At 37.9% G+C, this 262,392-nt stretch overlaps 5 protein-coding genes across 12 annotated transcripts; 4 read left to right on the top strand and 1 right to left on the bottom strand.

Moving 5' to 3' along the window:
• The first annotated feature begins 7,549 nt into the window (after positions 1 to 7,549).
• LOC127437462 (tRNA-dihydrouridine(20) synthase [NAD(P)+]-like) lies at positions 7,550 to 19,994 on the top strand. 3 transcript variants are annotated; one of them, XM_051692398.1, is made up of 16 exons: positions 7,550 to 7,608; positions 7,938 to 8,083; positions 8,251 to 8,296; positions 10,167 to 10,258; positions 10,434 to 10,477; positions 10,908 to 10,968; positions 11,076 to 11,123; positions 11,317 to 11,382; positions 11,501 to 11,571; positions 11,666 to 11,752; positions 17,548 to 17,716; positions 17,895 to 18,016; positions 18,189 to 18,332; positions 18,415 to 18,502; positions 18,595 to 18,668; positions 18,788 to 19,992. In XM_051692398.1, the coding sequence occupies exons 2-16, from the start codon at positions 7,952 to 7,954 to the stop codon at positions 19,047 to 19,049; spliced, it is 1,506 nt and encodes a 501-aa protein (XP_051548358.1). In that variant the 5' UTR covers positions 7,550 to 7,608; positions 7,938 to 7,951; the 3' UTR covers positions 19,050 to 19,992. The 3 variants fall into 3 exon arrangements, with proteins under 3 accessions (XP_051548358.1, XP_051548360.1, XP_051548359.1); XM_051692399.1 differs by lacking the exon at positions 7,550 to 7,608 and adding an exon at positions 7,618 to 7,699; XM_051692400.1 differs by lacking the exon at positions 18,595 to 18,668 and having other exon boundaries at positions 18,788 to 19,994.
• Positions 19,995 to 20,741: 747 nt separating this feature from the next.
• Positions 20,742 to 58,756, top strand: LOC127437451 (nuclear factor of activated T-cells, cytoplasmic 3-like). 5 transcript variants are annotated; one of them, XM_051692381.1, is made up of 10 exons: positions 20,742 to 21,376; positions 27,251 to 28,319; positions 28,530 to 28,692; positions 38,346 to 38,545; positions 39,886 to 40,058; positions 40,203 to 40,343; positions 40,499 to 40,554; positions 40,675 to 40,801; positions 41,866 to 42,705; positions 55,968 to 58,756. In XM_051692381.1, the coding sequence occupies exons 1-10, from the start codon at positions 21,283 to 21,285 to the stop codon at positions 56,033 to 56,035; spliced, it is 2,931 nt and encodes a 976-aa protein (XP_051548341.1). In that variant the 5' UTR covers positions 20,742 to 21,282; the 3' UTR covers positions 56,036 to 58,756. The 5 variants fall into 5 exon arrangements, with proteins under 5 accessions (XP_051548341.1, XP_051548340.1, XP_051548344.1 ...); XM_051692380.1 differs by having other exon boundaries at positions 41,863 to 42,705; XM_051692383.1 differs by lacking the exon at positions 20,742 to 21,376 and adding an exon at positions 22,126 to 27,108 and having other exon boundaries at positions 41,863 to 42,705.
• A 1,782-nt stretch (positions 58,757 to 60,538) lies between these two features.
• LOC127437456 (E3 ubiquitin-protein ligase AMFR-like) lies at positions 60,539 to 83,596 on the top strand. The gene is made up of 13 exons (XM_051692388.1): positions 60,539 to 61,481; positions 63,330 to 63,422; positions 64,608 to 64,772; positions 67,759 to 67,911; positions 68,052 to 68,092; positions 68,177 to 68,309; positions 68,747 to 68,880; positions 69,823 to 69,933; positions 74,613 to 74,803; positions 76,689 to 76,792; positions 76,880 to 77,014; positions 77,512 to 77,702; positions 80,901 to 83,596. The coding sequence occupies exons 1-13, from the start codon at positions 61,239 to 61,241 to the stop codon at positions 81,076 to 81,078; spliced, it is 1,872 nt and encodes a 623-aa protein (XP_051548348.1). The 5' UTR covers positions 60,539 to 61,238; the 3' UTR covers positions 81,079 to 83,596.
• Positions 83,597 to 124,643: 41,047 nt separating this feature from the next.
• Positions 124,644 to 131,756, bottom strand: LOC127437469 (iroquois-class homeodomain protein IRX-5-like). The gene is made up of 3 exons (XM_051692410.1): positions 131,359 to 131,756; positions 130,044 to 130,449; positions 124,644 to 127,856 (listed from the first exon to the last, which is right to left on the bottom strand). Exons 1-3 carry the CDS (start codon positions 131,578 to 131,580, stop codon positions 127,372 to 127,374), a joined length of 1,113 nt encoding a protein of 370 aa, XP_051548370.1. The 5' UTR covers positions 131,581 to 131,756; the 3' UTR covers positions 124,644 to 127,371.
• Positions 131,757 to 133,293: 1,537 nt separating this feature from the next.
• On the top strand, positions 133,294 to 241,772 carry LOC127437467 (uncharacterized). Of its 2 annotated transcripts, XM_051692406.1 has the most exons (9): positions 133,294 to 133,734; positions 145,921 to 146,337; positions 155,947 to 156,108; positions 170,433 to 170,486; positions 191,092 to 191,214; positions 207,013 to 207,099; positions 220,670 to 220,742; positions 240,321 to 240,416; positions 240,885 to 241,772. In XM_051692406.1, exons 1-9 carry the CDS (start codon positions 133,672 to 133,674, stop codon positions 241,031 to 241,033), a joined length of 1,224 nt encoding a protein of 407 aa, XP_051548366.1. In that variant the 5' UTR covers positions 133,294 to 133,671; the 3' UTR covers positions 241,034 to 241,772. The 2 variants fall into 2 exon arrangements, with proteins under 2 accessions (XP_051548366.1, XP_051548367.1); XM_051692407.1 differs by lacking the exon at positions 155,947 to 156,108.
• Positions 241,773 to 262,392: the final 20,620 nt, after the last annotated feature.

Below are 262,392 nucleotides of genomic sequence, written 5' to 3'. Positions count from 1 at the left end.
GCCCACAAACAAACGGTGTGAGAAGTTTAATAAAATATTCTTGAAGCAAATACATTTATGTAATACATTTACATTTAAGTTCATGATTTAGATTGAATATTTATACTTAGATGTTATATATTATACTATATTGTTACGTAGGTAAATATTGACATTCATTTAGATTAAAATGTAATTTTTTCCAAATATTTCTTAAATTCGTTATATAATTAAACCATAAATGTATACATTTTCTAACAATAAAACTTTTTTACTGTTCCAATGAAGATGTGTATTTGATTCTACTTTTAAACAAAAAGTAAATCCTTAAATCCTTTCGCAAAGGATACGAAAAGAAAAAGAAATGTAAATTTCTGTCTTTCCACACAGCTCATCTTTATTCATGAGGGGAGGGGACAGATCTCATAGCCGCTTAAAGGGAAAGTTCACCCAAAAATGGGTTCTCATAATTTTCTCACCCTCATGCTATCCTAGATGTGTATGACTTTCTTTCTTCTGCTGAACTCAAATGAAGATTTTTAAAAGAATATTCAGCTCTGTAGGGCAGTACAATGCAAGTGAATGGGTGCCAGAACTTTGAATCTCCAAGGAGCACATAAAGGCAGCATAAAAGTAATCCAAATGACTACAGTAGTTAAATCCATATCTTCAGAAGTAATATGATAAGTATGGGTGAGAAACAGATAACATTTTTTACTATAAAAGCACATGCACATATCTGAAATGTGTGTTTAAGATGCTTTCCATCAGGAAAGCATTGCATTCTAATTAACATCTGCTAAACATCTTAAAAAGAGCACATTTTAATACATTCTGAATCATAAATGTCTAAAAGACATTTGCTGAATGTCTTATTGACATCTGTCTAGAAGACGTATTGCAGATGAGCAAACAACTTAAAAGATAAACCTTCCAGATCTAAATGCACACATCAAATTGATAGGAATTAGCAAAAGTATAGGACACTACTACCAAAATTACCCATAGAAAATGTAATCTGAATCCAATGACTGTAATTATGTGGTATTTCACTAAAATTGTTCTAATAGTACGTGTTGAGATGTTTTCTTATTTTCGGTCATTTGATTTATAAAAGTTTTAATATAGAGGTTTGTCTGTCTTTTTTAAGCAGTAGGCCAATCAGATGACTTTTCTGTTTATTTGTTTTTAAATTGCAGAACTCAGATAGACAACATCTATATTAATTAAATATTCTACATACAGCATGGTAGAAATAATCCACTCAAGCAGGGCTAACAAAAAATATCATAAAATACAAACAAAAAACACCAGTATTTTTTTTTCTAGTGTTGGTTATGCAATGAACAACAACATGGCACAACCAGCTAAATGTAAGTGGTCAGGATGTGAGGAAATACAGTGGAATTTTTTCTCTCTCCCCTTTTCTCCCCAATTTGAATGCCCAATTCCCTTGTGGTGGCGTAGTGACTCGCCTCAATCTGGGTGGTGGAGGTCATTCTACGAAACGGGTGCCATTTCCACTTTGCACTTTCATTAAGAACAAACGTTTTTTTTTTTTTTTTTAAACTTACAACTTGAAAGATATGTTAATCCTCCAAAAAAAAACATATTTTCCCACCTCAGGTATAAAATCCTTATTAATATTATCCTTTTTATTCAGGCAAGGGAGCCTTTCTTGTACCACCCCGTTACGGACAATATGTACGCCATTAGAGTAGTAAAACAAGAAATAGATTTGTAAAATCTAATGATTTCCTAATAGTAAAATGTCCCTTTTTTGGAAACCATCAATAGAAAGTCTGTAATTTAATCAATTTTTTATTCTTAGATTTTTAATTTTGAAATATGAATTCGACATTTCAATGGCCTCATTGTTTGTACTGAAAAAACGAATTCACTTAAAAAATACAAACAAAATTACATTTATTTGATTAGTCCACACAACAAGAACATCATTCAACAATAATTTATGTAACATTTCATTTCCTTTCCATAAAATTTTAACAAAATGACTCTGTGACGGTGTGGTAACTGATGTGGTGGGGTGGTTCACTGTGATAGGGTGGTATGGACAAAGTGTTTCTGTATATGATCTGCTGGTTTTAAACTTTATAAAACTGGGGAAGGGGAAACATTAAAATTGGATATGTAATGGAAAACTTTGGTCATGCTCTGAAAAACTGAAAAGAGCATCATAACAGTGACTGGGAGAGTCATATCCACACATCCCTCTGGATTTCCATATGGCGGGATGTCACAGGCTGTGGTGCTTGAATGATTTCGAGAACATCATCAAAGAGATACCACAGGAAGTCATCTCTTGGAGGCCAGAAGAACCTGTTGGCACCAGCACAGTGCATACATTTTACAAGGGCATGTGTTTCATCTGTATCCATGATGATCCCAGGATAAAGGCCATTGTTGTATTTAAGCACGTACCACTTTCCAATGAGATCTCCACTTTCCCAAGCGATTGCTTCTGTTGGCACCTTTTGGGCTGTTTTGTTAAAAGTGAAATGCTGTGTGGTGAAGCACTGACATCTCAGCTGCTTTTGCATGGAGCACATGCAACTAACTTCCCGGTAAAGGATTTCTCTTGCAGTGAATGTGACCACTTGGTGGGTTTTCATTGTGGATGGCACTGGTGGAATCTGGCATGGCATCTTTTCCATTGCCTGCTACACTGCTTCAGATGCTACATGAAACAACTTAACAGCTGTAGATGTTTCTGTGAGGGCCTTATATAGCTCATGGGCATCGGGTATGTCATGGCCATTGGTCACCATCTTGTCCGCTGTTCTTTCCAAGGTTCCCCCAACACCGTCAGGGGCCCCCTTGCCATGGCTTGCCTCAAAAAAGTTCCATGTTCCACCTTTCAGACCTCGTCTTGCGAGCTCTGTGCTGAAAAGGAAGAAATTCCCTTTCTGTTTGTATTGGGTACATGGTCCATCACTCAGAAAGTGTAGAACAGATACATGTGGGTATGTGGCTTGTAGATAATTCAGCACCGGATTCATGTGTTCCCATATAGCTGGGGGGCTTTTGTGTTTGGAGGGTGACACTGTGCTAAAACAGATGGGCTCTTTTTCACCACCTATGTACAAAACACCAGTGTGCAAAGTAGCTTGTTGGTGCGAGGAGCCAAAGTGGACAGCTTGAATCTTTGAGCTGTATTTGCATGTGTAATTTTAAGAGAAGTCAATGTGGATCACTGCCTCCTCTTTTGACAGGTTCTTTTTCAACTCTCTGCAGTAGGAGTACTGTTGATTTATGTTGAATGTGTGTCTTTTGAATTTATGAAGAAGAGTGTGGAATAACTCCACAAGATTGTTTGTGTGTCCTCCATTGTTTTCTTCACTGTGATCTTAACAGTGGTAGGACCCTCTCTCGCATCTTCCCTTGCTTTCTCTGCTGTGGCCCATTGAGTGAATGCAACCTTTGCTGAGCCATCAAACCTGGAGAGCTGAACAGTCTTTTTTTTATATTAAAATTTTTTATTGATTCCTATATTAACACATACAAGCAAGAACATATACAAACAGAATCAATACTTAACCCCCTCTATTACCCCCCCCCCCCCCCCCCCCCACACACACACACACACACACAATCCCCAACCCTACCCAAAACAACATCCCAGTGGTCCCACCTAATTATATTTAAAAAATAAAATAATTAATAAAATATAATAATTCACACACATAACCTCTACATCTCTCTCTCCACTGTCCCTCCCCGAGAGCCCTCCAAAAATGCCAAATTACCCAATCCTCTAGATACCCCTTCTTCAAACGCTGCCACCCTCCCCATCTCTGTACACCACTGGAAATGATGGCGCTCCGTCGGACTTCCAACCCTTTAAAATGACTTGTCTACCAATCATAACACTTGTTAAAACACAATTTTTTTATAAATTTGTCCCCCAAATTTATGACAGCTCTGTCACCCAAAATACAAAGTCTGGGGAAAAGCAAAATTTGAGTGCCCAAAACGTCAAACAAATAGCTCTGCACCTTCATCCAAAAATCTTGAATCTTAACACACCCCCAAAAGGCATGAGTTTTATCTCCAACTTCTGATTGACAACGCCAGCAGTTGGGTGTGTCTTTAAGACCAAGCCTATATAATCTAGAGGGGGTCCAGTAAAATCTATGTAAAATCTTAAATAGCATAAGGCAAACCCTTGGATCTCTAGATGCAGACTTGACATTTTTTAGAATCCTAGTCCACACTTCCTCCACCAATACCAAATTCAAATCTTTTTCCCACAATCTCCTGATAGAAGCTACAGCTCCTTCCCCCAGACTCCGAACCAGCAGGGAGTAATACACTGATGCCTCATGACCTTTTCCAAAAGCAGCAATCACCTCTCCCAAAGCATCTGCTGCTCTAGGGGGGTGTGTGCTACTCCCAAAAATAGTACAGAGCATGTGGCGCAGCTGTAAATACCTATAAAACTGAGATCTGGGAATCCCAAAATGATGACCCAGATTCTCAAAAGATCTCAACACTCTACTCTCATACAGGTCGCCAAGTGTAACAACCCCTCTCACAATCCACTCTGACCAACAGAAAGGGGACTTATTGATACATAATTTTGGGTTTGAGAGCTGAACAGTCTTGTCTTTGCATTCCTCGCACTCATCATAGATGCACATTTTCCTGGTGGTGTCACAGGTTATCATTTTAGTCAAACTCTCGAGATCTGAAGTATCTATGAGCCTCAAATTATGCAACTTCTCAACGACAAATCTGAGATTTTCATGGATCTTGCACAGACATGTGTTCCATTCAGAGAGAGTGGGATGTACAACCCAAAATGGGTGAAGCTTACAGAAAAGGGAGTATGATATGTTGTTTGTGTTTTCAGTGAGAAATTTTTTGTGAAGATTTTTCATTGTGTCAACCAGAAACCTTTTCTGCTTCTTCACCTTGTTCCTGGTAATTGTTTGTTTTCGTCCAGTCATTATCCGACTGTTGTCATCTCGGGTAAAGAAGGTTTTGACTTTGGACTTGAAAGCAGCAGTGAACCTGTTTGTGGGATTTCTGTTGGTGGAACAGAGGTCTTCACTCTGAACACTGCGACGCTTCTTTGAAAATCCGAGGGCATTTTCAGCAAATCCTTGTAGCCTGTACTTCTTCACAATCCTCCCCGCTGTTACCTTTGCTATTAGTTGTTTTTCTTTTTCTTTTCTTGCTTCACAGTACTTATTCTTTATGTCTTCAATCAAGGCTTCATGTTAGAGTAGTGTTTTTCTGATTTTGGAGCTTACTCTGCCTGTCTTAGTTAATTCATTTATATTTGAATAAGGAGAGTCATTCTTATTTAAGCACTTATATCTTTTTCTGTATTTGTCAGCACGTTTTCTTTCCTTCTCTAGCGATTTCTTTAGTTTTTCCATTTCTTTGCGTAGTGTATCCCTGTTCTTCCTGGAAATTCGCTTTCCTTCTTTATGTTGCCTGAAACAAAACAAAAATCTACTGGTAACTTAGGGGTTTAAGTCATGTACACCATATGTAAAAACAATTACTCATCAATGATAGGTCTGCTTCTTATTCTCTGCATGTGTCCATTTATTTATAATCCTAACTGCGCACTACCCTGACCTTGAAGATCCTAACTGCTGCTTTGACTGTTGGACAGGATCTGGAAGAAAGGTGTCCAGACTGTGCTTCCTAGCCTCTGCTTTCTCTTTTCTCTTCTTGTTCTGCTTTCTCCACTTTTTACGCAGCTGATGCTTCCCTCGCTCACTTAGATCACTAATCTTCTTCTTTTTTCCTTGCTCTACATCCCGTCTCCATCTCTGACGCTCACTCTCTAGATATTTTTGCCTACTCTCAGGATCAGCATCCTGACGTGCACAGCATCACCGTTGTCTCTCAGCAGTGCTTAATGGAGCCATGATGGAGACAGATCTTTCTGCAAATGTTATAAAATGTAACATTCTTCATTAAACACAGAAAGTGAGTGAGTGAGTGACATAGTGAGTGAGTGAAAGAGATAGTGAGTGAGTGAGATAGTGAGTGAAAGAGATAGTGAGTGAGTGAGATAGTGAGTGAGTGAAAGAGATAGTGAGTGATGAGTGACTGATAGAGATAGTGAATGATGAGTGTGTGAGTGATATAGTGAGTGAGTGAATGAACCAAACTGGGTTAAGTTAACGGAAAATAAATTGATTAGCCTATATTAGAATCCTTGATTTCACACATCCTCACATTCAAACGGGAAGCAGAACCACACCATCACATCCCTTACCACCATGTCACAATAAAACATGTGAAGGGGTGGTATGTGACGGGGTGGTAAATTTAATCCCAAAATGGCCGCAGATCTCACATGTGGTCAAGCGATGTCACTTCCGCTTTGTGATGTCATTTAAAGCAACAGTACATTATTTATATTTAAGTTAGTGTGACGGGGTGGTAAGTCAAACTGAGGGACGCACACAAATCATAAAATATTTACAAAAAATAAGGTTTATTTTGAATAAATATATCCTATGTAAACAGGGACACATATAATCCTGAAAATAGTAAATGTTTGAAAAAAATGAATAACTTATTTGGTGATATTTGAGATGCAAATGTCATGTTGGTCAACACGGACATGTGAAATTGGCTATGTACTAATGAAAAATGATTAAAAATAGTATGTTACTCTTTAAGAATAGTATTATTATCATATATTATGTTAACAAGAACACTTGAATTAATAACTTTAAGCTTTGGAAACACACTTTGGGACATTTTTTGTGCCTTATGCATCTCATCAAACGTTGGAGACCCAAATGGCACCCATTTCATAGAATGACTCTGGAGGCTTCATGCTATTCTCCGCAGCATCCATGCACAACTCACCAAATGCCCCACTAAGAGTGAACCACATGATAGCGACCACAAGGAAGTTACCCCATGTGACTCTACCCTCCCTAGCAACGGGGCCAATTTGGTTGTTAAGCAGACCTGGCTGGAGTCACTCAGCACGCCCTGGATTCGAACTCGCGACTACAGGGGTGGTAGTCAGCGGGAAATACAGTGTATTAAAAAATAGGGTGCAAGCTGCATTGAAGGAAAAACTGCAAAAGTACATATTTGAAAACCCCAGAAAGAATATATTGCGTCAGTTTTCTCAATTGACATATTTCTAATAGACTGATCACTAAATGCAGCATTCAGAGTATTTTTTTAAAAAAAAAAAAATTTTTTAATTTTTTTTTTTTTAGAATTTTCATTTGATAAAAAGCAGGATTATTATTATTTTATTTTTATTTTTATTTTTTTATAAAACCTAGGACATAAACCATTTCTAAATTTTAATTAATAATAACTTTTTAGCATCTGGACTGAGGAGCTATGTTGTTTATAGTCGCACCTATTATTTGCTTTACATGTTTTGGTATTATTTTCATTTTTATTTATTTATTTTATTATTATTTTTCTTGTGTTTATGATATGCTGCTTGGACTTATTGTTGATGTGTTTAACAATGATAATGCCTGTTTGTTATTTGAAAAGGTTTTATATAGTTGAGAAAAGTTTATAGTCGCATCGAAATGACGTCAGACCGGAAGCATGTGCAGTTTTCACTGCCGCTGTAAATGTAGACTGCAGTTCACCTGGATGCCTGTAAGTTCTGCGCTGAAGTCCTGTTTGTGATCATATAAATACATGTACAAGATTGGGGTATTATCAGTGTAACGATAAGGGCACAGTTGCTGTATGTCGTGTTGATTTAATTTATTTAGCTTGTCAAAAATATGTGGCATAATGTGTCTGGTGTGCTGTGAATGTTATTCAATGCGGTATTGTCATTTAATGGCTCGTCATGTTGTGGTAATTACTTAAACACGGGCTTTAAAAGACACTGCCGATAATGTGCGACAGTTTATTTCCATGAAAACAACATCTATTTTTACCAATAAACAGCCTGATTGAGTATTATAATCTGTATGCAGCGGTTGTTGGATGGATGATCATGGCACACAGTGTGGGCAGGTTGTGTTTTCATAACAAGACTGTTCTTGCCCCTATGGTGCGTGTGGGTACTCTGCCCATGAGACTGCTGGCACTGGACTATGGAGCTGATATTGTGTACTGTGAGGTGAGAGGAAACATGTACACTAATGTCACAATTAACTGCACTACTCAAAGTCATTTAATATATAGACATTTACACTGCATATAAAACTGAGTTCTGCTGTAGCTTCTGGATTTGTATGTGCACATGTATGAGCTGTTTGGTTTAAAAATGTCACTTTTCTGTTTTAGGAGCTGATCGACATCAAAATGGCTCAGTGTGAAAGAGTGGTGAATGGTGCGTCTGATTTGCGTTTGACATAGAGGACAAAATGCATTACATATATATATATATATATATATATATATATATATATATATATATATATATATATTTATATATGTATGGCGATGCAATCCTTGGTGTAGAGGGAGAAGAGTAGTGGGGAGAGCACACATCCCTGGGGAGGCTGATTATACAGGTGCTGGAAGTGAATTTCCCCTGTCTCTCAAGCTGCTGCCTGCCTGTCTGTCAGAAAGCTGGTAATCCACCGACAGATAGACATGGGAACAGAGAGTTGGTGTAATTTATTCTGGAGTATAGCTGGGATGATGGTGTTGAAAGCCGAACTGAAGTCCACAAAAAGGATCCTTGCATATGTCCCTGGTCTGTCCAGATGTTGCAGGATATGATGCAATCCTATGTTGACTGCATCATCCACAGACCTGTTTGCTCGATAAGCAAATTGAAGGGGATCTAAAAAGGATCCAGTGATGTTCTTCAGGTGGGCCAACATCAGTCTCTCAAATGACTTCATGACCATTTACATCAGGGCGACAGGTCTGTAGTCATTAAATCCTGTGATTTTTGGTTTCTTTGGGATGGGGATGATAGTGGAACGTTTGAAGCAGCATGGGACTTCACACTGCTCCAGTGATCTATTGAACATCTGTGTGAAGATGGGGGCCAGCTGGTTGGCACAGGATCTAAACATGCAGGTGAAACGCCATCTGAGCCCTGTGCTTTCCTTATCCTTTGTTTTCGAAAGACGTGGCTCACCTCATCTTCACAGATCTTAAGTGCAGGTTGAGTAGCAGGAGGGGGGATGAGGGGGGTTGCAGGAGGTGTTGGTGTTTGTGTGAAGTGAAGGTCAGTGTGGGTGTGGGGTGTGAGATTGGGCCTTTCAAATCTGCAGTAGAACACATTCAGGTCGTCAGCCAGTTGTTGGTCCACCACAGGGTTGGGGGTAGGAGTCCTGTAATTTGTGAGTTGTTTCATGCCACTCCACACTGATGCGGGGTTATTAGCTGAAAACTTGTTTTTCAGCTTCTCAGAGTATCTTCTTTTAGCCACTCTGATTTCCTTGTTCAGTGTGTTCCTGGCCTGATTGTACAAGACTTTATCCCCACCCCTGTAAGCATTCTCTTTGGCCTGACGAAGCTGCCTGAGTTCTGCTGTAAACCATGGTTTGTCGTTGTTAAATGTTAAATAAGTCCTAGTAGCAATGCACATATCCTCACAGAAACTGATTTATGATGTAACAGTATCTGTGAGCTCATCCAGATTGGTGTCTGCAGCCTCAAAAACACTCCAATCAGTGCAGTCAAAGCAGGCTTGTAGTTCCCGCTCTGCTTCATTGGTCCATCTCTTTACAGTCCTTAATACAGGCTTAGCAGATTTGAAGAAGATGAACCAGACATTGATCAGAGTCCCAAAGCTGCTCTAGGAACAGAGTGATATGCATCCTTTATTGTTGTGTTGCAGTGATCCAGTATATTTCTGTCAGTATAATCATCCATGGGATTATCTAATCAGCCAATCATGTGGCAGCAGTGCAGTGCATAAAATCAGGCAGATATGGGTCAGGAGCTGCAGTTAATGTTCTCAATGATTTGGACCATGGCATGATGGTTGGTGCTAGATGGGCACAATTACAATACATTTTATATATATATATATATATATATATATATATATATATATATGTATATGTATTGTAATTTATTAATATTTTAAAAAAAAGAAAGCGAAAGTGTTGTTTGTGTGTAGTTTGTAGTTAATTTGATAAAATATTATAAAATTTGAAAGTAAAGATATTTGAATCAAAGTGAACACAAGTGCACTTTTCAACTCGCTGGACAATAATAAGTATTCATGTATTAAGCAGATGTTTTGGAGACGGTTGATTTCATCGCACCTGATGAGCGAGTGATGTTTCGCACCTGCAGTAAAGAGAGAGAGCACGTGGTCTTTCAAATGGTCAGTATCTGAATCAGTTTCCTGAAACTTCCTGAACTTCAGAAGTCTTTGGAAGTTAGGATGACTCAAATATAGTGTTTTAAGCGTGATACTAATTTTTATTTTAAAAATATTTTGGAGCCTATTAATAAACAAATAAAAAAAATCTCTGATTGAATGTGTATTTGTGTTTCAGGGAACGGCAGATCCAGAAAGAGCTCTCGTTGTGGCTAAACTTGTGTGAGTTAAAGGACCGATATAGATCATACCTTAATTCTGACAGAGAGATGTGTTCACAAAGTGACCACTGCATCTTTTTATTCCACACATTTTAAAGCATAACTTCACATTCTGTCATCATTTATTCACCTTCATGTCATTCCAACCCTCCATGACTTTGTTCCATCAGAGGAACACACAAGGAGATGTTTAGCACAATTTTCATACTGTCCCTTTTCAAACAATGAAAATGAATGTGTGGGTTGATGTCCGAAAATGACAAAAATTTACAATAAAGTACCATAAAAGTAGTCCATAAAGCTTTTGTGTAAAAAAACAAACAAAAATACTTTTATGGTGCTTTTTGATACTATCCACTTAAAATTGTGTTCCATGGAAGAAATTATTAATTTAAGATCAGCAGTAGTTTAACGTGTCTGTGTGTTAACAGGGAGAATGACGTGGCGGCTGTAGATGTCAATATGGGCTGTCCAAAAGAATACTCCACAAAGGTACAGACACACGTATGTCGGTGCTCATGTGTTGGAGTATGTTACATTACATTTACTTTAGAGTGTCCTTTTTAATATTACATTTTAATATTTACCCTCTCATCTAGGGAGGAATGGGTTCTGCGCTTCTCTCTGACCCTGAGAAAATTGAATTTGTAAGTTTGTTTTTTTATGTCTCTTGTCTTAGTTGCACATCACACAATAACCTCATCATACTTCAGCTTAAGTCATTTGACAAGAATATTTTACAAAATATTGACATATTTTGGAGCTGTCCTTTTTTTTAAAATTTATTTATTTATTTATTTTTTTTTATTATTTTTTTTCTCAAATCACTTGTCTTTGTAGATTCTGAACACTCTTGTGAATGGCATTTCCAAACCCGTAACATGTAAAATCAGAATCCTTCCTACAGTAAGTGCTCAGAGGTTTATACTTAATGATGGAAAGGAAGGAAATGTTTGATATACGGCACTCACTTTTTGTTTTTAGTGGTATAGAAGTGTTTAATACACCTCATGTGCTCTCTCAGCTGGAGGACACACTGAATTTAGTGAAGAGAATTGAAAAAACTGGAGTGGCAGCCATAGCAGTGCATGGAAGGTAAGGTTTTTTTTCGTCTTTCGAACAGGTGTTTATGGATTTGTATTTCAACAGCTGAAAGCGTCTTTATATTCTGTTGTTCTTCTGATCTCAGAATGAAGGAGGAGAGACCACGTCACCCGCTCCACTGTGATTATATTCAGGCTGTAGCTCAAAGTGTGTCCATCCCCGTCATTGCCAAGTTAGTCTTTACTTTGCACTGCATTACATTTCTTTGTGTTTCTTCAACTTCGGGCACTTTAAGTAAATTCTCGATAAAACATTTTTCACACTCTCGCTATTTTTTTTAATTTGTCTACTAACAGTGTCCAACAGAGTGTGTATTGTATATGCATCACAGAAGATTTATGGGATTTTTGTCCTGAAAATTCCCAGCACAGTGTCATTTCCAGCACATCTCAAATTCTGTATTGTGTTTAATAATAGATGATGATAATTATGAAAAAATAAAAAATAAAAACTTCTCCTCCCCTTTTCTCCCCAATTTGGAATGCCCAATTCCCAATGCACTCTAAGTCCTCGTGGTGGCGTAGTGACTCGCCTCAATCCAGGTGGCAGAGGACGAATCTCAGTTGCCTCCACATCTGAGACCGACAATCCGTTACCACAGAGACCTAGCGCATGTGGAGGCTTCACGCTATTCTCCGCGGCATCCACACATAACTCACCACGCGCCCAACCGAGAGTGAACCACATTATAGCGACCACGAGGAGGTTAACCCATGTGACTCTACCCACTCTAGCAACTGGAACAATATGGAAGACATTTTTAACATTTTGGAAATAAAACTCCTTTGTCTTGCTAAGGCTAATTTCATAACTACCGTTTTATGTATCCTAAATACACACAATGTAAATTAAATAATGCTTTTACACTTTTTGCATTATTTTTCCCAATAAAATGGCCAATAAATATATTCTGCTCATAAGTGATATTTACCTTAATTTTTTTTTTTTTTTAAACATCACTTGTCTCATATTTCATCTCAAGCTTGCTCTTCACTGACACTTTTGTCCACTTGGTTAACAAATACAGTAATGTAGTACACTAAAAGTACAACATTTAATTTTTTTTGTGTGTGGTGGAAATGATGCCACAACTGTGCAATAATCATAATTATAATAAACAAAAATGATAGAAATCATCTTCACACAATAAATATTGAAATGGGTTATGTTAATTTCATTCTTTTTTTTAGATTATCATAGAAAATCTGTGTCTAGGACAAGACTAAAACAGTCAAATCTGTACATTAAAGCATATACCAAAAATAAAAGTACAAAAAATAAATCCTGAAGGGCTGGTAAAAAGTTTCCAAGTCAAAGTAAAAAGTTTAAATCTTTTTGTTTTAATAAAAACAAACCCCTGGGACATGAAATTGCCAAAGTTGAAGAAATGCTCACTTACAGATACCAAGTCACGCATGCTCTGCGATATTAGGCCGCTATCAATTAATTTATCAAGTATTGACAAGAATAAGACAAAACACTCATTGCTCTTTGCTGGATAACTTTTAGTGTCTTTAAAATCCCTTCTAACACAATTTTTTTGTCATATTAATTTTATTGCATATAATTATTTTGACTGTTTAATTATTTGAAAGGTATTCAGGTATTTCTGAGGGAACTATATGGCACCGAGTATTCCTGACTCAACTCAGTAGTGTAGAACAGAAGCAGTGTATGTGAGTGGAGTGGATTTCACCTCATGCTTAATTCTGTAATTGTCACTTTGCTTGAACTTCACTCTGGGTTTTACATATCCCGCACCTCACTATATTATTAAATGTAAATACATGAATGGAATGGCATGTCTCTATATGAATATCAGGAAAATAAATAAAATTAAACATAAAAATAACAAGACTAGAGCCCGACCAATATGGGATTTTTGAGACCGATACCGATTTTTGAGAGGGAAAATTCACCGATTACCGATATGGTGGCCGATATATTTAATTTTTGAGCTGGAATGAAAACAGACCTTTTCTATGTGGATTGTTCACCGATTTTGCACCGATATGATTATGCAAAAGGTACTCAGAAGGCTGCTTTCTTAAATATTTTTATCAAAGAATATTTGACATTATTATTATACATTGTCAACAAATTCTAGAAATGAACACTGAGAAAATAAAGAATAAATAGCTAAATAAACATCAGTAGTACTGTTTAGTATCAGTCAAATGCTGACCATTTAAATAAAGAATAAATAAAAAATAAAATAAATAGCTAAATAAACATCTGTACTGTTTAGTATCAGTCAAATGCTGACTAATACTGCCGAGTCAAGATAAACAGATAAGCAGCAGTGTTACACCGTATTCTGCTATACAAGTTCAGGAGAAACTTTTAATGGTGGAAAATCAGACTTTTAAATATTACATTTTGTAAATGCTACGACTGGAATTGTTCGGTTGAAGGGGGTACCAAATTGTTAATCCTGAACAAAACAGTTTGGTGAATACATGTTTACACATTAGCTTCCACTCAGCTGACAAGCAATGAAAGTTGCTACGTGATTAGCTAGTAGGTAAGCTCGTTGTCACGGAGTTAAACGTTTGGCAGTGTTTCTGCAATATTTTCATGTTGAGAAAACAAACTCCTGGACATGATGGCAAAAGTTTGGCCATATTCAGCACCTTTGGACCGGACAGCTCCTGTATTAGAGAACTTGGATAATATGAAGAACAAATAACAAACAATCTAAGTGCTGGTTTGGGAAACAGGCAAAACTCCATCCTAAAAATAATATATGACGATATTATCTTAAAAGCATCAGTTGTAACTTTATCAGAAAACCCAGCCCATGATGGAAATTGCACAACTCCGTCTGTGTGAACGATGAAAATGATTTGTAGGCAGTAAAATGTACCCATGTCATGCACACCCACCTCCTATTTAATTCTAAACTTTTAAATTTAAAATGGTAATCTTCCAAATCAGATGATAAGATTGGACACACAAATAGAAACATATCAGGTGTGAACTCTTCCCTTCATTAGAACTTGCGGGAAATTATGGAATTAAGAGGTAGTAACTTTGAAAACTCTTGTCTTTCATTTCATGGAAAACTCTAGAACAATTGAACAAATGTTCTGCAAAAATATTTGTTTGTTTTCAGTGTTTCAGAATATTTGTTTGCTTGTTTACTGTATATTCCCTGAACTGTTTCTAATCCCTGCATAAAATGATAACCTTAATAGTTGCTGTTTAGGTTGTTATAGTTCATTTCAATGTGGCCTGCGGATGGTTTTTGTGCATGTTTGTGCAATATTTGCAAGGGTGATCTAGTATGATGATATTATTCTTCACATTTTTGAAACGGGTATCTGGAAGAGAAGAGAAAGAGAGAGACTTAACCCACCTTTATTCTTTTTGTGAACAGAGCGCTTTGTCGTGTGTGTGTTTGTTTTTTTTTTTTTGGCCACGTGTCTTTTAAACCCTTAGGTTTTTTTTCCTTTTTTTCTTTTTGGTTTTTTAACCGATTGGAATAAAATGGAACAAAACTCCTTGACTTTGTTCGCATATGGTATCTGAAAACACACACAAAAAAAAAAATTAACCATTTTCATTGTGTTCCCAGTCAAAAATGACTGTCGCGTGCTCTCTCTCCCTCTATCACACACGCAGCGGGCGCTGAGATTGAGGGAGACAAGCAAAGCTGCTTAAAATTGAACTGATACGCTAGATTTAAATGGCACACAAACACGTAATGTATGACATGTATCCATGTATGACTACAGAGAGCACTTCATTATGAAAACAGGCAAATCCCAGGCATTTTAGGCAAATTAAAAATCCCAGTTTGACGTGTTGTCACCCCAAAACAAGCAGATATTTCAGCTTTTTCTACTTGCATTACAACTTGTGGACTGTTTTGCCACTCCCTTTGGTGATTGTTGTGCTGCACTGATAGACTGAACACCGGGTCAGGTGGATGCTCTGACATCGCGATCCGCGTATGTCTTCTCCCTCGAAACGAATATTATCCAGAACGAGCAAATTAAACATTTAACCTGATTGTCACTACAACAAAGTTGTGAAGTGCAACTGTCGTATCTGCAGGTCAGAGATGGTAAGTGGGGGCAGTGGTGGCTCAGCGGTTAAGGCTCTGGGTTACTGATCAGAAGGTCGGGGGTTCAAGCCCCAGCACCGCCAAGATGCCACTGTTGGGCCCTTGAGCAAGGCCCTTGACCCTATCTGCTCCAGGGGCGCCGTATCATGGCTGACCCTGCACTCTGACCCCAGCCTAGCTGGGATATGTGAAAAAGAAGAATTTCACTGTATATGTGCAAATGTATAATGTGTGATAAATAAAGAAAATTATAATTATTATTATTATTATTATAAAACGGGGGCTTTTTCGCCTGTCAGTCATTGATGCTCTATGGCAGTTTGGGCATACCAAGATGGCCACTTGAACACTTCAGGTGGCTTCACCTCCATCTGGCAGTTTACCGTTGCTTCAGCGATCCAGATATATACAGTTGTGCTCAAAAGTTTGCATACCCTTGGAGAATTGGTAATATATGTACCATTTTTAAAGAAAACATGAGTGAGCAGGCAAAACACATTTCTTTTATTTCTTATGGGATTCATATTCAACTGTAGGTTATAACAGAATGGCACAATCATAAAACAAAACATGGCAACAAAGAAAAAATTGAAATGACCCCTGTTCAAAAGTCTGCATACCCTTAGTTCTTAATACTGTGTATTGCCCCCTTTAGCGTCAATGACAGCGTGCAGTCTTTTGTAATAGTTGTCTATGAGGCCCCAAATTCTTGCAGGTGGTATAGCTGCCCATTCCTCTTGGCAAAATGCCTCCAGGTCATGCAAAGTCTTTGGTCGTCTTGCTTGAACCACACATTTGAGATCTCCCCAGAGTGGCTCGATGATATTAAGGTCAGGAGACTGTGATGGCCACTCCAGAACCTTCACCTTTTTCTGCTGTAACCATTGGGGGGTCAACTTGGCCTTGTGCTTAGGGTCATTGTCATGCTGGAAAGTCCTAGAGCATCCCATGCGCAGCTTTTGTGCAGAATAATGCAAATTGTCTCCCAGTATTTTCTGATAAAATGCTGCATTCATCTTGCCATCAGTTTTCACAAGATTCCCCGTGCCTTTAGAGCTCCCACACCCCCAAATCATCAGTGAGCCACCACCATACTTCACAGTGGGGATGGTATTCTTTTCACTATAGACCTTGTTGACCCCTCTCCAAACAAAGCTCTATTTTGGTCTCATCACTCCAAATTACAGTGTGCCAGAAGCTGTGAGGCATGTCAAGGTGTTCTTGGACATATTGTAACTGGGCTTTTTTGTGGCATTGGTGCAGTAAAGGCTTCTTTCTGGCAACTCAACCATGCAGGTAATTTTTGTTCAAGTATCATCGTATTGTGCTCCTTGAAACAAACACACCGTCTTTTTCCTGTATTTCTCCTGAGGTTACCTGTGGGTTTTTCTTTGTATCCCGAACAATTCTTTTGGCAGTTGTGGCTGAAATCTTTCTTGGTCTACCTGACCTTGGCTTGGTATCAAGAGATCCCCGAATTTTTCACTTCTTAATAAGTGATTGAACAGTACTGACTGGCATTTTCAAGGATTTGTGTATCTTTTTATATCCTTTTCCATCTTTATAAAGTTCCATTACCTTGCACAACTGTATATATATAGGTTAGCACAAAACAAAAACAACACAAGGGTTAAATTTTAATGAATCTTTGCTTGTATTCATGTAAATCCTCACCATCTGTAATATTCAGTGAGCATTTTTGACCGGCTTCTTTCTTTTAATATTTGACAATCCATCTTTCTTTTGATCCTTCAATTAGTTGACATGCTCATGATGGAGCAATATTTGATTTATTCCTCCATACACGTATTCCGCAGCGGTCTTCGAGCGAGAGAAAACAGTCAAAATATTCACAACAAAAATGTCACATTTCCCTTTCCTTCTCTGTCTTTCTGTAGCGGTGGCTCTGTGGATTTAGTGAAGACATTTGACGACATAGAAAACTTTCGGGTCACCACAGGAGCATCATCTGTCATGCTCGCTCGGGCTGCCATGTGGAACCCTTCGATCTTCCGCCAGCAGGGGGCGCTGTCTACAGACAAGGTTATGGAGGAATACATCAAATACGTGAGTGAAGGAACACCTCATGAATGTTTTCTGTTAACAATATTTACATACAACATGACACACCTCATTTTTAAAACTATTGTATTTTTCAGATGTGTTTTTTTTCCCATGAGGTCTCCATATATGATACAGTGTATGAGCCCCGATGAGGCTTCTGTTTTTCTGTGTTTATTTGCAGGCGGTTCGCTACGACAACAACCCATTTAACACCAAATACTGCCTGTGCCAGATGCTCAGAGACAGAGTCGAGTCTCCATTCGGGAAAGAGTTGCATGCAGCTCAGACCAACGCAGAAATCTGGTAATTCATCTTCAATCTAGTAGCCTAACTGGTGCATTTTGTTGTCGACTACTGAAATCTAAGTATTGTGACAACTAGAGTTGTGCCTTCATCAATATAACTCTAGTTTCTGGAGCTGTGAGGTGCTTGTTTGTTCCAGTGGCTTGATACTGTATGTATTTGTGTTGTTTAGTGATGTCTATGGCATGACTGACTTCTACAATAAGACCAAAGCTGAACTGGAGGCTAGAAAGTCTGTGCAACAGGCCAACAGTGATCAATCAGAGAACCCAACACTAGAACACGATGTCATCACAATGCCCGTTCGCTTTGAAAGGTTTGAAGTTTTGTTGTGGCTCACTTCATAAGAGAAGAATTTAGCTTGTGTCAAGTTACAGTACATGTCTGTGTTTTTCCAGGCGGGATTATCCACCTCAGATCACTCCAAAGATGTATTTGCTGGAATGGTGCCGAAAGGAAAAGCTTGATCAACCTGCGTATGAGACTGTGAGTTTCATTAGAAATCGCCCTGTGATGTCACTGATTACTGAGATATAGCCTTGTCTATAGTGTGGGATATAAATTAATTAACTTTTCAGGAACAGCGAACTCAAGATCGAGCTTTTCAGTCAACGGTTATTGTAGCCGATAAGAAGTACCGATCTTCCCTATGGTGAGATTGGTGTCTGATATGGAAACAAACACGGATAATAACAGAATGCTTTAGCAGTGCAAAACGAATGACTGAATGTCATTTCTATAGGTCTTAGTTTAACTTCCTTCTTTCTTCAGGGAAAAGTCGAAGAAATTTGCAGAGCAAGCTGCAGCTATAGTATGTTTACGCACACTTGGACTTCCCGAGGGTCGAATCGGAGAGGAGAACAGTGGACTGGTGAACAAGCGCAAGAGGGAGGACAAAAGATGTGCAACATTGGACTACAATGAGTCAGCAGCACCAAAGAGACATATAACTGAAGTGCCACAGGAAGAGAAAGAGGAAGTGATATGCAGGACGAAAGTTGTGAATGGCGTCTGTGGTCAGACCACACATTAACCTCGGCCAGACATTCACTATCAGAACTCAATACAAAGAGATTTCATTGCTTTTCATTTCAATACAAAGGGGGTATTGTTTGACAGATAATAGTACACTTTGTATTTGGTTTTAAGTTTGCTCTTATGTGACCTTTTCAGGTGCCATTGCTCTCATTGCACTTGAATATTGTCTTTTTGCATGCCAGTATTTTGTGTGGAAGCAAGGAATACTGTTATATATATATATAAATAATATAAAGTTCACCCTCTAAATTTAATCATGTTCTAACAGTGACCAGAAGGGGACAGTGCAGCTCCAGTTACTTTTACTACAGAACTCAAGGAAATCAAAACCAATATCACAATGTCATTAGTTTTATTAATTTTAAGTATTCTTAATTTTTATTTTTCTGCATCATTATGGAATGGGCGATGGCTGCTTGACATTAATTGCCCATCCTTTTTTTAATAAAACATTTAATGTACCTACACTACCGGTCAAAATTTTGAAACACTTGACTGAAATGTTTCCCATGATCTTAAAAATCTTTTGATCTGAAAGCGTATGCTTAAATGTTTGAAATTAGTTTTGTAGACAAAAATATAATTGTGCCACCATATTAATTTATTTCATTAAAAAACTCAAATGTAATTTAAAAAAAAAGAAGTTTTTGAAATTGATGACTTGGACCAAATAATAAAGAAAAGCAGTCAATAAGTGCCCAACATAGATGGGAACTCCTTCAATACTGTTTAAAAAGCATCCCAGGGTGATACCTCAAGAAGTTGGTTGAGAAAATGTCAAGAGTACATGTCTGCAAATTCTAGGCAAAGGGTGACTACTTTGAAGATGCTAAAATATAACACAGTTTTGATTTATTTTGGATTTTGTTTAGTCAACATAATTCCCATAGTTCCATTTCTGTTATTCCATAATTTTGATGACTTTACTATTATTCTAAAATGTGAAAATATATATATATATATATATATATATATATATATATATATATATATATATATATAAAATAAAGAATGTTTCAAAACTTTTGACAGGTAGTGTATGCTGAAGATTGTTGTCAGTTGTTAGTTTTATTTGTCACCTTCATTGGCTTTGTCTAAAAATCTAGTGATCTGTCTAGACATCAGTTTTGAATTTTTTCATCTATGATGCCCAAAAATGGCACATCTGTTTACATTTTTATAACACTGTATATATAATATTTTAATTAGTTACTTGAATGATTATAAATAAAATAATAATGACAATGAAAATAAAATTTACATATTTATAAATAAAATACATTTGAATAATAAAGATAAAATTAATAATTATATTTACGTACATTTAATATATGTAATATAAATTAAAATCTAATCACGTCCCATTTTATTTTAATACAAGTAATTATATAATAAAAATATTTTCATATTTATAAATATATAAATACAAATAATATTTAAGCATAAAATAATGTTTCATTAGTATAATTTTTAAAATATAAATACAAATATATATTTATTTTAATAACAAATATACAAATTATATATGCAAATATACTAGTTATATTTGATATATGCATTTTTTTTATATTAACTTTATAAATATACAGTTGTAGCAAAAACTATCGAAACTACGTATTTTGGCGTAAACTGCGGTTCCCATAGCCCGCCCCCCTTTTAATTTTTTTTTCTAAGGGCGCTCATGAATTGATCCACAACCATATTCTGACCTCGCAGACAAGTGTTTGTTTTATGAACTCGTAGAGTCTGATTGTTTGTATAAATTTGTGTCTATTGTATCAAACGTCGTTGTTATATAAAGCACAGAACTCTCCCGCCTCTGTAAGTGTTACTGTTTGCAAATGAGACCGCGTGCGCGTGCTCGTGTTTCCTTTTCGATTGTTTGTAGTCTGTCAAATGTCGTGACGTCACGTCTGGAGTCGCGGTGTAAAATGTAACTTTACTACATCCATGTTCATGCGCGCAAGACTTTAGATCAACACGAAACCAGCATGGGACTATTACATCAACAACCCCAGAGAAGAAACAACAACAACGGTTCGAAGTAACCAACTTCAGAAAGAGAAAACACTTTGGACCGTGTGTTCCGGGTTTTCGCGCTGACACCATCTCTGTTTTGTAAGCCAAAGTGTCGCTCGATGAAAGTTGGAGCGTTGTATTTGCGTTGGTGCATGGATGGACTTGGTTGTTTATATAGTTGTGGTGGAGTTTAATAGAAGAAAGTGGCAATGACTTCAAACTACAATGAGGAACTGGACTTCAGACTCATATTTGGGGAAAGCAGTCATAATCATAATCATCAGAACTTGCTGGGCCACACAGGTTTGTACTTCACTCTCTGGGGACGCGACGCTTTTAAAACGCCTCTTCCATTATAAAGTGCGTGCGAGCAGACGCGAGCTTTCTAGTTACGTCGCGTTTAGATGCGGTGTAATGTTTTCAAGAAGTGGCCTTGTTTGGATCTGTTTGTGATAAATATATCGATGTGTTGCGAAATATTAGTAGGTCGCATTCTTATCTTTCAACATCAAATGTGTCAGTTCGTGTAGTTCACGCGCTTTAAGAGGAATGTCCAAACCTAATCATGTGAAGCATTTATGTTTTACTGTACGTTTCTGTGCTAAAATCTGTGGATATCTGACACATAATCGCATCGTTGTAGCTTATTGTTGTTAAATGTATGGTTGTTTTTGTTTCTTTGGCACTGTAAGCATGTCACCATACATCCTGTCCACTGTTATTCAGTCATCTGTAGGTAAACCTCGATAACAGTTACCTTTCAAGTTTTCTTTGCTTGACATTTGACCGTTGAAGCTTGAGTGTTATGAGGGTGTACTGTATTGCATTAAGGTTAACAGATAGTGTTATAGTGAGACAGCTTCCTTAGCTCGTGGATCAGCGTGTGTGTGTGTGTGTGTGTGTGTGTGTGTGTGTGTGTGATATTTATGGTCAGCTACTGTTGCAATTTTGTCAGCTGTAAATTTGCTCACTTTGTTTGAATTGGCTACTTCTCTCAATGTATTTGCTTATGTACATATGCAGATTAGTATACTTAATTTATTTCTTTATGAACTTGAGAACATAATGTTTTAAAGGTGTTTATTCATTTATATTTTATTTTTTATGTTGCACTGACATGGCTTAATAGTCCAATATACAGTGCTTGCTGCTTTTTATATTTCCTTCATAAAGTCACTATTAAGTCACTACCTCATTTGCCTTCTTTAAGGGGCCATGACGTGCATATTTTATTTTAATTTTTTCTTCCTTGTGGTTCACTTATAATGTTAGTAAAGTATTTTGCACAAAAAACAGTCATAATGTAGTATACATGACCTTTTCTACCCTGTTTTTGGCCCTCTGTCTGAAACGCTTGGTTTTCTGTGTACTTTACCTTTAAGACACGCCCACTGTTATGATTGGCTAAAGGCATGTGACAGTATTCGGTTATATGGTATATCACCGTAATTAACATGCACTATTTTGTTATCGTGCGCACTTCAAAATACTGTGAATAATTCTAGATAACAACAGTCGTTTTTTTACCCTGTCAACAAATTAAGATTCACAACATTGTCTGTATGTGGCACAAATGACACATGCGCACTCTGATGTAAACAAAAGCAATGTGGTGGAGAAGCATGGCTGAAGGAGGAATGCAGCCGACCCTTTATCCGCCTTCTAATAGGGTTAAGGCGGATGTGTGGAAGTTTTTTGGGTTCCATAATAATGCAGAGGGATTGATGGTCAAAGATGGTTCCCCTTTGTGTAAAACATGTGGCAGAAAAGTGGCAGCGAAATACGGGAAAGCCTCCAACATGTTCGCTCATCTGTGGGATGGTTAAGTTGTGACAGTTCTGCTAGTTTTTCCAAACTGTTTTTGAAAACTGAGAGCCATCACTCTAAGAGACAATTAGCGAAGTGACAACTAAGATGACAAAGAAAGTGAACAGTTGTTGCATTTGCAGGTAATGTGTAGCTTGCTTTCAAGTGGTCAGAGAGTAGTTCGCTAGAACACCGCTAGCTACACAGTAACTTTTGCGTCTTGCAGTTACAACTAAAAACAGTTGTAAACAATACTAAGTTCTATAATTAATAATGGCAATGTGGTGCAATGAAGATTTCAGAAGTAAGTTCAAGTTGGAATGCAATGCAATTGTACGTTACCATACATTAATGAATGAACTTGTGGTTATTAGTTGTAGTAAGCACCTAGCTATATTTTAGCAACTAGTTTGCTATCCAGAAAAAGACATGCATACTACTGCTGTAGCCTAGTACCTGGCTCAATAAAATTAGTTTAGCCTTACTTCAACATTAGCCTCAACAAGAAAAGGTCTGTCCTGATCCAGTGGCCCGTGGCATAATGACCATTTAAATATTAAGACATCAACTAAATGTTATATTTGGCTATGTCTCTATGGTGTTGATGGCAGTTTTCTAAAACTTTTCAAAGTTCTTTGTTATCTGTTAATTTAAAAGGCCAGTTTGGTATTTAAAATTAATTAAACTTTTTATTAATAAATACATAAAAATTAATTTAAATATTAATATAAATTTTGTTTATCATTTAATTTGTTTTGATAATGTAATTCAAAACCGTGATAATACCCTATACCGTGTTAAAAGCTTCAGTAATTATCGTGACATGAAAATTTGATAATGTCACAAGCCTAATTTACTAACAACATTGAAAAGTAAACACCCTCCAGCCATTACAAGTGTGGAACTGTATTTTCCAAGAATGAAAGATTGAAAACTTGCAAGCGATTTATGAAATCCCCTAAAAGCACTCAGTCCAGGCAGTCATTGATATGAACATATGAACATACAGTATGTCCCAATGTATGTGAAGTACAAAATCAAACTGCAACAGTTGTTTGACTGAGATAACAATAGAAAACTGAACAAAACCGTCACACTGTTTCTCCCCAATACTTATAAGGCATACAAGATTTGGTGATAAAATAATGCTGTTTTATCCTCGAACGTAAACTGTTGTTACCTTCCTTCTCCACTTCAGCCGCACGGGCCATCAGTATGCCCGGAGAGAGAGTGACGTTACCCCACTCAGCGGAGCGATCTCAGGTGGCCGTGTGTAACTTAAGAGGGACTTAAGTGTTCACTATACACAATCCATTTTGAAAGCAACAGTAATCCAGTTCAAGCACAGTTCGCTAAGTCCAGTAAGGTGATGGCATTTCTTCTCCACCTGCCGAAAGGACTAGCAACAGCATGCTACAGGGTTTATTTATTTTTTTAACAACAGAGCAATAGTGTATTGTCAACAAAGTCCCTTTTCCAAGTAATTAAGTGTCAGTTAGTCCAGACACCAAACCACTTTGTTGGCCTCCTGATTCTCTGTGGCCTATCCTTTCCGACCAGTGGTTAGCTCTGGTGCAATCCTCAAAACTATTCAGGAACTCTCTCAATGAACTTGAACCATCAAACTAACTTTGTCAATGCGTAAAAATCCTTACTCTTGGGCTACTGCATTTCTCTCTGCTGTCAGGTGATTGAACATAACATGTTTGGCGTGGCTTTCTTCCATGCTGGCCTGGATCTAGCTTGGGGGAACAACGTTCATCAGCATTCACATAAGCAGCATTATTTTCAGTTTCATGAATGCCCTGCCAGACTGTACAGGTATCATGTTGGCAGCAACGGTGGTTCATTGGTGATATATCTCAAAACACTGGTTTAGCTGTTAGCTCTTTGCACACAGAGCGTGGGTAATTCAGATTCGCCGGTGTACTCTGTATATAGCACTGTTTATAATTCCACTGTCATGCATAATCTCATTTTCCACACCACTTTTAAATGGGTTGGTTTCTCTCTCTGTTCGCTGTAATATGTGTGGCTCATAGTAACATTTGGGCCTGTTAACTGGAGCTGATTGAGGACACAGGGCAGAACTTGGCTTGAATGGATTGTTATTACTGTCAGTATTTGACGTTTGAACCTCCAATTCATTCAACCAGTCCACAAATGTGATGTTTTTTTGTTTGTTTTGTTTTTACAGACATGGTAGGATTCAAATGACTGCTTGTATTTACATGGGAGTATTTTCTCATCATTCCTGCTCCCTAATGAGTATCCGCAGTTTTCGTTTTGCTTAATAATTCAGAATGTCCGTATGACTCACCAAATGCGACAAACAAATTACCTTTCAACTCCTCTTCAGCCGTGTGGGCCATCAGTATGCCTGGAGAGAGAGTGACATTACCCCACTCAGTGGAGTGATCTCCGGCGGCCGTGTGTAACAACTCGTTTTAGTTAATGTTTCATGCAGAATGATGAGTGGGACTGTGTTCATCTGAAGCATACCGGTTTATTTCCTCAGTACATCGCAGTATGAAAGAGTCATTTACAGGCATTACAGTGAACATAACCCCCCAGGTTGCTTAACAGGAACATAACAAAACAAAACTTCTACACTCTTTTTCTCTAAGAGCCTCGCTGACTGACCAACTACACTACCATCTACTGGACTACACTGCCCATAATTCTCTCTGTTAGAACTACAAACCCCACAGTTTTATGCTTTTAAAGCAGCAGTCCCCCCCCCCCCCATGTGAAGGGTAAATACATGTGTATCAAGCTGTAGGGAGAGTGTTATAACAGACAGTCAGTGCAGGATTCCCCTGTCTGATCTCCCGGCTTAAATACAGTGTCAGGAAATAAGCCATGTTTGCCAGCTGGGGAATCTCCCTCGAATGATTCGCCAGTAACTACAGTTACAATTGTACCACTTTCAGTGTTGCAGTATCCAAGCTGCTTTCTCTCTCTGTCAACTCTCCATCCGCGATGATTACATTTTTGAGACGGGGCTATGCAAATAACACTGCACTGTGACATCGCAATGTAGTTTATTTCAAAACTAGTCGTTTTTGCAGGGTGGAAATAATGAATGCTCTTTTTGGACTGGAGAGGATGTTTTTAAGTCTTTTGAGTTCTAAAATTTACAGTGTTTTTATAGTACAATGACCTCATATGTCAAAATATCAAGGAAAAATTGATTCCTCATGTCATGACTCCATTAATACACCTTATTGTATTATCAGTGCAGGTTATTCTATAAAAAATTAAAAAAAGATTTGTAAACCTTCATCAAAATGTAATCACTTGCTCCACCTCTGAAACAGCTTTCCTATGACATCACCAAGGCCCGGCAGGCGATTTGATAATGTTAACTGGATAATGTTAACCAATGGCCAAATATTTAGGCATTAAGGCTACTGTTGTCAGCAATGCGGCGTTTCTAAAATCTTTAGGATAGACAGTGTAGATGGCATATTTATTTTGATGGAAATTAAAACTGACACAAATAAAACCTGTGTTGGGGTATGATCAATATATTGAACGGTTTTAGGTCAGGTCTAATTTTCATGTTTTCTGGTGTTTTTTGTGCACCGTAATTTATTTATTTTATTTGTTTTTTTGGAAAGGTGTTTTTTCAATGTTTCATTGGCTAAACGACTGACACCCAGTTGTACAACAGTACAACCCAGCTTTATGATCACACAGGAAATCTAGAAGTAGCTTCTGACTGTTCATGTACCCTGAAACTGACCCTATACTGCTGAATTACTGACAAGTGCCATTTTCATCAGAAATCTGTGCATCGTTTCAACCATGATCAAGTTTCCCTCTAGCCAGGCGTGCAGTCTCTAAGACATGAGTTCTAGTCCCATGGGAACCAGGAAGTAATCACGTTCACATAAACAATGATTCAAAGTTTAATTTTTGCTCTAAAATTATTTTTTTACTCCACTGATTAGGTTTAGGGTTGGGGTTTAGGTTAAGGGGTAGAGTTATTTAATATAATATGCATTCCTGTTGACTGTATTATGTCATTTACAACTAAAAATACTTGCTTTTGGTCCCACTCTGTGGCCATTTCTCTTTGAAACTGGAGATCACACGTGCCCAAACATTAAGAAACGCTCCCAGTTTTGGCCACGGCAGCCAAAACTTGACCCTCTCCTGGTATCAGTCTTGACCCGAACTCGACCTACTGTGGTCTCGGCCTGGACTTGGATGCGGATGAGCAGGTCTCGACTACAACACTGCATTAGAGAAACAAAATGGATTGTGAATGCCATTTCTTGTTGACTTGAAGGATATTGATGTCCAGTCATGGCATTTTCAGTGCTTTAATGTTTGAATCCCCTTCCTTTTTGGTTTTTACTCTAGAGTCCAGATTGGATGATGATGCCAACTGCTACCCTCTGTTTGCTTCTGGGTTCCACCATCCCACAAGACAACAGGACAGTTGGGCAACACAGCCTTATGATGCCCCTCACCCTGGTTCTGTCCAATCTATGGAGTCCCCCAGCAGGGTATTTGACTGTCCAAGCATCCAGATCACCTCGATCCCAGCCAACTGCCAACAGGACCTAGGCGCCAACCAGCTGGCAGGTGCCTGTGGGGAAGGCGGAGATGGCTCTCTATCAAGGGACCAGCTATTCCTACCACTAGATCCGTCCTACAGGGACTCATCCTCACTGTGTCCCAGTCCCTGCAGTAGCTTGTCCTCTCGCAGCTGGTTATCCGACGCCTCATCTTGTGAATCCTTCTCGCACGTCTACGATGATGTGGAGGCAGAGCTGAATGAAGCAGCTGCTCGAGTTCGGCTGGCTTCGCCTCTAGTGTCGCCACTGGCATCTCCTCTTCCGTCCCCCCTGACCTCTCCCCAGGTGTCCCCTCAAGTGTCTCCACTTGTCTCCCCTTTTGGTTCTCCTGGGTGTTGGGCTGCATATGGAGATGACCCTTGGTACCTTTACCAACAGCAACAGCAGCAACCTCTGCAATACCAATTTGCCCAGTCACGGCCTTCCTCTCGGCCAACATCGCCATGTGGAAAAAGGCGACATTCCAGTGCAGAGGTCCTTCCGGGTTTGGCCTCTCCTCACCTTTCACCCAACGCCACGCCCTCTCACTCTCCTCGGGGTAGTGTCACGGAGGAGACATGGTTGGGAGGTGCCACATTTGCCCCTTACCAGACCCTTCCATTAGATATTGACATCCCATCCAAAACAAGAAGAACGTATCAGACCAACTACAACCAGGATAAAGTGTCTCTGTTGCCTGGACAAGAGGACTCATGTCTTACAGAACAAGACCTTGCAAACCCATCACTAATCTCAGGCATAGCTGTGTCCCTTCCCAGTTTGAAGAAAGAGGACTTAGTGGAACATTTTTTAGCCGTCCCAACACACTTCCCTTGGGCTAAACCTAAACAAGTCAACACTCCTTTATACAGGTAAATTACTCAGTTTTAGTTGATTGTTCACCCTTTTGTGGAAAATAGACATGAGTGAGTTACATAATAGATCATTATGCACAGTACTCCATCATTTATTAACCTTTTTATGTCATAACAATGGAGTATGTGTTCTGCGTCATTGGCCAGTTGATCAAAAACAACAGCCATGTTTGTTACAGCTGCTGCTGTTCTCTCTTTCTTGCTCAGGTCCACATCTTTACCTCCACTGGATTGTCCTCTTCCTAGCCAGTTTGGCCAATGTGAGTTAAAAATGGAGATCCAACCTAAATCTCACCACAGAGCCCATTATGAGACAGAGGGCAGTCGAGGAGCCATTAAATCAGACAGCGGAAGACACCCTGTTGTAAAGGTCAGACTTTATACCAGACCTCAGATCTACCTTCTATAATCATTCCCATAGTGAACATTTTATTTTGTACTTTTTCAATGTTAAAATAGTTTCACCAATGGCATGTCCAAATATTTTCCACATTTTTTAAGCCTTAAAGAAAATCATATATACATATTTTTATTAATTGATTCCAAGGTAAAAATGAATAAATGAATTATATGGTGTATTTATATTAAGCACACATTCACCTTAAAAAGTATGACAATTTGTATGGAAATTAATCATGATAAACACAATTATTTGTATGACAATTAATTGTCAGCCAAATTGCATTGTCATTAAAGCCCTAGCTATAAGTAAGAACAGCTTTAATAAGCCATTTATACATTGACTCCCACTTGAAAAGTGTGAACACTGTGGCACTTTTTAAACATTTCTGTTTGATTGACAGCCGGACAATGTCTGACTTAACCAATGGCGAAAATTTGGGTTGGAACTAACTGTTTGTTCACTGTTAATTGCTAAGACAAGTTTATGACAAGACTCATTATTACTAATGCTCATACTTAACCATAAGTATTTCACTTTAGCATGTAACACGTCTGTCAATGTTTGTTTGTGCTATAGATGAATTTGAGGGTGGGATCTTTTGATTTGGGCTAGTAAGCAACCACCCACAACACCCTAGCATCATGACAGCAAGTTTTGGATAGACGAGCACCGCTCACATTTTCTTTGCCTTCAAGAAAATAAATCTTTATTTCCACAATACGGTGAAAACAAAAACTCCACTTTTTCTAATGTTAGACATGTAAAAAGTCACCAAATCATTGAGGTTTGTTTATTGTACCTCATTTAGTAGGTTAGTGTCAGCACTAGTGGTTGACTGATATATTGACCGATATATTGCCGAAACTTTCAATGGTGGAAAACAAAACTTTTAAATATTACATTTTATAAATGCAATGACTGGAATTGTTCTGTTGAAAGGGCTACCAAACTGTGAATTCTGAACAAAACAGTTTGGTGAATACATGTTTACACATTAGCTTCCACTCAGCTGACAAGGTTTGCAAGTAGCTACGTGGTTAGCTGGTTAGCTATGAGCTCATTGTCACGGAGAGCAAAAGATGGACGTTGTTTATTTTACTTTCCAGCATTGCATCTCACCAACTAGGTAACAACATAGCGTGAAATCAACACTCAACAAACACAATCCACCACCGCACCGTTGTCTGCTGAGCTGCAAAAAGATGCTCTCTTACCTTTCAATCTGCTACATTACTGATTGCACTGACAAACTATAGCTGGCTAACATAACAAACAGATGTGATGAACATGAGTGACATGGTTGTTAGGGACAGGGTTAACGTTATATTAGTTATATTGAAAAGGGAAAATTCTGGGGTCTTTTTTATTAACTTTCCAGTATGTATTTCACAAACTAGATAGCAACTTACCGAGAAGACACTGCTTAACTCCGCACTGCTTAACTCAGCCCTGTCTGCAGAACCACCGACAGCTCAGCTCTGTAAACAATGGAGTTGGTACCTATATATCGGTGAAAGGCTAATATCAGCCAATATTATCGATAAATCGGTCGGGCACTAGTAATAACCCAACCTCACACAAATTCAGCAGATCCAGCATCCTGTGGAGTGCTCATAAATCTTGGTCTGAAGCATAAATTCTAATACTCTCTCCTCAACAGTCACCTTTAATATGCAGTTTTCTCGTTTAAACAGATGTAATTCATGAACCTCATGAAAATCCAGCGTTTTCTTCCCGTCGAGCGCTCATCTAATATCTTCCTCTGAAGCGCGTATTCCATCAGCCAGAATAAAAACTTAAGGATCAGGATCAAAAGTTCCTCTGATTCACAAATCATGATGGTCAGTCTGTGTCAATCCAAGCAGGCGATCCAGGCTGTTTAAACTGTCAGGAGATTGAGGCACACGCTGGATGTAAATGAGCGCGTGAGTGCAACTTCAAGGCTGCGTCCGAAACCAGGAAAATGCTGCCTCCGGAGGCTGTATACGGAGGTAGGATGAAAATAAGGTGCTTTTCAAGCTGTTCGGAGACCAGTTTCCTTAAGAGTTCCATTCATTCAAAACAGCTGTCAGTTAAGCCATTAGCAAGGTAGCAAGTCAGCTGCCAATGTTTTTGGATGCAGCCCAAGGTAAAAGTGCTTCACGTGTGCTATGAGTAAATGTCTTATTCACTATGCACTGTATGTAAAATTGGTTTGATTTGGGATTTTTTGAGTAAATGCGATTGTTAATGCGCACATGCCTAACCCATCCATGGTTGCTGGACTGCTGTGTGTACTGTTATTTCCTTCTTCCTAATATATTAACAATTTCTTCATATGCAAATAAATTACTAAAAATTGATAACTAAAGAGAAATCTGAAGAAACTGCTATTTACCATTTATAATACAATATTGTTTTTTTAGTTTTGTGTGAAATTGATTAAATATAGTGCTAAATAAGAGTTTATATATTTTTAGCAATTTTATGTTTGTTATTTACTATATTAAATTGTGTGATATATTGGCATTGTATTGGCCTATTGGCCACCCTGCTTTCTGGATATCGGCATCGGTCATTAAAAACCCCATATCAGTCGACCATTAGTCAGCACATCATGTAAAGCGGCCAACTAATACACCGATCAGCCACAACATTAAAACCACCTGCTTAATATTGTGTAAGTTCCCCTCGTGCTGCCAAAACTGCGTCAACCCGCATCTCAGAATAGCATTCTGAGATGATATTCTTCTTACCACAACTGTACAGAGCAGTTATCTGAGTTACCGTAGACTTTGTCAGTTCGAACCAGTCTGGCCATTCTCTGTTGACCTCTCTCATTAACAAGGCATTTCCGTCCGCAGAACTGCCGCTCACTGGATGCTTTTTTGTTTTTGGCACCATTCTGAGTAAATTCTAGAGACCGTTGTGCGTGAAAATCCCAGGAGATCAGCCGTTACAGAAATACTCAAATCGGCTGCACATTTTAGGCAGGTGGTTTTAATGTTGTGGCTGATCGGTGTATAATTTGTGTTGTGATTACACACACCTGGTCAATGCCACGTGTATGAAAGTGTAAGACAGTACTGTAGTGAAATGACTTAAAAGGTGTTTTATTGATTATAGTTAATAATTAAAGTATGGGGGGGCCTGGGTAGCTCTGTGAGTAAAGGCGCTGACTACCACCCCTGGAGTCACGAGTTCAAATCCAGGGCGTGCTGAGTGACTCCAGCCAGGTCTCCTAAGCAACCAAATTGGCCCGGTTGTAAGGGAGGGTAGAGTCACATAGGGTAACTTCCTTGTGGTTGCTATAATGTGGTCCGCTCTCGGTGGGGCGCATGGTGAGCTGTGCGTGGATGCCGCAGAGAATAGCGTGAAGCCTCCACGCACGCTGTCTTCGCGGTAACGTGCTCAACAAGCCACGTGATAAGATGCGCGGATTGAAGGTCTCAGCCACGGAGGCAACTGAGTTTCGTCCTCAGCCACCCGGATTGAGGCGAGTCACTACGCCACCACAAGGACTTAGAGCGCACTGGGAATTGGGCACTCCATATTGGGGAGAAAAAGGGGAGAAAATAAAAAAATCCAAAACATTTATAATAATAAAAAAATACTAAAGTATGACGTCCGTCATTACCTTCTTGCCCTCTTTTGTTTTTGCCAGTCACATGGCACACTGCATTGTGCACATAGAGGTTTGTCAGAGTTTATTGAACTCAGCTGATTTCATTGTTCTGGTAAATTGAGAATGGTTTCCAAACTTCGATGTGTTTCTCATCTGACAGCTGCTCTAGTGCTACACTAAAATATCAGATTATTGTTTGATGTGCACTTAAATGTTCTATTTGTGTTGTTAAAGGAATAGTTCAGCCAAATTGAAAATTATGTCATCATTTACACACTCATCTTGTTCCAAACCCATACAACTTACTTTCTTCTGTGTAACAAAAGGAAACGTTAGGCAGAATGTTTGTCTCAGTCACCATTCACTTTCATTTAATTTCATTTGTAGGTGAACTATCTCTTTAAAGGAATAGCAATTGTTCAGATTTTACAATATGAAGTGAATGATAATTTAATTTACTTATAAGAGAAGTAGACATAATTGGGATGTATTTATAGAGTCATGTGATGTGTATCTGTCTGTCATATGAACAGAACTTCTGATCCAGTCAGCTTGTGGTATTTTTAACTGGGTAAAAGCTAATGTTACATGGGTTGTCCAGTTTGTTTACCTTAACAACCTATGACACAAATGGGTGACCATTCCTGCCATTAGAAGAACAGATGAGATAGATAGACTGTAAAAAATGTCCGTAATTTTAATGGTTGAGCTCATCTGACTTGTTGTTACTATCTGTAACGGGTTCACGATGGGCAAGGAGGAAGCGGGAACCAGCAGAACAGTCAACATAATTTTAATATCGTAATTGAACTTAAAACAACATAAAACACACACAAAGCGTGGCCGTGTGTCTCTCTCTCTCTCTCTCTCGAACTGGTGCCTCCGGCTTGTCTTTATCCCCCTCCCGGCTGATTAGCCCAATTCAGGGGTGGGCATGTGTCCTCACGGCATGGCCCCGCCCTCCTCCTCATCACACTATCCCTTACAATAATTAGTATTCCCTTGATTTTTGTAAGTGGCGGTAAGGGGTAATCACTTCATTGGGGTCATCAGGTGGGCACCCTCCTTCACTAGTGTTTCATTGATAAGCCTACAACACCTCCAGAGGGCACAGCGGCATCCATCTGGCATCCCATATGTGCCCCCTTCGCATTTACCCCTTCCTGTAAGTCACCTTACAGCCCAAATCGGGTCCTTTCTCTTCAGCCAAAGCCAGTTACTACTGCACTTGGTGGCCTCCGACAATGACCTGGTGGCTTGCCGTAGGGCCCTCCCTCGAACTCCCACGTCTTTCAGGAGCTTGGTGGTTGATCTGGCCACAAAACCTCTGCAGCCCACCTTCACTGGTAGCACTCTTGCTATCCAGCCCCACTGCTGTGCTTCAGCTGCTATATGTTCATATTTCAACCTTTTCCGTTCGAATGCTTCACCTACTGTAGCCTCCCAGGGCACCGTTAACTATGATGCATAGGGACCTCTGTGATGTAGACCACAAGACCAGGTCTGGCTTCAGATTTGTTACGATCTCTGGTGGAAAGATAAGCTTAAATCCAAGCTTAAGTCTAAATCCACCTGCATCTTCCAGTCACGGGCTTTGTCTAGCAGGCTTGATTCCCTCCTTGTAGATGTAAGCATTGGCAGTTTTCCTGCTGGTACGAAGGCAGTGGTGTTAGAGAAGCCAGTTGTTTTGGGAGGTAGGGCATTGGCAACAGTTCTCCTTTGCTCCAGGATATTTGCCAGGTTCCAGAGTACCTGATTGTGTCTCCAGGTCATAGCGGCCTGGGGAAAGACTAGTTTTACAGCTGGTAAGGATGTGCATTAGAGTTGCCGTTTCTTTGCATAGCGGGCACGATGGATCTTCTCCCTTCCACTGGTTTATGTTTGTGGGAATGGGAAGCACATTGTACGTGGCTCTGATGATGAAACTAATTCTGCCTCCTTCCATCTCCCATAGATTCCAGATCAATTTGCGGTGTTCCATGTTTTCCCATGCCCTGTTTAACCTGTGAGACTGCCCTTGTGCTTCACATTGCCTCCTCTTGCTGGCAGACCTCAGCAACTACCAGCTTTCGCCGCTGGATTGATGTTGTTTTGTGCCAAATGGGGCGACTCGTCTCAAGACCAAAACTACCTCTACCATGCTGTACTTGACCTACAATAATCTCCATGCTTGAGAGACAATTTTGCTTGTTCTACAGCCTCAGACAGGGTCCACTTCCTCCCAGTTGTCAGCCTGGGAGCAGTTGTCCATGTTACACCGTCTCAAGACTCAGTCAAGCTCATGTCCAGCCTCACCTTCGTGTACTTGTATTCTTCAGTGAGGCTAGAGACAGGCAGTTCCAGTACACCGCTCCCATACATGCCGATATTGCTGAGGCAGCGTGGAAGTCCAAGCCATTTCTTTATGTAGGAGCTGATTGTTCTCTCCATCTTCTCGACTTTGGTGATGGGAAGCTCGTAGACTGTCAGTGGCCATAGACGTGGAAACAGTCCAAACTGCAAGCACCAAAGTTTCAGCTTGTCAGGGAGTGCGGTCTTGTCTATACTGACAAGACCTTTGATGGTTTCTTCCCTAATTTGGATGCTCTGGTCTGTGTCTTTGAGGCTTGCATTGTACCATCGCCCCAAGCTCTTGACAGGCAATTCCAGCACCATTGGAATGGGTGTGTTGTCGTAAAATGGGTAAAGTTTCCCTTTAACAATTGATATGCTCCTGGATTTGCTGGGTTTAAACTTCATTCGTGCCCACTTTATGTTTGACTGAAGCTTTTCCAGCTGTCGCTTTGTATATGCGACAGTTGAGGTCAGCGTGGTCATATCATCCATGTAAGCTCAAATGGGAGGTAGTCACTCTTCTGACTTCAGGTGTTCTCCTACAACCCATTTGGATGCTCGGATGATCAGTTCCTTTACCATGGTGAAGGCTAAATGGGAGATAGTTTAGTCTGCCATTATTCCTACTTCCACATGTTGCCATGCTGTAATGTACTCTGTTGTTTTGAGACAGAACTGCAGATCTTGGAAGTAGTTCCTGACCAGGTTTGTCATGGTCGTTGGTACATGGAAGAAATCAAAAGCTGTACAGAGAAGGGAGTGTGGGATGGATCCAAAAACATTTGCTAAGTCGAGGAATAAGACGTGCAGATCTCTTCCTTCCTTTTTTGCGATTTGAATCTGGTGCCATGATCTGAACATCCTGATGAGTCTGGTATGCCTGCTTTCTGCACCTCAGTGTCAATCAGATTGTTTTGTTTCAGGTATGTTGTCATCCCTTGAGCAATGATGCTAAAGAAGATATTTCCTTCAACATTCAAGAGATTGATTTTCCGGAATTGGTCGATGTTTGAAGCCTTTTTTTCCTTAGGGATTAATATCCTTCCAGCCCTTCGCCATACCTTTGGGAGAGTTTGTTTCTTCTATACCATCTTCATTTGTTTCCAAAGGAATCTCAGGACATCTGGAGCGTTCTTATACAGCCTGTATGGAACTCCATTTGGTCTTGGAGCTGAAGCAGTCCTTGCCTTCCTCACAACTCAACCTCACTCCATCTTGGAAGGCTGTCAGCTTGTGTTCTGGTTGCAGGATGGGTGGCATATCTGGAGGCATAACTCTCTGCTCATGTCTCTGATCATCGGTGTGTCTTTTTACAAAAGAGTCCTTTTACAAAACTAAAGGGATCCTGGTAGAAATATGTTTGTTCCCTCTCCTACTCCTTACGGCGAATTCTGAGGTTTTCTGCCTTCCACAGCGTTGCCAAGCAATCTTTTATGTCTTCTTGTTGGAGATTGATACCCACTCTCTCCTCCAATGATGCCTTCCTCCACTGCTTCTTCAAGGCCCTTCTCTCCCTAACAAGGCATTCAATTTCTTGTTGCCTTCTAGACATTAGAAGGGGTGTTGTTGGGCCTGGGTAGCTCAGCGAGTATTGACACTGACTACCACCCCTGGAGTTGCAAGTTCGAATCCAGGGCATGCTGAGTGACTCCAGCCAGGTCTCCTAAGCAACCAAATTGGCCCAGTTGCTAGGGAGGATAGAGTCACATGGGGTAACCTCCTCGTGGTTGCGATTAGGGGTTCTCGCTCTCAATGGGGTGCGTAGTAAGTTGTGCATGGATCGCGGAGAGTAGCATGAGCCTCCACATGCTGTGAGTCTCCACAGTGTCATGCACAGCGAGCCACGTGATGAGATGTGTGTATTGACTGTCTCGGAAGCGGAGGCAACTGAGACTTGTCCTCCGCCATCCGAAATGAGGTGAATAACCGCACCACCACGACGACCCACTAAGTAGTGGGAATTGGGCATTCCAAATTGGGAGAAAAGGGATTAAATTAGAAGGGGTGTTGTTATGTCCTTCCCTGCTTGTTTTGTACCAAACCTTTCCACCCCGTAGTTTTAGATCAAGTCACTCAATCTTTCCAGCTAATTTTCTGCTGATCCTCAAAGCCCATCCAGAACTATACTCAGGTCTGTATTGATGTCCACTCGTTTTTGTTGCTGGACTTCACTTGTGGTCTGTGGCCTTGAATCTTCTGCTCCGTATGCAGACTGCATCAGGTTGGGCTCCAGATCATACAGTATGTTGAGCTTGAATTAATCCCCTCAGCCATTGGGGTATTGATGCTCAGCAAACTTTGGATTATGTCCTGCTGCTGTGCTTCACTCGACTCATAATCAGTGGGAGGTCCTGGCCTCACTTCCTTCATGCACTGCATACAGCCTTGATGTATTCTTAGGCCTCTGAGAGATGTTATCTTGGACCACCTGCAGTTGCATATTTGGAGCAGTTTTTTTTTAGTCTTCTTCCGGCCCTGCTCTTGCAGACTCTTGTAGGGGGTATTTTCCTTCTTGTATTTTTCGTAGCCATAAGGGGTGACTCCTATTCACCTATCAAAGTGACGGAGCCTGCTGTCACGGATAGCTAGTCCATGACAGCCCCGTTGAGGTCTTTCCCTTCTGTCAGCTGTCGTTCCTTGCCGTCACATGGTCTTTCCCTAGTTGTCAGCTGCACTTTCACAGCAGTCACTGGATTTATCCAGTTAATTATTTGAACTCATAGGACGTTTTGTTTCTATCCCTTACACTAATCAGCATTCCCTTGGTTTCTTGAGTGGTGGTCATTGGGGTTATCAAGTGGGCACCCTCCTTTCGTAATAACCTGTAAAAATGCTACAGTAAAAAAAACCATAAATTGGTTAATGAGTAGTTACCGTAAAATCTACGTAAAAAATGTAAATATATTTAAAAAGACAATACATGTAGTTTTACTTTCAAATGTTGGATAAAATAAATTTTTAGATGTAAAAAGTATGATTTTCCTGTATAATTAACAGTAAAAATTTGTTATGTTAACAAGAGAGTACATGTACTTTTTATGGTAAATTATTGTTAAAATTACAGGAAAAAAACAGTAATTGGGCGTTACCAGAATTCCCATTGTGAGCGGTAACATTTAATTATATTTTATGGAATAGTTATGTTTCTTCTTATTTTTAATATCAGTTATGTACTTTTCATTGCATAATTTTAATTTCACTTTTGTTACCCTGATAGTGTTTAATGTTTGTGTGAGTAACACTGAGCACTGTCTCTACATGTTTATTGGTCATTTGCTCCTGGAAGGGTCTCTGTTGATGAACGTCATGTCATCATGTGCCCTTCTGTAACTACTATGGTGATTAACAATACATTATAAAGTGAAAAGCATATTTTTATAGTTTCAAAATATATTTTAATTATATAACCGACAGCACTGCACCATAATATATATAGTAAAAACAACAGTTTTAAATTGTAAAATGTACAGGTTGTTCTGTAAAGTTGTTTACATTTTTACTGTATTTTTTACATAATTATTCTGGCAACCACAGCTGCCAGTTTTCTTTTTTTAAATTTTATTATTATTATTATTATTTTTTTAGATAGATAAATATATAGTTTTGTTTTAATGTAAACATATGTATTACAGATATAATATTTAGTCGCCTGGTTTATAATCATTTGTCCTGATATCTCCAGCTTATAGGATACAATGAGAAACCCGTGAGCCTACAGATGTTCATCGGAACAGCAGACGAGCGTTATATCAGGCCACACCTGTTCTATCAGGTGCACAGGATAACAGGGAAAACTGTAGTGACGCCCACTCAGGAGACAGTGATCGCCAACACCAAAGTTCTCGAAATTCCTCTCCTGCCTGAAAACAACATGTCTGCCAGGTACCTGTCGGACAAACCTCTGATTTACATTCACTGCCCTGCATGCATCAGAGAGAGAGCATTTTTACATAAATAATATATTGACATGGCTGACCATTTAGCCTTTGGATCAGAAAGATGGCAGCTGTCAATGGAAAGTATGGGATATTCAGTACAGGTTTTAAATCTTTAAATAGAGACTTACATTTTCCATAGTTCTAAATATACCGGTTAAATTTATTGTCTCATGCATGCAGTAGAGATGGTAGTGAAATGACTGAAATAATTTTGTGATTAATTTTAAGAGTTAAGTGAGTTGTTGGCCACTGTATACTAATAAAACCAATTATATCAGTCTTTGGTTTTACTTCCTTTGCTACTTTCTTTGCCCAGGAGTTTTGTTTTTATTAAAATTAACAGATTTCAACTTTTTTCTTTTTGTTATATGAAGATCACATTAAAACTGACTTGGACACTTTTACAAAGCCAAGATCATTTAGTTTGGTACTTTTCAAATACCTTTTATGTATAGATTTTACAATTTTAGCCTCATCCCAGACCCAGACTTTCAATATTAAATCCATTATAAAAATACAAATTATTACTAATTTAAAACTAGGGTAATTTAAACAGAGTGAAATTAATTCGAAATTCATTTGTGTGAAAATTACTTTAAAAATTTTGACTGTCCTACAGTTGTGGCATCAATTACACCACACCAAACTTTTTTTCCCCTTATAGCGCTTTTTCAAAAGTTAGTGTACTTGTTAACCAAGTCAACAATAGTGTCAGTGAAGAGCATGCTTTAGATAAAATATGAGATATGTTTGAAGAAAAAATTGAAGGTAAATAAAATATCACTTATTGGGTGTCACTTTCAAGCTGTAATTTTGCCAAATTATTAAAAACATGTTAAATATTATTTAATGGTGTGTATTTAGGATACATAAAATTTTAGCTATGAAATTAGCCATAGCAAGACAAAAGAGTCAGCCATTTTATTTCAAAAACTTCAAAAAAAATATCATTTCCATCTGCATCATTTCCAGCACAGAATTCTATTAAACACAATACAGAATTTGAGATGTGCTGGAAATGACGCTGTGGTGTGAATTTCCATGACTTTCAGAAAATTTTACAAAAATTACATAAATCTCTTGTGATGTACATACACTTTTGGACATTTTAGTAGAAAAATAAAATAATCTAGAGAGAGTGTGGACTTTATTTATTTATTTAACTATCTTATAGATGTTCACAGTGCTGAAAGTGCCTGAAAATGGAAATAATTGTATTAAAATGAACAGAATCTCATTGACTTGAATATCAAATGGATGTATTTTACCATCTTTCTCTGAAAGTATTGACTGTGCTGGGATACTGAAACTACGGAACTCAGACATCGAGTTGCGGAAAGGAGAAACGGACATCGGCCGTAAGAACACACGTGTGCGTGCTGTATTCCGTGTTCACATCCCTCAGCACAATGGAAAAATGCTGTCACTGCAGGTGGCCTCTGTACCCATAGAATGCTGTGAGTTCTTTTCTTTACTGTGTTGATGTATTTCCTATTGAAACGGGAATGGTTGTAACCACTAATGGGACGAGAAAAACAATAGCAAAATGTATTGATAAATGATTCCTCACTTATTTACCCTTCTCTTTCTTTGTGCACTAGCTCAACGCTTGGCTCAGGAGCTTCCCCAGATCGAGGATTTCAGTCCTGCCTGTGGATCCTTGACTGGAGGAGAGGAGATGACAATCACTGGCCCAAACATCAACCCAGAGTCAATAGTCATCTTCCAAGAAAAGGGCTCTGGTTAGGGATTATTTTTAAATTAAATTATTTGAAGGTGGATGATTATACTTACAACGCATTTCTCATTTGAAGCAACAGTAGGATTGCAATACATTTTGAATGTCAATTTGTTATATAAAAAAAAGAGTCTTTGTATCATCTTTTTTCCATTCCAGATGGTAAAACACAATGGGAGGCTGATGTGAAAGCTATACCAGAAAAGAGTACAAATGTAAGTATAATATGTTAATTTTTCTAGTAAAGAACACTCCTTTAAATGCAATTGCCACTGAGATCTATAATTACAGGTGGATATTTCTGAAATTTTGTATGTGTTCCCATTCCTGTTTAGACAAGCATAGTGGTAAAGATTCCTCCGTATTACAAGAAAACCTCAGTTTCCTCCACCCAGGTGCAGTTCTGTGTCAGCAATGGCAAGAGGAAGAGAAGTGCCTCACAGTTCTTCACCTATCTTTCAGGTAATAGTCCTTCTTTTGAGTAGAACTAATCTCATAGGGAGCATCTACATAAAGTCTGGTCCACTTGGCAGCTTATTTAAGTGGATAACTGCCCAATTAGCCAGGATGGGGCTGTCTGACCAACATGTAAAACCTTCAACAACAGTTCACATTTTTAAATGACGCTTAGTGGTGGGTAAATCTTAAATTGATGATACCACAAATGATAGAACGGAGTGCAACAAAATGGTACCTTGTTTGAGACAGCAGTCTCAATGAATTGATGCACAGACAACACAAAGATATTAGTAGATGTTGTAGACATATGATTCTAAGTTCAGTTACAAAACTCTACATACCAATTTGATAGGTCCTTTGACATGTACTCTGTTAGCCAATCAACTTTTTTACTCCTCCTTTGTCTAGCAATTAAATTGCCTCATTGTTTGCAGTAAGCTGGATTTCAGTGCAGTGCATTATGAGAGTTTTCTCTCTGAAACCCTATTCCTCCCCGTACCACTAGATCTCCTTTACAGGGATTGTATATCTAATTTTGCAGCAGCAGCAGCAGCAGCAGCAAGTCTTACATGCTCAACATAGCATTTCTGTGTTCTTTGCAGTAGCAAGTCTTTGTATTTGCTCTGCAGCAGCAATGTAAGAAGATCTAGTCTGCCAAGACCAAACCTTCCAGCTAGTCATATCCATATCCTATATCCTTATAATTATGAAAACAAGTGCATTATACAGTTGTGAGATCTCACACCCTGCTATGGGCCTCCAACAAAATTCTTAAATATCTTTTGAAGCTTTAAAGCTATTCAATGTCTAACCCAGTGACTAGTTTTCCCTAGAAGTGCTCACTGTAGCTGCCCAATTTCTTGTAATGATAATTTGTACCCCAGAAATTGCGAAGATGCCAGTCAATCAGGTAAGATCTTGCGATTTTGGAAATCTTCTGCCATTTGTGTGCAATAAGGGTGTCTTTTCTGAAACTACAAGAAAACTAGCCTGAAATTAAGTTTAATTTGGTAAAAAATGCTCATAAAGCAAATGTGTAAAGTTTTGTTCATCCCCCTTCCCAGCAGTGCAGGTGAAGCAGGAGTTTGGTAAGGGGAAGGACCTTGCCACTAATGATCTTGCAGGGCAACATCCCACCACCTCCCCTGCAGGCTTCATTACCACCGGCGACCCAATTCCAACCGATCAGGTCCAGCCCCTCGAGCAGTGGCTGCTGTCTGGAGGACCAGTCTGTGCTCCATCTTCAACTTACCTTAGTTACTTACCTCAGCATCCTTTGTATCTGAACCAGCAGCATCTTACAGACAGCAGTCTTGGTACTGGAGCAGACCCCCACCCTATGTTCCACCACCCATCAGTGGACTTTACCAAATCTTCATACCAGAAACCTCAAGAGAACCTTTCTTACAAGGGACAGTCTAGTCTTCCCAATAATGGCGGATCACTGCAAGGTGGCAAGTCATCCCAAATCTTTACTGAGCAACCAAGGTCTCAACGAGGCAAAGGATTCCAAGTCATGCCTTCAGAACAGGGCCATAATCTTCACCACTTTGGCCTTTCCTTACCTTCCAACCAGTCTGAGTTAACTAACCCAACTGTTGATAGATCTGGTCTGCACATTGTGGATCTGGTGCAGTTCCCACAGTCCTCCTCATCCCAGGTGCCTCCTCTTACTAATCACTCCACTCTTGCTACAGTGCCTTCTATCTCTTCGTCTACCAAGGAGTGCTCGAAGGACCATCAACCCCTCAAAGGTACATCTCTCAAGGTAGCCGGCAAAAGTGTAGACCCATTGGGTTACAGTACGTCACAAGGTGGAGAAAGCCTTAACATTAAAGAGGAATCAGAGGAAAGGAAAGAGCTAACCTTTAAGACCATAGGACTACAGGATATCACTCTTGATGATGGTAAGGCTCTAAAGAAAACAGTTTACAGAATACTGCAGGTTCAATTCAAGCTTTTTGAAAATAATTTCGACTGCTGTGTTTGCAGTAATCCACTAACAATGGAAGTCTGTGGGGGAAGGCATTGCATAATAAATGTTAATATACACAATAGTGAAAGTATAGTCACAAGATTTAATATTCCATGATAAAATCACTTATTAGCTTTGTCTGTGCAAAGTTATTTGAAAATATCCAACATTTCAACTCCTGTTGTGTCCAATTCAAGCCAGTAAAATAAACTCATATTTTCATACGTGCAAGGATACCAGAAATAAACTGTTTGTCCAACCCCATGAATTATGTATAACCAAAGTTTCAGCCCCCTGAAAAGTAATCACTAAAAGGATGATTCAGATAACTTTAAAGATCAAATACCACACATCTTTGTGCAGAAGAATTAGCGCATTAGTGTATTAGCAAAAACACAAGTTGCGCTGATGACAACACTAGTGTTGTGCACACTGTGCATGAGACATAACAGCATGAGGAAAACCAAAGTATAGATTAGCCTTTTGTCATCAATATTTCTCGGTCTGGATAAAGAAATTTAAATGTGTAGATCCGCTAAAAGTTAATTTTGTCAACATTTAGGAGTACACTAGCATATAGATAGCTTAAAAGCTAACAGACATGAATTAAAAGCCACAAAACTGTAATTTTTATTTCTTTAAACCCTTCAGAATGCTTTGCTCCATAGACTCATTTTAAGTGCATTACTGTAAACATGATTTTTGTGTGTTTTTACAATCTGAGGGACAAGTCAAAATTATTTTCTATGGTCCTCTTTTAGCAACACCAGAGTATAGTTGGTAACGTTTCCTCACCTCAAAGCTAAGTGTTGCTGTGACTAACTCTTTGTTACAGACTACTGTATATTATCTGTTTAGATGCAATACACACTTGACTGCACCTCATGTTGAGACAATAACTTACCCTAAACTGCATTATCAAAATGTCTGGTAGCTTGGCACCATATGCTAGCTGGGCTTTTTGTTTACTCTCAAGGAAAACTAACAGCTGCCACCCCTAGTGTCTGGAAGCATGTTTAGTTTGGGCCTAATTATAGTCTGCAGTCCCGCAGTGCAGTGGGAAAGAGGATACTGGTATTGCATAGAGTCATCCAAAAGAGCTAAATATACCATGGAGGCTAATCCACCCCTAGATTTTCGCAGCTGTATTGTGACACTCTTGCATAGTCTGCATAAGACATTGCTGCCATTAGCTTGGAAGAAGACCTCAACTTCGCAGATTACCTTGACTGAACTTGACCCAAGGTGTCCCATCTGTTCCCTGGGGGGGGGGCCATGAAGGTGTCCCTTCTGTTCCTGGAAAAAGAAAAAAGAAAAGAAAAAGCTAAATGGAAAAAAAAAAGAGAAGAATTTGTTAGCAGTATGTATATAGCAAAATATGAGCTACACTGACTTTTCTAATTACAAAGTTAAAATGTACAAAATACCTTTTTGTAATTGACTTTTGTTATTGATATATAATATATTTACTTTTTCAAATTTAAATTGATTTCAGATGTACAGTATTACAAATTAAAGTTTAATTTAATATGAAAAACTAATTATTAATTTAATAATTTTAAGTAAAATATAAGGAATTTATTAATTTATATAAAATATTTTTTTTATATATTTTTATATTGTATTCCTTAAATATATATTTTTTATTTTGTAAACATTTACATTTTACAAATGTAATGTATTTACAATTTATGTATTTGCAAGTTTAAATATTAATAATTAAAAAGATTTATTTAAATAATTGTAATATTTAATTATATAATACATTAAAGCTGCACTACGTAACATGGTGCTCTCTAGCGACATCTGTGGTTGAAATTTAAAATTGCAAACAATTTGCGGAAGAACACTTTACGTCCTTTGTGTTTCGACGCTACTGCTCTGGTGGATGAATCTCGTGATTTGAGCTTATTGCCTTGATATTCAGAGCCAGAGTCATGATGTGCTATTTTCATGGTGCTATTATTATGTTAAATGATTAAATATTTAAAAATGAAAAATTAATTGCTTTGGTGAAGACACTGTCATTTACATATTTTGAATGAATGAATTTAACATGTATAGTGCTTTTCTGACAGTATACTCAAAGCGCTTTTACACTGATAACAAACCACCACCAGTTACCAGCATATTTTAATATGATTATTCAAGTGTTTTATCTACTATTAAAGTTTGTATTATACTACATTTATCAATTTAAGAGGTGAAACCCGTGATATGGTTGATAGGAGTTCCATGGAAGACTGTGTAAGGGATTTCTCCGCTTGAGCTGCGTGAGTTGAACACGCTAACACCAGCAAAATTAACCGCTTCAAAACGGACTAAATAGCTAATTCAAATGCATCCTATTTATACACGAGATTCATCAATATATCCACAACAATTATGGAACAACTTACAGTGAAGCGACGCGCACGTCAGAATATGTGCTGCGTTACTTGAATTGTGAATACGCAGTTTCCATAAGAAACACGCTACACATAATGAATAATTCATAATACAGGCTAACTTCTAAAAAGTAGCCATATGAAGGTAAAATGATGGCTAAATGATTTGCATGCACAGAGTAAGATTTGTGAAAGCGTAAATGAAGTTACATGCGCGATAGAAAAATTTGCATGCACAGAGTAAGATTTGTGAAAGCGTAAATCAAATTGCAAGCGTAAAAATAAATTGCATGCGCACAGAACGTTTTGTAAAGGTGTAAATCTAGTTGCAAGCATAAGAAACAAATATTAGCAATACTTTAATGCTTTGCATAAGTGTAATTCATGTGTTGAGAATCTATAATTGCATATTAACACAAAGTAAATTTGGTCTGTGTTCTTCTGACTTCCTTTTTTTCGCTCTTACACTTTTGGCACTGTTTTAACACCTAAGCATGGCCAAAAACATTGCAAACCTGCTATCAGCGATATGCAAGCAAAGAAAGGGTGTAATGAACAGCAAAATGGATTCACCGCATAGAATCAGTCTGTATGTGTAAAATAAACTACTGCAAACGTAAATATTTTCCAGAAATAATCTGATATACACTGTTCCGTCTTCCCTTTTGTTGTGCTCACACTTTTGACACAAATTTCTCACTGAAAAGAGTTTTGCAAGCACGAGGGGGAAGACGGATCTACCTGCTTCTAGTAACCAATCAAATGAGGTTTTCCTTGACCAGTTTACTTATGTTTGGTGAATAGATGGAATTAGCTGGTATCACAGAACTCATTCTAGAAAACAAATTAATAAAGTAAGCCATATAAAACAAAACTTTGTGAACAGATAGTTTACTTATATCATTTTGTTTTTTAGAATGAGTTCAATGATACCAGTAAGTTCCTTCCATCCATCCATCCACCATGCCAATGATAATTGAAAGTAATTAAAATATAATTAAAACAATGAACAGCAACAAGAAGAAACATTTGAACACCAGACTGAGATTTATATCAATAAATGGTGTCAGCTCAACACTGTTTACACTCGCAATAAAAGAACGTGTTTGTATTAATATTTCAGTTTAATATTTAAGAGAGGATAGATACCCAGAGGAACGACGCTGAGCCATATGAAGAAGAAGCTGTCTCTCATGTTATTAAACCAATCAGGTCAGAGTAAACTGGTCAAGGAAAACCTCATTTGATTGGTTACTAGACGCAGGTAGACCCGTCTTCCCCCTCGCGCTTGCAAAACTCTTTTCAGTGAGAAATTTGTGTCAAAAGTGTGAGCACAACAAAAGGGAAGACGGAACAGTGTATATCAGATTATTTCTGGAAAATATTTATGCCACAAACACAAGTCATTTACACGTTTGCAGTAGTTTATTTTACACATACAGACTGATTCTATGCGGTGAATCCATTTTGCTGTTCATTACACCCTTTCTTTGCTCGCATATCGCTGATTGCAGGTTTGCAATGTTTTTGGCCATGCTTAGGTGTTAAAACAGTGCCAAAAGTGTAAGAGCGAAAAAAAGGAAGTCAGAAGAACACAGACCAAATTTACTTTGTGTTAATATGCAATTATAGATTCACAACACGTGAATTACACTTATGCAAAGCATTAAAGTATTGCTAATATTTGTTTCTTACACCTGCAACTAGATTTACACCTATACAAAACGTTCTGTGCACATGCAATTTATTTTTTACGCTTGCAATTTGATTTACGCTTTCACAAATCTTACTCTGTGCATGCAAATCATTTAGGCACAATTTTACCTTCATATAGCCAATACTTCCATCTATACATAATTATTTCAGGAGCTCAAGTTTTTCACAACAAGGACAGTATATACAGTACATTTATGCTGTATGTGTGATACATGTATACATAAGAAAATGCTTATACATTTTTTTTCTAAATGTTTGAAAATTTTATTCAAGTTTGAACTGTTACAGTTTGACACTTTTTTTTATTTTTTTTTTATTTATTTTTTTTGTCCATTTTGCACATCATCAGGTAAAATATATTATTCATTGACTAAAATTAATTGGGAATTGGGCATTCCAAATTGGGGAGAAAAGGGGATAAACACATTTTTTTTTTTTTTTATTACATAAGAACAATAATTATTTTTATTAATATACCATTAAATAAATAGATCATTCATATTAATTTATTTTAATAAATGTATATTAACAATAATTTCTATTAATAATAATAATTAAAATAAATAAATTATTGTTTTATAAATTATAAATTATATCAAATATTTTTTTATATAAAATAATGATAAATATGAATGTACAAAAATTATAACATTGTCTTTGTTCATGAAGGTGTCCCTACTGTTCCTGGTATAAATAAATAAATAAGAAAGACATAAAAAGCTAAATATAAAGAAAAAATAGATGTAAGTATAGAGCAGAATATGAGATACATTTACTTTTATAATTAAAAAGTTAAAATGTATATGATACACTTTATAATTGAATTTTGTAATTGATATTTCTAAAATAGCATTAATATATTTACATATTATAAATGTAACTTGATTACAAATGTATTTACAGTTTAAAGATGCACTCTTCTGTCTTGTTATTGGACACCTTCACTATTGGATTAAATTAATCATGGCTGATTGTGAATAGTGAATTTCTACAATGGCGTCTGTAACTGAAAACTATCGATTTTGAATGATGCTGCATCCACACCACTAGGTGTCACTGTAAGTCACAAGACTTGCATGACACAAGAAAAAAGTTACTGAGTGCACCTTTTCATTTAATATTAATAATTATACAGCATATATACTATATATTATACATATATTTTATTTTGTAAATATACTAAATAGTTTAGTTTAAATATATTTACCTTTTATAAGTGTAATTCCATTTAAAATAGGATTAGAATTGTATGTTTTAATATTAATAATTAAAATGATTAATTTAATGTATTTATAGAATATACACCGATCAGCCACAACATTAAAACCACCTGCGTAATATTGTGTAGGTCCCCCTCGTTCCGCCAAAACGGCGCCAACCCGCATCTCAGAAGAGCATTCAGAGATGATATTCTTCTCACCACAATTGTACAGAGCAGTTATCTGAGTTACTGTAGACTTTGTCAGTTCAAACCGGTCTGGCCATTCTCTGTTGACCTCTCTCATCAACAAGGTGTTTTCCTGCCGCTCACTGAATGTTTTTTGGTATTGGCACCATTCTGAGTAAATTCTAGAGACTGTTGTGTGTGAAAATCCCAGGAGATCAGCAGTTACAGAAATACTCAAACCAGCCCATCTGTCACCAACAATCATGCTACGCTCCAAATCACTGAGATCACATGGTTGATGTGAGCATTAACTGAAGCTCCTGACCTGTATCTGCATGATTTTATGCACTGCACTGCTGCCACGCTAATCGCATGGATGATTATTGGTAGGTGAGTGACAGTTCTGTGGACAGAAATGCCTTGTTGAAGAGAGAGGTCAACAGAGAATGGCCAGACCGGTTTGAACTGACAAAGTCTACGGTAACTCAGATAACCGCTCTGTACAATTGTGAGATGCGGTTTGGCGCTGTTTTGGCGGCACAAGGGGTACCTACACAATATTAGGCAGGTGTTTTTAATGTTGTGGCTGATCAGTGTATATGTAATTAATATATTAATTTGACTTAAGATAACTTTTGACCGGTAGTGTATATAAAAGTATTGAAACACTTTACTGAAATGTTTCTCATGATCTTTAAAATCTTTTGATCTGAAAGCGTATGCTTAAATGTTTGAAATTAGTTTTGTAGACAAAAATATAATTGTGCCACCTTATTAATTTATTTCATTATAAAACAAAAATTTAATAAAAGATTTTATTTTTTTTTAATTGATAACTTGGACCAAATAAGAATGAAAAGCAGCCAATAAGTGCCCAACATAGATGGGAACTCCTTCAATACTGTTTAAAAAGCATCCCAGGGTGATACCTCAAGAAGTTGGTTGAGAAAATGTCAAGAGTACATGTCTGCAAATTCTAGGCAAAAGGATGACTACTTTGAAGATGCTAAAATATAACACAGTTTTGATTTATTTTGGAGTTTTAGTCACAACATAATTCCCATAGTTCCATTTGTTATTCCATAGTTTTGATGACATTACTATTATTCTAAAAAGTAAAAAAAAAAAAAAAAAAAAATTATAATAATGTTAAAAGTGTTTCAAAACTTTTGACTGGTAGTGTGTGTGTGGGTGTGTGGGTGTGTGGGTGTGTATATATATATATATATATATATGTGTGTGTGTGTATATATATATACACAGACAGTTGAAGTCAAAAGTTTTCATACACTTAAGTTGAAGTCATTAAAACTCATTTTTTAACCACTCCACAGATTTAATATTAGCAAACTATAGTTTTGGTAAGTTGTTTAGGACATCTTCTTTGAGCATGACATGAGTAATTTTCCAACAATTGTTTACAGACAGATTGTTTCACTTTTTATTGACTATATCACAATTCCAGTGGGTCAGAAGTTTACATACATTAAGTTAACTGTGCCTGTAAGCAGCTTGGAAAATTCTAGAAATTGATGTCGTCTTTAGACAATTAGCTTCTGATAGGAGGTGTACTGAATTGGAGTTGTACCTGTGAATGTATTTTAAGGCCTACATTCAAACTCAGTGTCTCATTGCTTGACATCATGGGAAAATCAAAAGAAATCAGCCAAGACCTCAGAAAAACAATTGTGGACCTCCACAAGTCTGGTTCATCCTTGGGAGCAATTTCCAAATGCCTGCAGGTACCACGTTCATCTGTACAAACAATAGTACGTAAGTATAAACACCATGGGACTACGCAGCCATCATACCGCTCAGGAAGGAGAGGCATTCTGTCTCCTAGAGATGAACGTAGTTTGGTGCGAAAAGTGCAGATCAATCCCAGAACAACAGCAAAGGACCTTGTGAAGATACTGGAGGAAACAGGTAGACACGTATCTATATCCACAGTAAAACAAGTCCTATATCAACATAGCCTGAAAGGCTGCTCAGCAAGGAAGAATCCACTGCTCCAAAACCGCCATAAAAAAGCCAGACTACAGTTTGCAAGTGCACATGGGGACAAAGATCTTACTTTTTGGAGAAATGTCCTCTGGTGTAATGAAACAAAAATTGAACTGTTTGGCCATAATGACCATCGTTATGTTTGGAGGAAAAAGGGTGAGGCTTGCAAGCCGAAGAACACCATCCCAACCGTGAAGCATGGAGGTGGCAGCATCATGTTGTGGGGGTGCTTCGCTGCAGGAGGGACTGGTGCATTTCACAAAATAGATGGCATTATGAGGAAGGAAAATTATGTAGATATATTGAAGCAACATCTCAAGACATCATCCATGAAGTTAAAGCTCGGTCACAAATGGGTCTTCCAAATGGACAATGACATCAAGCATACCTCCAAAGTTGTGGCAAAATGGCTTAAGGACAACAAAGTCAAGGTATTGGAGTGACCATCACAAAGCCCTGACCTCAATCCGATAGAAAACTTGAGGGCAGAACTGAAAAAGTGTGTGTGAGCGAGGAGGCCTACAAACCTGACTCAGTTACACCAGTTCTGTCTGGAGGAATGGGCCAAAATTCCGGCAACTTATTGTGAGAAGCTTGTGGAAGACTACCCAAAACATTTGACCCAATTTAAACAATTTAAAGACAATGCTACCAAATACAAACAAAGTGTATGTAAACTTCTGACCCATTGGGAATGTGATGAAAGAAATAAAAGCTGAAATAAATTATTCTCTCTACTATTATTCTGACATTTCACATTCTTAAAATAAAGTAGTGATCCTAACTGACCTGAGACAGGGAATGTTTTCTATGATTAAATGTCAGGAATTGTGAAAACTGAATTTAAATGTATTTGGCTAAGGTGTATGTAAACTTCTGTCTTCAACTATATATATATATATATATATATATATATATATATATATATATATATATATATATACAGGTGCATCTCAATAAATTAGAATGTTGTGGAAAAGTTCATTTATTTCAGTAATTCAACTCAAATTGTGAAACTCGTGTATTAAATAAATTCAATGCACACAGACTGAAGTAGTTTAAGTCTTTGGTTCTTTTAATTGTGATGATTTTGGCTCACATTTAACAAAAACCCACCAATTCACTATCTCAAAAAATTAGAATATGGTGACATGCCAATCAGCTAATCAGCTCAAAACACCTGCAAAGGTTTTCTGAGCCTTCAAAATGGTCTCTCAGTTTGGTTCACTAGGCTACACAATCATGGGGAAGACTGCTGATCTGACAGTTGTCCAGAAGACAATCATTGACACCCTTCACAAGGAGGGTAAGCCACAAACATTCATTGCCAAAGAAGCTGGCTGTTCACAGAGTGCTGTATCCAAGCATGTAAACAGAAAGTTGAGTGGAAGGAAAAAGTGTGGAAGAAAAAGATGCACAACCATCCGAGAGAACCGCAGCCTTATGAGGATTTTCAAGCAAAATCGATTCAAGAATTTGGGTGAACTTCACAAGGAATGGACTGAGGCTGGGGTCAAGGCATCAAGAGCCACCACACACAGACATGTCAAGGAATTTGACTACAGTTGTCGTATTCCTCTTGTTAAGCCACTCCTGAACCACAGACAACGTCAGAGGCGTCTTACCTGGGCTAAGGAGAAGGAAAAACTGGACTGTTGCCCAGTGGTCCAAAGTCCTCTTTTCAGATGAGAGCAAGTTTTGTATTTCATTTGGAAACCAAGGTCCTAGAGTCTGGAGGAAGGGTGGAGAAGCTCATAGCCCAAGTTGCTTGAAGTCCAGTGTTAAGTTTCCACAGTCTGTGATGATTTGGGGTGCAATGTCATCTGCTGGTGTTGGTCCATTGTGTTTTTTGAAAACCAAAGTCACTGCACCTGTTTACCAAGACATTTTGGAGCACTTCATGCTTCCTTCTGCTGACCAGCTTTTTAAAGATGCTGATTTCATTTTCCAGCAGGATTTGGCACCTGCCCACACTGCCAAAAGCACCAAAAGTTGGTTAAATGACCATGGTGTTGGTGTGCTTGACTGGCCAGCAAACTCACCAGACCTGAACCCCATAGAGAATCTATGGGGTATTGTCAAGAGGAAAATGAGAAACATGAGACCAAAAAATGCAGATGAGCTGAAGGCCACTGTCAAAGAAACCTGGGCTTCCATACCACCTCAGCAGTGCCACAAACTGATCACCTCCATGCCACGCCGAATTGAGGCAGTAATTAAAGCAAAAGGAGCCCCTACCAAGTATTGAGTACATATACAGTAAATGAACATACTTTCCAGAAGGCCAACAATTCACTAAAAATGTTTTTTTTATTGGTCTTATGATGTATTCTAATTTTTTGAGATAGTGAATTGGTGGTTTTTGTTAAATGTGAGCAAAATCATCACAATTAAAAGAACCAAAGACTTAAACTACTTCAGTCTGTGTGCATTGAATTTATTTAATACACGAGTTTCACAATTTGAGTTGAATTACTGAAATAAATGAACTTTTCCATGACATTCTAATTTATTGAGATGCACCTGTGTGTATATATATATATATATATATATGCCACAATATTAAAACCACCTGCCTAAAATTGTGTAGGTCCCCCTCGTGCCACCAAAACAGCGCCAACCCGCATCTCAGAATAACATTCTGAGATGATATTCTTCTCACCACAATTGTACAGAGTGGTTATCTGCGTTATAGTAGGCTTTGTCAGTTCGAACCAGTCTGGCCATTCTCAGTTGTCCTCTCTCATCAACAAGGCAGCTACTTAATACTCAAACCAGCCCATCTGGCACCAACAATCAGCCAATTGTGTAGCAGCAGTATATATATATATATAGATAATCTTTTTAATCATTTATTAAAGAACAATAATTATTCTTTATTAATATCATTAATTAGATATATAAATAATGAGTCTATTTAAAAAATAATGAATTTATATTATCAATATTAATAATGAAAATAAAAAATTTTGTAATTTTTTTTATATATTATAAATAATAGAAAAGCATCTTTTTAAAATAATAATAAATATAAATATTCAGAAATTACATATACATTTTATATATTATAAATATTCATTTGAAATATCTAATTTCATTTATAAATATAATTTAACAATACCAAGTAAAGAATGTGTGTAAATTTTGTATGTGGTATACTCCTTCTTACCTGGCCCACCATCACCGTGCCTCAACAGCACTTATCCGTGTTGGAGAGGACAGGTGCAGTGGATTGGAATACCCCTGTTGAGTGAGTGCTGTTGTCCGGCATCATGCTCCCTTCATTGCCAGGCTGTGTGTGTGTGTGTGTGTGTGTGTGTGTGTGTGTGTGTGTGTGTACGTGTACATGTACGTGGGCACACTTGCGTGTATGTGGGTGGGTTTGGGTGGTTTACGCGGGAATTTTATTAGGTTACAAACTGGTAATTACAGGGGTATTATGCTATAATTGTAGTTTATGAGGACATTTCTAGTGTCCCCATAAACCAAATCGCTTAAAAAACACACTTGTGTGTGTGTAACCCTCCATGTGTGTTGTTGTCTTTCATCTACACTCAGATTCTTGTCCAAATGCACACTTCCTTTTCTGACTATGATATATTTATAACCCACACTGTATACTCTTCTTCCCATTTCATATTGATGATGCATGTCATGTTGTGAATAGCTTGTGTATTTAAAGTGTATTAATGGACTTTGTGTAGGCTTTTCACATTACATTACATTGATAAGAATGGCTGCATTTCAAGACTACTTTAGTACAGTTATTACAGCAGTTACACTGAAGAAGGCCTTGGGTCGAAATGTCTGTTCCCCCCCGCTGCTGCTTTTAGACAATAAAGAACCAATCTTTTTTTAAGACATTTCCAGAGTGCAGATCTTCCTTCTCATGTATGGACTACTATAGTAGTAACACATTTTCAGCCTTTGTGGTTTAACATTACCCATTGAAGTTGGAAAGTGTTAAATGATGCTGTGTAAAAGCTTAAGCATGCTCTAAATTAAAGTAAGAACAGCAGGGGAATCACCAGAGATGCACAACACTGTCCTCAGATTGACTATAAATGGACAAAAATGAAATGTTGCTCATTCATCTCTTTTTCTATTATTTAAACTGACTCACGTGTATAGGTGTATTTCACCCCATAATAAAAACAAAACAAAAAATTCTAATCTGCATATAGAAAATCAAGCCTATTTTAAGGACCGTATAGATTCTTTTGCATTGTGACATTATTTTCATCATAATTTTCATTATTTAATTTCCTTGAAGATTCTCATTACCAGAATGTGCCCAGAAGTTTAACTTTTGGGGGTGTTTCTATTTTATTTGATGAATTTGTTATTTATATGTTATAACAAATACAGATTAATTTAATATGTTTATTTGTTTTTGATGTAACTAAATGTTTAATCTCATTTGATTCTTATACTGTAATATGGTGTTTGTTATTGTAATAGAGTACAATATATACTGTGAGTGTACTGTACAATATGTAAGTTTAAAAATTATTCAAATTCATTCAATGATTAAAAAAATCTGCATAAATTAAATGCAATACATCAATTACTACCATGATATATAAGTGCTATTTAAAGGGATAGGTCACCCAAAAATGAAAAGTCTCTCATCATTTACTCTCCCTCATGATATCCCTGGTGTGTATGACTTTCTTTCTTCACCAGAACACATTTGAAGAAAAATGTCTTAGCTCAGTAGTTCCTTAAAATGCAAGTGAATGGCGATTTCTCTTTTGGAGGTCCAAACATCAAAGACAGTCAGCATAAACTTCATCCATACGACACCAGCGGTTAAATTAATGTCTTCTAAAATGATACGATTGCTTTTGGTGTGAAAAAGGTCAATATTTAAGTATTTTTTTGAATTCTAAATCATTCTTCTGGTCGGCAGCGGTATGTGTGTGTGACATAATCTCACTGGCATTTGAAACATGCGAGAACTGGCGCAAGTATGTCACAGCTGGAAGAGCAACGCTGTTTACAAGTGAGAAGGAGGAACACTGTACAGTAGCTTGGTTGGTTTTGGTTTAGATCTGTATTGATCTGTTTCTTTACTCACAGTGGTGCATTTGTGTGCTTATCTTGGATGTATCAACTGAGTGGAAAACATAAGATTACATTGGTATCATGGCAACGTGAAGCAATGGTTTATAGTTAAAAAAGTATTTAAATATTGATATTTTTCGCACCAAAAGCAATCGTGTCACTTTAAAAGACATTCATTTAACTGCTGGAGTCGTATTGATGAAGTTTATGCTGACTGTCTTTGATTTTTGGAGCTTCAAAAGAGAAATCTCCATTCATTTGCATTTTAAGGAACTACTGAGCTAAGAAATGTTTCTATATTTCTTCAAATGTGTTCTGCAGAAGAAAGAAAGTCATACACATGGGATATCATTAAACTTGAGTAAATAATGAGATAATTTTCATTTTTGGGTGAACTATCCCTTTAAGAAATATAATTACATTTTTTTTGCATTTGGTGTGCCTGTCAGGAAAATGTCACAATGCAAAAACATCATAATGGTCCTAAAAATAAGCTTATTTTCTTTCAACAAAATATAATTTATGATTTCTTTCTTTTGATTTCGAGATGAAATATGACTCGGACATATTCCTGACAGGTTTCATGGAATTCATCCTTAAACATCTTTTCTCATATGTTTGTTCTCTTTGCAGTAAGTGAGGTCATTGTCAGAGACTTGTTTGAGATTCCAGACTCTGGTGATACCAACAGCGTGCCGTAGCTCCACTCTCATGGACGATAGGTCCCACAGATCTCAAAATCTAAACGGTGCACCTTCCACCAGACTTTAGTACTGCAACCATTGCTAACAGTGAAATGACAAACAGAAGCGTGGACATCTCATTATAACTGCTTTGACTGTGGAAGGATCAGCCATCATGCATTTAATGCACTTGTTAAGAAAACATTTTCTATGAGCAATTCCATGTACATAAACGTTTCCAGTCTAGTAGAGGTTGTATAAGGACTTTGAACATGGTTAAACTGGGCATATCAAATGTGAATGTAAAATGTACTTGAAAATATACAAGTCCTTTTGTGCCTTAAAGGGATAGTTCACCTAAAAATGGAAAGGTCGGAAATATTTTTCAAGGTTACATTTTTGATTGACTCCAAAAAGTCTTCAGTACTGAAGTACCGAGCAAATATATATATATACAGGTGCTGGTCATATAATTAGAATATCATCAAAAAGTTGATTTATTTCACTAATTCCATTCAAAAAGTGAAACTTGTATATTATATTCATTCATTACACACAGACTGATATATTTCAAATGTTTATTTCTTTTAATTTTGATGATTATAACTGACAACTAAGGAAAATCCCAAATTCAGTATCTCAGAAAATTAGAATATTGTGAAAAGGTTCAATATTGAAGACACCTGGTGCCACACTCTAATCAGCTAATTAACTCAAAACACCTGCAAAGGCCTTTAAATGGTCTCTCAGTCTAGTTCTGTATGCTACACAATCATGGGGAAGACTGCTGACTTGACAGTTGTCCAAAAGACGACCATTGACACGTTGCACAAGGAGGGCAAGACACAAAAGGTCATTGCAAAAGAGGCTGGCTGTTCACAGAGCTCTGTGTCCAAGCACATTAATAGAGAGGCGAAGGGAAGGAAAAGATGTGGTAGAAAAAAGTGTACAAGCAATAGGGATAACCGCACCCTGGAGAGGACTGTGAAACAAAACCCATTCAAAAATGTGGGGGAGAACCACTACGCACAGACGTATGCAAGACATGGGTTTCAGCTGTCGCATTCCTTGTGTCAAGCCACTCTTGAACAACAGACAGCATCTGAAGCGTCTCGCCTGGGCTAAAGACAAAAAGGACTGGACTGCTGCTGAGTGGTCCAAAGTTATGTTCTCTGATGAAAGTAAATTTTGCATTTCCTTTGGAAATCAGGGTCCCAGAGTCTGGAGGAAGAGAGGAGAGGCACACAATCCACGTTGCTTGAGGTCCAGTGTAAAGTTTCCACAGTCAGTGATGGTTTGGGGTGCCATGTCATCTGCTGGTGTTGGTCCACTGTGTTTTCTGAGGTCCAAGGTCAATGCAGCTGTATACCAGGAAGTTTTAGAGCACTTCATGCTTCCTGCTGCTGACCAACTTTATGGAGATGCAGATTTCATTTTCCAACAGGACTTGGCACCTGCACACAGTGCCAAAGCAACCAGTATCTGGTTTAAGGACCATGGTGTCCCTGTTCTTAATTGGCCAGCAAACTTGCCTGACCTTAACCCCATAGAAAATCTATGGGGTATTGTGAAGAGGAAGATGCGATATGCCAGACCCAACAATGCAGAAGAGCTGAAGGCCACTATCAGAGCAACCTGGGCTCTCATAACACCTGAGCAGTGCCACAGACTGATCGACTCCATGCCACGCCGCATTGCTGCAGTAATTCAGGCAAAAGGAGCCCCAACTAAGTATTGAGTGCTGTACATGCTCATACTTTCCATGTTTATACTTTTCAGTTGGCCAAGATTTCTAAAAATCCTTTCTTTGTATTGGTCTTAAGTAATATTCTAATTTTCTGAGATACTGAATTTGGGATTTTCCTTAGTTGTCAGTTATAATCATCAAAATTAAAAGAAATAAACATTTGAAATATATCAGTCTGTGTGTAATGAATGAATATAATATACTAGTTTCACTTTTTGAATGAATTAGTGAAATAAATCAACTTTTTGATGATATTCTAATTATATGACCAGCACCTGTGTGTATATATATATTAGCCTAATGTGAACTGTAAACATAATTAGAACAGGTAACATCAATATGCTTCATCTCCTTTAGAAAATATGTATAAAGGTCATTCACAATTGCTTCTGTCTCCATGATGTTAACCTTTGCATAAATGGAAAAAAAAAAAAAAACATATGGATTACTTTTATGCTGCCTTTATGTGCTTTTTGAGCTTCAAAATTTTGAACCCTGTTGATTTGCATTGTATGGAGCTACAAAGCTGAAATATTCTTCTAAAAATCTTAATTTGTGTTCTGCTGAAGAAAGAAAGTCATAGGCCTACACATCTAGGATATCATGAGAAAATGATGAGAGATTTTTCATTTTTGGGTGAACTATCCCTTTAAACCTGACATGCCTTTGATCCTATTTGAATGTTTCATTTGTCTGTAATTGTCTCTTAATTAGGACTTTGTATGTAGTTGAAATCTACAGATCAGTTCTTGTAATGTATGAAAATCAAAAGCAGTTTTAGATTATTAATTATAAAGAAAAGAAATATACATCAGCATGTAGCATATGAGACAGTCCCATGTTTCAGTTAGCTGAGTGTCACTTTAATCAACAGTGATACCTGTTTGACATATCAGTAGATTGTTTTCTCAGACTTTTTCTCATTGCTTAATAGTTTTTCAAACTGAATTTTTATTTATGAATTTTTACTGAACATAAAAGAGATTTTGTGACATTTTGTGTGAGCAACCTTTTAGTTTTTGTGTATTTCAACCCCTTCCACATTTAATCACGTGCAGGAGATGAATTATAGGTATCAACATTTCTGTTTTCACAAGTTAAAATGATCATTCTTATATCAGGATCGGAATTACTACTAGTGAAAGTGCTAATTTTTGACATTAGTAATTCTGCACTAGTAAAAACTTTAATAATTCTTTATATAAAAATGATGTCATTACTCATACCAATTCTTGATATAAAAAATGTAATTTTCTAATCTGTAACTTCATTTTCACTACTATAATTTCACAATGATCTGTCATTTATTCACTACTATTCAAAACACAATTTCAGATGTCTATTATTGATTTCTTACTAGTTGAAATTCCAAATACACATGTTAGCTTTGTACTTCTTACTAGTAAAAATTATATTGTTATATCAGTAATTACATTGTTACCAGTGCAAATTTCCATCTCAACAATTGAATTACAACTAGTAAAAATGCAAATGTTATATGTCTGTAAATGTTTTTTCACTAGTAGCAATGGTAATTTCTGATATCTGTAATGTGATTATAACTAGTAAGAATTTTAAGATATCTTTAATACTCTCAATTTATTGATATCTGAAGTACATTTCCATATATCTGAAATACCAACTCTAACATGTTGGAATACATTTACAGATATCAAATACAGATCATTTCAGTTCAGTTCAATTCAATTGTTGATTTCAGAAATGAATATTTGTACTAGTAAAAAATGTAATTACTGACATATAAATGTATGATATGTGAAATTTGAACTAATAGGAAATTAACTTTAGATTTCTTTAACTGTGTTTTTGAATAAGAGTGAATGAGATCATTGTGAAATTCTACTAGACTAGTGGAAATTCAGTTACCGATATCAATAATTTTTTTTTTAATTATTATTATTAGTTGAAATTTCATTGATATCAAGAATGCATTTTTTGAAAGAAATGATGTAATTGTTTATGTCAATAATAATAATAAATATTTATTTATTTTTATCCCCTTTTCTCCCAATTTGGAATGACCAATTCCCACTACTTGGTCCTCATGGTGGCACATTTACTCACATCAATCCGGGTGGTGGAGGACATGTCTCAGTTGCCTCTGCTTCTGAGACCATCAATCTGCGCATCCTCTCACCTGGCTCGCTGTGCATGACACTGCGGAAACTCCCAGCATGTGGAGGCTCATGCTATTCTCCATGATCCACGCACAACTTACCACATGCCCCATTGAGATCGAGAACCACTAATTGCCACCAGGAGGAGGTTACCCCATGTGACTCTACCCTCCCTAGCAACCAGGCCAATTTGTTTGCTTAGGAGACCTGGCTGAGTGATTCGAACTCGCGACTCCAGGGGTGGTAGTCAGGGTCAATACTCTCTGAGCTACCCAGGCTCAAATTTCAATTATTATTAACATTTTTACTAGTACAAATGTAAGTACTGATATCAAAAATGCACTTTCACCAGTGGTAATTCCATTCCTGTCATACAGAATTAGAATTTAAATTAGTAAAAAATTAATTGTTGATGTCTAAAATTCATGTATAATTATATTTTCAGATTTACTTAAAAATGTTTTATTTTATTTTTTTTACATCAAAAACAATACAAAAATGTAAAATTATTGTTTATATATTAAATATGTAAATGCTATAATTTGGTGAAACTATGGTTACACTGTGCATTTTTAAAGGATCATGACTAGAAAGTTTCGTATTTGTTTACATGAGAAGCCCCGCCCTTCAAGTTGACTCGAAACCACCGGAAGTTTACGCTCTGACGTCCAAAGCAGCGGAAACAGGTATGAGGCATAGAAACTGCCAGAACAGCTAGAGATACAGATTTAAACATGACATTTCACAGCTTTACATAAAGACCGTAGCTGTCAAACTGTTCGTCGAGTATCAGAGGGCGAACATAACGACTGTCAGATGAGTTTATTATGAGTTTATGTGTCGTGTTTTTAATCCGGGTAATCATTACGTAGCTATAACAGATTAGCTCTCGTGCTAATGTTGTGAAATATTAATCTGTACGAATTATAACCATTTAATAGTTTATACGGCGGTATGGGGTTAAACCTAACTCATTAAAACGATATATTGTCCTTTAGTCTTGCATGTAGACAGAAAGAACACGTAGACTTACAGTAACTGTGACTTTATTTATATGAACACCGATCATCTCTTTAGACTGCCAGAAACCTGTTCATGTCCTTCAATCTTATTCCTGACGCTTATTTATAGTCAGAAGGAGCTTAAAATCGATTGTGAAAGACTCGTTGTTATCTGTAAAAGGAAAGCTGCTTTCATTTGGACTCACATCTTGAGAGACTGTTATATTTGAAGCAGAAAGGAACAGGCTTGGTTGAGAAGAACCCATCAGCATCTGGCAGTGGAAATCTTCTTTCATTTGGATTCATAAGCCTATCCGAGTTGAGAAGCTGCGAGGATGCCTCTGCTGTTTTTGGAGCGGTTCCCCTGGCCCAGTTTACAGACATACACAGTCCTGAGCGCAGTTCTGCTCGCCGGGACCATCTTAAGTGCCTACAACACAGTGAGAGACTCAGAGTTCACATCTGCACTGACTGAAGACGCTCACAGCGGGGCGGAGGAGGAGGTCAAGCTGGAGACCTATGGCAATGTGACCACCAATGTGCTGCTGCATCTCATCACAGACAGCCTGTTTGTCTGGGTATGTGAGGCTTCGGCCTTTGGTTACAGATCTGGGCTGGTAAATTACAGGTTTTAGGTCAGATCCCACAAGGGTATATCCAAAAACTATCACCATTATTTCCTTGACATGTAACCTGTAATACAGAAGGTACTCAAGTGAGCTGTAAAGACACTCTGGATCAGGGTCTGCTAAATTAGTAGTAAAAATCTGAGTTCAGTTAACTTTTAAAGCATTTCAAATGTAACATGTACCAGATCGTGAGTCTGAGTTCCTATTGCCATGGAAAACCTGGCAATTTGAGGGAAATTGTGATTTCGAGGCCAGAAAAAGTTGTGGAAATTAATTAAATCTTAAAGGAATATTCTGTGTTCAATACTAGTTAAGCTCAATCGACAGCATTTCTGGCAGAATGTTGATAACCACAAAATTATTTAGACTTGGCTCTCCTTTTCTTTAATCCTTGTTCTGTGTTCATTTGTGCAAACACGTTTTGTGTTCCCGGTCAAAAATGTTCACTAAGTTTATAAATCTCTCATATTGCATATATTATAACAAGATATTGCATTAGATCTTTTTATCAACTTCTTTTTTAGTAATTATGACAAGGTATTTTTTTTTTTTTTTTTTACATATTTTTAAAACAAATTATTTTTATTGATAGAAGGATTAATTGGACTGAGCTTATACTGGGACAGTATAACTTCCTAAAACATAGATATAACATAGACAATGACATATCATAACTTACAGCAGACTATCCTGAATCAAACAAGCCCAAATGTAATATAGTATGATAAGTAGATCTTGAAATATTCCTCAAAGAGTGTACATGGAAAGACGATGCACAAAAGGGCACTCAACACACATTGTGTTTGTGTGTGGGTGTGCATATGTCTGAGGACTACACATATGTGCTCATATAAAGGATTTGGATGCTCCTGAAAACTAAATATTTCTGTATTTTGTAGTCTAATCCATTCATTTCCAATGGCTGGTCATTTTTGACCGGGAACACAAGTGCAATAAAATGGAGAAAAAAAAAAATGTAAAGAAAAAAGTGTTTTGTGTGTTTTCAAATACCACATGTGAACAAAGTCGAGGAATTTTATTCCAATTGGATTAAGTAAAAAATGAAATTAAAAAAATTGTAAGAAAAAAGAAAAGTCATCAGGGTCAAAGTGGCCAGAACACAAGTGTTAAATAAAGCAAAAATGGAGGTTGCGAATGAGTGGGGCACTCAAAAATGAGTGGGGCCAATTTTTGGAGGGTTTAAAGGCAGAAATGTGAAGCTTATAATTTATAAAAGCACTTACATTAATCCTTCAGTTAAAACCTGTGTTATTTGAGCTGTGAATTGTCGTTTTTGCGGAATTACAGGGTATATGGTGTTATGTCGTCATGGCAACCAAGTTGTAAAATTCAAAATGAAATTACACAGAAAAGGCTAATAAGTGATTTCATCACACTAAAATCATGTTAACACACATATTGTTTATGTCTTGTGGCTATACTTTTGAAACAGTAAGTATTTTAACGTTTACAGATTGGCCCCCATTCACTTCCATTGTAAGTGCCTCACTGGAACACAGATTTGTCCTTTTTTAAGAAAAGGAGGGACGAGTCTAAATACGTTTTTGTGTTAATCAACATTATGTCACAAATGCTGTCTATCAAGCTTGACTTGTGTTGAAACTGGAACATTCCTTTAAAGGCCATGGAAATTATTGAATAAAAAATATTTCTGTTTATATTTTGCTCTTAAATATTTCATCAGCTTGATATGGCTACATATTTTTTTGTTTTTGTCTAAATAGGAACATTGGTACACTAAAAAGCAGAATCATCTAAATCTGTTAATTCCCACAGGTCATGGTGAACACAGCATGCTGCATCCTCATGTTAATAGCTAAAGTGATCCAGTGCATTGTGTTCGGACCGCTGAGAGTCAGTGAGAAACAGGTAGGAATCAAATATGAAGATCACACTGTCACAGAGGTCCACAAAACATTACCTCAAACTGTTTTGGGTAATAAAGATACAGACGATTTTGTCACCAATTTTGTCAAGTTTGTAAGAGAGAAAAAAAAAAGTTATTTTTTGATGTCACAACCTAATTTCAACAATTCATTTTTTGAGATGTCAAGGAGATTCATTCTGATGTTATAATGGCTGATTTTGTTGAGTTGGCTGATCTTTAGGTCATAGGGTTAGGTAAAATATCTGGCAATACAGTTTATTGACAGCAAATGAAAGGTACACAACATTGCTGAAATATACACTTATTCGATAATATTTATGCAAAATTCATTGGAAAAATCAAAAGAAGAAATTTACTATGCATTGACAAGGCTGTAGATTGTGGAACTTACACAAGGGGCAACTAACAACAATTCTGTTATCAATTATTGGCATAGTGATAAGTAGGGAAGGAAATCAAAACTTCACCACTATACTACACAATCACTGGTGAGCGAATTCTGAACAACAAAGATTGTGATGCATTGGAAAATCGATATGGTCACATATCTCATTCATTTATTCTTTTATATAAATCAGTCAGAAACAGTTCCTGTTTTTATTTTTATTTACTTTCACTTCAAGAAGATTAATTCAGTCACCGTTCTGACTGATTTCTAAGAGTTTTTGATTGAATATAGAGAGCCAGCTCATAACATTTGAGTCATTTGTTCGGGAATCGGACTACACAGGTGGAACTATATGTTGTGTGTAATTTTTTTTATGGTGTTCCACTGCATCGGTGGAAGCCTTCAAATTTAGGAACTGTTAATGAAACTTGAATTCATGAAAATCATAGTTTTATTTATTTATTTATTGTTAAATAGAACTGATTCTGAAAAAGAATTGGTTCTCGTCTCCCAATCCTAGTTATCGGCCAGTGATGATAATCTCAAAATGGCCAAGTATCAGCTGATTAATTGGCTTGGCAATCACAAGTTAATTACCGGTAACTGGCAGTCATAAGTTGTTAATCTTGATGCATTATTGCCCTAAAAACAAAGACTTTTAAAGTCCATAATGAGTAATAGGCCTATTACTTGTTTTGAAGCTTTCAGCATTGATTTCCATAGTAATTTAACATCTTTACCTTCTGACATCCTGTTTCCTTACTCTCTGTCTGAGCAGCATCTGAAAGACAAGTTCTGGAATTTCGTCTTCTACAAGTTCATCTTCATCTTTGGTGTGCTGAATGTGCAGCGGGTGGATGAGGTGGTGCTGTGGTGTCTGTGGTTCTCCATGCTCATCTTCCTCCATCTGATGGTGCAGCTCTGCAAAGACCGCTTTGAATATGTGAGTGCAACTCATTTTGCATATTAGTGGTATTTTTTATATTTTTAAGAGTGGAAGTTTTCTTTATTAAAAGCAGCACTAATAAATAAATTTACTAGTGTTTCAACTGTTCAAACTGTTTCAAACAGTTCCCACTGTGAATAAAATGTACAATTGCTTTAACCACCCATATACAGCCAAAACATTTATTACTCTCAAAGTGGAAAGATTTGACTGTTGATACAGTATTTGTTTAGAGATATTTGTTTGGCTAAATCATTGTTTTGAGTGTACAGTTGAGATAATTGATTTGGTTAATTAGCTACCTTCCTTGATTCCTTCCTTTCTTGCGGACTTTCTTCTTCCTTTCTTAATTACTTCTTTCCCACCTTCCTTTTTTCCTTCCTTCCTTGCATTCTTTATACTACTTTGGGTGCTTCTCATTTCCTAAATTGTGCATCCTCGTTTCCTCGCTCCTCCTTCCTCGAACCCGTGACCCAGAAACTGATCGAAGTCTGCCGTCATTAAGGACGTACCCATTCTCTAAATGCACCGCGAGGATCGCGGAAGCTTATCGAGGACACTTGAGCAAGGAAACACCGGAGCATCCTATGCGGAAGACTTTTTGGTCCTGACACAGGCATAAACACTCCTCCCCCTTCACCTCTGACAATAGTTTTAATTCATGTTTAAGCTTTGCGGTTTAAATAAGCCATAAGTGTCACATACTTCAACAGTGCATCTTGAATTATTTGGATTTATTTTGAATATATTAATAAATAAAGTTTCAATAATATAATGGCAAGCATGCCGAGGTGATGCAGCTGTGCAAAAACGCGCACTGAAGTGATGCGCGAGTGAGCGAGGACATTTCATTTTTCAAACACGTCTTGCTTCGATTCCTCTCTCCTCCTTTCCTTCCATCCTTTCCTCATTTCTTAAGAGGGTGGAGCAAGGAAACGAGGAAAGGAAGTAAGGAAAGGAAATGAGGATGCACAAATTCAGAAATGAGAAGCACCCTGTCCTTCCTACCTTGCTGGCTGTCTTCTTTACTTCCTTTCTTGCTTCCTTAATAACTTCCTTCCGACCTTCCTTTATACTTAATCCTTTACCTTCTTTTTTTTCCTTCATTCCTTAACATATTTCCTTCCTTTATTGCTTCCTTAATAACTTCCTTCCTTAACTTTCTACTTTACTTACTTTTTTGCTTCCTTCTTTGCTTCCTTTCTTTCATCCTTTCTTGTTACCTTGATTCTGTCCTCCCTCCCTCCCATCCTTCCCTCATTTATTAACTTTTTCCTTCCTTTCCTCGTTTCCTCCATTCTTGCTACCCTAATTCCTTCCATCCTTCTGTCCATTCTGCCTTCCTTCCTTAACTTTCTCCTTTACTTCCTTTCCTCATTTCCTTCATTCCTGCTAATAGGGATGTGCCCGAAGCCGAATACCTTATTGGGAAAGGCACAGATAAAGATTTCAAAACAAATAACAGATTCATCCAAATAATATAAAAAATATTAGTTTGACTGATTATCCAAGAAGCACAATGATAAAGCGACATTTTAAATAAACATATCCAAAATTACAATGAATTTATGAATCTGTGCAGCCAATATTTCTGAAATGTAAAACTTATAAATGAAAATGCGCACGGTGTGATTTCAGATCGGATGTGTGTGGTCTCGACTCCGTTTGCGGTCTTTGTTAATTGTGTGCATCTGGAGCTGATCAAGTGTAACATTAAATAAGATATGACATCATATACACTTCCCACTTCTTGAAATGTCTGTTAATGTATCACACGATTCACACATAATGATTCTCATGTATTTATTTATAGCAAACCTGAACGCAATATTAAATTCCTGACCTGAAGTGATGATTTCACATCTGAGCTCATCTTTCCGTCTCTTAAAGTTGATCACATTTATATCCACATCAGCGAAGGTAATTATTTGTTTAAGGCTTTATTCCGAAAAATTTTTAAATGCTCCATAGAGTATTCATATATTCAGAATGTTAAATGAAGAAACTGAAACATGCTTTTCTTCTTCTTTAAACTGAAAAAAAAAAATAAATAAATAAAAATTATTATTAAACTGTGCTAAATATGAAAATGTTACGTGTTCTTAAGGCGCTATAAATTTAACTTTATTATTATTATTATTATTATTATTATTTAACTAAATAATGCTTTCCTATCTAATTTCTTTTAATGTTTGAATTTGTATTTATTATTCACTGCAAAATGTGTGCTTGACATTTCGCATTTTGCTTGACACCTCCTGCCTCCAGAGTAATATTATACATGCACAGACACAAACGAAAATACTGTTTCAGCAGATATTAATATCAGAAATACCAGGAGAAACCACAGTTAACAACATATTCCACAGTTAATGTAGCCGACAAATTCAGCATCATCTGGTATGAAAAAAAAGAATAAAATAATATTTTTTAAAATAATAATTGTATAATAATATTATTATTATTATTATTATTAGGCTGTTATTATGAAAAGACATATACAAGGCATATTTTATTAATAAAAAATATAAATGTAAGAGTAATACTTAAAAATGTGCGTTTCATTTAGTTTTGACACACTACCTGTTTAAGCCCCACCCACACCCGGTTCTATCCGAATACAGAGACAGATACAGATAATTTTGTCACATGAACAGATACAAATACAGATATTGGCTCCGCTGCACACCCCTGCTTGCTACCCTAATACCTTCCTTCCTTCTTTCCTTCCTAAACTTAGTTAACTTAACTTTCTTTACTTAATTTCTCTCTTTCTCTGTCTTCCTTCCTTTCTTCCTTCAATTTCCCCTTAACTTGCTTTCTAACTTGCTTTCCTGCTTACTTAATTACTTTCTCCCCATCCTTCTTGCATACTTCCTCCTCTCATTCTTCCTTTCTTTACTTCCTTGATTGCTTCCTACTCTTCTTCCTATATTTGGATATTTATATTTATTTATGTATTTATTGTGTTGCTTTCTGTCAGCTGTCTTTTTCCCCCACTACACCGATGGGCAGTCATGTGCGTGTGCTGGCTCTGCTGGTGTCTGTTCTGACGTGCTGTGGTGGTTTAGCCGTGCTCTGCGGTCTGGTCGGACATTTTCATGGCATGCACACTGTCGCTTTCATGACAGCAGAGGTTGGAAACATGTCTTTTTAAACTCTTCTTTAATGTTACATTACTTTGTAGAAAATATAAATTGAATAGTAGATCATTTTTGTTTTCCTCTTTGTTGGACATCTCTTGGTTAACCCCACATATTGCTTCCTGTCTCGCAGTGTTTGCTGGTGACAGTGCGCACAGGACATGTCATCATACGGTGTGTGTTGAGTTTAGAGTTTCATTAGCTTTGCTCTCTGAATAATCAGACGCATTCATCTAAAGGTTTTGATGTGATTTTCAGGTACTCCATCCACCTGTGGGACCTGAACCATGAAGGCACCTGGGAGAACAAGAGCTCACACATTTACTACACTGACTTCATCATGGAGTTGGCCATCCTCTGCCTAGACCTGATGCATCACATCCACATGTTGGTGAGAGCATTACGAAACCCATATGTCACTACTGATGAGTTTAGATTCAGAGAAAACAGAGTGAGACTATTTTATAATCTGCATTTAACTGGACAATCAAAAAACATCAAAGCCATTTTTTATTTCTTTTTCCCAGTTTCAATGTTGACATAGTTACTTCATTTTGGCTATTTAGGGCAGCATAGTGATTGATGAATTTGGCTTGATTAGACTCATTGAACTCATACTACTGAATTCTGAGGCTAACATAATGTTCCCTAACCAGTCTTTGACTTTAATTTGATTTGTGAAATGCTGCCTGTCAGAAGTACGTTAGGTGTAAACATTCCTAGTAGCATGCATGACTGCTTTCTCTTCTCAGATGAGCCTCATATGAGGGCTTTGAATAATGTGAATGCCTTTATTGTCATGTATTCATATTGCTTGCTCTTTTCCAGCTCTTCGGGAACATCTGGCTGTCCATGGCCAGTCTGGTGATCTTCATGCAACTGCGCTATCTCTTCCACGAGGTACAGAGGAGAATTCGCCGTCATAAAAACTACTTGCGTGTTATTGACAATATGGAGTCCAGGTGAGGAGCATATTGCATTTCAGACTTGCTCATTAAAATGTTTCTCAGCTGCTTTTCTGCAGGCATTAGATTATATTGTTCAACCTTTACGTAAAGAAGCGAATAACTAGAAGGTTGCTGGTTCGATCTCTCTAAGGAGTGAGCCATGAGCACCATTGAGCCCTTGAGGGAGGATCGTACATTAAATAAGATGCTTTGTGTATGCCTTCTGCTAAATGACTACATACATAAATATGAATGTGGTAAATACTGATACCTGCATCTTGTGTGAAAACAGTCAAGTATTTCACCCCAAAAATCAAACAATTTTATTTAGCCTGAAAAAGTATGTTTTAGGGCCATTAAGAATTTTGCATTCAATACATTGTGACATTATTTTTATGAAAATAAAGCACATTTCCCCACATTTCTCAATTATGGAAATTAGGGCCTTTTGAAATATTTGAAATATTACAAAAAAATATTTTTCCCAAATTGTGTGGAAATTTCAGTTGTATTTTTTTCTGGATTCCATTTTGTTTTAATTATATTTTATCATCAAAATTGTGTGTAATTAAATTAATTCATATTCATTTTATCAAATGAAAATATAATAATGTGTTCAACAAAATATTGCAGTTATTTTTGGTCAAATAAAGTGTTGAATATTAGAGCTTCACAGTATTAAGTTAAATGAAAACACACAGTAGTAACATATTTCTGTTGTTATGTCTTCAATTTCTTGCATCGTTTGAATCAAGCTTTTATTTTGAAGGAAAGCTGAGTAAAGACCTTTGAGTTTTTAATAAGCTCCCCATTTCAGATAAAATGCTGAAATACTTTATTCATTTAATTAAATCCAGTCACAGTGCAAACATTTTAATGTATTTGACTGTATTATTCAGTGTGTATTATGGGAAAGTTACTTGAAAAATGCACACGAATGCCTCCCCTTGTGTACAGGTTTGCTGTGGCGACGCCTGATGAACTGATGGCCAATAATGATGACTGTGCCATCTGCTGGGATTCAATGACTACAGCACGCAAGCTGCCCTGTGGACACCTTTTCCATAAGTAAATCCTTTCTAATAGCTGAAACAGTTAAAAATCCCATGCGAGATGCCAGTATTACAGTTATTATCGGGCAAAAGTCAAAACCACACAATTTCTGTTGTCCTCAAAATCATGCACTAGGGACGCTCCGATTGATCGGCCACCGATTGGTATTGGCCGATATTCACGTCCTATGACTTGATCGGTAATTTGGCCGATCGCATAAACCCATCGCATGCTGCAAAAGACGCACAACTCCTTTAAGACTTCAGCAGCGCTGTCATGGCATAACAGACTCGGAGTGTGGGGAATACCAGACGAGGCATCAAAGTAATATTTTAATGAAAACCTAAACAAAAAACATAAACACACACACACATGGCAGCTGCGTGTGGCTCTCTCTCTCTCTCTCGAACTGCTGCATCCGGCTCGGCCCTATCCCTCTCAACTGCTGCAGACTCACGGCCCGGCCCCGCCCTCCTACTGGTCACACTCCTCTCTCCTTTGCTTCAGGCCGGGGAACCCTTTCCGAGGAGGGGGCGTTGCCTTTCTGGCTTTCCCTGCCTTTCGAGACATGGGAAGGAGACAAGGGGAGGGAAAAGAGGAGAGCGAAAGGGCAAGGTGGAGTGACAGTGAGAGAGAGAGAGGAGAGAGAGAAAAAAAAAATTGCACGCCGGTTCCAAGACGTGCCATCCCTGGTCCTCGACCACTCCTCCACCCTGTGTCAGACGACAGCAGCTCCTCCCCAGGTTGACCAGAGCGAGTCCTCCGACCCCTGTCGGATGGAACGCCCCTCCGCGTTCTGGCAGCCGATAGCGAGCCGCTCCTCCCCTCACAGATGGCCGCGGCTGCTCCTTTGGGCAGACGGCAGTGGCGAGGACTCCATGACAGCGCATCCCTCCTCCTTCCCGGGCTTTGGAACCAATGTAATGCGGTTAAAATGGGCAAGGAGGAGGCGGGAACCGGATGAAGCATCAAAGTAATATTTTAATGAAAACTTAAACAAAAAACACAAACACACACACACAAATTGCAGCTGCGTGTGGCTCTCTCTCTCTCGAACTGCCACATCCGACTCGGCCCTATCCCTCTCCTCGGCTGATTAGCCCAATTGGGGGCCGGCCGTTCGGACTCACGGCCCGGCCCTGCCCTCCTCCTTGTCACAGCGCATTTTAGCGAGCCACTTGAATCATCAGCAGTGCTTGTAAGAGGAGTGTGGTGAACTTGACAATGACAAAACAAGTTCTTGGACAAAACAACCAAGTAAGCATTTATACAACAATTTTCACCATATGCTTTCCCTTGTAAAAGAGATATATTTTCCCCAGGTGAACCAAAAGTCACTGTAAATATGAAGTCAGATGTGAGATGAATTTGTCTTCCATAAACAAACAGGCCTAGTTTAATTTAGAAAAAAATTAAGAATTAGCTTTCCTACTTTTTGTTTCCCATTCGTCCAAGATTGGTTCGACGTGGAAGGTGTATAGCTGTTTTATCATAATTTAGTATAATCAAAAAACATTGTGTTTTTTTCTTGACGTGGAGAAACGGAGCATCTGGTGGTATAAATATATTTAGACTGGAATTACAATCACGGGAAGCAAACTTGATCTGTTGGTTGTTAATTCTTCTGCGCAGCGGATATAAGATACACGTTGTTATGCGCTCATGATAACGGCAGCGTTTAGAGACGCGTTTACAGTCACATATGTTTGCCCAGTCACATATGTTCACTTATAATGCAGCAGCCAGTCAATGTGATTGTTAACAATCATGTTAAAGGACACACTAGAGTAATCTAATATTATGCTATTGCCTCTTTATGAAGAGAGTTAGTTTACATCATCATCATCATAATTAGAGCAAGTTTCCCCAACTAACAATTTTTGGTTTCCAGAACATTCTCTGAACAGAGATTTAAGAGTTTTTGGTTTTCCAGGAACGTTTTTTTTTTTTTTTTTTTTTTTTTTTACGGAAATAGAACATTTGTTTTAGATTGTACAAGATGGTACCATTACGTTCCCTTAACGTCTTAATTTCTAGATCTTTTTTGCAACCATGCTGCAACCTCAATAAACAGACAAGCCATCGATAATTTCATTATTTATTCAAATGAATTAATTATTTTATAATCATAACACTCAGCCACAACACATTTTGGAAGACTGATATATCCTTTCTGCAACCCTTCTGTGCTTCAACACTGAAAACTGTGCCTTGTTTTTCAGTTTCTTAAAAACTTCCTCAGCACCATTAATATGTAGATATTAAAGGAAATTATTACAAATAACCAATGACTCCAACACAATTGGGTTTTTTAAAATCAGAAATTTATTGAAGACGGAAAAGAAATTTAATAAACAAATAATAAACCATTCAATTAACCTTGACCATGCTAATGTTAGATTAATTTCTTACCGTACAGTTTAGTGGCGACATCTCTTTTTCTCTTAAGTTGCAGTCAATAAACAGAAAACCTCTCGGTTAAACTTACACATCATATTCTTTTTGATTTTATGAGTCAGATCTGTATCAAATCAATAACATTTAGCCTATAGTTAACCTCACATTTATTTATTGAGGAAAGCGATAGAAAGAATGTCAGTCAGCGAGTCAGTCCCCGAATGACCGTTAATTATAAATTGCGCAAGAGAGCGAATTTCTGTGGCTGAATGAAGCATGTGCAGATCAAATGTGTATTCATATACAGTATAGCTATCAGACAGCGACTAAGGTAATTAGATTTTAAGATAATATATTAAGGTAGGAAGGTAGTGTATTCTTGAATATTTTTCTCATCTGTTCATTATAATGCGTTCAAATGCCATTTACTGTTAGCCTAACTATTTTCTGCATTTAATTAAATGCTAGCCAACTTCACTAATTTCATTCATTGTTGTCTGTCAACCTCTCTGAAATGTTTTTGAAAAATAGCCTAATCAAATATGATAATGAAAAATGTGAATGAAAAATTAAACCTAAAAATAACCATTAGAAAACTTTCTGTATGTTATTTTAAGGTTGTCCCACAAAAACCTCCCTGCAATGTTCTTGGAAGGTTAGTTTATGGTTACACAAATTTAACAAAAAAATAAGCATTAGAGAATATTTTGCAGAAGTGCTTTTAAGGTTGCCACAGAAAAACCTGCCTGCAATGTTCTGGGAACGTTAGTTTATGGTTTTAAAAATATAACCTTAAGAGAACGTTCCTAGAACGTTAGGAATTGGTTCCCAAACATTAACAAAATGGGAACCGTATGCTAATGTTAGGGGAATGTTCTGTGTTTGCTGGGTCCTCGTCACAGACTATTCACCTTTGGCTTGCTCACAGGGGATTTGTAAGACACTATTTTATTTTATTTATTTATTTATTTATTTGTGAAATGAAGGCCTACTATAAAAATAAATTATTGAAAAAAACATTTTTGAATTATAAACATCTTGACTGCTAAGTTAAGTTGACTATAAATTATGACTTCGGACTTTACTGGGAAGAAAATATAGAAATTGGACCTCTTACAATGTTATTTGAATACCACTGTCCTATTTGAACTTGTTAATTAGGCCTAATTAATCACACACACACACACAATTTTTGGTGTGCCACCCTAAAATTTTATTGTTCCCCTCTGGCTACCGTATTAAAAAAAATCCCGGGGGCTCCACAGAGCGGGAGAGGTATGGCAAATATAAAAGATTTGTGTACTGTACTGTTACTGTGGCGTTTCACACGCGACAAGGCAAAGAGAAAACAGTGTGAGCTTTGAAACGGTTCTTACTATCATTCATGGCTGTAGCTTCTCAGTCTCCGCCAGGCATAGGCATCTCAGTAATAATGCGAGTTACAAGTTGTGGTGGAATTCAAACATCTTTATTAAATATCTTCAGATTAAATGGCATTAACAACAGTAGCACCTGTAGAGTCCAGAAACATGCGCTCTTTCTCCGCTTTCCTTTCATCTCTTGCCCTCATGAGAGAGCGCGTGTTCCTCTCATTAAAGTTCAAGCAGCAACAAGTGAAAAATTTACTATTAATACAATCATCCATTTAAATGAAAAGACAGGGAAGAAATGTATAAATATAACAATTCTTTATACAATATTAAGATAACATAATATAATGTATTCAATATAATGCCAAAATAAAATAAGGAATAATAATAATTAAATGAAATAATGACAATGAATCAATAACCAAAACACATTACATTAGGTTTAATTGCACCTATGGGTTTTCAGTTTGTCTTCAGTTTCACACTAAGCTTCATTTTTTTATAGGGCTGTCTATCTTAATATAGAGAATATTTTGTTAGCCTTCTTGTTTTAAAGTCTTATTAAAAAAGCTATTTTAATAAGCCTTTTAAACTTTTTTTTTTTGTCAGCAAAAAAATTGGCAAATTGATATTACTGGGAAGAGGAAAATTCAGTTAATTGTGACTGTGCAGAAAGCTTACGTATAGACAGTTATGATAGAGATCCTGATAAAAGGAGAAATGACCAGTATCGGGATCGGTATCGGCCGATCAGGTGACAAGACAATCGGTGATCGTATCGGCTGTAAAAATCCTGATCGGAGCATCACTATCATGCAGTCTCTAATGCATGTAGAACAGTTCTTCAGGTGTCTTATTATTTATCTGTTTCATTGTTAATGGGACTGTTGATTTTTTTTTTTTTTTTTTACCTGTGTGTTTGTTCAGTTCCTGTCTGCGCTCATGGCTGGAGCAGGACACATCCTGTCCCACATGCCGCATGTCTCTGAACATCAATGAAGGCGGAAGAGAGAGAGAGGAGGGACAGAGAGAGCCACTGGATGATAATTTGGCCGCAGGGACAGGAGCAGAGGCCCGACCACACCTCAACCAACACAACCACTTCTTCCACTTTGATGGTGAGATGTTTCTATATACATTGGCATGCACATGGCTACTTCTATAGTTTGAAGGTCACATTTAGGGCCGGACGATATATTATTATTCACAATAAAGCCACAATGATTTAGCTGTCAATATAAAATTAAGCAACACCTTGAATCACAAATTCTTTGTCTTGCGTCTTGCTTGTGTGAAAGTGTAAAGACAAAGATGTTTTAAGAAAGGTCTCTGATATAAACTTCAATTGCAAAAATGGCTTTAGAGTTGGTACTGTAAGTTCAATTCATTTCCGTGGATATGTTTAAACTGTCCTTTTCAGTAAATCAAAACTCTAATTGAATGCTTTGTTTGCGACATTACTAAAATATGTTCACAGAAGTATCGATGTTAAATTTTTCTTAAATGTTGCAGTAAAATTATATGTAGGTGAATATTGTGGTTTATTAATGTATTGTTATATTGGTGCATTTAAATGAAAATTATTAAATATTCTTCATTGTGTTCATTTAGTGAAAAACATGCCATGATTATTTTTAACTAGATTTTACTGTTTTTTTTTTTTTATTTATTTCTTGCATTATATATTTAAATATAATTGGCCGCAATATCAATGTATAATGAATATTGTCAAAAATCTACAAAAATATAAAGATGTTATTATGTGATAGTGATAGTGGTGATAGTGATGTCCCATTTGCAAAAAATCGTTTAAGTCAAAAAATTTATCAATTTTGTTCTTTTGAATTGGCCAAAATTATTATTTTTAAATTGATTTTACTGCCTTTTAGTTAGATGCTCACATCAAACATTTTTAATGTACTTGGTCACATATACAGTATATATTGTGGCAGGTGAGCAAGAGAAAGATGGTAGTGGGTGTGGAGTCGGGCCTCAGAGAGGCCTCCATTTGGTCGGAGTGGGCGTGCCAGGGGATACCTCTCTGATCCAGCACTCCCTCTCGCTCGCGCCAGGGTAGGGACAGAGAAACGCAGGTTAAAGATGACAACCTCAACCGACCATAGTGTAAATGACAAATATAATTGCAACAGTTACCCTTTTGGAGGTTAGGAGGCTGTCCCCCTCTGGGTTCTCCAGCAGACCAGCAAGCGAGAGGGCAAGTGAGGTTATCGTTGGTGCCCAGCTGCACCATCTAGGCTCACAAAGGTGCCCTTATTCTCCACCTCTGTGGCGGGGTGAGCGAGAGAGTCACAGTGGGTGTGACGTCAGGCCTCTGAGAGGCGTTTATTTAAAATTAAAAAACAGAAAAGTGGGAATAAAGTGTCCAAAATAAAGGGGATCTGGCGTCCTCGTCCAAGCAGCGCGGCTTCCCTGGGCCGTGGTGTGTGAGGGGAATAGCGGCTCGGCATCCCGCCCGTTGTTTGCGATGCGTGCTCCAGTCCGCAGCGTGGCATGTAATTTGCATCGGACCCTTCCCCACTCCGTTCCTGGACCTGCAGGGAGGCCAGCATGAAGGGACCGGTCTCCCAAGCAGAGGCGCGCTTGGTTTTTAAAGGCAACGGCGATGAGGTACTTCATTGAGTTCAGGTGCGCCCCATCATGCTTTGCCAAATGAGTGCGCCCCTCCTCTCTCCTGCCCATTCCCATTGGGAGCCTAGGAAGGGCAGCTGATCCAAAGGGCGGTGCGTCTCTGATGTCAGGGGAGGTCATCATGTCACAAGATATATTGAATATTGTCACATCGTCTTAAACAATCTATAATTTTTTATTTATTTTTTTAAAGAAAAGGGAGGGATGAGTTGAAATAAATGTTTGTGGTAATCAACATTATGCCACAACTGCTGTCGGTTTAATTTAACTCGTATTGAACTTTAAATATTCCTTTAACATCTTACTGATGATTTGACCTAAATGGCGATAAAATCTTCACTTGGTCAACCTCAGGGTCCCGGATTGCCAGTTGGTTGCCCAGTTTCTCAGTGGAGGTCATGCACACCACCAACATCCTGGCCATCGCCCAGGCCAACAACTCACAGCTCAACACCATGGTGAGTCCTTCATGTCGCATCAAATGTGCTCTATCTGAACTGCACAAGGCTCCCTGTTCTAATCCTGGTTTTCCCTGGATTTCACAGGCCCATCAGATCCAGGAGATGTTTCCTCAGGTTCCTTATCATCTGGTCCTGCAGGATCTGCAGCTAACACGCTCTGTGGAGGTCACCACTGATAACATCCTCGAGGGCAGGATACAGGTGCCTTTCCCTGCACAGGTGAGATGACCATCCCTACCTGAAGGACTTGGAGAGTTTATAGAGGAAAAGCTGGCATGTTTAAAGGCAGCATTAATCAGCATTTGCAATGCTTTAAACTTTCATTTGACATTATTTCTGAGTGAAACTGAATATTCAGCTGAAAATTTCAAATGAAAAGCTAGATTTTATTAGATACTTAATAGTAGGCTTTATTATTGGATTATATTTTTTTGTTCCTGCCCACACAGCCTTGCTTACGTCAGCAGCCGTTAGCTCTTATTTCTTTAGAATAACTATGCACAGATGAATTAAAGAAAACAGGTCAATTATGGAATCATGTTGTCTTCAACATGAACGTTATGGTGGAATTGAGATGACATAGGATGATGAGTATAAACATTTGTGACTGAAATGTTTTTTTTTTATTTTTATTTTTTTAAGCAAAGTCTTTCAAAAGAAAAAGGGAAAAACAACTGTAAAATAATGTTTGTCTCATACCGTTGTGTCTCGTGTAGGCTGTGGAGCGCACACCCATACAGGTGAACTCTGTTATTGAAGATGCTGCAGGTACCAGTAGCAGTTCAGAGGTCGCAGCCCCTGAGGCAGAAGACTTTGAGGTGAGGGGCAGCCGCTTTTCCAAGTCTGCAGATGAGAGACAGAGGATGCTAATGCAGCGGAAGGAGGAGCTGATGCAAAGAGCTCGCAGGTAAGCCTCCCTCTTTTTTTTTTCTTTCTTTCAGGTTTGAACTGAACACCATATATCTCGCAAGCCTGTCAAGAAGTTATTTCACCCCAGAAAAAATAAATAAATATATATATATATACACATACATATGTATGTATGTATGTATGTATATATATATATATATATATATATATATATATGTGTGTGTGTGTGTATATATACAAACTATATATTTAGGACATCTACTTTGTGCATGACATGAGTAATTTTTCCAACAATTGTTTACAGACAGATTGTTTCACTTTTAATTGACTATGTCACAGTTCCAGTGGGCCAGAAGTTTACATACACTAAGTTAACTGTACCTTTAAGCAGCTTGGAAAATTCCAGAAAATGATGTCAAGCCTTTAGACAATTAGCCAATTAGCTTCTGATAGGAGGTGTACTGAATTGGAGGTGTACCTGTGGATGTATTTTAAGGCCTACCTTCAGACTTAGTGCCTCTTTGCTTGGCATCATGGGAAAATCAAAAGAAATAGCCAAGACCTCAGAAAAAACATTGTGGACCTCCACAAGTCTGGTTCATCCTTGGGAGCAATTTCTAAATGCCTGAAGGTACCATGTTCATCTGTACAAACAATAGTACGCAAGTATAAACACCATGGGACCATAAAGCCATCATACCGCTCAGGAAGGAGACACATTCTGTCTCCTAGAGATGAACGTAGTTTGGTGCAAAAAGTGCAGATCAATCCCAGAACAACAGCAAAGGACCTTGTGAAGATGCTGGAGGAAACAGGTAGACAAGTATCTATATCCACAGTAAAACGAGTCCTATATCGACATAGCCTGAAAGACTGCTCAGCAAGGACGAATCCATTGCTCCAAAATCACCATAAAAAAGCCAGACTACAGTTTGCAAATGCACATGGGGGCAAAGATCTTACTTTTTGGAGAAATGTCCTCTGGTATGATGAAACAAAAATTTAACTGTTTGGCCATAATGACCATCATTATGTTTGGAGGAAAAAGGGTGAGGCTTGCAAGCCGAAGAACACCATCCCAACTGTGAAGCATGGGAGTGGCAGCATCATGTTGTGGGGATGCTTTGCTGCAGGAGGGACATCTCAAGACATCAGCCAGGAATTTAAAGCTTGGTCACAAATGGGTCTTCCAAAATGGACAATGACCCCAAGCATACCTCCAAAGTTGTGGCAAAATGGCTTAAGGACAACAAAGTCAAGGTATTGGAGTGGCTATCACAAAGACCTGACCTCAATCCGACAAAATTTGTGGGCAGAACTGAAAAAGTGTGTGCGATCCAGGAGGCCTACAAACCCGACTCAGTTACACCAGTTCTGTCTGAAGAAATGGGCCAAAATTCCAGCAACTTGTTGTGAGAAGCTTGTGGAAGGCTACCCAAAATGTTTGACCCAATTTAAAGGCAATGCTACCAAATACAAACAAAGTGTATGTAAACTTCTGACCCACTGGGAATGTGATGAAAGAAATAAAAGCTGAAATAAATAATTCTCTCTACTATTATTCTGACATTTCACATTCTTAAAATAAAGTAGTGATCCTAACTGACCTAAGACAGGGAATGTTTTCTACGATTAAATGTCAGGAAATATAGTGGGAAGGGGAATAGCATAATAGAATAGACTTCAACTTATATATATATATATATATATATATATATATATATATATATATATATATATATATATATATATATTTAGCCACAACATTAAAGCCATCTGCCTAAAATTGTGTAGGTCCCCCTCGTGCCACCAAAACAGCGCCAACCCGCATCTCAGAATAACATTCTGAGATGATATTCTTCTCACCACAATTGTACAGAGTGGTTATCTGCATTATCGTAGGCTTTGTCAGTTCGAACCAGTCTGGCCATTCTCAGTTGTCCTCTCTCATCAACAAGGCAGCTACTCAATACTCAAACCAGCCCATCTGGCACCAACAATCAGCCAATCGTGTGGCAGCAGTGCATAGAATCATGCAGATATGGGTCACGAGCTTCAGTTAATGTTCACATCAGAATGGGGAAAAAATGTGATCTCAGTGATTTGGACTGTGGCATGATTGTTGGTGCCAGATGGGCTGTTTTGAGTATTTCTATAACTGCTGATCTCCTGGGATTTTCACGCACAATAGTCTCTAGAATTTACTCAGAAATGTGCCAAAAACAAAAAACATCCAGTGAGCAGCAGTTCTGTGGATGGAAATGCCTTGTTGATGAGAGAGGTCATCAGAGAATGGCCAGAATGGTTTGAACTGACAAAGTCTATGGTAATTCAGATAACCGCTCTGTACAATTGTGGCGAGAAGAATATCATCTCAGAATGTTATTCTGAGATGCGGGTTGGTGCTGTTTTGGCGGCACGAGGGGGACCTACACAATTTTAAGCAGGTAGTTTTAATGTTGTGGCTGATCGGTTTGTGTGTAATATATATATATATATATATATATATATATATATATATATATATATATATATATATATATATATATATATATATGAGAGAGAGAGAGATGTGTGTGTTTGTGTGTGTGTTTTGCTCTAAGAAGATGAAGCCTGTTTTAGGACATTATTTTCTTGACAATTAAGCACATTTTACTGTAAAGATTTTACCACATACTTGACAATAGTGCAAATATCATTTTCATTACTGTAATGCGTGAAACAAATATGATATTAAAGTGTTTATACATCATGGTGGTATTTGTGGTGAATTTAATTCAGGCTTATTTGAATTCTAAAAAGTCATTGATTCACAGACTTTTTTTTTTCCAGTAATACAGTAAAACAAATTACTGTATTACAGTAAAGACAATTTAATGAGAATCACCATTCTGAAAACTCCAAAGTAAAATGTCCAAACTCATTACAGTAATGAGATTTTCATTTCAAGCCATTTTCATTTCAGCTTTACATAAAATCATGCTGTTAATTGTCTGGAAAATAAAACAATGCCAAAAAAAAAAAAAAAAAAAAACGTCAATGGTCCTAAAAGTAGACTTCTTTTCTTGCAAAATAGAATTTCTTGAATTATTCTCATAATTTGGGGGGAAATATGACCTGGACGTAGAGATTCACCCTTACACTGCTTTGCTTTAAACTGATGGAATGGGAGTGCCCCAAGGCCCTGGTTTAGGCCCTTTCTGGTTTTAGCATGTCACTGTGTTCTCTTTGTTAGACGTTTTCTGAACAATAAACCTGAAGATGGAGATGTTTCCTCTTTTACTGCCGCTGAAAATGACGACACTTTGGCCTATGTGGAGTACGAAGATTTTGATTCAGTGACCCTGCGGCGCAGGAGGCTAGCGGCCGCAGCCGAGAGACGTATGCAGAGGCAGCCAGACCCGCCTCTGTGAGATGGCTCCACCCATGTGCATGTATCGACACTGCCCACCTCTAATCCCGCCCATGGCTAAATAGTTTAAGAGGGATGAGTCTTTTCTTTTTCCATTGTAGAACCGAGCAAAAATGCATGATGTGCCTGTGATACAGCCATGCCGATCAGAAAAAGTCTAAAGCCGCTGTATCATACAATTTTGGTCTGAACAACGCACATTTGCGCAATACACTTGCACCAATCGTAATAATGTATTTTCCATCAAATTAATATTTGGCATTGTTGCCACAGCAGTGAAAGAAGTTTCAAATAAAAGGAACGTGTCTTTTATTTGCAGGTCTGCTGCACACAAAATCATTTGAAAAAAGTTTGTATTTAAGGAAATAAGAGCATGGTTTGGACAGATTGCCTTGAGTTTGAATTTCGTTTTAATTTTTCCAATGTTCTTGAAATTTTCAAATTTCTTGAATGCGTTTTGTTTGAATGTTAGGCTAGATTTTAGAGAAAAAAATTTAAACTTTTTAACAAAAATATATTGTTTATTGCTAACTCGACTCAGATAAGCCTAGAGCTTATGCAGTGAAGAATGCGCTAGAGTTGATCTGTTTGTGAATTTTATTGAGTTTCTTCACTGGCCAGTTTTTGCGGCCGGCGAGTGTTTGAGTGTTTTGAGCTATCTAGTGTGCTCATTATACCATCATGGCTTTTATTGAGTCTCTGAAAACAGTTAAACAGGAAAGTGGTGTACATCCTGGTGTGTCTGTTTGAAGTTGGCGTTGACTCACTAGTCAGTGATTTATATAATTTGGATAATTTGCATTGTTGTGACAAATCTCTCTGTTTATATGTGCATCGTACAAACTGTTCATTTTAGTCACATGATCTTGTTTCTCTTGCCGTAGTGTTGTTGCTCAAACACTGCCATGGTTTATATTTGGAGTATCTTCAGTTCAGGTCAACTGTCATCTTATTGTGTTGCTCTCCTTTTCTTTTTTTCTTTTTTTCTTTTTTTTTTTTTTTTTGGAGCAACAGTTAAAGACTCTGGGCCTCATTCTTGAAACTCAGTAAATTATTTTTCTTAAAAACATTATGTAAATTACTTTTTTTACAAAAGATTTGCACAGAAATTCATTCTGGTTGTGTTTCATGAAAAGGACTAATGTGGGGTGGGTTGGGGTGGGGGGGTCAAGGCATACATAATAATGGTCGTTAGGTCAGTTTTGTAGCTTTTGGTTTTAAAGGAATATTCTGGGTTTAATACAAGTTAAGCTCAATCAACAGCATTTGTGGCACAATGTTGATTGCAACTATAATTAATTTCGACTCGTCCCTTATTTTTAAAAAAAAGCAAAAATCGAGGTTACAGTGAGCACTTACAATGGAAGGGAATGGGGTCAATCCGTAAACATTAAAATACTCACTGTTTCAAAAGTATTGCTACAAGATGTAAACAATATGCATGATAACGATTTTATTGTAATAAAAACACTTACTTTTTCTGTGGAAAGTTTATCCAATTTTACAACATCTTTACAGCTCAATAATGCATGAATAATGCAAATAATTTTTTTTTTTTTTACAACTTCCATTGTAAGTGTCTCACTGTAACCTCGATTTTTGCTTTTTTTTTTTTTTTAATGAAAGAGAAGGCCGACTCGAAATAATTTTTTGTAGTTGTCAACATTATGCCACAAATGCTGTCGACTGAGCTTAAATTGTATTGAACCCAGAATATTCTGTTAAAGATATTTACGTTTCAATGTACTAATTGGCTGAAAGAACTAATGTCTATAAATGCTCAGTTTTTACCGGCTTTTGACATTCATAATACATTTTCACAAATGACATTCAGCAACAGGATAATTAATATGGGCGCAGAAAAGTAATTCACAAATTTGCATGTTGAGTTTGTGAATGAGCTTTCATGTAATCACACGTGACATTTTTATTTTGCATTTTCCTTCTGTTAGATCAACCAACTACAACCCAATCACTGATCATTTATTATTTAATTGAGCACATATTGGCTGTGGTGTCTCTGATGTTTTACACTGTGAATCTGCTGTATCAAATGTTTTAAGGGTCGTATGGACATTTTGGTCTTTCTCTGTGCAAGAAATCACTGTTTATGATGTCCATAACCCATTTCCTAAACAGTTATTCCCAAAGATTGCCTCCTTTTGTTGAGTTTCGTTACTGAAAGTGGACATTGTAAAACAAAGTGCTATCTCTTTGACCACAGGTCAACGTGGAACATGTTTGTTTTGGTTGCACAGACGCACCTTTCAACAGTAATTCTTTATGTATTAATGAAATATCTACTGGTCTGATTACGATAATAATACAGTTGATGTTCATGCACCTGAGTGAAGTATAGGAGTGCTTTTTGTACACAATTTATTAATTTGTGCCTCAGAACAGTGGATCAATACTAGTTTGATTTGTGTAAATAATTTTATAATAAAGATTGTATAATACATGTGAATTGATCCTGTACAAAATAAATGTCACAGCTGCTTTAGAAGCTTTTAATCACATTTCTCAGACTGTTTTTTTTTTTCTGTATGCATGAATATATTTGTGCAAAAATATAACTTTTTCGCATTTGGGGTTGACACATTCCAGAACAATAGCAATTGTGAATTAATAATTTTGATAAGTGAATTGATGATTTTGAGGTTATAGGAATATCAAGTCACTTAATTTCTAAGTAAAATATGATGCAAGTATTAAAGTCCTTTACTGACTCTTAATTTATTTCACATTTATTCATGACACGTTTAACCATGTATTCGTATTTCAATGTGCTTTGAACTTTTAATCTTTAAAAATAGTGCTGACACATAAAGCATTACAGGTGAGTACTGGGAGATGCGTCATTTTGATTTAAGTGTTCAGAATCAGACGAAAAGAATCCTGAAAGCCAATAACCCACTCAAATAATCTTTAATAACTAAATATTTTATATATACTGTATATATATATATATATATATATATATATATATATATATATATATATAGAACACTTACAGCTTTTTGTTATCTGACTTATTTATTTATTCTAACTTTAAGCCTTCTGAACATTGTGAAAGAAGCATGTATGTTGATAGGCACGAGAGGGCGCAATAGATCCATCTGTTACATTAAAATCTAAAATTAAATCCTGTTCAAATCGATCCGAATGAAAAACAAGAGACCAGAATGAAAGAACAATAGTTCACATCATAGTATTTACTTTAAATTATATAGAAATTAAATCTCAACCATTCTAGATGAAGGGAGCGTTCTCTTTTTATTTAATGTGTTTAGTAAAAAAACAGTCTGGGATATGTCAATGATTAGCAACAACATTGATTTTGATGCATTCTTAATTTTTGTGCAGTGTCAAATTAAAAAAATAAATAAAACAGGACCTTCGTCTGCGTCAAAAATACTGCCATAAAAATATTATATATTAATATTATTTTCCACTTTCACTGACTTAGATTTTTTAACCAACATCAGTCCTGATCATAACTAACAAATATTAATAAATTTTCAGAATTTTAACCCCTTAAATGCCAGTTTGTTTACATAATGCCACTGTTGTTTTTTATACACACACATATTTCTCAATACACACATACAAAACACACTCTTACATCCATACCAACACACCCACACAATTTTATCTGCATCATTTATTCAATTGTCATGCAGTGTTCTATAATACAGCAAACAGAAAATATGAAAAAAGCATGTATTTGCTCCATAGGCTAAACATGAGGAAAATGGCGCCATCTGGTGGAAAATATAAAAAATAATAATTTTGAAGCCATTGCTCCAGAATGAAAGCATAATGTCATAGAATTCATGATTTTATGCTTTAATGGCACTGTGATCAAATATTGCCGTTTTAATGGGTTTCAATGGGGACATTTTTGTCCTGAAGGTCCTGAGTGTAACTATTTTAGTGTATTATAGATGTATCTTAGGAACTGAGGTTGAAATATCAAAATCCCCCTAACTACACACCTTTGGCAAAATGTATGCCGTTGGCATTAACACCAAATGATCGAAAAGACAAAAATGAAAAAGACGAAAATGTCCCGAAGGTCGCACAAGAGTTAAAGTGTTAAGCTCTATGCAATTATTGACAAAACTCATTGTCTGATCGAGAGTTCATTGATGAAAGCTTTAGCAGACAGCAGCCCTGCTTATAGAGGGAGATCTTTAGTGTGAGGTCACTGCAAATATATATATATATATATATATATATATATATATATATATATATATATATATATATATATATATATATATAATTTAGACACACATACATACACACAACTATAAATACGGGAGCTTATAAGCACACTCTTGCAATGGTTATTCTATAAGCTATTATGAGATAGCCTAACCAATTTTATGAACACAGAAATATGTATCTACTTATTCACTGAGGGCATATAGCACGTATACGTGAATATCAATTTTACAGTCCCTTAAGGTGCTGTTTATAGCTGTATCTACAATTCTAATGACTCATCAATGAAAAAAAAAAAAAAGGCATGCTTTAATGGGTTAAGTGCTTTTGCTCTCGTCTACATTTTTGTGCTAATGAATGGATTTACTCATTTCCAACGAAGAGCTCAAGAGGAGTCTAATTGTTTAATCAATGGCCAATTCAATTTTCTATTGATTTCTGCAGCGCAGGTGACGTTACATGCAGCGAATTTACATTTTTGCACAAATTATTAACCTGAACTGTGTTTGAATACCATAAAAATAAAAAAATATGATAGCCTACCTATCAAACATCTGAAATATTTGACAAATTATTTCGTTTTAGTTGGAATGTTATTCATATTTAAAACATAGCTACTATACATTTTGTTGAATAAAATAGTCTGCAAATCCTCTGTATCATTTATTTCGACTGTCTTGATTTTTACATCAGGCAGCGCCTGCTGAAAAATTCATGTTTGAGTGACGTCAGACCCGTCTGTCATAACGCATAAGATGTTTGAGCTCGTTGGCGGCTTGAAATGGTTCCCCTGAGTGCTTTTACAGCGGCAGAAATCAATAGCGACTCTGCCTGTCACCTTCTCAGCTCGGCGACTTCTCTTCAAGTCGGTTTGATGTGTCTCTTCAGCGCATCTCACGGGGACTAGCGACAACCATCGCCACATAATGTCAGGTTTTCTCTCTGATTTTCGCGGCTTTTCTGTCACTTTTCCCGCGCAGTGCGGATGCGACGGGAATCAATGGGGACTTTGATTTCGCGCCATCTGAAGCAGCAGAGCGCAGCTTTCAACGTGTTTCCATTACCTCAATTTAACCTTTTTAGGGCTGAAAGAGTAACTTTAAGGGATTTATTTTATTTTTTCATCTTTAGGTTTTGTTGTTGTTGTTGTTGTTAACATCATTTTGTAGAGTAGGTGACGTATCAGAGTTAGTAAATTAGTAACATCATATTTGTTATATGTTCAGGCGTAATTGTATCATACGGAGCAACTGGAGGCTAATGGTAGCTAACCCAAAAATTACTGGAGGTAGTAGAGTATTACACCCAAAAATGAAACTTTCTCACCATTCACTCACCCTCATGTTGTTTTAACCCTGTTTTCTTACATGAAACACAAATCTTCCCTTCAGCCAGAGCTTTCAAATCTTATTTGTGCTCATGTTCATTTGAAAAATGACGTCTTTAGACACATCAAGCTAATTTTAAAACCACAGACTACTTTGACAGATCACGACATGGAAAGTTTGAAAAAATGCACAGCAAACGAGTATTGAAAATAAGTATTGAAAGAAAGATGGACAAAAACATTATTGGTGAATAATTACTTTAATTTTGTGTCTGTTCCTCACACAAAGCTATCGTGTGGCTTAAAAATTGCACACAAGTCGTGAGGTGCTTATTTTGTCATTGGAAACAGGTTGTTTGGTTGAAGTTAGCAAAACGACTATCGCTTTTAGCACCTTTGCATGTCTGGCTTGAATTTAGGCTTCTTGAGAAAGCAACTTAACGGATACAAAGAAATAAAATCTTAGTGAATATAATCATGAAATAGCAAGGTAAAGTTGGTCAGTTGGTTTATTTATGGTCAGAGGTTAGCATCTTCACTAAGGGTCAAGGGTTAACAAAATCCTCCTTTTCCCATCCTCTTAAAATCTCCTGCTCTGACTGATAAACCCCCAGTCCAAACTAAGCTCCTAATCACAATATTATTAGAGAAACCCCATCTGATCAGTATATAAATCTCTCCATCCAATTACAAGATGTAATATTTCTGCACTCAAGCTGGTAATGAGCTCTAATGCCTGTGCTGGAGTTAATCCCCTTCGGATGCACCAAAGATCAGATGTTGCCTCTGTAATTAGACTAGCACAAAATCATTATTTCATGTTTGAATAAAGTAAAAAAAATATGTAGTCCCTTTGTCGCTTCTTACTGAAATGTAAATTACAGTTTAATATTTTAATTGCGAGCATTGAGCCTAACAGTGCCCTAGACAAACAGTGAAATTCTTAAAAGGAAAGTGAGATGATTATGTGAGACCAAAATCAATAAATAAATATATATATATGCTCTGGAGTTAAAATGACTTGAGGATATATAAACCTTTGTGGGGAAAATAGTTGCTACCATTAATATTTTGATGGTTGCAGCAGTTGGATTGTCCTTTTAAAGGGGTCATGTCATGCACTTTTTTTACTTACTTATTTTCCTTGAGGTTACCTTATAATGTTAGTAATGGTTTTTGCACAAAAAACAGTCATACTATAGTATTAAATGACATTTTCCCACCCTGTTTCTGGCCCTCTGTCTGAAACAATGAGTTTTCTGTGCTGTCCCCTTCAAGACTTCAATATACATGCCCACTTTGTTATGATTGGTTAACATCTTTGAACCACAAACAGTCAGCATACTGAAGCTCCCGAATGCTTGTATTATTAGGCATACAAGATTTGGTGATGCAATAATGCTTTATAAAACTGAAAACAGTAAAAAAATAGTCCAGGCTAACACAAATTGCGAACATGAAGGGTTGATAAATCTGTATTCAGCTGTAATGGACGGGGGGAGAGGATCACCCTTGACTGTTTTGCTGCTTAAATATGGAATATGGGCATCCTGATGCATTGATTTTGGCCAAAATACAGGACGTCTAGGCTAACACGAGACAGATGAGATGGCAGCCATCAGGGCCACATTATGCTAATCCGAGGCCCCAGGGCTTACCGTTTCACTGGGCCCTGCCAGTCGTCTGATGGGGTTTGAGGGGCGTTGTAGGCGTAACGTTGTTATTCTATGACCATGCGCTACACGTACGGGCTTTGCTGTTACACACCTTCTCTGTGTTTATATCATCGTCTACTGCTAAACATGTTTAAATACACATCTTCCAGCGAACATCGACAGTGGAGGGAATAAGGTGGTGATGCTGCGACTGGGCCCTCCCCTGGAAGTTCAGGGCCCCCTTTAAGCCCATGTGTTAATGCAGCCCTGGCAGCCACTAGCGTAGACCTTGTTAGTTCCGTGGTGAAATGTCCACTATGAGGCACTAAAAGAGATTTAAACGTTCTCCCAGACAGATGAGGTTTTCAAAGCTTATGCCCTATCGAGTTTTAAATCAACAAAATCGGCCTCCCTACCCAAAGCCTTAAACCTAAAACTAAACGGTAGAGTCATAAAAGCAAAAGTCATTTTGTGGTGCTTTGATGACATTTTCGGCTCACTTGTTAACACTCTTGCTCTTCAGGACTTGTACCTCGGTCCTTTACATTGGAAGCACTATGCTCTATCAGTTGAGCTACTGCAAACAAGCTTTTAAATAAAGTTGGTTATGTAATGCAAATGTTAAAATGTTTAGTTGTAATTTCCCCATGTAACCTCTCAAAAAAGTAGCCTTGTTTCAATTGACTGTAGATAAACATCCACTTCATCCAGTGCTCCATTTGTTCTCTGATTTCTAAAGTATCTCAATGCTGTTTTACTGAGTGAGAACACACTCAAAATGAGATGGTGTGTGAGTGAGCTCTCCTAACGGACTGATTCAGACTGTTTTGCAAACCCGTTTACACAAATTCACTGAAATGAACCAATTAATATGCAAATTGGGTAACGCTAGTTCTGATTCTAAAAAGCAGACAGAAATATGGGACACGCAACATGATTGCTGAAATATTCTCAGGGAAAATGTTTCTCAGGGCAGTCAAAGTGCTCAGAGTATGCCATATACAGTGTTTAAAGCTTACTGCATCTTTAGGAAGATATTCATTGCACATTGTTTCATGTATACTTGGACAAGATGAAGACTGTAGCTCAACAACACAAAAACTCAATTAGCTCAATTATAACACTGTATGGTAGTCCATTTTGTAATCTGATCTAGTGAAACAGGATATTCCACAGATAAAGTGTAGGGTAGGACCTAGATTTTATTCATGAGGAATTGACAGGATCATGAAAAGTGTGAGTTTCATACTGTTACAGTATAGTCAGATATCTGGAAAGAAGGGGTTTGAAAAATAAGGCTTGGTGATAGCTGAAAATGAAACAAAGACACATTTTGTCTTATGTGTGTATCGTGCACTGATAAATCGTGCACATTAAGAACATGCATATGTATTAAAAAAGTATACAGGTCAGTTCTGATTTCATGTTGAAATGTTCATGGTCATAATTTCTGATTTATAGTTGGTTAGGGTGAATCTGCGTAACAGTTAAAGTTTACAAATTATATTTCCTTTATCAGCACACTTAAGCTTATCCACATACTCAAAGTGATCTGAGCCAGAGAGCTTCAATATGTTCCCCATTAGACGCTTGGTAATTTGAAAGGTCTTTATAGACAGGTGCAGCATGCTTGCTTGCATGCATAACACTCTTGTGTTTGCATCCAAACCGAGGTCGTGGTCTCCACTCGCTGCATGGCACTGGGTTGGGAGACGCTACGAGCATTCCAGCGGCTTTCTCTCCCTGCAGAGGACATAACAGATGTGGATTTACATACACCCCCAGCATCCCACTCTCTAATGAGATTATCCGAGAGTGCAGGGAGAGACTTGAGCTGGGCCAGGGGAGCCGGGCCCTCAGAGGGTGTACGGGACAAAAGCAGAAGGGGAAAATGTCAAGCTTGCTAGACGGGAACATGACAACAATCTTCTTGCGCTGGTCCTTGAGCTCTGTCCCTGACAAGAGGGTAGCTGGATTAGCATCTCATAAAGGCTGCCGAGATGCTTTCGCCAGTTACTACAAGACGAGGACTCTTAAAGAGTGCATTAAAAAATTCGGCCCCAGTTTGTTGCAATCATTCAATGTTCTTCTTTTAGTGGATAAAAGTTTTTGAAAGTGTTTTGTTTGTTGCCATATGCTCAAATCAAGCTGTTGCCTTGTGTACCTTTAATGCTGTAGAATTCAAAAAGAGTCAAGACTGCAAAAAGCTCAACGTCTCACTGCATGTTCTGCTGAATGTGCACAAGCAATTTCTGGGGATGTGAAAAACTGCATGTTCTCAAAATTGAGTTGTCGGTGTTGCATTTGATATAATGAAACATAATAGAGGTTTTTAAAGTTTTTATATTTTTAAAGGCAAAGTGTGTAATTTCTTCAAATCAAAATGCAAACATTATGTTTTCAGACCAGTTTTTCTGAACACTTCCCCTGTCTTCTATTGGTTGACAAACTGATAGTCCCGCCCCAATATCATGGCATTGGTTGAGCCAATGAAACAAAGTAATGTTTTGATCATGCCACAGGGGTGAATTCGCTAAATAGTTGCGCCACCTTTGCACATAGTATTTCAGTGCAAAAACTTGCAACTTATTCACTAACCATCTGCAATCTAGTTTAACCCTCCTATTATCTTTGGGGTCAATTTGACACCATTCAATGTTTAACATCTCTAAATATATGATTGACATCATTTTGTATTTGCTTCTTATTTAATGACTTTTCCTAATATAATGGGGACAACTGGGTAAACATAAAATTAACATGATGGAATGTTTTCAATGTCCTGTACACATTTTGTAGCATTAGTGTTCTTTGGGGTCAATTTGACCCCAGGCTGTTTTAGCTGTATAAAACATATAAGAAATATACAACTTTTACACATTTGTTTTGGTTGTTTTGGATGATATTGAGGTCACTACAACATGCAATTTTATAATCTTCAAAAAACTTCCATCTGCTTTAGGGCCCTAACCTAACATAACCATACCTGTATTATTGCGAGAACCACTGATAGTTCACACGACATGGGGGAGGGGAAAACATAATTCCCACGAGAACTTTGATATACCCCACGCCATGGGTGAGGGGAAAACATAACTCTCGCGAGGACATTGATAGTTCACCCAACATAGGGGAGGAGCAAACATATAAAAGCTTTCACAGCACCTTCTAAACCATTCTCTTGGTGCTCTGTGGGCTCTCTCTTTATGCTCTCTCTCAATTGAAAATGACCACTAAGCAAAGGTTTTCTGTCAATGAGGTTTTGTCACAGTTCTTTGCCAGTGAAAGTGACATAGAGGAGAATGTTGAGGAGTACCCTGATTATGAGGCATCCTCCTCTAATGAGAATGAGACTCTTAGTGTTGACCCTCCTGTTGTCTCTCAACCACAAGCAGGCACGTTACCTTCCAAAAATGAAAGTTATGATGGTCCCGCTCCCCACTTGAATGACAGGGTAGATTTTGTGCAGCTGTCATCAAAATGGTTCCAGGCCCCACCAGATATGCTGTTAACCATGTCCAAGACATAAAATCAACATTTGAGCTCTTTGTAACACCAATCGAAAAGGATATACTTGAGATGACAAACTTAGAGGAGAGGCACGTGTATGGGGACAGTTGGAAACACTTGGATGTGACCCACTTGCAAGCCTGCATTGGGTTGTTCATTTTGGCAGGAGTGTACAAGTCAAAAGGAGAAACAACAGCAAGCCTTTGGAATGATGACACTGGAAGTGCAATATTTCCAGCCACTCTGTCTCTAAAGGCATTCCATGTTTTCTCCCATGTCATATGCTTTGATGACAGAGAAACAAGGCAGAGCTGACGAAAGCGTGACAAACTCACAGCATTTCAGGATACATGGGACAAGTGGGTCCAGCGATTACCCTTTCTATACAATCCAGGCTCCCACGTCACTGTGGATGAATGTCAGGTTGCATTTTGTGGGCGCTGTCCCTTCAGACAATACATACTAAGCAAACCGGCCAAATACAGTATCAAAATATGGGCAGCATGTGATGCACAGTCCAGAAAAAAAATCAGGGCATGAGGGTGGTACTAGACATGGCTGAAGGACTGAATGATCATGACATAACATGTAATAATTTTTTCACACCGTACGCCCTGGGTGAGGAACTGCTGAAGAGGAAGGTTACCATGTTGGGGACAGTGAGAAAAAACAAGCTGGAACTTCCCTCTCAGCTCCTTGCGATGAAGAACAGGAAGGTAACATCTTCAATATTTGCCTTCATTGTCAGAGCCACTGTTGTCTCCTATTGCCCCAAGAAAGGGAAAAATGTCCTGCTGATGAACACCATGCACAAAGATGCTGTCCTGAGCACCAGAGAAGACAGAAAACCACAAATGGTCTTGGACTACAACGAGACAAAGGGAGGGATTGATAATCTGGACAAAGTCACATCCACCTACAGCTGCCGACGCATGACTGCCCGTTGGCCCCTTGTAGTTTTCTTCAACATCATTGATGTGAGCGCCTACAATGCCTTTGTATTATGGAGTGAAATAAACAAGGACTGGAACAGTGGAAAACTAAGTCGAAGGAGGATTTTCCTGGAGCAGCTGTATTACGCGCTGGTAAAACCTCATATCGAGAGAAGACGGTGCCTTCCAAGAGCATCAACAGCTGCTGCAACTGTTGTGAAGGACAACCAAATGGAGACACACACCACAGTGGTTCAAACTGCAGGCAGGAAATGTGGCAGGTGCCAGGTCTGTCCCAACAGAAATGACTCCAAGACCAGCAACACCTTTGTGAAATGCAAGAAATACGTATGCAAGGAGCATGCACACAGACAAAAGTCTGGACTGTACCTTCTGGTGGGCTGTAGGAAAAAATAATATAATGTTCATATTCTGTCTATGCTGTTCGTATTCTTTCAAACTCATTTTGGTGACTACATAACTATCTCACACATACATATTTGCATACATAGCACTTACAGTAGCATAGAACAATCCCTGACACAATGCTCAAATTTATTTTATAGGTGTTTTTTTTTTTTTTGTAAATAAAGAACTGTTATGTGTTCCTTACTGATGATCTGATGATGATGATGTTCTGTTTTGCAAATAAAATCCTTCTTTTCCCTGGGGACAAATTGACCCCGAACATACTACATGTTACTATCCTTGATAACAGAAATTGTTCTTCTTTCCAAATGTTATAAATAACAAACATTTATACTTAGAAATAATATAACGCCATTAAAACATTAAAAAGATCTTTCTTTCCAATTTTAGGTCAATCAGTGAGATTTTATGGTGATTTGCATATTTTTCCATAGTCGCGCAATAGGTATTCTGGATGTATAAGGGGGCTGGGTGGTGGGGGGGGTTATGTTTTTTAAAGGGCTATTTAGGTAGTCAACAAAGAAACATAAAGTACCTGACACATAAACTTGGGTAAAAATCATATTCTGGAGGTTTAAATTGCTGGGGTCAAACTGACACCAAGGATAAAAGATGTTAATAAATTTGAGGATAACAGGAGGGTTAGGCAGGTAGTGCTGCGTCTTGAGTATTTAAATTAAAAGGATAGTGCACCCAAAAATGAAAATCCGCCATTTCTCTTCTCACTCATGCCATCCCAGATGTGTATGACTTTCTTTCTCAAATGAAGATTGTTAGAAGAATATTTCAGCTCTGTAGGTCCATACAATGCAAGTGAATGGTGATCAGGCATTTGAAACTCCAAAAAGGAGATAAAGTCAGCATGAAGGTTATCCGTAAGACTCCAGTGGTTAAATTAATGTCTTCTGAAGTGATCCAGTTGGGTCTGGATGAAAACAGACCAAAATATAAATCCTTTTTCACTGTAAACCTTGCCATTGCAGTCTCTTGGCATGATCAGGATTTCAAGCTCGATTACACTTCCTAGCGCTTGATGCATGCACAGAGTGCTAAGAAGTGTAATCGAGCTTGAAATCATGATCGCAAGGAGATGCTTTCAAGATTTATAGTGAAAAAGGAACTACATTTTGGTCTGTTTTCACCCAAAACAAACTGGATCACATCAGAAGACAATGACAATGTTTACATGCACTTAAGACAACTGTTTATTCCAGGGTTTTTGAAAAGTCATGTAAACAATAACTCTAATTTCCTTATGCCGTTTAAGGGATTAAGAGAAAGCGGTGTAACACACCTAGGTTCCTCGTGAAAAATGTGGCTTAATGTGGCCATGTAAATGCATAAGTGGCATTCTGATAGAGTGTGTGGAACAGACTGGAGAACAAACATTTTAGGATTGAGACCAACAACATGTCAACACAGCAGAAAGAATTCAACATTTCTTGGAGTACAGAGGGAAAATTACATACAATATAAACTATACCCATTTAGACACACCAATTTAGGATACCGACTGTCCTTCATGTTCACGGATGCACTCGTACATTGGGTCAAACCCCACTATTGCATCACAGTCCAGCTGCAGGTCATGATAGAAAGTGAAAAACAAAAACAACAACAATTCTGGAATATTTTGAAATAAAGAGAAGCAACGGAGAACAAAATAGCAAAGTCTTCCTCGGATCACATATTTGTTAGTTACAAAAGCATTGCAGGGAAATTACGTTGCTGTGGAGAAAGCTGCTTACCGACCTAGCCGCATGTATACAGGAGTAAAGAGTACAACGCTTAAAGTGCATGTAAACTGGAATGCTGTTTTCTCGCAGTAACCCGCTTTCTTGCTGTAAGCCGTTTTCTGGTGTCCATGTAAATGTAGTCATTGATTTAATCACTGGAGTTTGTTGGATTATGTTTATGATGTCTTGATCTGCTTTAAGGACCTTCTAAATATCTTTGTGTTCTTCAGAAAAAGAAAGTCATACACCTCTTAGATGGCATATGATGAGTAAATAATAAGAGCATTTTAATTTTTAGGTGAACTTATCCTTTAAGCCATTGTCATTGGTGCAAACACGCCTCATTTTCATGTAAATTCTGTAAATTAGATTGCACTTCATTCACAAAACTCTTTTTATTATTATTATTATTATTTTAAAGAGATGTTTGTATACATTTTCTCCAATCAGAGAATCATGTACAACAAATGGCAACAAAAGAGCTCTGCATCGTCCACCCAGTCTTATGACACAATGTGAATGACACTATCAAGTCGTGCTCCCTACATTCTCAAACCACTTATATATTTGTATATATTTTTTACAAACATTTCCATCATTTTTTATTCTATTACATCATTTGCAATGCTTCATGAGATTGTAGTTAATTCCCTTAAGTACACAGTCTTGTACCTTTGTCTTGTTGTCAAATTTTCAAATACTTCTCTGCTTCAAATTAAAGTTTGTAATTTTGCAATTCACAATGGAGCTGTTTGGTTTGGTTCATGGCTTAAAACTCTTTTATGAGGGATTTAATGAAATGAATTCCTATGGAAAAATTGAATAGGAAAAATCCGACCAGAGCCAAGACAGCTGAAAAAGTGGGTGGGCACTCTTGCGCTCTGTTGGAGAGCAGCGCAGACAGAATACAAGAATGCAAGATCTCCAATTATCTATACTGTATATCTATAACCTTTTAATGCACAAAACTATCATAGTCCTTACAAAAACCAAATACCTATAGTTTAAGTACAAAAACTTGATTATTGCTTGAAATCTTGAAGTTTATTGTTGGAGACAAAAGTGAAGCTTTGATGAGTGTCATAGTGTTAAAAGGGATAGATTTGAATGTGCTATTTTGAAAGGGTTTTATACCATGTGAACTGTCTAACTGCTGAAATACAGCATGCTGTCAGCATACTAAAACCCTCTCTGAGTGAGTGAATCTCCAAATTCACCTCATCTAGAAACATCAACCCCCCCCCACCCAAAAAAAAGAAAAATCTAAAAATTAAAATCAACTAGTCTGCCATCCTGAACCATCCCTAGAAATTATTCCCTGCAGAATCACAAAGACATATTTTAATGGCAAATAAACACAAGAGGGACACCACACAGCAATCCCATACACCTGATGCCCACAAATTCATGGACTGGAGCCTCTCACCATCTATCGTAGGAGTCTTCAATTATGCAGTAGACAATGTGTCAGGCACCTGAACCTGTCATGGTCCTGTATGGCTCAAGCTTGTGATTCATAATTAAAATGTTTTTGAGGCCTGTTTTCGAATATGAAAGCTGTGACAGAGTGGCCTTGTGCAAAAAGCACATGCTTTATTGATTTCTCTTCCTCTGAGATACTTGGCCTTGACATTTTCCAGCCATTTCCCACATTGTTTTGTAAGTTTTATTTGTTCCGCTAGTGTGGGCTCTCTCTTTCTCTCCAGCCGAGGGCATGCCCGGGCAACCCTAAATTAATCCCTCTTCTTCCTCAAACTCTGGTTCGATTGTTATCTGTAAGTTACGTCTGTCTACCAAGAGTTCATACTCATGATCTCAAGAGGTATACGTGGCTTATGGGCTGTGTTCATTTACATGTGTTAATCACTCAGGTGATTGGGCTGCTCATCCTCAGGTCAGCCCCTTGCAGACACAAGAAACAAAACCCAATTATATGTATGATTAACTTTACTCTAAGAATTCTCCCACAGTCAAGAATCTCACTTGATAAGAGGACAGAGTAGTAATGTTTGTACAGTATGTGATTGTGTAGTTGTATATGGGTTGGGTTGTAAAAGTAGTTTAGAGCCTGTTTTAATTGCTTTTGAATTTGTTTTTGACAGGTCAAATATTTTGTTACATTATTATTTTTAAATATCAGAATTTTATATTTTGAGGTATCAGAACACTACTTCAAGAGATTTGCAATTTGATTATCATCATAAAATCTGGTCCACTTTGCAGCTTATTCTGGACAAGAACCACCCAGACAGAAAGGAAGAAAACTGCTATTTAGGGGCATATTTATCTCAAATAGTTTACACCACAATAAACCAAAATAAACAATTCAGTAGTTTGTTTGTTAATGTAATCTTGTATAGAAGAGGTAAACTTATTTGGCTTGCTGTTCATATACTGGAGGGCTCAGAGCTTGAGACTCGACTCGAGTCCTGATTACACCCCCCCCCCCCGGACTTTACTTCTTTAGATAAATGAAGAATCTAGAGAACAAGTGGAGATGGGGTGGAGGAGGGATGTCAGGAGAATTGTCACAGGAAGCAGGTAAGCAGCGGCTTATATACTCCTACTCGGGGGCCATGATTTGTCAGATTAAAATTAACATGCTCCTCCTGAGAGGTAAACTTATTAGGCTTGATTACCATATACTGGAGGGCTCGGAGCTCGAGACTTGACTCGAGCCCTGATTACCCCCAAAATGGCGTTAGGGTGGAAAATCAGTACCATGACAATGGCAGGAAATATTTAGGACAGCAAGCTGGCAATTCTATATGGTAAACTGGCCCAGCGGATATCTGAAAATTTGTTCTTGTGCTTTACGTATTTGTTTGAAGGTGCGTTCTTGTACGATGGCTGGTCGAGGGGGGCTACACTGCGACTTGAACGGGAGACCACCACTCATCATAGGAGTGGATGGGCTCATGGCATTTGAACGGGGAGGGTGAAAACGGAAGTTGGCTCGTGCTGCGTTCGAAAGGGAGGGCTCACACTGCGATTCAAATGGGAGACTGCTCTAAAGCGAGAGAGGTTTAGCTCACGGCATTCGAATAGTTAATCCCAGCATGCAATCGAATGGGGAAGGTGAGAACGAGAGTTGGTTCGCACTGCGTTTGAAAGGGAGACTGCTCTAAAGACAGAGTGGTTTAGCTCGCGGTATTCGAACATATAAGTCCAGCATGCAATCGGACGGGGCAGGTGAGAACGAAAATTGGCTCTCACTGCGTTCGAAAGGGAGGGCTTATACTGTGATTCGAATGGGAGACTGCTCTAAAGCGAGAGAGGTTTAGCTCACGGCATTCGAACGGGTAAGCCCAGCATGCAATCGAACGGGGAAGGTGAGAACGAGAGTTGGTTCGTGCTGCGTTCGGAAGGGAGGGCTCACACTACAATTTGAACAGGAGACTGCTCTAAAGAGAGAGTGGTTTAGTTCGCGGCATTCGAACGGGTAAGCCCACTCAGCGCTTCAAAAGGGGGAGCCCGATATATGTGTGAATTTGGGTGGGCTCAATGCCACATTCGAATGGGAGGGCTCTTACTGCAAGTCGAACGGGAGGACCCTGGTTTAAATATATATATATATATATATATATATATATATATATATATATATATATATATATATATATATATATATATATGTATGTGCACACACACATACACATACATGTGTACGCATGCCTTTGGTGGTATCTGGTTAAATGCCTTTGAAATGTTTTAGGAATGAACGAATGGTGAAATGGATAATATGCTTTAGTAGAACCATTATTAAGCACAATATATATAACCCCCCAAATTGGGTGAAGGAAATGCCAAATCGAAGGCTGACAGAAGTGCTAGATCTTGGTAAACTGCACTTGCTTTCGGAGGCAGCCTCATGCGAGGGCCTACTCTGGGTGGAAGGTTTGGACAAAGGACCTTTATGCGGCTAAAGGGGGCTGTACCATGACATTTTGCATCTAATCAGCCAGCTTACGGGGGTGGCCTCACGTAAGGGCCGGTCTGGGTGGAAGATTTAGATTAAAGGACCTGTGTACGGCCGTAGGGAGTTGTACCATAGGTAGACTGTCAGATTGGCTAGCTTGCGGAGGGTAGCCTCACTCAAAAATCTACCCAGAGACGGAGAAATATGGTGCTTGAAAAGAACAGGAGGAGGTGGTGACCGCCATCTCCTGTAATGCTTGTTGCAGCTGCTAAGAAGCAAAGACAAATGGCTTCGGCGGAAGCATGGTAAAACGCTGCTGCGGCTGTACAGTAAGTGGGCCTCCTTCGGGAGTGGAGTTTAAAGTGGATTGAGTATTTGGGGGCATGGTAAAAGGGCTCCTGTGGGAGCGCTGCTGTGTTTCCATTGCTGTAGAAACACATCTATAAATTTATGGAACTTAGGAATTGAAAGTGCCTGTGGAGAATATAGAAATAACTCTGTGTACACACCTGTAAGGGAAGCGAAAGTTTAGTTAGGAAAACTAGCCATTATATTTATACACACCTGCAAGGGAAGCCAAAGGTTAGTTAAGATAAACATGACAACTATGTTTGTACATGCATGTAGGGGAGGATAGTGGTTAGATAGGAATACATAGCTTGATTACATTTGGCATGGGTGGGGCACTGCTGCGGCAGTGTCAGGTGGGGCACTGTTGCTGCGGTATCAAGTAGGGAACAAATGACTTTATTAAATTTATCAACACCTGTAAGGGAAGCAAAGGTTAGTTTGTACTTAGCTGTAGGGGAGCAAATGGTTAGTTAGGAATACGTAAATGTATTACTTTTATACACGTCTGTAAGAGAAGCAAAAGGTTAGACAAGAATACAACTTTATTACGTTTGTCATGGCGGGGCACTACTGCGGCAGTATCAAAACGCAAAAGGGGTGCTGCTGTGGCAATATCGAGAGTATGAGGGTGATGCTGTGGCAGTATCGAGTGTGGGCAGGTGCTGCGGCACATTATCTTGTGGGGCACTGCAGCTGCAGTATCAAGTAAGGCACACATGGTTTTATTACATTTATGCACGCCTTATTATGTGTTGGGCTCGTTTCAACCATGGACAAAGGAAATGCCAATGCGAAGGTTAACGGGAAATTCTAAAAGGCTCTTAAGATTACTGCACCACCACTGCGCTCAGAAGGAAGAGCTTATACTGCATTAGAACGGGAGAAACTGTGGCCCAAATTGCATAGGTTCACACTACATCCGAACAGATTCCGAACAATTCCACTCTTAGGTCATGCAGTATGTCCATTCCTCACCTGGCTGGGGTCACCTAGGTATTCAGAAATTTCTAGGTTATTTAAAAACAGTTTATGGTTGCCTCCTTAACAGAACATGTGACATGATTTGTCAATGGCTGTGTTACCTGTGATTATACTTCTTTTAACAAGGACCCTTACCTATTCTCCATGGACCTTGTGTCCTGTGGGAAAGGACAGGACCCAAAAGCAGAGGGAAAACAGTCAATGAGTCTTTATTAAATAAAAAAAACAAAAGGCGCTCCAGTGCCAGCTCGTCTGAGCTCAAAAAGGAAAACCGTTAAGCGAGCAAGGGATGAGAGTTCGTGAGATGTGTGTGTGTATTGCAAAACCCAGGCAAGTGATTCTTCCGACACGAGGGCACAGATCCGAAGGATTCTCCCCCACCAAGACTGTGTGTGGCACTGGCGATCTGCAAGAAAACACACTTCCACATACACTCACAATCACTGCCACAAATGCACGACAGCAAGCACAAACAGAAACAATGATCCAACATCTGACATGGCTCACAAGGGGAAATAAATAGGGGGAAACAAAAAAGAGACAGCTGCCGCTCGCAGCTGAAGGTTGTAATAAATCAGCATTCCCATGGAAACAATCAGGGTTCCCATGGAAGCGCTGATTCAGCATGCCAGCGTCAGCTGAAAACCATAAGGGCAAAACGTAAACACGTTCAGACAAAACAGACAAGGGATGATGATGCCACGGTCTTGCACAGGTGATACACCCAACCTGGCAAGGTGCCATGACCGTGACATCACTGGATGGCACACGGAAGCAAATAGCATACAGCAATAAACCACCGCCAGACCCCTGCACCCACACAAAACACGAACACAAAACACAAGACAGACAGGGGACGATGATGTCATGGTCCTCGTCAGACAAAGCCCAACCTGACCGGTTGACATGCGGTGACGCGCACACAGCGGTCCAAACAACCGGATCCATGCGCTCACACAAAAGGGGAACACAAAACACAATACAAAAATGTTTGTTGACCAGCTTCACCACCAGCAAGACCAGTACCAAAACCAGAACAAACTAGCATAAACCAGCCTAGACCAGCATGGAAATAAGTAAGATTGCCCCGAGTAAGACTGCCCAGCTCAGCTCCTGGTACGTGTCCTCTTAAGATTGACAAGCACATGCAGTTATTGCAAAGTTTTCCCCATCTTGCCTCAGTGATTCTAAACATTCATGATGTACTCCATTTTGTTTAGTTTTTTATGGCTATTTCCTTGCCATATTCTATTTGCATTTGTCACTATTTGACCCTGCTTTGTACATTGTATTATTGTAGTCTTTTGTGAGAATAGCTCTGCATCTTAATCTTATACCATTGTCTGAATCATTACACTTCCTCTAAACCCCCATACCAATACACCACCCTGTAGCGTGATGCAATACTCATTAAGTTCCATGACACAAAGAGCCACCTCTGCTCTGTCCTGTTGTAGAGGCCAGGCTCATGGCTCAATGATTATCAAAGTTATATTCATAGGACATCTTGAGAACTATTGGTACAATCCATATTCCAAGAAAGTCCACATGAGCCCAGCTACAAGAATTTGACCATAGTGTTACATTTTAAACAATATTTAGTGATCAACACAGTCAAGTCTTCTTCTTTTAGTCTCCTTCTTCTTTTGTGAAAATAGAACAGAGAAGTGTAGTGAATTCAGTGGGCAAATGTTTTATTAATTGCCATATGCTTATTGATTCCTCTTTCAAGCCTGTTCTTTTGTTCTTCCTTTCTGGTGGCAGCAGAAGGATCTGTAAGTTATGTGGAGTGTCAGAGGTGTCCTTTTGATGTAGATGACAGATCCCATACTAAGTAACACCTGTGCCAGGTCTGGGCTTGTCTGCTCAGGTCTATTTTCAACCAAAACTAATTGAGCCCAGAGAGGCATCTTGTTGATCATCACTTCTTATCTTAGTTGACATTTCAGTTGTTGGGGTATATGTCGTAGACAGAGAAGACCATTTGTTTTCAGGCTTAGTAGTAAATCCACACGTTGAAAGTCAACTTTATGTTATGCAATGGATGCATATTTTTGTCCTTTCTCTTGTTTTGTATAGTATCATTCTCCAGCGGCTTTGGACAAATCATACGACAGCTGCCTTGTTGCCTCACTGCCCACTTAGCCAAGGACATTCCTGAGGAAACTTGTTTTAGACAAGCTTTTCAGGCACCATAATGTCTAACGATCTAAACAAATTTAAATGATCTTAAGAGATAACAATTAAGCAAATATTTAGTAACTACAGTACTTATTTCTCTGTAGATATGGAGTTATAAAAATAATGACATTTATAAGATAATTTTGCTTTAAATAGCTACATCAAACTCCATTTTTATTGTTTATACTAACCTCCAAATCACATATATAAGATTGTGGGATATTATAGGCAGTGAAGGATACATCTATATAGGTTGCCAACTGCCCCGTATTAGCCGTAATGTCTTGTATTTTTGCTGAAGATGTGTCCTGACTCACAGCGTAATGCCCATGGAGGAACCCCACCCCCCTTTTTCGATGGCGCCATGTTCTGTATTGAAGGCAAACTGCTCCATGTCCTGTATTTGTTTGGCGAAAAGTTGGTAAGCCTACATCTATGCCACCTTCAAAATCCATCCTAATTCAGAGATCCAGTTGTGTTGTGTTTCTTGCATAAATTTTTATTCGAAAAGCACTCCATGGAGGCTTCAGACATGGCGATCGTGAGAACACAGTCTCTTTAACTGGGTAATAAATACGAATGTGCACAGTGCAGAAAAAATTGCCAATTTGTCTATTCGTATGAAGGATTCAGATTCGTCCCCGACCCTTTTTATGATTTCAAGACCAGTTGCTCTGTCTGGAACATGTCCCACTGTTCACTGTCAGCCTCAGGTACAGTAAATCGCAAACACAGCTGCATGAAGGAAAACTTTCCTAATTTCCGTTCAATGCGTAACCCCTTCTCCTTGGAGCTGTGAAGGTGCAGACTCCTGACGGCTAACCCCAAGGTGAAAATAATGTAACTGATTGGTCAGATTTTCTGTCACTCTGTAAATACACAAGAATCAAAGAACCCTTCAAAATATCCTGTTTAGGAGGGCGAAGTGACTACAGCCTGATAATGAGCGGTTTTGATTGGCTGCCATGGACTGCTTCCACTCCATTCAACGGGAGAAACAATGCAAAGATATTTGTGGTAGTCTACAGCAGGGCTAGTCAACCGGCGGACCGTTGGCCAAATTCAGCCCGCCAATCATTCTCTGACTGATTTTTTATCAAATTGTCTTGCCATCTGAAATACCAGTGCACTCTCTGTGCAAAACTCAGTGTTCATAGGCACGATCCTCAGCAATTAGCGGTAAGTTTAACAATGCTCATTGGCACGTGCAACAGCATTCAGCCGTCATCAGTTGTGCGGACCGGAGCACGCATTTAAGCTTTTCTGGCAATAGTTTAGTTACACTGCTTTGCTAAACATGGATCACACCGTTATGGTGAGCATTTGATAGTGTCTTTTTCAATCAAATGTATTTATATAAAATTGTTAGTTGTGTGAAGTGTGGTCAAATCTACAGATGTAAAAAATTATCACCGCAGTTGTGACAGAAATGTTGTCAGCACTTATGCAAATTAAAAGCAATCGATTATGAAAACTGAACGTTCAAAGAAAATGCGCTGCAAAGTTTGCTTTTATTCACTATTCTTGAAGTGTCAAACGATCATGTCTCATCTGTTCAGGGTCTGTAGGGCTTGGGAAAAAAATTATAACGTGAAACTGAACCTGCAAATATCCTGATTATATTTGGTTCTATACAGCTGTGAGTCAGCCCTCTTCAGTCAAGAACAGCATCAACTAGTTACGTGATGCCATGCATGGATCGGACGTGTGAATGGCGAGCTCTGCGCACTTTGCTAATTTTAACACTTTTAATGACATAAACCGGTGAGATTCTATACACTCTGTTCCATAACTGTTCTAGGAGGACAAAATGCCAAAGAATTCAAAATCCTCGGTCTCTGGAGACATTAAAAGGACGCCCCTAAGCTGGCCCGAGCCAGTTGATTTGGTCAGAGAAATACGGCGAGAGATGTTGGACATGTCAGCATTGTTGACGAAGGTCGTTGCTGACTTCGAGGATCTTGTGATGATACGTTGATGATACGCAACGGAAGGTCGCTTTTGCACTGATATTCCTGGCCAAATTGAGAATAGATGCTAAGGATGGCCATAAAACATTCACATGCCTACAGCATGCGATGTCCTTCATAAAGTCAATGGAGTGAGTAAGTTATCTTGTGGTACTCACGTTGCAGCCGAGTGGGCCGGCTCACTGAACATTCGTTTGATTGTTCGAGGAAACTGAGCGCCTTTTTTTTTTTTTCTTTTTGTGCGGGTTCGACCTAGCAGCTGGAGTTTGTTTTGTGGATTAACACACCTTCAGGACAGTTTTGTGGATGAATCTACACGCTCTTTGTGCTTATTCCACCTATTGGCTTGAGTCTGTTTTATAGATTATCTTTTGTTGTGTAATTCTGTTTCACAAAATTTGTATAGATACACCTGACTTGAGCAATCTGATGGCAAAGTTGTCGCGGGGGCTCTCGTAGGCGTACATGGACTGTTTGAGTTTGGAGGGATGGGCGCCAGTTGGCGCTGTCGTGCATGGGGTTAATGCGCATGTTTTTCTTTTTTCTGTTTGTTTGGTTCTGGGGGAAGTTCAGGGTTTGATTGTTGCACTAATGTTTGAATGTGGTCTTTATAATTTAGTTTTTGACACACAATCTATTTTTTGTTATATGTCAAAATGTCAAATGTTAATATGAGTGGATTGTCTATCTCCATGTGGAATGTGAATGGATTGGGGTACCCCATAAAAAGAAGGAAGGTTATTTCTCTTCTTAAGTGTAAGAAATATGATATAGTGTTTCTTCAAGAAATGCATCTTTCCCCGCAGGAAGCTGAAAAATTTGGGAAGATATGGGGTGGACATGTTTTCTTTAGTGCTGGCTCAAGTAAGAGCAGGGGAGTCGTTACACTGATAAGTAACATCTACAATTCAAATGTCTCAAACAGATTAAAGATAAATTAGGAAGAGTCATTATTGTTTTAGCTGAAATTCAGGGGCAAAGTCTTATTTTGGCTAATATTTACACACCTAACGTTGATGATCAGGGCTTTTTTATAGATCTTGAAGGGATGTTGCAAGCCACTGGCACTCCTCATGATATAATATTGGGAGGAGATTTTAATCTTTGATGGACTCAGTCCTTGATCACAGTGAAGCAAAAGTGTGCAAGCCCCCTTGAGCAACATTGGTGCTTCACAGGATGTGTAAAAATCTTGGTATTACAGATATTTGGTAGGGACTACATTTTTTTTTCATCAGTCCATAAGATTTACTCTAGAATAGATTTTTTTTTTTTTTATATCTAAGTCCCTCATTTCATCTGTTGTTGATTGCTCAATTGGAAACATTTTAGTCTCAGATCACATCCTGGTGTTGTCACATATGGAGAAAAGTAAATCATATAATCGGCACTTTAATGTATCCCTTTTGCAAAATCCTGAATTCCAACAAATGTTAAAGACTGAAATCAATGTTTATATGGAGACCAACTGGTCCTCAGTATCCTCCGTGGGCGTGGCTTGGGAGGCACTTAAGGCAGTTCTTAGGGGCCGGATCATACAGTATGCCTCATTCACCAAAAAATCCAAAGCACAAGAATTCGTGGAATTGGAAGGGAATATTAAAAGTGCCGAGGCAGAGCTGAAGCACTGAATGTCGTCTAATGGCCTTAGAGAATTGACCGAAATACGGAAGGTGGAGTTTTGGCTATTCAAGGCAAGACAGTCATACTTTGAGTCGGGGGACAAGGCAGAAAACTTCTGACTTTTTCTATCATTCCCTCAGTGAAATCTGCTGGTGGTGAAATATTTACCTCAGCCACTGATATTAATAATGCTTTAAAAAAATTCTATCTTGATCTCTATAGTTCCACGTCTTCGTCTACTGATGAGGATATTAGAAACTTTGTGGAACCATTAGAACTTCCTAAACTGACGGCTGAGCAAAAAAATTCTCTTGATTCTGAGATAACATTGGAGGAGCTTGGCGAGGTAATTAAGGCCTTCAGGGCCAGATGGCTTTGCCGCTGAGATTTTTAGATCTTATGCTACAGAATTGGCTCCACTTTTGCTAGATGTTTATATGGAATCATTAAAGAATGGTAAGCTTCCGCCAACCATGACGCAAGCCCGGATCAGTTTGATTCTTAAAAAGGACAAGGATCCAAGCGAGTGTAAGAGTTAACATCCAATTTCCCTGATCCAGTTAGACATTAAAATATTGTCAAAAAATTTTGGCTAACCGATTAAGTAAAGTTATAACATCTCTTATATATATATATATATATATATATATATATATATATATCAGGTGGGGTTTATTCAGAACCGTAGCTCTGCTGTTAACATTAGGTGTTTCATCAATATCATGTGGTCATTGGTGAACTATCAGACTCCGGTCGCTGCTATCTCACTTGACGCCGAAAAGTCATTTGATATGGTAGAATGGGATTAACTTTTCAAGATTTTGGAAATGTACGGGTTTGGGAATACTTTAATTGGTTGGATTAAGTTACTTTATAGTCACCCGGTAGCGGTGGTACAAAGGAATGGATTAATTTCAGATTATTATACTCTGGATAGGGGCACCCAGCAGGGTTGCCCTCTTTCCCCATTATTGTTCTGTCTTGCCCTGGAACCATTAGCAGCCACGATAAGAAAGGAGGATGATTTTCCAGGTGTGGTGGTGAGAAGTGTGGCGCATAAGCTTTTGCTTTACGCAGATGATATTTTATTATTTGTCTCTGACCCTACTAGATCTATGCCTTGCCTCCACAGAATTATTAATTCCTTTTCTGAGTTCTCAGGATACAGAGTTAACTGGTCTAAATCTGAAGCTTTGGCTCTGATAGTGTACTGCCCGGTAACGGCTTTTCAGCCGGGTGCCTTCCAGTAGCCCAAACAGGGCATTAAGTATTTGGGTATTTTATTCCCAGCAAATTTGTGTGATTTAGTTAGAGTTAATTTTGATCCTTTAATAAAATGTTTTTCGAGTAATATGGGTAGATGGGCTTCATTACATTTATTTATGACTGGGAAGGTTAATGTTATTAAAATGAATTGTATTCCAAAATTCAACTACCTGCAACAATCCCTCCCTATAGATGTCACCCTCTCTTTTTTCAAGCAATTTGATAGCATAATGAAGTCCTTCATTTGGAATGGTAAACATCCCAGATTACATTTCAGTAAATTGCAGAGGCTGATTGACAAAGGTGGGCTAGGCCTACCCAAGACTTTGTTGTATTATTATGCATTCAGTCTCAGACATTTGGCTCATTGGTCACTTCCACCTGAGAGAGCCCCTCCCTGGTTTTGTATTGAACAGGAAGTTCTTGCCCCTATTTTGCCATTGCAAAGCCTTTCTGTCAAACTAACCGGAGAAGTTAAGTTACACCCCGTTATCTCGCATTTGCATGAGGTATGGGCAGAAGTGTCCAGAGTGTTTAATTCTGACATTTATTTAAATGTTGCTTTGAGCATATGGCTGAACCCAAAGTTATGTATTAATAATTCCCCTTTCTACTGGACAGAGTGGATTGTGAGGGAGATTAGTATGCCTGGTGACCAATATGAGAGTGGAGTGTTGAGATCCTTTGAAAATTTGGTTCAACCTTTTGAGATTCCCAGGTCTCGATTCTTTAGGTATTTACAGCTGCGCTACCTGCTTTGTACAATTTTTGGGAGTAGCATACACCCCCCTAAAGCGGCAGATACTCTGGAAGTGGTGATTACTGCTTTTGGAAAAGGTCATGAGGCATCAGTGTATTACGCTCTGTTAATTCAGAGTCTGGGGGACAGAGCTTTAACTTCTCTCAAGAGAAATATTTAAACTTGGTATTGGAGGAGGGAGTGTGGGCTAGGATTCTAAAAAATGTCAAGTCTACATCTAGAGATGCAAGGGTTCACCTTATGCAATTCAAGATTTTACATCGATTCTATTGGACACCCTCTAGATTGTATAGGCTTGGTCTTAAAGACACACCCACCTGCTGGCGATGCCAATCAGAAGATGGGGACACAACTCATGTTTTTTGGTGGTGTGTTAAGATTTCAGTGTGTTTAATTTGCTATTTGGAATCAATAAAAACTGTTAAAAAAACAAAACAAAACAAAAAACAAAAACAGCATCAACTCAGTTTGTTCTTCTTTTGCCAATGATTACATACACAAAAATCTGGCTCCTGCAGTGGCTATTGTGTGCAAATTCACAATATTTGCAGGACAAATATTTTTCCTCATTGAATAGGATGATACTTTATAGAGAAAATGGAAGAATAGACAGTTTATCTCTTTTTTTGTTCCAAAAAGAAAATTGCATTTAAATGCATTCTTAAGTAAACATGACAGTTTGTATGACCATTGTTTTCATATGTGGATTAATAACGTGAGAGGGCTTTAGCAGGTCTAAATGGTACTACTCAGTTTTAATAATTGGTAAACAATAGCCCTAAAATGTTAAAATGATTATTATGTTTTTTTTTTCCAAAGTAAATTTGATCAAAAATTATTTGTTATTTAAGAGTATAAGTTTCTTCTTCAGCCAGATCTTATGAAGGAATTTATGGCCAGACCTTTAAAAATTATAATTCAATATACAGTATACCCTTTGAAAATTTTAATATGAATAAATGCACATTATTAAGGGTGTTTTTTAAGTAACATGTTACTTGTGATGAAAGTGTTAGCTAAGATAAATATGGGAAAAAATGTGGCCCCCACCAAGTTTTCAACTGGATAATCTGGCCCCCACAAGAAAGTAGATCCCTGGTCTACAGTAATTTTAAGTTGTTTTTGAAGTTGCATATTATTGTATTTTAAAGGGATAGTTCACCCCAAAATGAAAATTCTCTCATGATTTACTCACCCTCATGCCATCCCAGATGTGTATGAGTTTCTTTCTTATGCAGAACACAAATGAAGATTTTTAGAAGAATATCTCAGCTCTGTAGATCCATACAATGCAAATTTTTAAAACTCCAAAATCCACATAAAGGCAGCACAAAAGTAATCCATACGACTCCAGTGGTTAAATCCATGTGTTCATACACGATATGATAGGTGTGGGTGAGAAACAGATCAACATTTAAGTCATTTTTTGTCATGAATTCTCCCCTCCTGCCCAGTAGGGGGTGACATGCACGAAGAATGTGTATCACCAAAAACAGAAGAAGGAAAAAGGACTTAAATATTGATCTGTTTCTAACCCACACCTATCATATCACTTCAGAAGATATGGATGTTACCACCAGAGTCATCTAGAGTACTTTTATGTTGTATGGACCAAAAGAGCTAAGAAATTATTCTAAAAATCTTCATTTGTGTTCTGCAGAAGAAAAAAAAAAGTCACACACATCTAGGATGGCAAGAGGGTGAGTAAATGATGAGAGAATTTCCATTTTTGGGTGAATTGGAAATATACTTTTAATGCATTAATGCATTAAAAGTATATTTACAGTTGTGCTCAAAAGTTTGCATACCCTGGCAGAAATTGTGAAATTTTGGCATTGATTTGAAAATATGACTGATCATGCAAAAAAACTGTCTTTTATATAAGGATAGTGATCATATGAAGCCTTTATCACATAGTGATTTATTATCACATAGTTGTTTGGCTCCTATTTAAATCATAATGATAACAGAAATCACCCAAATGGCCCTGATCAAAAGTTTACATACCCTTGAATGCTTGGCCTTGTTACAAACACACAAGGTGATACACACAGGTTTTAATGGCAATTAAAGGTTAATTTCCCACACCTGTGGCTTTTAAAATTGCAATTAGTGTCTAAATAGTCAATGAGTTTGTTAGCTCTCACGTGGATGCACTGAGCAGGCTAGATACTGAGCCATGGGGAGCAGAAAATAACTGTCAAAAGACCTGCATAACAAGGTAATGAAACTTTATAAAGATGTAAAAGGGTATACAAAGATATCCAAAGCCTTGAAAATGCCAGTCAGTACTGTTCAATCACTTATTAAGAAGTGGAAAATTCAGGGATCTCTTGATACCAAGCCAAGGTCAGGTAGACCAAGAAAGATTTCAGCCACAACTGCCAGAAGAATTGTTCGGGATACAAAGAAAAACCCACGGGTAACCTCAGGAGAAATACAGGCTGCTCTGGAAAAAGACGGTGTGGTTGTTTGAAGGAGCACAATACGAAGCTACTTGAACAAAAATGAGCTGCATGGTCGAGTTGCCAGAAAGAAGCCTTTACTGCGCCAATGCCACAAAAAAGCCCAGTTACAATATGCCTGACAACACCTTGACACGCCTCACAGCTTCTGGCACACTGTAATTTGGAGTGACGAGTCCAAAATAGAGCTTTATGGTCACAACCATAAGTGCTATGTTTGGAGAGGGGTCAACAAGGCCTATAGTGAAAAGAATACCATCCTCACTGTGAAGCATGGTGGTGGCTCACTGATGTTTTGGGGGTGTGTGAGCTCTAAAGACGTGGGGAATCTTGTGAAAATTGATGGCAAGATGAATGCAGCATGTTATCAGAAAATACTGGCAGACAATTTGCATTCTTCTGCACGAAAGCTGCGCATGGGACACACTTGGACTTTCCAGCAGGGCAACGACCCTAAGCACAAGGCCAAGTTGACCCTCCAGTGGTTACAGCAGAAAAAGGTGAAGGTTCTGGAGTGGCCATCACAGTCTCCTGACCTTAATATCATCGAGCCACTCTGGGGAGATCTCAAACATGCGGTTCATACAAGACGACCAAAGACTTTGCATGACCTGGAGGCATTTTGCCAAGACGAATGGGCAGCTATACCACCTGCAAGAATTTGGGGCCTCATAGACAACTATTACAATAGACTGATAGCACGCTGTCATTGATGCTAAAGGGGACAATACACAGTATTAAGAACTAAGGGTATGCAGGTCATTTCATTTTTTTCTTTGTTGCCATGTTTTGTTTTATGATTGTGCCATTCTGTTATAACCTACAGTTGAATATGAATCCCATAAGAAATAAAAGAAATATGTTTTGCCTGCTTACTCATGTTTTCTTTAAAAATGGTACATATATTACCAATTCTCCAAGGATATGCAAACTTTTGAGCACAACTGTGTGTGTGTGTGTGTGTGTATATATATATATATATATACATACACATATAAATTAATGGGGGAAAGAGCTTTTCATAATTTAGATGAATTTTCTGTCTGTATTTATGTCACCCCTTTTCAGAAGCGTTTAAAGGGGCAACTGCATGCCACTGATCAAATGAGATAACTGTGATACCAGAATTTCCGAGTTGGGAGTACTTTCAACATGGCGGTGGAGAGTATGGTTTCAGTAAGGAATAAAATGTTTCATTCTCTTTTTTTTTTTTTCTAAATGCAGCTTCTTTGTTATAGCTTGCATTTTAGGTCATATACTTTTACATATATTAGTAATCATTTGATGCATATGTGGAGCAGGACGTGGTCGTGTGTCTGTCACTGGGGAGAGAGGAAGCGGTAAGGGCCATCACCTGGAGATTGTTGATACTTAACACCTGTGTCTCATTACAGTGACGACGGAGACGGGCTTGAAAAGGCCAACGAGAACCCCAGAGAGGGAGAGAGAGTCTGAGGCACACACACACACCCTGAACCGAAATGCTGGAAAGCTGTTTATTGTGACTGTTACTGTTGATCATGAAGCTGTGTGTGCAAAATAATAAGAGACTGGCTGAAAAGCAGACTGTGACATTGACTTAAAAAGCTGATTTACCTGGACTGCAACCCTGACTCTCGCTTCCTTATTGCTGGAACCTCTACAGCATATTATACATTTCTTACACAGAGGAAATATTTTGCATTTGACCGAATTTGTATTATCATCAACAAGCTGACTAACATGTATTACATTGTTAAAATAACAGTTCCTCAAGAAATATGCTTTTTTACCCCCCAAACTCCAAACTGCCACACTCCCTGTACGCCATATACTTTTTCTTACAGCATCTTTAGATAATAGTTTACTGTTCAACAAAAGGTGCATCTATCAGCAGAGAAGCCAGCAACGGTGAGTATCAAGAAAAACAAATGCCATGTACCTTGTAGTGGACCCCCTTGTTGCCGCCCATGGCACTTCATACCTACTGTGTGATCTTCAGTTGAAGAGGATGGTATATACAATACCCCCACCGATATACTAGCAGCAGCTTGGCTCTAAAAATGCCAGGGGTTAGAAGGTACAACACAATGCACAAAAGACGGCCTCAAATTGAAAACACGCAGAGGCATACATAAAGAGTGACCTATCTTTATTTCCCAAAGGCATGCTTTTCATACAAAATCCACTGGCTGTATTTGCACACCTAAAATATTTGATTTCTTAAACACCTCATAGCACACAACTTTGGTTTCAACAGTGCCGCTGCATATTTGCAATGATAGATGTCTACCCCTCTCATTCTGAATTTATAAGCTTTAAACTCCCTTGACATACTGATGCCTCTGCTTAGAACAGGTGGTACATTATTAAAAACTCCACACATCTTCGGTTGTCTTTGATATTCTACATCTCATCAAGGATTCACTTTTTAGATGTAAATACCAGGAGTTGAGGGAGCTGTTACTAGGTAACACCCACACACTCACACTGTCACTTTAAATGTTTTAAAACAGACAGATGTGAAAAGCCATATAAAAGAAAAGAACTGCCTGCTGTCCGTTGCGTGGCAGAGTGTCCACTTGCAGTGCAGATTGAGTCAGTTGGAAGTCAAATATATGACTGATCATGATCAGTTGCAGCTTAAGAAGGCAGTAAACTGCCAAAGTCGACAAGTTTTCATGTTCTTTTCATCCATTGCAGCTATTAGCTTCAGCCTGTCCTGTGGCTTTTATATAATATTACTTTTTAATTTCCTCTGCAATTATTTGCAATGCTTGAGAAGTTATTAATTTACAATTACATATTGAATTATTATTAATTAGTTGTGCCCCAACCATAAATATTAAACTTCAGTCTGTAACTTTATTTCTCTTAGTGAGAGGATTTTCAACTGGTAAACTATAAAACCATTTAAACAAATCCCAAAGACTTACATAGCAACTTGAGGCGGGCTCTTTTGACTTGGGCCAGTTAGCAACCACCTAACAATGGCCTAGAACCACCCAGAACACCCTAGCAAATGCCTAGCAATGTGCTAAAAACACCTCAGAACACCACATTTACGGACAAGCACCACTTGCATTGTTTTTTTGTTTTTTTTAAAGCAAATCTAGTTATTATTTGCTTTATTTCACCTCAATATCTTGGGACTTTTTACATGTTTTCTCAGCCTGATCTCATGAAAATTACATGACTGTGGCGACATGTTTGCAAAATGATATGTTGATTTATTACACATCTCACTGCAGTTTCGAGGTGAAATGTCCACTGTGTGGCACTAAAAGCAAGTTTTGAATTTTGAAAAGCGAGATCATTTTTATCCCAAACAGATGAGGATTTTAAGGTTAATGCTCTATCGTAGGGGTGTGCAGTGACGCCATTATCTGTATTTGTATTTATATTTGTTACTAGGACAAAAATTATTTGAATCTGTTTTTGTATTCGGATAGAACCGGATGTAGGCGTGGCTTAAACTGGAAGTGCCTCAAAACGAAATTTAAAATGTAACTCTCTTACATTTATCATTTCTGTATATAAAATATGCCTCGGATAGGCCTATTTATAATAATAATAATAATAATAATAATAATAATAATAATTATTATTATTATTATTATTATTATAGCCTAAAAATAATTATTACTTTTTAATTATATTATTGATATTTTCTTTATTTTTTCTCACCAGATGAAGCTGGATATGTAGGCTACATTAACTGTGGAATGTGTTTTTAACTTTGGTTTCTCCTGGTATTTCTGACATTAATATCTGCTGAAACAGAATTTTCATTTAGCCTATGTCCAGGGTTGGGAGGGTTACTTTTGAAATGTATTCCACTACAGATTACAGAATACATGCTGTAAAATGTAATTTGTAACGTATTCCATTAGATTACTCAAGGTCAGTAACGTATTCTAAATACTTTGGATTACTTCTTCAGCACTGGTAGATTTTTTCACTTGTTTTGACTATAAAAACTCTGCCAGTACAGTAAGACAAAATACACATGTTAAAAATACATTCTCTGCAAAACCTAAACATCTTATGCAGTGTTGTTTCTAAAACAAGATAAATCAAACTGATCTTGTTTTAAGGATTTTTAGGTATTTTTACAGGAAAACAATACAAATTATTATCAAGAATATGATTTTTGCTCTAATATCAAAGCTCTTACTAGAAAAAAAGAAATTATGATCCAACGTGAATTTTCTTGATAAAGAATATGATCGTGTCTGGTAACATGTGCATGTAAAATGGCTAGAAATAGCATTTTAGCTTAGCGTAAAGCTGACAATTTACACAAGGTTTATTTCTATTTCTTCTGCTCCAAACTTACTTCAAACTTCTCTGTCTGCTCGTATGAATGTAACACATCATAAGAAAGTGTTTCACTGCAGTTCAAATGCACTTTGGATCGCATCATTTATATGTATAAATGTTTTCCATCTGAAAGGACTAAATAATAAATAAAACAAATGACTATAAAATGCAAAGTAATCTCTTCAGTAATCAAAATACTTTTTGAATGTAACTGTATTCTAATTACTAATGATTTAAACTGTAACTGTAGTGGAATTTTGTAATTTAAATATGTATTCCCATTACATGTATTCCGTTACTCCCCAGCCCTGCCTATGTCTGTGGAGTATGCAAGTATAACAATGTTATTCTGGAGACATGAGGTGTCAAGCAATTGTGAAAGGTCAAACACACATTTTACAGCGAATATTAAATAGCCTACAAATACAACATTTAAAGAAATAAGGAAAAAATCAATTAAGTCTATAAACAGGTGAAAGCACCGTACATCTATATCAGAAAGTTTTATGGTAGGCTACACTCAAGGCTTATTTTGTGTGCACATATTTTAACAATGTGGAGGACATAATTATTTAGTTAAATTACATGTGCAGAATTAGCAAAATGCAGTGGAATAAATAGCAAGAGCGAGCCTCTACATTTCTAGAAGAGAAAAGTGGAAACAAAGTGCAGGTTTTGGTTTCTCAGCAATCCTCCATGTGCAGGAATATTCTGAATAGATTTACAAGTATTTAATCCTCTTTGGGGCATTTAAACTGTTTGGGGATAAAGGCTAAACCATGCAATTACCATCATTGGCGATATGGATGTAAATGTGGTCAGCTTTAAGAGACAGGCACACGAGTTCCGCTATAAAATCATCACATCTCTGGTCAGGAATTCAACATCGCGCTCAGGTTAGTTTATGAATCCTTACTTGTGAACTGTGTGAAACATTTGGTGTTTATGAATTAACAGGCATTTTAACAAGTGAAAAATGTGTATAATATAGTATCTTAGTTAACATTACTCATGACAAGATTAGATTTCTGAGAGGCGCACAATTAACGGAGACTGAAACGGAGTCGAGTCTGTGGCCATCCAGTGAACTTGAAATCACACCGTGCATATTTTCATTCATACGGTTTACACTGGCTTCACAGACTCATCATTGTTTTGTAATATGTTTATTTAAAATATCACTTAATTCCTGTGCTTGTTGGATGATCAGTCTTCCAAATATATTTTCAAATGAATTTGTTATTTGTTTTGAAGTCATTATTCGTGCCTTTCCGAATAAGATATTCAGCTTCGGGCACATCCCTACTCTATCGAGTTTTAAATCAACAAAACCGGCCTCCCTACTCTAAACCTTAAACCTAAACCTAACCAATAGTGTCAAAAAAAGCAAATGTGAGATAAAAAATACACATTGCTAAAGCAACCACTCTATGACACTTTCAGCTCACGTGTTGACTCGCGTGTTCTTCAGGACTCGTACCCCACGCCATTACATTGCAAGTGCAACACTCTATCAGTTCAGCTACTGCGCAATTTCAGAATGTCAGATTCAGAAGGTAGCACTGTGTAAGAAACAGGGTGAAAATTGTTTATGAACTGAAAGTTTGACGTTTTACTCTTGATTTGTGTGAAAGTGAATAAAAGTCAATGTTGTTGTATTGCGTCTAGTGCTTATTTCACTAGAAAACTGTTGCGATACTTAAAAGAAGCCGCGTAAAAATAATTTTGCTAAAATGTAGGTATTCTATGAGGCCAGGTTGTGTTTTCCTCATGTAATCACTTAATTGTCTTCGGGGTATTGTAATGTAAATTTTGTACTAAAGATTTTGCAGATAACAGAAAAGTTAAATCTTTACTGCCTTTATCTTTTAGCTTTCATATTTTAGAAAGAAGTTTCCGTATTATCTCTCCAAGATGATGGCTCAGAAGAACATCAGGCATGTGAAGGTAATATTTGCATTCTATGTATATTATGTGTGTGTGATTTAGAGTGTGTATTGGGATGTTCTCAATAGCTCAGGTGACTGCAGGGCGAGTCTTCCTGTGTGTCTGCTGGATAAACAGTGGTGGGATAATATATGTCACTGTGACATCCTGGGGATAGCTGGATGGAGGAAAGGGATGCATGATAGGGGGTATAATAGTGTATGTTTGTGTGCCAACTTATATTTGTGTGTGGTGTTGCCAACCAACATGCAAGAAATGTCTGAATACATGGCAAGTATGGCTGTGTTAACCATATCACATTCAGTTTACATGTGTATTGCTGGAGGTAGCACATCAGAACACTGGGATGCAGTTGGTACAGATTAGGGGCAGTTGAGATGGATTACTGGGGTGAGAACAGACTCGTCGACGGGGTGATGGGAGGGCTGGTTGGCAGGGAATAGATCCTGACAGCTGTTGGTCCTCGAGCTTCTTGCAGCAGGAGCAGCTCATTGACGTGACTACAAACACATACTGCTAACAACAGCCAGCAGGCCGAAATACTACACACAAACAGAAACACAGCATTACTACACAGTGTTGTTTGTTTGCATCGTTCAGTATTATATATAGTAGGATACGGACACATTTTTACTTTTTGAGGGGGACCATGAATATTTCTAAATCACCTGTTTGTTGTTATTAATGGCATTTACTGTACATTTTATATTGAACATAAGAAATGTGAACTTGAATCTGTTGAATCAGATTCTTTTATTAAGTTTTCTTTAGGAAAGCTTTGTCCCACACAGTTTCCACAAGGCAAAGCCAGTCTTTGAGGTGGCCATATCCTTGTTTTCTATTGAGGTTTATAAGCAGGGGCGGACTGGCCATTGGGATCACCGGGAGTTTTCCCAATGTTCCGCTGGGTAATCTGGGCCAGCCCCTCCTACAGGCGAAATAGACAGCCGACCTGTGCTCCAACATTCCCGTGCGGACCCCATTACAGAGCACATGTTCAATGAACTCTGTTAGATAAAAGCAATATAATGGCTTTTAATATGAAAACATAAATGTTATCTTGAAATTACTTACACATCATAGTGCATTTCCGTTTGTGTGCATCTACTCCGTACCTCGTGTAGATCTAATTTTTTGACATACAAATCACAACATATTAAGTATAAGATGAGATCTGAATAATTACTGTATGACAAATAACTGAAAGTTACAACAAATACAGTTACTGCAGCATATATAAAATCTGCAAACAGTAAAGCTATGAGCAGTACATAGTCATTTGCATAATTTATTCATAACGCAGGGAGCTGAAGTGCAGCTTTGTTGAATAATGCTCACAATATTTGAGGCTTACTTTGTTTAAAGGAAAGCAGAAACAGCGCTTGTCAAAGCATAGGGCTTTTTAGTTTTTCTCATGAATAATCTGGGGAAGGAATTAAAACACTGCAGATATAAAGATGCTACAAAACTTTTTACTTGTTTATTTTTTACATACAGTATATTAATATTTGTTTATATTTACACTGGAGGCCAAAAGTTTGGAATAATGTACAGATTTTGCTCTTATGGAAAGAAATTGGTACTTTTATTCACCAAAGTGGCATTCAACTGATCACAATGTATAGTCAGGACATTACTGATGTGAAAAATTACTATACAAATTTATTTTTAAAAAATCTTCTTAAACTACTTCAAAGAGTTCTCATCAAAAAATCCTCCACGTGCAGCAATGACAGCTTTGCAGATCCTTGGCATTCTAGCAGTCAGTTTGTCCAGATACTCAGGTGACATTTCACCCCACACTTCCTGTAGCACTTGCCATAGATGTGGCTGTCTTGTTGGGCACTTCTCATGCACCTTATAGTCTAGCTGATCCCACAAAAGCTCAATGGGTTTAAGATCCATAACAGTCTTTTCCAATTATCTGTTGTCCAATGTCTGTGTTTCTTTGCCCACTCTAACCTTTTCTTTTTGTTTTTCTGTTTCAAAAGTGGATTTTTCTTTGCAATTCTTCTCATAAGGTCTGCACCCCTGAGTCTTCTCTTTACTGTTGAACATAAAACTGGTGTTGAGCGGGTAGAATTCAATGAAGCTGTCAGCTGAGGACATGTGAGGTGTCTATTTCTCAAACTAGAGACTCTGATGTACTTATCCTCTTGTTTAGTTGTACATCTGGCCTTCCACATCTCTTTCTGTCCTTGTTAGAGCCAGTTGTCCTTTGTCTTTGAAGACTGTAGTGTATACCTTTGTATGAAATCTTCAGTTTTTTGGCAATTTCAAGCATTGTATCACCTTCATTCCTCAAAACAATGATTGACTGATGAGTTTCTAGAGAAATCTGTTTCTTTTTTTGCCATTTTTGACCGAATATTGACCTTGAGACATGCCAGTCTATTGCATACTGTGGCAACTCAAAAACAAACACAAAGACAATGTTAAGCTTAATTTACCGAACCAAATAGCTTTCAGCTGTGTTTGATATAATGGCAAGTGATTTTCTAGTATCAAATGATCAATTTAGCATGATTACTCAAGGATAAGGTGTTGGAGTGATGGCTGCTGGAAATGGGGCCTGTCTAGATTTGATCAAAATGACTTTTTTCAAATAGTGATAGTGCTGTTTTTTTACATCAGTAATGTCCTGACTATACTTTGTGATTAGATGAATGCCACTTTCTTCCGAAACAGCAAAATTTGTACAGTATTCCAAACTTTTGGCCACCATATGTATATAAGTACATATTCTTGCTAACTTTGTTTTCACTGATTTTTTAAAATAAACATGTACACATATTTAAGTGAGTAACTGACATCAAATTTGAAGCATCGACATCAGTGTCCTGCTGTGTGACACTTTCTTATCTAACTATTTTAAACATAATTTTATGATCTTTTATAACTATACATACATAAATAATAATAGTATTAGTATACTTGTTGTTTCCACAACCTCGTATTAACTAAGACAATAGTTTATTTGCACGTCTAGAAAAAAGTTTAAAGGTGATTAAGATCTTTAAAATCTTTGAAGAAATGTTGACTTGTCACAGCACATAAAATACACATTTTCCCTTGAACTTTCATGTACATTTTAACATAACATCTGTATGTTGGAAAAAAAGTTTTTGGACATGTTATTTGTCTGAGCTATAAAGTGCTTATTTTTAGTGCTTTCTCAAAAAATTTCAGTTTTATATGTTTTAAAGTTTTGACAATTTTTGCACAGGTGGGGCCCGTTGTCATGACTAGCAGTCAATAGAAATGTCTTTTTTTTACACAAAAATTCGAAATTGAGCCAGAAAATGAAATCAGTGAGGCGTGTGTTATGGTGTGGTGTGTTGCGGGCCAGGTTTGGTGGGCTGCTCTGGGCCAGAAAGTCCAGGGCCACTTTTTAGTCCCAGTCCGTCCCTGTTCATAAAGGTAGAGGTGCCAGGCCTTCCTTCTGCAATTTCGATGTTTTCATGTTTGCAGTATCTGGCGATGTTGTCACAAGCTTGGCAACATCACACTGAGGGCTTTCAAATTCTTTTTGATTAATAATTCATTGTGGTTTTCCTGCCTGATTGGTTTGCTAAGTAGTCTCCCAGTGTGACTGTATCTCACAGTCATGTAACTTCGGTCGAGATGTTTTGAGAAGATGGCCTCCATTCAATAATAATTCATCTATCTGTTGCTAAGTAAAAAAGAAAAACAGTTATAATAAAAACAGTTGGGCTAATATTAAAACGCTTGAGCATCTGCTCATAATACCTGCATCTTCAAATACAGTATATGTAAAATTTCAATCTGCAGTATTTACAGTAAATTGCCTAAAGCGCTCTCAGAATAGATAAAAATGTAATCATATATTCGTGCCTTTCCATTTAAGATGAAGGAATCCATTCACTAGAGCAGTCTCGCTTTGTGAGCCATTATTCAACTACAAAGCAAACCTTATTCATCATTGCATTTTAATCACATCAAAAAGAAATATAGTGCTACCCTAGGGTGCTGGCAGGAATATGGAGTCCTCCATGATGTTATTGTTTCCAGCACTGCCAAACAATCTCAAAAATTGACTTAGAATAAATGTATTTTTAATACGATAACTCAACGCTGCCCTTGTGAATACAGAGGCACTCTGTCAATTGTTCTCGCTGAATGCGTTGCATTACAGATGTAATGCAGGAGTGTTTGTGATATAGCGATATTAAACCTGCGAGCGCTGCCTTTCAAACTTTGTTCCGGCTTTCTGGATAACATTCTCTTTCTTTCAGCTTAACTAAATGCCCCAACAGATGAGATGAATGCATTGCTTTACAGAGTCGGTGTGTTATTGCAAATGCTATGCATGTTCCTCGCGGTGTTAAAATACGCGCTAATCTTATCTTGGATGAACTTTTGATGCACTTTTTATTTGAGTGATTCCAGCTCGGTGCTTTTCAAAGAATATGCCTATATGAAATAATGTAATTACATATAGACGTACATATAAACTGCTTATAAGTACATGCTTTCGTCCTATTGCTGCATCGTTCTAGGAAAGAAGTTGAGATCATTTAAACTATATTTCAGTTTAGTAATGTGCTGCTGTTATACTGTGTTCCATCTAAAGTCGGATGTGGAATATTGGGGTGGTGGAACTGCTGTGCGTTGAACATGTGCTACACGGAAGCCTTTAACGATTGCGCACCGTCTCCATGTCAACAACTGCGTCTCCCGCTGAAAGAGTTTAGATGCACTCCTCCCAAGAACATGTATACAAATCCGCCATGTGCTGGGCCCCATGGGAGTTGTGGGCCCCTGGGCTTCAGCCCGTGTAAGCCTGTGCGTTAATGCGCCCCTGCCTGTAATGTAGGAACTTTGACATGCAGATGCATTTATATGCGTAAAAGTTAGGACTGTTAACCGTAAGAAATTTTATGATTCTGGTTTCCGATTTCAAAATGATTACTGTTCCTTAATGATTCCATTAATGATTCTTTTAGTTCTTTTGAGAAAGAAATACTTTAACAGATTCAATTTAATAGAAAGGCTGTTCCATATTGTAGAGTGCATCTAAACGTGTTCAGCGGAAGACGTGGATATGAACACGGAAACATTGTGCAACAGGAAAACTGTCCGACCCAAACTTCCTTGGTTATGGGTCAGCTGGCTTGAATTAACATTTTGAATGAGGAGGAATAATGACGAATTCGCGGATGTGTTCGAGACATTTCACGGCTGAATTGCTGAGGTGATCGCTAATGAATACAACGCTTCGGATGCCTCTGGAGTTTATTTATATTTTTTAATGCCGTTATCTTGGGATGCACAGCACGAGTGTTTTTTGCCCCCTTTATATTTAGTGTATTATGATTGAAAATGTTAAAATATGGTTATCGTTTACTCACTCATTTTTCAACTTCTACAGCCTCTTCGTAAGCAAAGTCCATGATGTGCTCGTGTCTTTATGTTGTCAGTTTGATCATAAATGTGTTGAGATCGCTGCTCAATTTCACCTATAACCGGCTCTGACTCGAGCAGCACGGTGGTAGGGGTGTGTGTGTGTCCACTACTCGCATTCACATCTGCCTCTGTTCCGCTATGCAATGCCCATATTTTCACAGTCCAATCAACATCCAATGGATAAAACTCAAAAAACCAAAAAATGTTCTTGTTCGATAAGCTGTTTCACTCGGAAATACGTCACAATATGGAAGTAAGTTGGTCGCAACTTCCGTTTCATGCCGACTTTAAATCGGTTTCTTTAAATCCCTTAATTGGTATGCGGAAAACGCATGCCAATTAAGGGATTTAAAGGCATGACACTTCAGGAATGCTGTTTTCTTTAGTGCATGTAAACAGGGCTTTAAGTCTTACAGAAAGAACAATATACACAAAAAGAAAATTATAGAAGCTTCACCGAAGTCAAATGACGTTGACAACATAAACAACAAAACTATGTTTCTAACCACAGGTAAAGAGCTGTAGTTACAACCACACAACTTTGCAGTGCTATTTGTGTATGTTCTTTGGAACTATGGTTTTGGAAAACACAAAATCATTGAACTATGTTGGTAACGATGGAACTTGCAACTTTAGTTGGCTAATGATTCTTTTGGGAAACACATCCCAGGACAGTAGCGGTGTTGTATAAGCGCTCAACAGTAGCACAGTGTTGTGTCTGCATCGGCAGAAGAATGCATTTTTGAGAACCGTTAACGGAACAGAATTTCAAATCCATACAAATACAGGCATCAAATTTTAGCTAGCCTCCTATCCAACACTTTATTTTAAGAAAGGAAACAACAGTGAACAAATTTGGTTACTCATTTCCATTTTTATTTCTGCAATACTAATGACTGATATTTGTCAATAACCTGTAATACATCATCTCATTACAAACCCTGATGTTTTCCTTCTTTTATGGCACACAACAAGGAACATTAAAATCATGGTTGGTGTTAGGGTTTGTGTAAGTACTTACACTTTACGGTTATGTTTAAGTTTGGGTAAGGGGTTAAACTTGGGTAAAATTGTAATAACATCATTCATTGGTTTGTTTATTTTTCTCTATGGGCATAAAAGTAATTTTGTGTTTGTACCTTTCTTGCAATTTAGCCATCTCGTACTAATTATGCTCAATTTAATTAACTTCATACAAAAATAATCAAAATCTGTATTTGTCCCCATTAGAACAAACAGCCTCCTGTCTCCAGGTGCACTAAATTATTTACAGTCTTTCCTGTAAATAACAAAACGAGTCTTGGCATTGAAGGACAATGCGAGCTGGCATGTCTTAATTAGCCAATTATCTTTCGCCGCACCACCATCAATGCGCCAGGCGCTCTTATCGAATCTGACATGATACGACAGCGTGTTAGATGCTTTGTGGCGAGCTATGCGCTATTTGCGTGGTGAGGATGGGAGTTGCAAAGGGACACCGAGGCTCCTAATGATCCTTTCAATTAAAGAGGAGCCCTGAGGCTGTAGCGCAGCTGTCTGTTTAAAACGCCTCTCCTCAACGCCCGCCTGAGCCTCCTCAGCATGCGGGAATGTTTAAGTCAATATTATTTTAGAGACTGCCTCCCATCTATTATTGAGTAAATTGAGCCATCAGCATCTCTGGCCATTTTGAACCCTAAATGAAATCTATTTGCCAAAGGCCTGAAGGACTGTCAGTGTGTAACACAGTAATAAAGAGGGTGGGGTGCTTGGCGGGGGCTTGTTAGGAGAATGAATAAGAACTGTGAGGATAAGCCACCCTTAAATCTAAATTACACTGTTTATTTTTATTACACTAGTAAAAAAAAAAAAAAGGACACAATTGGGGGAATGATTCTGTTTAAACAAAAGAAAATGGCAAAGCTCTAAAACAATGGTTCTCTGGTGAATTGTGACTCAAAAATGGGTTGCAGGTCTGTTCTGATAGAGTAGCGGATAGCATGGGAAAAAAAAAACAAATGCTAAATGCAAATAGTAAAATGAAACTAACCATGGATTTGTGGATAGTCAGGATAGCAAAATAGACTTTTTAACTTTTTAAAAGAAACAAATGGTTCCCATTTCTTTTGTTTTTCACATCAAAGGCCGTGCATCCAATAACTTTTACATTATATCAGCACAAATTCATCTGCCACTTGGTAGAAGCTAGCCAATTTTGGCAGATGCTAACATGGACAAGTTGCATGAAATGCTGTCATTCTCAAAAAACAAATGCAACTACATTAAATAGTTCACCTGCAGTGAGGATAAACATGGTTCGACCACAATTTGTTTTGTGCAGTGAATTATTGGCAGTTGAGAGAATGAAACCATTGCAATTTAAAAGACATTTCGAAATGGTCAATTTTACTGTGCATCCAGCCTATGTCATGTTAATTTTGGGTTGCACTTTATTTTACAGTATGTGTACTTTCAGTATACTTACAGTGTACTTACCCAAGAAAGTACTAATTAATATTAGGTAACTACATGTAATTAATATAGGTTAAGGCTAAGGTTGGGGTTAGGTTTAGGGTTAGTAGCTAGTAATTACTGTAGTTGTAAATGTAGAACAGTACTGTAAAATAAAGTGCTACCTAATTTTGCATATTGTTTGGCCTATATTGGTACCATGTTGGTGCTGTGTTCACTGCAAAAAGCATTTTCTTACTAAGTATATTTGTGTTATTTTCTGGTAAATATATTCAAACATCCTTAAACCAAGAAAAAATAAGATATTAAGTCTTTTTTTCAGAGAAATCTTACAAAATTTGGTGGGGTTTATTCTTAAAAAAAAAAAAAACTGCCAATGGGGTAAGAGAAATAAACTTGTTTTCTCTTTAGATCAAATTTTTTTTCGTACCCCATGATATATTGTTTTGACCCCATGACATATAGTGTTTTCTTGTTTTGCTAAATTTAGTTTTCTTTGAATTTCTTTGAAAACAAGACAAAATATATATTTTTACTTCTCATTTTACTTCTCAAGTAAAGTTATCTTGTTTTAAGAATGTCTAGGTATTTTTACTGGAAACAAGACACAAATACTAAATCAGAAAATGATTTTCTGCATGTATGCGTATTTAATATGGTTCCCGAAATTAAAACAGTTTTGAACCAGTGCTCTACAACATAAAAGTTGACAGTATTTAATCTGAATTAAGACACTTTAACCATCTATCATGCAAAAAAAAGAAGAAGAAGAAGAAGAAGACGACATTTTTAGGAACAACTGATTAGATATTCAGTAGTTTGATTCCAGGCTGCAGTAGGTGGTAATATGAACAACCCGCCTCTCAACAACCTACAATTCAGCTCATTCAATCTGGCTGTTCAGTGGCCTGTTAGTGCCTTCTCACTGTGCAGGAAAACACTCCCTTAGTCTGCATCGATCGGCTCCAAATCAATGCTTTTAAAAGCCTTACACACTCTTTAGTTAAGAGCAAAAGTGTGCATGCTTGAAACAAATCACTTATATTGATTAGGGTGTGGAATAGACAAGCTTTTCACAGATTGTCTCAGCATCTCCACAATAACACCTTCCAATGTAGTCTCTTCACTTGTACTTATAGAATTTGCCATTAGAAACATGTCATATAATATGATATGCATATTAGAAGATATTAACCCATATTTTCATACAATATTCCACTATGACGTACGCTTGTAACCAAATAATTTTGGTTTTAATTATTGAGAGGAAATTTTATCCTCAACTGTTTCTTGCACCAAAATCATCAGACTTTTCTTGTTATACCTTTTAGAAGAAAAAACAAAGCAAAAAGCGAATAGTCCACTGGGGTATAAGTAACAATTTGAATAAATGAGAGTAAGCTAATAATGATAAAGAATAATATATAACAGCTTGCAATAACAGAGCTTGATTTTCCATATGTTAATGGATATAAATGGATCTGCACAAGTGACATTTTGTGTTCAAAAATAGAAAACTCATCTATAGCTGTCCTAAAACCCCCTTTGCAAAGGAATACAAAATAAAATATCTGCATTGAGTGTAACATTGCTACAAGTGTACACAAGATGATTGGATAGCTTGGATAGTTTTGATGGTGCTTCTTCACTTTTCAAAGCTTTAAATTCACTGAATTGTGAAATAGCATTGCTTCCCATATCAATATATACTCAAACTTTGAATTTACCCGAGGGATTAGAGAGCTTTTCAAATCCTTGCAGCCTCTTTTCATGGTTTTGTGTTCAAAAACTTTGTATTACCCCTGTAAGCCTCGCCGCTCTGATGGTTGTTGATGTTGGACTCTGTCATTTGAGCAGAAATAGGGAATCGCTGGTAATCCTGTCTTTCTTACAATGAGTTTACTACATTTTCGAATTTACACGTTTAATCCCTTTTAAAATGGTCTTTGAACATTTTTAGCCCCTCGCTGTTCTCGCATCGCAGGAAAAATGCAACACACATTTCACGAGAAGATGCTTTATGGAGCATAAATTTAATATCTCCTCCACTTAAGAGTGCTGTCCCATAATTCCCCAGCAACAAATGTTGACTCGTGCTATTTAAATGTACAATTTATCCACTGTATTATGCCCGGGAGGAGACTATTACATTTATTGAGTGTGTTCTTTGAGTCTATATAGGTGTAGCACAGAGTTGTGAGCAAATCAAGAAGGCACAGCATTCTGTTTAGAATAGATGATAGAACAATTCTCATGAAGTCAAAATATTTCTAAAGAATATATCAGGTGCTAAAACTGCTACTGAATTTTTGGACTGATGTGTTTCAATGTTTCCACATAAAGTACATTTGACCTAACACAGTGGTTCTCATCCAGGGGGCCGGGGCCCATTAGCGGGCTGGAACCAAAAAGGTTGAGAACCACTGTCTTAAAAATTTTACAGTGTATTTAGGCTATTAAATTTGCTTGATAAAATTATTTTTGTTCCATATCAGATGACAGGTTAAGTGGAGTTTGCAAAATGGCACAGATGTGTAATGTGTAGCCTATAACTGTAGAGTATTGTGGACAAGAAGAGCTGTTTAAAATTAGATAATTTCAACACAGCTGACGTGGATTACAAAACGGTTTTAAATGGTACTTTGGCCTCTTGCACAAATATTTTACACCAGATGATAGATATATATGTAAAGAAAAAAAAAAAGCATTTCTCGCATAAAACATACACATCCCATTATATTTTAAATATAAAAAAGTCTTATATTTCGTGTTCAGACAGAATTAAATCTCTTTCTCAAAATCATAAATAAACCCCCAAATAAACTGATTTGGCTAAATATTCGCCCTCTTGTGTTCAAAGCTGAGTTCTTTACACAAATCCAGAGTAATGTTGCCGTCTCTCGCTCTTTGTAACACGGCCGTGTTTATTCCGTTCAATTGCGTTGCGTTTCCGTGACTGACGCCGTTCAGGTGTCCGAAAGTCCCATAGTTCGTGAAAGCCGGATAGAAAGGAGACGCGTAGTATAAATCTCTGGGGAGAAAGGGGCATTGCGCAGGTGACGCCCCAGATGTTTGGGACGGTTCGTCACACCCCTTGTCCGATGTAGCAATCTCAGCAAGGGACCACAGTTTGGGTTTGGGGGTCGGGTTTGCGGAATGGGGTTTTGCGGTTTCGCTGATCTCGTTCCGGGGTGAGGAGGTCGTGGGCACCGGAGAATCGCACACTGTCCGCTTCTCTTGTTCTTCACAGTCGGTTATAACACGCTTCGTCGCGTCGTCGGGGTTTTCTGGGCGAATTTCGGTGCAGTCATCGCCAACTGCAATCAAATGATAATTAATTGTGTTAGAAAGGCCTCACTGATGGCACATGTAGGCCTACATCACCCAAGGTTTTTTTTTTTTTTTTTTTTTTTTTTTTTTTTTTGCGTTAATTTGCTCATCTGCAATCCTTCTATAAGACATTCAGATGTCTTTGAGATGTTTATGATTTAGAATGTTTGTAATCCTGATATTTTTAAGATATTTAGCAGATGTTAATTAAAATGTGATGCTTTTCAGATGAAAAGATCTAAAACAGACATCTTGGAGATGTACATGTGCTATCTGGGCTGTTTTGCTTGAGGTAATTCCATAACACCACCAAAAACATTAGCATTCACTGTAAAAAAAAAAAAAAAAAAAAAAAAATCATGTTGTTTAAAAAAACTGGCAGCTGTGGTTGCCAGAATAATCATGTAAAAAATACAATAAAAATGTAAACAACTTTACAGAACAACCTGTAAATTTTACAGTTTAAAACTGTTGTAATTTACATGACCAGTATGGCACTGTAAAATAAATAAAAAAAAAAATAATAATAATTCTGTTAGATTTACAGTAAAAAACCTCATAATCTTGATATTAACCTTCTGAAACCGTAAAAATCTGCTTTTTACTTTATAAGGTATTGTTAATCACCATAAAATTACAGAAGAACACATGATGACATGAAGTTCACCAATAGTGTCTCTTCCAGGAGCAATGACCAATAAACATGTAGAGACAGTGCTCAGTGTCACTCACACAAACACTAAACACCATCAGGATAACACATGTGACATTACAATAATGCAGTAAACATGAAATAAACTACATTAAATATAATACAGAACAACCCAATGTACATAACTGATATTCAAAATAAGAAGAAACAACTATTCCATAAAATATCATGAAATATGATGGGTCATGCTGGGAATTGTGGGAACACCCGATTATTGTTTTTTACTGTAATTTTAACAATAATTTACTGTAAAAAGTACATGTACTCTCTTGATAAACATAATTAAACATAACATTAATTATACAGGAAAATTATAGTTTTTACATCTAAAAAACTACAACATTTCATTGTAAAAACTACTGTATTGCCCTTTAAAATATATTAAAAAATTGTACTGTATATTTTACAGTTAATATTCGTTAAACAATTAACGATTTATTTCTGTAGCATTTTTACAGTCTTTCACTGTTAAAATTACAGACATTTTTTTTACAGTGTATAGCGGAGGCTATAGGTTTTTAAAACCAATTTTGTTGGATTTGAGTCCAAGTCAAGACCAAATCCCTTTAAGTTACTTTTTTTTTCTTTACTTGTTTTTTTTTTTTTTAACTAAACATGTACAATTTTTTAACTTAAGGGGTTTCTCCTGACTGAACCTTGGTCTTTAGCCAGTGAAGTTCGAGTCAAGTCCGGGTCCAAATTGAGTTTGATTGAATCTGTTCATGAATCTGAATTCAAAACTGTAAATTCAACACTATGCCATTACATCAATATTTTAAGCTTCTTTTAACCCTCACAACAAAGAAAAGAAGGCACATGTACGTCTCTGAGATGTCTGTTTTAGATCTTTTCATCTGGAAAGCATCACAACCTTATTAACATCTGCTAAACATCTTAAAAAGATCCGATTTACAAACATTCTAAATCACAAACGTCTCAAAGACATCTGCTGAATGTCTTATTGACACCCGAGACATAATTATTGACATTATAGAGGTATTGCAGATGAGCAAACAACATAAAAAAAAAAAAAAAAAAACACACACACATCAGATGTCTGAGTGATGTACTTGTGCAGTCAGGGAATCTAAATAACATTTACTAAACATCTTAAAAATATCATATTTACAAACATTATAGCTACTGTAAATCAAACATCAGTTAAAAAATACGTCTTCCAGATGTAAACACACATCAAGCAGACGTCTGGGTGATGTATATGTCTATCATCAGGGTTGCAGCTGGCCACTTATATGTAGTTGGACTCCAGACCATCAATTTCGAGTCCGAACTCGAGTAACTCAACTCTACAACAAACAATTTACAGGTCTATAATAATGTATAATATGTAATAATGTAATAATAAAATGATTTTATATAAATATCTGTAGGCCTATGTATACAAATATTATTGGACTTGACCTAATTCATAATGAAAATACAAACAACAACAACTGAACACCTGAATCTTTGGTCGTCTCTGTTGTTTCGTCTCTTTTCAGCTGCTCATCGTCGTCATCATTTTTCCCTAAATCAATGCTGTCCTCCTCATCCTCATCTTCACTCCTGTTCCGTGGCGTCCAGGACATTTTATTCTCTTTCTTCAGTCTTCTCCGCGCGTTGGCGAACCAGGTGGACACCTGAGTGAGAGTCATTTTAGTGATGATGGCGAGCATGATTTTCTCTCCTTTGGTGGGATAAGGGTTTTTCCGGTGTTCACTGAGCCAGGCCTTCAAGGTGGCAGTGGCATCTCGAATGGCGTTCTTCCGGTAAGCGGGATCTCCAAACGGGTACGCGCCCAGGGGTCCGGCGTACGGGTGAAAGCCTAAAGAGCCAGTCATGCCTGGAGAATGGTCGTATGGGGAGCCCTGGGAAACACATGAGAAAAGCGTATTCGTCTATCTTGCCTGTCCTCCGCATACTAATATATACAGACATCTGATATAAGGCAAAATATATATTTATTATATACATGTTAATATATGGCCATGATTTCTGTGTGGCTATATCATGTCAGGGCAACTCGTAGACAAATGTGATAATAATTTGAGAAGTGATGCATTTACATCACAGCAAAACTATTTGATTTACAATGACCGAATGCATGTTAAAATGAAAACTGCCATTAACATTTGAAAAGATATACGAAAATAGCTTAAAAATTAAAACGCGTCAAACATCAAGATATTCCTTAGAAACAGCGTGTTTAAGTCGCGCTATTAAAGTAATTCGTTCCCTACATTTTCCAGGGTAATTTTAATTATTTTCACAGCGTTCTTGATTCTTTTTTATCTGTCTCTTACATTGTTAGAATAATAAATAATACGTTTTATTCCGTTTCAAAATACCAAAAACTAAATATTTTGTTAAATATACGCCAATCATAAAGTTAATGATAATTGGTAAACATATTCAGTTTAGTGTTGTCAAATTAAATTAAATGCACTTTATAGATCCGTCTTGAAGTGCTGTGCAGAATACAAAAAGAAAAACTAAAGCTAAAGCATTTGCAATAGCCTATTTAACGAGCCTGCTTTGAAATAAATAAAACGAATCGCTCTAATAAAGCAAGGTAACAAAAAGCAGGTTAAACAAATTCACTTTAAAACTAGCTGTCTAATATAACATGTTTCTAAATGTGGGAACGCAAATCAACCTTTAAGCATGCTGATGATCTTATGATAATGATGTCATGATCTAATGATCATATTGAAAGACAGTGAGCCATTGACTGCTCAAACACAGATAAATCAGACTCTTTAATGATTGAAGCTCACCACATATGAAGTGAAGGGTGCTGTGGATTCAGAGCTGTACTGGAGAGAGTTGAAGGCTGAAGTGTTTGTGAAAGCTGTGGACGCGTACGGGGAGAAAGCTGAGCCGCTGGACGACCGTCCCAGATCATCTGTCCGCGGTCCCGTTACCGCGCCGGAGCCGTACGGCGGACACGAATAGAGAGAAAGTGAAGACTGGTACAAGTATCCTTGAGGAAACGCCATGGCCAGATAACTGCTACAGTTTCCTCATAAGTCCAAGAGCCAGGTCACTCATCCTATGTGCCATCGAAATAAAAATAAAAGATTCAAAGCATATCTGATACAAAGCACACAAAATACACTTTGGTTCTTTTGGAGAGGAAAAATGTCTCGCTAAGGCATTTTGGTGAGAGTTTCAAGCTCCGTGCGTCTCCTCAAAGAGAGTCAATGGTGGGAAATAAGGAAAAGCTCAAGCTGACTTTTCCTGCCTCTCTCTCTCACTCTCTCTCTCTCTCTCTCTCTCTCTCTCTCTCTCTCTCTTATACACACACACACACACACACACATATCCGCAGTCTCTCTTTTGCGCACACAAACCCACTCAAAGTTATTCTCTTCACTTTGTCTTGGGAGCATAACGCAGAGCGAGTTTTTTTCCCCCCATTGCTGCTCTATGCACACTGGTTAGGGCAACTATTTGGCTGTTGTGTCGCGTTTCGCTGTTTTTTTCCCCCCACAGCATCTCATGCCATGAGCATTGCGTTTTTAAGTGGAGTGCCAAGTGCCAACCCAGCAAACACAAAATGTTTTAACAACATTTCACAATGTTGTACTTTGGTTAATGTCACGGTACAACATTTTAAAAACGTTCTAGAAACCACACCGTAAAAAACAAACAAACATGCCTTTTGTTCTTGAAACACCTGCGTTCTAGTCCATTGAGTTGCTACTATCAAGCTGTTTTTGAATGCAAGGACGCATCCTGTGTGAACACCCCCTTAACAGGCTATTATTATTATTATTAGAGGTTGTTCATACAAGGAGTTGGATGTTGCATTGCGGTTCATTATATTTCCCCCAGCGTCACACCAGTGCCAACCCGCATCTCAGAATAGCCATTCTCTGTTGTCCTCTCTCATCAACAAGGCATTTCCGTCCGCAGAACTGCCACTCACTGGATGTTTTTTGTTTTTGGCGCCATTTGGAGTAAATTCTAGAGACTGTTGTGTGTGAAAATCCCAGGAGATCAGCAGTTACAGAAATACTCAAACCAGCCCATCTGGCACCAACAATCATGCTTTTTCCCCATTCTGATGGTTGATGTGAACATTAACTGAAGCTCTCTATTTCTGTAACTGTTGATCTCACCTACCAATAATCATCCATGCGATTAGCGTGGCAGCAGTGCAGTGCATAAAATCATGCAGATACAGGTCAGAAGTTTCAGTTAATGCTCACATCAACCATGTGATCTCAGTGATTTTGAGCGTGGCATGATTGTTGGTGACAGATGGGCTGGTTTGAGTATTTCTGTAACTGCTGATCTCCTGGGATTTTCACACACAACAGTCTCTAGAATTTACTCAGAATGGTGCCAAAAACAAAACATCCAGTGAGCTGCAGTTCTGTGGATAGAAACGCCTTGTTGATGAGAGAGGTCAACAGAGAATGGCCAGTCTGGTTCGAACTGACAAAGTCTACGGTAACTCAGATAACCGCTCTGTACAATTGTGGTGAGAAGGGATGCGGGTTGGTGCTGTTTTGGTGGCACGACACAGTGTTAGGTAGGTGGTTTTAATGTTGTGGCTGATCGGTGTATATTCACAGAATGGCAAAATGTCCGACGGTCTGGGACGCGTCACCTCGCGACTCACGCTTGCAGTGTAGACGGTGCCATCTGTTGGTGCCATATGGGCGCCGAAACTAAAACGCGCCGCTCACGGAGGATATGTGAACCCGGCGGAAAGCTTCCATAAAGGTAGCTGTGGCAGCACTGCAAGTTTACAGATGCACGCACTTATGATCCCGAAATTCAACGCGAATTCACTTTCAGCACACAGAGTTTTGTGGACTCCCGCGAACACGCGTATTACAGTGGATATCGCGCTTCTGTAGCGTTGACAGCTTTAAAATAATGGGGGCGTTCCTGTTTAGGTGCGTCGCTTCGCTTGCAGTGTGATCACTGCTGTCACTCACTCTCATTTGAGGACGCAGGTGACTTAATCCTGAACGCGAGGATCTGCTGCGCTGACATGATGCGCTCAGGAATTCCTGCACTATTAACAAGACTTCCACGAATCCGACTGAGATTGACCGGGAACGTCTCGACTGAGGATGGAGAAAAACGAGATAGTCAAACTTCACACGAGTGATTCGAGAGACAACCTACTGGACAAGGTAATGGGGCCGCTCTTTGTACGCGTGCACATAAGCGCGCAACGCGTTTAAGTAGGCCAGATGATTACATACATTTTTTTCTATAGGCTAAACATTATCTAAGCATCTTCATATCTCACAACGTAATTTAAAGATAGGCCATCGCTTGATTTTCCTTCAACAAACATGCACAGAGGTAGCCTACGTAATTAATCTCATTTGTGAGTTGTATTAATAGATTTCAGTGTTAGGCAGCAGGACTCTGTGTGAGAACTGTAGACCTACAGTCTGTATACAAAGCATTTTAAGGGTATTTCTAATGCATTATAATAAACATTGTAATGCATTATCTAGGTTTACATATAATTGCAAAAACAGTTATAATACACTATAAACCATAGTTTCACCTTTAATAATGCTTTATAATACTGGATGTAACTCATGAAGCTGGGTTCTTATTGTGAATTACAATGCATTATGCTCCTCTTTTAAAGGCATCACTATGAATAGTTATGTATCATGTATTATAACTGGGGTTAATTATAAGAGCATACAATTACAGTAATTATATGTTGCATTGTAAGGAATTATAAGTGCATTATGTGTTAAGAATTCCATTATAATGTATTATATTTGCAGGGTTTAGTAGTGTTACATAATAAGTTTATTGCTTGAAAATGCTACATAATGTAATGTAATCACATGCAAATTTCCACTATAATAATGTAAAGATTATAATAGTAAGAATACAGTAAGGCCTTTGTTCACACACCCCAGGCCTTCATCTAAAGTTTGTCGTGGAGCCTGAGCAGCCCCAAAATTTGTTTACAGGTCTCAGTGATATGTTAAATATCTTAAGTGATGTATTTCTAGATCATTTTTCCTTACTGACCACATGTGTCCCCATAACTCCCTGTAAGATGTTTTAAATAGAATTGATTTCTCTGTCCTTTTAAAGATAAGGGACAAAACAATCAAAAATAAAACAAAATCAAGGAAGTCTTTTTTTTAACCTCTTAAAAACATTATTTACAGTCATAATTGTAGCATAGCTTCAGACAGTTAACACCAGGAAAACCCCCTCTCTGTGACATACAATCACCAACCACTTTATTAGGTACACCTGTACACCTACTTATTCATGCATTTATCTAATCAGCCAATCGTGTGGCAGCAGTGCTGTGCATAAAATCATGCAGATATGGTCAGGAGCTTCAGTTAATGTTCACATCAACCATCAGAATGGGGAAAATGTGATCTCAATGATTTAGACTGTGGCATGATTGTTGGTGCCACATGGGCTGGTTTGAGTATTTCTGTAACTGCTGATCTCCTGGGATTTTCACACACAACAGTCTCTAGAATTTACTCTGAATGGTGCCAAAAGCAAAAAACATCCATTAATCGGCAGCTCTGTGGACGGAAAAGGCTTGTTGATGAGAGAGGTCAACAGAGAATGCCCAGACTGGTTCGAGCTGACAGAAAACTACGGTAATTCAGATAACCGCTCTGTACAATTGCAGTGAGTAGAATAGCATCTCAGAATGCACAACATGCCGAACCTTCAGGCGGATGGGCTACAACAGCAAAAGACCACATTGGGATCCACTTCTGTCAGCTAAGAACAGAAAACTGAGGCTGCAGTGGGTCTACCATCTGCATGTCGCAGGAGAAATCGAGATTTGTCAGACCAGGTGTTGTTTTTCCAATCATCTACTGTCCAGTTTTGGTGAGCCTTTGCCCACTGTAGCCTCAGTTTCCTGTTCTAAGCTGACAGTAGTGGTATCCGGAGGGGTCTTCTACTACTGTAGTCCATCTGTCTCAATGTTCGACGTGTTGTATGTTCAGAAATGCTTTTCTGCATAGCACTGTTGTAACATGTGGTTTCCTTCCTGTCAGCTTGGACATTCACCTCTGACCTCTGTCATTAACAAGCCGTTTTCGAACACAGAACTGCTGCTTGCTGGATGTTTTTTTTCCCGCACCATTCTGTTTTGTGTGAAAATCCCAGGAGATCAGCAGTTACAGAAATACTCATACCAGCCCATCTGGCACCAACAATCATGCCACGGCAAAATCACTGAGATAAATACCCCCCCCCCCCATTCTGATGGTTAATGTGAACATTAACTGAAGTCCCTCACCCATATCTGAATGATTTTATGCATTGCACTGCTGCCACACGATTGAGTGATTAGATAATCACATGAATAAGTAGGTGTACAGGTGTTCCTAATAAAGTGGTCAGTGAGTGCATATGACATACATTATAATCCTCTTCGAAAATTATTCTTAGAGATAGACAATAATGAATACTGTTTTTCTTTCCACAGACTGTTATCAGATTTGATGCCTCACAGTCAGTTTTATGGTGATATGACTTCATTAGGTGGTTAGTGCAGTTGCATTGCTTATAAAGCTGAGAGATATTGCATTTATAGCCTATATGCCATTCAGAAATATAGAGAAATATACACTGAAATCCCCCCCACAATATATATAACAACCATAACTTATAAATAGCTTCTACTCAGAAATGTACATATTTATAACATTACTTAATTTTCATTAATGTGTACAGCACAAAATACATTTAATAAATTTTAAGGTGAACTTAAAGTGATACATAAAGTAAATGAATAATTGTGAGTTCCTTGAACTTCTTTAGCTTACAAATCCATAAAATTAAGATTTTAAGTACTGCTAACTCAAACGATCGAGTACAGAACTGAGACTGTTGCAACTTGCTATTAGTTGTTAAATCTTATTTGTGTGACATACATTTTTAAGTAAATAAAGTTGAATGAACTGATACATTTGTGTATATCTAACAAAAGGTTTTCTAGTTGTGCTCACAAAAAATGTCCATAAGTTGAATTTACTTAAAATGCGTGATGCAAAAATGCTACATATATATTTTAAGTAAATCCATCACCATCACATAATTTTTTTTTCAGTGTAGATTGGTCTACACTTAAGAAAACGATCAAGATTCTTGAGAATTGTGTTTGTCCAATCAAAATGATAAATCAACAGTGACCTGTTAAAAAAAACTAACGTGTTAAAAAAGCAGTGATAACAGCTGTTATGATATATGAGCCAAACAGTGTCTAGAGTTACAGTAATTGGTACCTGTTTTGGCCGAACATTGCTGGATCATGTTATTTATATTCTTGTTTACCAATTGCTTGTTTATACAGAACTCCTCTCACCAGTCTTCAGGGAATTCCTCAGATTAACCGAGCTTTAATACTGGCAAAGTATTACCCTGGTGTTCAGTGTTTATCCTGTAAGGTAATCCCTGCAGCCCTGGTATTAGGGGTGGGCGCCGGTATGACCGAAATCTTATACAATCAAAAAGAATAAATGAAAAATTGAAAGTCTGTCATAATTTACTCACCCTCAGATTGTTCCAAACTTGCATGACTGTCTTTCTGAAACCCAAAAGGAGAAATTCCAGTCTAACTTTTCAACACAATGATTGTTGAAAAGGGAGTAACTTTAAAACGTATAAACCACCCAAAGGTATCACTAAAATAGCCCATGCGACTCATGTATCATATTGCAAAAAAAAAAACAAAAAAAATAAAAATAAAAACATCTGTTAAATTTATGGTAAAGTACTTGCAGCTGTGGTTGCCAGACATTTACAGTAAAAGATAGAGTCAGGCTTTACGGGATGTAATTTTGATCCCTGTATATTTTATGGTACACTACTGTTTATATTATTAATTGATATAAACTTGATATACTAAACTTCTGGAACTATAAAAGTCTGCTTTTCGCTTTAAAATGTATTGTTAAACATTATAGTTGTCACGTTTATATGTGTTTTTGTCCATGTTTTGATTTTCTTGTCTTTTAGTTTGTAGTTTAGTTCATGCTTGCTGTTCCTGTTTCCTGTCATGCGTCTTGTCATGTAATTTCCTGTTCCCGCCATGTTTCATGTGCTTTGTTCTTATTAGTTCCATGGTTAATTAGTCTTGTCATGTTATTGTTTTATAGTTGTGTTCATGTTTCATTTGTCTTGTTATCTTGTCATCAGTTCTGTTCTGTCATTGGTTCTTATGTTATTAGTTCAGTTTTCCCATTGGTTGTCTTGTTACCCCTGTCTATGTATTTATAGCCCTCATGTTCTCTTGTCCATGTCAAGTATTGTTTGTGTAATGTTGCCATTTATTCAAGTTCATGGTTTTTTTTTTGTTTTTTTTGCACACTTATAGTCAAGTTTGGTTGTCATCATAGTTTATGTTTTGTTTTGGATTCACGTTTTTGAATTTATTGCGCTTTGTAAATAAACTGCACTTGGGTTCGTATTTGTCTGCTTTTGTTTTCATTCTGCTCTGCCTACCTCAATGTTACAGTAGTAAATACAGAAGGCCACATGATGTCTTAAATTTCATCAATAGTGTGTCATCCAGGATCAATAATTAATACACCTGTAGAGACAGTGCATTAATTTAATGGCAAAATCACACTTTTTACATCTAAAAAACAATTTTGAAACGTTTTACCGTAAAATTACAATTATTGTCTTATATTTTTTACCGAATATGTTCAGGTAGCTGCGCATTAACCGATTTACGTTTTTTTTACAGTAGCATTTATACATTATATTGCATTAAAATTACAGACATTTCTACAGTACAGTAATTTAAGTATACACTTATTATTTTCTCTTATTTTGAACTTGATAGACACAAAGCATAATAAAAGAATACATAACCAGTGTTGGGTGTGTTACTCAGAAATCGTAATCCACTACAAATGACTAATTATCTAAAACTGTAATCAGATTTACTGGTTACTTCATTGAAATATAAATGGCATTACCAATTACTTTAACTTTCTAATACACTTATCATAGTAAAGTTTTAGTTTTTCTGCTCAACGAATTCCAAATAATGTTTCTATTTCCTCTGTGTATATTTGTCGCACACAAGTCGCATACAATACACTCAGCACCACATGTTTTTCCCTTAAAATGACTTGATAACAAGTTCTTTCTCTTTATGTCTCATGTGGGAAACGTGCCGTTTTCACAATACTTCATTTTTCTAATTGCTCTCACTACCATCACACAGGAATTACGTCGTACCACTCAGATATAACTGGTGCCACATCAAGAAAAGCTTGAGCCCGCATGAGCCCTTGTTCCTGTCTGTGTTTTGAGCCTAGGTGGATCCTGTGGCATTGAGCATCTTAATATTCAGACATTGTTGTGGATATCACATGTCACTAGTTGGAAATGGACCCACCAAAGCTCGAACTGGATTAACTAAAGTGTCTGCAGCAGCTGCCGACTGAAAATTGTGGCACATTTTTTCACAGCCTTGTCACAGTGGCTTAACATGGGGTCTAATTTCCTTGTTCTTTGCCCACTGCTACAGTCAGCACTTGCAATTAACTTTACAGAACTCTAATGAAGTTCTCTTTAGTGCTCTTAAAGGAATAGTTCACCTGAAAATGAAAATTCTCTCATCATTTACTCACCCTCATGCCATCCCAGATGTGTATGACTTTCTTTCATCTGCTGAACTAAAATGAAGATTTTTAGAAGAATATCTCTGCTCTGTGGGTCCATACAATGCAAGTGGATGGGTGCAACATAAAAGTTATCCATAAGACTCCAGTAGATAAATGAATATCTTCTGAAGTGATATAGTAGGTGTGGGTGAGAAACAGATCACTTTCACATTCTTCTTCTTGTGTTTTTGGTGATTCACATTCTTCATGCATTCCGGCCCCCAACTGAGCAGGGAGAAGAATTTCTAACAAAAAAGGACTTAAATATTGATCTGTTTCTCACCCACACCTATCACATCACTTCTGAAGATATGGATTTAACTAATGGTGTCATGTGGATTACTTTTATGCTGCCTTTAATGGCATTAAGGAGTGTCAAAATTTTGGCACTTATATACCTAGAGGACCTACAGAGCTGAAATATTCTTCTAAAAATCTTCGTTTGTGTTCTGCAGAAGAAAGAAAGTGATATACATCTGGAATGACATGAAAGTGAATAAATGATGAGAGAATTTTCATTTTTGGGTGAACTATCCCTTTATGTTAAAAGATGTTATGTGTTTAAATGATTGTTTCAAGTTTAATTCAAGTTATGCTTTATTAACAGCATCTTTGGTCGGTTACCACATAAATAATTTCAGCTCGTCTCTTAGTTTGTACAAACAAGCAAAAATAATATTTCCTTCCATTGTAACCCACTTACAATGGAATAGTGTTGGAAAGTAATTAACTAAAAGTAGCTTAACTATATTTTTCAGTAGCGTGACTGAAACACAGAATTATGTAGCTTTTCTAGTAATGAGCTACAATTTCCAAACAGTAGTGCTATAGCTTCACAAAACAAAACATTTGTCACATTGTATTAAAAAAGAGTTCTTGACTGTAGTTTAACTACTTAATAAGTAGCTTAACTGTAGTTTAAGTACTTTGAGTTTCGAGTAACTGTTTCAAGCGACAGTTTTAAAGCAGCTTTCCCACCACTGCAATGGAATTCAATGGAGCAAGGCATTACAGAGTGTGTAGAAGTAAAAATGTCAAGTTTGTATTTTTGTTAATGTGCTTATGTTAAATCTTCCCATACAAATCTGTTATTTGAGCTGTAAGGTTGTCTAAAGCGTCCTTATACAGATGGGTCTACTTTATTAGGTGGATGAATTTCTGGTTATGCGTTACCAACATAATTGTGCTGATTTTACCATGAGATCAGTCTGAGAGATGCTGATAGAACTTATATTTAACCTGAAATATTCCTTGAAATAAAGGTATAATTGTAGGCGCACATGTCAATTTTTCATTCTCTGTTTTTCTTTTTCTCTACTCTTATTCTCTTCATAAATAATAATGTTTAGTCTACATTTCATATAGATCAGTTTCATATGAATACCTACTGAATCCACTACTTAATTTGATTTCTGTAAGATGTCACAATGGAATTATTCCAAGTATTCAGAAACATCAAATGCTTTAAATTTTATACAGTCCAAGACAAATCAGTTATTGTCCAGAGTGCACCAAAGTACAAGTGGCCACATGCACACAGTGCTTCCTAATTAATTGCAAAAAGGCTTGAATTACACATCCAACCATTACATACAGCAAAACAATTCCTCTTCAGTTACCAGCCCATGTGTAATGAATACCCATTGGACCAGACTATTTAAACCCACTAAAATGGAGGGACGTTTTACTGAGACATTCTTGTGTAATGGAGGAGATGACATGCCAGTGGAAGGGGAGTCTAGAACAGCTGTGACATGTGGAAAGCATGTTGGAATATTTCAGTGTGACGACTCATTGAAGCGAGCCACCTCCAGTATGACTGAATTCAAGTTTTCAGTCTCTGAAATTGTGGGAAATAGCATCATTTAAAAAGTCTTGTTCAATTTCTAATTGGATGAGGGTCCTCCTTCCAGCCTGATCTTGTGAAAATTATGTGACTGTGATGAATGAGGTTTTTAAGCTTAATGCTCTATCAAGTTTTACATGAATGAAACCGACCTCCCTCCCTAAACCTTAAACCTAACCGATAGTGTCAGAAAACAAAAATAAACGTGAGATGAAAAACACAATTGCTGAATCAACCACATCATTTTGTGGTGCTTCTATGAATCTTTCGGCTCATGTGTCGATTCTCGTGCTCTTCAGGACTCATACCTTGGTCCTGTACATTACAAGTGCAATGCTCTATCAGTTGATCTACCACACAATTTGATCACACTCAAACAAGCTTGTAAATGTAAGTGTTAATGTAATGCAAAAATTAAAATGTATCATCTGACAAGTCATGCACTATAGTAAAAGTGTTTAGATTTAATAAGATAGCACTGTGTGAGAAACAGGGTGAAAAGTAAGTGTCTATGAACTGATAATCGACTGTTTTACCTGTAATTTGTGTGAACATGAAAAAGCTAGTGATCATTTTACCAGGAAAGTTCCACAATATGTACAAAAAGCCATGAAAAAATCATTTAGCAAAAATGTATATAATGTGATGCCAGTTTGGAATATGTGAATGAATTAACTAAATAAGTAAAGTAAGGACAAACTTATGTTTGCTTAACAATGTCTGAAAGTTTAACACTAATTAAAAAAGTTTGAAGGTTACAGATAGATAGATAGACAGATAGACAGACAGACAGACAGACAGACAGACAGATAGACAGATAGATAGATAGATTGATAGGTCTCAATAAAGTTCATTTGGTATCTTTAGAGTGCGTGGTTTTAGAAAGAGGGGTGTGACTAATTCAACAGCTCCGTCTTGTGGAAGTAGAACAGCTAAAATTGCTTACAGCACATTTAAAGGCCTTGTTTACATTTTTACAATTTGTTTTTTTTTTTTTGAAATTTGGAATTTGAATAGCCTTGGCCCGTTTGAGCATTCCGTTAATTTAAGTCTGTGGGATTTCCTGGATTTTTGATCACCCGCTGTATGAAAATTCTAATAATTTAGAAAAGTCATAGCAACCTGAGTCAGAACAGTCTGAAGGTCTGTACCAACTTTGATGGATGTAGCTTGAAAGCTCTAGGAGGAGTTACACTTAAAAATGTTGGTACTGGTTTAAGGAGTTTGAAAAACCCTTACTGTGGGTGTTTGCTAGGGTGTTGCTATGTGGTTGCCATGGTATTATGAATGTTTTTTTGCTATGTGGTTACTAGGGTGTTCTGTGTGGTTACTATGTGGTTGCTTACGTCAACTCCCAAGTCTCAATTAAATTCTGGTCTTTAGATATGTCCCGGGGCTCCCAATCATTGTAAGTCTAGGGATTTTTTCACTCGTTTTATTGCCAGGCAATTGCTTGGAAAAGTAATTGCACACCTCTCTTCAACAAGCCACACTATTTGTAGTCTCCTTCAATGTCTGTTGTACAAAAGGTGTGGGATGAGTTACAAGTTGTAGTTTAATATTTATGGTAAGGTTTATTCAAATCACTAACCCTAGCAATAAATATAGTGATGCTTCCCTTGATAAACACTAATTAATTCTGTTCCTTTTTAATAATAGACTAATTTATGAAAAAGAGAACAATGAAAATATTTGCCAGTCCTTAAAGGCCTCTACACAGAGTCTATCTGAAATATACATGACCACCACTGAGGTCTTAATGAATGTGGCCGCTGCTATAAATGACACTGAGTCCGCTGGGATTTCTCTTTTTAAATGAAGTGTAGTGGAGGTTGAGTCTGGACTGAAGTGTGACAGATGAACTGGGGTTAATGGCCACTTCCAGAGAGTTTCTCATCTCCACTGGGCTGTGTACACACATCAGCAGGTGACTAAAACAGCCACTGCACTTGTCAAACTGTCACATTACAGGCTAATGAAGAGTAATCAAGCAGCCGCAGAGTGAAATGTTGTTCCTCAGCTAAAGGGGATTTGTGCTTGTCAACCCGTTTTAGATTAGGACAGAAAAAAACTGCACAAGATGCAGTAATGGGTAAGAAAAGAGGAAGTTAGTGTGATGTCATTTGTTTAATGATGGTTCGGAGTGACTTACATGTTCCAACAACATGTTCATTGTGCACATCATGTAAGCATCAGCGTTAAAGTTTTATTTTACAGAATTGATCAAATTTTAAGAAAATTAAGCCAAAATTAATTTAGATTAAGCTATCACACATAGAAGTAACCTAATGTTGGTTTTTAGTTATTGATGAACTTCGTCATTTAGTAAAACACTTAATACAATTCTATTTGTTAACATTAGTAAAAGCATTAGGTATCATGAACTAACAATGGACAACATTTTTGCAGCAATTTATTGATTTTGGTTAAAGTTAATTTATAAAAAATACAACTGTTCATTGTTAATGCATTATGAACTAATGCAAACTACTTGATGTTAACATTAACAAGATTAAGAAGTGCTCAAAATGTTTTGTTTATTGTTAGTTCATGTTAGCTAATGTACTTAAAAGAATATTCCAGGTTCAATACAAGTTAAGCTCAATCGACAGCATTTGTGGCATAGTGTTGGTTACCACAAAAATGAATTTAGACTCGTTCCTCCTTTCCCAGGCAAAAGTCGAGGTTCCAGTGAGGCACTTACAATGGACGTGAATGGAGGCCAATCCATAAACATTAAAATACTCACTGTTTCAAAAGTATAGCCACAAGACATAAACAATATGTGTGTTAACATGATTTTAGTGTGATACAATCGCTTACTAACCTTTTCTAATTTTACATTTTAGTTGCCATGACAACGTTATGTTGAACCCAAGTCTTTTTAGCAAGTCAGTCTACTCAGCGGTCATCTTTTGAACTCTCTCGGGCAGCCTGGGCAGATATTTTTCTATGTAAACGAGTGGCATACAAGTGCAGCTCCTATCTACTTGAATGTGGAACGACCAAAATCTTGTTCAAAATTACGATCGAAGAACATATTTAAAATCAGCAGTAAAATCTGACAACGCTGGTATCATAAATTGTGCTTCTTTAGCTCAGATCACACTAAAAAAACAATTTTCCCGGCTTGTATAGCTAATGCGCATGCGGGTTCTTGAGTTGTTTGACAGGTGATGTCTGTATCTAAAAGCTGATTAGCTCTTTTACCAGTAAGGCGGGACTTGTTTTCTACATCCATAGAAAAGGTGGGACTGTTGGGCGTTCCAATTTCTCCCTTTTATTTTAATAGAAGTGGCTGTCTCTGCTCTGGATGAACTAAATGACTGTAAAACAGATGATTTAAATAGCTTAACAGCTCAAATTTCTAACAGAAGAATGAATGTAAGTCCTTTTATAAAATAAAAAATTAAATGTTTCTGCCTTTGAACCCTCTAAATAATGGCCCCATTCACTTTCATTGTAAGTGCCTCACTGTAACTTCAGTTTTGCTGTTTAAAGAAAAGGAGGGACAAGTCGAAATTATTTTTTGTGGTAATCAACATTATGCCACAAATGCTGTTGATTGAGCTTAACTTGTATTGAACCCAGAATATTCCTTTAATAATGTGAACCTTATTGTAAAGTGTTACTTATTATTTTTCTTACAAACTTTGGAAACAGGGTTGAATGGTTAAGCTTTTTGAATGCAGTCAACACTACAGTTTGTGTAAAATTTCAGAAAATGGAATGAAATGATTTAATTTAGTGAAAATTATTTGCTAACAGGATTACGTCCAAAATACAGGGCACAACTTAATATTATGTTTTTTGTTAATTAGTTAATAATAATAATAAAAAAAAATATGTATATGAATTGAATATCAGTTCAGTAGATTGTCAAAATTATGTTGTTCTGATTTCTTTTTATTATATTTATCATATTAGCATTATTCTTATTTTGAAGTGTTCTGTAGTAGGCTTTAAAATTGATAAGGGATAATGTGCAGTCAGACGTTTGTTATCACAAAATAAACCTCAACATGGTGATCAGGATCCCAACGTGAAGCAGAGGTGTCTTGTATCACACTGAGGGGTTTATTTTGCGATAACAACCGGCTGACTGTTCATTATCCTGCTTATTACACTAACCAAATAAATAAATACATGGACTTGTTATATTGATTTGAATTGAAATGATGTAATTATGGGAGAATAAATAAAACACTGAACAGCAGAAATCAACCTCCGGTTGCGAGTTCTGTTGGTGTTTATTTTGTAATTAATGAATGTCTGACTGCTCAATATGCATCTTATTACAAGACTACAATATGCATTAATTAAATGCACATGAAACATTGATTTGAATTGAAATTATTTTCACACAGTGATCCGAGAAGCAGGAAAGATTGCTCAAAATACCTGGATGAGCGGTCTGATACATGGATGTGCGGTTGTTACTTAGAAACATCAGACCGCTAGATGGCGCCATTGACTAATCAAAATCGAGTATTCCAAAGAGCCGTGCAATAAATAAAATTAATGAATAACTAGATTGCAAGTAACAGGGTAGCAGATTTAGCCTAAATGAAACTATTACTCAGTAGGGACTAGCTAGTTTGGGACAAAATGTTGCTTTGTATGTATTGATACATTTTGTTTCCCAAAAATTAAAGCAATATTTGTTTGATAGTTTTTCTTACATGACTTTTGTAACAGGGTTGAATGGTTGTGCTTGATGAATGCAGTAAACACAACAATATGTGTAAAAATTGCAATGAATAACAAAAATCCATATGTTGTATGTTGAAATAACATATACAAATGAAAAAATCTATTCTTCTCTCCATTTTTAGGAGTCAGTGTTCTCAGCTGGTGAGTTCATACCATCTTCTCCTGGGACCTTAGGATCAGAGCAACACTTTTGTGAAGGATGCCAAAAGGGACCAGAGTCAGACCTTCAGTTCACTACCCAAACACCAACATTGACCTTCACAGAGTCCACCCTCAGTCAAAGACCCTCTGAAATAAACCAAGAAACAAACAGCCTAGACCCGCAGCACAATGCAAAAAAACAGAAACCTGATCTGTTTTTTCAGAACCAGGACAAATTTCTAAAACCAGCAAAAACGGAACAAAGCAAGAATAAGGGGTTTGATCATGAAGAACAAAAGCGAGATCATGAGAAAATCATGAGTCTGAGACTTCAGGAAACACAGCGTTACGGTCATGATGATGGGATTCCAGCCGTGGTGATCACCCAGACAGAAGAGGTGAGTGAAGACCAGTCATTGTAATTTTTTATGTTTTTCCATTAATTACACATAGATTATTAATATTCAATAAATAAAATCACTCTGCAAAGATAAACCTAAATAAATAACAAAATTAAAAATCTCCAAACCCTCGAGAGCGCAGTTAGCATTATTGCTATTACATATAAAAGAAATGGGGTCATCACAAACAATATTACAACAATCTTCGATTGTAATGATGATAATCAGTTTTATTGCCTGTGGCAATTCCACAGTAAAACTGGAAACAGTATGTTGACTTTTCTTTAGCTAAAATCAGTCTGTGCATTCAGAAATTCAAAACACTGCCCCCAGTGGCCAAAGCGGTAAGTGTTGTTGGTCGTATGGGCATGTGTGAAATGTCCACAAAGGGGCGCTAAAAGCAAGTTGTGATGCAAGTTGTTTTCAGCTGTACAGGATGTAATACATTGAAGAGGAATGCATATTTTATAATCTGTATCCCCCAACCCAAACCCCAAACCTAAACCTAACCATCAGTGGAGTAAAAATTTTATGTTAGAGGGAAAAATGCAATATCCAAATCACACTTGTCACTGATTATGTGAATGTGAGTACTTGCTGGTCTCAGTGCAGGAATTGAACCTAGGTCTCCCAAGATGCTGATGCAATGCTCTGCCTGTCATGCCACGATGGAATGTAAACATATTGGAGCCGATACAAAAATGAAGACTGTTCTTGCAAAAAGTTTTGTGCAGTTCTAAGAGATGTTCTGGGGATATTTTATGGTCAAATTTTACCCCTCCTGATATTTATGTTGTTTTGATTTGTGATTATTTTATAGGACGAACAATAGACATTTAGTGAGCAGTACTTCATCCATGCATACAGTATGCACACTCACACCTGTTTGTATGAGCGTGTGTGTGCAGTGCCCTGACTGGGCAGTAATGATATCCACTCAGCAAGGTTAGATTGATGGTTTAGCTGGACGGGCTGCACACTCTAAAGTGCCCCTGAGGGAGCCAATAGATAAATCAGTTTAAGCCCTGGACCCCATTTAAAAAGGCCTTGACTGGTTAATGTGATATCCACTCCAATACATTACACCGGCCTCTCATTCAGGTAAATAGGCACTTACTCGGGCCTGACCCATACTCTGTGCTATCCAATTGTGTTTATTTCATTAGCTCATCCGTACTGAGTTTCCAATGACACTGGATATCAATTGATCCTGAGCTGAAAATGAGGCCTGGCATCAGGTGGTTATGATGTGTTTAGGAAGTAGAAGGTGTCTGATGTGCTATGACTTATGAGTGACACTTATGTGGCATCGTGCTAATGTGGACGGATTTGGATCGGGTTGGCTTGTTGGTTTGGATTTATAGCGGCATTCCTGTAGTTGATTGTCAAGGGTTTAAAGTCTCTTTGCATCGTTAGTTACTGATATAATGGCTCTACTCCAAACACTAGTGCCTGACTGCCTAATTAGACAGCTTTTTTAAGCATCATAGACATGAAGGCTGTTCCAAAATGTAGGTGGCAAAATTATGCGTCATTATAAGATATGTCATTTTGGCCAAGATAATGTATATCTACAATGTATTACAATATAAACACTATAAAGTAAACATTGTCATAAATACTGTATGATTCATCAACTCATTCATGAATTCATCAACAGTTGATCATTATTCATCAATAGAAGTTGTCATGTGGCACAATAAACTCCATGCACAGTCAGTGATTGTTTTTATTTCACCTCTAGAGGCTGCTGTTATACTGCAGAACCAATGCATTCTAACACCCTGTCAACACTGGACGTGAACGACGAGTCGCATCAAAAACAATATAACCCTTATAAACTATGATGCTGTATCAATGGTAATGACACTAAACAGAATCGAACATTTAAGCACACACACACACACACACACACACACACACACACACACACACACACATATCTGTACTGTACACTGTAAAATAAAATAAAATTAAAAAAAAAAAACTGGCAGCTGTGGTTGCCAGAATAATCATGTAAAAAAATACAATAAAAATGTAAACAACTGTACAGAACAACCTGTAAATTGTACAGTTTAAAACTGTTGTAATTTACATGACCACGCTGGCACTGTAAAAATAAAATTCTGTTAAATTTACAGTAAAAAATGTCATAATCTTGATATTAACCTTCTGAAACTGTAAAAATCTGCTTTTTACTTTATAAGGTATTGTTAATCACCATAAAATTACAGAAGAACACATGATGACATGAAGTTCACCAATAGTGTCTCTTCCAGGAGCAATGACCATAAACATGTAGAGACAGTGCTCAGTGTCACTCACACAAACACTAAACACCATCAGGATAACACATGTGACATTACAATAATGCAGTAAACATGAAATAAACTACATTAAATATAATACAGAACAACCCAATGTACATAACTGATATTCAAAATAAGAAGAAACAACTATTCCATAAAATATCATGAAATATGATGGGTCATGCTGGGAATTGTGGGAACACCCGATTATTGTTTTTTACTGTAATTTTAACAATAATTTACTGTAAAAAGTACATGTACTCTCTTGATAAACATAATTAAACATAACATTAATTATACAGGAAAATTATAGTTTTTACATCTAAAAATGTTTAATTTTTACAACATTTTATTGTAAAAACTACTATATTGTCTTTTAAAATACATTACAATATTATATTATAATATTATACACTTTTTTGTTGTATATTTTACAGTTAATACTCGTTAATCAATTATCATTTTTTTTCTGTAGTATTTGTACATTCTTTTACCGTTAAAATTACAGACATTTTTTATAGTGTACCTTTGAGCTCATATTGTGATAAACATGGGTGAGAAGTGTCTTCTGTTGGGGGAGGGTCCATGGGACCAGTGCTCTCTGAAGCTCTGAATATATATTGAATATTTGAATACTGTAGGCACTCGTTTGCATCCAGATGAGTTCTGCTTGTCTGGGTGATGGACAATTTCAGCTTGACCCCTGTCTCTTTGTATGCAACCTACAGTTTACTGTCAAAAGCGTCTCAATGTCTTCACCTCATTGTTGTGGATGACTCCGGCAACCCCACATTTCTAAGTGTCATGAAAGTATGGATTTTGTCTGTAAATATAGTATTTCATACCCCACTCACACTATTCTCTGGGTAAAGTTGTCTCTGTTCTATTTTTATTTTAAAACCTCCATTCAGAAGCTATATAGATAAACAAATTGAGGGAAATATGTTCCAAATAAATCTGAAGATTTTCTTATTTACTTATTTTTAGTATATTTGTATAAACTGTTACTATTAAATTTTAATTTTAATTCAAATAAAGCCTTATTGTGATTATTTTCATGACATTTCCCAAAAATTCTCATTAAATTGAAGCGTAATTGTCATGAAAATAATGTCACGTTCTTTTTGTAAAATACATTTTCAGATATGTTATTTTTATTTTTGGAGTGAAATATGACCTGTAAATGTTTTCCTGAAATTCACCCATTCAGAGTTCAAAACAAAACGTAATTTAATTATTTTGAGATAACTATTAAAACAGTTTTGTCTAGTCAAATACGTGTGACACAACACTATCTTAAAAGAAATGCACAATAATACTGACGTTACATCATGTTAGTTTATTTGTTGTAGAAAAAACCCCTCAACTTATTGTGTAAATGAGTAAAACACCTCACATACATAGTTTAAACACAGACCGATCCAACATTCAAGATGACGTAATGCCGTCTGTGGTTTCATTTAGTGACTGCTAGTCAGGCTCCATAACGCCCTGGTGTGTGTGTGTGCTTGTTCAACTGAAGCCCCTCCAAATGAATTCACCAATCACCTGTGAGAGCGGAGTGTATTTTAAAGCAATTGGCTTCTCAAACGAGAAATATAAAGAGACCAATATCATGCATGAAGTTATTTTGGTGTCTCGAAGGGCCACTAAAGCAGTAATTCCCTTCGGACGGAGATACCCAGGAACTAATATGAATGCAAATTGGATTAAATGGCTGCATTAGTGTCTGATAAACAATTTATGTTGCTGAGTGCTCAGTACGGATGGGACATTTCAACCGTACCTCTCATTTCTGTGATATAGACTGTGCGTGGTGGAATTCACAGAGTTTAAATTGTGAAGAATTGAATTGCACAGAGCAATGGACCGCATACAAATACTAATACAAATAAATTGACTATTAAATAATAAAGTATCAATGTGATTTACATTTTGTGATTTGTTTGCACGAGTATTTTCAAGTATCACAATTCAGTGGTAAAACTTTTAACAAAGCCATTTTTCTTCAGTAATATTAAATATTATTAAAGTTATTACAATTTGATGAAAGATTCTGAAACTTTCTTCCTTTAGAATACCATACCACCAGTGGCATTTATTAAGAAAGAAAATAGGGTCAAAAGTCAAATTTAAGTATTCAAATTCTCGAATCAAATGTCCAAATTCATCTATCATGCCCCAAAAATGCAGTCGTAGGTAAACAGCTCATGAGGCTTTGAGCAGCCAGTGAATCATTCTAGTGAGAGTGGATGATGGATTTGCTCTTTTGCAGTGTGTGTGTGTGTGTGTGTGTGTGTGTGTGTGTGTGTGTGTGTGTGTGTGTGTGTGTGTGTGTGTGTGTGTGTGTGTGTGTGTGAGAGAGAGAGAGAGAGAGAGAGAGTGAGAGAGAGAGGGCTAATTAAAGGATAAGGAGCTTGTCTAAGCTTTGAAAGGGCAGCTCATTTTATGAGTTCTTCTCAAATCATTACATGCTAAAAGCTGTAGAATTAACATCTCTCACCTAATAAATGTAATTACCTCTTTCAGTGAATGCTTAAAGCATTTTCAAGATTTAAAGGATTGTTATTTGAGAATAGTCAGTTTATATCTGGGCTCACTGAGTGCTTGTAATCCATATTTTTTTTTTTTTTTTTGGCATGTCAGTTTGAACTTCCTTCTAGTTTGAGATTGGCTTGGAATCACCAGAACCAGTTGTCATGAACAGTAATATGACAAGTAAAAAAAAAAAAGTATGAGATGGCGAAATTGCAAGAAGTTGTATGAGTTGACTTGTACAATAATGTATGACTTGTACTCCTATAGAGAAAATAAATTAACCAATGGAAATGTTATTATGTAACCCAACCCAAACCTAAAAGTAACCATGAAGTGCAACCCCTTACCCAAACTCTACACCTAACCTTGCTTTTAATAGGAAAATCACTGTTGTGTGCCACAGAAGAAAGAAAAAAATAAGGGTTTGGAATGAGACAAGGGCAGCATATTACAGTTTATTGGCATACATCAGTCATTTGTATTGCAGAAATAAAACTGGAATGAGTAATCAAATTTGTTCACATATGTTTTCTTTCTTAAAATGAAGTGTTGGAGGCCGCTTCCATTGAACATTAAAAGATGCTGGAACCAAATAATTTTAATGACGTTCAGTTCCATTAACGCTTCTTAAATATTTGCAGTTACGTCGATGTGTATGGTAATAAAAAAAATACCGTACACATAAAATAAAAAAAATATTAGAAACTCGAAACACTGCCCCAGTGGCCAAAGCGGTAAGTGTTGTTGGGCGTATGGGCACATGTGAGCTTCATTCAGCTGTACAGGCTGTAAAACAGTGAAGAGGAATACATATTTTATAAACTGTAGCCTACCTCCCAACCCAAACCCCAAACCTACATCTAATCATCAGTGAATGTAATGTTATGAGTCAAAATGCAACCTCCGAATCCCACTCATCACTGATTATGAGAATGTGACTTCCTGGACACAAACACAGATCTCCCATGTTGGTATAACTACATGCTTCCGGTCAGAGCGCCACAAGTGAGGGTAAACATGTAAGAGCCGATGCAAAAAATGTCTGATAAGAGATGACGCATGTCGGTGAGTCGGCATAATGTGGCCGATCCTAGCGTACCAGGGCTCTCGGAAACAACATGCCGACTTCCTGTGTGATCATGTTGACCCAACACTGCCCATATTTACATACTGAAGCCATTAAGTTTATAGCAAATAGACCCACCCTGTTGAACGACACGCAGAGGTTAGCAAATCATAACAGAGCTCATTTACATATTGATCTCTTACAAGGAAAAGAGCAAAAACTGTTTAATTGTAAAGGTCAGAGATAGGGTTATAAATGGTCATGAAAACAAAATGATGACTGGTTTTGAAGAAACATTGACAAACATTATAAATGGCCTTTAGGGAAAATTGTGCAGATTATGGCACGTTTAAAGGTTTAGAAGCATTTGTGCGTCTCTTCTGGGTCTTTAGCAGTAGATTGCTAACGGGGTGCGGGTGTTTGCGGGAACACAACGTGCTATTATGACAGCCTTTCAGGGTGATTTCAAAAGCAATTTCTAGTGTCTAAAACACAGCGAACATTTTCAGCAGAGCTCTAGCTAAAACTGCTCTCGATGTGCCAGACTCATGCTGCGATGTCATCACATATTTAGCGTCGCAATTTAAAAAAGTTGAGTTTAGTAACTCAGATACTCACCCGGAGTCGTCAGCTGTCAGAAACACGCTTTCCTCTCGGCCTGTCAAGGTGCATGGAAATCACAGCACTGTTTATTCTCTTTGATTTGTCACAGATGTATGTGCCGCTGTTGACACAAGATTCTCTTGTTATTTTACACTCAACATCCTCCCCCCAAGTTTATTTCTCCGCTCTCCTCATTTGAGCAATTCAGTTGACTCTTGGATCTTAAAATGTGTGAAGAGTCTTTAGAAGTGTATTGCTGTTTGATAATCAGAGATGGTCATTATGACAATGTTCCTGTTGTCGTTCACACCATTGTTCACTCCCCTGAAGATCTACATACTCTTTTTCCATGATACTGATCAAAACCAGTAAAGCACAGCTTTAGTTTGCTTCTCGCCAGTACATGAATACTTGCAAAGTTAATTAGGCCTCAGACTGAACGTGTCCACTATGAAGGACTAGAGAAAAGAATGATGTGATGGTAATTCTCTGATTTCTGGTAATGTTACATGAAATTTATGTCAACAAAGCACATGCTGCTTTGGTTGAACCAAAATAGTACAATACTGAAGAATCAAGTACTAGATGAAAAGTGTACAGGCAGCACATTTGCATGTTTGAGAGACAAATGGAGCCGCAATGAAATGTAGCTATTGCATTTTTGTCCCTGTAATAATTTTTGTCCTTGAGTGGGATTATATCTGAATAAATGACAGCAATACTGTGAAACTGAAAAACCTCAGTTTAGACAGATGAAACTATTAGCAATGAACTCTAGAATTGTGAAAAACTGAAATTGACTAGCAAATAATCTGTTTCATAAAACCATTTGTCATTTGTAGAAAAAGTTTTCCTTGTGGACATGCACAGTATACTGTATAATATGCTCCCTTAATGCCACCATGTAATAAAAAAAATTAAAATAAAAAAAAAAAAAGGTAATTCTGACCTCAAAATACTGACTTAATTTCTGAGATATAAAGTAACAAATCTGAGAAACAAAGTCACAATTGTGATATATAAACTTGCAACTGTGACTTTATTTGTCAGATTTGTGACTTTATATCTCACAATTGCAAGTTTATTTCTCACTATTGCAAGTTTATATATATTGCAATTGTGACTTTATTTGTCCAAATTATTATGAGATATAAACTTTGTGACTTTGATGGTGGGTTGCAAAGAAACAACACGGGTACAAAAATATCTTTTGGGGTTTTATTCTGACGGCTGTTTAAAAAAAAAACTGAGGTCGATGGGGCCGTATTAAAGGAATAACGGATATACAAAAAATGAAATAGAAAAATTAAACATGGTATAACGAAATACGGTAGAGGCTAATGTCAAAATAAAATACAAACAGGGCATTAGCCTACCCATATGCTTCAGCATACATCACCTTAATACATGCTTATATCATTCACAGCATTTTATGCATTTAACACATGCTTAAATTACTCAAAGCATTTTCTGTATTTCTTTTCTTTTTTTTTTTTTAAATACATCGACCACTGTTTTTTATTTTTCCAACAGCCATTAGAATAAAACATTTGTTGTTTCTTTACAACCCACCAGCCACATTTATATCTCGTAATTGCAAGTTTATTTTTCAGATTTGTGATCTTACGAAACCTGTCAAGGTTTGATTAAAATAATCTATTTTTAATTTAAATAATAAAAATAAAACAATCTCATTACTGTAATACTACTGCTACTAATAATAATAAATCAGTAAATTTATAACTAATATAAAAATATGTTTAATAATAGTTTTATATTATTTAAAAGTATTTATACATCATGATAGTATTTGAAGTTATGCTAATTTAAAATTTGTCTGGAGAGGATGTTTAAAGTTTTTTGCATTAGAGAATTTGGGGGTTAATTTGGTGGTAAACTGTGCTCAATTTTATGAAAGAAAAATGGAAATTGTCAATTCAAACATCTTAATGGCACAAAATTTTTCTCTATCTTTTGATTTTGGGGTGAAAAATAGCCACTGTTCTTCGCCCAACATTAACAGAATTTTTTCCCCATTCATTAATTTTATTTTATTGCAGAGTCCTTTCATAGTAACTTAAACTGTGATTATCAATCAACTTTATTGTAATGGCTGTCAGTCTGAGGGTTAGACCTTTTAAAGTGTGAATTGGTGTTATAATCATCTAAAGATGCCACTGTGCTGTTTCTCAGGAGAAATTACCTGCCCTAACTGATTGATGCTCTTTCACTGTTTTTATAAAGGGTTTGTGCGATGAGAGTGTTTCAGTAATGAGCTCCCGAGGGCCTCTTACTGGGTAATTACAATCTCTATGAGATATTACACTGTTTCCTGTGTCTTTTTGTTGGCCTTTAATTTCATGCAACATGTAAATCAAGCATTTTCATTCTTTTCCACAGCACAAACAGATGTAACTCTCATCATGCCTGCAAAATACTTGTTTTAAATGATAAATAGCTGCACATGAGGGAATTTTCAGGGATGTCAAGCAGAGCTGAAAGACTTCATGTTTCAATGAAATTGACATCTGAAGTTTGTTTCATGTTGAGAAACCCCCAAAATATCTTGATGTGGAAAACTGCGATAAATCAGACCTTTCTTTGTTTGCAGTAGACTTGGTGTTGGACAGATTCATTTGAATTGTAAGCACCTAAACTGAAACTCAGTTCAGTAAATCAAAATACTGTCTGTTATTATGACAGATAAAAAAATAAGGTGAAATATGTTTGTTTATACACTCTGCACTGTACAGTACTGAAGGAGGAGACAAAATTACTGTATGTGGTTATCAGCACGTATGATATCAATAGACCTTAGTTTACCAAAAAATGAAAATTCTGTTTAATTACATTCTGCTTCACATCTCCTTTTGTGTTCCACAGAAGATAGTTAGTCATATGGGTTTGGAACGACATGATAGTCAGTAGATGAAGACAGAATTTTTATTTTTGGGTGAACTATCCCTTTAAATTTAAAATAATCCAGAATGTAAGCTGTTAGGGAAATTCTGTAAAAGCATTAAATTGCATTTGGTGACATAATTTTAAAGATTATTTGACATTTTGAGTGTGTGTATGTGTGTGTTTCAGGTCTCATCAGACCTGGTGGAGTGCATATCAGAGAACATGACGCTCACAAAATCATGTCACACTGCCAGTCCTAGTGATGGCACTGAACTCAACAGCAGTGACCTGCAGTCACTAAAGAGTGACACCATATCACTGATCAGTGAAGCGGCCATCTCAAGCAAAGTTAGTGTATAACATGCACACACACACACACACACACACACACACATGTTGGTGTGGCTATCCTTAGACATAATGATTTTTATACTGTATGAACTACAGATTATATCTTCTAACCCTAACCCTAAACCTAACCCTCATAAAAAAACTTTCTGCATTTTTACATTTTCAAAAAAACATCGTTTAGTATGTTTTTTAACCATTTGAGTTATGGGAACACTAGAAATTTCCAAACCACCCAAACCTGACACACACACACACACACACACACACACACACACACACACACCACACACACACAGGTTTTTATCTTAACGTATTCCTCTCTGGTGAATGATAAAACAGGGGGAAAAAAATCATATATACTATAAGGACCTGAGCCATATCTACAGTAGAGACCAGAATATCATTATAGTAACACTTGAGGCTGCGCTCTTTTGACTTGAGCCAGTAATTAACCACCCTAACAACCACCCAGATGACCCTAGAAACCACCTAGCAACATCATAGCAACCACCTAGCAATGCCAGCCTGATCTCATGAACATAACATGATCGTGGAAACATTTTTGCAAAACGAAATCACATTCTTAATTACACGTTTTTCTGCAGTTTCCCAGTGAAATGTCCAGCAGGGGGTGCCAAAAATGAGTGAAATGGTGTCGTAATCAGACGAGGTTTTTAAGGTGAACATTAGATAGAGGTTATAATGAGTAAAACGTACCTCCCTAACCTAAAACTTTAACCTAAACCTAACCAATAGTAGTCACTTGATTTGTGTGAAAGTGATTAAAACGCACAGTTGTTGTAGCGTCTCTAGTCTCATTTTCATCAAGAAACCGATGCGAAACATAGAAAGCAGCACGCAAATATCAGTTTGCAAAAATGTAGTTATAGTAACGTTTATTCTATGAGACTAACAATGTCTTAGCAACCATTCAGAAGACCCTAGCAGCTGCATAGCAACACACTAAAAAAAACTCAGAACACCTATATTTCCTTTGGAAAGTGTAAAAATCTACTAATGTACTAGTTCACTGTTCCATTGGATCAAACATTGTATGTTCAGCAATACTCAAGCACTCATATGCATGAGGCATCTCTTTGGCTTTGGCTGCATCATGTTTTCTCAGCTTGTTTTATTGTAATCCTCTAGCAGCATTTCTTGTTTTTGCTCAGTGAATGTCTTCAGCTGAGTATCATCACCTGCTGATGAGGTCAGCCAAAATGGTGGAGGGGTGACAAACATACTGACTCACTGCAACTCTCTCTCTGTGATTCCCTGTCACGTGGAGCTCGCTGAAATAACAACAGGAGTACCGTGTGAGCATAAACAATTGTAATAGAGTGATTTAGGATGTTTTCAGACATGTAGCTTGCTTGATTTTTTCTGAAACAGGGACAGAAATACTGACAACGTTGCATTTTCTTCATGGTTCGGTTCGCTTTCATGAGGTAATATTTTAAAACAGACCAAAACTGTCAAATTTCCATTATGGTTATTTTGATCTGTCAGTAGTTGCTTTTGCATTATTTCTGTGTTGAAAATGAACCTGTTCTCACAGTCACAGAGGTCTCTCTCTCTCCCTCCCGCGCCCATACACAAACACACACACGTTCTCACATATATTTACACATAAAAAGTGAAGCCACATTTTTACTTGTGTCTGTTCTGCCACTGTCCAAAAGAGAGAAGCAATTGAGAAGATTTACCTGTATAAAATAGGCTAGCCGCCAAAAGACTATATCCGCATTTTGATGATGAATTGCAAGCTGACCTACAAATTTCTTCTCCATCCAGGTGGTCTCGGACCAATTGTTTTGGTGCGGATTGGAGTGTGATTGCCATGTTCATATATGCCTATACGAACCGAATCAAGGAATAAAACAAAACAAATGCTGCAAATGAGGCAGGTGTGCGATTAATGGAGTAACTTTTCCATGTGAAACAGTGTGATTGTATATTTATCCCCTCGAGGCTTGCTGTAGAACACAATTGTCCATATGCAGCTTTCAGTGAGTGGAAAAAATGTGTTCTGTAAAAACAGACTGTTGCATCCGTTTTCTGATGTCATTTTAGCGTAGGAAAAAGGACAGGAAAAACGCTTGGTGATAGAATCAATTTGAATTACAATCAGCGTTTGTGATGATATGCAGCTGAGTGCAATGAAAATGTTTATATAAGCATGATGTCTTGTCAGTTCTTCAGTAAGAGAAAAAGCTTATTGGTCACTTGATGAGAACACAAGACCCACCTCGGCAACAGAAAAAAAAATTCTAACAGTTTTGATGTGCTTTCCGTTGCTGGAACCATTCACTCAGCAGGGAGTACCGACCATCAAGTGATTAACAACCTCCCATTGACAGAAGCTAATGTGCGCTTTGTCTCCGTCTGGCTGGGGATTATGTTAATGAATATTACTTTATATCACTTTATTTTATGTTTTGTTTTATTTGTCATTAGGGAGCAACATTTAAATTGTTAACCATATTGTCACATTTTTCTATATTACACAATTGAGAATTAAAAAGTGGATATTTGTAGAAATATCAGGATCAAGTATCATGCAAACATGCAAAGAAGTTCGAAAGTTGAGCAACGTCTTACTGTTTGCGAACTTTCAGACACCGCCATGCTGCTGGGTGATTCGTTTAGAGGTCCATGTAAATATAAGGATGCTCAAGACTACATGTAAAACGTCAACTAATATGACATTAAAATGTGTCATCAATGAATTCATGCCTCATTCTATGAATAGAATTCACATGAGATCAGTAAAAGAAGCTGTTTTAACTACTTGATGATGATATAAAGTAAAATATAAACAGTAAATAATGTGTAATTTATAATGTTTACCTTTTGCATTGATGGTGCTAATGCACACAATATACACTATACACTGACATAATATGCACCAATAACACTCTGTTATTGTAATTAATGATCACACTGTTACTACTGTAAAGATGGATATATAAAAGAATGTTAATGGGTAGAATACAGACAAAAGAATGATGACAGACATATCTTACTTCCGGCAGATGTGCGAATGGCTTTTACTGCAGAAGGCTCATGAGTGAAGCAGCATATCAAACAACAGAGTCAATGGGCACTTAAGAGCATTTGGGTATATTCCTTTGAAGACTAATAAAAAATAAAATAAATCGCATGATCTGTTCTTGGAAAATCTCTCTATGCGAACGATCATAGAGATGTTGGTAAATTTGCACCAGCTTGCAAATAACTCTACACACCGGTGTGTTCATGTTGACTGATCTTAACTGACTGAATGGGAATTAGTTATCAGCCTCAATGTAGGTGGAGCTTCAGGTCACACCAACCGATGACGTGAACCAATGGCAGTAAGAAGGTGTTTACCAGCCAGTACGAAGAACTGTTAAAAACCACTGAAACGATCTCAAAAACAATTTTTTTTGGGGCCAGATTTTGTTCTAAATGATGTCACACCTGTTCATTCCTCGATTTCATAGGAAGTGTGCAGGGGTCTTATGATTAAGGATTGGTGAAACAAACTATATAACTGTCAAACCTGATATCCTTTCTGAAGGCATAGATAAATCCAAACATCATAACAATATGCAATTTATCAACACTGTAAGACATACAATGTTTTGTACAAAAAATGACCAACACCCTAATGTCTCACTGCGTTCTCAACCCGGTCTCAGTCTTACTAAGTAGGAGATGGTGAACTCGAAAGAAATCGTACAAGTTGACTAGTAAAAAAACTTACGGCTTTTTTTCACATATAATAAATATTTATATTTATAAAAATAAACGAACCAACTTATGATGTTATTACGATTATTTTTAAACTTAGCCCCAAACCCTAAACCTAACCATAAATTCTGACCCCCTACTCAAACTCTAAACCTAAACATGATTTTAATTGTAAAATAACTTGTACCACAAAAGAAGAAAACATAAGGGTTTGAAATGAGATGAGGGAACAGTATTACAGGTTGTTGACATACATCAGTCATTTGTATTGCAGAAAAAAAAATGGAATGAGTAACCAGATTTGTTCACTGACATTTCCCTTCTTAAAATGAAGTATAGGATAGGATGCGAGTTAAAATCATAACTTTTTTACGAGCCAAGTCATACAATATCTTAAGTTTTTGTACGAAATATTACGAGTTGTCATGACACTTTGTTGGCTTTTTTTATTTTCTTTCCACTGATACCATGGACAGGAAAACATCTTGTATTGCAATGACATCCCAACTAACATCCTGCAGAAAGATGCTATTATGGCTGCTGTGGTGGTAATCTAGGCTGAAACAAGAGATCTTCTTCCTTTATCCTGTGATTTCACGCTTACCCAAGCTTGACTCCACAACTACTCCTGGTCGAAAGAAGTTGTAATGTTTTCTTATCCCAAATCAATGGCCTAAACCTGCGACTCCATGAACCTGCTGGCGTCAGGTGAAGCTACAATCAAACAAGCATTGCCAGACTGGACAACTCATTTTCTTTTAACTAAAACATCGGTGTTTCACTGAGCTGCCTTCGAGACACATAATATGTGGGATATAGCACGTTACCAAAATGGGGAAATGACCCTTCTTAAATGACAAGGCAAAGAGCGTCTGCGGCTTGCCTCTTGTAACAAGCACAGCGAGACGTTTTCTGGTAATTCCACTGACCTTGTCACTTTGACAAAGCAAGGGTGCATTGTGGGCCAGCAGTTCTTTCTCTGAAGGCAAGCGGGATGTAAATGGAAGTAAATGGGTTTTTCATTTCTAAATGCCCATGTGATAATGGGAGTGGGAGGTATGTCAGATCATACACGTATGAGCCTCTATTTGAGATGAGGCCATTTGTACAACAGCAGTGTGTGTGTGTGTGTGTCTCAAACCCTCTGTTACCTCAATTTCTATTCTGTTCCTGAAAAACTCATTTGAATTTCCTCATCAGAACAGCCCTTTGCTTGAACCTCAATTAATATGTTAATGTTGGCTTGCAAGCTTTTTAATTAGTATAAGATGAATCACATTGCATTTCGTGGGCCTGATAATCACTCTCGAAGGCATTGTGGGTGTCATTTTGTTGTTATGTGCAGCTTGCCTTGATGGTGACTATATTTTTCAGGGTAGATCTGAACTTGACATATTTAATTTTCAACTTAACAGTTCAATTTAGCCTGATCTCATAAAAATTACGTGACTGCAGCAAAATTTTTGCAAAATGCAAACTTATGTGGTTTATTACATGAATCGCAGCAGGCGAAATGTCCACTTTGGGGCGTTAAAATTTAGTTAAATGATCTCCCGATGAATAGGTAAGGTTTTTAAGGTTAATGCACTATCGAGTTTTAAATAAACAAAACCAACCTCCCTACCCTAACCCTCAAACCTAAATCTAACCTACAGTATTTAATTTTTTAACATAGTTCAAGTATATCCCAGCAGGAGCCATGTTCAAAATCATTGTAAAATGTAATGTTGTATTAACTAATACAACCTTATTTTAAGTTGTGTATATATACAGTATATATACACCGCAACATTAAATCAGCCGCAACATTAAAACCACCTGCCTAATATTGTATAGATCCCTCTTGTGCCACCAAAACAGCATCAACCCACATCTCAGAATAACATTCTGAGATGATATTCTTCTCACCACAGTTGTACAGAGCGGTTATCTGAGTTACCGTAGACTTTGTCAGTTTGAACCAGTCTGGCCATTCTCTGTTGACCTCTCTCATCAACAAGGCATTTCCATCCACAGAACTGCCACTCACTGGATGTTTTTTTTTTTGTTTTGTTTTTTAGCACCATTCTGAGTAAATTCTAGAGACTGTTGTGCGTGAAAATCCCAGGAGATCAGCAGTTACAGAAATACTCAAACCAGCTCATCTCGCACCAACAAACATCCATGCGAATATCCAATCAGCCAATCGTGTGGCAGCAGTGCAGTGCATAAAATCATGCAGATATGGGTCAGGAGCTTCAGTTAATGTTCACATCAACCATCAGAATGGGGAAAAAATGTGATCTCATTGATTTGACCGTGGCATGACAGTTGGTGACAGATGGGCTGGTTTGAGTATTTCTGCGGGTTGGTGCTGTTTTGGCAGCACGAGGGGGACCTACACAATATTAGGCAGGTGGTTTTAATGTTGTGGCTTATCGGTGTGTGTGTGTATATATATATATATATATATATATATATATATATATATATATATATATATACAGTACTGTACAAAAGTCTTAGGCACATAAGATGTTTCACAAAAGCATTTGTCTTAAGATGGTTATATATATATCTTCAGCTTTAGTGTGTCAATAGGAAATATACATTTTAAATGCCTGAACATTCCTTTTGGGAATAGAATAGAAGAACAGGGAGCTCTGCAACAGATAGCATGGGCCCCACAGAGCCCCCCACTGAATGCAGAGTCAGTCTGGGATTACATGAAGAGACAGAAGCAGCTGAGACAGCCTAAATAGATAGACAAACTGTTACGAATTCTCCAAGAAGCTTGGAACATCCTATCTGCCAACAACGAAGAAAAACTGTGTCCAGGTGTACCTAGGAGAATTGGTGCTGTTTTGAAGGCAAAGGTGGTCACACCAAATATTGATGTAGCTTTTTTATGTTTACTGGACTTTGTATGATGTTAATTGATAAATTAAAACTTTTTATGGCATTATTTTTGAAGACATCCTCACTATGCAACATTTTTCACAAGTGCCTAAAACAGTACTGTATTGTTTGCATACCTTGGCAGAAATTGTGAAATGTTGGCATTGATTTTGAAAATATGACTGATCATGCAAAAAAACTGTCTTTTATTTAAGGATAGTGATCATATGAAGCCATTTATTATCACATAGTTGTTTGGCTCCTTTTTAAATCATAATGATAACAGAAATCACCCAAATGGCCCTGATCAAAAGTTGACATACCCTTGAATGTTTGGCCTTGTTACAGACACACAAGGTGACACACACAGGTTTAAATGGCAATTAAAGGTTATTTTCCCACACCTGTGGCTTTTTAAATTGCAGTTAGTGTCTGTGTATAAATAGTCAGTCAGTTTGTTAGCACTCATGTTGATGCAATGCACAGGCTGGATACTGAGCAATGGGGAGCAGAAAAGAACTGTCAAAAGACCCGCGTAACAAGGTAATGGAACTTTATAAAGATGGAGAAGGATATAAAAAGATATCCAAAGCCTTGAAAATGCCAGTCAGTACTGTTCAATCACTTATTAAGAAGTGGAAAATTCAGGGATCTCTTGATATCAAGCCAAGGTCAGGTAGACCAAGAAAGATTTTAGCCACAATTGCCAGAAGAATTGTTCGGGATACAAGGAAAAACCCACAGGTAACCTCAGGAGAAATACAGGCTGCTCTGGAAAAAGACGGTGTGGTTGTATCAAGGAGCACAATACTTGTTGACCCCTCTCCAAACATAGCGCTTATGGTTGTGACCATAAAGCTCTATTTTGGTCTCGTCACTCCAAATTACAGTGTGCCAGAAGCTGTGAGGTATGTCAAGGTGTTGTCAGGCATATTGTAACTGGGCTTTTTTGTGGCATTGGCGCAGTAAAGGCTTCTTTCTGGCAACTCGACCATGCAGCTCATTTTTGTTCAAGTATCGTCATATTGTGCTCCTTGAAACAACCACACCGTCTTTTTCAAGAGCTTTTCTCCTGAGGTTACCTGTGGGTTTTTCTTGTATCCTGAACAATTCTTCTGGCAGTTGTGGCTGAAATCTTTCTTGGTCTACCTGACCTTGCATGATCAGTCATATTTTTAAAATCAATGCCAAAATTTCACAATTTCTGCCAGGGAATGCGAACTTTTGAACAAAACTGTGTATATACAACAGTTAGATCTGGTCGTCGAATCTGATTGGACGAGAGACGTTCCATGAGTACTGATGTCTTAGAACATCAGCACTTGGATGCTTCACTGTGTGTATCACTCCACTTGTGTTCGTGGTGTTCTAAACTAAAGTGTAAGAGCAGTGCAGATGTGTTAAGAGCTAGATGTGTCTCTTTACATTTATTTTTGTGACATTACAGATTTTAGCCAGCAGATGGTGGCAAAAGACAATTTTTGCGTGTAATATGAGCAGTGAGTCAGCGTCAGTCAGTGTTTTCATTCATCAGCTCTACGTGATCGCTTGGATTACTACTACACTACTAATGCTAGGAAATAGCTTTAAACAGCTTTAAACTAACAAATTCATCATTAAGGCTTATCTCAACTGAGAGACACAACAGACTGATTCATTACACACAAACTCAAGTCGCTTACCTCTCACTGGTATTTCCACATTGAAGAGGACATACTGTTCAAAATGGCGGAGGAGATTGCGGTTTCTATTGTGAATGACTCTTGCGCACCAGCTACCGCGAAATAGGGAGGAATACCCCCGCTCATAGTTCCATGCACAAATGTGTTTTTTATGACCGTACTCAGTTTTTCCTAATTGTTTTATATTTACTTGTTAAATGAACTGTTGTATATAAGCAATATCACACTTGCAATCGTGCTGTATGGCCCTAAATCAGCACTGCTGTGATTACCTGCAGTCAAAACAGCAGTGCTGATGTAGGACCATATCACACTCTTGCTCGTGTGATATTGCTTAAATATATATATATATATATATATATATATATATATATATATATATATATATACACACACACACACACGCAGTATATAAAAACCTTTCAATAAGGTTGTATTTGTTAACATTAGTTAAATGAAGTAACAATAAACAAAACTGGCACAGCATTTATAAATGTAGGGTAAATCTTAATTTCTACATGTAGTAACACATTTTTACATTAGAAGTTGCAGTTAAGTGAATTAAGGGCATTATGAACTAACCTGTACTAACAATGAAAAATACTATATATTTTAAATGAAAATTAACCACAATTACACTACTAATTTAGCCTATTTTTAAGATTTATGCATTTCAATTTCATAACAAAAATCCATCAAATTGAATTTAGTTAAGTTTTTACTAAATTTAATTAAAACTCTTTTAATTACATTTTTATTAAATATTACTCAATATTGATATACAATTGAAATGCATAAATCTTTAAAAAAAATTGAGTGTAATAAATGCTGTAAAAATATATTGTTTATTGTTATCTCATGATACCTAATGCATTAACTAATGGTAATTAATAGAATGTTATTAGTAGATAGATCCCTCCTCCATTCCTCTGCTGTTTTTGTCCACTGTTGATCTTTCCATCTCAGCAATCTGTTGATGAACATTTAGTTTGCAGACAGAGTTATTGAATCATAACTGAGATTTTTACAGAGTAATTAAAGTTAAATGTGGCCCTGATGAACTGATCCTTCAGGAAATGTTGCAATATTAAATTATTTATGACTAGAGGGTCTCTGTACCATATGTAAATCATTTAGATATGTAAATGGGCCACTAAATCTCATAGATTATGAATAAAAATGTTCTATTCCCATGTTTGACTGCAGCTTTTAATCATAGCACATTCTTTTTGTTCATGCCTCAAGTCATCTTAATCAAATGCTAGAAACACCATACAAGATTAAAGACCAAAGGCGTAGCAGCAGACAGACTCTTTAAAATTGTGATTTTGTCCACCGCACTTTTTCAAGCTAAATCCATATCGAGTCCAAATAGTGGATTTGTATACAGTATTCTTTGCATTTGTTACTTTGGGCTGACTGAGCGACCATCCAGCCAATCACAAGTGAGTTTCATGAGCCAAAACAACCCTTACATAATAGGCCGTCAGTCAGACAGTCTAATCAATGCGGCTCCATTCATTTCAACAAAGATGCTTTCAACATTGCTCATTTATCCATGTTTTTTATCGGCATTGATGTTGATCTAAATTAATAATCTAGAGATGAGGAACACACAAATGAGAGTTATTTATTGGCATATTGTTCATGATTGGCAGCATTACGTGAAATGCACTGCAGAAAAAAAACTAAGAACAATCCTTCTTTTAAGCACACATTGTAAGTGGAGTTTATATCAGTGCATGAGTCTTCATTAAGTTATGCTTTTTACATTATGTTTGTGAGGTAATAGTTTGATCGGTTCTTTTTGCCAATTTAAACAGATTACTAGATCTGTGTTAAATATGTAAAGCTATTTTTAATATCAGCTCCTGTTTTTTACCTCTATGTTGGTGTGCAGTCAATAAACTGTAGGAAAAAATATTGATCTGCTGCGTTCTTAGAACAATTATGCAATTTACTGAAGTCAATAGATATGTAGACATGCTTTTTTATACATGAAAATGTATGGACATTATTGAAACTTAATTATTATAAGACTTTTATTGTTGTCTTTTGATAGAAGTCATGCTCAGCAGTTCACAAACTGTAGGGAAATAATAGATTTGCTTTGTTCTTATAATGCTTAAAACCTCTACTAAAGTAGGTCTGTAGACATACAAATTTCAAAGGATTACAATTTTCTTTTATCGTTGATTCAGTGACTAACTCATTTCACAAAAGATACTCATTTGTCATCACCTTCTGGCATCACCAGAAATGGTCACTGAATCATTAAATGCATCTGAACGAATTTTGGTGTACGTAGTCAAAACACTTGAGCCACTTGGATAAATTTAAATCCCACAGTACACAAGCACAGAGTAAAAAATAAAAATTGTGCACATGCACAATTGTCATTGTAATTGATTAAATAATTTATTCAGGACCAGCTTGTGCTCAGTCTTTTATTGTCGTGTGAAACAGAAGCAAGTACGCCACAAGATGCACTTTATTTGTGCAGCTAATTTGGCAAATTTTTGCAATTATTTTGCAATACTTGAATCTTTAAAATACTACAAATATTAAAGTTATATAATAAGTACATATTAATATAACACTTATATGATACTTATTTATTAAAATATACTGTAATCTATTAATACTGCACTATAAGTCTTGGGTCTGTGCGAGCCACCTACTGACAGCTGTGTCCCCCCCACTTTTAAAATGACTGTTATGCCCCTGTTAAAGAACTTATCTTATATATAGCCTAAATGTATACAGTCAAGTCAAGTAATTTTTATTTGTATAGCGCTTTTCACAACACACATCGTTTCAAAGCAGCTTTACAGGAAATCATGATTTAATAGAAAACTAAACTGTAATATCTATAAAGTCTTAGAGTGATCATTGTGTAGTTTGATTAAATATGATTGTAAATTGTGTATTAAAATTAATTAATTGTATAATTAAATAATAATTGTATTTAGAACCCCAGTAAGCAAGCTGGAGGCGACTGTGGCAAGGAACACAGAACTCCATAAGATGTTGGTTAATGGAGAAAAATAACCTTGGGAGAAACAAGGCTCACTGTGGGGGCCAGTTCCCCTCTGACTAACATCATGAATATAATGCCAATATTAGTTATTTGTGTGCAGTGCAAGCCATGGTGTAAAATTAGTAAACTAAGTAAGTGTTAAGGGTCAGTGTTTAAAAAAAGATTTTGTAAGAACTGTAAGATTAATGACTAATGTCTTTGAAGTCCATCCTGGTTTAACTGCAGAAGTTCACATAGATGCATTGTCCTTTGTTAGTTGGCTGATGAAGGCTTTTGTTGGCAGTTAATTGATAGTCTATGTATTCCATTTTAAGAGTGTAGTCCATCAATAGACCAAGGTGATGCAGGCAGAGATCAGTGATGTGCATCGCAGTTCAATTTACAGCTCGACAGACACATCAGTATGGTCCCAGTTTTATATTTTGAATTGCTATAACACACTGATATTGCAAACCACATTTTTCACAGGCTTAGTTAAAAATAATTTGATACTACTGATCAAAATTTGTGACATGTTCAGAGAATTGAGAGAATAAATGTCAATAATAATAATAATTCTTAAAACTTTTTAAAGCTTTTAGTGTTTAATTCCGAATTGGCAAATAAATAACAATAAAGAACACTAACCAAAAAGTCCCATGGTAATTTTTTGTTTTTTAGTAATAAAATTGTTTTTGGGACTAATATATATATATATATTAGTCCCAAAAACAATTTTATATATATTTATTTTTTTTGGACATGTATTATGATAAAACCATGATATTCTCTGAAATACCTTGGAGTAACATAATAATAATAATAATAATAATAATAACCAAAGAGTAATAATAAAAGAAAACAAATATTTATATGATAAAAGAATAAAAATCTAAGACATTAGAGAACATAAATAATAAATAAACAAATACAAAAAAGAACAATGAAACTGCATGAATAACTAAAATCAGACTCTTCATCATCTTGTCATTTACCATCTACAACTCTATTCAGATCCAGTTTAATTATTTTAAACTAAGTATCTGAGTATATTGACAGTGGTCACAGTCTAGTTAACCTAAACTTAGCTAACTAACTGATGTGTTTGTTATGAAGTACACATTGTTAAAACTTGCCACCTACTGAGATCTTTTTATTTTGTTTGACATTCTGCAGTTTTAGAAAATGATTGTGAGATTTGTTTGTCCAGTTTTGGTTTGGTTTTTGTTATCATCTACAGAATGTGTTTGGAACCTGATAAACAGTCTTTTTTCTTCCATCTTTGGTTCTCTATCTTCCGTCCTGAGGACTGGTGTAAAACACTCCAGATACAACAAACCGACTGGTTTTTCACAGTACAATAGACAGCATTTATGTGGATTTTTAAAGGAATAGTTAATCCAAAATGAAAATTCTGTCATTTACTCGCCTTCATGTCATTCTAAACCTATATGACTTGCTTTCTTGCTCCGTTCAAGCTGCTCTATCCCTGGTCACCATTCACTTTCATTGTATGGAAAAGAATGACAAAGAAAGCGAATGGTGACCAGATATGGAGCAGCTTGAACATTCTGCTAAGTTTTCTTTTTTGTGTTCCAATGAAAAAAGAATATGATTCGATTTTGGGGCAACATGAGGGTTACAAATTGAAGAAATACATTTTTTGGGTGAACTATCCCTTTAAATTTCAGTCTTTTTCTCACACAAAGCTATCATATTAATACAGAAGACTTGGAATATAGCAGTTGTATGGACTTCTGCAGTTGTATTGTGTTTTTTTTTGTTCTTTTTTTAAGCTTAAAGTCTGAAAAAGACCAAAAGAACCAAGGCTTTGACTTAGACTCCATTGTGGATGTTTCACATTCAGAGTGGCCTCTCTTGGCTGACAGTACAGCGGTGTGAAACTGCAAGCCTTTCTAGCTGTCAGAGCTGCAAATTTCACTGCTGTTTGACAGACAAAAAGAGAGCTAGCAGTTGTTTGTGTGCAGACAGAAAGGTGGAAATGCCAATGAAATAGGGGAAAAATGGTCACCTTTTTCCGAAATAGATGCACATTATTTATTCAGAACTAAAGTTTGTTTTCTTATTCTGTAGATCTCATTCTTGCATCCTAGTTGATGGAGGGTTGGATGGACAAATGTGGCTAGACACATACTGGCCCCAAAAAGTATTGAAAATATCAAGTCAAGTGTCAGTTATTTAAGAACTTGAGGGAAACTGATCTCATCCATCCACTAAAATCACCTTTTGTTGGTTAAAACACCAGTTGCTGAGAAGTCATCACAAACATGGCTCAGAAAAATGAAGCTCATCTTGCAGCATTTGTTTACTGGCTTGCTTTGATATGTTGTTATCTAATGTAATGCATTTCATACAATTTGTGACTTCTGTGAACTTTTTTTAGGGGCACTGTCTGATTTAACCCCCCTACTGGATGTTTAACAAGAGAAATGAATGAAGAGACGACAAGATACATTTGCTGCAGAAAGTTACACTTTACCACAGTTAGGAATTCATGAAGTCATTACTTTTTGATATCATGCACCAAAAAACAGTCATGATCAACATAAACAACCATAAACAATAATTTACCACCCTCTCTTTGACACTTACAAATAAGCAGGCTGTTTTTGCTACTGTACTCATATGACTTATATATGTAAATAAGATTTGTTATGATTGGCTGACCTATGCATACTGGCGTAGTTCACATCATCATTCATCAGGATACTGGCGTAGTTCACATCATCATTCATCAGGGCGGGTCAACTTACTGAATGCTGAATAGGTGTTGATATGTAAATTTGGGTGGTCATATGGTAATGAGCTCCTGGTTATGATGTCAAACTCATGATGATTTATGAACATGTCTACATAGTAGGCTACATTAAAACAGTTATTTCAAAAGAGCAAATGAAATCTAGTGACTAAATATATTACAAAAAGTTCAAGGCCCATTTATATATTGTTGTTTTGAATAAATTGTGTTTTCTGTGTGTTGTGTATAGAGCAATGAGGGACCAGAGGAAGATGCACGGAGCATCGCAGCGTCTTCCGTTATGGTATGTCAATCTTTTTCATCTTTACAAGTTATAACATCTAAACAAGAGGCTGTGCTATATTATGAATAATTGTCACTACTAAAGGGCGTTGTTACAAAAAAATGCAAAATAACATCTTCCGATGTGAATGTATTCACAATATAAAACTGCCTTAATGCTTTTAAAAAACTGTTACTACATATTCAATATTTATTTCATGTATATTTAATATATAATATTACTACACATTACCCACTTGTATGTTATAAATATTAACCTGCTGTTACAAAAAGAATTAGCTTGATTCCCAGTCTGGTCAGGCTGGTAATTTGGCTGGTTTAGGGCACTTTTCAGCTGGTCTGGTTTGGAGACCAACTTAAACCACCTAAGAATAGCCAAACAGCCAGACTGATCACACTGTGGATTTGGCAACAGGAGTTTGAAAGTTCTGCTTCTGAAATTGGTCTGTGCTTACAGTAATTTAAATCACTGCCCCCAGTGGCTAAATTGGAAGTGTTGTTGAGGTGAAATGTCTACAAGGTGGTGCCAAAAGCGAGTTGTATTTTTTAGTTGTAAAGATACAATAGTCAATGGGAATTTTATTATTAGGATTTTTATTAACTCTACATCCTAACCCAAACCCCAATCCTAAACCAACCTGTAAGTGGAGTAAAAAGGTAATTTTAAAGCAAAAATGCAACATTCAGATAATACTCACCATTGTTTATGTGAATCCATGTCTCAGAGCAAACTTTATTACGACCAGAATCCATGTCTCGGAGTGAGGATGATTGCTTCCTGGTTTCCAAAGGACGAGAACCCATGTCTCAAAGTGAATTTGATTACTTCTGGTTTCCACGGTACCAAAGCCCATGTCTTGGAGTGAATTTGATTACTTCCTGGTTTCCGCAGGACCAGAACCCATCTCACAGAGTAAACTTGATTACTTCCTAGTTCCCTATCTGTCACTCACTTGACATTGGTGTCGATGTAGTGACACTAGGGGTCACTCTTGGGAGCCCGAGACACCTCTGGTCTTTGATAAAAGGCCAATGAAAATTGGCGAGTGTTATTTGCATGCCACTCCCCCGAACATACAGGTATAAAAGGAGCTGATATGCAACCACTCATTCAGATTTTCTCTTCGGAGCCGAACGGTCATGCTCAGTGAGCTGAATACTACTGTTCATTCACCTCTGCTGGATCTGACGGCGCATTTCAGCGGCTTCTCCCTCCTCTGCACTGGTGCACTGCAGAGAACGCCCCTGGGCGCTTCGGCAGAAAAACTAGAGAGCGTGTGTGCGCTCTCTAAAAGAGCGCACACACGGAATGTCTTTTTAAAGACGCGTCTTTTTAAAGATGCTTTTCTGATTGTGCGTTATTCCTGGTTGTGCTCGTTATCTCTCGCCTTCTAACGGTCACGATCACTGTCTTTCATGTCTGGGCACTGCTCACGCGGAGACAGCGTTCATGGATGGTCATGTTCTCATTGCGAGAATATGTCCATGGCAATGTTGCGGTCGCGGCTCGCCTTCGTAAGAAAGCGAGCCACCCCAGAGGCTCCCGCCTCGGTCCTTTTACCCATGGGTTTGAGGCCAGCGCGGCTAGCACTGGGGGCGATTTGGGGACCCCAATGGGACCGCCTCGGGTATCCCCCCGCGGACCTCCCATTCCCCAGCACGCTCCTCTGCCCCGATCGGGCTTCCGGATGAGTCCGCCGGCTCGTCTCACGGCGAGTTCGACCTCTTATTCGGAGCCCGCGAAAGTGATGAGCTCTCGAGCGCAGCATCAGAGAGCGGGCTCGTCCAGTCGGAAGCCTCAGCTGGGCTCCTCCCTTCGGGGTCGATCGCCCAGTCACAGGCTGACGCGGAGATGACGACATGCTTTCCCGGGCAGCTGCGAGCATCGGTTAGAGTGAATTCACTGCTCTTCCCTGAACCCTCGCGGCTCGGTGATTGGTTCCTGGGCTCGCGGCGCCGCTCAAAGCCATGCCCCACCCCCGTTCCTTTCTTCCCGGAAGTGCATGAAGAGCTGACAAGGTCACGGGAGGCACCTTTTACTGCCCGGTCCCGATCTTTTCAGCTTCCCCGCCCTCACTACCCTCGATGGTGGGGCGGCCAAGGGTTATTCGGCAATCCCCGGTGGATAAAGGCGCTCGCGGCGTACCTATGCCCGCAGAGCGCCACCACCTGGCGTGGGTGCCCAAAGCCCCCGTCCAAGGCCTGTAGGTTTATGTCATCTCTGACGGCCAAGGCCTACGGTGCCGCTGGACAAGCCGCCTCCGCCCTGCATGCCATGGCTCTCCTGCAAGTCCACCAAGGCGCTAAAGGAACTGCACAAGGGTAGTTCCGCCCCGGGATTGATGCAGGAACTGCGCTCGGCGACCGTCCTCGCTCTCCAAGCGACGGAGGTCACGGCGCGGTCTCTCGGGCAGACAATGGCCACACTAGTGGTCCAGGAGTGCCACCTTTGGCTCAACCTGGTCAAGATGGATGAGGCCGACAAGACACGATTCCTTGCTGCCCCCATTTACCAGGCGGGCCTATTTGGCGACACCGTCGAGGACTTTGCCCAGCAGTTCTCGATGGTAGAGCAGTAGATGGATGCTAGCCGGCATATCCTGCCCCGGCACGGCTCAAGATCCCGCACCCCATCTACTCATTGCCAAGGGCGTCCCCCTGCGGTGACTGCACCAGCTCCGCCGCAGCCTGCCCCTTCGGCCCGGCCCCGGCGTGGAGCCCACTGCAGGAAGCAGACACCACCCATCTCACGGCCACCCTGAACCCGTGAAAGGCTTCAAAGCACCCTTGAGACGGGCAACCCAGGTACAACGAAACCCGCTGCTCTGGAGCTGGTAAGCAGATCTTCATCTTTTTGTTACCTTTTGCATTTAATTGCGCTGCATGCCCAAGTGACTGCAGTACTCAAGAGCTCAGCAAGAGTGGTTTCCTTGTTCCCTGGATCATGTATCTGGTGTGTACAGCTGGCATTACGACCACCGTCCACCACTCCATTTGGCAGGTTGGCGCTCCAGCGGCGGTCTCCCACACCTGAGCGCCCAGCTGTGGCACAAATCTGCCCCCGATGTGACAGTCTCCACGGGTCACGAGGACAGGCCTCTTCCTCCCCCATCCCAGGCTGTTCCGGGGGTGGTCACAAGGAGCCAGGTAAATGCTTCGATGTCCTTAGACTCAGCACGGCCACGATGTGGTGTGACACCTCGAGCTCCGCCCCGCCACGAGGCCCCACCTGCTGGTACATCCGATGACGTTGTCCCTTTGGTCCCCCTTGCGCGGAACTTGGACGCATGGCTTGCGCCTTCCAATCCGTCACGAGGGCTGGTCTGGACCGTCCGACTCGGCTGCACGATTCACTTCGCCGGGCATAGACACACTGGCACACAGCTGGTCCTGGCATTCGCAAATATGCGTTTTCCCCCAGTGAGCCTGCTTGCAGAGACCCTGTGCAAGGTCAGGGAGGACAAGGAGAAGGTCGTCCTGGTAAGCACCCTACTGGCCCGCCAGACGTGGTGCTCGGACTTCACGCTCCTCGCGACAGCTCCCCCCGGGCAAATTCCCCTGAGGAAGGACCTTCTTTCTCAGGGAAGGGGCACCATCCGGCACCCGCGCCCAGACCTCTGGAATCTTCATGTCTGGCCCCTGGATGGAACGCGGAAGACCTAAGCTGTCTCCCACCTGCGATGGTAGACACGTTCACTCAGGCTAGGGCTCCCTCTACGAGGCGCCTGTATGCCTTTAAGTGGCATCTGTTCATTAAGTGGTGTTCTTCCCATCAGGAAGACCCCCAGAGATGCGCAGTCAGATCAGTGCTTTCCTTCCTGCAAGAGAGGTTGGAAGGGAGGCTGTCCCCTTCCACCTCGAAGGTGTACATTGCTGCCATAGCAGCACACCACGACGCAGTTGACGGTAAGTCCTTAGGGAAGCATGATCTGATCATCAGGTTCCTAAGAGGCGCCAGGAGGCTGAATCCCTCCAGGCCGCGCCTCGTTCCCTCATCGGACCTCTGTAGTTCTTCAGGGTCTACAGAGAGCCCCCTTTGAGCTTTGAAGTCAGCCGAGCTTAAGGCACTCTCCTTGAAGACTGCCCTCCTGACTGCGCTCACTTCCATCAAGAGGGTAAGTGACCTGCAAGCGTTCTCTGTCAGTGAAACGTGCCTGGAGTTCGGTCCGGGTTACACTCACGTGATCCTGAGACCCTGACCGGGCTATGTGCCCAAGGTTCCCACCACTCCTTTAGGGACTAGGTGGTGAACCTGCAAGTGCTGCCCCAGGAGGAGGCAGACCCAGCTCTGTCATCGCTGTGTCCGGTGTGTGCTTTACGCATCTATTTGGATCGCACGCAGAGCTTTAGAATCTCTGAGCAGCTCTTTGTCTGCTTTTGGTGCACAGCGGAAAGGAAGCGCTGTCTCCAAGCAGAGGATCGCCCACTGGCTCATTGACTCCATAACTATGGCATATCTCGCCCAAAACATGCCGCCCCCAGTAGGGCTACGAGCCCATTCTACCCGTGGTGTGCCTCTCTAACAGACATTTGCAGAGCAGCGGGCTGGGCAACACCCAACACCTTTGCAAGGTTCTACAACCTCCGGGTGGAACCGGTTTCATCCCGGGTAGTGGCACGCAACAAGCGGATAAGCCCAGGATAGCCGGCCGGGTGTATCGCTTGCTGAAGACGTGCACTGTTAATTCCCAGTAGTGTTCACAAAATTTGTTCCCTGGTTGACTTCCTCTGAGCCCTGTGGCAGTCGAGTTTTTGGAGAGACTCGCTGCCGGCCCAGTACACACGCTAACTAATAGCCCGGTTCTGGGGTAGGTGCTCCGCATGTGGCGGTTCCCTGTAAGGCTAACCCCATGCGATCTATATCTTCCGCTAATTCGTTTCCCTGCTGGCAAACTGTGTCTTCCTTGGGCAGAGCCCCTCTGCCCCAGTCTCCATGTTTGTAGTAACTCCTCCCCCATTGGGCAGGATCTACCTTGAAGGCTCTCCACATGGTTGGAAAGACCATGTGACATATTCTTACACTTAAATATCCCCCCTCTCTTGGGGCGAGGTGTGGTCTCCGCGGTGTCCTCTCCTTGGGAGGGACACCCCCCGACTAGACCTGGTGGCCCAGTCGGATAGTCCCCCTTCTTTTTTAGGGAGTGGAAAAAGAGAAGGGGAAAAGAGGCCACGACTGGGTTAAGCCTGTCTCTATCTTTGGGTAGTCAACCAAAAAGGGCCGTTCGACACTCATAACTGTGTTGGGGAGGTTACGTGTTGACCTGGTGTGCTGACTATGAGGCACACAGCAAGTCTGCCCACCACACACCGCCAGTTCACGTAACACAGTTCAGCCATGTGGCGTTTTGTATAGGGACCCCTAGTGTCACTACATCGACACCAATGTCGAGTGAGTGACAGATAGGGAACATCATGGTTACTGGTGTAACCTCCGTTCCCTGATGGAGGGAACGAGACGTTGGTCCCTCCTGCCACAACGCTGAACTACCCGCTGAAATGGCCGGACCTTATATCGGCTCCTCAGCGTAAAACCTGAATGAGTGGTTGCATACCAGCTCCTTTTATACCCGTATGTTCGGGGGAGTGGCATGCAAATACCACTCGCCAATTTTCATTGGCCTTTTATCAAAGACCAGAGGTGTCTCAGGCTCCCAAGAGTGACCCCTAGTGTCACTACATCGACACCAACGTCTCGTTCCCTCCATCAGGGAACGGAGGATACACCAGTAACCATAACGTTTCTACGGGACAAGAACCCATGTTTCAGACTGAATTTCATTACTTTCTGGTTTTCGCAGGACCAGCACCCATGTCTCAAAGTGAATTTTATTACTTCCTGGTTTCCACGGTACCAGAGCCCATGTCTCAGAGTGAACTTGATTACTTCCTAGTTTCTATGGGACAAGAACCCATGTTTCAGATTGAATTTCATTACTTCCTGGTTTCCACAGGACCACAAACCATGTCTAAGAGAAACATGATTACTTCCTGGCTTCTACAGGACCACAAACCATGTCTCAGAGCAAACTTTATTACTTCTTGGCTTCCACAGGACCAGAACCAATGTCTCAGAGCAAACTTTATTACTTCCTAGCTTCCACAGGACCAGGACCAATGTCTCAAGCAAACTTGATTACTTCCTGGCTTCCATGGGACAAAAACTCATTTCAAAGAGCAAAATGTGTTACTTTCTGGCTTACACAGGACCAGAACCCATGGCTCGGAGTGAGCATGATTGCTTTCTGGATTCCAGGGGACCAGAACCTGTGTTTGGAGAGAATTTCATTACTTCCTGGTTTCCACAGGACCAGAACACATGTCTCCGAGCAAACTTGATTTCTTCCAGGCTTCCTCAGGACCAGAACCTGTGTCTCCGATCAAACATGATTACTTACATAAGGCCAAGGTTTTTGACAGGTGGCATCGTAGCCTTTAGGAAATGGGGAAATGGATGTGGGTTCGTGGGGCGCCACACACCAGACCCCCAAACTTTTTCGTGGACAGGGTGCCAACGGTGTTTCATTCCGGGTAGCCCGCGGGGATGATCTGAGATGGTGCGTCGCATCTCGGACCCCACAGACCCCTGCTATGGGCGTTTAAAGAAATTCCCCCAATTGAGCATTTCCTCTGCAGTTCAGCCTTCACCCATGGTGTGGCGGCCTCACGTCCCACCACTGGCTTAAATGAATGGGTGTCTTCGCCATTAATTTAATGGCTGAATGGGACTTTATCCCCTCATGGATCCCCAAAGACCCCCGGACCACCCGGGTGGAGGCAAGACCATCCACAGACCCACTATCTGGCCTCTAACAAACTATTTTTCCCACTTTGACCCCTAAGACCCCCGGACCACCTGGAGGGAGCGGGGCCATCCACAGACCCACTATCTGCCCCCTAACCAAATGTTTTGCCCAGTTTGACCCCAAAGACCTAGGTCTATTGACAATTTATTTATTTTATTATACATAAGCCTTATGGTTTTTATTGATGAAACCACATATTTAGCACTCGGAACGCTACAACCATATATTTGAAGCACATTAAATACTGATAAAGCTGGTGAGCAAAATATAATTGAAAAACATTTCAAATTATTAATTTTTTATTCAATCGAAGAACACAATTAATAAGAACAAAATGATCAACATGACCAAGAACTAGAATAAATAGTTTATTGAACAACATTAGTATGATAAAAACATATGAACATGATTTAGAATAACAACAATAATAATGTGATTAACAATATTCATAACAGTATTAGAACATAACAAAAACAACAACAACAACAACAATATTTGTTGTTATATTTGTAATATAAAAAATAGATAATTTATTTACAGGTTAAACATTATAAAGTGTTTAAAAAAGATCTTGCAGAGTGTCTGCGTGGTGGAGGTTGTGTCCACTTCCAAGCTGGGTTGCTGGCCCTTAGCTGCCTCAACTGGTCCACTGTCACCTTCCGCTCAAGAACTTTGCGGATTTTTTGATTTTGTTGCAGAAGTCTAAATCACATATGTTGACATTGGTGAATTACTTACAGTTTGATGTATCATTGTATTAAAGAACACAGAAATTGTATTAAATAAACTTACATTTTAAATATGACTAACTGTTAGGTCTTTGTGGGAATTTTTGTTATGCAAATTTTGGGGTCCGATTTGGAGTCCCCAGAGGCTTTAGGATCTGGAGTTTCAAGATTCTGTGACCTTTTGACCCATCTTTTCCAGACGTCCCACTCGTCCATTAAAGCAATGCAATTTCATAGGGGTTTGTGGACAGCCTTAAATTTGGTGCTAAGACCCGGGGGCTTCGAATGCTTCATCGCTGAGCCCTCAGAAAAAACATATTAAAAAGCCGTGTCCCACAGAGATTGGGAAGTACTGTAAAAAAAATAATATTATAGAAAAATAAATGTCACTTTTCATTCACAAGTCAGCAAATTAAGCACTTAAAGTCATTCAGACTTCAAACTGTCTAAGGGACCCCTGAGAACCTATAGATTTCAAATTGGAGTCATTTGGTGCTTTATGAGTGGTGTCCACCAAGCCGCTAGTGAAAATTAATGGCATAAATTCTACTTTGGATGCCTTATAGCATCGCTCTGTGAGGTCCTACAGACCCCAAATTTTGCACGGTGACACGTCGAGTGCCCCTTATCAACATAATAAGAGGACTAAGGCCTAGGATGCAAAAACAATTTTTTCATTATTTTCAACAGATATCTCTGCCTGTCATAGGAATTAATGAGACAGTCTGACTTGAAGGCCCGTGTGCAGCAGTATATTCATCAGAGGCTTTAATATTTAGCAAGCACCCATGGCCTACAAATTCTAAGACCTGATTGGGGGGGGGGGGGGGCTGATGGTCTAGGATCTCAAGTTTCAAGGTCCTGTTGCCTTCAGAACTCCCTTTTCTAGACGTCCCACTTGCCCATTAAACCAATGCAATTCTATACCGGTTTCATGAATGGGGTTAAATTTGGTGCTAAGACCTGGGGGCTTCGAATGCTTTATCGTTGGGCCTTAAGAGACAACATATCAAAAAGCTGTGTCCCTCATCGACTGGGAAGTACTAAAAAAATCAACAAAACTATTTAATGAAAAATAAACACATACAGTCCCAGGATGGGTCAAATGAACACTTCACCAAGTCACAGAGCCTTGAAACTTTGCACACTGTCTAGGGGCCCCCTGATAAGCTCAAAATTTGAGTCATTTGGACCTTTCTGAGTTGTGTCCAAATAATCGGTTAGGGGACAAATAGTGGAGGTGTGGCCCGGGTGGCCAGGGGGTCTCAGGGGTCATTTGGGAAAAATAGTTGGTTAGGGGACAAATAGTGGTTCCGTGGGACTCTGCTGGTCTTGGTGGTCAGTTGGGAGACCACATGCAGCTCAACGTTGCCCCCTATCTTTGTCCATTTCCCAATTAAAAGGGGTCCTTCGAGGATTACCTTGGAAAAGCCCCGAAAAGAGAAAATGTCCATTTGGCATATAATACTGAGGGCTCACGGCGGTACATGAACTGAGTACGATCCATCACAGCAACTAATTTCCCAATGGCAATCAGAAAGAATGGACAAATTTCCACAAACCCTCTAATTTCCCTTACTTCCTGGCTTCCACGGGACCAGAAACCATGTCTCAGAGCGAACTTTATTACTTCCTGGCTTCCACTGGACCAGAACCTGTGTCTCGGAGTGAGCATGATTGCTTTCTGGTTTCCAGGGGACCAGAATCCGTGTCTCAGAGCAAACTTGATTACTTCCTGGCTTCCACTGGACCAGAACCCGTGTCTCAGAGTGAGCATGATTGCTTTCTGGTTTCCAGGGGACCAGAATCCGTGTCTCAGAGCAAACTTGATTACTTCCTGGCTTCCACGGGACCAGAACCTATGTATCAGTGTGAATTTGATTAATTCTTGGTTTCCACAGGACCAGAACCCATGTCTCAGAGTGAATTTGTTTACTTCCTAGTTTCTATAAGACAAGAACCCATGTCTCAGAGTGAATTTGATTACTTCCTGGTTTGCAGGGGACCAGAACCCGTGTTTGGAGAGAATTTCATTACTTCCTGATTTCCGCAGGAAAAGAATGCATGTCTCAGAACAATCTTGATTACTTCCTGGTTTCCACGGGACCAGAGCCCATATCTCAGAGTGAATTTGATTACTTCCTGGTTTCTGCAGGACCAGAACCCATGTCTTGGAGCAAACTTGATTACTTCCTGGCTTCCATGGGACCAGAACCCATGTCTCAGAGTGAATTTGATTACTTCCTGGTTCCCACAGGACCAGAAAATGTGTCTCAGAGCAAACTTGAATCAGTAAGCATGATTGCTTTCTGGTTTCTAGGGTACCAGAACCCATGTTTGGAGGGAATGTGATTATTTCCTGGTTTCCGCAGGACCAGTACCCATGTCTCAGAGCAAAATTGATGACTTCCTAGTTTCCAGGGGACCAGAATCCATGTCTCAGAGCAAACTTGATTACTTTCTGGTTACCATGGTACTAGAATCTGTATCTTGGAGTGTGCATGATTACTTCCTGGTTTCCACTTGACCAGAACCCATGTCTTGGAGTGAGCGCTATTTCTTCCTGGTTACCATGGCACAAGAACCTGTATCTTTGAGTGAACATGTTTACTTCCTGGTTTCTGTGGGACCAGAACCCATGTAGTGGAGATTGCACGTGCACTATCAGTCACAACACAGGAAAGGTCACTTTCAAACACTTTTGAATTGATGCAAAAATGTCTGATGTGGGCCAGCGTTTGTCAGAAACTCAGCAGTATGGGATCGATTTCAGGGTACATGAACAAGCAGCATGTTGATTTTCTGTGTTTAGGTTTTTTAAGCTTATTTCTACAGCAGGAAAGGATACTGATTTTTACTTAAATGTTATAAAATGCTTTAGTGCCACCCTTTCTCTAGACAATCTAGTCCCTGATATGTGAACTAATGTAAATATTTGGCCTCTATTGGTGATGTGCAATGATATCCACAATAGCTGGTGAACAGGGGTTTCACACAATAGCTGCTATTATATCATGTAGCTGGAACACTTTATTGACCAATCAGCATCTAGGACTACAGATTTATAAATACCCAATGCGTAAACTCATTTAATTATCATCAAATGTGGTTATATTACATCAGAATACATCACACAGCATTTCACATAAGGAACTGTTATTACCCTAAATCAATAACACCACACAGTGTTTGGGTGAGAGGACTGTGTGCTATTTTAGGCATCTTTGCACATTTCTCAAACCATGAGTGTATAAAAAGTGTTCTCCCTGAACAGCGTGAAGGCGGGTTGAAGGACAGCCCCCTTAGTGAATGCTTGCATTTTTTAATTATCGTGGAGGTGACACCTCTTCCCTGAGCATCGCTCACCTGTGCTGTAAGCAGGGCTGTGAACTTTACCGTCAGCGGCGTGACCCTGAGTGTCATTGATGAAGGAAAAACTCATTAATACACACACAGTGAGAGACGACACAACACGCCCAACTGAGACACCCATGAACATGCCCGTATATACCATTTTATTGCTTTAGAAAGATACTGGTCAATATAACAGAATATGACAATATCTTCTGGCATGTAAGTTGCTGTTTTGTTACACCATTGTGATGTTGGTTTCTGAACACATTTAAAAAAATTATTTATTAAAGGAAAAGTGCAGACATGACATTAGTTCTTGCATGTGCAACTTGCCAGGTTTGAACATGTCACTAAAAAACAATGGTTTTCATGTGAGTGTATAACTTAATCATTAATAATAAAAAAAAAAAAAAAAAACAGTTTTTAAATATACTTGAAAATTGAAAACATGTTTATCATGGAAGAGGTGTATTTAAGTTCTTGTTTTGTTTGATTTGCAATTTTAATGTATTTTTTTAATAACTTAGTAGATCAATAAAAAAAGTGAGCGTCACATCATTGACCCATATTCAGAAATGCGAATGAGATTTGTGAGATACAGTGAAGGATACATTTTTGTATGGATTCAGAAGGATTGAAATATAGTGCACAAGTCATATGAACTACTTCTATGCTGCTTTTTGTCATTTTTGACAGTGCTTAACAGTGTCTGTAGTGTTCAACAGAAGAAGGTACAGTAATTCATAGAGGTTTGGAAAGACATGCGAAATTATGACAGAATTAAACTTTTTGGGTAAACTATTCTTTTACGTTAATAGGCAAAAATCCATCGCAAAGTCAGAACACAGAATCAAATACAGGGCACTTATGATTTATGCCCATGAATTTTGAGGCCACATTATAAATTACATCATAAACTTGCTACTGGGCACTTCTTTCAAAATGGATGTCAGAAGGCAACAGAACCATAAAACACCAGAGACATTAATTTGAGAATAAACGAGGGGAGTTTGTCTCTTGTAAACTTTCATTTTAACTTTGCTGTAAACTTTATTGGCAGGGTAGCAACTGGCCTGCCAATTACAGCTCCTTTCTCTTGTTAATTTTATGTTGTGGTGATAAATTCTTAGCAGGGTTCGTACCCTGACCTCAACCTTACCTACTTTATTCAGAAAGAAAACATTCTTAGTACATGCTGTTAGAATGAACACATTCTTACATGCATTGCTAAATATCTGTTGGCAAAATATGTCACAGAAAACCAATTGGTTAATATGGTTTTAAGTTCTGTAGTGGTACAATTACTATATCAGATTATGTTTCTTTTTTAAATGCACAAGGATTGAGGAATTGTTTCTAAGATACCTGTTTAGTAGTGCAGAAAAAAAAAAAAACATTAGCTTAGCGTAGCTAGCTTAGCTTCATTCATCAAGATGAGTTTCTGTGTGTTCTAGCTCCATCCCCAGCGTCCAGACAAAGGGCATAAAACTTGCTGATGTGGTATCTGCTCTCCCGGCGAGCGGGACATTGACCTCTGTCTCATTCTCTCTATGTGCCAGCACTAAAAAAACCAGCGTCCCAGTTCAGCTGTTTCCACGTTAGCATTCACTGTCTGAAGCAGCACCTTCAGTGAGAGCATGTTGCGATGACTTCACAAGGCCATGGGGTTTAGAGAGCTTAAACAACACTTCACATGTTCAAGAATAGACCTGATTCACCTCCAACTCACATGTGATATATAGCATATTGTTGTTGTTAGCAGAAATGCTGCATTTCCAAAACAGCCCACACATAGAAAACATTTGCATTAATTTGTTTTGCTAAGACGTTCTTCAACAACAACATAAAGAATTTTTCAAATGGCTTGTTTGGCGGGGTTAACAAGAGACAGACACAGTGGGTGTGGTGTCAGACCTTGGAGAGGACTTTGCTAGAAATAATACAAACATAAAATAGTCCAAAATGTGGAATAAAGTGTCCATGGGGAACAGTGTCCAAAATAAAGGGGAAATCTGGCATCCTTGTGGTGCACTGGGGATATGTGGTCCAGGTAAAAGAGGCAGGGTCCCAATTAAAAATGTTTGCGAAATTATTTTTACATAACTCGTTAAACATATCGTGGCAGTTTCCTGGCCGCGATAATAAACACTACAACAACAATGACTTTTTTCACTTGCTGTTGCGACTTCGGGCCTGTCGCACTCCTCCATTCATTACTTTACACCCCTGTATTTAACGCCCACTTTTTACCATCCAATCAGTTCTCGATGGATGACTGTCCTGCCCCATATTTTTTTCTTTAATTACCTTGTTTAACTTTCAAATATGTCAGATTATGGAAGTAAAATGGGTTGCAAACAGAGTTTCATGTTGATTTGAAGATGTTTACATGACCTAACATGTTGTTGGCATAATTGGCACAGAGATACTCGCACTAAATAATTGTAAGCACAACTCAATATTTGAAATGAAGATTGTTCTTTATGGAAATTATCAGCTGTTATCCAATGTGACACATTTGCTCTATTTTCATAGCATATAGTGGCTGTGTTCACATAGTTTTTCAATAAAAATGGCCTCTTGGAGACTTGAGACATGTAAACTTGAACAAGTTGCTGAAAAAAAAAACAACAACACCTGGAGTGAGAAACGGAGCGCTCTGATATCTGATCTGTCTGAGAGAGAGTGTTCAGCTCCTTTCATGTGTCAGTGAGGACTGAGGCATCTTAAAGAGACATCACACAGTGTTCATCACTGCAGCAGTTTGTCTTCATCAATCATCTCGCTGTTTGTTGACTATAGCAACAGGATGTCACAGTTATTTTTATGGATCTCGTTATTGGGGTCTGCCCTCTCACAGCAGGGATTTCCTCCACACAAGGCATCATGGGATGTATATATGAGTGTGTTTGTGATGTATTTGCTACAGGAATCAGCTTTGTTCTTCCACAACTTAAGTTTCCAGCAATTATTTTGTCCATTGTCAAGCTCAAACATATGAGCCATAGCATTTTGTTCATCATAGGTGCATTTGAATGTTCTATTTGAATGTTTTGAATGTGCATTTGATCAACAATTCTGTATCGATAGGCAGCTCACTAGATTTTAAAACAGCAAAAGTGTTTATCTGAACACTTTACAAAACTGAACTGATTAAACATTTTTTCATTGATGGTAAGGCTAGCATCAATATTACTATTGCTCATACTTGGTGCCGGTTGTAGTCTGATTACAAAGGAATTAATTACTGTTATTACACGGCTCTCTGGAACACTCGATTCTGATTGGTAAATGCTGCCATCCAGCGGTCAGATATTGCTGTGTAACAACCGCTCATCCAGGGATTTAGACGTATCAGACCGTTAATCCGGGTTCTGTGAGCCATCTCTCCTGCTTCTCGGATTACTGTGCGATCTCTACAAGTAAACTGATAAAATAATTTCAATTTAAATCAATGTTTCATGTGCATTTATTTATTTATTTTTTTGGCAAGTAGTCTTGTAATAGGCTGAATAATGAAGAGTCAGAGGTCAATTTTACAAAGTAAACACCAACAGAACTCCGACTCCAACCAGAGGTTGAGTTCAACTGTTCAGCGATTTCTTTCTTCTCACATAATTACACTATTTCAGCACAAATAAATGTTTCATGTGGATTTATTTGTTTACTTGGCAAGAAGTCTTGTAAATGGCTGAATAATGAGGAGTCAGATGGTCATTTTCACAGAGTAAACACCAACAGATCTCCGACACAAACCGGAGGTTGATTTCAGCTGTTCAGCGAATTCTTTCTTCTTAAATTAATTTCAATGCAAATCAATATTTTATGTCCATGTATTTATTTATTTGGTTAGTAGCCATGTAATAAGCAGGATAATGTACAGTCAGTCAGTCAGTCGTTATCGCAAAATAAACCCCTTTAGGCTGATACAAGAGTCCTCTACTTCGCGTTGGGGTCCTGATCACCCTGTCGGGGTTTATTGTGTGAGTACATTATCCCTTGCTAATATTTTAGTCAAAAAGAGTATAACACATTAAAAATTTTAGCTATTAGATTACAGTTACTGACTTTCATTAAGCTAATTACCTTTAAGTACATAATTTGGGTTACACATTTTTTAAAATAGTTTTATTTATGTAGAATTTAAAACATGAATTATGTTCATATTCGTCTTTTTGAGTTTCTGTGACAGCTGAAGAGTGTGACTTGCATGCAACAATGAACAAAGAGAAAATATAGACATTATAGAGCAAAAAAAACGAAAGCTTTTCTGTGAAAAGTGTTTTACAAAGTAGCTTAAAGGAATAGTTCACCCAAAAATTAAAATTTTCTCATCATTTACTCCAAAATTTACATCATTCCATCCCAAATGTGTGACTTTCTACTGCTGAACACAAATGGAAATTTTTAGAAGAATATTTCAGCTCTGTTGGTCCTCACAATGCAAGTGAATGGTGACCAGGTTTTAATATCAAATAAAGGCAGCATAACAGTAATCCATAAGACTCCAGTGTTTAAATGCATGTTTTCTGAAGTGATATAATAAGTGTGGGTGAGAAACAGTACAATATTTAAATCCTTTTTAAATCTAAATCTCCACTTTAACTTTCAGATTCAAAAGTGAAACTAAACAGGCACCATGTAACTTTCAGATGTGAAAGTGAAAGTGGAGATTTAGAGTAAAAAAAGAAACAAATCTTCTCAACCCTACCTATTATATGGCTTCTGAATATGTGGATTTAACCACTGGAGTCATATGGATTACTTCTGTTTCCTTAGTGTTTTTTTGGGGCAGCAAAGATCTGATCACCATTCACTTGTATTGTATGGATCTACAGAGCTGAAACATTCATCTAAAAATCTTCGTTTGTGTTCAGCAGAAGAAAGAAAGTCATACACATCTGGGATGGCATGAGGGTGAGTAAATGATGAGAGAATATTTTTGGGTGAACTATTCCTTTAAAAGTAAAGTAATTAGTAATGAGATTACTTTTCAATGAAGTAATCAGTAAAGTAATCGGATTCAACTTTTATAGGAGTAATTATTAGTAGTAGATTACTTTTTTTTTGTGTAACTTAGCCAACACTGCTCATACTGTCAAGATCAGAGAAGGCTCAGGACCCAAAAACAAAGTAAAAATAAAGGGAATTTATTTTATACAAAAAATAAACAAAAAACCAACATAAACTACCCCGTAGGGGAAAAATCCAGGCTTGGGTAGAAGGCAGCTGGGAACAGGACCGACCGGAATGGGTAGGAATAAACTACACCGACCGACAGACTGACTGGAATAAACAAGCACACGAGATGAACTGGCACTGGACAGCACATATGAGGAGACTTAAATAGGGAAGGAAATCAAACAGGTTAATACAGGGCAGGTGTGACTAATAAAACTAATAATGGACAAACAAGGAGTTGGGGTATGACGTAAGACAGAGACAAGCGGCAATGCAGAAACAAAACAAAGCCACGTGCTCTCACAAGACTCAAAACACCCGAATGACATGAGCGCATATTGCTAAGACAATAAGGCAATATACGCTCATGCCAACCGACAGACAAGATGAGAGAATGCGTAGCAACGGCAAACAAAGCAATGCCACGCACTCTCACACTGAACAAAACCTGAGCGTATATCGCAAGGCAAACGCCACGCAATGCACGCAACAGGCGACAAGATGAGACAGGACACTCGTGTGAGAGTTCAGCAACATACAAACCCGACACTTAAGACCGAAGTGACCGAACCTCAGCACAGCATGAAGACAGCTCATGACCCGGGCATGCAGCGCAAAGCGAGCGCAACGCGAGCGACAGACGAGCGACAGACACAAAGACAGACAAAACATGGAGCATGAGTGTCCGGATCCCGACACCGACCGAAACCGAACCAGACAGGGAAGTCAGGATCCAGACACCATGCTCTGGACATGAAACACAAGACAGACCGAAGAGCGCATGGCAGGGAAAAAAATTAAGCCATGCGCTCACACGAAGACAGACAACGAAACACAAGATAGACATGGAATGATGATGCCATGGTCCTGTCAGACAAAAACCCAGATTAACAGAGTGACAGGACCGTGACACATACTTGAGGTTAGAGACAGAGGTTGCTCTACAAATTATTTTCCCTTTACTTCAATGGACTGGTTTGTAAAATGTGCTATGGACATGATCGATTCTTCATATTGTGCATCTTGTTGATAAGTGTGATGTATCGTTCCTAAGTAAGTCCTATAAGACTTGTGATTTTCATCCAGTAGATGATAAAACCATAATGATATAAAAAAAAATCGAAATCTTTAGCTAAAATCGGTCTGTGCTTACCGAATTTTGAAACACTGCCCCCAGTGTCCAAAGCTGTTGTTGGGTGTATGGGCATGTGTTAGCTCCCTTTTTTGGGTGAAATGTCCACGGAGGGGCGCTAAAAGCAAGTTGTGAAGTGAGTTGTTTTTAGCTGTACAGACTGTAATACAGTGAAGAGGAATGCAAATTTTATAAACTGAACCCCCCCAACCAAAACCCAAACCTAAACCTAACCTAACCATCATGGAGTAAAAATATAATGTTAGAGGTATATTTCTGTTTTTTCTACATGGTAACTAAACCGGATCTTCCACGCTGCTGACGCAACGCTCTTCCAGTCGCGCCACAAGGGAAGGTAAACACGCTAATGCAAAAATGTCTGATTGAAGATGGGGCTTGTCAGTGAGTCGGCATAATGTTGCTGATCCTAAGGTACCAGAACTCTCGGAAACAACATGCCGACTTCCCATGTGATCATGTTGGATAAAACAGGTGAAAAAATCTCAAAGACTTACATTAAAGGAGGGACCTGAGACATATCTAGAGCAATGCCCTAGCAATGCCCTGGCAACCGCTCACAACATCTTAGCATAGTGGGGACACATTTTGCATGGTCAAGCACGACTAATATATTCTTCTACTAATTTATCCTACCGTTTACCTTGTTTTTTTTTCACATAGATTCAGATTTACCGCTTTAGACGTGTGAGTATATGTGTTGCTGTATCTGGTTGCTTTCTAATGAGCTGTCTTTAATTAGCAGCTCATGTTCTCTGGTAACAGACACAGATGAATGGAGTCACATCAGTGTTTTCTGTTCTGGAGACGCAGTTGAATTTTAAGAGTCAAGGTCACGCAGACCTCTCGCCTTCATCTGTCAGCTTCTTTTTGATCTGCAGACGCTTTGCCCCATCTTTCTGCACGCTCTGCCTTTAACATGGGGTCAAAGATCACCGTGGGGCAATGCCACAGGATCCCTGTCTCTGACACAAACCTCATTGCTCCCTCCTGCTTTTCCTCTTCAAACTTTCATTTGTTTCTTTGTATGTTTCTAATATCATACCATGAAGTAGTGTGGGGCAGTATGATACAACTTTACCTCTAACCTAAACCCTTTTTTTTTTCTCCCCAATTTGGAATGTCCAGTTCCCAATGCGCTCTAGGTTCTCATGGAGGCGTAGTGACTCGCCTCAATCTGGGTGGCGGAGGATGAATCTCAGTTACCTCTGCATCTGAGACATCAATCCACGCATCTTATCACGTGGCTTGTTGAGTGTGTTAACGCGGAGACATAGACATATGGAGGCTTCGTGCTATTCTCCGCGGCACCCACGCACAACTCACTACGCACCCCACCGAGAGCGAACCATATTCTAGCGACCACAAGGAGGTTATCCCATGTGACTCTACCCTCCCTAGCAACTGGGCCAATTTGGTTGCTTAGGAGACCTGGCTGGAGTCTCTCAGCATGCCCTGGATTCGAACTTGTGACTCCAGGGGTGGTAGTCAATGTCTTTACTCGCTGAGCTACCCAGGCCCCCCAACCTAAACCCTTAACCTAACAGGTCTTATTTGTGGGCCTCTCTCAGCAAATATTGATATATTGATTAAACCAATTAATAGGCAAGTCATAAATCAAAAAATGTAATTGATAGACAGCCCTAACTGGCATACAACGTGGGAATGGTATATTTGATTAATGTCCATTTTGCGGTTTACGGTTGCCAAGTAACATCTTAACTTGCCTCATTGATATGAAACGGATGTGCTGTAACTGGTATATTAGCTATTTTAGGTTGGATTTCAATGTGGCTCATCAAATCGTAGTTTTGAGTCTGAACTATCCATTTTATCAATTTTTAGTTTTACTGTTTTGAGTGTTTAGTTTTGAACTCAGGTGTCACATAATTTGAATTTGTATGTATTTGTTGTGAACACCTTATATCTTGCTTTGTGTCCATCAAGTTTCAAATACAAAGAGAAACAATCAAATGAGATGAAGTGGCCTACCTTTTATTGGTAAAGTTTTAATTCACTGGATTAATCAAATCCAGAAATAGGCCTTACTACAACGTAACATACCTTGAAAGTTACCTTGATATCAAATTACTTATAACGTGATATGTAAGTTTAGTCATACCGCACCTCTAATTGCTGTTTATTTTAAAGTTGGATCTATATTTCTTAAGCTTTTATCAGTTACATATGTCAATATCCACGTCTGGATCCTGGTCCTAATCGGCAGCCCCTCGGTTGCCATGTTGAATCAATGTTTTGAACAGAAATGCAATAATGTCAGGACCCTTCATGGTGGGGGTTTCAATTTGTCATATCATAAACAGGTGCTAAACATGAGGATTAGTGGTGTTGTGATACATGCTCTTCTCTTGGATGTTGTTATCTGAGTATTGGATCCCCGGCTCATTCTGTCAGATTGAACAACGGGGTCCTTGTGTTGGCCATGGGTGTCTGCGGGGCCCCAGACCTGGTCACAGGTCATTGATCAGTGTGACAAGAAATTCTGTCTGGATCTGTTTAGAACGCGGCTGCCTGGAACCAACTCCAGATTAGAAATGAAGAGAGGTCAAAACTGTAAGGAGCTGAAGGCATTATTATAAAATATTTTCAAAGAGGAGAGATGGACAGGTAGCCAGATTTTGGATGCCAGAGTTCTATGCCATGCTATTTTGATTTAGCTGAATTTGCCTGTAACAAGATTTCTTTAATTATTATTATTATTATTAATGTTCTTTTAAAATGTTCAGTTTTAATTAGGCCTGTCACATTATTTTGTGCAATACATAATATAAAAAATAAATAAAAAAAAACATGTTAAAAAAAATGTACGCAATTAATCATGCTTTCCGACTCGTTTGTAAATTCCAAAAAAAGTACATATCAGATATTATGTAATAACACATATTTAAAAATGTTTATTTTTTAAATTTTTTTTTTATGTTAAATTACTTTCACGTATCCCAGCTTATATACAGAGTCAACTATTAGTAAGGCATTTGTAGGTTGATTCCTTTGAAATTGATATTTTTTTCTTATGGCAGACCCTTATCTATTCAAGAAACCCATTTGAAAACAGTCATTACTTTTTGCAATGGTGACAACGCTTAGTGACGCTAGTGGCACAGAAATTACACACTTCACAAAAACAAAATGTCCTCCTTTGGTCTTTCCCATTAACATTTGTACTATTGATGTTGTGTTTAACTTGTTTCAACTATAGTTAAATTCAGCTATGCAAAAGGTGTGCAAGTGACTTTACTTTTGCCCAATACGTTAACTTCTACGGTCTTCGTTGTTATGCTTTTCATTGCAAATTTTTCTCTCTCTTTTAGTGAAGCCTCTATAGGTTGATTCTCTTCTCAGTCTTTATGTCTTGTTTGCTTTCTGTAGTCACTGTTTCATCGGATACAGATGGACCCGGTTGAGAGGGAGTGGTTATGGTGTGCAGCTCTTGGAAACGCTTCGGCCCTGTATGTGCTCCTGGAGCAAGACCCCACACTTGTCTCCAAAAAGGTGAGAATGGACAGTCCACCCTCTGCTTGATACTAATTCAAGATCACTGTCTTTAGTGTTACTCAAAAATCACTTTGATTCCATAACTCACCTCTCGGACACAACCCAATTTATTCTTCCTTCAATGTTATGGAATTTATGTCAGAAATTATATGAGTTTGAATTTCTGTAATGTGACGGATTTTCATATGAAATGGAATATTCAGTGAGAAATAATGTGGGACTTAATTTTATCCATCTGGATTTGATTCGGTCATAAAAAGTGAGCTTCCCGGCCACGCAGCCTTGATTACATCTTTTCAAAGACAAAGAAAGTTGTCACATTTTGATGAAAGATTGTAATATCTTTTTTAGGGCTGTCAATCATTAAAACATTTTTAATCAAATGTATTACATGACAGTACAAATACAGTATCAATTTTTGCTGAGTGATAACTTCGTGTGACCTTGCGTCCTCCAGCATCGACATGTTTTGTCTTCGCTATACGCTATACATAATTTAATTTAATTTAAGCCGACTGATCTCAGGTCAGAACACTCTGGGCTGTCAGTAAATGGTTAAATCGTCATGTGACAAAACAACATGTCTTTGATCTCAGTGAAGTTTGTCTTTGGGAGAAATGCCAACAAAACCACATCTAGAAAGAAATGTCATTAAGTTTTAACATTGAAATCTGTTTGATGAGTCTCTAGTTTCATCTGATATGCCATTTTGAACATTTAAGTGATTTATCAAATGGCACACTGTTAAACACAGTGACTACTTATGAGGACTTTAAGGCTATTGTCCCCTAAGAAATCCTATATTCACTTTGCATTATCACATTGAGAATCAATGGGTTCATCCAAAAGCTGAAAAAATGTATATGGAATTAGGTTGAAAATATGGTGAATTTCGAACTGTTCTTAGACCAGTGCTGACAGACAGCACACTGAAGGTTAAGTCATTCACTAAATAGGGAGCAAGGGGGCAAGGGGACATCCTATAGCTTTCTATGCAGCTAAGTGCATTCACTCCTAAAATCCGACCAAAAGTTCAGGTTTAGGCTGCAGATGATGTTTGGACCACTCAACATGGGACAATAATAATCAGTACAAAGATTCAGAATTTATAATGCTAAATTTTATTTAAACATGGTTGGCAGTGATTGGATGATGCTGGCCATTACTTTGCGTAATGATTATTTATTCAGCTTTACAGAAAATCAGCTGTAATATCTGTAACATCTCAAAAACGTAAATAACCAACACTCCTGCAAACATAATAAATAATTTGATTAAAAAAAATTCTGCAGCTTCGTATTATTTAAAATTTCATAACTTAGTCCCGCTGTCCACATTTGTGGACATACATTTTTAGGAAAACTATTTGCTCCAAAAAAAAGTTTTTTCCGCATGATTATTAGTTATAAATCAAAAAGGAAAATGAAAAATACACACAGCAGCCGCGCATGGGTCTCAGGAAGATAAGGATGATTCAATATAATTAATACATAATAATTCAAATAATTATATATAAAAATACTGTATACCAGAAAGATTTATTAAGAAAGTAAATAGGTCCAAGTTTGGCTCCATGACGTCTTTTGTTTTTATAATGTAAATAAAAATAATTATTTAATATTCTGTGTATGGTGCCTGCACTTAAACCTTTCTTGATTACCAGTAATTTATGTTAGCAACTGCAGGGTTGCAATGGGCGAGTTCCCCATATTGTAAGGGTCAAGCTAATTAGGTTGAGGATTACATTACCGTGTGTCCCTTTTGAAGAATTTGGCAGCAAAAGATCCCGACAGGAATGGATTGTCGTTTGACCAGGAGCGTTTTGTTGCCTGATAGTGTTAAGGGAACCACATGGGTCCTTTAAAGGTGAGGAGAAAATAAAGTAAAACATGTTGACGACTTCCAGATATTGATCCTGATGCGAGCACAGTCTGCATTGGCTTAACTTCACAAGCCTCTGGCCTCTAGGCTGTGTATTCTGCCACTAACGCTGCAATAACACGCACTTCCGAAACAAGGCTGGACACAGAAAACAGAGTGGAAAGCGATGGAAGGTGGTAGACAAATGTCTGCTTATAAATCATCACATATGTGGCTGGCAGCAGCGGCGGCCCACTGCTCTACAGGAGTCAAGCCCAAAGCAGTGACTCTTATTAAATTTCCATGAAGTTTAGTGAATCTGTGCGGTGAGTGAGGATGACAAGGAACGGCTGGCACTGTTAAGTACTTCCAGTGTCGCTGTGAAGCAGCTGACAAGAACACTTACTGCCTCTATAGCTACTGCTAATACTAATAGCTACTTATTTTACTCTAGTTACAGTATTCTTAGCAGACATTCTGTTTATGGGTCATTCTCAGGAATTGAGCAGTTTATGTTTGAAAATTTTGGGAAAATAAAAAAGATTAAAATATATTTTGTGAAAAATATCAGGAGTGAACGTTTAAACATTGAAGGTCTGTGTAAAATGTTTAATAACTGCTTTAACTACCACATATTATTGAATAACACCACATTATCCACAGTCAAAATTCTTGTGATCCTTATATCAAGAACAATATATTTTTTTGCAAAAACAAATGTTCACTCTGATTTTTCCCATAACAGAGTTAAACTAATGAGCTTAATAGGGCCAGTTTTAATGCAAACTCCATTTAAAGACTCAATTTGAAAAATACAAAATTAAAATAAACTTTTAAAACGTAAAATGTTGTATTTTAAATTTCAATTGCATTCCATAATAAACAGATTTAAATCTACTAAATTATGGGACTAGTTTAGAAATTATATCAGTTACACTTTACAATAATGCTCTCTTTTTTAAGCGTTTATAAAGGGGTTCAGGTAATGACTAATAAGTCATTTACAAATGCATTATTAATTATATGCAGTTATAGCATCATGCATAAAAATGGAAAATTTCATCCAATATTTGTCAAATAGCTACTTAAATATTATAAATGCTTAATACACTTACTCATGCTTATATTAATCAAAACATAAAGCATTTGTAAATGAATTATTAATGAACCCCTTTATAATCCCTTAACAAAGAGAACATTAATGTGAAATGCATATGGCACACATATGGCACTGTTTGCAGAGAATGACCCTTAATATTATAATAAAAAGCATAACGAAGTGTTTATTTAAACAGCTTATAGTTGCTACTGATTTAACAAGCAATTATCAAGAAATTCAAACAAATTAGATTTTATTTCTTACATTGTTTATCGCCACTACTTGCTGTTTTCGTTCTTTTTGCTAGTTTTCAAAGTCAAACGGATTTCACAGTCTTTATATCTGTTTGTTTGTGCTCCAGCGGGATTCGGTTTCAGATCAGCGCAAGTTTGTCGACCTGCTCATGCTGTAGAGAATACTTGATAACAGCAAAATGTTCTTTTGTGTAAGTGATGCTAACTTAGACAACAACAGGACATTTCCAAAGAGCACGCAAGGTTTTCTTCTGTACCACAACAAAACATTTTTCAAACAAGGAACCAGTTCAAATTCGTCTTTATTGTCTTGAAAGATAAGACAGGACACTCTCATCAGATCAGACTCTAGATGTGCCAGTCAAAGATGGACATTTTTAGTGGACTCTTTTTGCTCGTCCAGTCCCCGCAGGTCAACAGTAATGGCCAATGCTCTTAAACCAGGATCAGATAAAGAGATAGTGTTGATGGGATAGACAGCATCTGATGTGGCCATCACGATTGAGAGACAAAAACTCATAGGAAAGGTTAATCTCAAGCCCTTATCAATCAATTACATTTGGCTTTGTGGAATTAATGGCATGGCTGGAATTGCCTGGCAGGATTGAAAGAGGTTTGTGTGTTGAACTTGGCATTGGTGTCTCTAGGGGAAACGAAGCTCTTTGTGTTTGAAGCATCACAACCGAATGGTTCAAACCCCTCTCATTGAGACAGATACAGAGCAAGATAACAGATTCCCAAATTAATTAGTGGAAAGATGTGCCGCCTCATTCTCAGTCAAACTGTTACCTTGAGTCTCTGGTAAGCCACTAAGGAAAATAGTAGTCCATTGAAATTTAAATGTGTGACTTTGTACAGTACATCCTTTGACCATGTTTGATTTATGAGGCCGTGATGTTTATGAGGCTGTGATGTTTACAATCTCACTGCATTCTTTTTCCTCTTATTTTTATGTTTGCAGGACTTTGTTACTGTAAGTATATGAGGACTCTACCCTTTATAGATTCTGTGCTCCTTCTTGCCACTTGAAAGAATTGCCTCTTAGAACTCATCCACTTTCATTCATATCTACCTATCCCTCTTTTCACGCCAAGCTCACTATTCCCTTAATAGATCTAATGTCCATAATGATGCTGAAGTGTTGTTTTAAGAAGAACACCAATCATTCTGTAGGGCTGTATGGGCAATATGGACTCTTTTCACATTTACAGGTTTGAAATGTGGACATGAACTGTAGCAAGATAAATGGCACTGCTGGTATATAGAGATATATTTGTTCCAATAAGAAATTTGCTCCAATAGGAAAAATAAATAAATCACTAACATGTTTTCAAGACTTTCCAAAAGAGGAAACATTAAAAGAAAGATGGACCAACCTGATCTAGTAGTGAAAATGTGACTTTATGGAAAATAACACATTCACCCACGTAATTTTTGAGACATCCCTCATAAAATACTTTGTACCCCTTTACTGTTTATGAATTTTTTCCCCACAAATGTTATCAATAATACTGGGAATGTCAATAAAACCAATTTTGGGAAGGTTGTGTGGTTACGTTGCAAACATCATTGCAGTAATGTTGACTAAAATTAGCTGGATTTCCTGCTAAATACATTAAAATTAAAACCTTATTATCAAATTCTGTGAAAAGGGTTTGCTATTAAGTCAAATACTGCCTTTTTATGTCTAGTTTAATTCCAATTGCAAACGTACCCAAGTGGTATATGAAGCAGTTGAGGTTTTAAAATACCATGTAGAGTCTAAAGTAAATTATCTTTGGTTTAAAACACAAGAAATTGCCTCAAAAAAAAAAAAAAAAAAAAAAAAAAAAAGATTACATATTTCAAAATTATAGTGTCCCATATTTGTAAAAAGTTTTCAAATCAGTTATAATAAGTCCCTCAACGTAAGGAAGTCAGAAAATATTGTAGAACAGCCTAAGCTGGTTTGCTGGTCTTAGCTGGTGTTTACAGTTACAGTGGTGTTAAGCTAGTCTCCCAGCCTGGCTAGCTGACAACAGTCCTAAAACTCTACAAACCAGGCTGGGAGACTAGCTAAGACCAGCAAACTATCTTAGGCTTGTTCAGTGATGGAATTGTCATGCCCATTGGTCAGTTATGTCCATCACAATGCTGTTGTGGGCGCAAAATGAGAAGGGGTGTCAGTGGTTGGGCTGGACACTGATCTAGGCCAATCGAATAACAAGGGAAGGTGAGACGAGGATCTGGGGATTAAGCTGAGGAGATCCCACAGGAATCAAATGAGAGTTTAGCCTTTAGACTCACAATTTCTAAGCTTAGACCCAAGCACCCCCAAAACTTAAAAAAAAAGTTTAGGCTTTGAAATGGGAGTAGGTGTCTATAATCCCCTCTGTGGATGCTAATCTATGTACCTAGATCTGGTCTTTGCCTGAGCCATAGCTCCAACAAAAACAATGCTTCTCTCTTATTGGGCTGGTAAACTTCAGTCTTGTGATATGTTGATGGTAGAATGGATTAGATGAGTAGGTGTTATCTTTAATGTTGTGCTTTCTTTAGGTCTCATTAGCTCTCTTGATTAGTATGTAAAGGAAACTTGCTTTGAGTTTAGAGTTCATTGTACAGTACTTCATTTGCATGAGAACAATATGTGATCTATGTTGTCTTCAATCAATTCAATGACCTCGCTGGACTCCCAGGGGGTAAGTTTACTCTTTTAGAGTAGATTTTGGCTATAAAAAGTATTAGTAGTTGTTGTTAAGGCTAGCATCACTACGCTCCTACTCAGGGTTAAGAGTTTGTTCATATAAACAAACTAACCCTAAGTATTAAACTTTGGTGCGTAATTTGTATCACATACTGCTATAGACATGATTCATGTATCTTGTTGATGAGAGAAGTGCTATAACTTTTGTAAGAAATCAAACATACTCATTTTTGCCTGGTAGGCAATAAAAATCCAAATAGAAGTACTTTGAAGGAGGGACCCAGGCAGTATCAAGACACAAGAATACCCTCAAGACATGGGGTTAGGCTCTTTTGACTTTGGCCAGTAAAGGCACCGGCACACTCATGGTGAAGTGCTTCTTCCAAAAATAATTTTGAAACAGATGAGGAATGACATATTGTTTGTGAACATTCACACACCACCCACGCTGCTGGGGGATGCATTTAGAGGTTCATCTAATTACTTCAAGCATCATTTTTTGAGTAGAATTCACAGGAGATCAGTAAAAGAAGCTGTTTTAACCACTCAGTGATGATTTAAAGTAAAATATATGCAGTAGATAATGTATGATTTGTAATGTTTACCTTGTGGATTCATGGTGCTAAAGCGCTATTAACACACTATACGCAGTTATACTATGTGCTGATTACACTCTTTTGTTGTAATTTATGATGATACTGATACTACTCCAAAGATGGATGTATAAAAGTGTGTTAATGGGTAGAATTCAGAAAAAAGAATGGTGATAGGCATACCTTGGGCAGATATGTGAATGGCTTGTATCAGATTGAAATGGCATTTAAAGAGTATTTGAGTAGACTTGATTCCTTTTGTAGACTAATTAACCCCCCCCCCCCCCCCCCCCCACAAAAAAAACAAAACATGTTCTTGGAAAATTTCTCTATGTGAGTGATCGTACAAATGTAGGTACATTTGCAGCAGCTCGCTAATAACTCTGCACACCGGAATGTTCATATTGACTGATCTTAACTGACTGAATGGGAATTAGTTGTCAGCCTCAAAGCAGGTGGAGATCCAGGTCACACCAACTGATGACGTGGACCAATGGCAGTAAGGTGTTAAGCAGCTGGTAAAAAGTTTTCCTGAATGTTCGCCCTGGCGAGCTGTTACGAACCACCTGAACGAACTAAAAAATGTCTTTGTTTTGGCCAGATTTTTTATAAATGATGTCACACTCGTTCGTTCTCAGATTTCGTAGGAAGTTCGCAGGGGCCTTAAGTAACCACGTAGAAACCTTTTACAGCACCCTAGCAACCACATAGCAACAAATTTAAAACCACTTAAAGCACCTTAGCAACCGTGTGAAAGACAAAGGGATGTTGGGATCAGGGTTAAGGCTAGGGTTAGAGTTTTGGGCAAGCACCACTCGCATTTTCTTAAAAAAAAAGAAGAAAAAATCTAGTGTTCATATTCTGTATTTAATGTTGGACCAAGACAATTTAATTCTTCCAGCACTGACATCCAATATTGCAATGTATGCATATCACTGCTTTATATTGATCAATATTAATTAAAATTACATTTGAAGGTTTGCCATTGCCTTTAAGAGCACAACAAGAGAATCCAGTGTCAATATATGAAAACATTATCATGGGGTTTTACACCTGCAGGCATCTTCATGCAGCAACTCTTGTTTAATATTAATAATTGCAAAGATGAGGTACTTAATTCATGCTAATTTGTGTGTCTGGCCTGCACTCCTCTCTATACACACAGGCAACCGAATGATCATTGTGTCTAATTATAGTGTAATGGCACAGCAATTATTAGTTTAACAAACAGGCAGCGCTCCGACCGCCTCGGGTGGACATGCACCTCTCCACAGCTCTCAGCCAATAGGAGCTGAGAATTGAGTTACTACGGAATAAAACAATTAAACTGATGCTTAAGTTTCAGGATAAGCAAAGCTCTTTTACATTTATATTCATCGTTTGTGTGTTTACAAAATAATTTCACAGGGTTGCGGGGTAAATATAGTGAGATTTGAACCGTTTTGAGAGCTAAGAATGCATAAAATACATTATATACCATTATTGAGTCTATAATTCACTCTTTCCTTCCTAATTCTCAGATTTTTAATTATGAGAAGTGACAGAGGGCTTGTTCTCATCTGGGAATGTGAGATGGGCTCTATTTCAAAACCTAGTGAGCTGCCTTGCTGTCTACTGTGTAATTTCTGTATAATTGCCTTTTAAGGCAGCATTCAAACTGAAATGGAACGCAACTCTGTGTGTCATACGAATAGCTCTTCTCACTTGAATCAGATGATCACACTGTTGATTTGTCAACAGAAGGTTGCCGAAAACAGCTGCTGAATCAGTCTGTGCTTACCGAAATTTGAACCACTGTCTCCAGTGGCCGAACTGGAAGTGTTGTTGACCATTTTCAGAGTGAAATGACCACAAGGTGAGGTTGTAACTAACACCTTGATACTCTAATAAGAATAAAAATACATAGCACATACAAATATTGGGTGAATTCACTTTAGATATAAAAAATTTTATAAATACTTTCCTCTGTTGAATAATTCATATTTATATTTGACATTTCTCGCTCTTCATCCACCATTTTTCACTAAGCTCGTTGCAATTGCCTTTTTACCAAAAATGTGATAATACTTTACATTCCTGCCTCAAAATTTGACCAAAAGAGTATCTTTGAAGGCAGCGTAATTTTGCTGCATACCTTTTAAAACAGCCTATGTATCAGGAACCTATGATTCCTTAAAATGTGTCCTACTTAGTCAGCTCCCTAGGTTTTGGAAAGAGACATGGTTGCCCCTTCATTTTGATCTAAAATTTAAAATATTCAAATATTGCAGTATTAGCTATCAAACCTCAAATTGGTGTAACAAGGTGACAAAGGGACATTGTGTGTGTGTGTATGAGTTGGTTTTTGTGGTTTGAGGACATTTTTTTAGGTTACACACTAGTAATTACGAGGGTATTATGCTATAAATGTAGTTTATGAGGACACGCCTAGTCTCTTTGTAAATCAAACAGCTTTAAAAACATACTAAACATTGTTTTTTTGAAAATCTAATAATGTCAAAAGGTTTCTATGAGGGTTAGGTTTAGGGGTAGGGTTAGGGTTAGGGAATAGAATATACGTATAGTTTGTACAGTATAAAAATCATTATGTCTATGGAGAGTAGTGACTAAAAACTAAATGTTTTCATTTCGGTTCGTTCTAAGCAAAAAGTGTATTTTTGCAGCCTCTTTTCTGAAAGGTTATTAGGCAAATTAGGCAATTAGGCAAAGAAATATGTGATGTTGCAGTTTCCTTCACGATCAAAGCACGTTTCATTTTTTATGGGCAACATGAAGTGGGGGCCTTTGGTTTCATGAAAAAATTAACGGAACAAAATTAACCAGTTATTACTGGTTACCAGCATTTAAAAATAAAGTTTTCATTCTGGAACAATTGAAAATCACTTAGTTCTGGTTTTCGGTTACGTTCTGCTAAAGAAAATATTTTTCCAGTTTTCGTTTTCATTCACTGAACCGTTTTTAGTCCCTGATGGTAAGTCCTCGTAATGATAGGAGTACCATCATGTGTGTGTGTGTGTGTGTGTGTGTGTGTGTGTGTGGTGCTTTAGTGTGTGCCAGATGGAGTATCTGTCTTTTATTGGCAGTGTGAAAGGACAGCTTATAATGCTCCTCTGTGGTCCGGCTCAATAGAGAGGGTGAGAGCAGACCCTCACACACTCAAAACCTAATGCTTGTCACCATATGGAGCTGTTTAAAAACAGCCATAGCCCCAGACAAAAGAGCAACATTAACAGCCTCTAAAAATGACTGCTGCGATAACACTGAATTATTGCACATGGAGACTGCACACACACACACACACACACACACACACACACACACACACACACGTTGGTGCAGTTATCATTATGAGGACTCTCCATAGACATAATGATTTTTATACTGTACAAACTATAGATTCTATCCCCTAACCCTAACCCTAAACCTAAACACATAAAACTTTCTGCATTTTAACATTTTCAATAAAATTCATTTAGTATGTTTTTTAAGTGATTTGAATTATGGGGACACTAAAAATGTCCCCATAAACCACATTTATAGCATAATACCCTTGTAATTACCAGTTTGTAATCTAAAAAAAAGTCCTCGCAAACCACTTAAACCTGCCCACACACACACAAATACATACACACACACACACATTGGTGCAGCTATCATTATGAGGACTCTCCATAGACATCATGATTTTTATACTGTACAAACTATAGATTCTATCCCCTAACCCTAACCCTACCCCTAAACCTAACCCTCACAAAAAACTTTCTGCATTTTTACATTTTCAATAAAACATCCTTTAGTATGTTTTCTTAAGCAATTTGAATTATGGGGACACTAGAAATGTCCTCATAAACCACATTTATAGCATAATACCCTTGTAATTCCCAGTTTGTAACCTAAAAAAAATTTCCTCGTAAACCACTTAAACCTGCCCACACACACACACACACACACACACACACACACACACACACACACACACTAAAGCGGTGCAGGTTGTGTCACACACATGAACATTACACTGCTGTTTATGCTTGGCTTGATCAAACTAGGAGATTAGAAATCTTTTGTTTGATATCTGAGATTTTCTTTTTTTTTTTTCACACTGCTGACGTAGTTGATGAACACTGGATTTGACATATTCAAACACCTACAGAAAACCAAAGGTTGTTTAGTGAATATTCAAAATAGACAAGCAGCAAAAATACAGCCTGATCTCTCGAAAACTGCTAAATTATATTATGTGGTTCATCATTACGTCTTGCAGCGGTTCTGAGGTGAAATGTCCACTGTGTAGTGCTAAAAGCAAGTTAAATATTCTCGAAAAGATACGTTTTTTTAAGGTTAATTCTCTATTGAGTTTTAAATCTACAAATCCTACTTCCCTACCTTGAACCTTAAACCTAAACCTATCCGATAGTGTCAGAAAACGCAAATATGAGATGAAAAACACATTTTCTAAAACAACCATGTCGACTCGCGTGCTCTTCAGGCCTCGTAATTTACATCACAAGTGCAACGCTCTATCAGTTGAGCTACCACACAATTTAATCACACTGAACAAACTTGTAAATGTTGTTGGTTAAGTGATGCAAACATTAAAATGATAAAATCTCTTTACAAGTCATGCGCTACAGTAAAAGTGTTTAGATGTCGTAAGATAGCATTATATGAGGATCAGGGCGAAAAGTGTTTATGAAGTCATAATCTGCCGTTTTACTTGATTTTTGTGAAAGTGAATACAAGTCATTGTGGTTGTAGTGTCTCTAGTGTTCATTTCACCAGGAAACTGTCGTGATACATACAGTACAACGAGCCCCGTTAAAATAATTTTGCAAAAATGTAGGTATAGTACAATAGTTACATGATTCTGTGAGACCAGGTTGCTAAACAGATGAGGTTCAGCACAATACAAACTTTTATTTGTGTTAAAAAATAGATCATTTTCATTAACTAATATATATATATATATATTAGTTAATGAAAATGATATATATATCTGCCACAATATTAAAACCACCTGCCTAATATTGTGTAGGTCCCCCATGTGTCGCCAAAACAGTGCCAACTCGCATCTCAGAATAGCATTCAGAGATGATATTCTTCTCACCACAATTGTACAGAGTGCAATGACCTTCTATGACCTTTCATTAAAGATATATTTTAGGAAATGACATCACACACACTGGAGGTGTACATCAACCATTTTGCAAAATTACTTTGAGTTATTTGAAGTTTATAACTCATTTGTTTTATTTATGTTTTCCTTTATTTTGTGGTGTTAATCATATGTGGTCAAACATAACATGTCCACCCTGTTATGGTAAGATATATGGGAAATTAATATAATTAAAAAATTTCAATATACAATATTTATGTCAACAGAAATAAAATCATAAATATTAGTATAAAAATATGTTTCCTAGATATCAATCACAGACCATGTAGTGGCTAATTTATCCACTGAATGTCCACCCTGTTATTGTCCACCCTGATGCTGCCTATTTAACTGGATGGACATCTGAACTGTTTAGTAATTTAGCTTGACCAGTATGACTAATACAATCTTTAATATGTCCCTGTAATGATGAAACATGAAGAAACTTGTAAAATTATGTTTTATTTTTTAAAAGTTTCAAAGCCGGAATGTCACCGAATTGTATGAATGACCCATTTACGATATGTACAGAGTTGCAGTTTCACCGCTTTCTATACGCAGATTACACAGTCTACAGTAACAGTAAAGTACAGTCTATAATAATAGAACCCTCACACCTCAATAGCAATAGCCAGGTTACATGCCGAATTGTAGAAATATTGTGAGGGGTTTGTTCAAATCTCAAACAAAAAATGAAATCCCATTCATTTTTTTATTTTATATTTTTTTCAGAAGAGAATTGATTTTTAACAATGACTTACAAACCTTTAAATATAGTACCGTGAGCTCTGAGGTTGGTAATCGGCTGAAAATGTGGCTGGGCACTGTTGTGCTCTATAGTAATAGTGATGTTTGCCTTAACAAGAACCACCTGTTCTATATCTCTGTTTGACAAGATGTGTATATTATCCATAATTGTAGAGGAATTTGTATTATTTGATGATTATTTCAACTGTACAACATGTTAATATACTGTCTAGAAATTGCACTTTGATATGGGTAGTGTTTGTGTTACACATATTGTATTAAATGATAGTTTATAGTAGGCGTGGGCAGATTGTTGCTCTTCAGGACAGCGAGTACAGGCCACAGATTGGCCCGAGACCAACAGAGAGGCGAGAGCAGATTTCTCAATGGATTGTGTGTATGTGAAGAAAGCGGGGATCTGTCCGCCCAGCGAGGGCTCTGTAAGAAACAGCTTATGGGGTCAAGGTGGGCTGCTAGCTCTTGCGTGACAAGATACATAGGGCTTTTCATGACTCGCTCTGTGGCAGATTACAGGTTGCTATAGTTTCACTAATGCTCAAATCAAGCATTCAGCTAATCGGCTCAGGATAGGTTAAAGGCTGCCAGTGATTTGGCAGAGATAAAACTTGGTGGCAGAAAATCAGGGAGGAGAGTTTGACAAAAGCATGGCTGCTCCAGCTTTGATGTCGCTCTGAGAGTGGATGGGGACTGAAGCAACACTCAGAGCTTTAGGCCAAACACACTGATGTGATGGAAGGCAATGGAGTATATGGAGAGCAACAGGGCCCAAAAGAGTTGTTTTAATCTATTACTGATATTGTTTTCTTTCTTTCTCCCTTTCTCACTCCGGGAAACTCCTAACACTCTGAAACACACAAATGAATAAAAAATAACACTTGGACCTGAAGTATGTAAGTAGCTTGTTAGCTGTTACGTCTGTTCGTGTTGTCTAGTGCAGATCTGTGTTTAGAAAAGTATAAGAATATTGCACTTTCTATGAATAGAGTGCAATTGGTGTCCCATTTCATTTTTTTGTTGTTGTTTTTTTTAAAGTAATAAAGGCACAAATCCCATAAGTAAAGGACTGAAAACTATTATATATGTTAGACATCAAATGGTGTTACATTTATTTAAGAAAAAAATAAAATAATAATAAAATAACTTTTATTACAAAAACAATTATATTTAGCAGGGTCCCATATTTTGTACTCAACCCTGTTGCCATATGGAATATTCCATAAAATTGTGACACTCAGGAAGTGACATTATTTGGACACTTTCTACAACATGGCAAGTAAATAATCCACTTCCATTTTCTCAACTTTTACACAAACTCAAACATTCAACCCTGTTACCAATGCTATTGTAAGAAAAAAAAAAAAAAAAAAATCAAGCAAATATTGTTTCTTTAATTCATGGGAAATATAAGATTATCAATAACTACAAATTAACATTCAGTTTCAAACTAGCTAGCCCTTACTGAGCGATAGCTTAATTTAGACTAAATCTGAAAAACTTTTACCCATTCTAATGTTCTTTTTTAATGCTATAAATTTTATTGACGCTGTGTTGCAAAAGAAAAAAAAAATGACTTCAGAGTTTTAAGCCTTTTGAACCGTTTTTGTGAAAAGGGGCATAAAAATGTTATTTAATTGCTTGGAATAATTGTTCAGTGAATCTTCGGCTGACTGGATGCTCTATGCATTGAAATAAATGAATAGTAAATTATCTATTCTTATTACATGGCTCTCTGGAATACTTGATTCTGATTATCTAATATTGTCTGATATTTCTCAGTAACTACGCACATCCACAAATCAGACCGGCCATCCGGGTATTTTCAGAATTGTAACCCTTTAAATGCCAGTTTCTTTATATCATGCCACTGTTGTTTTTTCACACACACACACACACACACACACACACACACACACACACACACACACACACACACACACACACACACACATGTTGGTGCAGCTATCATTATGAGGACTCTCCATAGACATAATGATTTTTATACTGTACAAACTATAGATTCTATCCCCTAACCCTAACCCTACCCCTAAACCTAACCCTCACAAAAAACTTTCTGCATTTTTACATTTTCAATAAAACATCCTTTAGTATGTTTTCTAAGTGATTTGAATTATGGAGACACTAGAAATGTCCTCATAAACCACATTTATAGCATAATACCCTTGTAATTACCAGTTTGTAATCTAAAAAAAAGTCCTCGCAAACCACTTAAACCTGCCCACACACACACACACACACATTTCTCAATAAACACATACAAAACACAATCTGACATTCATACCAACACACCCACACAATTTTAGCTTCATCATTTATTCAGTTGTCCTGCAGTGCTCTATAATACAGCAAACAGAAAATAGGAAAAAAGCATATATTTGCTCCATAGGCTAAACATGAGAAAAGTGGCGCAATCTGGTGGAAAATATAAAATAAATAAATAAATAAATAATTTGAAGCCATTGCTCCAGAATGAAAGCATAATATCACAGAATTCATGATTTTATGCTTTAATGGCACTGTGATCAAATATTGGGTTTTAATGGGTTTCACTGGGGACATTTTTGTCCTGAAGGTCCTGAGTGTAACTATTTTGTGAACACAGTGTATTATAGATGTATTTTAGGAACTGAGGCTGAAATATCAAAATTGGTTTCAGAAAACTTTAGAGTAATTAGTAATGTGATTATTTTTTATGAAATATCAATAAATTAATTGGGTTACAATTTTGAACAATTAGTAATTTGAAGTGGATTATTTTTCAAATGTATTTATTTATTTATTTTTTGAGTAATTTACACAACACCATAATGATGAATAAAAAAATAATGATAATATCATCTGGCACTCAAGGGCGCATTGAAATTTTTGTCCAAAAAAATGCTCTCTTGAATAAAAAAATTTAATACCATCTACTTCTGACCTGCAATATTAAGAAGCAAATCATGATTAATGGCTATGACGTAAACTAAAGTCTAATGACTGTTTAAAAAACAAGACGAGCTCTTCGACATGTCCCGCCATAACTTTTTATTTCAATAGGAATTATGTCAACACAGCAAAGACAACTGTGCTCATCAAGTGATTTCATGGGTTCTGTAAGTGATAGGTGCGTATTGACAGATGGACTGTGCTGAATTTAAATAAATCAACACCTTAGCCAATAATGTAAAGTCAAGCTGCAAACAAAACATGTTCAGTATCAATATGACCTTAGTAAATAAGGAAATGTGTGTTCAGTGTTAACAGTAGGCCTGCAGTCTTAATAAGCCCAGGTGGGACAGTGCAGTCTGAATACACCACCAGTGTGATTGACAGCGGCGTTGTGATTGACAACTGGTGTGTTTTGCATGCATGTGTTGCAGACGGCGCTCCACTGGGCGGCCAAGCAGGGCCATGTGGAGATTGCGGACATGATGGCGCGCTCCGGAGCAGACATCAACCAGAGAGCGGTGAGAGCTGACAGGAGCCAGGGCCCCTACTGACACACACACATTTACACCTCTGCAGGGGCCCTGTATACACACACACACACACATAAATTAACACCTTTATGTCATGCAAGCGCTCTGTGCAGATATGACCTACTTGTGTTGGCTTTGTAATGTGTATGTTTTGTGTAATTAAATCATTTGGGTTTGAATTTCTTTTTAAGTCATACACTTACATGCATTGCATTCCTATTTAGTCTGATCTAATGAATTAGTCTATTAATCAAACACACGCAGAGGATGTTTATTTAGCTCTGAATTTAAGTTGGATATAACCTTTCTCTCTCTTTGCATAAATATGACCTCATGTTTATTTATTCCAGATATACCAACAGTCTGGCTGTGAAAGCTTTGGCCTCACCCCCAGGTTCATGCATATTATAATTCACTATATCTTATCTCGTCATATTCAGGGTTGGTGAAGTGCTGGGAAGGAAATCCTGACAGGATCTTTGTGCCACTGGCAGCAACCTTTAGATGGGGGTGCATGGTCTATTCTCCCTCTATCACCTAAAGCATTGTCCCTCTAAGATGGTTATTTCAGTTTATATTTTCTGTCAGATCTGGGTACGATTTAAAAAGAGCAATTCAGTTAGCCGTGGGCCACTTTTGGTGCCTCACTGTTAAAAAAACATTTCTTAATCAGTATGTTTGTCTTGTTTTCTAGTAAAAATCTAAGGTTTCAGGCCTGTTCACACCAAATGCGATTTTTAAGTGCGAATGTTCATTGCGAACAAGCTTTTGAATTGGAACAATGGATTCCTATGAGGCTATACACATCACGTCTGACGAATCATCCACAGACAATCCAATGTTTTTTTTTTTTTTTTCAGAGAGCAGTCCAATTTTGGGATGCTCTTGATTTCGGACTGCGAAGTTAACTGATCAACCAGTGGTATTAGTGGTTTTAGTCATGCGTCCCGAGCCGCCGCAGCTACAAAATCCAACTTGTTGGTGGCACCAACGCACCGAAAGATATTTCACAAACCGCCGGTAAACACCTAAAGAAGAACAACTAAGAACCGGTGTTGTGTAGCTGCTCTTGCTTTTGGCATCTGAGCACAAGGAATTATCGATAAACGTTACAGCGGCTACAAAAATGCAGAGATGAAGGAGTGTTTATGGATAGTAATTGCAGAAAAAATTAAAATCAATGGTGAGTATTTATTAAATGTATTTTATTTTAAGTAGTCTAGCAATTATGAAATTGGCTTTTTACTAACATTTTGTGTGTTGTGCAGTGGAGGATGTGAAATTAAAATGGAGAAACTTGCACTCTACACGTCAAGCACCACCTATTGTTCGGGAGTGAATTCGCTTTTCATATAGTCTAAGGAAAAATTGGTCTCGTCTGGGTGTGAATCGACCTTTATACGTAAAATTACTAAAACAAACATAATTTTTTTTGTGTGTGTGTGTGCAGATGTTGTTGTAGCTGTAAAAATCTAGAGTTTTCGTTCGTGAGTCAACGACAAATATACATGTGCAAGGAGAAGGAAATCCTACAAAAATTTAGTTTAAAATTTTAATTTGCATTCATTTTAGAAAAAACCTTTATGCCATTTTTAACAAAAGATTGATGTAATGAGACTTAACACTTCAATGGTGCAACCATCAAGTAAAAAAGACATTTTGTTACTCACTATACACACATAATGTTTTTTTCAAGGTTACTTTTTCGAATCATCGATACTGTTAAGTATTCTTTAAGTTTTACCAGTTGACACCCTGAACTAACTTTGCTAGTTTGTTATAAATTATGTGGGCCAAATTATGTAATATTTTAAGATACTTACTGACCTTAGCACACAGTCATTGGGGTCAACAGGGGTCCTCTTTATGATGTAATTTACTGTTTTATGCTTTTCTTGACGCATGATTACATAGTAGGTGTGTTCGACTTCATCCAGCGCTGTGCAGACCGATTGGCGCCAGATTTGAAGCAGTGCGTGTTGCTTTGAAATTTTGTCCGACTTGAGACGGCGCCACTGCCACGTCACTGTGATGTATGCCATTAAAGTACCGAGAGAGCTATTTGAGAGGAGCTGAGGAGCTGCACAAGCTCTGAATGATGACATAACTTATTCGAGATTGGCTAGACTTACCGATGAAAACTGTGATGCAGTGGTTCACTATAGCATACTACATGTACTGTGCTTACTACTTCTGCTACTGTATATCATTCTATTACAGAAATAAGAGTAGTATGGTAGTATGCCAATTACCAAGGTGGTTATTCTGACACCTTCTGTTCCACTAAACTATCAAGAATCCGTGTTCTTATAACAGTACATCATGTTTATATCATGTTATATTATGTTTATCATAGTAATATCATGTTTATCCATAAAAATAAAAATGATTAAAAATACTGATTCCTTTATTGTCATTAAAATATTAAAGGCTTTTATTGGACTTTATTTTTGTACACAGCAGGCACTGTATTAAACAGCAAATAACCTTTTCAAATGAATAATGTTTCTGGTTGTTTTATGTACAATTCATGTGTCTTATGTGAGTCAGTGATGTCTAGATGGTAACGGTCCTGCTGTGAAAGTCTTGCGAGAGTTACATTTGCTGCTACTAAAGGTTCGGTTAAGGTTATGGTTAAGGCCAAGACAAACTCTTTGGAAGTGCATGAATGCAGACGCTTCTAGCTATGCAAGCTCGATTTTCACAAGTATACATTGCAGTCTCAACATTGCTGCAAAGGGCCGCTATAGCAGACATTAGTGCGAACTGTCTGCTTCCACGGTGAGTTTTCCCTTTCAAGTCATTTACTGTCATGGTGGAGCAACAGTTTGAAGAGAATATTGCTGAGCAAGTTAGTTAAAGTTAATATGTTTATTGAAACTTAGATGAATAATAACGCATCCAGTTTAATGACAAAGACTTTTGTAGGTAACTCTATTGCCCCTTGTAGTACTGATGTTAGTTACCGCCACAGTAACTCTAGAACGCATGTTAAGCATGTTCAACTGGACCGTGTGTTTGCAATGCATTGGTCATGTGCTTGTATCTGCACTTGAACATGTGTCTCTACACTTATAATAATAATAATAATAATAATAATAAATTCACTTTAATCTCTGTCTTGCCTAGTACTTTTCTAATGCAACCTGAACTTTGTAATGCAGCACTTGTTGTGTTACTGTCTCCTTAAAATGAATCGCTTATGTTGTATCCTTCCTCATTTTGTAAGTCGCTTTGGATATGCGTGTCACTAAATGAATAAATGTAAATGTAAATCTGCAAATGTATACCTGTGAAAAGTTTTTCTGCAGGACTCCAGATAAACACAATGAACAAAGACTTTTTGCAGAATTAGGGTTACCATCTAGACACAAGCCACAACCACTGACTTTGATTTGGTGTAATGTTTTTCAAACAGTTATTACATTAAAAACAAAACTACATCACTGCTTATTTTTCAAGAAATAATAAAACACTACTTTTCCAGCCTTGTAATGAGATGTTTTTTCTTTGCTACAATTTCAGGATGGTTACACCACCTTGACATGTTTGACTCCATGATTTTTTTTTAAATATTAATAATAATAATAATAATAATAATAATAAAATTTTTACCACTCCAATCCCCAAACCCCCTCCATCTGCAACAACGTGCTCATTGAAGATAATGTTTAAAGCTTTCACGAGCACAGTCAAGCACACATGCACTTTTTACTGCCTTCATAATTACACAATGGTTCTCTTCAAGTGCAGCCTCCGCTGGGCACAAACTGAATTAAAAAAAAAATCAATAATCCATGTAGAGCCATCAGGGTCTGGATATCCCTTGCTACGATTCACAGATACATCAGACGTAGATGTCTTTTTACATTTTCAGGCCAGCTGTTTTGCTTTTCCTTCACTTCTTTCCCTAACTATTCCTTTAAATTGTCACCTCTGCTGATGTAATACTCTATTTCTGTCTTCTTTCTCTGTTTTTTTGTGATGCCAACACATTTACCTGGACCATTTCTAGCATGTAAGTGTACAACCTATTTTATCCAATCAGATCAAGTACTTTAAGAATTACCGATCTGTCTCTCATACTGTATATTTCTCATATTCAGAAAAAGAAAAAAAAGATTTATACTCTTCATATGTATCTAAGTCTTGGAAAGCCAAATTGCCCATGATGTCAGTGTGAAATTAAATTCTTGACCCATATTGTGCAGTGTACTCTGCTCATTCTGTTTCTATAATCTTCTTTTGCATTTTCTGACAAACTGAAAGCGACTGTGGGTCTTCATGGCATTCTTCTCTCTTTCTTTCCAAAGGGGGTGAGTTTGATTTGAATACACTGAAGCAGGATTTAGCAGAAATGGGCTTTAGACACATGGCACAGTCATTGGTTTTCCACCTATCAAAGAGGATTGCAGGGATGCGACTGAGGAACAAATCTCTTCACTTGCACAGAAGTTGGACAAATAGGTTTTATCAAACATTCCAAATGGAGACACTATGAGATTAAGTTGCAGACCTTAAAAGTAATAGGCTTTTAATAGCACAGTCAATCGAAGGAATACAGGAAGAATTGCAAGCAAAATATTGAGTTATTTCAAGTATTTTTTATCATTTCATTGTCACCGAAGCTCATTGCTTTTCATTTACAGTGGCTCAGTGTTCAAAATAGCATACTATAATACTATTCATACTACAGTACATTTTAAAGGACTTGGGCATAGACATTTGGCACAAGATATGGAATATACAGTTGTGCAAATGCAATATTGCATGCTACTCATAATTAGAAGACTACAACCAGAGCTTACTGGCTCGGGTGCTACGCCTCACAATGCAATGTTACTTCTTTTTCACTTTAAAAAAAATGACATGCATCTAGAACTGTGGCAGAATGCGGCAACAATTTAGTTTAATTACAGATTACTTCCTTTCTTCCATAAAATTAAAATGAATGGGGATTGAGGCTGTCAAGCTCCAAAAAAGCTCCACAAAAGCACAATACAAGTAGGGCTTTCAGCCATTTTGAAATTGTAATCAAATTAATTACACAATATGCTAATTAATAAATACAATTAAATGCATATATTAATATTCGCAGAAAAAGGCCCCCAGATAAAATAATTTAATTATAATCATACAGATAATTCAAAGACATTATATCACTGCGGCTGTGAACATAAACCTATCACTGTGCTACTGTCCACAGCAATCAGTTTTACGGCTGAGTTCCTGAAATTCCTGCTGATCTGCCTCTTGAGCCTTCTGTGGCACCACCCTCTGAACTTCCTGCGGCTCAGCCACTTGAGCCTCTGCCTCTTTTGGCTCCGCTCCCTGAGCCCATGCCTCCTGTAGCTCTGTCTCCTGAGCCTCCATCCCTGGCAGCTCTACCATTGGAGTCTCTATCTTCAGCGGCTCTGCCCCCTTAGTCTCTGCCTGCTGCAGCTCCACACCCTGACCCTCTGTCAGTTCTATCCTGGTTTCCTGTTCCTCCGCCAGTTCCATTCTGGTGTCTGGATATTCCACCAACTTCGACCAAACCGTCGGACCCCAGTTACTTCCTGGAGCCACCTCACAGGCTTCAGGACCCCGCTCCCTTCCTGGAGCCACTTTCCTGGCCACCGGCTCCACCCTGGTCCCCTGGTGTACTCCGGTCTCCGGGCTCTGCTTCATTGTCTTTACTTTTTTAGGGGCTAAAAAAGGAAAGGGGGGGGGGGGGGGGTCTGTCACGTCATTCTTGTGTTTTTCCCCCAAGGACTCTTATTTTGTAATTTAGAAGAGACTCTTAGTTTGATGTTGTGTCTTCCTCTTATGTTTGTCTTCCTATCCATTGCCCTAACTGTATTCCAGGTGTTCCTTGTCTCCTTGTTAGCCCTAGTGTATTTATATCCTCTTGTTCCTTGTTCCAGTGTCAGTTCTTGTCTGTGTGTAGTGTGTTAGTTGCCAGCATACTGCTGTTGAGTTTGTGTTACCTTTTTCTTTGTATGATTCCTTCTTCGTTGTATACCCTTATTTTGTTTATAATTAAATTTATGTGTTTGGATCCTCATTCTTTTGCCTCTTCCCTTCACAACCCTGATAAGACCTAAACATAATGGACAGTGTAAAAAAAAAAGCAAATGTGATATGAAAAACACAATTGCTGAAGCAACCACAGATTTTTGTGGTGCTTCTATGACACTTTCGGATCACATGTCGACTCGCATGCGCTCTGGGACCCATACCTGGTCCTTTCACAAGTGCAACACTATTAGTTGAGCTGCCACACAATTTGATTGTGCATGAACAAGCTTGTAAATTTAGTTGATTATGTAATGCAAACATTAAAATATGTCACCTTACAAGTTATGTGTAAAAGTAGTAAAAGTGTTTGTCAATATGGCAAAAAGTAAGTGTTGATGAACTGATACTCTGCCATTTTACTCATGGAGTTTTATAAACAAGGTTTGGGAGGAGCAAGGTAATTTAATCTGACCAATCACATCGCTAGACTAAGCGTATATAAACAGCCGCTTACCTCTACATGGCGTCAAGTCTTCTGGCATTCGGCCCCGCCCATTGCCCACGAATAGACCCAGGCAGTGACTCGGATCATCGGACACAACTTAACTGCAAAGCATTTGCCTTCACTAGAACAGCTCTTCCATCCAAACAGTCTCGTTATTCAACAGAAGCTGCCACAGCAGCTCGTTAGTTTTTTGCAGTATTGATCACTACCACATTAAGTTTTTAAAATTTTTACTTTGTCTTTCTTTCTATGCTCCATTCGCCAAAGCAGTTTATAGCATGAAGTTGCTTCTGCAAACTGTATACATGTCAAACAGCTCCCTACGACTGCTGATATGTTCTCTTATCTAAAATTTCTAGCCTCCATGAATGGACGCTGCTCCGGCTTCATTTGAACGCGAGGGAAACAAAAGATTAACTATTTAATTCAATCACCATTCCAACACTTCCCAGTGTTTCAATCTGGTTCTCCCACACAGGTGATTCATTTCAGCCTCATTACCTTGCCGCGCAGCTCGTTTAGGGTGTGATCCATTCAGCGATTCTGTTTTTTAAAATTCTAACATGAATATCATGATTGTTCTCCCTTCAAAGTGCCCTTCGGTGCACGATTTATCCCATTCGGAACACAGGGGCAATCATGCAACAGAAAACTTCTTTCAATCGACTGATACTCTAATTACAACTTCTTTTCAAACCAACGCAGACATTTTAGCGCAAGCTCACTGCCGCGCAGCACTCGCTCTGACCATTCCACAGCACACTGCAGTTAAACACAGCCTCTGTCCGAACAGACATGAGCCGAATTTGACTCCACAAGAGGTGGATCATGCATTGTGTCCCAACTCATTCATGATCATTCTGCAAACTTGCCTCGCCTCCTCTCAGCATTCGAGCTCGCCTCGCCACACAGCCCCGATAACACAAAGCAAGCGCTGCTTCAAACTTCCACTCAGCTCTACACTATAACATGACTTTCCCTCCTCCCGTCAAGACAAATGCTTCACGCAGGTAAAATCAATCTATCATTTTATTTTACAGATAATCTTCTCTACTTTTGCCCAAATCATTGGATTACGAACAATAATCTGTCATAATTTTACACTCCACCCAATTAACAAGTTTAAATCGACGCCAAATGACTCAGCTTTGCACCTTGCTTTATTCTCCAATGTTTCAGCTTTTCTGTAGAATTTATCACAAGTCATCAATATAAACAAATTGTTTTATTCACTACACTACTGTAAACTGTGCTCTTATAGTATCTATTAAATCCAACTCTCAGGCACAAACTCTTCAAACGAGACGAGTCACCCCGTGCCAGTAATACAGAGTTATGAAATGACTTGCATTACATTGGAAAACAATCAACAAAACTCCAAACCATACGCTTAAGTTAACAAACATCAATCTGTGGTATTCATCTGGGCACTTAGTTTCAGATGCCTTCCAATTTCATGACAAACCAACTAAATAACGTCATTCGTATGCACACGCAAGCAAGTTTCCTGACATGGTTTCACATATGTTCCTGACATTTAATCTAGCAAACAATTACATTCAGGTGTCTGCAGGCGCTACGTTTATCATGTTACCATGTTTTCCATCAGATCAACACATCCCTAAGCAGCAAAAATGTGCTGCCCAGGTGCAACAACTGCGGCATCTTTCGAGCCGTGCGACTAAACCTCCCATTACACCGCAAACAGTGCAATTCACTGTCCAAGCGCCGCAACTGTGGTGTCTTTTGGGCCATGTGACAAACTCCCACTACACTGCAAACAGCGCACGCACTGTTCAAGCACCGTAACTGCAGCGTCTTTCGGGCTGTGCGATCAAACCTCCCACTACACTGTAAACAGTGCAATGCACTGTCCAAGTGCTGCAACTGTGGCGTCTTTAGAGCCATACGACAAATTCGCACTACACAGCAAACAGCGCAAACGCGCTGTCCAAGCGTTGCAACTGTTCACGTGCCACAACTGCGGCACATCTTTCAGACCACGCATCACCAACCATCACCCACCTAGCAACTGACAACAATTGGGCTGTTTCAGGTCTTCCCTAAACAGTCACCATAAGCCTGCATCTCCGCATCAATCAATTTAATTCGAAAATAGCCTACCATATGCCCTCACGTCGAATGCCATGCTCAACCCATTCGTACCGCAGAGTGAATTCTTGCTTATTCGCAGCGTAAACTTTTTACATGAAAACATGGGGTCTTCCTGTTAAATGCCGCGTGAGTCCACGCTCGAGGATTCATCCTGTTCATCCTACCATTGTATGCCGTGCAGGCCCATGCCTGCAGATCCAGCTGCTCGCAGCTTCGAGCAAGCTCAGTAAAATTCAGCATAAACATTCTCACACGAATTGTATGCTCTCCCATTGAACTCTGTGTGGTCTTGCGCATGAGGATTCAGCCCATTCATATCACAAATGCCCATGCAAGCACGTATCCTGACATTGCCTCACATATGTTCCAGACGCCTTCGTTTTTCCACACAACCTATTCTCTCTGCCAACATCCATCCCTCTACCCCTTCCTATCCATGGGCCACTAGAGCGGATTCCCATGTGAAGCTGCCTCTCCTCGAGAACCCCACTCCAGACACATTCCCCTCTTCACTTTATCCCCCTCCCTTCTAGCATTTTAACCTCTCCTACCCCGGAACTGTTCCCTGTGCGAGGCTGCCTCCGCAAGCAAACCCAAATCCCTCCTCAGCTAGCCATAATTAAAGCAGAACACATTCCACACCCCAACAAAACCAAAAAAACTACTTTGATCTACTATCTCATTACCTAAACACTCTCCGTCAGGGCTACATTTCTCTAAACACCTCCAAAACACTAGACACCATGTTCATCCTTGCCTTCTTTGGCTTCCTCCATTGCTCCGAACTCACCACCATGACAAAATTTTACCCAAGAATCCATCTCACCATTTTTGACCTCCACATCCTAGACAATGATACATCAGATAATTCATCAAACAAAGCAAAACAGACCAAACCAAAAGAGGGCACCCATTTTTCATTTTCAACCTTCCTACTCCCATCCAGCCCTTCCAATTGCTAGCCCACTATCGAGGATCCCAAACTAAAACCCCGCTAGATCCCCTCTTTGTTGATGACAAAAATCAAGCAGTATCCCGATTCTGGTTCCAAAAACACCTCAAATCCATCCTGCTCAATTCCAGCATCTCAGATAAACTATACTCAAGCTATTCCTTTTGCATCGGCGCCGCAACTACAGCAGCGCACAAAGGCTCCCCCATTCGAAGTGCAGCGAGGACTCCCCTGTTCAAATGTTGTGTGGGCCCCCATTGCCAGGAGGAGAGGCTGAGGTCGTTCCGAGCGCCTAGGATTCACACAAAATCCATCAAGAGCTCTCCCATTCAAACCGCAGCGAGGGTTCTCCCATTTCGAATGCTGAGTGAGCTATTCAAATTTATTTGTATCGGTGGCTCTCCCATTCGAATCTCGGAGGATTCTCCTGGCCAAATGCAGCGAGAGCACCTGTTTGATCGCAGGTTGAGTTTACCTGCTCGAGCGGTTGCAGTGCCCCGTCCCTCGGGGTTCGCCCGTTCGCTGCCCAGGCCCATCTGTCAAACTCACTAAGCCTGGAGTTGGTTCAGGTGGCTAGGATTCATGCCTCTGTCCAGGGCAACCCTGCCCTAAAGCAGGGGTGGCCCCTGCATTCGGGCGTAATGATTCCTCCAGCGCTTTTCAGCTCTCACAGAGCTCATTTCCATGCAGCCACAACCGCCACTGTCTCTTCAGTTCTTCCACCTATTTTCATTCTCCATCTCTACCTATTCTACACCTCCCAGTTTCCTATCCCCCGAGAGAACCCTAGTGCAAGCTGCCTCCACTAGCAGCCCCCGCTCATATTTTGGCACCTCTGCCCACCTCTCACAGGGCTCAGTATGTGCCTCCCCATCCCTCAAATTAATGTAATCATTTCACGCTCTTTTTTGTGGGGGTACAAGAGGCACCGTTAAATACTTCTTCTCGTCTCAAATACAAGGCTCCATAGACAACAGCTCACTGTCCCGTTTTCTGGCATCTTTCGGGGGGTATTCATGCTCAGGTCAAGCCTTGAGCCCTTCGCACAAACATTTTACACTATCCTCTAAGCAGGATTACATTAACTTGCGAACTACTAAAATTTAGGTTTATAAACAAGGTTAAAACAAGGTTTAATCTGACCAATCACATAGCTAGAGTAAGCGTATATAAACAGCCGCTTACCTCTACACAGCATCAAGTCTTCCGGCACCCCTTCACCTAACTAATCTATGTCCGGGGGGTATTCATGCTCAGGTCGAGCCTCGAGCCCTTCGCCCAGGACAGCGAGCCACAAACGTTTTACACTATCCTCTAAGCAGGATTACATTAATTTGCGAACTACTGAAATACATTTTGTGAAAGTGAACAAAAGTCATTGTTGTTGTATCACCTGTTCATTTCACCAACCTCAAACTGTTACAATACGTACAGCGAGCCATGTATGTGTGTATACTGTATGCAGGGTTGGGAGGGTTACTTTTGAAATGTATTCCACTACAGATTACAGAATACATGCTGTAAAATGTAATTTGTAACGTATTTTGTTAGATTACGCAAGATCAGTAACGTATTCTAAATACTTTGGATTACTTCTTCATCACTGGTAGATTTTTTTCACTTGTTTTGACTATAAAAACTTGACTATAAAAGACAAAATACACATGTTAAAAATACATTCTCTGAAAAACCTAAATATCTTATGCAGTGTTGTTCTAAACAATTGATCTTGTTTTAAGGATTTTTAGATATTTTTACAGGAAAACAATACAAAAATGATTATCAGGAATATGATTTTTGCCCTAATATGAAAGGTCTTACTAGAAAAAAGAAATTATGATCCAACGTGAATTTTCTTGATAAAAAAAAAAATATGATCGTGCCTGGTAACGTGCATGTAAAATGGCTAGAAATAGCATTTTAGCTTAGCGTAAAGCTGACAATTTACACAAGGTTTATTTCTATTTCTTCTGCTCCAAACTTACTTCAAACTTACTTCTCTGTCTACTCGTATGAATGTAACACATCATAAGAAAGTGTTTCACCGCTGTTCAGATGCACTTTGGATCACATCATTTATATGTATAAATGTTTTCCATCTGAAAGGACAAATTATTAAATGAAACAAATGAAAATAAAATGCAAAGTAATCTCTTCAGTAATCAAAATACTTTTGAATGTAACTGTATTCTAATTACCAATGATTTAAACTGTAACTGTAGTGGAATACAGTTACTAATATTTTGTATTTTAAATAAATAATCCTGTTACCTGTATTCTGTTACTCCCCAACCCTGACTGTAGTCAGGGTAGTCAGTCTTTGTCAGTCAGTCTCGCTAAATCCAAACCTAGTGACTTACCTTTATCTCTACCGGCTTTTTTGGCACCCTGGACAGGCACTCTAGGGTCTTTATTCACACTAAAGCCGACGTGAAGCAGAGCACATGAAAGTGACGGTAACCTTTCTAAAAATGTCAATGCTAGTGTAATAATGAAGAGTAGAGCAGAGGGAAGTCGACTTTCACCTTTAAGGTCAACAGAACTGCAGGAGGAGTATTATGATGGTGCTGTGCTGTTAGTAACATGAATACTCTGTAGTACACACTAGAAAGACAACAGCCATTAACTCTTAACTGATGCTATACTACAGTATCACAAATTACTGGTTGTTTGGATAGTTTGGATATACTTTGATTCTTTTTAATATTACAGGTCTGTTGCAGTAATGTTTCTCTTGTTTAGAGTTTATAAATGGGTTCATTAATGACTAATGAGTCATTTACATATGCATTATAAATCATTGATATGCAGTTATAACAACATGAATAAAAATGACATCTTTCATGCAATACTTGCCAAAAAGTAAGCATTTTAGCTTACATGGTATAAATGTTTAATAAATACACATATTCATACTTATATTGATCAAAAACACGAAATACGGCATAAATTCATGATTGATGTCACAATGCTGCAAGAATAGACTGCTATAGTGAGATTATGTCATTTTGTTACAGTCTATTTTGTGTTTATATTCATTACTGTAATGCCTTGAACGTACTCCAACTTACCTAGTCCTAGTTACCTAAAGTCTTCAGCAAAAACATATTTTATTCAGTTCTTAATGCTCCTTTACCGTATACATCATACAATAAAGCCTGATGACCATTAAACCATACTGAACATTATGTACATAAGTCTCTAATGTTGGTAAATTATTCATACAGTATGTTTCCACTTTACATTAAGGCACCTTTTCATAGGTTATTTATGTTGAATATTTAAGTGTTAATATTAAGTGTTATTAAGTATGTATAACGTGAGGTAACGTTGCATGGAAGTCATCATTTTAATCAATGTTGTTATAATTGCAAATCAATGATTTATAATGCATTTGTAAATTATTTATTAGTCATTAGTAAACCCCTTTATAAACACTTAACAAAGGGAACATCCCTTTATAAACCCTTAACAAAGGGAACATTGATGTAAAGTGTTGCTGTGATTTTTTGATTGTTTGTTTGTTTGTTTTGTGTGATAAACAAGATTTGTACTGTGTTGGATCACCATTATATGTCCTGAAGCAAAACTAATTGAGAACCACATCTTTATAAGACAAACACTCAAGACTGCAGCCGTTTGAAACAGCTGCGATTGATTGATGGTATCCAGTAGAGGGTGAGTCCTCTGGTAATGTGCGGGATGTACTGTAGCAATTGTCTCAGCGGGTCTCGCTGTCTGCTTAACTGGATAAATGTGGTTCATCTGCTGCACACAGTGGTGTCTGAAATGACATCCAGCTGTTTGTAATAGCCTGTCACAGTCGAGTGACAGACATACCAGGACAGCAGAAATTGCTTTCATTTTACCGCCTGCCCACGCTTATGATATTTAGATATTTGCTTGTGTATTTGACTCAAAGAAACTGACATTTCAGGACTTAATATGTTCAGGTATACTTATATTTTATTTTTGTGTGTTTACAGGGATACACAGCGCTCCACCTGGCCTCTTTACACGGACATGACCACATCATCCGACATCTGATTAATAACTACAGTAAGTCTTCATCATTATTAAAAAAATATTCCAGGTTAAAACCACTTTGTATTTAACCCTCTATTGCACCATGTTGCCTCTGGTCAACAAACCCATTTTCTTAGTTTTCAAGTACATAATGCATGTAAGATGACAATAAAATGGTAAATATATACAGTATATCTATATATATATATATATATATATATATATATATATATATACACACACACACACACTGATGAGCTAAAACATTATGACCACCTGCCTAATATGCTAAGTCCTTTGCGTGCCGCCAAAACAGCGCCGACACGCTGAGGCATGGACTCTACAAGACTCTGAAGGTGTCCTGTAGTTTCTAGCACCAATAAATAAGCAGCAGATCCTTCAAGTCCTGTAAGTTGTGAGGTGGAGCCGCAGTGTATTGGACTTGTTGGTCCAGTACATCCCACATATGCTCAATCGGATTGAGATCTGGGGAATTTGGAGGCCAGGGCAACACCTTGAACACTTCATCATGTTCCTCAAACCATTCCAGAACAATGTGCGCAGTGTGGCAGGGCGCATTATCTTGCTGAAAGAGGCCACTGCCATCAGGGAATACCATTGCCATGAAGGGGTGTACCTGGTTTGCAACAATGTTTAGTTAGGTGGCACGTGTCAAATTGACGTCCACATGAACGGCCGGACCCAGAGTTTCCTAGCAGCATATTATTCAGAGCATCACACTCCCTCCACCGGCTTGTCATCTTCCCACAATGCATCCTGGTGCCATCACTTCCCCAGGTAAAGGGCGCACATGTACATGACTGTCCACGTGATGTAAAAGAAAATGGGACTCTTCGGACCAGGCAACCTTCTTCCACTGCTCCAAGGTCCAGTTCCGATGCTCGTGTGCCCATTATAGGCACTTTCGATAGTGGACATGGGCACTCTGACTGGTCTGCAGCTACGAGCACCATATGCAGCAGGGTGCGATGCACTGTGTGTTGTGACACATTCATCATTAAAATTTTCAGTGGCTTGTGCCGCAGTAGACTTTCTGTCAGTTCGGACCAGATGGGATAGCCTTCATTGCCCTCGTGCATCGATGGGACTTGTGCGCCCAACTTCCTGTCACCAGTTTGTGGTTTGTCCCTCCTCGGACCACTGTCGGCAGGTATTCACCACTGCTGACTGGGAGCACCCCACAAGCCTTGCCGTTTCAGAGATGCTCTGACTCAGTCTTCTGGCCAAAACAATTTGGCCCTTGTCAAAGTTGCTCAGGTCTTTACTTCTGCCCATTTCTCCTGCATTCAACACGTTGACTAGGAGAACTGATTGTTTGCTTACCATCTAATCTACCCAGACCTTTATATGTGGCCTTGTTAGGAGAGGATCAACGTTATTCACTTCACCTGTGAATGTTCATAATGTTTTGGTTCATCAGTGTATATATATACAGTGCATCCGGAAAGTATTCACAGCGCTTCACTTTTTCCACATTTTGTTATGTTACAGCCTTATTCCAAAATGGATTAAATTCAATATTTTCCTCAAAATTATACAAACAATACCCCATAATGACAACGTGAAAGAAGTTTGTTTGAAATCTTTGCAAAATTATTAAAAATAAAAAACAATAAAAAATCACATGTACATAAGTATTCACAGCCTTTGCTCAATACTTTGTTGAAGCACCTTTGGCACCAATTACAGCCTCAAGTCTTTTTGAGTATGATGCTTCAAGCTTGGCACACCTATTTTTGGGCAGTTTCTCCCATCCTTCTTTGCAGGACCTTTCAAGCTCCATCAGGTTGGATGGGGAGCGTCGGTGCACAGCCATTTTCAGATCTCTCCAGAGATGTTCAATCGGGTTCAAGTCTGGGCTCTGGCTGGGCCACTCTAGGACATTCACAGAGTTGTCCCGTAGCCACTCCTTTGTTATCTTGGCTGTGTGCTTAGGGTCGTTGTCTTGTTGGAAGATGAACCTTCACCCCAGTCTGAGGTCCAGAGCGCTCTGGAGCAGGTTTTCATCAAGGATGTCTCTGTACATTGCTGCATTCAGCTTTCCCTCGATCCTGACTAGTCTCCCAGTTCCTGCCGCTGAAAAACATCCCCACAGCATGATGCTGCCACCACCATGCTTCACTGTAGGGATGGTATTGGCCAGGTGATGAGTGGTGCCTGGTTTCCTCCAGACATGATGCTTGCCATTCAGGCCAAAGAGTTCAATCTTTGTTTCTCATGGTCTGGGAGTCCTTCAGGTGCCTTTTGGCAAACTCCAGGCGGGCTGTCATGTGCCTTTTACTGAGGAGTGGCTTCCGTCTGGCCACTCTACCATACAGGCCTGATTGGTGGAGTGCTGCAGAGATGGTTGCTCTTCTGGAAGGTTCTCCTCTCTCCACAGAGAAATACTGGAGCTCTGTCAGAGTGACCATCGGGTTCTTGGTCACCCCTGACTAAGGCCCTTCTCCCCCGATCGCTCAGTTTGGCCAGGTGGCCAGCTCTAGGAAGAGTCCTAGTGGTTCCAAACTTCTTCCATTTACGGATGATGGAGGCCACTGTGCTCATTGGGACTTTCAATGATGCAGAAATTTTTCTGTACCCTTCCCCAGAGCTGTGCCTCGGTACAATCCTGTCTCGGAGGTCTACAGACAATTCCTTGGACTTCATGGCTTGGTTTGTGCTCTGACATGCACTGTTAACTGTGGGACCTTATATAGACAGGTGTGTGCCTTTCCAAATCATGTCCAATCAACTGAATTTACCACAGGTGGACTCCAATCAAGTTGTAGAAACAGCTCAAGGATGATCAGTGGAAACAGGATGCACCTGAGCTCAATTTTGAGTGTATTGGCAAAGGCTGTGAATACTTATGTACATGTGATTTTTTTCGTTTTTTATTTTTAATAAATTTGCAAAGATTTCAAACAAACTTTTTTCACGTTGTCATTATGGTGTATTGTTTGTAGAATTTTGAGGAAAATAATGAATTTAATCAATTTTGGAATAAGGCTGTAACATAACAAAATGTGGAAAAAGTGAAGCGCTGTGAATACTTTCCGGATGCACTGTATATATATATATATATATATATATATATATATATATATATATATATATATATACACACAGTGCTGTGTAAAAGCATTTGCCCCCTTAGTTACTAAATCCCCAAATCTATAAAACTGCATTCATAATGGGGTTCAGCTGGACTAGACACACCCAGGCCTGATTACTGCCAGCTTTGTTTAATCAAATGAACACCTAAACAGACCTTTTTCAGCAGCATGAAGTTGGCTGAAAGGTCTCACCCAGTAGCACACTGTGCAAAGTTTTAAAGAAATTCCAGAAATTATGTGGAAAAAGGTGATTGAAATACATCTGTCTGGGAAGGGTTACAAAGCTATTTCAAATGCTCTGGGACTCCAAAGAACTAGAGTGAGAGCCATTATCTCCAAATGGAGAACCCCTGGCACAGTAGTGAACTTTCCCAGAAGTGGCCAGCCTTCCAAAATTCCTCCAAGAGCACAGCAACAACTCATCCAGGAAGTCACAAAAAAGCCAAGGAGAACATCCAAGGAACTGCAGGCCTGTCTCGCATCAATAAAGGTCACTTTTCATGAATCCACTATCAGAAAGACACTGGCCAAAAATGCCATTGAAGAGTGGCGATGCAAAAACGACTGCTAACCCAGAAGAACATTAAGGCTTGTCTGAAATTTGCCAAAACACACCTTGATGATCTTCAAACCTTTTGGGAGAATGTTCTGTGGACTGATGAGTCGAAAGTGGAACTGTTTGGAAGACAGGGGTACCGTTACATCTGGCATAAATCAAACGTAGAATTCCACAAAAAGAACATCATACCTACGAGTATGGTCAAGCATTTTGGTGGTAGTGTGATGGTGTGGGGATGCTTTGCTGCTTCAGGGCCAGGGCGATTTGCAGTAATTGAGGGAAACATGAATTCTGCTCTCTACCAGAAAATCCTAAAGGAGTCAGGAAAATGTCCGGTCATATGTCCGTGAGTTGATGCTCAAGCGCAACTGGATTATGCAGCAAGACAATGATCCATGAGTTGTTGCTGCTAAGGGTAGCACATCCAGCTATTAAGTTTAAGGGGGCAGTTAGTTTTCACATGGGTGATATAGGTGTTGGATAACTTTTTTGCTTCAATAAAAAAAAAAAAAAAAAAAAAAAAATATATATATATATATATATATATATATATATAAATATACATACATATATATATATATATATATATATATATATATATATATATATATATAAATATACATACATATACATATATATATATATATATATATATATATATATATATATATTTGAAAACTGTATTTTGTGTTTACTCAGGTTGCCTTTGTTTTATATTATACCTAGTTTTAAAATCTAAAACAGTTTAGTATGAAAAATACACAAAAACAGAAGAAATCAGGATAGGGCAAACACTTTTCCACAGCACTGTGTGTGTGTGTGTGTGTGTGTGTGTGTGTGTGTGTGTGTGTGTGTGTGTGTGCATGTGTGTATATATATAATTCCCCCTATGTACCCTAACAGTATGATGCCAATGATGCCTACCAAGTTTCGTTCCAATATACCAAAGTGTACCTAAGATATCACAAATTAATACAGAATTAAAAATGCAGACAGACAATATAGCCAATCATGGCAAATTTGTATTGTCTGATTCCATATGACACAAGCTCATGATTTTAGAACAAACGATCCAAGTTACAGACAAGAATAGCCATTTTTGAGATTTCTTGACCTGTAGGTTGCATTGTCACCAAACTGGACAGTAAGTCTCAAATCATGGTCCTAAAGAAGCATACCAATTTTTATTTCGATAGACAGAGTTTATTTTAAGGTGTCCATTATAATCACCATGAGAAGAGAAATAAGAGGAAGACAGAATTATGCTTCTAGACCAAATGGTTCAAAAGTTATTACCAGTTAAAATGTTTGAACTGGTGGTGGTGCTATAGGGTTTGGTCTAGACACCCTAATATTGGTTAGCGGGCAATTCATGCCCATCCCAATCAGTGTGCCATATTTCACAATTTTCCTACATATGGATCATAGGACTGCCATAGACTCCCACAGGAAAGAAAACTGACAGAATTGACAGAATTTGCATTTTTGGACAACCCATTCCTTAAATTTTTATGAGGAAAATGTGATGATTCTCAAACTATCTGCTGTATGATAGAGAGGGAAACCCACTGATGAAAGCAAATAAAACTGAAGAACTGAAGCTAGGAACTGTGCAGTCACAAATGATAATTGGTTTTGGGTGGAAAAAACTGCAGTTACATCCCCCATACTGTGAGCTATCACTAACTCCTGCTAATGAAGCTAACTAGGGTGTGTGTCAATAGAGTAATTCAAAAGAACAGTCCCTGGAGATGCTGGACGCTGTGCGCACATGTGTGTGTGTATGCGGGGGTCTTGTTTGTAAAAGCCCCTAACACAGAATAGATGTCCATATGTTGTGTTTTGGGTGTCCACTCGGCCCTGTTGTGTTTGTAATTCACTAAAACACATATGGTTCAGGTCACTATTAGCTCCCACCTCCTCGATACAAACCACAGAGTTTCCATATGGTGTGTGGAAATGGATAGTCCATGGTTTCCCACCACCACCTACAGCTCGCTTGGACCCTACACTGAGAGAGAGGATTGAGGGAGGATTGTCTTTTGTTTTGTCCATCTTTCCAAGAATATGCAGCCAAATTGTTAATCATCCTCTCCACAAAATGACATCACAGTCGAGCTGTCCAGTGAAGTTTAGACCAATGATTATCAACTGGTTTTGCTTTAGAACAAGTTTGTTTTTCAGCTCAACAAATTCAAAATAATGTCTAAATTATTATCTTTATTCAGTCACAGAAACGCAAACAGATATACTGTACATATAGACAAAATTCCTGTTTTAAATGTATTCTACATAAAGAAAATTAGTAAGAAGTATGTGTAACCCAAGTGATATACTAAAAAAGTAATGAGCTAATTGAAAGCAACTGTAACCTGACTACAAGAAATTAAAATGCAATGTGTTACACTACCCTTTGACTAAAATGTAACTGGATTGCCGTAACTAATTCCTTTGTAATCAGGTTACACCCAATACTGTTAAAGACCAAGAATTTAGAATGGACAACAAGTGGCGATCCATCACAATAGTGCAATAGTTTATCACACAAAATTAAACAAACATATACAAGTGTCACCAAAATGAATTGCAAAAATAAGAAAGGTTTCTCAAACGCACCCCCATCTTTAATTGGTCGGACAAAAAAGGTTGTTCAGTCCCAAAATTAAACCATTTGTTGAGCCAATGTTGCTGTGTTTGGCTGGATGGGCCGCTCAAACAGAGGAATATTCTGATAGTGCTACAGAGTCACAGCGGTACATTTATGGAAATCAACTAAAAAATGGCTTACATATAGTTGTTTCTGCATATGAAGTTGGGAAAAGAAAATTGTATTTTTATTTTTAGTATTTTACAAGTATTGTGATATTGCAGACTCACAGTTAAATCAGAAAGAGTATGTTGACTTTTCTTTAGCTAAAATTGGTCTGTGCTTACAGAAATTTGAAACACTGCTCCCAGTGGCCAAAGCTGTAAGTGTTGTTGGGCATCTGGGCATGTGTGAACTTCACTTTCCAGGTGAAATGTCCACAGAGGGGCACCAAAAGTGGGTTGTGAAGCGAATTGTTTTCAGCTGTACAGGCTGTAATACCGTGAAGAGGAATGCATATTTTATAAACTGAACCCCCCAACCCAAAACCCAAATCTAAACCTAACCATCAGTGGAGTAAAAATGTAATGTTAGAGGGGAAAATGCAACCTCTGAATCACACTCGTCATTGATTATGCAAATGCAGTCTGAACAAGAGTCTCCCATGCTGCTGACACAATGCGTTTAAGGTCGCGCCACAAGAGAAGGTAAATACTTTGGAGCTGATGCAAAAAATTTCTAATCGGAGACGGTGCTTATCAGTGAGTCAGCATAATGTGTCCAATCCTAGGTTACTGGAGCTTATGGAAACAACATGCCGACTTCTCATGTGATCATGTTGAACATAGACAATTGAACACTTGACCTTTAATATCAAACATTCAGATTTATTATTAATATTTCTTTATTAGATTTAAGCCGGTAATTCACAGAACAAAACTTTTTGTTGCCCGCATAAACCATGTTTATCCTCTTTGCATTTTATCCTATATTTAATGTACCGTATTTTCCGGTAATAAAGTCGCACCTAAATATAGGTCGCACCTGGTAAAAATCATATTGTTGACTGAAAAAATAAGTCGCATCTGTATATCGCACTGACAGAGGTTGCGTGCAGCAGGCACTATTTCAGCAGCATGTCAGACACGCTCCGTGGAGATTCCCTCAAGATTTATGCATTGTATCACAATGTTTTCGTGCTTATTGTAATTGAGAGAATCTGCATTAAGTAATCATCTATATCAGTTTTTTTCATATAATGTTTGTGTTTCGTGAAAATGATGTGACAAATAAGCCACATCTGTTGTAACTATGCTGTGCACAAATAAACAGCTTTTAGTCTGTGAGTAAAACAATATGCCTGTTGTATTCTATTCATTTATTAACATAAGCGACTGTCTATCTGTGAACATTTCTGATATTTGAAACCCTGTTTGCTATGCATTAAGTATTGTGTTCACAGACTTAATGTTTTTACTACGAGTGTGAAGAAATGTCATTTTGTGGGCATGTGAGAGCACGTTACACCACTCCTTGTCACTCTCCACTGGCTATCGGTTGATGCATATATCAAATTCAAGGCTCTGATGCTGGCATACAGAACAGTCACTGGGTCTGCTCCAGCATACCTAAAATCATTTCTGCAGAGCTACGCGCCCACTAGAAGTCTGCAGTCGGCTAAGGAATGTCGCCTTGTTGTACCAACACAAAGAGGCACCAAAACACTTTCCCGGACTTTCGGCTTCATCGTACCACGTTGGTGGAATGACCTTCCCAACTCCATCCGTGAAGCTGACTCACTCTCTGTCTTCAAAAAACGACTAAAAACACATCTTTTCCATGAGCACTTAACCAATCATTAAAAAAAAATAAAAATAATAATAATAATAATAATAATTTCTGTTGCACTTTATTCTGTTTTGAATACTATTATGATGCTAGAGATACTTTGTAATACAGCACTTTTCATACCACTGTCTCCTAAGATGATTCGCTTATGTTTTCCTCTCTTGTAAGTCGCTTTGGATAAAAGCGTCTGCCAAATGAGTAAATGTAAATGTAAATGTAAATGTGAGGAGTTGCGTTTGACAGCGCGGTCTTTGTTAGAACAATAATGTAATGATGGTACAGAATATTTAAACTGGCTGCATCAAATTATTTGTAAAGGTAAAATACTCTCAAAAGGGAACTTTAAAACGCTACTACCATCTCTATGACTGATGTTTTCATCTGTTTGTTTGTAAGCATATGTGTTTTGGTGTGCGTGCATTCGAACGGCCAACATCAATTACCTATAAATTATGTATATAAGTCGCTTCGGATTATAAATCGCAGGACCTTTCAAAAGATGAAAAAAAATAAATAAATGCGACTTATATTCCAGAAAATACGGTAGTCTGAGTGGAATTTTCTTTCACCTTGCATTGTTTTGTTCATGGTTTTTGGGTATGCGAGCATGTCACGCAACCTGTCCATGTTGGCATATTTCGAATTTGGTTAGCTTCTACCAAGTTGCAGATGAATGCGCACAAAAAAATTTCCATACAGTTTGCTTGGATGCACAACCTTTGACATCAACGACAAAGGATATGGGAATCATTTTCACATAGAATCATTTTTGATTATATGGAAAGTTGCATTTTATTATTTGCATTTAGCATTTGTTTCCGTGCAGTCTGAGACCCTACCTAACAGATCAGCCACCCAAAAGTTGCTACCCTAAAACGTGTCTTAGTGTAGAGCCAGACAGATTTTACAAAAAATGTCAACCAGGCCTTATGAATGTCAAAACAGCAGCAGAGCTTTTCCCAGACTGACATGATTGTCATGTATATGTGAAGACGTGAGGACAACAGTCCAGACAGACATGTGTCAAACATAGACAAAACCCTACGCCAGACACTTTTATGAACAGACTTCATTCTTTGACTCAACACTTGAATTGAGGGCATGAATTGAGTCACAAAGCTGAAGGTTTTTAGATCTTTAACATAGTATGTAACAGAAACAGCTCCTCTAAGGCCTGCAACATATTCTATGCAAGTATTTGAATGCAAACTGTTCTAGCTATGCAAGCTCGATTTCACACAGCAAATTCAGAAATGTGTTGGAACGCAACAAAGAACTCAATACAAGTGTGCATTGCATTCTCAGAATTGCTACAAGGGGAACCATAGTGGGAATTTACAAAAATTGTCTCCTTCTACGGTCACTTTTCTCTTTCAGGTCAACTATTGTCATTGCAGAGCAACAGTTTGAAGAGAATCTTGCCGAGCAGATTAAAGTTAGGCCACATCCGCACAAATAAGTTTTTGGTTTTGTTACGTTTACTCCTGTCATTAACACTAAAACGAAATTTTCCTCCACCAAAAACTGAGCGTTTTGAAAACATTCTGCATTACTGCATATTTTTGGAAAACGATGATGTTAGGAAACTGAAAATGGAGTTAAACGGCCGACATGTTTATAACAGCTACCCGAGTAAAAACATGATCGGTTTAATGGCACAGACATTTGAAGGTAACTCTATCCCCCCCTTGAGTACCGTAGTTTGTTACAAACAGAGTAATAAGACATCACTCGGACCATTTGCGATTGTTTACTTGCGTAGTGTATTTTTTGGCCTAAAAGCGCAGTCACACATACCTTTGCTCTGCGAAATTCTGCGGGCAAAGAAACCATGGGCGGACAGTGAGCACATGTGAAAAGAAAAAAAATAACTGCCAACCAGCCTCTTTTTAATGCTGCACTTTATACTCTGGGAGAGTGAAGTTAAAAAGAAACTCACCACTAAAATGATATCCTTGTCCATTTTGAATATTCAGTGTAGCTGTGCATGAGGTACCGCCCACACAGAGGTAAAAGCCAAACCAAACAACTTCCTATTGGTCAAAGCGGCGGATTCACCTGTCAAAGTTCACCAAACATGAACTCCACGCGAAATCCGTGATGGGAAATTCTTCACCACCAAAATTCCATTGCACAAAATTCATGACCACGCAGTCTCCCATTGAGATGACTGTATTCCGCCTGAGGAATTTCGTCGTGCGAAGGTATGTGTGACCGTGACTTAAGGGTACTACTAACAAGTGAAAGTTCTGACAGAATGCTTGACCTATAGAGATTCTTAAGATTTTTTAGGGAGTGGACAAAGTTGATTTAAATCAAGTGGGAATACAGCAAATTGTATTTCTGAAAGCACAACTGGACCCACCTCTCTGAGATTCTCATTCTTCAACAGATACCTATGTCAGATGCACTGCAGCAAAAGTTTTTTTGGTCACCTGAAAAAAAATAAAAATAAAAAATAAATCACACCCTTGTGCCTCTGTGTCCATGTAATGCACCATCTGCTTTGAAATAAGTTGATTTGCAGCGATTTATACTTCTGTGTCGAACCTACTTTACATGATTGTTTGCTTTTATAGTTCTGTGTTGGTGTGTCTTCGTCATTCTACAAATACACAGCCAAAATGCTTCTGTATTGAGAGAAAATGCCTTGATATCTGAAAAATTATACATTTCAGAAATAAACAAATGCAGTGTAATTTGTGGATTTAATAGTATTTATTAAGTTATTGTATCATAAAAAAAATAGTTCATCAAAGTTTGTGAACATGTTGAGATCAAGTAATAACCACTCGCTTGACCAACACAAAATGTGTGTCTTTTTAAAGCGTAGAAGATGGACTTTACAATACAGATAGGCTTAATGACTATAACTCTCAGCGATTTCTATTTAATAGGAAATATGGTTGTTTCATGTACATAATACTGCCAAACAAACAGTCAAAACATCATAAAGATTGCAAAGCTCTCAAGTAGAAAACATCAAGCATATTGTTTCACTTACAGACCAAGTATACTGTATATCGAGCAAAAGCCATGAAAGAGTTTATAAGATATAAACAGATGTTGCTTTTTATCGCATTTCCCTGTAACTTTATGAAACATAAACAGAATATTAAACAGCAGATGCTTCCGATTAAAATTTGCCCAAATAGAACATATGAGAAACAGATCTTAAAATAATCTTGGAGAAAATGCGACGCTACCTTAGATATCTTGTTTTATCATCCTGGGGGTAGGGCCACAATAAGGTACTCTGGGGCTCCGGGGCTTACAGTTTGCTGGGCCCAGCCAGTCGTCACGAGGGGGGTGGTGGAAGGTGGAACGTTGTTACTCTATGACCATGCGCTACACAGACGCATTTCGCTTTTGCGAACCGTCTCCGTGTTTACATCAGCGTCCCCGCTGAATGCGTTTATATACCCATCATCCCGCCAACGTTGCGGATGCCACAACTGGCCCCCCCTGACTGGGCAGTTCAGGGGCTCGGGGGCTTAAGCCAATGTAAGCCAGTACACACTGCCTGGGAGACAGTCTCTGGTTACAGAAATACAATAAAAAATTAATGCGACATTTAGTTACATTTTTGGAGGTGCACATCAGGCTATGCTGTAACTGTCGTAGCTACATGTAGCCTTCTGCGTAGGCTTGACACAGAAGTGTAAATTGGCCTAAAGGCATACAGCGGGGAATTCACTTGTGCCTGGTAAAAGCACTGGTTATTTGCATGCGCTGTCTTCGCTGGTTTAGCACCCAATTCACTAAAGGAATAATGCAGGTCAGGCAACAGTGCAAACTCGTTCATAAAATCTACACGAAATTTGCACACACAATTCTGATCTTGTAGGCCAATTCTGAGTGCTAAATAGCAAAGGATGTAGTAGACCATCGTGATCTGACACACACTGCCTGGACTGTACAGCATCACTGTGATCCAGACACCTGAATCATCTCTTCATCATGCCGAAAGTGTGCTTGACTACACTGCGTATCTTTATATATGCCAGGCTATAACGCTCTTCTCCATCATTTGATGAACTACTGCTGAGATGATTGATAGAAAATGAACACAATCATCTCTTTTAAATAAAATTCATTTTATTTAATGCTTTCGTCTGGCGGGAATGGCGCAAGGCAATTTTTGTGAATGAAGCGCAATCTATAATGAGCCTAATATTACAGTACATATAAAGGAGTCATGTTTGCATGGAAAGGAATGACATTTACTTAAGATGCAGGTCAAAATTGCAGGTGGTTAGTGAATAAGACGCTGCTTTAAACGCTGCACTAAAAAATGCCATGCACACACAAAATTGGCGCATCAGTTTAGTGAATTCGCCCCACAGATTTTCGTATTGCAAACATGGAATAAAATATTGTACGGCAGGTAAATGTGACTGTTATTTCTGTCTCTAGTCGGATGTGGATAGCAGGAGGTCTTGTGCATCTAAATTGAGTGTCAGTCAGTGACATCCCATCAGTATGATGAGATCTCTAGTGCCAGACGTTCACCCGGGAACCTCTAAACCAATGAGCCATGCCTGAGCAAGCTGCCATCAGCCGCCCCATTCATACCCCTCACTAAGTGACCAGATTGTTTACTGTTCACAGTGACACGTGCATTGTTAACAGAGTGTTCATGCATATTACTTTTTTGTTTATTTTATTTATTTTTTTTTATTTTTTTTGTGGTTATGAAAATAACATTAACAGGGCCTCATTCATAAAACATGAACAGAATGAACTTCTGTGTAAATCATTCATACATTGTTGCTGAATGTGACACAAAGGAATATGTAAGACATACTGTACATACATGCATATTGCCAACTGCATCATGATGACATGCATTATTTTGTGCTAAGTAGCTCGCTAAGTTTTGTTCCTTTTCTGTGTGTGACACATTTTTCATCATAGTTCCTCACAGTCACTAACAAAAAAGTGCCATGGTATTTCCATGGTATTTGGACATGTACCATGTTAATACCATGGTTTTGTTTCAAATACTTGAAGTGCCATGTAAACACCATGCTTTAATGGTCATGTGCCATGATAATATCATGGTTCACTTCTAAGTATCTAGGAGCACCATGTATCAAAGAACCATGGCATTACCATGTGATACCACCAAAGCACCATGGTACTGCCACAGTACTTTTTTGTGTTCAAAGCAGCATGTCTCCACTGCAGTAATGATTTCTATATCATTCAGAGTGAATAATGCTTTATCTTATCATAGAGAGATCTGAGCGTGTGGTTAGGCAACTGTAGATAGTTTAACGTTGTTATGAACTGACTGCTTGCAGTGCCTTAAGCAATATAGTTGAACACAGTTATAGGATTACTGCTTTGTGCCTGGAAACATAAAACTCTCTTAGCGGCGTACAGCTTAAGACACGCTCATAACTCTATTAAAGCACAGAATTTCTCCAGACACGAACGTAATCATATAACGCGGTTATAACAGCTCGCAGTTGCTCGAGACACAACCGTGACTGGATTGTTGAAAATTCAGAGCGTACTCCACGCTCTTTATTAAAGCTGCAGTTTTATTAGTTTATTGTTATCAATTCATGTCTGTTGTCGATATTTAGACACTACAGGATAGGAGCCGCACTGTGAATACAGTATTAGAGGTGGTGTTTTTTTTTGTTGTTGCTTATCCACCTTAACATGTACTTTTAAGTATTGGATCTGACAGTATTTATGAGCGGGTGTTAAAGATGTATCTCTTCCAGTATGTGCTGTAAAAGTGGACATGGTGTGAAACATACACACCGCTTTAGAAGATAATATATAATTCAATAGAATAAGCGACTGTGGAGGAGGCAGCCATGGCCTAGACCAGTATACACTTAGAGTGGGGAAAGATAGGGATTTAGGTTGAGCTTGTTAGACAGAGAAGTCCAACCTAGTTCATCTTTACCACCAAATGTTCATGTCTTTCAGAGACAAATTCTGCTCTATACTTTAGAATTAGTTAGACAAGACAGACTTTGGCTGTAATCATTTTAATTATGGCACAGTTGACCATTTTGTGGACAACTCTGAAGAAATTAGGGGAACGTATCTTTTTTTTTTTTTTTTTTTAACAGGCTCCTTCCATCCATATATACTAAGTAGGCCTAGCATAGAATATTTCAGAGATATAGCTCTGATAACAAAGTCAGATATTTAGTTGCACAACAGGAATTTGCAAACACAACTTGCTTAAGTCTAAAACTTAAAAACACTGTAAGTCAATGATACAAAATGATCACCTGTATGCAATGTGCATTGGACTATGGAAAGCCAAAAGGGACACAAAAAAAAAAGATGTTTTTCTTTCTTTTTTCTTTTTTTTACACAGTAATAAAAACACACAACTGATATTTGGGTGTGACTGATGGTGAGAAAAATATTAGTGGAAATTTTTTTTTATTAGCTCCTTTAATATTTAAAGATTTGCTGTATAAATGATACCTTGCTGATGTAACTTTTTTAATTAGAGCTGTCAATTGATTATTATTATTTTTTTAATCAAATTAAAGATCTGCCGATTAATTAATTGCAATTAATTGTGTATATAAATGTTTGCTGGAAAAGACCCCTAAATGAATATAATTCAAAATATAATAATCAAAATAATTATAAATATAATATACCATTAATATAAAAACACTGTAAAAAATAAAAAGTTGTGTAAACATAAAAAAGTAAAGCAACCAGCTGCAAAGCATTTTTTGTTTACTCAACTTCAGGTAAATTAGTTGTACCAGCTTAACAATTCAAGTTGGATTATAAATTCTATGAACACAATATAAAAAGTTCAGCAAACTCTATATTGATGGTTATTAAGTTTAATATACTTGTATTTTTAAGTACAGCTGTCAATCATTTTCTATATTCTTGAAAATAATATATAAAGATATTGCAGAACTACCTTTTTACATAAGATCATGTGTCAGTCCCACCAAATTACCAAATAATTGGTCCAACTTAAAAGGTGGTGTTGGAAACAAGTACTTCAAACTTAAGTTAAATCAACTTAATAATTGAAGAAATAGCCATAAACACTGCGTTTTAGGACTGTGTCAAGTTAAATGTAGTTTGAAACTTAAAAAAAAAGCATTTTGAGACCCCTGTACTCTGCTCCGTACAGCTGTCTTTGATAGGCTATCGGTTTGTTGCCTATAAAGCTGCATGTTGCCTGTACAGCTGGCGTTGTGCTCACTGCCCCCCTGCTGACTGAACAAAAACATGAAGGTGGCACTATGGTGGCATGATTAATTGCTTTGATTTTTAATGCATTATTTTTTATATAATTAATTGCAATGAATTTACATGTTAAATTGACAGCCTAAATTTGAACATTTATTTTAAAATGTATTGTATTCCAGTATTTCATTAAAGGATAACCCAATAGACAGACAGGAGGTCTGGGCTAAGCACCAAATATCCACTGTAAATTCAACCTCATTTACCTGTAATGCCACAATCAATGATGTGTGAATATCACGAAAACTATCAAGAAATGTTCAGTTCATGACTAAACTGTTGTCCCATGCAAACAATTTCATGTAGTTGTACTTCTGTAGTTTCATGTCTCTTGTATAACTCCACACTCTTTCTTCTCACATGAACTTACTCCCATGTCAATATTTCATGATCTTTATTTATTTATTTGGTAAGCAGCATGTAATAAGTTGGATAATGTGCACTTATCATCACAAAAAAGACTCCTAAAAAGGGTACAACCCCCTTTTTTTAACCCCTATTTTGAATAAAGAAAATTAGGTCTATTTTGGGATTGACATTGTTTGGGGAATATGCATAGTTGTCAAAAATAATGTTGTGCCAAAAATGTTAATTGTCCAAAAAAAATTTTTTTTATTTTTTATGTTAGGGTGAAATATGGCCTTTTTGTAAATGTACCTCTCTATGTAATTCCTGAATCAGTGTTTATAGTTATAAAATGTTGACATCGTATATTAGCGCAATGTACTCTATTACATGTTTAATTTCAAAGGCATGCACATACTGAAGCTTTTAAATCTATCAACAAAGCTTGGACAACTAGAAAGAGCCAGTTAAAAAGATGTGTCATTCAAGCAGATTCATTTGTCAGGCAAAGAGGCGATCTCTAAAGCCAAATCCCCAGCAAAAGAATATGTTATTTATGAAAACCTCACCCATTTTAAAAAGGAATAACAGGCTGTTGACACTCTACATAAAAAGGAGACGTTGACCTTTATTGCTAACACCCCCTCTCTCCCCATTCTCTCTTTATGTTGCCAGCCCTCTTTTCAAATGCACAATCCCTCCTCTTCTTTTCAGTGTTATCTCAAATAATTACCCCTCCGTTTCTCCCCCGGTCCCTGGAGGCTCAGGGCTGCTCAAAAGGCCACTCGGTGTGTCCAGGCGAGGAGGGATTTCAGATCAGCGCTTGATTGCTCAGGATTCAGCCTCTAATTAACCACACTGGTATTCCAGCAGGCCCTGGACCAGCCCGAGTCCATATGGCTGCTACAAGGCCATTGTGATTATCACTGTGCTATAGCGCAAGAGAGGGGATAACATGATTGAAAAGAGAGTGGTTGGGTGTATTATTTTTAACAACTCCCCAATGGGTGAGATGATGGTGCATTTGTTATTTATTTTTTTTATAATTTTTTTTTTCTTTTATCAGTACCTGATCTCCACATAACCTTGACCTCCCACACACTCACACCTCTGTTTCTGTGTTTAAACAGAAGTCTTGGGATAGTGTCCATGTTTTTGTGTAAGAGAGGGGGAGGAATAAAACATAGTTTATTCAGTGGTGCTTAAAGTACCCAACTGTAATTCTTAAGGTAAAGATACCTCTATTGAAATTGACTCAAGTGAATGTTAAAGTAGCTCATGAGAAAATAATCAAGTATTAAAGTAACTGATGTCAAATGTACTTTAGTAGCAAAAGTACAAGTAAATTGCAGAAATAATGGCACAGCTTGTCATTTTTGATTCATAAACCTGGTACTTTGGTTAAATGTAAATGTTTATTAACTTACAAACTGCTAAATATTGCACATGTGAACAGTTATCAAGAAAGACAGGCACACATGTTAAGGCACATAACTTAACCAATATTACACATCGTTATTAACGTTACAAGCCCAAAAATGAATTACATTAATAAAAAATAAAAAAAAAACAGATTACATTTTACATAAAACGTCACTTTTCTTCAGATTACTGACTGACACGCTGTTCTGGGTTCCCAGAGATCTTGATTCAGATTCATGAATCGATTTGCAAAATGAATAATCCAGACCACTCTTCAAACCAATTTCAACAAAAGATTCATCATAAATGATTCTTTTGTGAATCAGACATCACTATTAGAGCCACATGCGGTTTACATTTACAGCAATTTTTTTTCCCTCTCTCTCTGTGTTCAGTTGCCAAAACAACGAAAGGGTCTGGAAATATGTTCCAGAGTAAAATAATTCATTTTCTCTTCAAAATATAGTGAAGAAAAAAGAAAGTCATCAGAAACATCTTTACTTGAATATAGTAGAAATATTTGAAAAGAGGTACTTAAAGGGACAGTTAACCCAAAAATGAAAATTCTCTATATAATTTACTCACCCTCATGATATCCCAGATGTGCATGACTTTCTTTATTCAGCAGAAATATTTCAGCTCTGTAGGTCCATACAATGCAAGTGAATGGTGTCCAGAACTTTGAAGCTGAAGACAAAAAGTTAGCATAAAAGTAATCCATAAGACTCCAGTGGTTTAATCAATGTCTTCAGATGTGATATGATAGGTGTGGGTGAGAAACTGAGTCCATTTTTATCATAAATTCTCCTCCCTGCCCAGTAGTTGGCAATATGCACAAAGAATGTGAATCGCCAAAAACAAAAGAAAAAGAAAGTTAAAGTGTAGATTAATAGTAGAAAAGGACTTAAATATTGATCTGTTTGTCACACACACCTATCATATTGCTTCTGAAGACATGTATTAAACCACTGGAGTTGTATAGATTAATTTTGTCCTGCCTTTAGGTGCTTTTTGGAGATACAAAGTTCTGGTCACCATTCACTTGAATTGTATGGACCTACAGAGCTGAAATGTTCTTCTAAAAATCTTCATTTGTGTTATGCAAAAGAAAGAAAGTCATACACATCTAGAATATCATGAGGGTGAGAAAATTATAAGAGAATTTTCATTTTTGGGTGAACTATCCCTTTAAGGTAAGTTTGTAGTTTGTTACTATACACCTCTGGTTTTATTCATAGCTTCAAAAAGTTAGCCAATGTTGGCTGCCAATCACATTTCAGTGACTTGATGTAAAATGATAACTGTTTAAAAATGAACATTTAAAGTCACATGAAATCAAAATTGACTGTATTTACTTTCTTAATACTTGTCACTGGTGTTTTGAGGAATGATTGATCAGTGCAGTTTTTTCCCCAAAGAAATATAAAGTTTGTCTCTGTAATCTTTCATCAAAATGTAAACTCTGGGTGCATCTCAATCTGCTCTCTAGTTCAGTAGTCAAGGCACTGATCAGGGAGTCCATTTTTAGGGCTGTCTCAATCGCAAAATCATTCCAGCGCCCTGACACGTTCGCTCCCTAAACAAATCCCACAATGTACTGTAAAAACCAGGGAGCATCTTTTCTTACTATCTTTCTTTACCGGAAATGTCGTTATGTCTTCTGAAGTCTCTTAAGTCTTTAGATGATGAGCACAAGTGTGAAACTATGAAGTCCAAGCTTTATTTTCTCTTTAAAAGAGATGTTGTTTGTAATGTCTTTCATTCATAATTACCATGAAAGTAAAACTATCTTTTAAATATTTGAGTTGTTAAAATAAGGGTTAAAACACACTCCAGTATATATTTTTTTCTTTATTAATACCATTTATCTGTTATAATAACACTCTACATTTGAATATCTTCAACAGAAATGAAGATAGTGTCATTTATACAGGGATGGTGCAGATTAATAACAGCTGCGCTTGAATGCACGAGCTCGTTAACGTGTTGCGGGTGATTGAGTCATAAGTGTCCCAATGTTCAGTGGATGAACACCCTTGCCAGTGCCCGAATTCGTGTTCAAGATATACTGATTCACGACATTGGGAGCTAGAGAGCTGATCAGAAACAACAGGGTCAGAAACAACTTTCCTTTTCGGTTGACGTCACCAAGCCCTCTTGTTTTCAACTCCTTCCCTCCAACCACCTGTTATATAGCGACTTCTCACGATCTAATCGATCCCTGATGGATAAAATCAAGTCCAACCCTTCATATTTATGTTGTTATCCTGTTTCACTCGGAAATATTTCATATTCCAAGTCTTCTGAAGCCATATGATAGCTTTATGTGAAATACAGACCTAAATTTAAGTCAGTTTTCACCTATAATCTTCCTCTTCACTGTAGTTCATTAATGGTTTTAACTCTCAATATATAAAAACTGTTTAATTTTGAAGGTTTTGCTGTACGATCTGAAATGCCTTTTTTTCTCTCTTCAGATGCCAAAGTGAATATCAGAGACTATCATGGGAAAATTGCAGCTCATTACTGGAACGGCAGCATGGATATTTTTAACAAGCTCACATCTCAATCTGGCACGTAAAACCTATATGTACTACTCTACATACAGGATCAGATATACATTTATAGCAAAGACTACCAACTTATGTATTGTTTCAACACTGAGGGGGCAATTCACAAAGACTGATTTGCTGCTGTTGATAGCGTGACGCTGTCCTTATTGTTTTAGCATCCAATTCATCACATAATGTTAACAGTGGCAGGCAAATAGCGCTGAGCAATCTACATCAAGCCTAATTTACATTAAAATGAGGTGCTGTCTGTGCTAAAAAGAATGACAATTACTTATTTAAATACAGCACAGTGCATTTCAGCACATTTAGTGCCTGGTTAAACTGGATTGCAGGTGGTTAGTGAATAAGACGCAGGTTTTGCACTGAAATGCAGCATGCAAAAGTGTCTGTTTAGTGAGACTGCCCCTGATTATTTCTGCTGTTCCATTGGTTGTTGAAGTTGACTGACAGTTGTTTTTCTCCACTCAGCTGGCAGATGGTCAAGGGGGAGGCGGACCCAGTGCTATGCACAGCTGTCTTCCCTGCTGTCTCACTCTCGGACACACGGGAGCATCAATGTGGAGATCCGCGCCGGTCCACTAGAACCCACTCCACTGAGCCGATCACCCTCCTCCTGATACCAACACTGAACAATAATGCTGCATTCAAGTCATGTCAAAAACCTGGTCTCATTGTGTCACGTTACTGAACCTAAATATTTGTAAAATATTTTTGTGGGTCGTTGGGGTTGGCAGATCAGTTTTGTTGATTTAAAACTTGATAGATCTTTGGGAGAACATTTAAATTGCTTTTAGTGCCACACAGTGGATATATCAACTCAGGACTACCTCGAAAAATGTTTGTAGTATTTTTATTCTTCTATAAAGTACTTGCTGTGTTTGATAATACGTCACTACGACGTCATACCCTTTAGCATTTTTGTAACAAGCAAGAGATGAACAATCGTTCCATAAATTGTTGTTGTTTTATATAGAAAATTTGTTCTGGCTTGAAAATTAAAATTAAAAGAGGAATCAAAAGGAATAAACTGAGTCCCTTTACAAAGAAAAAGTAAATCCCTTATATTCTGACCAATATCACTTGAATGCACATCTCATAATTATGACTTCTTAACTTGTATGTAGGCATACTATGTCTGAATTTTTAATATTTACACTTCAATTCTTTTCAAGATCAGGGACAAAATTTTAAGAAAAAAAATCTTAGTATAAATTATAAGCTTGTAAGAAGGTATTTGATATAAACATTGATGGTTTAAAGGGATAGTTCACCTAAAAATGAAAATTCTCTAATCATTTACTCACCCTCATTCCATCCCAGATGTGTATGACTTTCTTCTGCAGAACACAAATAAAGATTTTTAGAAGAATATTTCAGCTCCGTAGGTTCATTCAATGCAAGTGAATGGTAAACAGAACTTTGAAGCTCCAAAAAGGGCATAAAGGAAACATAAAAGTAATCCATACGACTCCAGTGGTTTAACCGATGTCTTCTGAAATGATATGATAGGTGTGGGTGAGAAACAGATCAATATTTAAGTTCTTCTTTACAATAATTTCCAGTAGGTGGTGATATGCAGGGAGAATGCGAATCACAAAAAAAAAAAAAAAAAAGAAGAATGTGAAAGTGAATATTTATAGTAAGAAAAAACTGACTTGGTTTTCCACCCACACTTACCATATAAATTCTGAAGATGTGGATTTAACCATTTATGGTGACTTTATGTGCCGTTTGGAGATTCAAAGTTCTGGTCACCATTCACTTGCATTATAAGGACCTACAGAGCTGAAATATTCTTCTAAAAAGATCAGCAGATGAAAGAAAGTCATACACATCTGGCATGGCATGAGGGTTATTAAATGATGAGAGAATTTTCATTTATGGGTGAACTAAAAGAAAAAAAAACAAGAGCTTTCTAAATTGTAACTTTTTATTTTTCTTAGAAACTAAGAAGAAAATTGGAATTACAAAGAATTTTATTCTTAAGAATGTTTCATGATTGGCCCAGAATAGATCTGATCGTATGTGTGTGTGTTTTCATTTATTGTGTAAAACATATTCATATTCATTGCTTAAAGTATATGCCCATATGTTTTTTTTTTTGTTTTTTTTTTTTTTTATAATGTAAAGCGAATGAGAGCAACAGGATTTTAATTGGTCACATCTGTTTCTCCTCAGAATAAACAACATCCATATAAACATCTGCTAAAACTCCTCTGAACACCAGTTTATGACTTCATACCAACTCACATACATCTACAGTACTACACACCAAAAATATATACTTACCTGATGATGGGAAAGTGCTCATCTCCAAGAAATTGTTCAACCCTTTTTTAACCCACTACTTGTTTACAAAAGCTCCTGAAAACATCATTTCTGTTAATTAAGTTTCATTAACCTGTCAGAAAAAAATACATCCCAATGAACATGTAACGAGTGCTGGCTGCAGGCAATGATGATGATGACATGAAGATGAAGAACCCAAGTACAGTTTATTTACAAACGTGATAACCAATAACCCTAACTACAAACATGAACTTGACTATGGCTTGACACAAATGTGGCTTGACTTAAACATATACAATCACATTCAATACTTGACAATGACACAATGAAAAACATGAGGCTTAAATACATGGACATGGGGGAACATAAACCAATGAACAAACAGAACTCATAACAAGCTAATTAAACAATCAACCAATGAAAAGACAAGACACATGAACATGGAGGGAAAACATGAAATCACATGACAAGGGAACAGGAACTAAACTTTTCAAAATAAAAGACATGAATCAACAAAATACACATGACAGAACACAACACCTTGAACAGCACAACATACTGTAATGCTGCTGTCCATCTGTTGTATCTCTTTGTCTGTGTTTGGACACTAGCTGCAGTATGTCTCACTATCAGAGCAACTCTCACAGACTGATGTTCAGATAGCTGCTGTGATGTGATGAACCTACTGTATGTGCTCATATTTACAGTAACACTTAAAATATACAAGAGTGAGAACTCTCTCTCTCTGCAGTGAGAGAAGACAAAGACAGACAGACAGACAGACAGACAGACAGATAGATAGATAGATAGATAGATAGAACCGGTTCTGGAAGTAAAAATCCCATTCACTTTCTCCATAGGGCAAAGTATTATTCACAATAACTTTAAAAACAGATCTACCGTGAGTGTCGAGGTTGTGAATTGATGGCAAATGCTTCTGTTGAAGCCATCAGTCTGTGGTATTTCAACTTCATTGTATAAAATAGTGTTTAATAGCATAATTCATGCAAAAGAACTACACTACCCATGATCCTGAAGAGAGATCCACCAATCAGAAAATCCCACGACACACTGTAAATGACACGGTCGAGTCGCTCTACCTACAGTCTCAAATTACTTATAAATTTGTATAAATCTGAATATTTTGCAATATAAATTAAATCTAATGTTTCTATACTTATAATCAAAAACTTTAAATGAATAGTTTTATATATTTCTGTCATTTTTAATCCAATTACTTCATTCGCAATGCTTCATGGGATTGTAGTTCATTTCCTCATTAAAGATGGTACACAGATGTACCTTTGTCTTTTTTGACAGATTTTCAAATAATTTTTGGCTTCAAATCAAATTTTGTAATGTTGTGATTCAGCCTATGGAAAAAATGAATGTAAAATAAATAGATGATGCCAATATACTATAAGAGTGAACATAATGAAATACTGATAAACACTGTAAGAGAAACTTGATTCTGTTTGAACCATTTGATAAAACAAATAAAAAAATAAAAAAATAAAAAAGTCATTTCCTCATATATAATATCAGAAAGATGAAAGCATTATTTTTAAAGTGGGAAATTACATACAATTTTACAGAAAGTGCATAAAGCAAAACAAGATGTTTTAATTTCAGTTAGGTTTTAAATTCAGTTTTTATTTTCTAAATAACCCATCAAAATGCAATAGAGACTGGTATTCTGATGACACAAATTAACATTTAAATATATATATATATTATTAGTGTTAAATTGTTTTGCATGACACATTCAATCAAGCAATGCAAGTGCAGTACCATATTATTTATATCCGTTGTAAGTATTTTGAATAACCCAGTAAAAAATAGCTTTTCTTGGAGGTTTGAATTAGGATCTAATGTCAGAATGCATCCTGAGGTGTTTAGGTGTAGAGAAGATAGCAGTGCACATTCAGTATACAAAGTTCCCGACATTAAAAAAAAATAAAATTATTGTGAAAATTATTGAGCTTCTCTTAAACTTTATAAAGAGATTATAAATCATCCTGATAAATTACAGTCAATGTCAACTTAAAGACTGTAATTAAATACAGACTGTTTTCATGTTCCTTTCTTCTGCAGTGAATTTATTGCGCTCATGCTCTGACCCCTGTTCCTCTGGTGTGCCTCTGTGTCAGTTAACAGAGCAGGACTGCAGCAGGTCAAGCATCCATCACACTATTCTCCATCAATAACAGTCAATCACTCCTGCCTCAGACTGTTTGTTTAGGTCAACACTGAAATCCTGCATCTCCGTCACCTCTGGCAAAACACACAGCCAAAGAGACCCTTGGGCAATCCATACAAAGAACCGGAAAAGCACATACTAGCACACACACACGCTGGCCAGTGAAACATTTACTGCTCTTATAGCTGAAGCAACAGTTTCAGACATGCAAAGTTGGGTTAAAAGCTTTTAAATCCACGTAACGGCATATACATTTCCTGCATTACGTGCTAGTCACTTACACAAATCATAATCAAACTTAAATATATAATCAAACGCTATTCAAAATGCATTCTGTAGTATGCCATATTTGTAAACAGGATATTAAGTGGGAAAAAAAATATAAGGCGGGATATCTCTGTTTTTATCTCATTGGGATTTAATTGGGTCGTGAATAGATATTTGCACTTACACATATTCAAATTGGCCATGTTTGACGTCAGTTCTGCGAACGCTGATTGTGGTGCGGCAAGTTTCAATCTAAATTTTGATCTGTTCTTTTCAAAAAGTTACAGTATGACTAAAAACTTGGAATATAGTGCAGTGTAAAGAAGTGTAAAGAAGACGAGTCATATGGACTACTGAAAACACTTTACATTAATGTTCCCTTAGTTAAGTGTTTATACCGAGGTTCAATAACAACTAATTTAAGTCATTTACAAATGCATTATATAGTGAGCAGTTTAACTTACATGTTATAAAAGCTTAATAAATTCACTTGTTCATACTTAATAACAAAAACTAAAATACTCATTCATGATTTATGTCACAATGCAGTGAAAAAAAGACTATTATAGTGAGATTAAAAGGAGGGATTATGTCACATTGTGTTTAGATTCATGACTGTAATGTCTTGACTCACTTGTATTGTCACTTTTCTTGTCACGTTGATGTCAAAAGAATGGTTTTGTCTAGTCCTAGTTACCTAAAGTCCTCTGCAAAAACACTTTTCAGGTATTTAATAAAGCCTGATGACCATTAAACCATACTGAACTCTATTTACTTTACATATTACTAATGTTACTAATGTTATAAGTGGAATTAAGCAATTATCAGAGGTGGATAGTAATGCGCTACATTTACTCTGTTACATTTATTTGTTGGAGTTTAAATGCTGCTGGTCCGAACAGTTTCATTCACGAACCCCCTTGTGTTTTTTTTTTCTAGTTACACATTTTCTTTGTGTGATCCGGCAGACATCAAAAACAGATTTAGTGTTGGTGTCCAATTTCATGTCTGGTGCATTGTGCGTCACTAAGAGTCTGTTTTTATCTCCAAATCCTCTGTGGGGCCGAGAGAACAGCAACAATGGAGTCATCCAGGTTAACTTTTCTTTTGTGGTCCCGTCTGCGAAGCACAACACAATACATGACTATTTATCAGGTCTTAACCTGTCAGAGCGCTCCTTCTGGCCCCGCGACACCACAGAGACGGATCATCCCAGCCCGGAGAAAGATCTGCTGCTGCTCAATGGCAGCTGGATTGTTTTACAGGACAATTAGGCCTGGCCTTTGTTTGGATAATTACAGTGGATTTGAAACAGCACAGCCCCCTTCAGATCCTGAGGACAACCTTGACACAGCCAATGGAGGAACGCCCAGCATGTCATTTAATGTTTAGCTGAAGAACTACAAGTCTTTTGATGCAACATAGTATGTGACACCGCTGTGTGAATGTATCCTCAAGCACTGAGATATGAGTGAAGCTCACAAGAACAAGTCCAGGTCACCTTTCTCTCCAAAACCACTTAAATGTTTTTATTAATGACAACTTTACGATTTAGAGAGTAACAGTAACTTAATTAAAACTAATATGAATAGTAAAAACTTTAGAATAAGTTGAGTAAACTATGTAATCCTTAATCACTGCAATCTTGAAAATCTCAGTTGTTTGTGCTAACCACTGTGATCATATCAAGACCAAATGGAGACCTTTTACTTGGGCATTATTAATTATATATATATATGTTTTAAAGAAACATCCTAGCATTATTTTCAACAATGACAATAAAGCACACTTTTTCCTTAATTATCATTAACAATGCAAAATAATAATAATACAATAATAATAATAATAATAATAATAATTAACTTGTTCACTTCACTGTAGTGCATCCTGACATTTTAATTTTGAGTTTTTTCTTTTTTTTTTTTTTTTTTTGTAAATGACCATATTTCGCAGTGATTTTCATAAGATTCACATTGCTGTGATACAGTGATTTGTTTTATTAAAATGAGCATAACTTATATAGGTATACATACTTTACAAACTAACATATCAGCATTACAGAAATGAGAATGTGTTTTATCTATTTATTGTGGTAATGAGAAGGAAATAATAATAAAAACATATTTAAAAAAATATTAATGGTCCTAAAAAAGGCTTCAATTTCTTTAAGTATTTTATTTATTTATTTATTTTTTGGGTGTAATATGGGCCACACATGTTCTTGGCAGGCTTCATGAGATTCACTCCACTAAATTTTATATGTGTAACTAAATAATAATAATAATAATAATAATAATAATAATAAAAGTAAATAAAATCTGTGTTATTCAAAAACACCAAAATAGGAAATTAAAAACACAAATACAATCTTAAAAATATCAGTTGTTTCTGCTAGACAGCAATGAGATTGTGGACCAAATTGAGATGTTTGCCCAGGTCACCATACTTCTCAAATGTTTCTCCTAAAGACCCCAGTAATCTAATTTATGTGAAGAAATCAGAAAATAGTGTCTCAAACTGTCTCAAATTTGCCAGGATATAAAAGTCAGAGATCTCAATATGAACTCAAACATTTCTCATCAATGCTAAAGACCAAAATATCTGAACTATGCAAATGTATTTTATAGCTCTATATGCTGTAAACTCTTAGATAAATTTTAGGAGTAACAAATAACACAAATTCTATATTTAATTTTCATCATAAGGAAATGTTTCCACAGTAACCAGCAAACTGTTATTGTCATTAGTAGAGAACAAATACAGTATAAATGTCTTTGTCCAACCAACTCAAAAAGATAAAAGCAAGTGTGTATCACTTCCTAAGAGTCATATACTTTCTGACTCACTCTCTTGCAATACCAAAACAACTGAGCCTAACAGACATATCTCAAGTTCTCTCTGTATATTTGAGCTGAGCATTGTTTGGGGCGTTACATCCATCTTCAAACATACACTGATAAGCTAAAATTATGTGCTACCTTTCACTTTGATTCCCTATCTCAGGCCAGAGCAGGTGAGCCAACATTGTCATTCCTTCATAATAAAGATATTAGTGGTGTGAATGTTTAATGATTGATCTGAGCTTTGTAGTGCAGCTTTAGAGCAGTGACTCACAAGAGTAACATAATACAACCCAACTCTATATTTACCTGCATATCGTATAAATCAGACACTAAGTGTAATTTGTATGTGGGAGTGCTGCTCTAGATTTGCAGGTGCACTTTTGTTCAAGAATGTGGAGAAAAGCACACAAAGTGTAATTAAAATTCAATTCTCCCTGTTCTGATTACATCCGTCCAGCAGCCACACTCTCAGACAAAGGCAAGCATCACTATTACTACTGCTACAATAAACCTAACTATTCAATTTCTGCATGTAACTTGTCCCACACTATTTGAGTGATAAATCAAATCATGTTGTTTTGATAAGGAGAGGTAGCTATTTTTACAACCAACTAGCAATGCTGTGGCAACCAGCCAGAACAACCTAGCATCTGCATAGCAACATGGTTAAAACACACGTAACACCCTAGCAATCGCATGACACTCTAAAAACACTCAGAACATTTAGTAACTGCATATTAACACCCTGGTAACCACTCAGAACACCCTGGAAACCATGAAGCAATGTGCTAAAAAGCCTTTAAGAACACTTTAGGAATCGTGTCCTGTAGCAACACCCTTCAACATTCCAGAAGCAGAGCACTCCCACATACATACATACATACATACATACATACATACACACACAAATATATATATATATATATATATATATATATATATATATATGTATATAAAATGCGATTGCATAGCAACTGTAATCACATAGCAACTAATAAAAAAATAAAATAAAATAAAAACAATACACACCTGCAACCGCATAGTAAAGTCTTTGTAATCAACTACTGTAGAACAACCTAGCAACTGCATACAAATCTGATTAAAATATTTAGAAAACCTTCACACAGAAAATCACACAGAACACAACTGCACAGCAACACCCAAGCAACCAGAACACTTTAGAAACTTCAAACCAACGGCCTGGCAACTACCCAGAACACCATAACAGCCACATAGCAACACCCTAACAATTACCCACAGAACCTTAGCAACCACATAGCAACACCTTAGCGACCACCCACAACACCCTAGCATTTTGGCAGTGAGTTTTACGTGGCCAAACACCACTTACAATGCAACCAAGGAACTCCCCAGCAACTGCTTAAACATATTCAAAACACATTAACATGTTAAAACAATGAATAATACACTGTCAACCACATAGCAACACCCTAGAAAACTCTCAGAACACCTTAGCAACCACGTAGCAATGCCCTGGCAACCACCCAGGACACCTTAGCAACAGCACAAATGTGCTTAAAAACATTCAGAAAACCTTCACATGATTAAAAACATGCAGAACACATTGGTAACTGCATAGCAACACCCTAGCCACCACTCAGAACACCTCAGCAACCTTATAGCAATGTGCTAAAAACATTTCAGGAACTGTATAAAGTAGCAATGACCTGCAAGCCCCAGAACACCCTAGCAACCACAAAGCAACACTCTAAAAACACTCAGAACATCTTAGCAATTGTATAACAACTGCCTTGTAATCAGCTGTCAGCTCTTTTTAAAAACGAAGAACATCTCAGTAACCACATAGCAATGTCTTCAAAACCAACTGGAACACCCTAGCAACTGCATAAATATGTGTTTAAAAATATTCTGAAAACCATGCAGAATACCCCAACAAATGCTCAGAACACTTCAGAAATGATACACTGTAACACACCATAACACCCTAGAAACTGCTGAGCAACGCTCTAAAAAGATAAAAGAGTTTGTTATTTGCCACAAATGTAAGCCAGAAGTTTGCAGCTCTTCACTGGTAGTGGTGAACCTCATGCAAACCTTTGGCAACAATGGACAATTTGCCACAAGTTTACCGCAAAGCTCATTTGCATGAGAAAATAATCAGTGGTGCATTTTCCAAGTGTTTACCTTACAACTCATTTAATAAAAAATTCTGAACACCTAAGCAACTGCATAGCAACACCCTAGCAACCGCTCAGATCACCTTAACAACCATATAGCAAAGTGCTAAAAAAACTCTTACAGTTTAGGAACCATATACTACAAAAAAATTCAGAACACCTCACACTGCATAGCCATGTCTTCACAACATGCTGGAACAGCCTAGAAACTGCATAAAATGTGCTTAAAACATTCAGCACACCGTAACATGCTAAAACACATGCATAACACACAACTGTATAGCAACACCATAGAAGCCACTCAGAACAACTTACTAACCATATAGCAACACCCTAAGCAACAATCCACATAAGAGGGCCAACAAATATGGGATGCTTGAGACTTATTTTGAGCTGCTTCAGTCTTTATTATGGGACACAATGTCTTCAATATGGGACGATCTGGCATCCGATCAAGGGGGTGGGAGGTGTCCCCTTGGAGCACCTCGCTGTTGAAATACAGGAAAATAGGCATTTTGTGTGGGACATGTTCGATCTGGCCAAAATATGGAAGTCCTGCCTACTACAGTACAGTCTGCAACCCTACACCCATAATACACTAGCATCATGACAGTGAGTTTTGCATGAGCAAACACCATTCACATTTTCAGAAAATGTAAAAATACAGCTTCTTTCAATACACGGTTAATTTTATTTTCTAAAAAACAACTTGATCAGTCAAACCTGATCCATGATTAATCCCCACATTCTTTATCAGAGACAATAATCAGATCTACATAATAAGCCCTCACATACACTGATAACACAGTTTTTGATTAATGTGTTTAGATAATGTGATACCTGCCCCTGGTCCATTTCATTGATTTTTTTCCAAAGCGTTGAGAGACGAGTAGCGAGAGAGAAAGGAAATAGATACTGCCTCTGTCACAGAGTTAAAAAAAGGGCTGTTTCATTGTGATTAATCTGTGATTTTGGGTGTAGGGCAGAGGTGAGACCTTATGGACCACAGCTAGTTTTTCAATCCCATCAGGTGCAGGGCCCAGGGGAACACACGAGAGAACAATCAAGGAAAGTGCAAAAAAGGGAAATAAGAGAGTGAGAGCCAACAATCATGTTTGAACATGCTCAGTTTATGTTGATTGGAGTGTAGTTATGTAGTTGCAGTCCTGTTGTATCAATTAAACCCATGCTAAAGTCTTGTTTCACTAGGCAAATGTTTGTTTTTGGGGCTGATGCAGATGTGGGAGTGAACTGGATGATAAGCAGGAACAGTATGCCTTACAGGCTACCATAGAGACAGATCATGTTCTCCTACTGTACAAACAAAGAAAAGAATAATGGGGAGAAGAATTGAGCATGATTGAGAGAGGATTACAAACAACAGATACGAGTAACACTTATAAATGATGAAAGAAGCAAAGAAGTAAGGAAGGAAGCCCTTGAAAAAAAAGTATCATAGTATTACCATGGTAATACCAAAATGTTTGGACTCTAACATGATGCTTATGCCATGCCATTCTTTACCTCTGATCTAGAACCTAGTCAGTAGCCTACCTATACAACATTTATAAGACCATTGAAATGCATTTGTAGCTGTTAGGTTTGAGGTCATTTAGAGCATATAAGGAATACAAGGAATTTGTCTTGGTGACAGGAGCTTTCAGTACACAATAATACAAAACAGCAACAAGTAAAAAATATTGTAATATTATTACAAAATAAAAAAAAATATTTAAAATTGAATAAAAAATAAATTAATATTGAAAAGAAAATAAAGTATATATAGAATACACAATAGACAATATATATATATATATATATATATATATATATATATATATATATATATATATATATATATATATATACACACACACATACACATACACATACACATACATAGTGCAAATCTAAATACAAATCGGTTATATACAGTGCAAGGGAATGTAAAGGCTGAAGAGGTTGGATGTGTTGGATAATATAAAAAGACTAAGCTATATATTGCACATTAATTATTGCTCAATGGGGCAGTTTTAACTGTTCATGAGAAGGATAGCCTGAGGGAAAAAACTGTTGTTTGGTTGGCACCGGCTGTATTTAGTCGTCATCACTCAGATACACGTAGCAATGGAGTCCAACACGAAGCAGGAATGGAGCTGGATCTTGCCGGTTCTGGTGACCTCAGGATAGGAGTCCTGAGGTTGAGACAGGGATACAAATAGAATAATATTAGCATAGATGCCATTCAATTTATTACAGAGTTATAGATCATGATGAATGTTTCTGGTTCCAGCAGACCTAACTAAAGCAGCCTAATTGTGAGTTGAAGGATAAATTAGGTGTATGTCTGGCTAAATAGATGAGTCTTTAGTCTAGACGAGTGAGTGTGTCTGCATCTCGAACAGTGTTAGGGAGACTGTTCCATAGTTTAGGTGCCAAATATGAAAATTATCTACCTCCATTTGTGGATTTTGATATTCTAGGAACTAATAACTGGCCAAAATTTTGTGATCGTAATGAACGTGATGGAATATAGCATGGTAGAAGGTCACTTAAGTACTGTGGAGATAGACGATTCAAAGCTTTGTAGGTAGTTAACAGAATTTTAAAATGAATACGAAATTTAACAGGATGATAAAATGGGGCTAATATGATCATATTTCTTGGTTCTCGTCAGCACTCTTGCTGCTGCATTTTGAACCAACTGAAGTTTATTTATTAATCTTGCTGGACATCCTCCCAGTAATGCATTACATTAATCTAGTCTTGAGGTCATGAACGCATGAATTAGTTTTTCAGCATCAGCAACAGAGAGCATGTGTCGTAATTTAGCAATATTTCTTAGGTGGAAGAATGCTGTTCTACAAACATTGGTATTTGATTTTGAAAAGGACAGATTGGTATCAAATATAACACATAAATTCTTCACTGTTGAAGACGATGTAACAGTACATTCATCAAGAGTCAAATTATATTTTAGCGGCTCGTTTTTAGAGGTTTTTGGTCCAATAATTAGTACCTCTGTTTTGTCGGAATTGAATAGAATGAAATTTCTGGCTATCCAATCTTTGATTTCATAGATACACTCTGCTAATTTGGATAATTGTGAAATTTAGTCAGGTTTTGAAGAAATATAAAGTTGGGTATCATCGGCATAACAGTGGAAACATTCCACGATTCCTAATAATATCTCCCAGGGGAAGTATGTACAAGGAGAAAAGCAGAGGCCCTAAAACTAATCCCTGTGGCACTCCATACTTAACTTTTGTTTGGTTTGACAATTCCTCATTTGCATGGACAAAGTGGTAGCGGTCTGCTAACTAAGGACCTAAACCATGCTAATGCAAGTCCACAAATGCCAACATAATTCTCTAGCCTATTCAAGAGAATGCTGTGATCTATCGTGTCGAAGGCAGCACTAAGATCTAAAAGCACTAGAAGTGAAATGCAGCCATGATCAGATGATAAGAGTAAGTCATTTGTAACTCTGATAAGTGCAGTCTCTGTACTGTGATGGGGCCTAAATCCTGACTGAAATTGTTCATGTATACTATTTATCTGTTTCTTTGTTTCTCTGTGGCTATTGCTCCCTTCCCCTGATTCACCTCACTCTGAGGGCTCCTCATGTCCTGAGCAAATTCCTCCTAACATTTCAGAGCATCAGCCATTAATCTCCCTCCAAAGGAGAAACAGGGGACGTTGTAGCTGCAGTGAGAAGCTGCTACAGTCTGAGAGGAAAAAGACAGCTAAACTTCAGGGAATCAGGGAGGAATTAAGAGAATTAATGAGAAGGTTATGGCATATTGGAAGGCAAAATTAGAAGTATTCCAGCAACAGGCCAGCAAGCCCTCTTTAACCATGTTTTTACCAACAGACAGTAAGTGGAAAGTGCATTATTCTTTACTCTATATGGAAAGTCAAATGATGAAGTTTTGAAGTTTTATTTTCACAGATCAATAGGCCCCTTCTTCTTTTTTTTGGCTACATTGTTGGCCATCACGCCTCCCAAAATCAGGCCTCTCGTCCTTGTCATGGGAGGTGGAAACAAACTGGGTCTGGCAAATGGGGCTCTGGTGAAGCTGTGTGGTTCATGACATTCAATTTGCTGTTCAATGACAGAGAAGTTAAAAGCCTTCACCAGATGAATTGAAATACAAAATAAAATATCCCATTTGATGACCAAATATACTCTTTTGTAATGTGTATTTTGAGTAAGTGTTTTCTAATATACTGGGCATTCATACAGTAGTTTAACGTGTGGAAATGAGCACATAATTGTTACTTGATTAATCAAAGTACCATAGTAATGCCAGGTCAGAATGTAAGCAGTTGTTGAGTGAAGCTGACGCATGTCTACCATGCAATGCCATGCCTTATTAAATACCTGAATAATGTGACTAATAATAAGTCTATTATGAGGCATATGTATGGAATTGAATACAAACTTTTATTATTTTGCAGTGGTGAGCCACCATCACATACACATCAAGTAAAAGTTGGCTATGCGAAGATATTTTCAATACACAACATAATAGCCATGAAGCCAAACATGACACAAAACACATCTTTTATTTAAGTACTCAGTTAATTCTTAAAAGAGGTCTTCTTTGTCTTAAGCCACAGCATGACAACTAAGAAAAAACAGCATGAAAACAGCTTATTTTAAAACCAATACACATTAATATAATAAACTGATTTTCAAATTACGCTGTGCCTTATTACTGCCACAAATCATTGATGAATCACTCACGTTTAGCTAATTTAGAATGGTCATTAGCCACCAAGGTGTTTCTATCCATCCCTCAGGTGCATCAATAGCAGGTCTAATGACTCTCTTAATAAAAACAGTATCTATGTGTGTTTCAAATGCTAAACAACGGTGGCTTTACAAGGAATCAGCACAGAAGGCGACGCAGAAGTCAGGCAGTGTACATAAATGCCTACATCAGGACCAATTTTACTTGACTTTATCAGATGACGACATCATAAGAAAAGTCCTGCTTCCAATGACCAAGATCCTTGAATTGCTGCAGGTTGTGAAACCACACCTTCAGAGGGCCACAAGACGAAACTACGCCTTAAGTCCGGCAGTGCGGTTCTTAGCTGCACTGCATTATTATGCTGTTGGAAGTTTTATGGAGGTTGTTGGTGATGGTCTGGGGCTCAGCAAGTCTTCAGTCAGCAAGGCTGTGACAGCAGTAACACCTTTGCAGGTGTTCATGAAGAACATGCTGACTTTCCTCAAAACACCTCAAGAAATCCTGCAGGAGCAGAAGTTAAAGAGCATTTAATGTTTGGTTACTAAAAAAAAAATTTGAATACAGTGTGGATACTGTATTTTCTATTTTTTGTTCCATTTCATCTGACATAACTTGTGTAAGGTGTATTTGCCTACCTTGGTCTATTTTATTTCCCTGCAAACATTAATTGAAACACTTTTGCAAATAAGAAGCATATATTTGTTTTCTATTGCAAAGCCTATTGAGAATATTCCATATTCTATTCTACTTCTGTGAACACGACACAAAACCACTTACACTGACATGTAATCCCAAAGAAATCAGATATATGGCCATACACTGACATGTATAAAATTACTGTTAATTTATTTGGGCATATTGCCTGTAAAAATTACACTGTGGTTTGAGAAATTATATTTGACAAATTTAAAGTGTAATATTTTCAAATATGTGAATAAATGAATTTTATATTGCATAGCACTTTTCTGACACTACACTCAAATCACTACAGATATGTTGCATATATGTACAGTACAGATACATTTTTATATATGTGAAAGCCATTAACATACATATTGTATTTTAAAAACATTGCTATATGAGAAATTTCTCTTTGGAAATGTTGTAACAAAGGTTTTGCTTGTAAATGATAAAAATAACTCACCTTTCTTTGCACAAATGAAGCCAAGGCTGCATTCAAAATGGCATAAATAATGCTTTCAGATTACAATTACAATTCACACTGGAAGATCTTTTCCAACTGAATTTGTAATAAAAATAATTTTAAAGTGAATTACGTAAAATTTGAGCACCACAACTTTAAGCCTTCCAAATCTCTCAAAGAGGATGGTGAAGTCTTCAAAAGGAATAGGGCATAGGGGCGATAATTCTGAATAGAACACACCCCAGCTGCAGCGAAATCAATGACGTCGACACCGCAAACTAACAAGGAACTATGCTTCTAACCACAGGTGGAGAGCTGTAGTTCCAACCACACAAGTATGCGATGCAGTTCGCGAATGTTCATTGTAACTATGGTTTTGGGAAACACCAAATCCTTGAACTGTGTTGATAACGACGGAATTTGCGACCATAGTTGGCTAACGATGCTTTTGGGAAACGCACCCCTGGTTGGTAGAAGGCGGTACAACAACAATGGCTTTTTCTTCACTTACACACAAATGACGAGATAAAGGACAGATAATCAGTTCCTAAACAGAAAAGTTTACAAAAAGTTCAGAAACTTTTCACCATGTTTCACACACATTGTTTTCTTATGACTTCTAAATACTTTTACTGTAGCGTATGACTTGCAAAGTGATACATTTTATTATTACACGGCTCTCTGGAACACTCGATTCTGATTAGTCAATGGCGCCATCCAGCGGTCAGATATTGCTGTGTAACAACCGCACAACCAATGATTTAGATATATCAGACCGCTCATCCGGGTTCTGCGAGTCATCTCTCCTGCTTCTTGGATCACTGTACGATCTCTACATGTAAACTGATACAATTATTTAAACTTAAATCAATGTTTCATGTGCATTTATTTATTTATTTGGCAAGTAGTCTTGTAATAGGTTGAATAATGAGGTCAGAAGGTAATTTTCACAAAATAAACACCAACGGAACTCCGATGCAAACCGGAGGTTGATTTCAGCTATTTCTTTCTTCTCAAATTACATAATTTCATCACAAATCAATATTATATGTCCATGTATTTTTTTATTTGGTTAGTAGCCGTGTAATAAGAGGGATAATGTACAGTCAGCCGGATGTTATTGCAAAATAAACCCCTTCAGGCTGATACAAGATCCTGATCACCCTGTCATGGTTTATTGTGCGATAACAACCGGCTGACTGTACATTATCCCTTACATAACTAACTACATTCACAAGCATGATCAAATTGTGTGTAAGCTCCACTGATAGAGCACTAAATAATGTGGTTGCTTCAGCAATTTAGTTTTTCAGGTCACATTTGCTTTTATGAAACTATCGTTTAGGTTAGGTGTTAGGGTAGGGAGGTACATTTTGTTGATTTAAAACTTGATAGAGCATTAAACTTAATAACCTCATCTGTTTGGGAGAATATTTAACTCTCTTTTAGTGCCCACACAGTGGACATTTCACCTCAGAAATTCTGCGATACATGTAAGGAACCAATTAATATTATTTTCCAAAAATGCAGCCATAGTCACATAATTTTATGAGATCATGCTGAATTTTACAGGCTTTCTGTTCTGGGAAAATTGACCAAAAACATTGATGACTCAACTTGTTCACAGAGGTGTATACAAGTTTTTGTCCTTCAAGTTTTGTCCCTCCACCTAATTCAACCTACCTCTGACTAGCAATATCACAAAGCAAATCATAGTTCATGGCTGTGACGTAAACTAAAGGCTGTTGGCTTGAGAGAAATGTTAATTATAAATAAACTTATATTTAATTATAGTATTAATACAAAAATATAGTTCAATCTTATTAAAAACTTTATTATTTTACACATTATTTGTATGTGCTGTACAAAAAATGTAGAGTTCGCACAAACTTGCTTCAAATTTGCCACTCATTTGTTTTTGTTTTTTTTGTTTTTTTTTTGTTTTTTTATATGCAAATGAGCTTGCTATTCACCACAAATGTTTGCCAGAAGTTTGCAGCTCTTCACCGGGAGTGGTGAACCTGCAACAAACCTTTGGTGACAATGAAAGTGTTTGCAGCAAGTTTGTGGCAATTCTAGATTTTAAATCTACACTTGTCTTTACAAACAAGCCATCATGGTAAGAAAAGTTATTTTATTATTCATATTCTTAAATAATGCGATCCAGAAATAAGTGGCAGTCACTCTGTAGAGAAAGTATTTATATCAATGCCAGTTCATTATACAAATGCTTTCAAGTCTCCGGTAACTTAAGGTCAGGCTTACATTGGTTTCATTCATGCCTCTACAGTGTTTCCTCTCTCTAAACCCCTAACAGCTTTACAACCTTTAATGATCATCAATTACCAGCCCATTTTGCCTATCAAGCAACTCTTAACCACAAAGCGGACTAAAAATTAACTCTATTGAGGAGGCCTGGGTGTAATTGGCTACCTGAATACACCCGCACAAAAGGCTAGCTGGAAAGGCTACTTAGCCAAATGAGCTGAATACTGTTTATGGGCTCTTAAATACACTTATCACTGGCAGCACAACAATGCACTGACCTCTCAACTTTGGCACGACCTCTCTCGGTCTGTGTTAACTTCAAACCCTGAGTGTCTCCTCCCACAGCTGAGAGTTGTTATAATAGCCAATAAAAAGACAGACAGCAAATGGAGGCCCAGCCTACAGGCCCCTCAGAGCAGTCTGTGTGAAAACAGAGAAAGGACCAGAGGCGTTAACTCATTAACAGCCTTTGTTGTGCCAAAATGGGTATCATGCAGGCTCTTAGTGAATGGGAAATGGGCTAATGACCTGAAAAGCATCTTCAAAAGGCGTTACAAACTAGATGAATGTATCCTTCCATTTCAGAGACACCATCTCAAAGGAGGACTTGCTCTAAGAATGTTGACTTCTTTCAAATCGCTTAATATGATAATTTTGTCCCTCTAAAGAGAAGAAATGCGAGTTTGCATGGGACATTGTGCTCTGAGAAATCAACATGAAATTGTTGTTTTCAAGCTTGACCAACTGTTTAAGAGGCCAGTTGTATTTCTTCTTTCATTTTATATGAATCAAATTGGATGTGGCCGTGAAGTAAATGCAAAAATGAATGTTTCTCAGGCCAGTAGCCTGAATTGTTTAGTATCCATTGACTCGAAGCCTTCCATTCGGTCTCAAAGTCCGAAAGATTCTAGAAAAATTTCTAGAAAGCAAAGTCATGACAGATTAGTTATTTTTGCAAAGGAAATCACTTTGGTGCATAACTAATACCGAATTTGCTTGTACTACACAGAAAAATGATATCTAAAATCAGTTAATTGAGGAGAGATGTGCCATTACTTTTCTGAGAGATCTAAATTACTTTTTTTGTCTGGCAGATGATATAAAAGCTAAATAATCCCAAAGACTTGAATTTGAAGAGGTACTAGAGCCATTTCACCAAGAATATAGACTGTTGGATATGGCTTTTCAATTGGGTCAGTAAGCTACCACCTAGCAACAACTAAGAAAGTCTTAGAAACCACATAACAAACCCTGGAAAAATTCCAGTATTATGACAGAAATTAAGCAACTTCAACAATGCCTATTATCCCGTATTTAAGCAGCGACATGCTTGAGGTGGACACCCCCTCCCCCCTTCTCATTGTTGAATTTAGGTGCTCAAAATACTCAAGCATCCTGTGTTCACATGGCAAAAATGTGGTCCCCCTACCTGGAACCATCTACCAAACCTTAGTATCATTGCTGTGACGTTAGCATGGGGAGGCACCACTCAAATTTTCATCAGAAAAATTACAGTTCTAGTTTTCTCTTACTAATTGAAAAGATTGATTTAGAAGTTTGTTAATATGAACAGAAAAACAGGGGGCCCTTCATTAGCAAAGACAATTCAGATGTCAGATGTCAGGTTAAAAGGCTATATCACCAGACAAATTTGTATATGCGTGTGGCATGGGGGGCGTGGTCATGTGTCGGTCTGCGGGAGAGGGAAAGCAGTAAGGCTCGTCACCTGGCTCTTAATTATTTCTAACACCTGTCTCTCATTATAGTGATAGCGGAGGAAGGCTTAAAAGGCATGCCGAACATCAGAGGGGGTGTTCACCAAGCACGACAGCCCATACTCAGAGAGAGAAATAGTGTGTTTGTTTATGTTTATAGTGCTTCTCAGTTTGTCCTATTTCTTTGGTATCGATGGTTACCGTCGATTGTGTACACAAGGCAGAAAGACAATAAAAAGTCTGACCTTGAACCTGCTTCATTGTCTCCTGACTCCTCCCTTGCCCCGAACTAAGAACTTGTTACAATGTGTTTGTTCTGTTATGTAGATTGTGTTTCCATTCACTCTTTGTTCCTTTACTTAACATATATTCAAAAAAATCAACAGATGTCGACCCATATGGATATAAAAATTTCCATTTGCACCCACAGCTGAATGGTGGAGCAGAATTAGTCACAGTCTACTATGTAGCTCTTCTGTAGTCATTAGGCTAATGGCAGTAGCAGATGATGCTGTGGAGGTGGTAGGACAGTGTATATCCCAGGCAGAAGTGTGAAGCCCTTTTCTGACCCTCTGTGGGTGGGTATGAGCCACTGGAGCAAGATTCCCCAAGAGAACCACTCAAATGAAAAACCCTGAGGGTGTTTGTGAGAGCATCTTGTACCCTACACAGGGGGTCTTGAGTTACTTGTGTTGGTGAAAGACTTTGGGTTAAGTCACTTTATGGAGACCAATAATGGGAACTAGATGGAGTGGGGGTACCTATTGGACTGTCAGCCAATGGGAGAGTGTGTACTTTAACCTAAGTGGGTGGACAGCACGATCCAGTTGGATGCTTTCATGTAGATCCAGACCCCTGACACTTTTGAGATGACCTGGTTTGTGCATAACAGTTCCTCTTGAGATGGTCCACATAAGAATGACCTTTGTTTGAGCTAGTGTGTGTGTAGGCGTGTGAATCTGGTCGGTTGTATGTTCTGGAGGAAGGTTTCTCTCTGAGGAGCTGTGGAAGGAGGCTTCAGCTGTGACATGTTGGGATGTCCTGTAGCGCTCGGCCTCTCACATCTCGGTCGGAGCTTTGATGAATGGATCAGCTTGCTGGTTTAGCCTGAGGTCAGATGTAGAGTGATTAGTACAGCACAGCTGAGAGCTGTTGGCACAATACACACACTGTGCCAGCAACTCTTTGTGTTCGGAAGCAAAGTGGCAAAACACAGCACAACTATACACTTTTTAAATCTACTTTATTTATTTTATTTGTTTATTTTTTACAGGGAGGGGGGAGGGTTGTTTTGCCTTTTTTCTTTTTACAAGACAGTATAGATGGACAGGAAACTGGGGGAAATGGTGGGGGAAAAAGGTTGGGAAATGACAGGCTGGATTCGAACCTGGTTACTGTGAGCCAACAGCTCTAACACAGTATGTCAGGGGTGAATGCACTACCCTTTGCACCACAGCTCCAAAACACTTATCCAAAGCAACGTACAGTGGATTCAAGGGATACATTTTATAAGTAAATGTTTTTCCTGGGATTCGAACCTGTGACCTTAGCGCTGTTAGCACCATGCTTTATCAGTTAAGCTTCAGGAACTTTCAACTAGCCAATGTTCAACATTTGATTGAGATAAAATCCAAGCCCATAACACAGACAGCATAATTACAGGCTGCACAAAATTGAGGATGTTAACCACGAGATATCGCCATGGGTTGTTAGCTCACAGGAGAGCGTCTTGATATAATCCCGCCCCTCTGCAGTCACGCCTCTCTGTCTTCATAATCTCCTACTCGTCCACGCCGCCATGCTGTTCTGAGCCCTAGGCCAAGGCCTGCTGCTGCGTTTCCTCCCCCTTGTTGTCTTTTTAAGGGGCAACAAAAGAGCCGTTCTCTAATCACAACCCTCCCACTTCAATTTGAGCACCCTGGGTAACAGGCCATCGATACACAGTCTGTGTGGGCACCTGTGCTCCAAACGCAATTTGTGCGTACCGCCGCTGGCGAGACAGGACCAATTCAAGGGATGACTCAGTTTGTCTCTGTCTCCCCCACTGTGCCCACCTTGACCGGAGGAGGTGGTCTGAACAACAGAAAAAAACATTGTTGATAAGGGATGAGGTATCGCTGTCATTGCGGCTCTTTAGCTTAAGGGCGAAAACACAAAGCCGACATCTCGCTAATCAGCTTTAATTTGTCCAACTTGGGACTTCAGAGGGTAAGACAGATTCCAACTGGAATGAGACTGCTGAGAGGGGGAGACAAGACTTGTCAGTGTGTGGTGTTACCAGGCATACAGTATGAATTACATCCTGTCTGTTGACTGGAAAACCCAAATACA

The sequence above is a fragment of the Myxocyprinus asiaticus genome, chromosome 48, assembly GCF_019703515.2.
Source record: "Myxocyprinus asiaticus isolate MX2 ecotype Aquarium Trade chromosome 48, UBuf_Myxa_2, whole genome shotgun sequence".
In the NCBI taxonomy this organism is placed as follows: Eukaryota; Metazoa; Chordata; class Actinopteri; order Cypriniformes; family Catostomidae; genus Myxocyprinus; species Myxocyprinus asiaticus.
The sequence above is the reverse complement of the archived record's forward strand: the minus strand, read 5'-3'. Positions and strand labels throughout refer to the sequence as shown.

Coding starts and splice junctions, on each gene's coding strand:
- LOC127437462 (XM_051692398.1), top strand. CDS start 7,952: ATGATCATGGCACACAGTGTGGGCAGGTTGTGTTTTCATAACAAGACT. Junction 17,717..17,894: donor TGGAGGAATACATCAAATAC/GTGAGTGAAGGA, acceptor GTTTATTTGCAG/GCGGTTCGCTACGACAACAA. Junction 18,503..18,594: donor ATCAACCTGCGTATGAGACT/GTGAGTTTCATT, acceptor TTAACTTTTCAG/GAACAGCGAACTCAAGATCG.
- LOC127437451 (XM_051692380.1), top strand. CDS start 21,283: ATGACTTCAAACTACAATGAGGAACTGGACTTCAGACTCATATTTGGG. Junction 28,320..28,529: donor GTCAACACTCCTTTATACAG/GTAAATTACTCA, acceptor TTTCTTGCTCAG/GTCCACATCTTTACCTCCAC. Junction 40,802..41,862: donor GTTCTTCACCTATCTTTCAG/GTAATAGTCCTT, acceptor CCCCCTTCCCAG/CAGTGCAGGTGAAGCAGGAG.
- LOC127437456 (XM_051692388.1), top strand. CDS start 61,239: ATGCCTCTGCTGTTTTTGGAGCGGTTCCCCTGGCCCAGTTTACAGACA. Junction 74,804..76,688: donor CCACTTCTTCCACTTTGATG/GTGAGATGTTTC, acceptor GGTCAACCTCAG/GGTCCCGGATTGCCAGTTGG. Junction 77,015..77,511: donor AGGTGCCTTTCCCTGCACAG/GTGAGATGACCA, acceptor TGTCTCGTGTAG/GCTGTGGAGCGCACACCCAT.
- LOC127437469 (XM_051692410.1), bottom strand. CDS start 131,580: ATGGCGTTTCCTCAAGGATACTTGTACCAGTCTTCACTTTCTCTCTAT. Junction 130,450..131,358: donor CACCCTTCACTTCATATGTG/GTGAGCTTCAAT, acceptor TGTGTTTCCCAG/GGCTCCCCATACGACCATTC. Junction 127,857..130,043: donor AGAGACGACCAAAGATTCAG/GTGTTCAGTTGT, acceptor ATTTGATTGCAG/TTGGCGATGACTGCACCGAA.
- LOC127437467 (XM_051692406.1), top strand. CDS start 133,672: ATGGAGAAAAACGAGATAGTCAAACTTCACACGAGTGATTCGAGAGAC. Junction 146,338..155,946: donor TGATCACCCAGACAGAAGAG/GTGAGTGAAGAC, acceptor TGTGTGTTTCAG/GTCTCATCAGACCTGGTGGA. Junction 220,743..240,320: donor ACATCTGATTAATAACTACA/GTAAGTCTTCAT, acceptor TTCTCTCTTCAG/ATGCCAAAGTGAATATCAGA.